Here is a 288,358-nt window from a genome sequence, read left to right as displayed (position 1 = left end):
CAGCAGGTTGGAATCTACCCAGATGGAATACAAGGCATGGCTCCTTCAACCTGAGTGTGACCTCATCACAGCAGTAGAGCAGACCATGATGGACAGACATGTCGGGAGGATGTTAACAATACTTTGCAAAAATCTTCACAGAAGGGGAAAAAAAATCCAGGAATTAAAAACAGCTCAGCTAGAATGAGGAACAAAAATAGCCTGCATAAGAGCTGGAGATCACGGGGCAGTAGTTGACAAAACGCTGGGGCCTGTACTGTAAGCTTAGAAGAGATGTTGCAGAGATAGCAGATCCCTAAGCATTTCCTTGATTTTAACAGCAAGCATAACCATGTGATTTTACAGAAGAAAAATTGGGGGATGTTGTGAAGAGGTGCTTAAAAATTCGTAATATAACTAGCATAGCTGAGGTAGAAAAAAGGGAGGCGTTTTGACCACTGTTAGAAGATTAATTAGCATGGTAGATAAGAATAATGCAATTGGGGTTATGCATTAATATTTTCTAAAACAATTATCTAAGAAGTAATTACAGCAAATGAGGGTTCATGGGATTATGAATGATACAAGCATGAAGAAAAAATAAGAATAGTTGAGTTATTTGTAAGGCTGTAACTGATTAAGTGCACCAGTATTCTGTGCTTGGGCCTTAGTTATTTCCAGTCTAATTCAAGTTCAATCCATCTGTTCAGAATTTCATACTCAAATGTTTAACAAACTGAGCAAAAATTTGGAATTCAGATCCATTAAGGACTTTGGTGATAGAGAAATCGAGGATATCTGAATGACTGACTCCTACACTTGTGTCTGATGTTCTTAAATGGCAAACGAAGTCTGACTCCCTATTAGTCTGCAGGCTGATAAAGTTGTCCAGACCATAATCCTCCAAAGCCTCTTTCGAGCTGGATGGGTCATGCTCCTGTGGTTCTATTCTTATTTATCTGGATGAAGCCAGATGGCCCGTTGCAAAGGGCTCTCCCCACTGGCCATTCAGCACCTTCAAGTAGTGCGGTCTCAACAGGGAATGGGCTTCTCACAGTATTTCCCTAGCATGGTCTGATAAAGAGATGTGTCAATGCTGAAAAGGAATTTAACAATTTATAAATGTCAAAAGATATTTAAAAATATTTAAAATCATAAACTTAAATAGGAAGTAAAGCATTCGTAAAACATAAAAATCCTTGGAAACAAGTTATCTCCTCCCTTGGCATGTTATTACTGGTCTAGAATCACAGCAAACTCAGATTCTCTAATCCTAACCCACTGGAAAAGAGATTCAACCATGTCAAGACTATCGGATTCCACATGGAACAGAGCAACCCCATCTACTAACAAGTAGGTTCTGGACAGTAGGCTGCACATGCAGAAAATTCCCAAGATTTGGTGACATTTCTGATTTGAAATGCCAGTTTCAGCCCAGAAAGATTGAACTCATTGTCTTGGTTCTCCATAAAATCCATTCTGTATTTACCTCGCTGAGGGAAAGTGTTAGTGTAGTTTTGGTAGGCTCTGGATCAAGGATCCTTTCAGTCTCCTGCTGTTGCTTGCATTGTAGGGGGTGGCTTGGGGCTTCTGTTGGCGAGATGCTTCCGTTGCTGCTTGCGCGAGGGGAGGGGAGGCGGGCTTCGGAGTATTCTACGGGGTTCTTGTTCCGTGGGTGTCCGTGAAGAGTATGAATTTCAGGTTGTATACTTTGACATTAAATAAACCTTTGAAGCCACCCCATCCAGTCTCTTAGCATGATTTCTCAAAATGAGCATTCAACTACAGTTTTTAAAAATTCATTTTCAAGTAGTGGGCCCACTATTTACACTTTCACCAAGGCCACCTACCATCTTCATTATTTGTGATGTTAGTTATAGCTCTGCTAGAAGCACTTTAGCCTCTGAATCAAAGGGTTTCAAAACTCCAAGCATTTGAGCACAAAATCCCCCGGCAGAGAACAGGATTGTTAAACTGCCTGAGGTGATACTTTTCAAATTAGTGAAATCAAAATCCCTGCATGAGTAAGGAAAACAAGGAGTTGTTTTCATTGTTGAGGTAAAATATGATTTGAGTTTATGGAAAGGTATCACCCCAAAGTGATTCCAATACAGCTCCCTGATCCTGCTCTGCCATTCGATATCATGGCTGATCTTGGATCTCAAGTCCATTCATCTCTGATACCCCATCACGTCCAAAAACTCTTTAGTCTCGGCCTTAAATGGCTGAGATTCTACAGTTCTCTGAGGTGGAGAATTTCAGAGTTACAACCCTCTGCACCTTCTTTGGCATTTCATAAGTGTCTAAGACAAGCATACAAATCATCTTGGCATTGGCCAAGTGTTAGAAAACGGGATTCATAGGGAGGGTCCACTAGTCAGACTGGGCACGATGGGCAGAATGGCTCGTACCCCCTGCTCTATGACTGTGCAAGAGAATATCAGCTGATCTATTATCCAGAGGTTACATCCCAACTTCTCAACAGCCTCTTCCCATTAATAGCCTCTTACCTCACAGAACTTGAAAGGAATGAGATCAGCTCTTTCTATATTTCAGCGCATGTAGTTCAGTATTAACCAAATCCTCCCTGAAAGTGTGAACACCCTCTTCTTTGGCAATAACTTGGCTACTCCATAGCAAACTGACTCCAAGGATAGTCTCCTCATCTTAAATCATTGACAACTAAAAGTGCACAGTTCTCAAAAAGAGTTCAATAAAATTTGCACAGTATCAGCAATATCTTACTTTTGTACTGTAATACCCTCTTAATAGAAGTCAACTTTTCACTTGCCTCCATCATTTACTCACAGTTTATTTACTGTATATTGTGTGAACCCAACACACCAGCATTCTGATTAATGTTTCACCACCAAGAAAGTATTGCATCACTGTTTCACTTACCAAAGCAAATACTCTCACATTTTCCCACAGTCATCTTTCTACTAGCTTTGAATCCAGCTGTAAACCTGCCTACATCACACCTTGTAGTTTCCCGTTGTTGTCTGCTCAGCTCATTTTTCCTGTCACGTCCACAAACCTAGATATATTACACTCTCCTTTCGTCTAAAATTATTAATTTCAAACACCTCAGCATGCATTACCAGCCCCTACCAAACTCTACTAGTAACAGACTTACAAATTTATTTTCATTTTCTGTTGATTATTAAATCCTCTACAGTGTGTCCACCTTCCTAACCTCTTGGCCCACTATTTTATGTGCCAACCCTAACCACATAGCTCAAGACATTCCTTACGTGGCCATTTGGTTCCTTACATGGTCATTTGCCCAACATTTGGTTCATGAACACCAGAGATGCTGGAAATCAAAAGCAACACACGCAAAATGCTACAGAACCATGGAGGGTCATAAGCAGTCACCGTTTTCCGACCGAGACCCTCATCAGGACTAGGAAGGAAGGGTAAACAGCTGAGGGTGGAGTACAGCTAGCAGGTGATAGGCGAGTCCAGGTGAGGAGGAAGGTGGGTGGGTAGGGGAGCTGGGAGGTGACAGGTGAAAGACGTAAAGGGCTGAAGAAGAAGGAATCTGATAGGAGAGGACAGTGTCCTATGGGAAAAAGGGAAGGAGGAAGGTGATGGCAGGTGAGCAGAACAGAGGGGGTAAGAGGTGAACCAGAATAGGGAATGGGAAAAGAGGTGGGGGGTGGGAGGGGTAAGACAGAAATTACCAGAAGTTAGAGAAATCAGTGTTCATGCCATCAGGTTGGAGATTCATGTGTGGCTCATTGTCAAATCTTGTTTGCTAACACTCTTGTGAAATATTGAGATATTTCATTATGTTGAAAGGTGCTATATAATGCAATGTTTTCAAAATATTATCAAATGGAATGGAAATGTACTTCTGAGGTAATGACTGTATTTATTGAAATGGCATTTTTCCAGAATGGAACAAACATCCTGTGGATTGTCAAACAGATTATCTCATTGTCACTGATGACAAAAACATCACAGAAAACAAGGCTTCAACAAAGATACTGTAAATAGCTCTTACAAAAAAAAGGTAACTTCACTGGCGATTTGCCACTTAAAAAAACACGCACACGCGCAGAGGCACACACATACACACACGTGCACTTATACACACTCAGCCATCTAGACTTGCCAGTCATTAAATAATATAATTTTCACAAAGTGAAAACACAAATTGAGGTTACATTAGTTATAAGGTAAACATTGCAATAACAATTTCTAATAATTTAAATCTAACCATTGAACAGGATGTTGGCTTGAAGTGATTGTGTTTTATAGAATTCTTGTATAAAATACAGTATTCGGGAGAACAATACAGTGATAGTTCTTTCACCGTTTCACTATCTACCTCTACGCTGGTTCACTTGGCTTAGGTTCCACTGTGCCAGCATCCATTTGTAGCTTCTCATACTTTCAACAATTAATCCGTTTACTCACTTTGCTTTCTTTCCCCCCTTTTAGCAGCAGATTCGTAACTCAGGTTTTCATCATCTACCATTTAGCCACCTGGATAAGGGAGGCAGCTTTAGAAGGTACATGTGGAAAAGTTAGTTTACTTATTAATCCTTGGAAAATGATGGTAACAAGTTAACACTTATGAAAACAATTCTTTCACAAAAAAAATAACATTGGAGCACTACCAAAAATCTATCACTTCTTTCCCTGTAATCAGGATATGAACTTCTGAACATAAGCAAATCCTCTTTTACAAAACCAGTGATAATGTCTCAGCTCAGATGTAAATTTGCATTGAAAAATGCAGTCATTTGTAATTGTGGGTAACTTATATCAAATGTATTTAAATATTTACCCAAACAAGGCCAATCAATGCAATCAGGTCAGAAGAAATCCAATTATCAATTTTTGAACTGGAATGATAACCTGTACTTTTTATAGCCACCCCTCATTTTGAGAATCATCCCAATAATTAAAATCATCCCTAGCTTCTTTTAACTATCTATAAGCTATACTTTAAACAAACCTGACCAAGATACAATCATTAAACAGTTCCTATTCACAAAACACCACTGCCAACCATAAGATCAGAAGAAATATAGAAATAAACGTTGATGCTCACTTGACAAACTGCCGAATTTTCGGCATAGCATTGAATGAGACAAATCCTTCTGCTTCAGCCATTTCCCACCGTTTATCAATTTGTGCTGAAACCTACTGAGGATAATAAAGGACTTTATAAAAGTTTTTTCCTTCAGTAAAGAGAATAACTCTTAATAATTAACATAATATACTTGTTGTACCCAGTTGCTTAATCTTTATGAAGCACTGGTCAGGGCAATTCAGCAGGCTAATTCATGGGGAAAGCCATCATTGCAAAGAGTGTGCATATTCCTGCTTTCCACTGGATCCATCTTGTAACCTTTCAAAGTACCACAACCAATTGCTGTGCAGTTCTGTTTCGGTAATATGGCACTGACCAAGGATCGATCTGAGAACCTTCCTGGTTTGACAGCATTGTACGGTAACTGTGAGTATGGTTATTCATCTAGACCTCAGGGGAATTTGTCACATTTATTGAAACTTGGTCTGAACATGCTGTGCCATTAAATACTAGTGGGTCAGAGATGAATGCAAGTCCAGTTTTAGTTATACATTTGAAAACAATCGAAGTTGAATATGCAACTTCATAATCAGCTGATTTTACTTTAATACAAAATATACAGGAGCTCTGCATTATTGAATATTTCTATTTTCGGATGAAAATGGACCTTATTGTTTCAGTCTTCTTTCATTTGCTACCAACACAACTCCTTCAGGAAGGAGTATCCTGGTCACATACATCCCCAGCAAGAGCATTTTTCTAGGGGGGGGAAAAAAGGATGCCCAAGTAAAGGAAGTAACCTCACGTTTGGATTTCTTCATGGAGAGCTTTCAGCAGTTTGGACACGGGAGAGGCCATGAATAATTTATCAAAGAGGGAAAGAAAACTTATAGTTTCTCAAACTGATGTCAAACCAAGTGAGAAATTAGATCACTACATTTCTGCTGTGGCTGAGCTGGTGGGAGGTGTTTAGCATTAATCAGCAGTTATGTTCCATTTCATAGAGTTGAGTGCAAAACCCTAGGCTGGCACCTCAGGCAATGCCCAGAGCCTCTGTTGTGTGTGTCTCTCTCTCTCTCATGTGGGCATACAAAAATCCTTCCACACTTTTTCCAGAAGAGCATGGCATTCTGGCCTTTCCCTCAATTAATTATTACACACAAATTAATTATCTGATTATTAATCGCTCTTTTGTTTGTGGCAACTTCCTGGGCAAGTTAGCTGCCCCATTTTCTACATTGCAACAGTGACTTTAGGTCAAATGTATTCCATGAACTCTAAAAATCTTTAAGTTGCAAAAACCATGCTTTAAATGCAAATCTTTTTCACTCAACTTCCAGTTACTTTTACCCAAGAAAACTCTGACTGATGAGAATAAAAAAAACACTGGATAACCCATTTTAAGTATTATACTAAAAATGATGTCATCATAATAGAAAATAAATACTTTTACTTCTTCCATTTAATTTGAAGTCTTTCTTTTAAAAATCCTGTAGGAGTAATTTTGTGAAACAAGAGGAACCTGCTTGACTCAATCGCCTCTTGCAAACTTCCCTCCTGTCAGCACATCCTCCAAAGTCACATCGGCCATGCTGGATCAGCAACTGGGGGGGGGTTTCACTGATAGTGACCTAGAGTCAATCCTGTTGCAACTTCCAAGATTCCCTTCATCACAACTCATCTGAGTTCATATGAAGCAAGAAAAATAAAAGAATGTGGAACATGTTTTGGCCACAGCATTGAAACTCAGATTGTAATGCTAACAATGAAAATAATTTTGACCAATCTTTTGGTCATGTACCCTAATATGTAACTCAGAGTCAAATGCAGCTTGATAAACATTCTCAAGAAACACCTTGGGAGGTTTTAATATGTTAAAGGTGCTAATATAAATACAAGTTGTTATTACAAAGTCTTGCATTTCCATCGTGAATCGGATAGACAATGCTTTCAGACAATACTTCAGCAAATCACGTACTCTACAGCACTCCTGAAGTACCTCACAGACTGAACAATCGCCACTAACTACCAGAAAGTTATCAGTGTTGCTCCCGCAGAACCTCCTTCCTCGTGAGAGGTAAAGGTCATTGGCCTTCAGAAGGTCAGGTGATCCATTCTAGCATTTGGCGACCAACTGTGAGGAATGTCCTGCTGTTGAGAAACCAACGAAGCTGTATTTTACCAGTGTGGACCCGGTTTTGCAAACTCTTCCTCCTGTGGCTGATGCATTGTTGGGGTCATGGGTCTGGCATGTCTGAAGTATCAACGACTACTTTAATGAAGATAGTGTCATCTTTAATATACGTTCCACTTTCCAAGACAGTCTGTGCAACAAAAAGAGGGCAGCCTGAAGCAATATTCATTTCTCCTACTGGCTGCTTAAAACTGCTGCTGTTGGGGTCTGGCTTAAAGGCATCCCCCAAATGGCGATTGGCCTGTCCTTGGTCTAACAGCATCAACGTTACTTTCTGTTTAAAAGGCCAAGGTAATAGTGCATCATATTCTCCTCGCATGATGACAAAAAACAGTGACAAGTGGGTTCCTTTGCCCATACCATCTCCATTGAGATAAACTCGAGCACACATTTTGTATCCAAAATATCCCGTGTAAAATGGCTGGCTATACAAGGATAACGTTTTTCCATTAACAGCCTCCTGTTTCCGCCGCCTGTAGTCGCGAATCTTCCAAATCAGTTTACCGTTGTAGCTGACGGTTTCTAAGAGTTGAAAGCGTAGGTCCATATCTGCCAGCCTCACGTCATGAACACTCAGTAAACTGTCAAACCTCTTCAGCTGGTTACTTAATTCAGCTGCAAGACAAAAAGAATTAAAGATTTTATTTGAATGAAGTCACTTTGCAATAGAACAAACTATTTATATGATACTGGAGTTTGCAAATGTGAATCTTAAGTCAACTAAACTTCTTACTGTACTTATACAAATATATAATTTCACTGGCATAATCTGCTGAAGATTAGTGACACAGGAAAGTAATGTTTTAACTTAAAATTTAATTTGATGTTGTTATTGCTGTGACAGTATCTAGACTTTACAAAGAAGCAGAGACATATTGCTTACAGCCAGTCACATAACATTCAAATGCTTCAGAGCAAAACAGCATTTAAGGTGATATAAGGACAAATAATCAAAACCTTGGATCCCAAACCAGTCCTTGCCTTTCAAATGGTGCTAAACCGTATTTGCAAGAACTTTTTCCAAAGGTTTCCCTGCAACCGAGATAGGGCATATGGCCTGACACTTCTTGGCTTACCCCATTCATTCTTCTTGAATATGGGAACAATATGGCCAGCAAATAACGTGACCAGCGGCGACGTCCTTCAAACAATTCATGAAACTACTTCTTTTACTGCTTCTTCTTCTTCCATATATGATTATACTACTGCGTGCGAATGGAACCTGTGATTTACCTTTTCAGGTTGGTTGAGCGATCCAGCACTTTGCTGTTTCTGAGGGAGGTCGCTGAGGTTTGGAGCAGAGTGTGCAGCCTGGAGCCAAGAAACCCGGAGCCCATGACTGACTCCAGTCCTCGCCAGTTAAAGCATCAAGCAATATTGAAACCAACGAGGACGAGAGTGGAAGGCGAGCGGGTATTCAGCACCGTCTGCCTGCGTGTGATCTCTCTCTCTCCCCCTCCTCTTGCTCGCTGCTGCCGGAGGAAGGTGCTGGAGTCGTGGATCTTGGGCAAGGTTTGATCGGTGCAATTTGTCACTGGACTCTGCAGTTCACGTTATACACGTCTGGTTACTCCTTTTCTTAGATTGCTCTTTTCTGCGTTTGGGGCCACTGGCTCTGCAGCCAGCAGTCAACGGAAAATTGAACTGAGCTGAACTAAACTGAAAATTCCTAGACTGTTTAAGGACACTCTGGTTTGATGTTTTATGTTCTGTGTGCTTTTCGCTTGCTTTTTGCCATTTGCGCGATTTATTCTTTCTTTTGCGCACTGGGTGTTTGAGGTTTTCCTTGCACCGGTCCCATGGTGTTTCTTTGTTTCGTGGTTGTCTGTGGGAAGAAGAATCTCAGGGTTGTATACTGCATAAATACTTCGATAATAAATGCACTTTGACCTTCCAGTTTTCCAGTACCTCATCTGTGCCTAAAGATGTCGTCTATCTCTCCATCAGAGCCCCTGTAATCTCCTCCTTTGCTTCCCATAGCTCCCTGAGATAGATTTCATTAATCCCTGGAGACCTATTGACATTAATATGCAGTAATGTCTCTTTCCTGCAGCGCACATTCCAGGCTATCAGCATAATCTCCCCGAGCAGTGCGTAGTGAACAGTGATACAGGGTATTCTTTCATGACGTCACACGTACTCCTGGCTCCACACAAAAAACTACCCTTTCAGTCCCCTAGAGGACTTACTCTTTCTCTAGCTACCCTCTAGTTTTTAAATACATTTATAAAAAGTTCTGAAATTCCCTTTAATACTGTAGGCCAAGACCATTTCATGATCTTATTTTATCCTCCAAATCGACTTCTTAAGTTTTCTCATCTATAAACCTCAATGAACTAACTTGATAACAATTTCCTATGACTCACAATAGCTTCATTCTTTTTCCTGAACAACACTCAATTTGGCCATCAAGGGTTCCATAAATATATCATCTTTGCTTATCACGCTTGCAAGGATATGCTGATTCCGAACTCTTTTATGTCTCCCACTTATCAGGTATAGTTAGGATATAGGCAGCAATTTATGCATGATGGAAAATGATTAGCCCATTGAGAGTTCACCAGAACAGTGGAAGCAGTAAAAGGCTCAACATAAGAACCAGGGTGGGGACGATACTGCAGAAACATTTATACCTATGTTATTTTCTCAGGATTAGGTGTGATATCAAGCTTCTGGACCTTGAGTTTATCAGGGAGTTAGGGAATGGAGTTGTAGCAAGAACCAAAGGGAATAGCTCTCTCATCGCAAAGTTCAGCCAGAGGACACTTGATGCTAAGGCTAAAATTCTAATGAGTTAGGGATAGTGAAGAGTGATGAAGAGATGAAGCAGAACTGAGTGGATTCAAAACTGACACTGTGCAATGAGGCTGCTGAGAGTTGACAAACTGAAAATGGCCCAAGGAACCCTGGGGGGGGGGGGGGGGGGTGAAATAATATAGAAATAAGAAAAAGCTAACGCAATTGATTCTTTGCTGGCCACCGAATAAAATTTAAAGAAGAAATCGAGGGAAAGCAGTGCCAGAGTGCCAGCTGGATGGAGTGGAGAGCTATCTGGGGATGCTGTGCTGATAAGCGTTACCTACGGGTCACGAGGAATGGACAGAGATTATTCGCCTTTGTCATTGCCACAGAGCTCTCACGTGTGGCCTTCAGAAAAGCCATTTTGATAACGCAGCAGAGACAGAATCCTGATTGTTCTGGGAAGGTTGAACAAGGATTTTGAAAGTGTTAGCAAATTCAAGGACTTGAGAGGAAGAGAAGAGCGTTAGCATTTGGAAAGAAGAAGGAGTCAATGGCGAGCTTCTTGAAATGGCCGATGGTGGAAAATGTTAAGGAGAGAACCACAACAGCTAAGGAAAGAGAGATTTAGTTGGCCTGGTAACAGTAGGACAAGAGGGAAAGAGCGGGATGGCAGACTTATGGCTGATAGGAACATGATGGCAGCATGAGACGTAAAGTAGGGAAAACAAAACTTTCTGTCACCTGAAAATGAGGGAAATTAGGTCAAAGACAGATAAACTGGATAGCTTCGATCTTAGTGGACCACATCACCAAGGCAGCACAATAGCATAGTGGCCAGCACAACACTTTACACTACAGGCAACCAGAGTTCAATTCCCACTGCTGCCTGGAAAGAGTTTGTACGTTCTCCCCGTGACCATGTGGGTTTCCTCCAGGTGCTCTGGTTCCGCTACACAGTCGAAAGTCATACCATTTGGTAGGGTTACTCAGCAGGCCAGGCAGCATCCAAGGAAAAAACCATAGACGACACTTTGGAGCTTTTTGCCTGGAACATCAACTGTGCTTTTTTCCACGGATGCTGCCTGGCCTGCTGAGTTCCTCCAGCATTAAGTCAGGGGTTACTGGGTGGCGTGGCTCGAAAGGCTGTATCCCAATAAATAGATATATCAAGCCTTAACGAACTCTGCTCTTAAGTAGCAAAACTGCCTATTATTCCAGTAATATCTTGGAATACAATACCAATTCCAAATTCTTTTTCATTCCTGAAACCTTGGTCTCCTCCTCAACACAAGGAAGCAGCGACACCACCAAGCACTTACCATCTTATACAGTTTATTTATTTTTATTTAGAGATACAATGCGGAATAGGCCCTTCTAAGCCTGCGAACTGCACTGCCCAGCAACCCCAATTTAACCCTGACCTAATCAAGGGACAATATGCCAGTTAACCTACCTGGTACATCTTTGAACTGAGGGGGGAAGCCAGAGGAGCTGGAGGACAGACAGAGCCTCCTTACAGAGCGTGCTGGAAGTGAACTCTGAACTGTAACAGCATTGTGCTGACTGCTACACTACTGTGTCGTCCCACATCATCTCCTGCCTGACGACTGTGGGAAGTAACCTGGCTAGCTGCATCATGTTCTGCCACAGCACTTTGAATGTACAGGAACGCAAGAAGCTGCAGAGAATAGCAGGCCCAGCCCAATGCACTACTGCACGTCCCTCCCCACCAACCAAAGTATCTAAATCCAAAGGTACCACCTACCTACGATTGCCACCATCCAGGCCACGCCATCTTTTTGCAGCTACCGCTGGGCTGCAAGTACAGAAGCCTGAAGTCCCACACCACCAGGTTCACAAAGAGCTACTGCCCTTCTGCCATTCAGTTCTTCAACCAGCCAGCACAACCCTACTCGGTATAGTTATGCTTTCATTTTTTTGAACTACCATGGACTTCGTTTTTGTTTTAATTGCATTCTTTATTTGTTTTCCTTGTGTATCTGATGCTACGTGCCAGTGACACCACTGCAATTAATTTTTTCATTTGCGCCTGTGCATACTTGCACTTATGCATATAACCACAAATTAATTTTTTGACTTTTATTGTAACTTTTGAGAAAGTGGGAATTATTATCTTTTCCACATTCTGGTTAGCTGCCTTCAGCCAGCTCCTTCCCTTCCCCAGAGAGACAAAATTCCTCTGGCTCTTCTCACTGCCTGAGCTATCACCTCTCCAGCTGAGGCTCAGGATGAAAATACGAATTTTAGGCAAGCCAGTTTTCAATGACTTCATTTATGATTCTTCATTCTCATGAAAATCTGCACATTAACAATGCATCCTGGGTTGCAAACACTCTTTTACATAGGGGCCAACTTGCACTGCTCCCACACTTCAATTCACATCTTAGACAACAGACAATATGAGCAAAATCGTGGCTTTGTACTTACTCAAGCTAGCAGCTCCCATGCCTGGTCCAGCAGTTCTGCCGGGCAACTCCAGCTGTCTAATTCGGGTCTGCAGGTGGTCTATAGATTCTCTCAGAATGTTGGCATCTCGAGCAGTCTCTTCCTGCCTTTGGTATGTCTGTTGCGATGTTTGGTCAATATTCATCAGCTTATCTGTCTGACTGGCCAACATTTTCTGCAAAAATTAAAATTTGTATACATTTAATACAAGGTAGCATCATATCCAAAGCAGCAGGTGATCTGGGTTCATGCCCGATGGTCAGGTAAGGAGGAAAGCTAGTGACCTAATGCGAGAAAGTCAATGCCAGCTTCAGACTAACAGTAAAATCCTTCATTATAAGCAAAGCAGGACAGGGAAGACACACTGACAGATTCTGGGTTCCTAAGTGAACTGCTTCCAATGTCCATTTCTAATCATGGCCATTCTTTGCAAGCATACAGCTTTTCTCACCCAAATTCCTCTCCACTCTGCAGGTTATTAAGGATCAAATCAAGGATGCAAGCTGCAGCACATTTCAGTACAACTAACACAGACCTTGTCTCTGCTCGTTCACTGATGAAATTCTTATCCGTGCCTTTGTACTTCTAAATTCGACGAGTTCAAATGGGCATTCTCATTCCAACCTCTATAACTTAGAAATCATCCAAAATTCTATCACGTTTTGTACTCAATGTTAGTCTGTTCATCAATCCTGTGCTACTTGAATTTTAAATTTTTCATTGACTAATTCATATCCCCCTTTTGACCTTGCCCTCTCCTCTTTCTATAAAATCCTCCAACCTTATAATCCCAAGGGGTATGCATAGTCCTGCGCCTGACCTCTTTAACATATCCAAAGTTAATTGACGCACCACTGGCAGCCACATCTACAGCTACCAACACCTTAAGCTTTGAAGTAGTGCGTCTCTACCCCCTTTACCTTTTAAATTATTCAATAAAACATACTTCTAAAGTAGCTCAGTCGTCAAGTTATGCGATAATGTTCCTGTGAAGCAGCTTAGAAAATTTTGCTACATTAAAGACTTTATATGAATACAAGCTGCTGTTGTTGAGCAAGATATGCTTCAATGAATTGAAGAGAAAAAAAATGTGAAGAACAGTTGGCTGACAATGGAAAATCATTTGCACGAGGGTGGATGTGAACCAGGACTCGCAGACTCTGCAGAATTTGGATAGTTAACTGGCTAGTGTTACAAAGTTCATACAGAGTCCAGTACACACGTAGAAATAAATAAGTAAATAATATCAATGGAGACATTTTCACATTGATTATAACAATTAGAATTATATAACTTGAAGCAATTGCATCAGTAGGGAATTATTATACAGTCATTATTATACAATTATTATACAAACACCAGAGGGCATATGTACGAAATTAAGGGAGGGAAGTTTAGGGGAGACATCGGGGGTAATTTTTTTTTCCACAGAGGGTTGTGAGTGCCTGGAATGACTTGCCAGGGATGATGGTGGAGGCTAAAACATTAGGGGTATTTAAGAGCCTCTTGGACAGGCACATGGATGAAAGAAAAATGGAGGGTTATGGGGTAGTGTGGGTTTAGTACTTTTTTTAAAGATTATATGGTTCGGCACAACATGGAGGGCTGAAGGGCCTGTACTGTGCTGTAGTGTTCTATGGTTCTATGGTTCATTGAATTTTTTAAAAAGTTGTAAATTATTGGCTAGAAAAAGAAAAAGCAGCTATCCTTGATGTTCAATGCTGTTAACAATACCGAGTCCTCCCACCATCAACATCCTTGGAGATAACTACCGATCACTGAGGTTGGATATCTTCAGACATCAACAAACATTTAAGAACGATCCACACTCAACAAGGCAAAAGTCAGGGACATGGTGGAGTATTTTCCACTGGCTGTGATGAGTGCAGGTCCAACAATGATCAACAAGCTCAATGTATTCAAAACAGAATAACTGGCAACGGGCTGCCGGCAACGGTGGTGGAGGCGGATACAATAGGGTCTTTTAAAGAGGCTTTTAGATAGGTACATGGAGCTTAGTAAAATAGAGGGCTACAGGTAAGCCTAGTAATTTCTAAGGTAGGGACTTGTTCAGCACAACTTAGTGGGCTGAAGGGCCTGTAGGTTTTCTATGTTTCTAATGCCACCTGCCTGTCATGCCTGAATGTCGTTTAGGGCTCAGTGCATGCAGGTGTGGACTGCATTATTTGCCGAGGTGTTGCAAATGGAACTGAAGATTGTGCAATCAGTGAACATTCTTCAGAATGACATTACAATGGTCAGTGATAAAGCAACCGAAGATGACTGAGCCTTGGAAACTGTTCCAAAAGACTCGCACTGATCCACAGGGCTGGGATTTCAGTTTTCTCCTGGCTTTGGTGTCTGCAAGAACTATTTAATCTACTTTATAGACTGTTCCACACCAAAGATGCCACCATCTTCAAACTGACTTTGAAACAGTAAATCTCGTGGATATTTCTCTGGGGTCAATAATGAGCCACTTCTTCAAGGATACCACAATATCCTGGGTTGTTCAAGTACAGAGAGCATTCTTCATTCCATCTGAAGTCACATCCTACCCGAGACATTACTCCACGACACTGTGGCACTCTGTTGACACTGCTTCCTGCTCTTACCGTGATTTTAAATGTTTCATGAACATTTAATTTCTTCGTTCTCTATTTTTGACTATTCAGAATATAGTGTACAATTATACCTGAAATAACAGTCTATTTTTCAGATTTTTGGTATTTTTTCAAGCCTTCCTGATATTTCACATCTCTATAAGAATTTTACTTAGCTACATCCTCCATGGACTAAAAGCCCCAAGTTGGTTTTTTTTAAGCTACTTTATTGTTCAGCACTTACAGTTCTTTTTTTTTGTCAATGCCTTAAGAAATTGATTATTTTTGCAATCCAAAAAGGACATATTACATGTAAACTGATCTATTCAGGACAAATTCTCACTTATCTAATAGTTCAACATTTTACAGCTAATTATATCAAAAACTAAGATACAAGGATCTACAAATACGGAAGTATTCCCTCTCTGTGCCAAAAGGTATTACCTGCATGTGGCCAAGTCGACTTTCGTTCTTACTTGCGAGCTGTGCAAATTTACTTTGTTCTTTCTCCAAGTGGCTTATCTGGGCTGACATGATATCAACCATTTTACACTTTTCTTGCAACTTGTTCTGAAGATCCAAGACCTGCAGCAAGAATGAAGAACTATTAGCACGGAATCTCTCCTGGCAAGCACTATTATACCATTAAGATTCAATTTTTTCACTCTTTGCTGACCTCAGTAATAACTTCCATGAAATCGGAAGTGCTTTATTCTTTTGTTCCTAAGCTGGCATTTCCATCACTGAGAGAGTGGGACTACTGAGGCCTTAAACTTCTCTTACTGACACCTTAAACATCTGCTCAAGGCCATTAGGCAGTTTTTTGATGCCATTAATTTGGGAACATCCTGCATGAAGGAATTATATGCTGTGGGATTTAAATTGGAGTCTCACCCATCACTGAAAGACCACAGTCCGTCAACCCGCATCATACAACTGTATGTGTAGACAATGCCAAGACCCAAGTGTGATTCAGATCGTTCCACAAAACATAATGAAATGTCAGCTCTGGTAGAAATTGCAATGTTTGACAGCTTATACTTTAATACACTTAAATGATACTGCTGCATTTTATCTCATATTTCACAAAGAGTGACTTACTATTGCCAGTGAGGTCTTTTACATAATGAGGAAACTCTTGTAAGATGAATCAGTTACAGAGGTCAAACGGCTAGATTGAGAAAGAATGTAGCTCTCAGTACAAATTCTCCTTGTCACAGCTACAGTTACAAAGAGAGGATTACTTTTCAATAGTATATCAGTGACTTAGTAGGGCAACTTCCAAACCACAATATTTCTAAAATAAACTTAATAAAAGCAGAATGGATCAAAATATTTGCCACTGTCGAACTTTTGTGCAATGGAGGAAGAATACACAAGGAAAAGCAGAACCTGTTTTTACAAACCCAGTGCAAATTAATAAATTGGCAAGTTAGTTTATTATTGCTATATGTACTGAGCTACAGATTGCAGATCAATTTGGCATAACAGCGTCTAGAGGGAATACAGGTAAAACAATACAGCGTGAAGAATAAAGTGTTACAGAGAAAGTGCAGAGTAGGTAGACAATAAGGGCCAAGATCAAAACAAGGTTGTGAGGTCGAGAGTCCATACTAGGGAACCATTATCATAGTGTGATAGAAGCTGTCCCTGAGCCTGTTCGTACAGCTTTTCAGACTTTTGTATCTTCAGCCCAATGGGAATGTAGACTTTGTGCAAGGGGATGAGCTCTATGATTGCGCTGGCTGCTTTATCAAGGCAGTGAAACGTGAGAACAAGACCATGGAGGGGACACTGGTCTCATGCTGCGCTGAGCTGTGCTCACAACTCCCTGCAGTTGCCTGCAGTCAACTTCTTCGGTTTCAATGGTGCGTCGACCAAAATGTGTTTAGCCTCCTGAGGAAGTAGAGCCATTGAAGAGCTTTCTTGTCCATAGCATCTACATGGTTAGACCAGGATACGTTATTGGTGATGTTCACTCCTAGGAACCTGAAGCTCTCAATCCTCGTGCTGATGTAAGCAGGAGCCAATGTGCATTGCTCCCCTTTCCTGAAGTCAATGACTGGCCCTTTTGTTTTGCTGGCATTGAGGGGCAAGGCAGCTGTCATGTACCCATGTCACTAGGCTCTCTACCTCCTAACAACAGAATAAAAAGCCAGCTCCTCTTCTGAATTTACATTCTACATACAGTACAATAAATGCTGGTCTTGCAGGAATAGCAACGTCTCATAAATGAAGGAACAAAGTTAACCATTAAATCCTGCTCAGTGAGCTCGTCCATGTTGCACGTTGAAGTCTTTGGAACGGGGTCTCAACCCGCAGCCAGCTCCCAGAAAGGGCGACATTTTTAAAAATGAAGAAACTGTTACAAGTTTCTAAAAAAAAGTCCATGTTTTCATGGAAATAGAAAAAAAAGGCCCTCAAACAGGCGTCTATGCAATTGCTCGGAGAGTTAAGGACGTAAACTTTATCAACATTTTTTTTACCCTATTATTGCAAAAATATGCACATTTCTGTTTTTGTCATGTCATTAGCAGTTCTTAAAGTATAACTGTTGCAGAATCTTCTGCGTTAACCAGTTCCCCAAATTACTGCTGGGCTACGTTCCAGTTCTGAGAAATCAGTTTGGCCTTATTGGCATAGAAACTCCAAAACACAAGGTTTTCTTTTTCTTTGAGCCCAAAACCAAATTTATGCATTTTTAGTTATTTTAGTCAACTGACAGACATACTTTATTGATCCCGAGGGAAATTGGGTTTCGTTACAGCTGCGCCAACCAAGAATAGTGTAGAAATATAGCAATATAAAACCATAAATAATAATAAGTAAATTATGCCAAGTGGAAATAAGTCCAGGACCAGCCTATTGGCTCAGGGTGTCTGACACTCCAAGGGAGGAGTTGTAAAGTTTGATGGCTACAGGCAGGAATGACTTCCTATGACGCTCAGTGTTGCATCTCGGTGGAATGAGTCTCTGGCTGAACTTACTCCTGTGCCTAACCAGTACATTATGGAGTGGATGGGAGTCATTGTCCAAGATGGCATGCAACTTGGACAACATCCTCTTTTCAGACACCACCGTCAGAGAGTCCAGTTCCACCCCCACAACATCACTGGCCTTACGAATGAGTTTGTTGATTCTGTTGGTGTCTGCTACCCTCAGCCTGCTGCCCCAGCACACAACAACAAATATGATAGCACTGGCCACCACAGCCTTGTAGAACATCCTCAGCATCGTCCAGCAGATGTTAAAGGACCTCAGTCTCCTCAGGAAATAGAGACAGCTCTGACTCTTCTTGTAGACAGCCTCAGTGTTCTTTGACCAGTCCAGTTTATTGTCCATTCGTATCCCCAGGTATTTGTCATCCTCCACCATGTCCACACTGACCCCTTGGATGGAAACAGGAGTCACCGGTGCCTTAGCCCTCCTCAGGTCCACCACCAGCTCCTTAGTCTTTTTCACATTAAGCTGCAGATGATTCTGCTCGCACCATGTGACAAAGTTTCCCACCGTAGCCCTGTACTCAGCCTCATCTCCCCTGCTGATGCATCCAATTATGGCAGAGTCATCAGAAAACTTCTGAAGATGGCAAGACTCTGTGCAGTAGTTGAAGTCCAAGGTGTAGATGGTGAAGAGAAAGGGAGACAGGACAGTCCCCTGTGGAGCCCCAGTGCTGCCGACCACTCTGTCTGACACACAGTGTTGCAAGCGCACGTACTGTGGTCTGCCAGTCAGGTAATCAATAATCCATGACACCAGGGAAGCATCCACCTGCATCACTGTCAGCTTCTCACCCAGCAGAGCAGGGCGGATGGTACTGAACACACTGGAGAAGTCAAAAAACATGACCCTCACAGTGTTCGCCGGCTTGTCCAGGTGGGCGTAGACACGGTTCAGCAGGTAGACGATGGCATCCTCAACTCCTAGTTGGGGCTGATAGGCGAACTGGAGGGGGTCTAAGTGTGGCCTAACCATAGGCCGGAGCTGCTCTAGAATAAGTCTCTCCAGGGTCTTCATGATGTGGGAGGTCAATGCCACCGGTCTGTAGTCATCGGAGCCATTGGGGCATGGCGTCTTCGGTACAGGGATGAGGCAGGACGTCTTCCACAGCACAGGAACCCTCTGGAGACTCAGGCTCAGGTTGAAGACATGGTGAAGTACTCCACATAGCTGGGGGGGCACAGGCTTTAAGCACCCTGGGGCTGACATCATCCGGGCCTGCAGCCTTGCTTGGGTGGAGACGTTTCAGCTGTCTTCTCACCTGGTCAGCTGTGAAGCCCACCATGGTGGTTTCAGGTGGGGGAGGGGTGTCGTCATGAGAGCAGGGTGGGGGGCTGTGAGGAGGGGTAGGAGGGGAGAGTGGAGTATGTGTTGGTTGGGGGCCGACAACAGATGAATCATGTGGGGGATGGGCAGGGGCCACAGTGTCAAATCTGTTGAAGAACGGGTTAAGTTTGTTGGCCCTGTCCACACTGCCTTCAGCTCCTCTGTTGCTAGTTTGCTGGAACCCAGTGATGGTCCTCATCCCACTCCAGACCTCTCTCACATTGTTCTGCTGGAGTTTCCACTCAAGCTTCCTCCTATATCTGTCTTTAGCCTCCCTGATCTTGGCTTTCAGGTCTCTCCGTATTGTCCTCAGCTCCTCCCTATTTCCATCTCTAAACGCCCTCTTTTTAGTGTTCAGGATGTCCTTAAAGTCCTTTGTTACCCATGGCTTGTTATTCGAATAACAAAGGACAGTTAGTCCACACAGAAGTTGATGTAACCAGTGATGCACTCTGTGAACTGTTTATCACAATTAGCATTAATGTGTACCAGAACAGCTGATCGCATCAACTAAGATCTAAAGTGACATGTTCATACAAGGCCGAGTTCGCAATGCATTAAGTCTAGTATTCAAAGGAAGCAATTAAACCATACACCTGTACAAATGTAATGTGTGTTTGTCACCAGCACGACAGCCGGATTAAACAACATGGAAAGAATGTGGATGACCCAGAGAATAGTTTCTGCAGTTGTGAACCTTCTCATTGACTAAACATAGATTTTTATTAAAGAGATATCAAAATTCATTGGCTTCAGTAATCCAGAAAAAAAGTTAACAAGTGATTTCTAGAGATCAGGGCGTTAGTCTACATCTCGCCATGATCCCAAAAAAATTCAATGCACCACCAATATCTTTTAAGTACTTTACATACTGAGATCTGCAGAATAAAGTGTGTTACACAACACAGAAACAAGCCCTTCGGCTCAACAATGCTGACCAAGGAAGTCACATGAACTTGCCCCATATGACTGCATTTGGCCCATACCCCTCTCCACCTTTTCCATCTGTACACTTGTCTAACTGCCTCTTAAACATTATAATAGTACCACACGTATGATACTATTACTATCGTAAAAGCCGTACGAATTGTAAATATGACAAGTTATTATGAGCCAACCAATCCACTATTTATTCAACTAAATACTTTAAAATTCAGAGATTTCATAGATTTTAAAATAATACAAATAATGTATAAAGTAATAAAATGGACAGTTACCACAAAGTATCCAAACATTGATTAAAATGAGAGAAAGTCAACATGAGTTGAGAGGAACATGTATATTTTAAAAACAAAGGATATGAACAAATGTAAAAAAAATCATTGTATTTCAGTCAGGGGGTGAATCTATGGAACAGTTGTAGTGAGAATTCAAAAACATGCACTACACATAACAAGTTTAAAAAATTATTTAAAAATAATTTAATGAACAAATATAAAATACATGATTTAAAATGAATGGGAGTAATGTAAATAAATGATTCTTGGAATTGGATTTTGTGTGAAAAGATTATGAAATTTTTTTGTTGTGTTGTGATGATTGACGCCAAATACATTGCTGTATAAGTACGAGGGGTAGGCCTAATAAGCTGTAGCTTCAGCCTACACCCTTTCCGTCTCTTTTAAAGATTTTTATTATTAAATTTTGTTTTATGAAATCATAGTTGAAAATTGTGCTTTTTGTTATGTTTCTACTGACCAAAATAAAATTTCATTCATTCATTCAATAGTACCTGTTGAAGTTACAGCAAGGGAAGGATTAAGGTATAGTTGGCAGATAGCGTACAGTCAACCCGGCTGAGAAAGGTCTTTGAAGAGAAGTCCTTGAAGAGCGTAACTTCCCTTTGGATGGCATCAATCTGCAGCCATTTGGCATGAAAAGGATGTGACGGAAGAATGCAATGCACACTCCGACTACGGGACAATCACTTTACCAACTTCAAAGTGTCATTTAACACCCGTATTGTGAATGGCAATTGATTATGCAAATAAGGGATATAAACAACGCACAGTTTACCAAGTGTCTGCAACTGCTAGCCAATTCTGTATAAAAACGGCATTGCTCTGCTCAAACGTCAGAACAGTACAGTGACAGGAGCCACACTTGTGCACAAGTAAATAAAGTGTGATGGAGGAACAAGTATGAGTTTTCAGATTCCAGTTAATTGGCAACGACATACCCACCACTCCAGTCTTCTTGGTGGTCTGTTGGATATACCCACCACCTGTGAAAAGCTTTCTTTCCAGTCCCTTTTAAATCTCTCCCTTCTCACTTTAGATCCATGTCCTCTAGTTTTAAACTGCCCAACCCAAAGAAAAAGAATGTGCTTATGCATCTTATCTATACTGCTCACGATTTTATATGCACCTAAGGTTACCCCTCAGACTCCAAGGGGAAAAAACAGCCCACCTAGCTTCTCCTTATAACTAAAGTGCTCCATTCCCGATAACATCACTACGAATCTTTTCGACAACCTTTCCAGCTAAATGACGTCTTTAATGAAATCAGTTCCTGATGTATCATATTTCAACAACAAAATAAACCAGCTGCCAAGTTCCATGGCTCTTCTTGGGCACCAGCCCTGGCAAACACCAGATAATCACTGCCCATTTGTGATACATCAGGAACCTATCATGGGATTTGTAGAAAAGGTTAAAGTCAAAATAGGAAAACTGGTTCTAAAGCAAATACTTCCAATAACTTCAGAAAGCTTTGTTCTCACTTTGGAAGGAAGGCCAGTATAAGTGAACAGAGTTAATATTTAACTTTATTGACCTTTGAGCAAACTAGGAGATGTACAGTATAATAGACAAAAGATGTCTATTATAGGAATATAATATTTAATTATAATATAATATCTAATATCTAATAATATGTAATATAATATCTAATTATAGGAAAGATGTCAACAAAATAGAGAGTGTACTGAGAAGATTTACTAGAATGTTACCTGGGTTTCAGCACGTAAGTTACAGGGAAAGGTTGAACAAGTTAGGTCTTTATTCTTTGGAGCTTAGAAGGTTGAGGGGGGACTTGATAGAGGTATTTAAAATTATGAGGGGGATAGATAGAGTTGACGTAGATAGGTTTTTTCCATTAAGAGTAGGGGAGATTCAAACAAGAGGACATGAGTTGAGAGTTAGGGGGCAAAAGTTTAAGGGTAACACGAGGGGGAATTTCTTTACTCAGAGAGTGGTAGCTGTGTGGAATGAGCTTCCAGTAGAAGTGGTAGAGGCAGGTTCGGTATTGTCAATTAAAGTAAAATTGGATAGGTATATGGACAGGAAAGGAATGGAGGGTTATGGGCTGAATGCGGGTCAGTAGGACTAGGTGAGAGTAAGCGTTCAGCATGGACTAGAAGGGCCAAGATGGCCGGTTTCCATGCTGTAATTGTTATATGGTTATATATGTCCAATGAAATGGTTAAAACACCTGAGGATAGAAGCATGTAAATTATGGCAGAAGACAAATATCTGTGGCTCAGGCTTTTCTGGCAGGAAAGCAGCAGGTAAACTGTACACGTGCGAAGCAAGAGGAGAAATAAAACACTACGAAGGCTGAAAACACTTAGCAAGTCAGGCAGCATCTGTGGAAAGAAAGCAGACGGCAGGCTGGGGCAAGTCTTCCTTCTGAAAAGTTAACCTTTTCGCTTTCCACATGTGCCATTTGACTAGTAAGCATCTGCATTGCTTTCTTTTATTTCACATTTCCAGCATTTGTAGCTTTTTAAAAAGATTTTCAGTTACAAAGGAGGACCCGGTGGAGTGCAGTCCCTGAGTCTATCAATGACGCTGAGCTGGAGATGGTTGAGAGCTTCAGGTTCCAGGATGCACTATAAATATCACCAACAACATGTCCTGCTCCAGCCATGAGAATGGTACAGCCAAGAAAGCACACCAACACCTCCATTTCCTCAGAAAGTATAGGATTTTCAGCATGTCCCTGATAATCCTTGCACCATTGAAATCATCCTATCCAGATGCGTAATAGATTGGTGCTGCAACTGTTCTGTCCTAGGTCACAAGAAACTGCAGAAAGTTGTAATGCAACCCATCTATCTGAGAAACCAGCCTCCAATCTGTTAACTTTGTCTATACTTCCTGTTGCCTTGGCAGAACAGCTAAGACCCCCCTCCCTCAGTTTTTCTCTCTTCTCCCTAGTCAGGCAGGAGATACAGATACAGAAACTTAGATACAGAGATACAGAAACTTGAGCGCAAAGACCACTAAAGTCAAGGACAGCTTCTATTCCATTGCTATCAGACTCTTGAATAGACCTCTCACAGGCTAAAAGATAAACTCTTGATCTCCCAATCTACCTCATCGTGCCCCCCTTGTATTTTATCTATCAACACTGCACTTTCTTTGTAAAGGAAAAACAATATTCTGTATTGTTTTTTTATGACCTCGATATAAGTATACATGTCATGACCTGTCTGGATGGAATACAGAAGTTTTCTACTATATCTGAGTACATGTGTTAGTGAATGCAATTCCACATTCAAATTCCATCTTAACTTTTGTTGCTGCCAGTGGTTCTGGTGCAGTTACCCCCAAAAATATTTGCTCAGGGAGAAAGTGGGTGTGGTGGTTAAGGTCTGAAGTTCTTCAACTCTGTTTTAAAACTGGAAGGCTGTAAAACAGATTATGTTGTGTGAATGATTCAGAAAGAAACCAGAACAATGCAAGCTGATAAAGCTGATCAGTAACTAGAGTTTTCACAGTACAGTGCAATATGTCACTTCATTAATAACAGAAGTGAACATTAAAAGCTGAAGTAAACTTGAGTGTTGAGAATGTTAATTCGAATGAAAATTGAAACAATTCAGGTGATACTGACCATCATGAAGAGGATCTGAGAGAGTACCATCTAAATATTTTCACAAACAAAATTCTCCTTGAATCACTCTTCGGTTTTGCAATCTCACCTCTCAGTCAATTGCATGGCTACTGATTTACAGATTCTGACTACTTCTTGGTCCAATGAGGACTCTAGGGTTTTAAAACTGGTGCTTGGCAATCTCATTAAATTCCAAGTAAAATGTCGACATCCCTCGATCAGATAACCTGTAATCTATTTTCCACGGAAACAAATAACTTGCTGCAGTCATTAGATGACAAATGAGCTCCCTTGATGGTTCTCAATTTCTAAGATGTATTTATTTTTTATGAACTAGGTAGCACTAGAAAGACCATCTATCATTTCTTGGCAGCCCTGAATCACCCCTTGACTGCTCAGCCAAAGGAGTGGGTCTGAAGTCCCACGTGAACCAGACTGGGCAATTCCCTCCCAGAATGACTTCTGTGAACTAGATGGGTTTTCACAACAATCAGTTTTTCTTAACATTGTTACTAATGATAACAATTTGAAAAAAAAAGCTAGATTATTGATTGAATTTAAATTCCACAGTGGGATTTTATCTCTGGGGGTTACTTGATCGATTACTGCTCCAGCACCATATTCACAGAGTGGCTCTTTCCCAGTCTCTCCATCCAAATTGTAAGCAAGTAAACTTTGGAAGAATATGCCAACTGAAATCTCCTTCTGAATCATTCTCTTTCGGATGATTTTTTATTTTCTGCCTTTCAACTGATGAAACCCACAAGAACCTTACATCTGCTGAAGAGAATATAGAAACATAGAAAACCTACAGCACAATACAGGCCCTTCGGCCCACAATGCTGTGCCATACATGTCCCTACCTTAGAAATTACTAGGTTTACCCATAGCCCTCTATTTTTCTAAGCTCCATGTACCTATCCAAAAGTCTCTTAAAAGACCCTATCATATCTGCCTCCACCACTGTCGCAGGCAGCCCGTTCCATGCACTCACCACTGTCTGAGTAAAAAACTTACCCCAACATCTCCTCTACACCTACTCCCAAGCATCTTAAACCTGTGCCCTCTTGTGGCAGCCATTTCAGCCCTGGGAAAAAGCTTCTGACTATCCATATGATCAATGCCTCTCATCTTATACACCTCTCATCCTCCATCGCTCCATGGAGAAAAGGCCGAGTTCACTCAACCTATTCTCATAAGGCCTGCTCCCCAATCCAGGCAATAAAGATGAGTTGGGAGTACTTTTCTCATTGAAGAGATGCCAAATTTATCTTCCTCAACAACCCAGAAAAGCAAGCTCACTGTATTTGACAATTTTCAGACAGATGAAATGACATCATCCGACCTGTTCTGTGAGCTGCTTCAGAAATAATGATACATTTCCCTGTCAAACATGCTCCAGTTTGACTCAGCATCAGAAGCCTAACATGTCTTCCTGCTGCTTTCAAAGTGTAAAAGTCTCTTTTTCAAACGCAAACAGTACGATTTTAAACAAAAAAAAATAGAGGCCGGGCCTTCCTTTGCATTTTCCAAATGGAGTGTATGGCGTCCTTGGGCAAAGTAAGAGGCTGAAGGTCTGCTTACTAATTCACTCCTTATGATGCTTGGACGTGATGGTTCTGGCAAGCGGCAGCTCAACAGACTTGGAATATCTAATGGCAAAGTGCCGCCCAAACTATCTAACACAGAAATTCACTTAAGCTATCCCGACAGCAGCCTACATCCCAACCCAAGCAGACGAGAAGCCCGCGGTCGATGAACAAAACTCCATCATCAGCAATATAGAAATGGGATACCTTAGGCCTTACTCTCCATAGTGGAATATTAATACCTTTATGGATTACCTCTCAGTTTGAATGTAGTTTCTATAATCGAGTGAACAGACACTGCTTCTTAAGCCCAAGATGCACCAACCACACCAACATCTGCAGCAGGCAACTTTTAAAATGAGATTACTGCAAACAAGTATTGCCATTTGGCTGAAATGAGCAATTGCCTATTTTAAACTTGGGCATTTCAAGTGTGGGGCGGTGGGGAATTTGTAGCACCATAATGTGACACACCATGTTCCCTTTGCTAACTTGTTCACCAGTTCAGCATCCCCATCAGCCTTTTATCTCTGGACATCAACCGGACCACTAGATGGTGCATTAACTGGGTTTGTCGTATTTGCAGAATAGAGAAAATACAGATAACGTTGGATATCCACTGACCCCGGTGGCAGGACCATTAAAAATGTACTGAGCAAGATAACCAGTCTCAATACCAGTCAGCCACAGTCAAAACAATCTTACAACAATAAATTCCTTTTAGTGGCACCTTCTCATTTTATTGTGCCACTTCTTAATTCAGTACAGTATAACATTTTAAGGCTGAACTACATTAACATTAATACTCATAGCCCCCAAAGTATCAACTTTGTAATTCTCTAAGGAGAATTATAAATGAGTGAGAAGAAGAGGGAGAGAGAGAGACAGGGAGAAGAAAGGAGACAGTGGTGGGGGGGGGGGGTGGAGACAGCAGCAATAAGCTCTGTTCCCCCTACGCTGCGTAGGTGTGTGGCCGCACAGTAACCAAATGCTCTCACGCACATAGCCTTTACTTCTGCACATCTGGAATTTATTTTATATAATGTTAATATAAAGTGCCACACAGTTTCCAGGCAGTGTAATAATTTCCTGCTGAGAGCTATGGTTGGTCTGCCCAGCTGTTGTAAAAATATGTTAGAGGGAACGTAGTCAATAAGGTAAAATGAGCAGTCTGTTTAGACATCGATAAGTAATTATAACATTCCCAGATATTATGGTGCAAATTTGTAGCTGGATACATAGAAACATAGAAAATAGGTGCAGGAGTAAGCCATTCGGCCCTTCGAGCCTGCACCGCCATTCAGTATGATCATGGCTGATCATCCAACTCAGAACCCTGTACCTGCTTTCTCTCCATACCCCCTGATCCCTTTAGCCACAAGGGCCAGATCTAACTTCCTCTTAAATATAGCCAATGAACCGGCCTCAACTGTTTCCTGTGGCAGAGAATTCCACAGATTCACCACTCTCTGTGTGAAGAAGTTTTTCCTCATCTCGGTCCTAAAATGCTTCCCCTTTATCCTAAAACTGTGACCCCTCGTTCTGGACTTCCCCAACATCGGAAACAACCTTCCTGCATCTAGCCTGTCCAATCCCTTTAGAATTTTATACATTTCAATAAGATCCCCCCTCAATCTTCTAAATTCCAGTGAGTATAAGCCTAGTCGATCCAGTCTTTCTTCATATGAAAGTCCTGCCATCCCAGGAATCAATCTGGTGAACCTTCTTTGTACTCCCTCTATGGCAAGAATGTCTTTCCTCAGATTAGGGGACCAAAACTGCACACAATACTCCAGGTGTGGTCTCACCAAGGCCTTGTACAACTGCGGTAGAACCTCCCTGCTCCTGTACTCAAATCCTCTTGTTATGAATGCCAACATACCATTCGCCTTTTTCACCGCCTGCTGTACCTGCATCCCCACTTTCAATGACTGGTGTACAATGACACCCAGGTCTCAGGTGCACCTCCCCTTTCCCTAATCAGGCCGATTATCTGCAGGCCGCATTCAGATAATAATCTGTTTTCCTGTTCTTGCCACCAAAGTGGATAACCTCACATTTATCCACATTAAATTGCATTAAAATGTGGTGGTGTTTCCAAAAGGTTAAACTGCCTTCCAGAACGAGAAACCAAAAGACAATGAACAATGGAGCTTCATGTGAAACTATACTCAGAGGAGTCTGCAGGGACACATCACACAGGATAATAAGAACCTTCTGTTTTTAAACAAAATTACCTTCACATTCAAACACAGAAGGAAACACAAGTTTAGCTTTTTGTAGTGTTTTCGCTGTAGCTGAAAGTGAAACAGAAAACATAACCTACCACTAGTATTGGCTAATTGTTGCCTAAAGGCACACCAGCACTGGCATAGTACTTCACTAATTTAAAAGACCTCATTGATCATCTTATCATAGGTATAGGAGAAGTTGGCTGCACATGTATTCACAAATGCAGTGGATCTAGTCAATTGGACCACTGTTAATCAGGGCAGCTGCTTATTTGGGACAAGGAGTATCCTGTCGTTTATTTGGGACACTATGCTGCTTAATGGGGCAGGGGACTGTTGCTGAACTGTTTCTAACTGGTGTCAGTCACACGCACTACTGCGGCTGTTAGACACTACTCCGTGTTTACAGTGATCGGTTTTAAATTGCATCAGTTACACGCGTTTGTGTTCAGAAAGCAGTGATTTTTATCAGCGTGAAATAGGCAGTTAAGACATTCGGAACAGTTTCACTCACTGTGGGTTTCAAGCATTCAGGCTTGGAGATGCCAGAAACAGCCGGGAGTGAATGTGAAATGATTTTACTTCTTCAACAAGTTAGGAATTACAAAGGTACGTACAATAGTCTTGAATGTTCCAATGAAAATGTAGATTTGGAAGATGCAGTCATCAAAAACATTGTATGAAGGCAGTCCATTATCTGCACTAGGTGCCTCTGCTAATTTTGTTCATTCATAATCAATCAAAAGAACGCGACAGGTGAATATCAATAACTAGTAAACACAAAGTACACTGCAGATGCCGGGGTCAAATCAACACGTACAACAAGCTGGATGAACTCAGCAGGTCGGACAGCATCTGTGGAAATGAGCAGTCAGCGTTTCAGGCTGAGACCGTCTTGGGGTCTTGGCCCGAAACACTGACTGCTCGTTTCCACAAATGCTGTCCAACCTGCTGAGTACCTCCAGCTTGTTGTACGTGTTGACTATCAATAACTATTAGGAACTAATATAGTTTTATAGTACTGTAGAGGTACCGGTAGTGTTCAACTTGTTTTGTATTTATCTAAATACATTAAGAGTTACTCAGTTAAATGGTAGTTTTTTTTCCCCTTTTAACGATTTCCATGAAACTTCAGTAATAGGGGCAGATGCTTAATTGAGCCAAAATATACTGGTCAAATGTAATTAACCAGAATACACGGTGCTTCTAGCAGGAATCACGTGAATAACTGTGGCAAAAACCTATTCTGGTTTTCCCCTTAACATAATTGTAATGATCCCTTCACGATATCAAAGAAATCAGGGACCAAGCTGGTCATCTTTCTGAGTCATGAGTAAAAGGTAATGTTTTCTCTCAAAGTTGTGACGTGAAAAAACATAAAGTAGCATGCAAGCTAGGATAACTCTATAGAAGTTTAGATATTTAAGTGACACTGACATCTTGAATAATAACATCATAATAACATACTGAATAAGGATAAAAAGCCCTCAGAAAAGATATCAACTGTACTGACAATTCTCCTTCAGGGATTGGTTATGCTGAAACTAATGCACATATCTGAACAATGATTCAACTATTTGTTCCAAAGCAAGAATTTCTACAGTTCAGTATTCAAAGCCAGTGACACATTATGATTTTAATACAGGTGTCAGCTCTCATTTCTGGAGAACAATGAAGACACAGAACCAGTTCACAAGCACACTGCTGGGCAAGCTGAATGAGTAATCTGCAGATCAGTGCCTCAGCCCCTCTCTCACAATTATCTCATCGCCCTTCTCTCCCAAACAATTTCAAATTTGTGAACACTGACACACCCCAACATAAAAGTGATCAGGTATGTATTAGGCACTCTATTCAATTTGCCTTTACTTTAAAAACAAAACACTTTGCTTGGACTTTTTCCCCTCTTTACCGTTTTTTCGAGATGTTCATTCTTCAATAGCACATATTTTAAATGCTGGGCCATTGTACTAACTTCATGCATTTTCATTTCTTGGTTGTTTCCCTACAAGAACAAAGCAGAAGAAAGTTCAATGATGGTGAAGGAAACAAAAGAAAAACATTTGAATTCAGCCTCACAATATAAAGTTCAGCTGGAGTTAGCAAGCAAGGTTAGCTCATGAAAATGTGAATTTCATTTTACACATTGCATCATGGCTGTAACTGCAATAGCACAATGAATATTTTAGAATTTTCTTTCTGCTGTTAGATTAGAGTAAAATCTTTTTTTTCATATTTTAACTTTTCTTGTGCTTGCTTGGATTTTTAGATAATCGCCCATGTAATTCACATAATCATACGTGTAACTGTTCAGTGAATTTTCCAGTAATTGTAGTATAGCTGAATCTGGGCTTTCCGAGATGGTTCTGAGCTTTTCTGCAGCAGGTGTCATAAGTGTCACTGTGAATAAGTGGATTCATAACCACTTGAACACGAATACCTTGTTATCTTTTTGGATTCAGCTAGTTTTTAAGTAGTATAGGACAACCACAACTTTTTGTTCCTTGCCTTCATTTCATTTTCTTTCTTATTATACTTTAAGATTTTCTACCTTCTACTTGGCACCCGAAGAAACTTCTGATTGCAAAATTGCCAGAATCCAACTGCCTAATCCCTGCTTTATATGGTGTCTCCAACTATTCCAAGTTCTACAGCTAGAATTTGATCAACTAGACTTCTCAGCATAGCTAAACTTTAATAGCAATAAAATGATTAAAATGTACTAACCTGGAAATTGCATCCATACTGAGAGAAAGGACAGGACATCGTCACATTGAGACACTGTAACTGGTGGTTATTTAACTGAGAAAGAAAAGGAAGTTATTTTTATTTCTGTCTTGGAATGGTATGCACCTCAATTACTGTAGGTTCCAAGTAGAAGGAAGGTTATTCTTTTTATCAGTCAAGAAAGGAAAGGTACTGACACAGAGTGCAACCTACATGTCAAGTGCTTCACGTAGTTAAGGGAGTGTCACAGGTGGACAGAGTCACAAAAAGAGCTTTTTGGCACATTGTCTCCATAAATCAAGCGCAATGATGTTCTGTCACCAAAGTTCTACAAGACAATCGGTGAGGCCGAATTTGGACTACTGTGTGGTCATCTACCTACTGGAAAGATATCAGTGAGGTTGAAAGAGTACAGAGCAAATATACAAGAATGTTGCCAGGACTTGAGGACCTGGGGTAATAGTGAAAAGTTAAATAGCTTAGGACTTTATTCCTTGGAGCGTAGGAGAATAGGGCAAGATTTGATAGAGTTATACAAAATTATGATAGACATAGATAGGGTAAATGCATGCATATTTTTCCATTGAGGCTGGGTGAGACTAGAAGTAGAGATCAGAGGTTAAGGATGAAAGGTGAAATATTGAAACATAGAAAACCTACAGCACAATACAGGCCCTTCGGCCCACAAAGCTGAGAAATGTCCTTAACTGAGAAATTGTCTAGGTTACCCATAGCCCTCTATTTTTCTGAGCTCCATCTACCTGTCCAGGAGTTTCTTAAAAGACCCTACCATATCCGCCTCCACCAACATCACGGGCAGCCCATTTCACACACTCACCACTCTGAGTAAAAAACTTACCCCTGATATCTCCTATATACCTACTTCCAAGCACCTTAAAACTGTGCCCTCCCGTGCTAGCCATTTCAGCCCTGGGAAAAGCCTCTGACTATCCACACGATCAATGCCTCTCATCATCTTATACACCTCCATCAGGTCACCTCTCATCCTCCATCGCTCCAAGGAAAAAAGGCCAAGTTCACTCAAACTATTCTCATAAGGCATGCTCCCCATTCCAGACAACATCCTTGTAAATCTCCTCTGCACCCTTTCTACCGTTTCCACAGTGAGGCAACCAGAATTGAGCACAGTACTCAAAGTGGGATTTGACCAGGGTCCTATATAGCTGCAACATTACCTCTCAGCTCTTAAACTCAATCCCACAATTGTTGAAGGCCCATGCGCCGTATGCTTTCTTAACCACAGAGTCAACCTGCACAGCAGCCTTGAGTGTCAAGCCTTGACCCCAAGATCTCCCTGATCTTCCACACTGCCAAGAGTCTTACCATTAATACTATATTCTGTCATCATATTTGACCTACCAAAATGAACCACCTCACACTTATCTGGGTTGAACTCCATCTGCCACTTCTCAGCCCAGTTTTGCATCCTATCAATGTCCCTCCACACTATCCACAACACCTCCAACCTTTGTGTCATCAGCAAGTTTACTTGCAGGTCCCTGAGTTTGGCCTTTAAAGTATCGGATCTCAAATGATGAAGCAATGTGTGGGCACGTGTTCTACATGAGTGAATCCGAACATGCCCTGTCCAGGTACCAATTAATTTTTGTTTTACAGGTGGCCAAGATGACACCAGCCTTGCTTGCTATCAAAGCTGTCAACTTCAAAAACATCTACACTCAGTCAGAAAGATTCAAATACTGTTAACAGATTGAAAAATATAGAACATTTAAAATAAATTCTTTAATTACTAAATATTTTAAGTATCAGGAAACATTAAATCACACTTAATTTGGATAATAAAATATTTAACATGTCTCTCATAACCAGTCCTCTCTGTTCAAACTGTTTCAGATACGGGACTAACATGGAGCCGATTCAGATCGCAGAGTCCCTGCATGAATTAGGCAAGTCCGTGCTCCGCCACTACACTCACACTGAGTCAAATGTCAGAGCATTGCTGTGATGTTTTTGGGAGAGCTCGGCCTGCAAATGTGGGGATAGAGTACCGTGGATCTGTTGTCATAGTCAAGGGTTAAATGACAGTAATATTAGCATGAAACTTACTTTTTTTAAAAAAAGGTCTTCAGTTCCTTGTTAAAACTATACTATTGCCATGTTAAGCTTTCAGGATTTCTCATAACATGAACCAAGGACAAAGAGTGTTTTTCCTTTCTGTTCTTAGTGCCTCTGTTGTCCTTTAGCCAGGTGACTTCCTGATCTATCACATGCATATTCAACTCATAATCCAACTCGCAACTGTGTATATGAAGAGCAGACGTTTGATCAGAGACCACGCCTTCTTGGTCTGATGCACAGAACTCTTCAAGCAAAGCAGCTCAAAATAGAAGCCCTCCGTTTACACACCTCCCAAATTCACCATTTCTACCAGAGAGGAGGACTAAGGTTTCAGGTCTGTGGGAAGCTGTGTTACACTCTCCGGATGTGCAGATATGATCCTACTCCTTCAACACTGGATGCAGATCTGGGAGCTCCCTCCCTCCCCAGCAGCATTTTGAGAGTACCTGCACCTGAAGGCCTCAACAGCTTATCACCATCTCAGAGAGTCAGAGGGATACAGTCATTACACAGGTCCTTCAATCAACTTAGTTCAAACTGACTATCAGGCACCCATTCTTACACTGTTCCTACCCTGACCCATTTTCATCCTCACAAGTTTTCATCAGCCCTGGAAGTCAGGATTGAACCTGGAGCGGTGAGGCGGCAGCTTTACCAACTGTAGCACTCTTCCACCTATACCCAGGGCAATAAATGTTGACGTTGCTAGTGATGCCTGGGTTGTAAACAAAGTACCAATCACAATTTGGTTCAAACTTCTGTTTTCTGTTAAAGGCTGTTTTTCACCTTGCTGATTTGTCTGAAGAGATGTTATACATGATTATTTTCCTCAGAGGAATTAAATTTTAATGTTATATTTTACAATCAAAGTCCATTCCCTGCACAAATTCAATATATAAACAGCAGTCTACTAACCAAATTTTAAAAATGTACCTTGAGGAAACTTAAACATAACAACTTACCTCTCCTCTCAGAATAAAAGTATTGCACTTATTAGGGCATAGGACTAGGAATGCAGGACAGTCAAAATCTTCATGTTTCTAGGAGATTAAAAGAAAAAGGGAAAAAAATATTATCCCCTCAAAACACATTACTGAATTGAAGATTGTGCATCCTTAATTAAACTTATTTCTATCCATTTAATTCCAGTCACATCATTCTACTAATCATTCTTTTAATGCTGCTCATTTGACTTAGTGATGGAAACTATCTGTAGAATTGCGTGGAATATTCTGAACGATTCAATCAGAAATGTTTATCCGCAATCTCTGGTATTTTTGAAATCAAATCTCTTTTGATACATTCTACTTTGAAAAAAGTATGTAATGAGGCCTGCATTTACTGTAAATTTCTTTCAAGTCCACTCCATCCCTCACACCAGCTTCCTCCCACTGAGCATTCACCGTTGGGTCAACCTTGGCAATGCATTAGAATGCAGAGAAAAGCTAATGAGAATATGGTATAGCTCTGTCTAAACCAACCAACTACAAATATAAAACCTGGTAGGCCATCATTAGCGAAAATATCATTAGGTCAGTCAGCAACATGACTAACATGTCTTTGACTATGCCATTCAATGGCATTTTTCAATAATTCACTTACTGTTGCCTTGTCTGGGTTCCATCAGAACCACTTTCCTTCCAATTTTATTACAGCCTTACACAATGAGTAAACTCACTGAGAAGGTGCAAGTGACCACCCTTGAATCTAGGGAAGACTTTGAAGCATCAAGGGGGTCCCAGAAAAGTTGAAGTTTATGAGGACTTCTCTTTGGGATGAAGTCACATCCAGTATAAAGGAAACTGATGACGGCAACGTTGTTCGACAATCATGTCAGCAGCTGGTCCTGTGTTTGGCCACATTCAGCTGCTTCACTGTAAGGTCAGAAATGGGATGATCAGTGTTCAGTTTCATTCGGAACACCTCTCGTGTCGAGATGCCACGAACACTATACATCAGATATATTCCGATTTGAGACCTGCAGCATCTGTACCATATAGATGGCAAGCAATAATCACAGCTATCAGATGAGGATAGAAATCAGCTCCTAACCTGCAATGGCATTAGCTTTTTGAAACTTAGCGATTCAGCACGGCAAAAGGCACTTCTGGCCCAACAAGCATGTGCTGCCCAGTTACACCCATGGGAGCCACAGGCAAGTATGTCTTTGCAATGCCAGAGGAAACGGAGGCATCCGAGGGCCGTGATCAGAGGGACCAGAGGCCGTTGTCTCTGCAACCTCCCTACAGAGAGCAGCAGAGCTGAACCAGAGTTGCTGGCGCTGTACACTACGCGCTACATAACGTGCTATACACCACCATCGAGCAGAAACCCAACTGTAGCTACAACAGAAGGTTAAGACCAGCAGTGATAGATTCACCTCCCAATTCCTGAAATGCTTCTCATCAGACACAGAATCAGGAGCGTGGTGGAATGCACTCCTTCTGTTTGGATGAGTGAATCTCCAACAAAACTAGACAGGCGCTCTGTATACTTAATCTGTCCACACCGTAACTGTAATTGAAGCAGTTTCAAAATGTACTCACCAATGCCACTCTTCAGCTCTACTGCCTGGAAGGCCAGGCACATGAAGGCATCACCAACTACAGATCCGCTTCCAAGTCATGAACATTACAGGTTTGGAAAATATCTAAATTACCGTATGGCTACCATGGCAAAATCCTGCAAATACTGAACTGTGGCAGTACCTGGATCAAAAGGGTTGCAGTGGTTCGAGGAAATTGCACACCGATTAATTAAAGGCAGAAAGAGAATGGCAATGAATTTCGGTCTAGTTGGTTTTGCTGGAATCCCATCAACAAATAAAGCCAGCCGGTGGTGTAGTGGCATCAGCACCAGACTTCAAGGCAAAATGGTCAGGGTTCGAATCCGGCCAGCTCCTTGCCTGATTTCCATCTGTGTTGGGCTGAGCGTCAAGCTAGCAACTCGGCCTCATAAAAAACAGACAAATGCCAAGGAAACGGCAAAAAAATGCTGCTCGACATGCCACAAGGCACGAAGAAAGGAACAACATCAACAAAAAAAATAAAAAGTAGCTTCACTTTGATATGTTCAACCAAACAACAATTGGATGTGATTAAATTCATGCTAACTTGGTTAGCACCTCTTTCACTACCAACTGGTTTTGAAGAACAAGAAAAATTAAAACAGATGCTGGAAATCTAAAATAAAGTGAAAGAAATGGAAGCTCTCAGTAAGTGGAAAGAAGAACATTAACATTTCAGGTTGAAGATTCTACATCAGGATATTCTGATGGAAGTTCCTTGATACAGAGACGATAACTCCATTTTGCTTGCCACAGATGCTACCTAGTCATTTGAGCGTATCCAGCATTTTTGATTTTTAATTGCTGCTCTTGAAGAACAAAAGACTGATGTGTAATAGTGATAAAGGGCAGACAGAACCAGACGGGAGAGGGGAAAGGAAAAGATGAACCAAGGTTGCAGAAACCCAAGTAGATGGGTGTGATACTATGCAAAGGCCTTAGGCACACTAGATTTTTTTATATGGTTTCAGAACATTAAGACCTCCACAGAGCCCTGAACTCAACATCTTCAAGGCTGTCTGGGATTACCTAGAGAGTAATCCAGAGTAATCCAGAGTAATCCAGACTCTCCTTGGCTGCAAGTGAGGCAGCCAAAGTCTGCAGAAGATTTGTGGCAAGTTCTCCAAGAGGCTTCAAAGAACCTACCAGCTGATTTTCTTACAAAACTGCACAACAGTGTACCTAGGAGAATTCATGACGATTTAAAGGTAAAGGATAGTTGATTTGATTTAGTTTTGTACTGTTTACTGCTCTTCATAGTAAATTTTCTGATATTTAGAAAATTTTTGAAAGCAATCCTCACTTTACCTATTTTTTATTTACATATGCCTAAGACTTTTGCACAGTTCTGTATGTGAGTGACAGGCAGATAGAAATAGAGTAATGAGAAGTAGAACGTAAAGATGATCAAAGGGTCTGCAGGGGTTCATGGACCCATCTATAATGATGTGGGTCCATGGTTGAAAGATGGCTGGGAAGCCCTGAAGGGAGAAAGACCTGGATGGATTGTAGGAGTGGGAAACTATACTCAGGGGGTGGGTCATGTGACATTGTAAAATTCAGTATTCGTCTCAATTTGCTGTAGACCTCAAAAGCAGATGATGAGATGCTGCTCTTCTACTTTATGTTTGACATCACTTTAGGAGCAGAGAATGTGAAGGATAGAATGGAAAAGGGAGAGGAAATGATATGGAACTGCATGGTCGAGCTGTCCATTGAGGGCAGTGCACAGGCAGTCTGCAGATGTTCTGCTTGGTCCCACTGATGTTGTGTAGACCCACAATGCCAATCAGGAGGTTGGTGAGGGTGCATGCGAGTTGCTGCCTCGCCTTTAATGTCTGTTTAATCTTTGGATGGTTGTGAGGGAGGAGGAGAAGGGGAAGTATTGCACCTCCTTTGGTAGCTGGAGTGGTCACGGGGTAAGGAGAGGAGTGGGTGGGAAGTGGCAAGTGTACTAGGGAAGTCAATGCGAAAGTGGTCCCTGTGGTAAACAGAAAGGTCAGCTGGTGTGGTGAGGACCAGGTGAACAGCATTATCAGATGTGCCTTGGGCAAAGGAGATAGGGTGAGAGGGAATGAAGAAAATGCACCCCCTTACTACCCACGTTGCAAAAAGAAAGCAGACATCATTAATAAAAATTAAAGCAAGAAGCAAGGACACAAACTCATGGTGCCAACTATAGACCAATGTGTGACCATAGGATGGAAGCTATCCTCAGTTATACCAAATAACTCCAGCTTTTTTGCATTCTTCCAGATATTCTGAAAACTTGCATAAACTTAGTAATTGCATAAAGAAACATGGTTACATTTATCGTGGAGCATTTTACCTTTAACTCTGCAATCGTTATTTTTTTATTGCAGTATTTACAGGCTTGCTCCCGATATGTACAAGTTGAATTTAAATGGTCAGCTAAGTCCTTCCTCTGAACCTTTTCTGTGCACCCCCTGCGAGCACATCGAACTTCCTGGTAAGGACATTCATGTAAGTGAGCCTGCACGAGAGAAAGCAATCAAACAACTGTTTGCATTGAGACTACTACCTTCAGACAATGTTCAAATGTCACATTTTCTTGATCGTTTTAATTGGCAGACTATTAATATTTTCTTAATTTTCACATAATAATTTTTAAATGATCTCAAAGTCCTAATAGTAAAATTTCTATTTACTTTCCAAAGACAAAACTATTGATGTTGTGTAAAAAAAAAAGGAAATTTAAACATTTAATAGTTCATTCCAATAAAAGTTTGCAACTTCCAAGTTAAAGCTTAATCATGCTGTAGTCCACTGATTATCTAAATATGCACCAGAATGACCCAGGAGCTACTGATTGTGATTCAGATAGGGTTAGTAGTATCCATTACCTCAAGCTTTCCTAGAGGTAGCTGTATCTTGCATCCATTTATTTCATTCCTACAATAGATTTGAAGTGCTAGAATCTCCTTTCTACAGCAGGTGTCCGTAAAAACCTTTGAAAATAAAAAAAAAATAGAACTTTAATGGTTCTTAAGATAATAAAATTGAAATTCAAAAACGACACGTCCCAAATTGCTTACCGCATCCTCATATAAAGGCTCGTTATCAAGTGGGCACACAGAACTTGGATTCCTGGAAAAACATTACATAATTATACATCGCAGTAAGCTAAATCCCAATAGCAAAGTAAAAACAATTTGATTACATAGCTCAATATGTTCACAAAGACATACTTCTCTCCTGGTCTAAATGCGATCCAAGTTGTATTACCATACACATCTATTCCTAGTTTCTAAAACGTATCCAATACACAGAGTGAGAGTTATTTTGCAATGATTTTGCAGACATAATTGCAACACTGTCAACTCCACATTTCAGGATTCTTCCACCCCTACGGGGTTCAGCTGGCACCATAATTGCATTTTGTTTATCACTGTTCAACCCAATTTATTTCACATTGGGGCATCATTCAAATAAAATGACCACAAAATTAACAAATGAAAATACAGTTTAGAATCAAATTATATTGATGTAAGACTTATCAATCTGTATTTATCAATAAAGCAAAAAGAAAGGAATTTTTCTCACAGCCAATACCGGTTCCAGTACATGCTAATTATCAGGTCTTTAACATATAAAGTTAAGATTTTGGTGTCAAAGCTTTTTAATCAACATGAGCATTTTCTGTTTACCATAACTGTACCAATTTTTTCAGTTATGTATCAGAGGGATACATAAAACATGAAATGCTTTATTCAAAAGAAACATGACATCAAACGTGCTCAGAAATAGGCACAGCATGGAAATTGGCCCTTCAGCCTGGAGCATCGATCCAAATTGACTGTGTTAATCGCTCTATGCCCTCATTCAAGTGCCCGTACAGACGCTGCTTAAAAGTCGTTTCTGCTCCTGCCTCCACCATCTCATTCCAGATACCAACAATACTTCGTGTGAAAAATATACACCTCAGATTCCTTTAAACCTGCTCCCCTTCTTCACCTTAAACTAATGCCTTCTAGAAATGGACACCCCTACCATGGTAAGCAGATTCTGCATATCTGCATTCTCCATAGCTCTCATCATTTTATGTGCCTCTATCCCATCACCTCTCTGCCTCCTTTGCTCCAGGAAAAGTTAGACCCAACTTTTATCCAATCTCCGATAACTCAAACCCTCCACTCCAGCAACATAGATGTGAATCATTTAAATACCATCTCTCACTTATTCACATCTTTCCTGTAGAATGGTGACTAGAAGTGCATACAATACTCCCAAGTTTTGTACAACCAGAATATCACATCACAGTTTCTATACTCATTGTCTCAAATGATGAAGGCAAGCATGCCATACCCCTTCCTCACCAACCTGTCTACCTTTGTCGCCATTTTCCGGGAAGTAATAAACATGCATTTATCTCCCTGTACAACAATTCCCAAGGACCTGCCATTCACTGTGTACGTCCTGGCATGTACTAACTTCCCAAAGTGCCTCACATTGTGCAGTTCAATCGATCTGCCATTCACTGTGTACGTCCTGGCATGTACTAACTTCCCAAAGTGCCTCACATTGTGCAGTTCAATCGATCTGCCATTCTCTTTCCCACTTTTGCTTGTTGATTTAGCTCCTGCTGCAACCTTAGCAACCTGTTTAGGCAATCCAAACCAACCTGGTGTGGCAGTAAATTATAAAAGAAGAAGTGTGAACCAGGTCTCAGATCCAAACTTGTCAGATGAATCAAAATAACTACATCAGCAGACACACAGCAACGCGCTTCAGATTAGTTCAAAAACTATACGTCAGAATATCTCTCTGAACTTACCCAAGAATTTTTTGCATACAGCTTCCACAGAACCTGTGGCCACACGCGGTTTGCTTCGGATTGCAGAGCGGAAGACAGCAATGCTCACACTTGTACTTGTTTTCCACAGTCACTACAAATTTCTCCTTGAAACCCCCATCCTCCGGTTCAATGCTTAGAGATGATATCCTACCATCTTGAACCTGGGTTACATTCGCCTGCTGTGCCAACGATTCCGGGGAAAACAGGGGTGCCAATGACTCTATGTTTCTTGCTGTTGCCATGGCCTACGGCCGCCCAAAGCTGTAAAGAAGCAGTTTTTAGTATGTAACAATAATAAGCAGCCCTTTAATATACTCTGTATACAACATTACTCTTTGGGCACAACCTGGGGTATCCTTCAACTCAGAGTTAAATCCCTGGCGATTCATTAAAAAAATGTTGTCTTGGGAGATTGAATGGAGTCCGTTAAGGGAAGCAAATGACAACAAGAACACAAGGAAGCTGATCTAGCCCATAATGCATCAGCCACCCTCCCCATTTCAATATGCCTGTGGCTGACCACTCTGCCTCATCTCCTCTTCCATGCCATTCCACATTGTGAACAATTTCCTGGTCCATCAAAGGTGAGACCAGTTGTAAGTTGGGGGACCACTACATCGAGCACCACTGCATCATCCTCCACAAGTGGGACTTCCCAGTGACCAAACATCTTAATTCCAATCCCCATTCTGCTTCCGAATGTCAGTCTATGGCTTCCTCTTGCGCCAAAAAGAGGCCAACTTCAGGGTGCAGGAGCAACACTTTGTATTCCATCTGGATACCCTCCAACCTGATGGCATGAATATTGATTTCTCCTTCCGGTAAACAAATTTCTGCCCCCCTTCCTTTATTCCACACTCTGACCTTTTACTCCTTAACACCTGCCTATTACTTACCCCAGAATCCCCCTCCTCCTTTCCCTTTCTCTTATGGTCCATTCTCCTCTCCTATCGAGATTCCTTCTCCTCCAGCCCTTGACCTTTCCCACTCACCTGATTCACTTATCCAGATTCCAGCTTGCTTCCTTTGCCCCCACCAACCTTTTTATTCTGGTATTTTCTCCCTTCCTTCTCAGTCCTGAAGAAGGGTCTTGGCCAAAGACGTTGACTATCTATTCATTTCCATAGATGCTACCTGACCTGCTGAGTTCCTCCAGCATTTTGTATGTGTTGCAACCTCCTCTTTAAATACCTCCATAATTCAGTCTCCCTAACTTTCCAGGGTACAGAATACTAGAAATTCAGTAGCCTCTGAAAAAAATCCTCTTGCAACACAATTTTAAATGGATGCCTTTTCCTTTGTTCAACACTCAGTCACTGGTGGAAACATCTCAACATGACCACTTAGGATCTTACATATTTTACTAAGAATGCTCACCCTTCTTCTAAACTCTGAAGAATATGGATCTTTTCCTCTCATTCCAGGAATCAGTCAACTGAACCCCTGTTGTTAATATACCATTCTAAAATAAGGCAACCAAAACCACGTACAGTAGTTCAACCTCACAACCAACTCATACAAGCATAGAAATACAAATAATATACTGTATTTCTAAACTCTAACCCCCTGCAAAAAAAGGCCACTATGCCCCTTGCAAAAGGGCTTGCGGTACCTGCAACTTATTGCAAAGCTCTCACAAATCCACCCACTTTCAATGTCTCTTTATTTAGCCTGTTTTTAGTTCTTTCAACTGAAATTCCCGACCTCACACTTCCCTGTCTCAATCCCCATTTGTCAAGTTTTCACCCATTCACTCAAGCTACCTGTATCCTGTTGCAGAGTCCATAATCACATCTTCAGAGCAACATACCCTCCCACCAATTTTCATATCAGCAGCAAACACAGGTACCTGACACACTGCCCCCTCCCAAGTCATTAATATAGATAGTAAATTGTTGAGTGCCAAGAACAGATCTTTAGAACACTGCACCAATTAATCAAACAGGCCTGAAATATTTCCCCTTTTGTTTGGAATTAAAGAAGGCACCAAGTTGATCATTTCAATCACAACTGTAGCTGGCATTTCCCTCTATTTAGCCATAAAGTAAAATACAACAGTAGACATGGGATACAACACTCAGATCTGAACCGTACATCAACTAAAACCAGAGAATTGTACGAGAAAATGAAGTACGCAATAATTAAATACTCAGTATTACCCAAGCTTAAATTTCCCTATTTAAAGTGTTAGGGTAGCTGACTCAAAGATGGAGAATTTTAGGTATTTTTCAAATTGCAATTTGTCAGTCAAATTTGGAGATTTACAGTCAAATTACAAGCAGAAAATAGGTCTTTTCAAAATGAAACAGTGAAAATTGACAAGGGACTTCAATGATGCCGATTTCATGCCCACGTTGTTATCACTGCAAACAAGATTCCAAGTCTACTTTTTTTTTAAAAAGTCCCTTCCAAACGCAAAAACATTCAAGCTATTGTAAAGCTCTGGGCGTTGTAGTGTAGATAGCAATGGCATCTGCCTAACACTGCCTGACAGCTAGAAATTACTTTAAAAGTTTGATTTCCACTGCATTCAGATGATCATTCCTAGAATTAAAGAGATGGCCCGTGTCTCATTTCATCACTCAACTCGCACTTGTATAATGAAATGTTCAATATACACACATCTTTTCAGCTTTCACACGATGTAACATCCAAGCATCTTTAACGGACTTCATACAAGTGAACATCATCAAACATTTTTGTCCAGAGAACTCAAACGTGCCACTTGTTCGTGCCTATACATCTCTATGAGCCAGGTACTTTATTCCTGTGCTCTTTGATCTAAGTGAGAATGTCTGAGCCAAAATTTGAATCACATCCAGACCCACTAAACAGTCTGTCTCACTGGCTTGATGCCTTCTGGGTTTTCACAAAGTTAAATTCCAGGACTCAGTAAGGGATGCAAAAGGAAAGTCCCGCATCCCAAAATAAACACACAGCTGCAGAACAAATTTACCTTGTTTTCCTATCATACATCTTCTAACTTTCTTTCCAAAGTACTATTCGTGTAGATCAAAATAAACGTCAATTATGCACGTGTATCAGAGTTATATAAATGAAACCAGAGGCATACACATGTTAATGGCAACCTTCCTATTTCTGGATTCCTGGACATGCTGGCATTAATTAACTTTATTTATATCCCTTGCTTTTGATATTTTGTTGTCCATCTATCAGGAATGATTGGCCATGGTTTCATGCTCTGCACAAATAGTTCCAAGTAACTCCACAAATCTCTTGGGCTTACTTGTTTTCATATTCTCAATTTAGTCATAGTTCTGAGTTGTTCTACATCATTTCTCCTTACTGGTTCCGTTCAGGAGATGGGAAATTCAAATCTCTTATTAAGAGGAACTTCATGCATGCTGACAAGTAATGTTCTGTCTCGTTTAAATGCTTGGTCATGGATTCCATTCCCCTTCTCTCACATTCCGCTCATGTTTGCGAGGATAGTCTTATTACCTTTCTCGAAATGATACGTAGATAACACCACTTCGCAAGAGGACTTCATGTACGGGAAAATCAGCATCTTTGGACATCCCCAAAGATTAATCTGTTTAGTGCAACATCATTCTGATTCTGGGATGTGGAAATCAGTAAAATTCCAGGACTGATCATTTACCATCATTGAGTTACAAATGGTATTGGGGTAATGTTAGATTAGGGAAACATCAGAAATTATCTTAAGAAAAATGCTTAGGATTTCGACGTTGATCATTGTCCTGTGAACACAATCTGCAGAGTGTTAATTAGGAGAGACTTTGACTCAAAGTTGTTACAGTGCTTTGCCAATTGCTTTTCTATAGCTCCTGTATGAACAACAGTCACATGATTTAATAGATGAAATTAGCCAGACATGAGTCACATAGTCCCTCCAGAAGAGAACAAAAGAAAAATGATTGAGAGCATAACAAACAAAAGTGATCATAGATTACCCTTTCTTAGTTCAAAAGAAGTGTGTGTACTGTAGTCGTATGTAAACTCTGGGGGAAAAAGAACTCAGACTGAGGGAATCTAGGGGTAAAATGGTGCAAACAGAAGGAGGAGGAAGAGAGGGGAAATCCCCACAGGTTTCTCTCACTGCACTTGCACAAGTAGTTCATAAATTTCTGTTCTGGGAGAAACTGAGACTTAATTTTGGTAACCTTTCCAGTAAATATGCAAGTCATGCAGTAACTACAGAACTAACCAATGCCGAAGTGGATCATACAAGGAACCGCAGGTGCTGGAACCTGGAGCAAAGTCACACTGCTGGAAGTCGTCAGCAGGTCAAATATCAGCTGGCCAAGAAACATCAGTGGAGGTGAAGGGCTGGTCGACATTTCGGTTTGAATCAGTAGAAGAAAGGTTTATTTAGAAGTGAGATGGAGGGTTAAAGCAGAGGCTACTAGATGGTAGATGGATATCAACCAGAGAGGGCTGGTGGGTGAAGGAAGAAGGGAAGATAGAGCCAGATGGGTGAAGGGGAGGAGGAAGTGTTCAGACTGATGAGCAGAAAAAGCAAAGAAGAATATGAAATGGGCAAATAGAGCTAGGTGAGGGAAGAGGTAGTCAGGTGAACCACGAGGAGAAGAAAGAAAAACCCCAGGTGGATAGGTATGAAGGTAATGGTTAGATGGAACCAGCTGGGGGAGGGTGGTCTGAGTAATGGGATGGATTGGGGGGGGACAAGGAAGTGATGGTAGAGGTCAACAGAAAGAGAGAGGAGCAGGATGGACTGGTGGGAGCACAGGAGATATGGATCACCCAAAATCAGAAAGTTGGTTGTTCTTTCTCTTGAGTTGCCCGCTGCCCAAGCAGAGGTGGCGTTGTTCAAAGTAGGATTTAGACACATCGTGGTAGTAAAGACTGCCAAGGACAGACAGATTGGTGTGAGAATGGTTGGGGAGTTGAAATGACCTGCAGCTGTTAGTTCAAGAGGTGGCACTGTCTAATTGAAATGCTGAATCTAAGCCCCCATCTCCTCAAAGGCAGCAAAATTAACCCTGCGGAGTATAACCACAAACCTGGTTATGAGGAATTCAGTACAGTACATGATGACTATTACTCTTACATGACTTTATCAATGATCGGATTGCTGCATAAGAGTTTACATGATGGCAAATTGACAATTACAATGTAGACGCTGTTGAATGCAGTGCAACATTGGAGCACAATTACACAGTCATCTTCCCCACAGTGTGGGAAATCCACCAGGTATCTGGTGAATTATTGCCCTAGCAGTCTATCACCAATCAGCAGGAAAAGATGGAAGCGGTTATCAACAGTACCACAAGCAACAACTACCCACTAAACTTGTGTCAGGGCTTCACCAGGACCACTGAACTACAGGCCTCATGAGAAACTTGCTCCAACATGGACCAGAGGACTGAATTCCAGAAGCAAGCGGCAGTGACTATACTTGATATTAAGGCAGCAATTGACAGATGGAGCCTTGATAAAACTGTCAATAGGCCCAAAGAGAAAAGCACTCCAATGGGTGCAGCCATACCTCCAACTGGCAGAGCCTACTCTGCGCGGTATCACGAAATAAATAAATAAATAAATCATAATCTTTTAATAGCCATCTCAGTCCAGGAATCATAGTCAGAGATCATCAGGCTGTCCTGTCTCCCTTTCTCTTCACCATCTACATCTCAGACTTCAACTACAACACAGAGTCTTGCCATCTTCAGAAGCTTTCTGATGACTCTGCCATAGTTGGATGCATCAGCAAGGGAGATGAGGCTGAGTACAGGGCTACGGTGGGAAACTTTGTCACGTGGTGCGAGCAGAATCATCTGCAGCTTAATGTGAAAAAGACTAAGGAGCTGGTGGTGGACCTGAGGAGGGCTAAGGCACCGGTGACCCCTGTTTCCATCCAAGGGGTCAGTGTGGACATGGTGGAGGATTACAAATACCTGGGGATACGAATGGACAATAAACTGGATTGGTCAAAGAACACTGAGGCTGTCTGCAAGAAGGGTCAGATCCGTCTCTACTTCCTGAGGAGACAGAGGTCCTTTAACATCTGTCAGAAGATGCTGAGGATGTTCTACGAGGCTGTGGTGGCCAGTGCTATCATGTTTGCTGTTGTGTGCTAGGGCAGCAGGCTGAGGGTAGCAGACACCAACAGAATCAACAAACTCATTCGTAAGGTCACTGATGTTGTGGGGGTGGAACTGGACTCTCTGACGGTGGTGTCTGAAAAGAGGATGCTGTCCAAGTTGCATGCCATCTTGGACAATGACTCCCATCCACTCCATAATGTACTGGTTAGACACAGGAGTACATTCAGCCAGAGACTCATTCCATCAAAATGCAACACTGAGTGTCATAGGAAGTCATTCCTGCCTGTGGCCATCAAACTTTACAACTCCTCCCTTGGAGTGTCAGACACCTTGAGCCAATAGGCTGGTCCTGGACTTATTTCCACTTGGCATAATTTACTTATTATTATTTATGGTTTTATATTGCTATATTTCTACACTATCCTTGGTTGGTGCGACTGTAACAAAACCCAATTTCCCTCGGGATCAATAAAGTATGTATGTCTAGGCCAAACTACCTTCTTAGGGTCATATGTGTGGGTGTGGGAGGAGGGAGGGAGGGAGGGAGGAATTCACTGCTATTGCACAATGTTCACTTCTATTTACAACCACTCAGCAAACGAGGCCATGCAAATCATTTTCATTGTAACATTCAAGATGATTACAAATTCTTTGTAATTTCTAACTTGAAGCAGTGAAATTGCCATTTCTAGCATCTCCAAGCTTGAAACCACAGTTGAGTAAAAAAGTTCTGAGTTGTCTTACTGCTTATTTCTCACCAACTATCATTAACAAAAATCACTGCTTTTTGAACAAAAATATACACAACTGATGCTATTTAAAAAACATTCACTCAAAACATGATGTAGTGTCTAACGACTACACAAGTGCACTCAACTCATGGTAGTTAGGAACTGCTCGGCAATAGTCTCCTGGGCCAATTAAACAAAGAGAGTCCCAATTATTTTCTCAGTTAGTTTCTGTTTGAGAGTTGTCCCAGTTAAGTGGCCGCTCTGACTAACCGATTGTCCAAATAACTGGAATCCACTGCATTTCCCCATTCTGATAGCATTACATGACCTTCAACTTTCAACTACTCTACCCTCCACAAAGCATCATTGGACAGTTGACAGGTCACTTCCCAAACCCTCTCTGGATGTGAGTGGATGCCACGGTTGATGCATGGCTAGATAAAAAATATTACTTCCAATCTGCAATTGTCAATATTCTCTGTGACCTTGCTAAAAGCAATGTCCAGAATGTCAGTTTCTGAAACTTCATCTAATTTGGCAGGATCAGCAACTACAGGATCATGGTAAGAATCTTAATGGAAATTGATTTTACGTGGGAAGTGACACTAATCCAGTGATGTTTTCAGGACAACCCAGAATGTCAGACGAGGGTAGGGATTGCCATTTCTATGCTTCTAGTATTCAGTAAAGAAAGAGAACCAAACAACGGAGGGAATGGACGGTCAAATTTAGCCAAGTGCCTTCATCTCCCTTTTTATTTATAAAGAGATTGCAATTTAGAAGTGGAATTTTGAACCCTTATTTTTAAATCTATATTATAGCTGCCTATTTTTTTTAATATAGACTACAGCATAGAAATGAGATTTTCCAAAATCTGTTGCCACAAAAAAGTCATGCTCAGCTGGAACTCGTGATGAGATACTGACTGACATTCTGGCCTTCTCTCTTACCTCCTGGAACCAACTTATACTTACTTCCACTTTCTAACTGCTGGAATATTTGCATAATAAAACTTCACAAAAACAATTTCTAGATGAAAGAAAACGAAACTAATCCATTGGCTGCACTGGATAAATATTATAAATATTGCAGACAGGCTGGCTCCTGTTCTATATAAAATGCATTTGCCTACTACAGTACTAATGCACATCAGACTTGGGGGAATCCCAACTGGGAACTGGATCAAGTTCTGCTTGCTATTCTGGAACAAATCCAGGTACTTTCACTATTAGAACTTCAGCTTCGAACATTTATGTCAGTAAGTTATTACATTCCACTGAGGTATTCAAGGAACAAATTATTGATTCCTATGCACATCATTTACACAGGAACATTTTAATACAGTCTTAATAAATGCTAACATTACTTATATTAATTACCTGCTTACTATTTGATAGACCGTACATAGAAGGTAACAGAAACAGTAGTAGGTCCCCTCTTCCATCAAGTTTGCCAAACCATTTGACATGATCAAGGTTGATCTGTGTTGGCTTCAACTCCGCTTTTGTCCTAGTTTCTCATTACCATCAATTCCCTAATCTTTCAAAACTTTATCTACCTCCAGCCTAAGATGTGGATGAATGCTTCAGTCCCAGGTGAACCAAATCAGAGGGGCCTACATTATAGTATATGGATGGGGACCTCTGCTTCATTTGAAAGGGATGACAAAGTTATGAATTGCCTGGTTCTGAATGAGTAGTCACTGAGGAAGACTGAATTTAAGCAAAGAAAGTTTCCTCTACCCTCTTTTTTTAAAGCTGTTTCTGTTCTCCATTTCTAAGACAGTCTTATGCGTACTTCCTTTGCCGTGGGAAGCAGAGCCTTTAGCATCACAACCCATGTCTCACAACCCTCTTCAAATTTCTTCACAATTCATTATTGCCAGCTTTTAAAATCGCCCTTTCTTGGACTCTACTTCTGAACATCTAATTTCTTCCTAATCCTATTCAGGTTTGCTCGTGAAACTTAAAATATTTTGCTACATTACGGTTGTTATGAATCTGATCATTTGGTAAATTTCTTGCAACCAAGCTGATGCGTACCTTCCAATAATCTGTGGTCCTCGCAAAAATGTACTTATCTAAAACGGCATAACCCCACCCACCAGGCTAAAATCATCTCATTCAATCGTTTTGATCTCAGCAAATACATGATCCTGGGGTGTGAGGCTTTTTTACTCTTCATAACACAGCATAAAAAGTTACACCAGAGGTTTTGAAAGCAAAGTTAAAAATATATGGAATGAAATTGTATTATTCACAGATGCATTGATCAGTCATTCATCCTATCTGTGGTGGTGAGTTTTGTTGTGCAGTCATTTGCATCTTTACAGAATAAAGCACTCTTTTACTGACTATTGGTGAATGGTCCATGTTAATAGAATAGATTTAGCTTATATTCCGACAGAGCAAAGTACAATGATGACATTGATATGTGAGCCACCATATTGAATGCGGAATGGGGCACACAACCCTTCCACAAGTGGTTTTATTTCAATAAAATAAAAAAGAGAATTGATTGTAAATCTAAGTCCATCCCTGTAACATTACACTGGCACTTTTGGGGTTTCCCTTCCCCACATAAACTGAAAGAATAGTCATGTTAGGGGTAGTGGAGGGTGAAGGGGTTATTTCTAGATACATTTTGAGCAGGATTTAAAGTTAATTATTTGCCAAATGAGCTCATTTATACCTAACTCTTATTTCTGTGGTTGAATTGGAGTTTCTTTCCTTTCTTACTACTACTACTGTTTGTCTTGGACACTTCTGCGATTACCAAACTGACCGATCATTTTGAAATTTAACTTGCCTCAAATTTTTCATATACATTGTAATAGTCATTAATTAGGATGGTGTAGAATTTTATGCCATGACATTGAGCTTTTAATCCAAACAACCATTTAAGATCATGTGGACTTCCTTGATTTTTTAAACAGGATTGATTAATAGTGATCAGGAATCCAATCTAATTCACCAAGCGCCTGGTATCCCCTCTGATGTTCTCACTCCAGGAAACTTCCTTTGGAGAACACGTCTGGCAGGTGTGCAAGTGGCAGTTAATAGGAGGTTGGAGAATAATGTCCAAGTAATAGTCATCTGTGAGAGCCAAAAGCGATTAGCACTATCCATAGCAGCATTAAGGGGATTAAACATCAAAGTGGAATCCTAAAAAAAAACTGGAAACATTGCAGTCAAGACAGCAATGTTGAGAATAAGTCCTTTTGAGACCCTGGAGTTCACAAAGGAGGGGTGAGCCTATCCAAATAACGACATTATCACTAGCTGCACACGCAGAAAAGGATGCTGAAGGAACATGGAGTGGTTCAGTGTGTCAGATGTTGGACGAAAACCAGAGAGGAATGAAACTGTGATTACTATCACAGAAATACAATCGCTGACTTTTGCTATAGGCACTGAAGACCAGATTTGGAGAAGACCACCACAGGTTACCATTCCCTTTGAACGTATTAGCAAACAAGAATTTTTGAGCTTATGTTTTACATATTTTATATGAAAATGGTTAAGACCTCAAGACATTAGAGCAGAACTACGCCATTTGGTCCATTAAGTCTGCTCCACCATTCCATGCTTTAATAGGCATCCGTTAGTCTCATGAGACCACGGATTTGCGCCTTGGAAGGTTTCCAGGGCACAGGCCTGGGCAGGGTTGTATGGGAGACTGGCAGTTGCCCAAGCTGCAGGCCTTCCCCTCTCCACGCCACCGATGTTGCCCAAGGGAGGGGCAAGCTGCTTGGGTCCTAGGACCCAAGTGACGGATTACTAGTCCGATGCCTTGTCCACTAGGCCACGCGCCAACACTGATTTATTATCCCTCTAATCCCCTTTCTCCGATCTTCTCTCTGTGATCTTTGACACCTTTACTAATCAAAAAACCGGTAACCTCCACTTTAAATAATTCCAGTGACTTGGCCTCCACAGCCGTCTGTGACAAAAAATTCAACACCTTCACCACCCTCTGGTGAAAGAAGTTCTTCCTCATCTGTTCTAAAGGGACAATCCTCTATTCTGACGTTGTGCCATCCGGATTGGGAGGCAATATGCTCAAAAGTTCTGATTGTGTACAGGAGTTTCGCCACCCCCCCCCCCCAAAGGAAAATGGAGATCAAATGCATTGTACTTTGGAGGAATTAGGTTCATTATATTGATTTTGAAAGGAAATGGGACCAAAATCCAAGATGGAAATTACTTACGATACCACAAAACATGGTGGTCAGCGAATGAAGTGGATGTTGTCCAGTTTTTTTTGAGAATATGGTCTGGTTAATAGGTGTCTCAAAGTAAGTTGAATTACTGCACTCCCAAAGGCAGAATAAAGAAAATGTCAGCCCTGATACAGTTTGAGGGAAATGGAAGGGTGGAGTACAAACAGCAGTTAAATAGGTGGCACAAATTTCTTTGCAAACGCTGATCAAAAGATTGGTGAAACAAACAGGGGAGTGGGCTTTATGGAAACCTTGAAAACGAAGAACGGAAGCTGGAGGTTTCCTTGACTCCCATTCTTCCCCTGGTATTATTGCTAGATCAGAGTAGGTAAAGCCAACGTCCTACGTCCATTCTATAAGCAAACAGAGGCAGAAAAGGTGTAGTTAAAACTGCTAAATGGGCTGGAACGTGTCCGTCCAGCAGTCTACTCTCCCTTCCCAGGTCGGCTTAGCTGTGATTTTTGTGCCCGTGTATTAAAACATGGAAGTCAGAGGGGTTGCTTTGCGAATGCCACCACACACGGCCTTCCACTTGTCACTGGCCAGGGTCACCAATCCAAACAGCATAATGGCTTAAATTTCTCAGACCATTGTGACGTTAATTGGACATACATTTTAATTAATAAGTATACTTTCAGCCTTCAGGAACTTTCAGCACATTTAACAGCAGTGAGCTGCAAAAAATTCATAGGGTATTTTGTGGAGGGAGTTTCAGAATCTGCTGCCTAAGGTGTTACTGCTGTATGTTGTGTGCATCCTGCTCCATCTGTCTCTGATAAAGAGGGCCAGCTAAGAAGGTGTTCCATATCAGATTTATAATGACCAATTAACCTACCAACTGGTAAATCTTTGAACTGTGGAAGGAAACCAGAGCACCTGGAGAAAACACACATGGTCACAGGGAGAACGTACAAACTCCTTATAGACAGCAGAGGGATCACCTGGCATCTTCAGATTCACTCTATGATATGCAGTTCACAGCCAGCAGTGTGCCACATCTTCAGTTCAATGAGCCTAAGATATTTCTCACATAATTGCATATGCTTCATATGAACGTGCTTCAACATGGTTCAATACAAGATTACAAGAAGAAGAAAGTAGACAACCACCTGGCTCTTTAAGCCTGCTCACCCCCTGAATACAATCAAGATTGCTCTGCCTTAGGCCTAACCTCCTCCTCTGTTCTACCTCCAGATAGCCCTCAATCTCCCACAATCTTTCAAAAATATATCTGTCTCCAAATTAAATAATTCTGATGATCTGGCTTCTTCAGCTCTGTGAGGTAGAGAATTTCACCAACTATCCTTTGAGAAATTTCTACACACTGCCCCTTTCTACGACTGCCCCCTTATCTTGAAACCATGGCCTCCCTTTCAAAACTCTTTCACAAGTAAAAATATTGGCATCTCCCTTGTCATGACCCTTCATACATTTCTGCTACAAATGAAGGGGCTGGACACTGATGTTACTGCAGTTTGGTGCACTGGCCCCTTGCAAAAAAACTGTATCATCCAACAGGAAAGAGTAGATGCCAAGATGGTAACTGAGAGCGCATACTTCCACTCCTCAATCTCAAGTAATGCACGTTATGATTAAGCACAAGGAAATATTGGATATTTCTATTTTAATTTCATAATTGTTACTGTACTTTCACAATAGATAAAGTTCAGCATTACATTAGCTGATGTTCAGAGCCCACCTACAGTAATTTGCGTTATATTCAATGCACTAAGGCTCCACATCAACAATCGTTCACTGAAAATGCTGCAAATATACAAGATACATTTGACTAGCACACAGATGCCTTGTAGTTGAAAAATAAGCAGCAAAGAACATACAAAGCCACTATTCGTTTGATCTGATAATGTAGAAAAAAATCAGCTTACAGTTCATCTCAAAAGACAAAACTTACTTCTGCTAAGTGTAATGTTATATTGGAACGAACTGACATTGAATCATGTCTTGTCAAAGTCCATGGCAGTTTTATAATGTACTTCTACCAAACAAAACATCACACGTGCAAAACGGATTTTACTTTGTTTTTGCACTGCAGTCAGGAAAGAAGCATTTTTAAATCAAAGTCAATAGTTCCCCCCCCCCCCGCCACAAAGAAGGACACTCTACATGAAATGTATTGATCATTGGAGAGAAGCCAAAACTACTTTCCATCCAAGCTTAACATGAAGTGGAGATACATCCTACTCTTTGAATTCTAAGCACTTAGATCAATCTCACAGAAAGCTACCTAAAAATAGCCAAGAGATTACTTTTATGTTTCATGTGGCATTACTTTAATACAGACATCACCCCTTATATTTGCCAGGATTAGGTTAATACAGACAGAGATTTTTAAATACTAAAGCTACTATTTCCCCTTGTAATATACTACCAAGTTTCACAGAATCAACTTTCAATGAAAGAAAACAACTTGGATTTACATTTGTGGATTGCCACGGTGTTTTAGCAGATGTGTCATTAAAAATACTTCCTTCTCTCAACAATACTGCATGTTCCCTTTGAGATTTGTACTAATTTGTTGATTAAGGAAAAAAACTGATTGCGAAGAATTCCACTGAATATGTGAATGCAATATAAAGTGTAGAATTATAAATCAAAAAATTAAGCAACTATATATACCTGATCCAGTAATTTTTATACAATTAAACAGTTAATTGTCAAGCTAAATTTTCTTTTAAGCAAGAAAATCTTGACCTCACCTGAAAGCATTGCCATGAAGATGCTGTGTTTCCTCTATTCAAACAAATGAAATAAAGCAATAAACAGAACTAGAGAGAAATGCTTTTCTTTTAGGGAGTTTCCAAGGCAGGATCAGTTCCTGGTAGAGCTGGGGACGGCCTGTGTTAAAACTCCCAGAAAAAAATCTATATGGGGAAAGTTCCCAGTGCAGTACATGTTGTCTTCCGCAATTTGAACTTTTATTCTAAAAAGAATTGGTTAAACATTAAAGTGCAAAGTTCAAAGTAAATTTTACTATCAAAATCATCATACACAATGCTGAGATTCATTTTCCTGTGGGTATACTCAGCAAATCTATAGAATGGTAATTATAACAGGATCAATGAAAGATCAACCAAAGTATAGAAGACCACAAACTGTGCAAATGCAAATATAAGTAGATGGCAATAAATAACAGGAACACGGGACAATGAGATAGAGTCCTAAAAGTGATATCGTTGACAAGTGAGTGTACTTATCCCCTTTTACCTAATGGTTGAGGGGTAGTAACTGTTCTTGAACCTGGTGGTGCAAGTCCTGAGTCTCTTGTACCTTCAACCTGATTTTAGCAGTGAGAAGAGAGCATGTTCTGAGTGGTGATGATCTCTGATGATGGATGCTGCTTTCCTACGACTGTGTTTCAATTAGATGTGTTCAGTGGTGGGGAGAGCATTACCGGTGATGTACTGGGCTGAATCCACTACCTTTTGTAGGATTTCTGTTCAAAGGCATTGGCGTTCCTATACCAGGTCTTGATTCAGCCGGTAAATACAGTCTCCACTACACATCTACAGAAGTTTGTCAAAGTTTTAGATATCATGCTGTGTCTACGCAGACTCCCAAGGAGTCTGCACTTTCTTCCTAAGTGCATTTATGTACTAGGTCCAGGAAAGGTCCTCTAAAATAGTGACACCAAAAAACTGAAAGTTGCTAGCCCTCTTCACCTCTACAGTCACAGTGCAATTATGCCTGGTCTATCTAATTGAAACAAATCGGTTGGCAGACTGTATGGAACAATGTTTTAATATCATTCCAATTTATTAAGGACTTCCTGGAATGTCCCCATATTTTGTTTTCTAAAAACATTATGCTTTAATTCATTAACTTTATAATTCATTATTTGAGTAAAAAAAGACGACAATGGTTTAAAATTCTCATGCTAACATGGCAGCTGAGTACAAGAACATATGAAAATAGGAATCAGAATCACGATCTGGTTTAAAATCACTGGCATACCTCATGAAATTTGTTGTCATGAAAAATGTATCTTCTTCCTCCTTAAATACATTCTAGCCTCTATACTCTCTGGTTTAAAGAATTCAGAGCTTCATCAACCTCTGTGAAAAGCTCCTTTCTACGTCAGTTTTAAATGACCGCCCCCTATAGTTATAACCATGTCTCCTCAGTCTGATTTTTCCATTAGAGGAAACACCTCAAGAGCCATCATTCAATAAGATCATCTGTTACTCTTTTAAACACTGAAGGGTATAGATCTAACTTCCTCAGCCAAATTTCAAAGAACACTAATTTTCAAGTTCTAGCTTAATGTCATTCAGCTGTACACGTGTACCACCAAATGAGACAATGTTCCTCTTGGCCACGGCACACAACATAGTACATAACACAAAATAATATTACCCTACAAATAAATTAACAAATAATAAGGTGCATATACAAGATAAAAAATAAACAGTATAACACTACTGGAGCTTCAGAGGTGATGAGATCTGGGTGGTGGCAGGGTATTCAATGGCCTTATGGCCCGGGGGAGGAAGCTGTTTTTTGATCCTAACAGTTCTTATCCTAATGCTATGGTACCTCTTGCCTAATGGTTAGGAGTCAAAGAGATTTTTGGACAGATGGGAGAGATCACTAACATTGCGGAGAACCCTGTGTTCACAGTGATCCCAATAAATACCTGTAATGAGTAAACAGAGATCTGATGATCCTCTCAGCAGTTCTCACAATCCTATGTAGGGATTTGCAGTCAGATGAATATCTTGAAATATCAATATCAAAATGAATATCAATAAAAAGGTCATGTTCAGCAAATGATCCAAGTAACATCTCAAAGAGGTTGATTTAAGTTATGAGCACAGAGGATTCTCATATTTCTGACAAAGAACATATTTGGGAGGGATATGAACACAGAAATCAAGGGCTTCAGATACACAGACATGAATGGAATGGAGGGATACGACTGATACACAAGAGGTCATTTAGAACAAACTACCATCAAGATTGGCAGAATGTCACGAGCCTAATATCCTGCAGAGCTGTACTGTTCTATGAAAGATGAAATGCCACAACAATTCAATGTCCAATACCTTTGCTTAACAACAGTCAGCCTTAAATCGATAAATTTGTCAATGCGAATTAAGGAACTAGATAAAGCAACCACACACTCAGGTTCAATGGAAAGCTTAACAAATCCAGAACAATACCATAAAAAGAGCTTTTGGCAAAATTTGAGAAGTTTTTGCCTGAAGTAACTTTCTCAACAATGCATACAGATACACATTTAATAGCAGGTAAGTCCACCTTTTACATTCCAACTAATCTAAGGTTCTAATTAACCCAACTCTCTTTGCAAATAACATATTTGGTCACAGAAAAGCTGAAATTTATTAAGTTTCTCCATGCTCATTCATTTATTGGTGTCCACTTTACCTATATCATTGAATAACAACTTGCAGTATATTACAGAATCAAAGACCAAAGGCCTAAGTTAAAGCCTTTAGAGAATCATGATGTTCTATTACTGATTTCTTACCCCCTCAAATCTTAATTTACATAAGCCATTAGCGTAAGAGTATGGCCACTTTGGAAAACCTCGGGATATTTAAGTTGTCGAATTTATTGAGCAGGTTCTCAGTCCCAAAGTGATATGCAATCCCGTGCAAATTAACCTAGAAACAGGCCCTTGTATTAGTGAACGCAAGTAGCAGTTCTGCCATCTCACACCTCCATTCACCAGGTGCTGCCTGTGTGGATTGTGTACCTTCGCCTTCCAAGCCTCTGGAGGGGCTGGTGTGCATATGAATGACAAAATCATGGTGAAGAGAGGTGAGAGATTGACACATATGTGAGGGGCAGGTGGGAATAAGCGTAGGATCAGTGTAAAGTTTATGAATTATGTACAGTACTGACTCAACGGGCTAAAAGGCCTGCTTCCTTCCTCTGCTGCTCCTATTCTGTCTTGGTGTCAGAAAATTTTACATCTCAACCAAAGATCAAATACTCATTGCAAGAGGGATGATGACGCTTAGTTCGGTGATATCATTCCTACTTTTTATTCAGATGTTTCAACACAATGTCATTTGGTGCTTGAACGTAATAGTGAGGTAAACCGCAATGTCAGGAGGCGTCTTTGAAAAGAGATGCTAAACTACCCACTGATACAAAAAAGGAGGGGATTTCTTGGAGTCTTCGGGCCAAAACTCATCCTCATGAACAGTTGACCAATCAGCACTTTTGTGGGAAGTTGCCGTGGGCAAATCAGCTGCTGTATTTTCCCGCATTATTGTGATCACAATTTATTTAATTTGCAGTGAAATACCTCACCACATGTTGAAGTCATGGAAGCTACTATAGAAAGGCAGGTTACTTTCTTCTTCAGTAGCAGGACTAATTCAGCAGACTGAGCAAGTGAATTATTTAATTTGTCACCAATAATGAAACTCCTCAGAAATCCCAAATGGTAGATCACTGAAATTCGGTTTCATGTCAGATAAATGCTTCAAGAATTATTTGAAGTCCTTAAAATACAGACACTGAACATGTGAAGTAGAAAATTCTGGAAATATTCGGCAGGTCAAGCAATTTCTGTGGGAAGAGGGAAAAAACCATTTATATTTCAGGTCAATGGCCTTTTCATCGTAACTGTTTAAATGAAAGATTTTGACGCAGAATAAACTCTTCCCTCAGACACTTTTTGTCCTGCTGTGCATTTCCAGAATGCGTTGCTGTTTTCTTAAACTATCAATTGCAATAAGGTCGAAAAGTGGAGGGGAAAATATTAATTCATATTGAGGAGGCTTAAGCAATGAAACATTCCAATCTAGAGGGAAAAAGGCAGAACTGGTAATGGTACAAAACTTCACTGCAACCTCCTTCAGAGGAAATGCCTGCAGCTCTTACCCAGTCCAGCCTATGTGTGACTCTAGATTCACCAATATAGTTGGCACTTCATGATTTCCCTGTTCAGTGGCAATAAAGGTTGTACAAAAAATGCTGATTATTAAGCACAACATACACATCCTGTAAATTAATGAATTACAAAAAAACATAAAAGCACCAATACCACAGGCCAACAGGCTAGAAAGGACACATGGATGCCCTTTCTCACAAGGGCCCATGCTTAACTCCTTTATTCAAAGATCAGAAAAAGCTTGGGAATAAAGCAGCAATATATCATGACTTGGATAGTAAAACATTACTGACAAGATAAGGGGAATAAACCGTATAAGGCAATGTTCATGCTTGGTTTTTATTTTCAGTTTCTTGTTCAAATCCCACTAGCAGCCTTTGCACTTGAGGACACAGTTTTATCTAGCATATGCAAAATCATCTGCTCTATGACGATAAAGAAAATTGCTGACAGAAAATGAGAAAAGTCACTAGACCTATAAGATAACGTAATAGAGCTTACAGTACATATTAGGAAAATTTTTAAGAGAACAGGACCCACCAGAATAATACTAGCACTTAAACTCCAAGAAAGACTGAAGTAGATGTACTTCAACTAGAGGACATAGGAGTAAGAGGATTTAAGAAGGAACTGTTTCACCCCACTTGCTTGGAACCTGAAATGCATCAACTCAGACTCAGGTTTAATATCACTGGCATATGCCATAAAATGTATAATGCAGTAGTACATTGCAATACATAATTTAAAAAACTATAAAATAATATATACAAGAGAAAATCTGTGGATGCTGGAAATCCAGTAAATTACTATAAACACACACACACACACACACTCACACAGAGTAAAAAATCATTAAGTAAGTAGTGCAAGAAGAAAGCAAAAAAAAAAGTGAGGAAGTTCATGGACTCGTTGTCCATTCAGAAATCTGCTGCCGAAGGGGAAGAAGCTGTTCCTGAAATGTTGAGTGTGCATCTTCAAACTCTTGTACCTCCTCCTTGATGGCAGCAATGAGAAGAGGGCATGTCCTGCGTGATGGGGATCCTTAATGGTGGATTTTGCCTTTTTGAAGCATCGCCTTTTGAAGGTGTCTTTGATGCTGGGGAGGCTAGTGCCCTTGATGAAGCTGGCTGAGTTTACAACTTTGTACAACTTTTTCCAGTACTGTGCAGTGGCCTCTCTATACCAGATGGTGAGGCAACCATTTAGGATGCTCTCCACAGTACATCTGTAGAAATTTCCAAGAGTCTTTGATGACATATCAAGTCTCCTCAAACTCCTAAAGAAATATTGCCAAGATCATGCCTTCTCAGCAATTGCATCAATATGCTGGGCACAGGACAGATCTTCAGAGATGTTGACACCCAGGAGCTTGAAACTTCTCATCCTTTCCACACTGATCAGAATGTGAGGAGTGGTGTGTGTTCCCTCAACTTCCCCTTCCTGAAGTTCACAATTAATTCCTTGGTCCTACTGACATAGAGTGCAAAGTTGTTCTTGTGACAGCACTCAACCAACTGATCTCTCTCGCTCCTGAACGCCTCCTCTTCACCATCTGAAATTTGCCAACAATAGTCGTGTCATTGGCCAATTTATAAATAGGGCTTGAGCTGTACCTAGCTACATAGTTGTGGATGTAGAGAGAGTAGCACAGTCCTTGAGGAGCGCTACCGTTGCCTGTCAGTGAGGAGACATTATTTCCCATCTGCACTGACAGTGAGGAAGTCAAGGATCCAGTTGCAGAGGGTGATACAGAGGCCCAGGTTTTGGTGCCTGTTGATTAGAACCAAGAGTATGATTGTGTTGGTTTCTTAAGGTTGCTATAGCCAGGGGTGGTAGCGGAGACAAGCTCCCACTACCTGTTAAATGCTCCCAATGGTGTGCATCTCAAATAGCCTCTGACAACTAGATCCAACTTCTGGATAGTAAATTTATTATCAAAGTATATACCATATATATATACCTGGGATTCATTTTCCTGAAGGCAAACTCAGAAAATCTAATTGAAGACCGCACCAGACAGGACAAGTAACCAATATGCAAAAGACAACAAACTGTGCAAGTACAAAAAAAAAACTAATAATAAATAAGTAAGCAATAACCATCGAGAACATGAGATGAAGAGTCCTTGAAAGTGAACCCATAGGTTGTGGGGACAGTTCAATGATGGGGCAAGTGAAGTTGAATTAAATTAACCCCACTGATGGTTGAAGGGTAACAACTGTTCCTGAACCTGGTGGTGTTGGTCCTGAGGCTCCTGTACCTTTGATCACCGCCAACAGTTGGTTGCCACAGGTTTTCAGTACCCTACCAAGTACACCATCAGGTCATGATGCCCTGCATGGTTGCACCTTCTTGAAAGATGTTCTGACATCAGCCCCCAAAGCAGAGATCACAGGGTCAACTGACGATACAAGGATTTGCATAAGTGTACTTCCATTCTCCCTTTCAATGCATGTTCAAAAAGCATGGCGCTCACCTGAGAGTAAAACATCACAGCCATTCATGATACTAAAATTAGCTTTGTAGGAAGTAATGGCCAACAAACCTGCCAGAACTTTCATTTCTAACTTCAATCGGAATTTTTTTTTTTAAAAACTCTTAAAATAGCTTCTGTAGATTGTACCTGGACTTCTCGTATAATTCTGGATCACCAGTCTTGAACGCCACTGATTTAGCTCTCAGCAGAGTTCCAATCTCCTGGCTTTTCAACGGCTTTTATTGGGTATTTTCCGCTATGTTCTTGAACACAAGCACTCATCCATTAATGTCTAGATGAAGTCAGTGACAAATGTGGCACATTCATTCAGACTCAAAGGCAAATCTCTGAATATTGTCTAGTTCACTGACTCAAAGCAGTCCTGGAAGTGCTCTTCCACCTCCCTTGACCGTACCTGCTTAGTCCTCGTCACGGGTGCTGCTCTGGGCTTTAGTCTCTGCCTATACGCTCGGAGTAGAAGTACAGTCAGGTAATCAGACTTTTCAAGGTGTAGGCATGGGATGGCACAGTAAGTGCTCTTAATGGTAGTATAACAGTGGATAAGATTGTGATAGAAATAGGTACTCTTAAAACAAGATGAACACTTGAATTGCTAATGCAGAGAAAGCGACAGATCAGGTCCCGTTAAATGGGATTACATAAAAATGTAAAAAAACCTACAGCACAATACAGGCCCTTTGGTCCACAAAGTTGTGCTGAACATGTCCCTACCTTAGAAATTACTAGTCTTACCTATAGCCCTCTATTGTTCTAAGCTCCATGTACCTATCCAAAAGTCTCTTAAAAGACCCTATCATATCCACCTCCACCACCGTTGCCGGCAGCCCATTCCACGCACTCACCACTCTGAGTAAAAAACCTACCCCTGACATCTCCTCTGTGCCTACTCTCCAGCAGCTTAAACCTGTGTCCTCTTGTGGCAACCATTTCAGCCCTGGGAAAAAGCCTCTGACTATCCACACGATCAATGCCTCTCATCATCTTATACACCTCTATCAAGTCACCTCTCATCCTCCGGCACTCCACAGAGAAAAGGCAGAGTTCACTCAACCTATAAGGCATGCTCCCCAATCCAGACAACATCCCTGTAAGTCTCCTCTGCACCCTTTCTATGGCTTCCACATCCTTCCTGTAGTGAGGTGACCAGAACTGAGCACAGTACTCCAACTGGGGTCTGACCAGGGTCCTATATAGCTGTAACATTACCTCTCGGCTCCTAAATTCAATTCCACGATTGATGAAGGCCAATGCACCTTATGCCTTCATAACCACAGAGTCAACCTGCGCAGCTGCTTTGAGCGTTCTATGGACTCTGACCCCAAGATCCCTCTGATCCTCCTCACTGCCAAGAGTCTTACCATTAATACTATATTCTGCCATCATATTTTACCTACCAAAATGAACCACTTCACACTTACTTGGGTTGAACTCCATCTGCCACTTCTCAGCTCAGTTTTGCATCCTATCAATGTCCTGCTGTAACCTCTGACAGCCCTCCACACTATCCACAACACCCTCACCCTTTGTCATCAGCAAACTTACTAACCCATTCCTCCACTTCCTCATCCAGGTCATTTATAAAAATCACGAAGAGTCAGGGTCCCAGAACAGATCCCTGAGGCACACCACTGGTCACCGAACTCCATGCAGAATATGACCTGTCTACAACCACCCTTTGCTTTTTGTGGGCAAACCAGTTCTGGATCCACAAAGCAATGTCCCTTTGGATCCCATCCCTCCTTACTTTCTCAATAAGCCTTGCATGGGGTACCTTATCAAATGCCATGCTGAAATCCATATACATTACATGTCCCTTCATCAATGGGCAGGAAGAGAAAGAAGGATTGATATAGATATGTTATGATAGGGTGAGCCAAACGGTCTGTTCGTATGCTGTACAATTCAATGAGCTTGTTTGGTCAGCAATTAGACTGATCTTATCAGATAAAGGCCTCCAAAGTTATGAAAAAATTTTAAAGAGCAGACCGAAAGACACTAAAAGAAGTGTGTCTGTGCGTGCATGCATTCTACCAGAGGTCGTAAATATTTGATCATTACAAGAATCCTACAGAAAATTTAAGAAAAACTCCTTTCCTCAGTGAGTGACTGACTGGAATTTACCATGTCAAATGCTGACGTTGCCATCAACATTGATCATCCAGGATTCACTACTTACTGGAACTCAGTAGCACAGATGAAATTAAAGAGAGACTGGAAAACCACATGGGCAAGAAAGGATTAGAAAGTTGCTGATTGAATTGAAGAAACGAATAATAGAAGTCCTGTGTAATTCAAACATCACTGACCATGCAAATTTATGTACCAAACCATTTTAACAAACTAGTTAAATTGACAGCTGTCCATATGGAAACTAGTTCTATATCAAACTAACCAACTTATGCATCTCCTTCACTGTAATCAAAAGTAAATTTGAGACAAATGGTTAATATCCATAAGTCTGACATTTGCCGATTAGCACGTGATGCAAGTAGTCACGTGCTCGTTACTTGCTCTGGGTGCTTACACGCTGCTCATTGTATGTCATGGGACATCAGAGTTCTCTCAATGGTTTGTAGACAAGTTATTTGCGAGCTGCGCATGTTCCAAGTGCAGACCGGTAAATGATAGTGCCTCGAATGGTTCTGGATGCAGTGTTCACCATGACTCACAACATGCCTGGCCTGACCCTATATGGATGTCTTTGGCCTCCAGGAGCCGAAGGCCAGCCTTGTGTGATGGATGGCCCAGACTCGGCACCCACAGCTTAGTTATTAGGCCTGTGCTATATAACCTGAGGGCTGCTGCCAGTTCCTGGGTAACCCAGCTTTTTGTATTTCTCTTAAACTATGTTCAGAAAGATGTATTTTATAGAATGAAAGAACAAAAGTTTTCCAAAATGTTATCGGTAAAATGAAGCAACCCGAGCACATACCCTCATCTCCAAAGTCGTTCTCCAGGTTGAGTGGAAAGGAGTGGATTCCAAACCCATCCAGCCCTCTCTCCAGCTGCTCACCTCTCCACTGCTGGATTCAGTGGCGAGTCTAAGTGACTCTATTTATAGGTTAGGGGATTGGTATCATTTGGTCCAATCTGATTGACCCAAGTCAATTTTGGGCTTCATTTGTTTTTTTTGTGGGGGAAGGAATGGGTGGTTAAATAATGCAAACTCATAGAGACTTTCAAAAAAGGAAGTTGGAATTTTGCTCCTTCAGTCATACAAAAAATAATTTCCTCCCCATTTCTTCCTCTTAGGTCAATGATGCAATCTGGTATCTTGCTGTGGGTATAGCTAGGAATATGGATATTGAGGACTGACAGGAACCACAACCACAAACAAAAATATTCTCATTCGTTATCCAGACCTTAACAAGGGATCACAAGTTACTGATTGGACAAAAGAATATTGATTGCTTTTTAAAAATGCAATTTCAACCACCCCTCACGAAAATCAAGGAAAAGGTTACAGAAAAGATTTACTGCTCTCTGAGGACCACAACCTCATCATGGCTTGGAGGCTTACGTGCCTCAATGACCTGGAGAGCTATCGTGGCTAAAGTCAGGACTTTATGGTTTGGCTCTTGGTAGGGTCACCCATGCCAAACAGGCCAAAGGGTAAAGGATAATGGCCCACCAGTCCTCCAGGTTCAGGGGTTCAGCTCAGGGCTTACAGCCCTGACTAGTAAACCAAAACTGTTATGGAAAGAGCAATGAGGCATCCTTCTACATCTGAGTGGCCATGGACAGAGAAGGAGGACCTTCAATGACACCCTAAACACCAGCAGCATAATGGCTGTAAGTAGTTAGCTGGTCTGTAGCATCCCACGTGCTGTATTTAACCATCGTCATTCTGACAGCCACAATGAAATATTTTCAGCTGCATTGTAACTATTCTTATAAAAACTATGCTGGAAATCCAAATCCAAAAAATGCTGGAGGAACTCAGCAGGGGGCAGCATCTATGAAAAGGAGTAAACAGTCAACGTTTTGGGCCAATTCAATTCAGGCATCTCCCCACTTCCCTCTCAGTCCTGAAGAAAGGTCTCGGCCTGAAACTATCTGGATGACAGAATTGATGGCTTTATGGCCAAGTTTGCAGATGATACAAAGATAGGTAGTGTTGAGGAAGCAGGCAATCATCAGGAGGACTTCCACAGATTAGAAGAATGGGCAAAGAAACGGCAGATGTAATACAGTGTATGGTCAGACACTTTGGCAGAAGGTTTGAAGTCATAGACAATTTTCTGAACAGGCAGCAAATTTGGAAATGGAGGTATAAAGGTACTTAGGAGTCCTCGTGCAGGATTCCCTAAAGGTTAACTTACAAATTGAGTTAGTAGCAAGGAAGGCAAATGCAATGTTACCATTTCAAGAGGACTAGAATACAAGAACAAGGATGCAATGCTGAGACTTTATAAGGCATTTGTCAGACCACATTTGGAGTATTGTGAGCAGTTGTGAGCCCCATTTTGGAGAGCTGACATTGAGGGTCCAGGGGAGGTTGATGAAAATGATACCAAGTATGAGGAGTGTTTGATGGGTCTAATTAGAACCTACCAAATATTGAAAGGCTAAGATAGAGCGGACATGGAGAGGATGTTTCAAACAGTGGGAGAGTCCAACATCAGAGATCACAGCCTCAGAAATACAAGGATGTTCCTTTCAAACAGTGATGAAGAGGAATTTCTTTAACCAAGATAGTGAATTTGCCAAAGATGGCTGTGGAGGCCAAGTCATTAGGTATATTTAAAGTGGAGGTTGATTAGTACTTGATTAGTAAGAGTGTTAAAAAATATGGGGAGAAGGCAGGAGAATGGGGTGAGGGGAAAAATATATCAGCCGTTATCAAATGGTGGAGCAGACTTAATGTGCCGAGTGTCCTGTGTCTTATTTTCTTTGAAACATGTTACACTCTCAGAGATTAGCCTGCCTAATTCAGATTTAGTGTAGTCCATCTATCATTTGAGGTGTCTACTGATTTCACTGAAAATTGGATCACTTTATTTTTAAATTTCCAAGTTCAATACATTTATGTGAATTGCAAATTCAACACCTATGGAACCTCACATGTTCAGAATGTTCCAGAATGCCTCAAAGAGACAAAGAAGTATATACGATTCATGTTACAGTGAAGGCAACCATACCAGTCAACTTTCCTACTACAATGTCCCAACAACATTTCTGTGATGGGACTTGAGCAACAAATAGTGCCCAAATACTTCCAAACAATCATCTATTCTTTTTCAAATCACATCACAGAAATTCTGTGATACATACAGGAAGTCTGGCAGGATGGTGATTTGAATCACCATCTCCAATTCAACATAGATTATAAACTCATCTCTGAGGAACGCCTGAATCCTGAACATTAAAACTTCAAGTCCTACTGAAGAGTTACACTGAAAAGGGATAAATGAATTCCTTTTATTATTGTAAGCTAAACAGTTTTAAACAGGAATCAATTTCCGTGTCTGAAACTGTTTTAGTTTGTCTCAAGTAATCACAATTATGTCTTTCTTTTTGTTTTGGGGTTCATTCGTGTCTATGGAATAGGCCATGAAAACCTATTTGACTTTAGCAAACAATAAACTAAAATTCTATCTTCAAAAGCACAATTATGGAACGTCTGCTACTACTTTCCCCCCCATCAGTAAGGCCTTAAAGCTCTCTGCTTCTTTCTAGACAATGTACCTAACCAGTTCCCCTCCACCACCTCCACCGTCCTCTGTTGACGGAACTGGCCCTCATCCTCAGCAATTTCTGTTTTGGCCCCTCCCCTTTTTCCAAACCCAAGGTGTAGCTATGGACACCTTCAAGTCTGCCTTTTCATTGGCTACATTGGTGACTGCATTGGTGCTACTTCTTACTCGTCAATTTCATCAACTCTGCCTCCAATTTCCACTCTGCACTCAAAATTATTCTGTCCATCTCTGATACCACTCTTCCCCTTTTCAATTGCTCTGGCTCCATCTCTGGAGACTGTCTACTGATATCTTTTATAAAGCTACCAACTTTCACAGCTTTTCCCTTTTCTCAGTTTCTATGTCCCCACCACATCTGTTCCCAGGAAGAGAGCTTCCATTCAAGAACATCTTAGATATCATCCTTCTTCAAAGAATAGTTTCCCTTCTTCTACCATCAATGCTTCCCTTGGCCACATCTCCTCCATTTCCTGATCGTTCACTCACACCCCATCTTCCCACTGCCTTAACAGTTATAGACTTGTCCTTGTCCTTACTTACCATTCCACACGTCTCTACATCCAGTACATCACTTTTCGTAACATCCATCACCTTCAATAAGATCCTATTGCTAAACGCACCTTTCATTCTTCCTCTCTTTCCACAGTGATCACTCTCCACGTGACTCCTTTGTTCACTTGTCCTTCCTGGCAATTATCCCTGCAAACAGAATTTCTACACCTGCTCGCACACCTCCTCCCTCACCGTCATTCAGGGCCCCAAGCAGCTCCTCCAGGTGAGACGACATTTCACTTGTGAGTATGTCGCAGCCATCTACTATATCTGCTGCTCCCAGTTCAGCCTCAGAAAGACCCAACAGAGATGGGGCACTGCTTTGCCAAGCATCCTCCCTCCGTCTGGCACAGAAGACAGGATTTCCCGGAGGCCAAATTCAGGTTGGACGAGCAACACTTCACATTCCATCTGGATGGCCTCCAACCCGATTATGAACATTGATTTCTCTAACTTCTGGTGATTTCTCCCCCTTCCCTTTCTCTCTTTTTCCACTCCCCGTTCTGTCTCTCCTCTTCCCAGTTCACCTGCACATCATCTCCTTCTGATACCTTCCTCATTCCCTTTCTCTCATGGTCCACTGTCCTCTCCTATCAGATTCTTTCTTCTTTGGCTCTTTGCCCTTCCACTTATCATCTGTCAGTTTCTCAATTCATCCTCCACCCCCACCCACCTTGACCCTCACCCGATTTGACCTATCACCTGCTAGCTTCTACTCCTTCCACTCACCCCCCCTCCAAATTCTTATTCTAGCTTCTACCCACTTTCTTTCCAGTCCTGATGAAGGGCCTTGTGTTCATTCTGCACTATCGATGTTGCCTAATCGGCTGAATTTCTTCAGTATTTTGTGTATGTTTCTTCGGATTTCCAGGATCTGCTGAATCTCTTTTGTTTATGAAGGTTTATAACTACTTTCCCATAGGAGGTGTGGATGAAACAAAATAATTTCTTATTTCAATTATTGTTCCATCTTTTCAAAATATAGCAGAAATATCTCAAAAGGGAAGGCATTTCATGCTAGGTGATGGAAAATACTTGTTTGCTCATATAAAGGAAATTATACGCTCAAAAGGTTAAGAGGATGTTGCTGGTTTCAAGTCAAAATGAATGAGAACGTAGGATTTATTGAAAACAAGACAATCTAAAGTTCTTCACTGAACTAGACACCTAATTTCTCTTTTGTCATTACTGCAAAGTCTATTCTCTTTTTCCTCTACTGAAAATACAGTCTCCTCAATTCATGTAAAAAAAATATCACTGTCACTAACAAAACTTGGCTCACAAAGGCCTTCAGTGATAACAATATGATACACTGAGTTCAGTCACTGCTATGAAAATATTACGTGCAAGTTCACATAATATATTGAAAAATCCTTACGTTTTTAAACGGAAAAGACAAAAAATACCAGCTTTAAAATGGTCGAGTAAAATTTAAAACTTATATGTATTTAAACATACTTAAAAGACCATAAACACACGATAAAGGACATTACAAGAAATCCCTTTCTTAAAGACAAAAGTGATAGAGCCATTTCAATGCATCTTCTACATCCATATTTTTAAAAATGAGGACTTCAGTTCTTACCTCTTCACCCATTTTTGACTTTAGCTGACAAGGAATAAAAGTCAGTGTCTTTTCAGAATCACTCAAACATCATCCATTCCCAAGATTTGTATGGTTGTCAGTTTCTAACAACGTGTTAGTTAGCTTCAATAAAATTATGTAACTTTGATTAACATTTCGGACAATGGCAACTATCAAGTGTCACATGTCTTAAATGGTCAGCATATGATTTATTATCAAAGAAGAGTTCTGAAACTAAACATATTCCAGTATCAGAGACAATGCCACACACACACACACACACACACACACACACACACACTTTGCAAACTTTTACATTTTATTTACATTTATCATTGATATACATTTTGCATGTATATATAATCTTCCTACCTCCATTGATTAGGACACTAAAGTTAGTAATCACAAGAATAAAGCTTTCAAATGTAGCTTCAATCAAATACTTGGAAAGACTGACTTTACAAATCAAGCTGACCACAGTAATGTCAGAACAGGTGCCAGAATCAGTAACAGTAATCAGATTTACCTTAGTTTGGAGAATGCTGCAAAATGGGCAGATATTTGCACGGAATCACAATCATATATACTGTACATGAAGACATATTGCAAAATTTTCATGACAAAATTCCTCTCTCTTCAAAGCTGAATGGAGCACTGAGAATTCACTGCTGATCACTCAATCTGATCAATCTCAATTTCTTTTAAACTGCCTTCATCTCAATGATGCTAGATTCTGGTTCATTCATTGTAGTAACTGTGTCTTGCAATTAAATTGTTGCTGGCGTGCAGTACTTTTGAAAATTGCTGAACTCCTCACTAACTTTGATTCTTATTGTTGGTGGAAGGAGCAAAGTAACTATGATTCTGCACTGCAGGTTTAGGTCACTTCATTGCTAAGCACCTCCTACAGCTATCTCTTTTACTTTCATTTGTTTCTCTACATACCCTTCTTTCATAGTTTTATCTGTGTCCCACTCCCACCATTAACCCATCATATACATTACTGTTTACAGCTGCATTCCTCAGCAAAACTACCCTTTTCCCTTTGTCCTATCCACTGTTTGCCCACCTACAGTGCAATTTAATATCAACATGCTTTCTCTCTTTTCGATTCCTGATAAAGGGTCTTCAGTCAAACTATTAACTCCTTTTCATTTTCCACAGATGCTGCCCGGCCTGCTGATACAGATGTCAGCAGAATGTGACTGAAGGACCCATTCCTGATGCAATTAAGCTTGGGAATAACCCCAGCTATTCGTTCAATGCAGATTGACCAAGTAAAAATCATTAACAGGTTCAAGAATGTAACTGCAAATGACAGTTTGAAAGGGAAGGCTAATCTTTTATTTAGAAATTTTCCAACATTCATATAATCAACTTTTCTATTGTCATATCTGTAGAACATTGTTTATGGCAAATCTCTAATCATTGATCAACCCTAAAATAAAGTGATTACAGCTGCCTAATGGCCACAATTTTAAACTTCCCTTCAGTCCACCTCCAGCACTACAGTTTCTTTTTCCAGTTTGCAATTGCTCTGATTTCAGACCCTTTTAGTGCAGCATCACGTCCTTTCATACCTTCATCCACATGGACTCAACGCCACGAAATTCTGATCCTAACACACACACACACACACACACTCTCTCACTCTCGTTTCATTTCATAAAACCTGTTTGGTTGCTTTATGCAGCTTTAACAGAAGGAGTAGAGGGCTGTAAATCTAGTCAGCTCCATCTTAGGTACCAGCTTACAAAGTTCCCAGGCCATCTTCAAGGAGCGGTGTCTCAGAAAGGCAGTGTCCATTATTAAGGACCTCCAGCACCCAGGGCATGCCCTTTTCTCACAGTTACCATCAGGTAGGAGATACAGAAGCCTGAAGGCACACACTCAGTGATTCAGGAACAGCTTCTTCCCCTCTGCCATCCGATTCCTAGATGGACATTGAACCCTTGGACATTACCTCACTTTTAAAAAAATATACAGTATTTCTGTTTTTGCACGTTTTTAATCCATTCAGTATACATATACTGTAATTGATTTATTTGTTTATTGTTTTTTTATTATCTTTTTTCTATGCTAGATTATGTATTGCATTGAACTGCTGCTGCTAAATTAACAAATTTCACATCACATGCCAGTGATAATAAACCTGGTTCTGATTCTGATGATAATGCCTGCTTCAGTTTACAGAATATTTCCCTTATTTCCACTGCCATGCTGCCCAAAGCCTCTGCAGAACATTTACAAATATATTTCTACATTAAAAAGCAATAATTGATAAGCTCATTAGTTCTTTAAAGATGTCTTACCATTCTTGATAATTTTAAAAAACTATACTTATAAAGTTTTCTTAAGATAGTTGATAACAAGATCAGGACTAGTTGGTGGCATAGACTGGATGGGCCCCTTGACAATTCTTTCAATGAGAACAGCCAATAAATCTTTCAGCATTTTCTATTTATTCTAATTCTTGTAAACGTTCCTTAAGAGCCGTCCTCCTCTAGCTAATGACCATAATAAACTGCTACTATATGGCAATTTATCAGTCTTGGAAGCTCAGCTAAGATGCCCCAAATACGTGTAATAACTTTCCACTCTGAGCATCCTTGATAAAAAAATTAATATTTATAATAGCTAATGTGGTTACTGGCTACGATGAAAGAATTGAGTTGACTTTATTACTTACACCCTTCGTATACATGAGGAGTAAAAATCTTTACACTACATAGCAACATAGAAAACCTACAGCACAATACAGGCCCTTCGGCCCACAAATTTGTGCCGAACACGTCCCTACCTTATAAATTACTAAACTTCCCCAAAGCCCTCTATTTTTCTAAGCTCCATGTACCTATCCAAAAGTCTCTTAAAAAGACCCTATCGTTTCCACCTCCACCACCATTGCCGGCAGCCCATTCCACACACTCACCACTCTCTTAGTAAAAAACTTACCCCTGACATCTCCTCTGTACCTACTCCCCAGCACCTTAAACCTGTGTCCTCTTGTGGCAACCATTTCAGCCCTGGGGAAAAAGCCTCTGACTATCCACACGATCAATGCCTCTCATCCTCTTATACACCTCTAATCCTCCGGCGCTCCAAGGAGAAAAGGCCAAGTTCACTCAACCTGTTTTCATAAGACATTCTCCCCAATCTAGGCAACATCCTTGTAAATCTCCTCTGCACCCTTTCTATGGTTTCTACATCCTTCCTGTAGTGAGGTGACCAGAACTGAGCACAGTACTCCAAGTGGGGTCTGACCAGGGTCCTATAGAGCTGCAACATTACCTCTCGGCTCCTAAATTCAATTCCATGAGTGATGAAGGCCAATACACCGTATGCCTTCTTAACCACAGCGTCAACCTGCGCAGCTGCTTTGAGCGTCCTATGGACTCGGATCCCAAGATCCCTCTGATCCTCCACACTGCCAAGAGTCTTACCATTAATACTACATTCTGCCATCATATTTGACCTACCAAAATGATCCACTTCACACTTATCTGGGTTGAACTCCATCTGCCACTTCTCAGCCCAGTTTTGCATTCTATCAATGTCCCGCAGTAACCTCTGACAGCCCTCCACACTATCCACAACACCTCCAACCTTTGTAAATAGCATGTACAACAGGACAGTCAATATAGCTTAGAAATACAATTGTATCAGCGTGAATTAAACAGTCTGATGGCCTGGTGGAAAAAGCTGTCCCAGAGACTGTTGGCTTTTATGCTGTGGTACCGTTTCCCACATGGCAGCAGCTGGAACAGTTTGTGATGATGGTGACTCAGGTCCCTAATGATCCTACAGGCACTTTTTACACACCTGTCTTTGTAAATGTCCTGAATAATGGGAAGTTCACATCTACAGATGCGCTGGGCTGTCCACACCACTCTCCGCAGAGCCCTGCAATTGAGGGAAGTACAGTTCCCATACTAGGCAGTGATACAGCCAGTCAGGATGCTCTCAATTGTACCTCTATAGAAAGTTCTGAGGATTTGGGGGCCCATACCAAACTTCTTCAACAGTCTGAGGCGAAAGAGGAACTGTTGTGCTTTTTTCACCACACAGCCAGTATGTATAGACCACATGAGATCCTCAGTGATGTGTATGCCGAGGAACTTAAAGCAGATCCATTGATGTCAACAGGGGTAAGCCTGTCTCCAATCCTCCTGTTGTCCACAACCAGCTCCTTTGTTTTTGCGACACTGAGGGAAATCAGTAGGAACTTATATATCTGATAAGAAGCTGGAGGACACATTCAGTGCAAATGAATTGGCAATATTTGTGAGAGAACCAAACAAGTATGGAATTGAAGTTCCCTTCTCCCTAATAGAGTTGTAATGAACGCTCTGTGTGTACACTATTGATCATTGCCATCTTGACAAAATGTTAGCCTTGATGCCATAGGGCTATATCAAGTGTTTTTGTTCATCAACATTCAATGAAACACTGCTTTAAAAAAAATTACAAACCTTCCATTTTAAGAAATCAGACATAAGCATTATAGCTGAAAGTCAAAAATCTTAAATTAAAGAAAAATAGAAAATGGTGAAAACATTCAGCAGGTCAGGCAACATCTCAGGAAAGAGAAACAGAATTAATTTTGCAGGCCAAAGACACTTTCAGAAGCCCTTGATCCGAAATGTTACCTTGGTTTTTCTTTCCATGGATGCCGTCTGACCTGCAGAGTGCTTCCAGCATTTGTGTTTTCATTTGGCTAATTAATGGCTATCTACAAGATATTAAGTAAATAATTGCACAAGTTTTTTGTGGAAACCAAGGAAGAGCATACCAAAAGAAGAGTCTCAATCACACCCAGTAGATTGTTATTTTTCCTTTCGGATGATTTCAACAAATCAATGAACAAACTGATGCAGAACCTAAATATATCTCATCACATTAGAACAAAGAAACTCATTGATCTGAGCTAACAGGTCGATATATTCAATAAGATTATGGATGTTGCTTCAGGGTACCACCTTGCAATATCACCCTATTATAAACGCATAAGATAAAATATGAAATACGCATTAACTTTTCAGTGGTGGTTTTAAAACAACTTGGAGGCCACACAGGATGAACACAGCTTTACTCAGTTTTGTTAACTTCCACTTAGTGTTGACTTTAGTGGAGAGTTGGAAGGAGTCCCAACACACATCCAGCTGTTTTTAAAAAAATGGTCAATTTGTGTTCAATTAAGAGGGGGAAATATTAGGCAGTGTGCACAAGAAAGTCCTATTTTCTCTCAAGGAAAACTTTGTGTGGTGTTTAAAACCTCAGCATTGTGACTTCTTGGATGTTATTGAAACTCCAGAACAATTAGAAATAAAACTGCAACTACATACCAAAAGCTTAACTTTGTTAGATAACACTGGTTCAAACAATTAAAACTATAATGTAAACTGAATAAAGTTAAAACTTTACGTGGGAGTCTACTGATGAATAAACTCTTAAACTCCCAAATTTCTGTTGTGAATATACAAACCTAAATTTCTGCCCTGAATGCACAAACTACTAATGATCTTCAGCTGAGGAAATTGGTGAAGCATTCACAGTACAGATCTTCCCCAGCTTACAAACTCCTGACTTGCGTACAGCCCAATCATACAAGAGAGCATTTGGAAGACTTGTAAGATGGATTTGCAAATTTCTGCCACCTGAGAACTCAGTTATAATTATTTTTTGTTACAAACAGTTCACGGGAAAGGAACCTAGGGAAAACATAATCCAGATTGGTGACAGAGGAAAGGGGCCACTTGGATCTGTGCAAAATCAATCCAGTCAGTCCCACTCGCCATAGCCTATTTTTATTTCCAAATATTGAACAGTTTCATTTAAAATGCTGGAAGTTAATCTGTCTCACTTCTAATACAGACAGTCCAATCCGACAATCCAAACCCCAAAGAACTTGCAATGTAAAACATATTCGTCGTCTCATTTCTGTTTTTTCTTATGCAGCCCACCTTCATCCTAAATCTCCAATTCTTGAACTCTTTTAACTGATGGAGACAGTTTCTCTAAAACTACTCAAACTCTTTATTCATGATGTTAAATACCAGTTGTCCTTGCAACTTATGTTCCAGGAAACAAGAATTCTCCAGCTACTCCACCACTGTTCTTGGAATCTTCCTGCAAGTTATTTCCAGTTTTCAAATCCCAAATATAATTCCTCAATCAAAACTACAGGCATAAAGCCCATTTGCCAAATTCAGCTAATATGATTTCTCCATCTAGTCACAAGACATTCAAAATGAAAAAAAAAGCTAGTTAACTATTGCGTACCAGCTTGCCAGTATGGTTCATGATCACCAATAGCCTTGGAAGAAAAAGGTAGAAAAAGAAAGGAAAAATTCCTCCACCCATTTTTGAAAGAATAGATGCTGTAGAGATGCATTAATATACCAAGCCCTGGTATTCTTATTTTCTGAGAAGGCTTGTGTACAGCATAATTTTAAGGAGAACAAAAGCAAGCTGCAAAGATTTCTTTCCAAGCTCATAGTGGCTGGTGCATTTTTAAACTGCCAACTTTCCTCTAATTCAAACCGAGTTCATATTAAAAGGCTGAGAAATTAGTTGACATACGACAAAGTATTTAAATTACAGCTCAAAATTGTCAGCATCCTTCCATCAATGAGATGACAGACCTGTAGCTCAAAGTTGCCCTTTCAAAAAAATCTAACCACCCGGTTTCCCTGTGTCGTTCTCCGCCTCCAAAATACACTTCATCCTTGCTTCTGATTCTTATTTTCCTGCTTACATACCTACAGGAACCCAGCATGAGAAAAACAATGCCCCCCCCCTCAGGGGTATTAGTAAAAGCAGATTGAAATGTAGCGTTAAGAGGCTAGATAAATACCTGAAAGAATAAATTCAGAGCTCCAGGGACAGGACAGGGGAGTGGATGAGCTAAATTACCCTTGCATTGAGCCAGTGTGAATGTATTAAAACACTGTGGTTTGCCCGAAAGATACGGAGCAAATTTTCAAATAAAACAAGCTCAGTTCCGTCCACACCTCATCCTTACCAGACGGGCTTCTCACCAGGGTATCACTATGCTTTCTTTGAATCTCCTTCACCTATTACAGAAAATTCAACTTCTGATCTGTCAGCCTCACCCTATGCCTCATGAGGTTCCACTCACAAATCATTCCTGCTCGCAACAATACCACCAGCTTCTAAACACAAACAACTTCTCTAAGTTCATCCTTAGCTTTTTCTTTGGCACCACCAAATGCATTCAAACACCAAATGGAAACAAAAAAAAGTTTCCAGATTTATTTACATTTCCGACTGCTGATGTTGGAAATCTAAATTAAAAACAGAAAATGCTGGAAACACCCAGGAGGTCAAGCCACATCTGTATCTGTTTCTCTTCCCTTAGATGTCACCTGACCTGTGGTTCCAACATTTTTAGTTGTTCTTCATTCATAACCCATGCAACCAAAATCATCTTCCCCAATTCTTTTACGACTGCAGTCGTCTGTTCTGAGCTTTAAAGTGTGTCTTTAAATATGCACCTCCTACAGCACTATATATTGTGCAATCCTGTTGTTTCCTAAGCTACATTTCTCTTCAGCAATGGATTCAAAATGTGCCTTTGACTGAGAGCACCTATAGGCATTGACTAAAATCTAGTTCCATCACTACAGTGAATTTATACCAACAACTGCTGTCAGGGCTGTGACTATAACAATGAAAAAGATAATCGCTGTTCAAAATGTTGGTGTGATTAAAATATGATGGAAAACATTTCTAATCAGTATTTGGCAAGCACATTATTTTAACTGCCATCAAAAAGGAATACTTGAGAAAAATGAAGAAAGAGGATTTTACTTTGCAGCTCCCATTCCAATGGGATCCATCCATTACGACTGTGGTGACTGCAGATCTGCATTTACTTGAAAATATTAAGAAGTTCAGAATAAAACTTGAAAGTTCAAAAACAAATTTTAAAATTATGACAGCAATGAGTGCATCTGAAAGATATAGCAAGGAAAGGAGCAGATGAGCCAGGAGAGGAGGAGGGGACTGATGTAAGGTAACTAGGATGAAGATTACGGGGGAGATGAAGAACGCGATTCCACCCAGATGGTAAGGGTCTGGAGCTTGCCTCCTGGAAGATTGGTAAAGTTAGACATTATGATCAAATTTTATATATGCTTGATGTGCACTGAAGAACAGCAGTTCCAAACACGGTGTGGCTGAAGGCAGGATTAACTAGCTTAGCTTTTCTTTGTTGTTCAGCACAGATGTGAAGGACTGAATTACTTCCTTTGTGCCATAAATGTTTTACGATTTGTATTCCTAATATTTTCAGGATGTGAATACATTTTCCAAAACTGGAACTCAATGCTTTATTCAAACATAATCTCACTGGAGATTCACCACACCAGAGCACTGATATGGGATTTAGGGCCATGATGCTGTTTGATGGAAATCCTTGTTAACTCGTAAAGTAGTAATACTCCAAAGAATGGTGTAGCTCTCACGTCTTTCCCCATGAATGATATTGTCACTTTTCTCCTCAGGCAACAGTTCATGTATTTTTACAATCTTCTGTTATTCAGATCTCTCTCACACACACACACTTCGATAAGAAGAAATGGCAACCACATTTGAAATTCACACCTCTTGTCAATGCCAAGTCCAACTGTGCCAGTGGCATTTACACCATAGCTAAATCAATACATACAAAATGCTGGAGGAACCCAACAGGACAGGCAGCATCAATGGAACTGAATAAACAGTCAACATTTCAGACCGAGACCCTTCCTCAGCACTGGAAAGGAAGTGGGAAGAAGCAAGAATAAGGAGGTGGGGGTGAGGGGAAGGAATACAAGCTAGAAGGTCATTGGTAACCAAGTGAGTGGGGAGCTGACAGGTAGTGGACCATGGGGGAAGAGGAAGAAGAAGTGGCACCACAGGAAAGTGATAGGCAAGTAAGAAGAGGAGAGGTGAGAGGGGAGCCAGAGTGAGAAATGGAAGAGGGAAGGGGGAGGGTTAGAGGTTAGAGAAATCTATGCTCATGCCATCAGATAGGAGGCTATCCAGACAGAAGAAGTGTTGCTCCTCCATCATAACAGCAGAGGTGGCCATGAATCAACATGTCTATCACCTCCTGCTGATGCTCCATCCTCCTTCCCTTTCTCCCACGGTCCACTTTCTTCTCCTATCACATTTCTTCCCTTTACCACCCCCCTGCTCCTTTCTTCCTCCCCCATCCACCTGGCTTCATCCATCGCCTGTATTCCTTCCCTTCACTTTCTTACTCTGGCTGCTTCTCCTTTCGTTCCAGTCCTAATTAAGGGTCTTGGCCCAAGACATCGACTGTTAATTCATTTTCATAGATGCTCCCTGACCTGTTGAGTTCCTCCAGCATTGTGTGTGCGCACACTCTGGATTTTTATCATCTGCAGAATCTCTTGTGTTTATAGCTAAATCAACTATGAGTTTTTACAAACAAGCCCTTTTCAGTGTATAACTGACCATCTATTTACTGAGCCATTATCAGTTATTGCATTCTGTTAGGATCATTCAAAACAAGGAACTGCAACAGTAGAGAATAAATACATACAATTCCAGCAATGAGGCTCAACGTTGGAAAAGGAAAAGAAAATCTTTCCAATTCTAATGAAGGATTGTCAACCTGAAACATTAATTCTGTTTCCCCCTCCACAGATACTACCTGACCTGCTGAATATTTTCAGCACTTTATTTCAGATATCCAATTCCGATTGAGTTATTTTTTAATTCTTGATTTTAGTAACTCCAACTACAAATTCGCAAAAACTCCCCCATCCTCAGGAGCCCTGAATCTAAGAACGCAATAACTATGCAAACGGAGTTAATAAGCCATTGCACAGAAACATCTTTTCTCCAAGCTTCTTTACTAATGTTATTAGGATGAATTTTAAAAAAACACAGAATGTCAGTCATTTGGGCTATGGCTTCCCAGGAACTATGTCATACAGCCGAGCTCTGGTTATCTGCAAATTGTTTATATTATTATTAATCAAAATAATTTTAATTAAATAATGATCATTATGCAGTTTGATTTCACACTAAAAACTACTTTCTGTCATTGAGTCCAAAGTCGCTTTAGAAGTACCATGAGCAGTAATTTATTTTCATTATTATGAGCTACTTAAACTTCCCATGAAATAGATATGTATAATTTTCACTCTTCAATAAATAATTTTCATTTACTACTAGGTATATTATTCTGAAAGCCACTAGCCTAAAGTCATTTATTTGTCATCCTACCTGTAGATTAGTTTAAAAATATTATTTTTGGAAAATATATACCCTTTTTTTTTAATATTGAGATTCAGCACTGAGTGGACCCTTCCAGCCCTTTATGCCCAGCAATCCCCTGATTTAACCCCAGCCTAATCATGGGACAATTTACAATGACCAATCAACCTAAACCAGTACAGCTTTAGACTGTGGGAAGAAACCGGAGCACCCGGAGGAAACCTACACGGTCACGGGGAGAATGCACAAGCAGCGGTGAGAATTGAATCCAGGTCACCTGTACTGTACAGTGTTGTGCTAACCACTATGCTACTGTGCTACCCCAGTAATCATGACCCACATTTCCAACAGACATTCGTCCTACTAATGCACAAGGGGAGAGCTGATTTTTTTTTTTTAAAAAGCACCTTGTAAAATTGTTTTTGAGGTCTGTATCAATATGAAAATGCTGTACGTCATAGTAAAAAATATTTTTAGTCTTCAAGTGTTTTCCAGTATTATTACACTTTATTGAATGACAAACAGAAAAGAGCACGGAAAGGAAGTAATGGAAAGCAATAGTTAAGTGGCAAATTATACTGTACGTCTGACGACTCTCAGCTTTTTAATTCAAACTGAGTATCTGAAGAAGTGCTTCTGAAATGATGATACTGAGTGTTTATTTCCTGTGAATGGTCTCACCTGAAGCTAATGACTCATATCGGGTTAAAGTTCCACATGTGCTTTTCTACATCTCAACTCAATTTCTGATCAGCCAAACTTAGAAAGGCTTTACTTACTATTACGAACAGTATCACATCCTGACCATGCTCCAGAATCTACAGACATACACATTCCACCAAGGATCCTGGATAATAATTAAGAACAAATTTATTGCAGCATCTTTTTTCCTTCTGCTCCTAATATCCTGTACCTCTCAAAGTAATTTTCTTGGATTCCTGCAACCATGATCGGATTATTCAGCACGGGAGTAAAACTAGAACTTGGGCTCAGAAGTACACGTGTAAATAGGCAGCTGGTTCCCTATGGTGTATCCCGAGGCCCTCCGTTGGTCGAGGTTGACCATGGATACTGCATCCCAGCTGCCAACGTGATACGCAAGCCAGTACAACGTCGAGAGCAAGCCATTGCCCATGTAGCAAGCTCCCTCTCTCCATGCAGCTAACCAATCCAAAGGAACAGCACAGACCGACAGAGTTTGGCACCAGCAGTGCCACAGGAGCTGCCAGTCAGCATTCAGCTCAACGTAGCAGATGCTAGAAAATCCGAGTAACACACACAAAATACCGGAAGAACCCAGCAGGCCAGGCAGCATCTATGGAAAAGAGTACAGTTGACGTTTTCGGCCGAGACCCTTCATCAGGACTGGAGAAACAAAGATGAATCAGGGTTAGAAGGTGGAGGGGCTGGGGAAGAGGGGGGGGAAGAAACACAAAGTAGGTGAAACTGGGAGGGGGTGAAGTAAAGAGCAGGGAAGGTGATTGGTGAAATATACAGGACTGTAGAAGGGGGTTTCTGATAGACAGAAGACCACAGAAGAAAGAGAAGGGGAGGTGATGGGCAGATAAGGAGATAGGGTGAGGGGGAAACGGGAAAGGTGAATGGTGAAGGGGGGGCATTACCGGAAATTAGATAATGTCCCGCTCCTTCACCATTCCCCTCTCTCACCTCATCTCTTTACCTGCTCATCACCTCCCTCTTTTCTTTCTTCCATGGGCTTCTGTCCTCTCCTATCACATTCCTCCTTCTCCAGCCCTGTATCTCTTTCACCAATCAACTTCCCAGCTCTTTACTTCAACCTTCCCACTCCCACCACTCCAGGGTTCACCCATCACCTTGTGTTTCTTCCTCCACTCCCCCACCTCCTTACTCTGAATCCTCGTCTGTATCTCTCCAGTCCTGATGAAGGGTCTCAGCCCAAAACATCCACCGTACTCTTTCCCATAGATGCCGCTTGGCTTGCCGAGTTCCTCCAGCATTTTTTGTATGCTACTTATGAAGGAGAGTTGTCTTTCTTGTGAAAAGTCGAACCAAGGCCCATTCTCCTCCTGAAGGTGAATAAAAGTAGTCTTTGTAACACCTCAGCCATACACCAGAGAACCTTGTCTATTTTAACTCATCTTTGAACCAATGTCATTTAGCAGATCATCAGGTCATTATTCCATGGTCTTAGGAGACCCAGATTACAGTTACGTAAAACCTAATTCTTTGCCACTAAAGTACTTTGGGCTTCCCTGTGGTTGTTAAAGGAGTTTCATGAATATAATTTTCTTTTGCCATGGCAATGCCAGAAACCCAACGTCAAAGAATAAATGACAACTATCGTTGATTGGTGAAAACTGGTTGGAGTTTGTGGGTTTGCATCAGTATTTTACATATCCCCTCAGTAATACCATTCACAAGATTTGACATCAGTGTCCGGTGAGGATTGATCCACCCGTAGCACCTGTGAATACTATCAGCAACACTGGGTATGTACCTTCATTGACAATGCAACATCTTTAAATGCAAGATATTAAGATAAAATGACAAACTAAAATCTTTTAAAATTACTTGAACACATATTATATATCACAATTCTATTTAATGCCAATCATAAAGTTTTATTTCTACTTTGAGTCATTTAAAATGAAGCCTACATTGTTTTTCACAAACTAAATGGCAATAGATCTCTACCTTTGTTTTAACCTGTTCATTATCCTAACCATATCTAAGATCAGCAAAGATGCTAAATGAGTGGACCTCCATGACAAGTGTTGAAAGACCTTTTGTACCACACCACAGGTTCAGCAATAGCTACTTTCTGACAATCATCAGCTTTGTGAACTGACTTGCACAGTCCTAACCCTACCAGAGCAATGGAACACTACAGACCATAGTGTTCCATTTTGTTTTTGCACTCAAGTCTTGTTTTTGCACAGCCTTTTCCCTCTTCGGTGTCTTGTACAATCTACGACTTATTTATATTCTGCGTGTTGCCCGTACCTACATACCTGTGATGCTGCTGTAACATTTTCCATGGTATCCATACCTCACTGTACTTGTGCCCATGACAATAGCTCAACATGACAAGAACCAAACAGTTGAAACTGCGACCAAGGAATATTCTTGCTGAATTGTGCAGTGTTATTGAAGAGGGTTACTTGTATTTGTGAAGATCACTAACTTCAGTAAAGGACAGCCAGGAAAAAATAAAGCTAAGAAAACAAATTAACCCCCTCCATTTAGAAAACAGTAATTACTTTTATTTTCACACTAAAACATTCAGTCCAAAACATTCCTCAGCTTTTAGCCCTCAACTGCATACTCTTGCCCATTTTATTATCCACATCTTCACACTCAAACACAAACATAGGTCAACAAAACCATGACCATGGTCCTCAGGATCTGCCAAGGCTATGAAGCTCAGTTCTCAAAAGCCCATTGTTAACTGTGCCTGCCATCTCCTGCTACCAGCTGCTTTAACAAGCACCAACAGATAAGCAGCTCCGTCATTCTTCAGCCTGGTTCAGGGATTTTCCTAAGACACTTGTCACATGCTTCTCCTCAACATAAACAAATATTGTGCGGAGTGTTATGTGACAGCGCAGTCCTTGAAGGAGGCAGCTCATGGGGAATATTTTTGCACATTTGGATTCACATACCTTCCCACTACCATGCCCTGTTTGTTCATACATACACAAGTCAATGAAAGGTATGGAGTAAGATTGGAAAAGCTCATCCCAATATGTGTGTTCACACTCAGAAGAAAGCACACTTTCACTGTAAAGATGTTTAAAACAAAAAAATATAGCTTTTAAAATGACAGTTCAAGCATTCATGCCTCCCCCCCCCCCCCCCCCACCATTTGCATTTCAGGTGTGCTACAAAGTCAATTTACAGACATTAGGTCTATTAGATATTGTTCCAAGAGGAAAGGAAAAACTTCAAGTATAATTGAGTAAGGAAGTACCCACAGCTATTCTTAGTTTTTCCACACATTTTCAATGTTAGTTTACCCAGTAAGTTTTGAAAACCTAGAGCAGCTGGAAGTTCTGGAAATCTGTAGCTTATAGAAACACCTGGTCAAAAAGAGGGATTAATGTTGTCATGTATAGTCCTTTAATACAATAATCTCTGTTAAAGCTGACTAACCTGCCTTTATTCAGATTTCCATCATGTGGTATTTTGTCTGTATGTAAATAATGTTTTACTATGTGAAATTGGCCACATCCCCAACCAAAATGTCTTTAGCAAATACAAAACAGTAAAGAGGAATAACTTGGGAGGGGAATAGAGAATACCATTTACTATACCCTTTTTTCCTTTTTAGTGTGTTTGTCATTTTTGGACCGGGATTCTCCTCTACTGAATGCAATGATAATTTCTTTCATTTCAAAAGGTTTGGGAACTTGGGAGGCAAAAAGGAATCTTAATATATCCTAGTTTCCAAGTCAAACGATGAGCAGATTCCACCTACTCGAAAGAAATTGACTTCTTATAAAGTTTCCTTTTCCCCCACAAGCTCCCCGCACACCTTTGTGATTCTACCACTCTCCTAAAAAAAAGGGGACACACATTTACATCCCGCTAACTAACTAGTTCGCAAACTCAAACATGTGCAAAGGTCTGATGTTCGGCATCATTCCCCTGAGAAGAGTATCAAGGCCCCCAATAGGAGAGGGGAGGGAGGGAGGGAATGCCTTTGACACGATTGCAAGTACAATGAACAACTTTTTTTAAAAACCACCCGCTCGCGGCCACCTCACAGAACGGCAACAGCAACAAAAAATAATATCCAGAACATCCTCGGCACCAATTCAGCCTCCCTGCTCCCTACCACCTCTACACTAGAAGTTGAGCCACGTTCACGACCCGGTCACGGAGCTTCCAAAGGTTTAAATCCTTAGACCCAACAGCATTAACACCCTTGTTCTGGGTGGAGTGGCACAGCTACTAGCTCCTGAAAAGTCTCCGTGTGTAGTCCACCTGGGGGGGGTTATATTCCCGCAACTAAATCTTATTTCGAACTGAGTCTTCAAACGTCCCAGTAGGGCCGGCCCCGTGAATGAAACGAGCGTGACCGGTTTAGAGCAGAAATCCCGGCGGACGAGAGCTTTCATTTGAATTACATACACGGAGGCTGCGAGTCCGCCTCCCCGAGCTGCAGGACCCAGGAGCCTCCCAGCACGAATGCCTATCTGAAAAGGCTGGAGGGGCAACTCGCCCGGGCTCGGACACAACGGCAGGGTCTGGTTTGTATCATCCCCTCCGCCTCTCAACCCCCCCTCGCTCCCCACTCCTGCTTCCCCGGACGAGTTACTGACCCCAAATGGTGCTCTTCATCCGAGCGTGGTCTGGGTCGGCCCCTATAGTCCTTGCCCCTTTGCAGCCTTCACTCCCGGAGCCGAAAGTGTCAATCTTGCGGGGAAGCCAACCGGAAAAAGGCTTCTTCTGGTAAAAATATCAGCGAAAAGCACCTCTGATTCATTGCTGCCATTTTGAAAGTCTTGTACAAAAAAAAGGGCCAATTACACAATGTTAAAATTCCCCACTTTTCTGCCGCTGCTGTTAACGCCGATCCACTCGCTGCGATGACTGACTGTTCTGGCTGGAAAGCCCCTTAAGTCAATATCACTTCCTCTGGCTGTGGAAATCCCCTACTCTATAAACAATATTACACCCAGCGCAGAGTGATCAACAGCCCTTTGATCAGCCTGCGATGTGCTTTAAAGAGATAGAAACGCTACAGAATGTGGCGTTTACGTGGACGGCCCCATTGCTTCTGCCTGTTAGACATTGATACTATTGTGTGGGGAGACGCATCGTAATTGCCAAATATGGCCTTGAAGTATTTCGCATTTGATTAGTGCTGCTCCAGTTAAATTGAGAAATCGTGGGCTGTTAAAAAGGGGGGAAAAAAACACTGGTGCTGACATCATGTCAAGCAATTCAAAAAGCAATTTGTACTGATGGGGGGACTTCACTGGAATTGAGTTGGTTTGCATTGTGTGACGACATCGGGCCAATTAAATCATGCAAATGCCACCATTGGATGCTGTGTGACTACACTAACTCAAAACGAGCCTCCCTCGAATTAGAATATTTAGCTCCAATTTTCATTTCAAATAAAAATACGGTGACATCATTTAAGTTTGTTCAGCGTGAGAACTAGACTTTAAACTACCCAAATACAAAATACCTGAAGTATTCAAGTCAGGCAGCATGCGTGTAGTCAGAGTTAACATGTCTGGTTGACGTACTTTCAATACAGCCGAAGAAAGGTCAAGTAGCTTCAGGACATCTTTATCCCTGTTGTTATTATTATTGCCACTTTTTACTTGTGTTTACAGCAATTCCCTTTTAATTTTCAGACTCTGGTCCAGGCAAAGTAATCAGATGAAGGCATTGGAACATTCAAGAATGTTCTACATTTGAGTGGTATGGATGGTTTTCAGCAAGGGATAAGTTGATAATGCTAGTCATTACAAGTCCCCAACCTCTTCACCATCACACAGTGTTCTTACCATCCCTATCTATCACTCCAATGTACTATCACTGCATTCCATCTGTCTCCATCCTTTTGCAACTTCCACCCCTGATAAATATTGCTTCTTCATTGGTGACCTTTTGTGAAAGTCGCTTCCTTCATTCACAATTGGGAACTGTGCCAAATCAGCATACTCTGAAATTCTTGCTTAAGCCTACGAGCTCTTCACCTCCCTCTCTATTTTAAGTCCTGCCAAGATTTTTGTCTCCTTAAGCCTGCTTTGAATCATTCCTCCTCATACACTTCCCAAAAGCTTGGAATATATTTTCTGCATTGCAATCGATATATAAATGTAAATTCTTGTGCTAATTGCAGATGGTGTACAAAATGAAACTGACGCTAGGGGATTCAGAAAGTGTCCAGTGGAATGGGGAAAGGTTAGGAGAATTGGAAAATCTCTAGAATCTTTACTCTAAATTACAACATGTGTCAGTATCCAAGTACAGAAAAGGCCTGGTTGCAACACCTCTCCACTGCTGTCAATAAACCATTACTTGTTTGCTTGGTGTTTACACATAATGACTATTTGGGCAAACTACCATAGGAAGCAGATGCTAACAGGCTGTTCTTTAAAATCAGTCTCTGCAGAAATGCCCAACAATGCAAGAAAATAGAAACCGAAGGAGGGTACCTGGCTCTTCAAGCCTGCACCAACATTTCATTAGACAATAGCTGATATATGCTCTCAGGAGGGCAACAGTTATTTGAGTTACGCACACACAAAATGCTGGAGGAACTCGGCAGGCCAGACAGCATCTATGGGAAAGAGTACAGTCAAAGTTTCAGGCCGAGTCCCCTTGGCAGGACCCAGGTTGCTGCCAGGCCTGCTGAGTTCCTCCAGTATTTTGTGTGTGTTGCTTGGATTTCCAGCATCTGCGGACTCTCTTTTGTTAGTTATTTGACTTACTGTCTTAATGCATTACAACAGTGGTGTGCAGAAGAGCATCTCCTAATGCATAACCTGGTGAACCTTAAAGTGGATGGGCTACAGCGGCCGAAAAGCATCCACTCGGTGACCACTTTGTTAGGTAGAGGAAATACTAATAAAGTTGCCACCAAGCGTGTGTTCCTTTCTTTGTCATTCTCCTACTAGTGAAAACATTTCAACATCTACACTGTCATGCTCCCTTGGTGTGTGTTTGATTAAGGTCACTTCTCATTTTTCTAAACTCCAAAGAATACAGGAGCAAACTGTTTATATTTTCTTGATAGAACAACCCTTTTATACCGGAAATTAGCCTGGTGAGCCTCCTTTCAATTGTCCCAAGTGCTACATGCCTTTTTCGGTAAGGGGGCCAAAACTGTGATAATATTCCAGGTATGGCATTTTCCAACGCCATGTATAACTGTCATTAAGCCTTTCTATTCTTAAATTCCAACCCCTTTGTAATAAAGGCCAACATGCCATTTGCCTACTTAACTATTTGCTGGCTCTGCATGCTAACTTTTAATTATTCATGCACCAAAACATCCAGATCCCTATGAACTTCACTCATTTGCACCACAGCCTTTCTCCATTTAAAGCAGGCATTCCCAGCCTGGGGTTCCACAGATCCCCTGGTAAGTAAGACCATAAGATATAGGAGCAGAAGTAGGCCATTCAACCCGTTGAGTCTGCTCTGCCATTCAACCATGGGCTGATCCAATTCTTCCAGTCATCTCCACTTCCCTGCCTTCTCCCCATACCCTTTGATGCCCTGGCTAATCAAGAGCCCATCTATCGCTGCCTTAAATACACCCAATGACTTGGCCTCCACAGCCACTCATGGCAACAACCTTTTCTGATTTAGAGGATAATATGCCTTTTGATTTGTCCCCTTACAGAAGTGCATGACCTAACATGTTCCCCTGTGGTGCAAAACACAGGGAAAAAAATAGACAAAACAAATATGAGGTAAAATAAATGTGGAGGAAGATGATCTAAAGAAGAATTAAGGGGATAAAATTAAAAATCAGTCGAAAAGAAACCTTAAAATAGGATGTTGCTAGTCACCACATTACAGGAAGGATGTGGCAGCTTTAGAAAGAGTGCAGAAGAGAATCACCATGAAAGCTTTATTTAGAAGGAAAGACTAGAATTATTCTCACTGGAATATAGGAGTCTAATTGAAGTTAATAAGTTGAAGTTGTCTCCTTGAAGTTATTAAGATTCTGAGGAATATAGATACAGTAGGGCAGATAAAATATTTTTCTAAGAATTGTTGGTCTAATACTAAAGGGCCTAGATAAGGCAAAGATTCACTTGCACCTCCTCCAACATAATCTATTGCATTTAGTGCTTACAGTGTGGTCTCTTCTACATGGTCACTGAGCATAGATTAGATGACTATATCACTCAGAATCATCGGAGGTGCTCTGAGTTTCATAGATACGCACTTTAGCAAAGTGGTCAAATCTAAGGTACAGGCATTAAATGGATGGTGACCAATAGGGAGTAAGCAAACAGTGCAAGGTTACCTTGTGGCTATTCCCCTCAAAAATAAGTATATTGTTTTGGAAACATATGGGGGGTGGCAGGGGAGGGTGTACGGCTCATGAGAAGGCGGCAGTAGACTGTTCAGTGGAACCAGAAATGCCTTTGCCTTTCAGTGGGGAATAGTGAATGCAGGAAGAGCTGTAGCGAAAGGGGACCCAATGGTTTGGGGGTGGGACTCTGCACGTTCCTGTTAGCATGAAGCACAAGGCTGGCAGGAGTAGGGAATCCTGGATGGCGAGGGTTATTGGTGCCCTGGCCAAGAAACAGGAGGCATGACTCAGGTACAGGCAGCTAATCCCTGAAGGAGTATTTATTATTTTGTCACAACCGAGAGAAAATCCAAGTGGCACATACAAAATGCTGGAAGAACTCAGCAGGCCAAGCATCATCTATGGAAAAGAGGGCGGTCAACATTTCGAGCTGAGACCCTTCAGCAGGATCTGTTTTGTTTGTTTTTCATTTTGTATTTGCACTGTTTGTTATCTTTTACACACTGATTGTCCATCCTGTCGGGGGTTGTCTTTCTTTGATTTTATCGTGTTTCTTGGATTTACTGTGAATGCCCACAAGAAAATGAATCTCAGTGTTGTGTGTGGTGTCGTATATGTACTTTGTTAATAAATTTACTTTGAACATTTTGGACTTTGATTATAGAGGGTGCAGAAGTGCACTCAAGAAGGAAATCGGGAAGGGAAAATTCAGCCATGAGATGACTTTGGCAGAGAAGAGTAAGGAAAATCCAAAGAGATTTAAGAATATTAAGGGTAAAAGAGTAACTAGAGAGAGAATAGGGTCCCTCAAAGGGACAACCTTGTATGGAGCTGTAGGATATGAGCAAGATCCTTAATAAAAATTTCTTCTCTTTTTACTGTGGAAAAAAAACCATGAAGACTTCGTAACTAATAAAAGTGATTGGGATTGTCTTGGGAATACTCTACATAACAGAAGAGGATGCAAAAGGTATAAAGGTAAATAAATCTCCAGGGACTGACCAGCTTTATACAAGAATGCTGTGGGACAGTAGAGAAGAAATTTTGGAGACCTGGCTGAGATATGTACATCATTGTTAGCCATGGACAAATGAAGGAGTTTTTTGATGAACTGACTATGAAAGTTCATGAGGGTAGAGCAGTAGATCATAAACATGAGAAAGTCTGCAGATGCCGGAAATCCAAGGCAACACATACAAAATGCTGGAGGAACTCTGCAATTCAAGCAGCATCCGTGGAAATGAATAAACAGTCGATGTTTTGGGCCAAGACCCTTCTTTAAGACAGAGAAAAAAGGTGGAGTGAAGGAAAGGAGGCTCGCTGGAATGTGATAGCTACAGCCATGTGAGTGGACAAGGTCAAGGGCTGGAGAAGAATGATTGGAGAGAAGAGTGGACCATAGGAGAAAGGGAAGGAGGAAGGGACCTGGGGGAAGTTATAGGCAGGCGAGAGGAAGTAAAAGGTCAAAATGGGGAATAAAGGAAGGGGGGGATCTTGTTTACTGGAAGGAGAATTCGATATTCATGCCATCTCATTGGAGGGTACACAGACAGAAATAAGTGTTGCTCCTCTACTCTGAAGGGGCCTCATCTTAGCACAAGAGCAGGCCATGGACCAACACATTGGAATGGAAATGAGGCAGGAAGATGGAATGAGCGGATATATGGGAAATGGAGGAGATGCAGGGGATAGAAACCCCATTCTTTATAGGAAGAGGATTTCTCTGGTGTCCTGGAATGGAAAACCACATCCTGGGAACAGACGCAGTGAAGGTGAAGAAACTGAAAAAAGGGAATAGCATTTTTACAGAAGATAGGGTGGGAAGAAGTATAGTCAAGATAACCGGGGTATCAGTAGGGTTATAAAAGATGTCAGTTGATAATTTGTCTCTAGAGATGGGGACAGAGAACAAGAAAGGAGAGGGAGATGTGTTAGAGTTGGACCATATGAATTTAAGGGCAGGGTGGAGGTAAGAGGCAAAGCTGATAAAATTGACGAGCTCAGCATGTGTGTATAAATCAGCACCAATGTGAACATTAACGTAGCGAAGGAAGAGTTGGTGAGTATAACTGGGGAAGACTTTAAACATGGACTATTCTACGTAGCCAAAGAAGAGGCAGGCATAGCTGGGGCCCATGCATGTGACCATGGCTACCCCTCGAGTTTGGAGACAGTGGGAGGCTGTAGATATGATTTAATGGACTTCAGTAAGGCCTTTGATAAGGTTCTATGTAGTCGGCTGCCTGGAAGATTAGATCACATTGAATACAGGGAGGGTTGACTCATTGGAAACAGATTTTGTGTAATGGTAGAAAGCAGAGGATGATGGTCGAAGATTGTTTCTTCAATTATTGGCCCGTGTCTAGTGGTGTGCAAGAGGGTTTGGTGCTGGACCCATCATTGTTTGTCATCTATGTCAATGACTTGGATAAAAATGTACAATTAGTATGGTTAGGAAGTTTACAGAAGACATTAAAGTAGATGGGTGACAATGAAGATGGTAATTGAAAATTACAGAGTGATCTTGGCCAGCTGATTAATTGACTGGTGAATACCAAATGGAATTTAATTTGAATAAGTGATACTGAAAATCTGTACCAACTGGCTGGAATATTCAAGGACATCTTCAACGTGTCACTGCAACAATTGAAGGTTCCCACCTGCTTCAAAGGGGCATCAATCATACCGGTGCCCAAGGAGAGCAGGGTGAGCTGCCTCAATAACTATTGCCCAGTTGCATCACATCTACTGTGATGGAAGATCTTTCAGAGGTTGGTCATGGCTAGAATTAATACCTTCCGATCATGGAAGCGGACCCACAGCAACTTGCCTGTCACCACGTCGCTTGTACGGTGTAAGTAATTTCACTGCCTTTCCACTCTGCTTTGAAACATCTAGACAATAGCAAAACTCTGACAGACTGATGTTTATAAATTACAGCTCAGCATTCAGTACTAATCAGCAAACTTCAAAACCATGGCCTCTGTACCTCCCTTTGCACTGTATTCTCGAGTTCCTTATCAGGAGACCACAGTCAGGATGCAGATCAGTAACAACACCTCCTCCTCACTACAAACGGCACGATTACACCTCAGGGGTGTCCGCTCAGCCTGCTGCTCTGCTGTTTCTACTCTCATGGCTAGGAACAGTTCAAACACCATCTATAAATTTGCTGATGACACCGCTGTTGTTGGCTGAATCCTAAATAAGGAGGCATACAGGAGTGAGAAATATTGGCTAGTTGAATGGTGTCGCAACAACAACCTTGCACTCAGCAGCAGTAAGACCAGGAAAATGATTGTAGCATTCAGGAAGGGAAAGTGGAGAGAACACACGTCAGTCCTGATTGAATGGTCAGCGGTGGAAAGTAACAGAGCTTCAAGTTCCTGGGAGCCAACATCTCATTTATTGCCATTTTTTTTCTTGTGCTGTACTTCTGCCACAACACAAGAAATTTCACAACATAAGCCAGTGATAATAAACGTAATTTGGAATCCGATTTTAATTCTAAGCATGAAGTTTTGCATTTTGGAAAGTTAGATCTGAGTGGTGAACGGCAAGCCCCTGGGGAGAGCTGCAGGACAGAAAGACCTCGGAATACAACTGCATGGTTCACTGAAGCAGAGTCACAGGTGAGGAAGGTCTTTGACACATTGGCCTTCATGAACCAGACTACTGAGACAACATTGCAGTTGTACAGGGTGCCAGTGTATTTAAAGTATTGTGTTCAGTTTTGTTTGCCCTGCTGGAGGAAGGATGTTATTAAACTGGAAGGAGTGCATAAAAGATTTACAAGGATACTGCCAGGACTTGAGGAACTGTGTAGCAGGGAGAGATTGGTCAGGCTGGCACTTTATTCCTTGCAGGATAGGAGACTGAAGGAAGATCTATAGAGGAGTATAAAATCATAAGGGGCACAGATAGGATGAATGCACTCAGTCAAGGTTGGCGAATCAAGAACTGGAGGGCATAGGTTTAAGGTAAGAGGGGAAGATTAGATAGGAATGTGAGGAGCAACTTTTTTTTTTACACAAAGGGTGGTATCTATGTAGAATCAGCGGTCAGAGGAAATGCTTAAGGCAGGTAGTGGAGTACAGTGTGGAGTAGCCCATTCCAGCCCTCAGAGCTGCACCACCCCAGCAAACCCCGACAAAACCCAATTAACCCTAACCTAATCACGGGACAACTTACAACAACCAGTTAACCTACCCGGTACATCTTTGGGCTGTTGGGAGGAAAGTGGAGGACCTGGAGAAAATCCACACATTCCACAGGGAGGACGTACAGAGACTCCTTACAGAACAGCGCTGGAATTGAACTCAAAACTCCAGAAGGCCCTGAGCTGTAATAGCTTCATGCTAAATGCTACGTGAAGCCCAGTGATCGCCTTTAAAAGACAACTGGACAGGTACATGCAGAGGAAAGATTTAAAAGATTATGGGTCAAACACTGGCAGATAGAAAAAGAATCCAGGGAAACTGCCAGTTTCTCCAGGTAACCCCGACAAAGATGGCAGAGTTCGTCATTGAAATGTTGGTTAAAACCAATACCAGTATCTGGCTGGAAATTCATCACTGGCAGGTAGGACTACCTTGGATGGGGCATCTTGGTCAGCATAGACCAGATGAATTGTAGGGCCTATTTTCATGCCATCTGACTCCATGACCATTTTGCAGAGCACTTGGCACTCCACCCACAGTGAAATCCTGAGCTTCCAGTTACAGGTCGTCTCAATCACCCACACACAAAGCCATGTTGATTATCCCTAATCAGTCCCTGTCTATACAAATACTTATAGCTCAGGTGCCTTCAAATACCTTCCAATAACTTTCCCATTACTACTAGCCTATAATTTCCTGGCTTATTTTTTAGAACATTTCTTAAACTACAGAACAACATTAGCTATCTTCCAATCCTCGGACACCTCTCCTGTGGCTAAGGATGGGTTAAATATCTCTGCTAGGCCCCCTGCAATTTCTGTACCAGCCTCCCACAGGGTCTAAGGGAACACTTTGGCAAGCCCTGGGGTTTTATGCACCCTAATTTGCCTAGAAGTGACTGAACAAGATGGCGGTAGTGAACAACGTGACCAATAGCAATGTCCTGCACAGTCTGCAAAACTACTTCCCCTTTCAATTATGATTCCAATAAGCTGCGTGCAGATGGAACCTGTTACTTAAACTTTGATGGTGTGTTTTTGGGCTGATGGGGCGACGTGGTACTTTGCTGTCTGTGAGGGAGATGGTTGAGGTTGGGAGTGCAGTGTGCTGTCTGGAGGTGGGGCATCAACCATGGTGGACTCCATTGTGTCTCTCTGACAGAGTCGACAAAGGCGTGAGTGGAGGACAGGTGGGTGGTCAGAGCTGTCTGCTTGTCTTTCACCATTCTTCCTATCCCTCTTCTTAGCTGCTGTCGGAGGAAAGTGCAGGAGCCTTGGGTTCCACACTGCAAGAATTGATCAGTGAGGCTCCTGGCTGTGCATTCATTTTGTGGGACCTTGAGCTTCATCCTGCATGTGTTTCTGGATTCTGGCTACTCTTCTGTTTTTGAACGGTTTGATCCGAGAGATGGGTGCAGACTGAGGTGCTTGAGCGAAGACAGGCTCTGCGACCCACAGCCAGCTAGCGGCGCTAAAATGAGCCAAACATAATGCTCTGGACTCCTGGTTTGATGCTGATAATTGTTTGCTTTTTGCCATTTGTGCAATTTGTTTTTTTTCATGCATTGGGTGCTTGATGGAACCCTAGGAATGGGTTCCATGGTATCTTTTGAAACATAGAAAACATGCAGCAGAATACAGGCCCTTCGGCCCACAAAGTTGTGCCGAACATGTCCTTACCTTAGAAATTACTAGGCTTACCCATAGCCCTCTATTCTTCTGAGCTCCATGTACCTGTCCAGGAGTCTCTTAAAAGACCCTATCGTATTCACCTCCACCACCGTCACTGGCAGCCCATTCCACACACTCACCACTCTCTGAATAAAAAACTTACCCCTGACATCTCCTCTATACCTACTCCCCAGCACCTTAAACCTGTGTCCTCTTGTGGCAGCCATTTCAGCCCTGGGAAAAAGCCTCTGACTATCCACACAATCAATGCCTCTCATCATCTTATACACCTCTATCATGTCACCTCTCATCCTCCGTCACTCCAAGAATAGGCTGAGTTTACTCAACCTATTCTCATAAGGCATGCTCCCCAATACAGGCGACATCCTTGTAAATCTCCTCTGCACCCTTTCTATGGCTTCCACATCCTTCCTGTAGTGAGGCAACCAGAATTGAGCACAGTACTCTAAGTGGGGTCTGACCAGGGTCCAATATAGCTGCAACATTACCTCTTGGCCCCTAAGTTCAATTCCACGATTGATGAAGGCCAATACACCATACGCCTTCTTAACCACAGAGTCAGCCTGTGCAGCTGCTTTGAGCGTCCTGTGGACTCTGACCCCAAGATCCCTCTGATCCTCCACAATGCCAAGAGTCTTACCATTAATACTATAATCATGCCATCATATTTGACCTACCAAAATGAACCACTTCACGTTTATCTGGGTTGAACTCCATCTGCCACTTCTCAGCCCAGGTTTGCATCCTACTAATGTCCCGCTGTAACCACTGACAGCCCTCCACACTATCCACAACACCTCCAACCTTTGTGTCATCAGCAAACTTACTAACCCATCCATCCACTTCCTCATCCAGGTCATTTACAAAAATAACAAAGAGTAAGTGTACCAGAGCAGATCCCTGAGGCACCCCACTGGTGACCGACCTCCATGCAGAATATGACCCGTCTACAACCGCTCTTTGCCTTCTGTGGGCAAGCCAGTTCTGGATCCACAAAGCAATGTCCCCTTGGATCCCATGCCTCCTTACTTTCTCAGTAAGCCTTGCATCGGGTACCTTATCAAATGCCTTGCTGAAATCCATATGCACTACATCTACTGCTCTTCCTTCATCAATGTGTTTAGTCATAGCCTCAAAAAATTCAATCAGGCTCGTAAGGCACAATCTGCCCTTGACAAAGCCATGCTGACTATTCCTAATCATATTATACCTCTCCAATTGTTCATAAATCCTGCCTCTCAGGATCTTCTCCATCAACTTACCAACCACTGAGGTAAGACTCACTGGTCTATAATTTCCTGGGCTATCTCTACTCCCTTTCTTGAATAAAGGAACAACATACGCAACCCTCCAATCCTCTGGAACCTCTCCATTGATGATGCAAAGATCATTGCCAGAGGCTCTGCAATCTCCTCCCTTGCCTCCCACAGTAGCCTGGCGTACATCTCATCTGGTCCCAGCGACTTATCCAACTTGAAACCTTCCAAAAGCTCCAGCACATACTCTTTCTTAATATCTACATGCTCAAGCTTTTCAGTCTGCTGCAAGTCATCACTACAATCACCAAGATCCTTTTCTATAGTGAATAGAGAAGTACAGTATTCATTAACTACCTGTGCTATTTCCTCCAGTTCCATACACACTTTCCCACTGTCACACTTGATAGGTCCTATTCTTTCACATCTTATCCTTTTGCTCTTCACGTACTTGTAGAATGCCTTGGGGTTTTCCTTAATCCTGCCTGCCAAGGCCTTCTCATGGCCCTTTCTGGCTCTCCTAATTTCCTTCTTAAGCTCTTTCCTGTTAGCCTTACAATCTTCTAGATCTCTAACATTACCTAGCTGTCTGAACCTTTTGTAAGCTTTTCTTTTCTTCTTGACTAGATTTATTACAGCCTTTGTACACCACGGTTCCTGTACCCTACCATAACTTCCCTGTCTCATTGGAACATACCTTTGCAGAACTCCACACAGATATCCCCTGAACATTTGCCACATTTCTTCCGTACTTTTGCCTGAGAACATCTGTTTGCAATTTAAGCTTCTAATTTCCTGCCTGATAGCCTCATAATTCCCCTTACTGCAATTAAACACTTTTCTAACTTGTTTGTTCCTATCTCTCTCCAGTGCTATTGTAAAGGAGATAGAATTATGATCAGTATCTCCAAAATGCTCTCCCACTGAGAGATCTGACACCTGACCAGCTTCATTTCCCAATACCAAATCAAGTACAGCCTCTCCTCTTGTAAGCTTTTCTACATATTTTGTCAAGAAACTTTCCTGAACACACCTAACAAACTCCACCCATCTAAACCCCTTGCTTTAGGGAGATGCCAATCGATACTTGGGAAATTAAGATGTCCCATCACGACAACTCTGTTATTATTACACCTTTCCAGGATCTGTTTCCCTATCTGCTCCTCGATATCACTGTTTCTATTGGGCAGCCTATAAAAAACACCCAGTAAAGTTATTGATAATAACTCTAGATCTAGATTTGAAAGACCTCTGCCTAATCAGAAATCTGTACTGGGAACAAACTGCCGCTGTAAGAATAGATGGAGAAGTGAGTCAGTTTACGAAAATCAAGAGAGGCATTGGACAAGGGTGTGTTTTCTCTCTTGATTTGTTTAATGTATACAGTGAAACAATATTACAAAAAATAAGAGACATCTTGGGTATCAAAGTTGGTGGTGAAAATATCAATAATTTTAGTAATGCACATGACACTGTGTTAATTGCAAGTATGGAGGAAGAACTACAAAACTTAATTGATATAGTTGTTGAAGAAAATGCAAAAATAGGTCAATCTATCAATTGCAAAAAGACAGACTGTAAGGTGATATCCAAAAAGAAGCAGAATCCTATCTGCAGGCTGAGAATAAATGGGGAAGACATAGAACAGGTACAGAACTTTTGCTACTTAGGAAGCTGGGTGACATCAAATGGCAGGTGTGACATGGACATCAAAAGAAGAATAGGGATGGCAAAAGACACCTTTACGATAATGAAGAGTATACTGACCAACACTAAACTAGGCATGACAACCCGCCTCAGAGTACTGAAATGTTATGTTTATCCAGTTATGTTATATGGCTCGGAATGTTGGACTAGTAACATGAGGAAACGAATTGAAGCAGCAGAGATGTGGTTTTTGAGGAGGATGCAAAGAATTTCATGGATGAAATGAATATCTAACGAGGATGTCATGAGCAGAGCAAGCACTGAAAGAGAAATAATGTATGAGATCATGAAAAGGCAACGTAACCTCATTGAACATGTAATTAGGAAAGAGGAGTTAGAATGGATGGTAATTATGGGAAAGATTGAAGGGAAGAAAGCAAGAGGAAGGCAAAGACAAATGATGATGGAGACAGCAGCCAGAGAACTGGAAATGAATACCAATGAATTGATCCACTTGACCCGAAACAGGAGTGTGTGGGCCATGGCAGTCAAAACTCAAACTGGGCACGGCACCTGATGATGATGATGAAAGTTATTGACCCCTTCCTGTTCCTAACCTCCACCCACAGAGACTCCGTAGACAATCCCTCCATGGCATCCACCTTTTCTACAGCCGTGACACTCTCTCTGATCAACGGTGCCACGCCCCCAACTCTTTTGCATCCCCCCCCCCCCGTACTTTCTGAAACATTTAAAACCAGCACTTGAAGTAACCATTCCTGTCTCTGATCCATCCAAGTCTCTGTAATGGCCACCACATTATAGCTCCAAGTACTGATCCATGCTCTAAGCTCATCCACTTTGTTGACAAATCTCTCTGTGTAAGACACATCTCAAACCTTCGGTCTGAGCATGTCCCTTCTCTATCACCTGTCTATCCTCCCTCTTGCTCTGTCTACAAGCTTTCTCTATTTGTGAGCCAACCTCCTCTTCCCCAGTCTCTTCAGTTCAGTTGCCACCCCCCAACAATTCTAGTTTAAACTCTCCCCAGTAGCCTTAGCAAACCTCCCTGCCAGGATATTAGTCTCCCTGGGATTCAAGTGCAATCCATCCTTTTTGTACAGGTCACACCTGCCCCAAAAGAGGTCCCAATGATCCAGAAATCTGAATCCCTATCCCCTGCTCCAATCCCTCAGCCACACATTTATACTCCACCTCATTCTGTTCCTATTCTCACTGTCGCGTGGCACAGGCAGTAATCCCGAGATTACTACCTTTGCAGTCCTGCTTCTCAACTTCCTTCCTAACTCCCTGTAGTCTTTTTTCAGGACCTCTTCCCTTTTCCTGCCTATGTCATTGGTATCAATATGTACCATGACTTCTGGCTGTTCTCCCTCCCACCGCAGGATATCTTGGACGCGATCAGAAACATTAGGGTACCCTAATCAGAAACCCTGGCACCTGAGAGGCAAACTACCATCCGAGTTTCTTTCCTGCGTCCACAGAATCGCCTGTCTGACTCCCTAACTATAGAGTCCCCGATAACATGGTCATACCTTTCTTATTCCTCAGTTCTACCCGTAAAGCGTCACTCTTTCCAGCCTGTCCTAACAGAGCACTGCTGTGACATATGCCACCTCTCCCTCTTTAATCAATCCCGCTCTATCACGTCTGAAACAATGCAGTACCAGAACACTGAACTGCTGATCCTGCCCCACCTGCAATCAAGTCTCACAAAAGGCTACAATGTCATAATTCCACATGCTGATCTGTGCCCTGAACGCATCCACCTTTCCAACAATATTTCTTGCATGGAGATGTATGCACCTTGCTCGACCTTTCAATTCCTGACTTTGTATGTAGTCTTAACAACATCTTTTCAATAACCACTCTATTACCTGTTTTGGCAGTCTGGTTCCTATCCCCCTGCAACTCTGGTTTTAAATTCCAACCCCCTGCCCCACCCCCTGTGTAGCACTAACTAGCAATATTTCCCAATAGGATATTATTTCCTTTCCAACTCAGGTACAAACCATCCCTTCTGTACAGGTCCCACCTTCCCCGGAAGAGAGCCCAATGACTCAAAAATCTGAAGCCCTTCTTCCTACACCATCTCCTTAGCCACTGGTTAATCTGTATGATCTTCTTATTTCTGGTCTCACTAGCATGTGGCCCGGGTAGCCATCTGGAGATCAAAGTGCAAAGGTACTGTATGATTAACCTGGTCTCCCAACATCATCTCATTTAGATTTTAAGATTTAGAGATACAACATGTTAACAGTCATTTCCAACTCACAGGGCCCACACTATCCAATTACGCCCACGTGATGAATTAACCTACTTACCTGTAGGTTAGTTGATCACATTGAATGTGGCAGAAAAATGGAGCACCCACAGTCATGGAGGGAACATGTACATTCCTTACAGAGAACAGCTTGGGTCACTGGCACTGTAACCACTACACTGCACATCTTCCTTTCTGAAGGCAAATCCTACACAAAGAGAACCAGATTATCTTTTTCAATTCTTTCCAACTTCCTGTAAAAAGTTCATCCTCAGAGATCATGTTACGTCCCATCATCAATCCTCACACACTTCCATACTTAGAGACTCGAGGGTTTCATCTTTGTACTTTCCCAACAACAGCACAGTTGTTATTGCACTGACGTGATTTGTCCACGTAGGATCAGTTTCTATAACACAAGCTGACAAGAGCTCCAGTTCTCTGCTACTGACATTAACCCCACAACCATCACTGTGTTACTGGATTGCTTGTCTGGTATCAAGTCATTAATGAAGCAGCCCTCATGTAAATAAAACCGTACACCCAAAAATGCTACAACCTTACTCCTGACTTTATTCTTTTCTCTGGCCATTTCAGATGAACTCAATAATATACAATATTATTTAATTCTTAAATAATCTTCAAATTTTAAGTTAACACACCTATATTGCTGTTTACACCCACCTCTACAATATTGCAGTCTTCTGTCCCAAGCTCACTCCCAACATTCTTTTGTTATAAGTTTAGCATGTCTAAGTTCTATTTTCCAGTCAACCATGCTCCTATCAACATACATCCTGACTCATCGAAATTCAATAAGCCACATCCTGCCTCACTCTAAATTCTGCTTGCTCAGAGCTTGCCCCATCCTCATCCTTACGTGAATGTATCAGTATCCCAGTTGCAGTTCTGAACTGAAAAAGGCACACAATGTCGCACTATCAATCAGTGGCAGGCCAGAAAATTGGAAATTTTTTAAAACCCACTTAAATAACTAAACAAATGATGACAAGGGAAAATAATTGAACTGGCAAATAGATTTTTTTTTAAAACAGGCAGGAAGAGCTTCTACAGGTGGATAGAATGAAAATGAGGCAGCAAGTTAATAATGTGAAATAAGTTAAAGACAAAGATTCCAAATAATAAAACATCATTAAAGATACACCAATAATAGACCATCAAGGTAGAGCAGTAACTAACTTGGAATCCCCAAAATTGACTCTGCATCCTTCAGCATCAGGTTAAAAACAGACAGGGAGACTTCCTCTAAATTACTCTGGAATAATACGGTCATACAACATACAAACAAGCATATGGCCCATTCACTCACTCATCCTTCCACATCTATTGCCTAGCATTTGTTCCATAGCCCTTCATGCCTAAGAGACACATGTGTTCATCAGGAAACCTCTTAAATGCTGTTAGACACCCTGCTTCAACCACATTCCAGCCGCTTACCAATCTCTCTGAGAGAAAGGTCTTCCCAATATCCCCTCTAAATCTCTTCTTTGCCCTAACATTATGTTCTCTAGATTTATCTAGCTCTGATATGGGGAAAGGTTTCTTGCAGTCTAACCTATTTATCTATACCTTCAACTTTATATACCATAATCGCATTCCCTCCTAACCTCCTTCACTACAGGAAGAATAGATGTAGACGATCCAGCTGCTCCTCACAACTAAATTGCTCCATCCTAAGTGAATCTCCTCTGCACCCTCTCTAGGATTACCACATCCTTTCTATACCTTAGGGACCAGAACTGCATTCACTGTAGGTCTGACCAAAGTTTTATAAAGTTGGATCATAACCTCATTACTTCTATATTCAATGCCCCAATATATCGTATGTCAATTACCTATATACCATCCTAACCACATTATACACCTGTACAGTCATCTGCAATAAACTTGTTCTCCAAGGACCCTGTGTTCCTTAGTATTCCCTAAGACCCATGGTATATGTCCTACTGCATTAGTGTTCGCAAAATGTATCACCTTACATTTTTTGGGATTGAATTATATCTGCCACGTTTGAGCCATCTCACCAACACATTGATATCTCTCTTCAGCTAAGATACCTTCCACGCTATTGTCAGTTCTTCCAATCTCCTGTCAAGTATGCACTTATATAACCATATAACAATCACAGCACGGAAACAGGCCATTCCGGCCCTCCTAGTCCGTGCCAAACTCTTAATCTCACCTAGTCCCACCTACCCGCACTCAGCCCATAACCCTCCACTCCTTTCCTGTCCATATACCTATCCAATTTTACCTTAAATGACACAACTGAACTGGCCTCTACTACTTCTACAGGAAGCTCATTCCACACAGCTATCACTCTCTGAGTAAAGAAATACCCCCTTGTGTTTCCCTTAAACTTTTGCCCCCTAACTCTCAAATCATGTCCTCTCGTTTGAATCTCCCCTACTCTCAATGGAAACAGCCTATTCACGTCAACTCTATCTATCCCTCTCAAAATTTTAAATACCTCGATCAAATCCCCCCTCAACCTTCTACGCTCCAATGAATAGAGACCTAACTTGTTCAACCTTTCTCTGTAACTTAAATGCTGAAACCCAGGTAACATCCTAGTAAATCGTCTCTGCACTCTCTCTAATTTATTGATATCTTTCCTATAATTCGGTGACCAGAACTGTACACAATATTCCAAATTTGGCCTTACCAATGCCTTGTACAATTTTAACATTACATCCCAACTTCTGTACTCAATGCTCTGATTTATAAAGGCCAGCGTTCCAAAAGCCTTCTTCACCACCCTATCTACATGAGACTCCACCTTCAGGGAACTATGCACTGTTATTCCTAGATCTCTCTGTTCCACTGCATTCCTCAATGCCCTACCATTTACCCTGTATGTTCTATTTGGATTATTCCTGCCAAAATGTAGAACCTCACACTTCTCAGCATTAAACTCCATCTGCCAACGTTCAGCCCATTCTTCTAACCGGCATAAATCACCCTGCAAGCTTTGAAAACCAACCTCATTATCCACAACACCTCCTACCTTAGTATCATCGGCATACTTACTAATCCAATTTACCACCCCATCATCCAGATCATTTATGTATATTACAAACAACATTGGGCCCAAAACAGATCCCTGAGGCACCCCGCTAGTCACCGGCCTCCATCCCGATAAACAATTATCCACCACTACTCTCTGGCATCTCCCATCTAGCCACTGTTGAATCCATTTTATTACTCCAGCATTAATACCTAACGACTGAACCTTCTTAACTAACCTTCCATGTGGAACTTTGTCAAAGGCCTTGCTGAAGTCCATATAGACTACATCCACTGCCTTACCCTCGTCAACATTCCTCGTAACTTCTTCAAAAAATTCAATAAGGTTTGTCAAACATGACCTTCCACGCACAAATCCATGCTGGCTACTCCTAATCAGATCCTGTCTATCCAGATAATTATAAATACTATCTCTAAGAATACTTTCCATTAATTTACCCACCACTGATGTCAAACTGACAGGTCTATAATTGCCAGGCTTACTTCTAGAACCCTTTTTAAACAATGGAACCACATGAGCAATACGCCAATCCTCCGGCACAATCCCCGTTTCTAATGACATCTGAAAGATCTCCGTCAGAGCTCCTGCTATCTCTACACAAACTTCCCTCAAGGTCCTGGGGAATATCCTGTCAGGACTCAGAGATTTATCCACTTTTAAATTTCTTAAAAGCGCCAGTACTTCCACCTCTTTAATTGTCATAGGTTCCATAACTTCCTTACTTGTTTCCCACACCTTACCCAATTTAATATCCTTCTCCTTAGTGAATACCAAAGAGAAGAAATCGTTCAAAATCTCTCCCATCTCCCTCGGCTCCACACATAGCTGACCACCCTGATTCTCTAAGGGACCAATTTTATCCCTCACTGTCCTCTTGCTTTTAATATAACTGTAGAAACCTTTCGGATTTACTTCCACCTTATTTGCCAAACCAAACTCGTATCTTCTTTTAGCTTTTCTAATCTCTTTCTTAAGGTTCCTTTCACATTCTTTATATTCCTCGAGCAATTCCTTTACTCCATGCTGTCTATATCTATTGTAGACATTCCTCTTTTTCCGAACCAAGTTTCTAATATCCCTTGAAAACCATGGCGCTTTCAAACCTTTAACCTTTCCTTTCAACCTAACAGGAACATAAAGATTCTGTACCCTCATAATTTCACCCTTAAATGACCTCCATTTCTCTATTACATCCTTCCCATAAAACAACTTGACCCAATCCACTCTCTCTAAATCCCTGCGCATCTCCTCAAAGTTAGCCTTTCTCCAATCAAAAATCTCAACTCTAGGTCCAGTCCTATCCTTCTCCATAATTATATTGAAGCTAATGCTATTGTGATCACTGGACCTGAAGTGCTCCCCAACACATACATCTGTCAACTGACCTATCGCATTCCCTAACAGGAGATCCAACACTGCCCCATCTCTAGTCGGTACTTCTATATATTGTTGCAAAAAACTATCCTGCACACATTTCACAAACTCTAAACCATCCAGCCCTTTTACAGAATGAGCTTCCCAATCTATGTGTGGAAAATTAAAATCTCCCACAATCACCACCTTGTGTTTACTACAAATATCTGCTATCTCCTTACACATTTGCTCTTCTAACTCACGCTCCCCATTAGGTGGCCTATAATACACTCCTAACAGTGATACTACTCCTTTCCCATTCCTCAATTCCACCCAAATAGCCTCCCTAGAGGAGCTCTCTAATCTATCCTTCCAAAGCACCGCCATAAGATTTTCTCAGACAAGCAATGCAACACCTCCTCCTCTGGCCCTTCCTACTCTATCACACCTGAAGCAACTAAATCCAGGAATATTTAGTTGCCAATCACACCCTTCCTGCAACCATGTTTCACTAATAGCTACAACATCATAATTCCAGGTATCAATCCACGCTTTAAGCTCATCCACCTTTCTTACAATGCTCCTAGCATTAAAATAGATACATTTAAGATTCTCTCCACCTCCTCCTCTCTTTTCATCCCTAACAATGCATTCAAATTTATTATCCTTTTCTTTCTTCTCCCCTACATCTTCGGGCTGAGCGCATCCCTTCTCCATCACCTGCCTTTCCTCCCTCACACACTGTCTACTTACTGATCTCATCTCCCACATCATATGAACTAGTCACAGGCATACCATCACCCTCTCTTATCTATTGTCAGACCAGTTTTGGATCCAGTTTGCCAACATTGTTGATTCTTAGGGCCCTAACCTTTTGAACCAGTCTCCTACATGAGACTTTGACAAGGGCTTTTCCGAAACCCAGATAGTTTACATTTACTACCCTGCTCTCTTTGATACACTTTGTTACTTCATTCAAATCATTCAGACACGTTGGCTGTCTTTGATTAGGCACTTTCTTTCCAAGGAATCATTATCCTTCTCCCACAGAATATTTTCCGGTACCTTCCTTATCACTGATATTAGGCCCACAGGTTTATAGTTACCAGACATTTTCCTCTCGTCATTCTTGGAAAAGACACATTGTCTGGTCGAGTGGTACTTCACTTGATGTTAGTGAAGGTTTGAAAACATTAATCAGAGTTTCAGGAATCTCTTCTCTTGCCTTTGGTAGTACCCTGTGATAAATCCCATCTTGCCCTGAAGGATGTATCCACCTTTAAACCCACCAACACCTCTTTATTTATGGAAAACTGCTCTAGACTTTCTCCAACCTTTTTGCTGAATTCTCAACTACAAAGGTTGCTTCCTTTGTGAACACTTATGAGAAATTTACATTCAGGACCTCATCTATACCTTTTGGCTCCATGTGTAGATTGCCTGTTCTCTCTGGTTGTCCCTGGTTATTCTTTTCTCTTTAATATACTTAGAAAACATTTTTGATCTTTCATTATCCCTCTTAGTTTTCCTAATTGCCTTTTTAAGTAATTTTTTTTTACACTTTTTGCACTCATGACAGACATTCCCCATCATTAGTTCCCTATTCCTAACAGATACTTCCTTTTTTTCTTTTTATCCAGCCCTCAATATCTGGAGTTTCCTCTTCTTGTAACTCCTGTCTTTCACCCTTACAGGAACATATTTCTCCTTTGAACATTTCTTGCAGTAAGAATGTAGACTTATTAACAAGCAGGTGCTCACAATATTGGCCTTCTCTTAGTTTAGGGTATTCATTATTTTTTCCATAATGACTTTTAAAATGCATTCTATGGCCACTTTATTAGGTACACCTGCTCATTCATGCAAATATCTAATCAGCTAATCATGTGGTAGTAAATCAGTGCATAAAAGCATGTAGACATGGTCACAAGGTTTATTTTTTGATCAAAGCAAAATTCAGAATGGGAAAGACATGTGATCCAAAATCTCTCTTGATGACCATATCTACCTATGATTTCACTTTCAAGGAATATTCCCAGATCCCTTTGTCTACCACACTCCTTGGTGCCCTAACATTCACTGTGCAAGTCATAACCTGGTTGGTCCCATGTACAACACCTCACACTTATCTACATTAAATTCCATCTACCATTTTCCCAGCTGATCCAGATCATACTGCAAATGTTGATAGGTTTACTTGCTGTGCATTACAACCCCAGCCTTGGTGCCAACCACAAATGTGATGATCCATATCATTAATAGAGATGATGAACAATAATGGACCCAGCACTCGTCACAAGCCTCCAATCAATTGGAGAATATTCCTTCATGCTCCTGACTTAGAGTCATAGAGTAATACAGCAATGAAATAAGCCACTTGGCCCAATTCATCCATGCTGACCATGGTACCAAGCAAACTAGTTCCATTTGCCAGCATTTGGCTCATATCCATCTAAACCCATGTACTTATCCATTGTACCTGCTTCAACCACATTCTCTAGGAGCTCATTCCATGTACTCACCACCGTCTGTGTAAAAAAGTTGCTCCTCAGATCCCTACTAAATTTTTCACTGTAAACCAATATGTGCTCTAGATTTATTTCCTCTTCCCTGGGGGAGTGGGGGGAAACTATGCCCATTCACCCATTCTCTACCCATCATGATTTTGTACATCTCAGTAAGACTACCCTTCAATCTCCTACATTCCAAAAAATAAACTCCCATTTTGCCCAACATCTCACTATTACCCAGGACCTCAAGTCCTGGCAGCATCCTCATAAATCTCCTCTGGACCCTTTCCAGTTTAATGACATCTTTCCTCTATTGAACCAAAATTGAAGACAAAACTCCATGTAAGGCCTCACCAATGTCTTGTGTAACTGCAAGATAACCTCTCAACTCCTATACGCAATACCTTGACTGAAGGCCAGCATGTCAAATACTGCTTTCAGCAGCCTTTCTACTTGTGACGTTGCTGAAGTGAACTATGTAGACCTGGTCTACATAGTCTAATGAGCCTGACCATTGACTGTGTGCTGAGTTCTACTCAGGTTCGACTTCCCGAAATGCAATACTTCACACTTATCCAAACTGAAAGTCGTTTGCCAGTCTGTGGCCCATTTACCTAATTGATCACGAACCCTTGTAACTTTTGATAACCTGCTCCATTGTGTACAATAGTACCCATTTTAGTATCATCCACAAACTTATTAACCATGTATTATTTTATTCACATAGAAATAGTTTCTATAAGTAATGAATAAAAGTCGCAGTATTAACCGTGGCACAGCACTAGCAATAGGCCTTCAGTACAAGAAACAACCTTTGACCATCACTCTCTTCTACCGACCATTGAGCTAATTACAAATTCAATTTGCGGTATTTTCCTGGATCCCATGCAATTTAACTTTCCGTACGAGTCTGTTTTGTGGGACTTTGTCAAACTATTTCAGTAGTTACAACAAAGGCATTTAGCAAACAATGACCTTGGTCTGAGCTTTGCAGTTAGTGAAAAAGCCTTCAGGTGTCAGAAGATGAAATCATAGTAGAAAACCCAATTACAACTGGGTATTAAATATATTTTAAAATATTTTAATTTAAGTGTTTTTCACCAGCAAGACTCAAAATAATTTAAAATTCTGATCTGTTTTTATAAATTAATTTTGGGCTGTGTTGTTCAAATTCTTACTCTACCCTGGTGAAGCAGTATATTCAACCTGAGAACTGATTTAAAAAACTGCTTCATATGACAATGCAACTTTTTTTTTACAGCGTTGAGATTATTCAGATATATTACTCAATATAAATTTGGATGAAACAGTAGTATTTGTGTTTGGAAGATTGGCAGAGAACTTAAAATACATTATATTTCAAATGGCACTTTTCAGTAGTTCCTTGGGTCTGCAGAGCCAATATGCAGAGAAGATGTTTCCGATTGTGGGAGAATCCAGGACCAGAGGGCACAGCCTCAGAATAGAAGGATGCCCCTTTAGAATAGAAATGAGGAGGAATTCATTGCCATAGAAGGCTGTGGAGGCCAAGTCATTAGGTACATTTAAACTGGAGTTTGATAGTTTCGTGATTAATAAGGACATTATAGGTTACGAGCAAAGGCAGAAGAATCGGGTTGAGAGGGAAAATAAATAAGCCATGATGTGGTGAAGAAGACTTAAATGGCTGAACCTCCTAATTCTGTTCCGATCTCTTATGGTCTTAATACACAAGAAACATTTGAAAATGTACTGAAAATATGGCCCAATTTATTTTATTTTCTTTATTTTCTGAATGATAATCATTTACAAAATGGAAGACTGATCACAGCAGCAATGGAATCAGACATTTAGGGTTAGAAAGTCACAGAGTACTTATCTGAAACAGGTGGCAACAACCAATCCAATTTCAAATACTTAATATGACTATTTAAAACAGCAAGATATTTTAATTTCAAAATACAAAATATACACAAAGGAAGAAACTGTACCAAAAATATTTACTTTCATGGTGTTATTTAGAAAAGCAAACCAAAGAAATACTTGCAACTTGTGTGACCCTCTAGGGTGACACACCATTTTCATTGCTCAAGAGGCTTCAATAGGTACAATTAACGTCAGAGAAATAGATACAATATACATCCTGAAATTCTTTTTCTTCACAAACATCCTTGAAAACAGGGGAGTGCCCCAAAGAATGAATGACAATTAAAAGTTAGAACCCCAAAGCCCCCGTCAACTCCCCCTCCCATGCATTAGCAACAGCAAAGCAATGACCCCTCCCCACCGGCAAAGAGGCATCAGCACCCCCCCCCCAGTGAGTACTCAAGCATGACGCAAAGCATCAATAAAGACACAGACTTGCAGTTACCCCAAAGACTACTTGTTCACTTGGTATTCGTCATACCACAGACTCTCTCTCTCTCCCTCATAAGGGAAAAAGAGGTGTACCTGTTTCACGGTGAGAGGGGAGACATAACAAAACAGCTCGCTGATTTATGGTGTTAAAAGAACTTGGGTCCCTGGGCGCACAGCCAGCTCGCTGCTTTCAATCAACCGTGTACTCCCACGACACAACAGATGGCAGCACCGGCCTCGAATCCGCCCGACTCCAGAGCCGTGAAAATCCGGCACCCTGAAAGCACGCCAGTCTTCCAGGCTGCGTCCTTGGCATATTGAAGAGCGGCCGGTCGTGAGGCCCTGCGAGTGGGTCCCATCTCCACAAAGAACTGAAGTCAACGTGTAACTCTGGGTCAGGGTCTTCAAAAGAACCTTGAAAGGGGCAAAAAAAGAGAGATATCAAAGATAGAAATAAAGCTGAATCTGAAGATGCAACCAAAGAAGTCACTGTTAGGTGCCGTTGTCCTCCTGAGCTCACTACCAAACTCTGCCCATCCATGGTGGTAGGAAGAGCCCATACTGTGGTCCTTCCTTACAGAGGCGGCTTAGCTCTGGCTGCTCAAGCTTCAGTGATCTCTCGGCATGTGCTCCTATGGCCTATGCCATTCTGCAGCATTCCATTACACTGTGCTGGAAGACTGAAGAGTTTCGGGCAGAACAAAGCATGCCTTTCACTGAGATGACGACCTTCCGGCAGCACTTGATGTCTGCTTCAGCACGTGTCTCCAGGAACAGGCCATAGATCCAAAAGTCCTCAATTGGTCAGCTTCCGGAGGTGAATTGGCACATAGACCTTAGATACATCACCACATACACTTTGTAGATCCAGAAGTGGGTGACAGTTCCTTTCCCACTGTAGCCATCCCAAGGGCAGCATATATTAGTGAGCTATGTCATTAGTACAGGGAGGGTCCCCCTCCCTGCCAGCCAAGCAAGGTCTTGGAGCTTGTTAGTGAGGTCTGTTGATGAGGTGCTCTGTCATGTGGTTTGGACCATTTTCTCAGGGAAACACCCCATTTTCCCCACTCGCTGGAAAAATGGAGACATCTCTTTCTCCCATATTAGGGAGAGAGAGAGAGCCTGTGGTATGTTGAATACCGGGTGAAACGTGAAGTCTTTGGGGTAACTGCAAGTCTGTGTCTTTACTGTTGCTTTTTTGCCGGTGGGGGGGGAGGGGGGAGTTGTTGCTTGCTGCCACTTATGAGCAGGAGGGAGAAGAGCTGGGGAGGGCAGACTTTGGGTTTCTAACATTTAACTGTCATTCATTATTTGGGGCACTTCTTTGTTTTCACAGATAGTTGTGAAGAAAAAGCATTTTGGGATGTATATTGTATAAATTTCTCTGACATTAAATTGTACCTTTGAACTTTTGAACTATATCCCTCAGTGTCCCTGTCTCACAGTATCTGAAGGACATCCTGTGCTGACAACTGCCTGATGGACTTGTGGTCAAAGCTGTTTACTTGGAAGAAGACTTCTACAAAGGACAGGCAATAGGGCAAACCTAGAAACTGACCACTAAAAAATGAGGCCAGAGAAATAATAATGGGGGACAGGGAGATAGGAGGTGAACTAAATGAGTATTTTGCATCAGTCTTCACTGTGGAAGACACTAGTAGTATGCTAGGTGTTGAAGGGTGTGAGGGAAGAGAAGTTACTATTACAAGGAAGAAGGTGCTCAAAATGCTGAAGTACCTAAGGGTACTTAAGTCACCCAGGCCAGAAGAACTGTACTCTAGAATTCTGAAAGTGGTAACGGTGGAGATTGTGGAGGCACAAATAATGAGTTTTCAAAAATCATTGGACTCTGGCATAGAGCCAGAAGACTGGAAAATTACAAGTGTCACTCCACTCTTCAAGAAAGGAGGAAGGCAGCAGAAAGGAAATTATAGACCAGTTAGCCTGACCTCAGTGGTTGGGAAGATGTTGGAGTCAATTGTTAAGGATGAGGCTATGGAGTACTTGATGACATGGGACAAGATAGGACAAAGTCAGCATGGTTTCCTTAAGGAAAAATCTTTCCTGACAAACCTGTTGGAATTCTTTGAGGAAATTACAAGTAGGATAGATAAAGGGGATGCACTGGATGTTGTATATTTGGACTTCCAGAAGGCCTTTGACAAGATGCCACATGAGGCTGCTTACCAAGTTAAGAGCCCATGGTACTACAGGAAAGTTACTGGCATGGTTAGAGCATTGGCTGATTGCTATGAGGCAGTGAGTGGGGGGAAAAAAAGGATCCTTTTCTTGTTGGTTGCCAGTAATTAGTTGTGTTCCACAGGGGTCGGTGTGAGACAGCTTCGTTTTATGCTGTATATCAGTGATTTGATGGTGGAATGGGTGGCTTTATTGCTAAGTTTGCAGATGATACAAAGATTGGAGGAGGGGCAGGTAGTGTTGAGGAAACAGGTAGGATGCAGAAGGACTTAGACAGATTAGGAGAATGGGCAAGAAAGTGGCAAATGAAATACAATATTGGAAAACGCATGATCATGCACTTTGGTAGAAGACATAAATGTGCAGACCATTTTCTAAGTGGGAGAAAATGCAAAAATCTGAGATGCAAAGGGACTTGGAAGTCTTTGTGCAGAACAACCTAAAGGTTAACTTGCTGGTAGAGTCAAATGCAATGTTAGAATTCATTTCAGGAGATCTAGAACACAAGACCCAGGATGTGATGCTGAAGCTTGAGTATTGTGAACAGTTTTGGGCTCCTCATCTAAGAAAAGATGTATTGGCAATGGAGAGGGTTCAGTGGAGGTTCACAAGGATGATTCCGGGAATGAAAGGGTTATCATACAAGGAATGCTTGATAGCTCTGGGTCTGTACTCACTGGAATTTAGGAGGGGGAGAATGTTGAAATGACTAGACAGAGTAGATGTGGAAAGGATGTTTCCCCTGCTGGGGGAGTCTAGGACAAGAGGGCACAGCTTTAGGACAGAGGGGTGTCCATTTAAAACAGAGATGCAGAGAAATTTCTTTACCCAGAAGGTGGTGAACTTATGGAATTTATTACCACGGATAGCCATGGAAGCCAGGTCATTGGGTGTAGTTAAGGCAGAGCTCAATAGGTTCTTGATTGGACACAACATCAAAGATTATGGGGAGAAGGCCAGGGTGTGGGACAGAGGAGAGGGGAAAAAAAGGATCAGCCGTGAATTAATGGCCCAATTCTTCTCCTATGTCTTATGGTCTTAGCACCCAACTGATTGGGACGATTTGTGGTACACAGCAGGCCTTTTTTCCGAAATGCCAGGGATAGATAGAACTTTAGTATCCGGACACTTGTTGACCATGCATTTTGGATCCATACAGCATGCAATACAGCTGCATTCAAAGGTGGTCATCAGGACAATTGTAACATTCTTGTCCCAGTCTCCGGGAACTTGTGCATTATCCCTTATTGCACTTGCTCCATTTTGAGTTGCCAGCACCGTTCCCCTAAGCTGTGGAGGTGTGCAGCTGCTCCGTGACTGAAATGCTCCCTTGCACACAGCTTTTGTTGATGTGTAACTGGAACTTTCCTTCACATAATGTTTCATTAAAATGCATGCAGTTTTCATGCCGAGTAAAAGATTCCTGCTCAGAGCAATGGTTGGTCCGTGCAGCTGTCTGGGAAACCAGTGCTGAGAATAATTGCGGCAGAGGTGTTGCTACTGATCCTTACTGATTGGGACCTGTTTGTCAGGAAATGGAGTTAGAGGGAAGTGTTGACTCCCAGGTCTTTAAGTTTGGGATTACAGTATTGAAGGTGGAGCTATGGTCTATCAACAATAAAGTTACAGGTCCTTTGCTGTCCAGATGTTCCCAAAATAAATGTAGGGCCAGGGAGGTGGCATCCACTGTAGATCTGGTTTAGTGGTAGGTGAATTGCAATGGGCCATCTGGATTGGTGGCCGAGTCTTTGAACATGGACCAATCTACTGGCTCAAAGCTGTCATGTAGCAGTTCATCCATCTTATCAGACCAGCACTGCAGGACCCTGTGCTAGATCAGCTTCTGTTTGTCTGCAGGGAGAAGAGCAGAGCCTGGACTCACTAACGAGTGGGTGGTGGGAGGTGGGGGTTGGGGGAGAAAGGAGGGCACTCAATAGCATCTTTGATGGTTGTACGGCAATGAGTGGGGGGTTTTTGAGCCTCTGGGGGGCAGGAGACGTGCTGGTAGTATTTTGGTAACTACATCCTCAAGAGTGATTGTCTGGTTGAAGTCACTGGTGATTAAAAGGACCATGTTTCAAGGCTGTTGATCATTTTTAGTGCATGCAGGCTTCATGCTCGTCTGGGTTGGGGGGCAGACTGCCTTTGGTACAGCTGAAATAAAGTCCTGTGAGAGACAGTATGGGCAACACTCCACCTTCAGATATTCCAAGCTGGGTGAACAGAAACTTGGAGAGCCAGTAGATGTTCTTTACTTGGATGTTCATGCCTTTGACAAGGTGCTGCAGATGAGGCTGCTAAACAAAATAAGAGCCCATGATTTTACAGGAAAGATACTAGCATGGACAGAAGTTTGGCTGACTGGCAGAAAGGAAAGAGTGGGAATAAAGGGGGAATGTTCTGGTATGCTGCCAGTGACTAGTGGTGTTCTGCAGAGGCTGGTGTTGAATCCACTACTTTTCACATTGTGTTAATGATCTGGATGACAGAATTAATGGCTTTGTGGCCAAGTTTGCAGGTGATACAAATATAGGTGGAGGGACAGGCAGTGTTGAAGTAATGTGAAGAACTTGGACAGATTAGGAGAATGGGCAAAGAAGGAATAAAAGCATAGACTATTTTCTAAACAGGGGCCCAAATCAGAACTCAAGGGGTGCAAAAGGACTTGGGAGTCCTAGTGCACGGTTCCCTGAAGGTTAACTTGCAGGTTGAGCAAGAAAGACAAATACAGTATACAAGAATTTAAAAGTAAGGACGTAATGTGGGGGCTTTACAAGGCTTTGGGGGTCAGGCCAAATCTGGAGTATTATGAGCACATATGGCACATATTTTTGAAAGGATGTGCTGGCATTAGAGATGGTTCACAAGAATTAACCTGGGAATGAAAAGGTTAATATGTGTCCAGCCCTGTACTCATTGGAGTTGAGAATGAGTGAGGATCTCATTGAAACCTACCAGATATTGAAAGGCCTAGAATGGATGTGGAGAGGTTGCTTCCAATAATGACAGAGTCTAGGACCAGGGGGAATGGCCTCAGAATAAGACATCCCTTTGAAGATGAGCAGCAATTTCTTTAGCCAGAAAGTACTTAATCTATTGTATTCATTGGCACAGCTGGTTGTGGTGGCCATGTCATTGTGTATACTTAAAGCAGAGATTGATAAGTTCTTGATTAGTAAGGGTGTCAAGGGTTATGAAGAAAGCAAGAGAAGAGGTTGAGGGGTTAAATAACTCAGCCATGATTGAATTAATGAGCAGACTTAATGGGCCAAATGGCCTAATTGTGCTCCTGTGTCTTATGGTCCTCTTCCCCCTTCTGCTTGTTTATGATGGTAATGCTTTTCCTCATGGAGTCTGACATGGAAATCAGTAAGACTGCAAAGAGTGAAAAGGTGCATATAAAGCAACCATCCTGCAAGAAATTGAGTTTGTTCTCACCTGTCCTATCCTACACCTCCTTACACTTCTTAGACGAGATTAACAGTAGTGTATTGCACGTATTCTGTATTTATATTTGAACAGGGCTTTGTTTCTGGTGATTGGATGGGTACACGCTACTTGGAGGATGACACTTGAAAGGTATTACTGCTCTCTGCATTTCTCTTTTCTGTCATTACACTATAAAAGGTAATAGGCTTGTTGATTAGTTTCAAATGATTATTTTCTATGAACTGATACCTTTATGAATCACAATATTTTCGAGCCTGCTTACTTCATGAATTGTGTACCCTCCCTACCCAAAGGGAGTTTCATAACCTAGAATAGCACCATAATAGGCTATTAGAGGTGAAGTGGAGACAGGAAATCGATTCTCCTGCTGTGCCCACAAATTGTTAGTAAGTGTGAGTGGGAAGTCAGGCTTGAGCTGGTAAATTGGAAGAACATACAGAACACATGGTTCTAGAATGAAAAAATATGCAAACTCTTTGCTAAAAAGGCAGGACGTGCACAGGAATTCATACAAGCCTGCTTTTGCAGGTGCATCTTAAACACACTGAACCTGCATTGAAACCTGCCCTTAATACAGTTGCTAAGTCACTAACTGAGGCACAGCAAACGTTTGTGGGATCGACAGAGTCAGGTTTCTGACAGTTGTTACCTATAGGTTAACATGTGTCCGTGAACAAAAATGCTTCAAGGAAAAGTATTAGGAATATATAATTTCTTTTAGAAATGCATCAAGCCCTGCGCACACTTCTTGTCAACCAATTACTTCACAAACACAGTATTTTGGTAGAATCAGCTGATTCGAGGTAAACTGCCAAAATGCTATAATTGTGAAGAGATTGGATGATGCATTTCTTTGGGCCACTTCCTGTTATTCAGTTTCCACTCTAAATTACCAAAGGGGAATACAGTTTTCTGTCCTCCCTTTGTTGTGGATAACGGAACCAGACTCCAAACTAGGTTTCTGACTTCATTTCCTTTTCAACCTTTGATATCGTCCAGCACGGCCAGCTTGCCTGGAAACTCTTCAGTATTAACTTGGCTCAATGGAGTATCTCTTAGAATAAACTAGCACACATTTCAACTCGACCCTTCAAGCAGTAGTTCATCACCAAAATTTATTTTCAACACTTGCAGTTGAGTCCTGTTGGAAAATTTCATTTTCCGCTGATAAGTACTATTTCACTGGGCAAGTTTTCTTTCTTGTGGTACAAGGCGGCAAAACTGACAGGATGTATTCATCATCTACTCTGCTTTAGACCACCAAACAGGAAACAATACAATACAAATTAGTGGGTATAGTTCTCGATTCAGTGGCAAAATGAAGACTGTTTATGGAGACCATATTTTTTCAATTTATTGTGGGCAGTACTTCAGGAAATTATTTAGTAAATCCAAGTCATATAGATATATATACACACACACACACACACACACACACAATATCACTTGTTCTTAATGATGTTTAGAAATTGACTGCTTTTAAGTCTCAACTCAGAAGTGCCACTACACTCTTAATCTACAGCCAATTTCTGACCAAGCAGCAACTGAGGTTTCTCCAAACTGTGTTTGAAACATTTTTGTAATTTACTGTCCTTCAACCATTGTAGCTAATAAGAAATCTAATAGATTTCATGAATTAGTTATTGATTGCAGTGATAGTGCAACTTATTTGGCATTTTGTTCTGATTATTGCCAAGCATCACCTCATCTGTCCACCACCCCGAAGCTCTATACACAATTATAGTAATCTTCTTTGCTAATGATAAAACACAGATAAAAGGCCAACTACAATTCTGGAAAGTTCCTGCATGCCACCTGAAGCATTAGACAGGAAGCACCTGAGGCTTGGTGCAGGAAAGCCCCATTTAATTGTTTTAGACAGTAGTAGGCCAACTGCTAATTTGGAACCAGTCCAGAATACAGCCTTACAAATACGTACATATTTCAAAACCAGAACTCCCAGTCAGATATCCTTCCAAACCAATCAAGAGCAGCGTCACGTCACACCATATAATACTACATTATACAAGATTCACATGGCAAAATAAACCACTGACATCTTTCCACCTCCCCACCCCCCACCTCCCCCAAGGTTGGATCCATGTCAGGTCCAAATAACCTACATACCAGGAAATGCAAAATAACTATTGAAAAAGTAGGAATTTTTCAAATATAGCATTTATCTTGTAGAGATTTCCTGCAATTAGTCAAAATAGTTGGTATTGTTTACAAAAAACACTTACAGTAAAAATACCAGACTTAACAGGGCATGGTACATATCCAAAAACATCCATATCATCACTTTATTTAGTAAGTTAGGAATAATTTGAAACCATTACATTGCAAGGCTGACCACCTTTTCCTTCCCTTGACAATACTTATTTAGATAAATAAAAAATATACACTTGTATACAGGTTATGTCTGACTGACAGGGAAATCTGATTTTTCACAAACTGCTTCAAAGCTATACATAAAACTTATAAATGGATACATTTTTGAAACAAATGATTTCATGGAATTCATTATTGATTGGGTATCATTTAATTATGAGTATTAGGGTGACTATTTATAAAGAGACTGCTATAGAAAGCAGCTACTTTTGAGAGGAATTGGCTTATGGACAGTTTTCAGAACAGAACCATTATGTAAGCTGGGTCTTCAGTATTAACTAAAATATCTCAGTCTTAGGGTAAAAAATTTACAAGCTACAAACTAGAAAAATTAATACTTTGTGGCAGAACTTTATCATTTACAGTGATTGAGTGCATGGTTTGGTTTCCATACAGGAATAAAGCTTTAATCACAAAGATATGTATCATACTGAGAAACTACTGCAATGCCCTACTTATGTCTACAACAGTTAACCGTTAACTTAGATCATTAACTCTGACCTCAATTATAGTTTGAATGCCTTAGTTGTCTTATCATCTGATATAATTGAGCTTTATTTCATTTGGATCTTTCCAAACAAAAATAACTAAGCTTATTATGCTAAAAGCAGGGTTATGTGAACAATTTAAACCTGATAAAGTGATCAATTTTGTTTGTTGTCTTTTATTTTAAAGGTAGCTTTAAGATCTCTCTTGGAATTGAACAAAATAATATCCATGTGTTAAAAGATTACAGCTATGGCCTCAATGCCATCCAATTCTCAAATGCAGAAAATAATTTGTAATAATTGAGCATAAAGGCACAAAACTAATTATTTTTAGCATTCTGCATTAAAAAAATTCATACAATTCGAAGTTTTTAAACCAATCCAGCTTATTAATGACAGAAAGCGATGTTGACAGCAATCAATTGACACCAATAATCAGTTTACTGATCCCAGTTTGTAATTTACCAGATTCACTTGAATCTAACCTTGCTTCAAAAATGGACCAATAGGCTTTATTTCTAATGAGTAGTGAGGTTACTGCTCTTGACATCGAGGCAGCATCTGAGTATGACAGAGAATCACTGAAAAATCTGGGCACCAAAAGGGAAGGCACCCCAAGTGCGAAGTTATATATCCTCAATGAAAAACAGAAAAGATAGTTGTGGTTGTTTGATGCCAATAATCCCAACCTATGGACATCACTGAAGGAGTTAATAGGTCCAACTATGCTTAGCTGTTTAATTAATGACCTTCCTTCACCATAAGGTCAGAATTGTTTAAAGGTTGACTGACGATTAATTTCATTCACACACAGCAACTGAGAAGATCAAGTTATTCATGCTCACTTGTAGAAGACCACAAGACCTAGGCCATTTTGTCCATTGAGTCAGCTCTGCCATTCCATCACAGCTGATTTATTATCCTTCTCAACCCCATTCTCCTGCCTTCTCCCCATAACGTTACTATCAACCTCCACTTTGAACAGACTCGAGACAATATGTATGCATGGGCTAATAGGTGGCACATAACAATTAGTTCAAAAAAATGTCAGGCAATGATCATCAAGAGAAGGCTTGGATGCACAGTTGCATTACCATCACCAAGCTGTTAACATCTTGGGGTCAACACTGGTCAGAAACTCAGCTGGTCCACTCGCATTAACAGACCTTAGTGAGTAACACTCCAAAGTCTTTCCAAGGACAGTACAAATCAGTAATGTTATGGAATACTCCCCAAAGCTTTAATTGACTTGTCCTTTATTGTGGACACATACCCTGGTTTGATTTACCCACTCTTGAAAACATCTCTACCTGTAGAATGCCATGCATCTTCAGATCTTGTGCTTCATTAAGATTACCCTTAATCTCCTAAATTCAAAAGATTCAATTTCATTATCCACTCCTGATAGGTCAACCATCTCATCTCAAGAATTAATCAAGTGAAGCTCCTTTGGACTACCACTAGTGTTGTTATATCCTTTAAAAAAAGGAACAAGAGCTACCTTACAATAAAAAGCTATCACAATGAAGTCCCATTCTAAGACTGGAAGATAAAAAACTCAAGATCATACATTAGTGTATTGGAGTGTGCATGTGCAATTTGCTCCTGTTTCTCTGACTTCAAGAGTCCAACATCAAAAATTTATTGCAAAAAAAATTGCATAAATGCACTTCTTCCATTAATTGTGCAGAATTACTTGCTAAGGTATAAAATTATAGTTGTATTCACGTTTAGTGTATTTTAAATAATAATTTGAATCATTAACTCACATTACAAATGCTCTGTAAACACTGTCACACTGTGCTTTTTGGTGAGAGCTGTGTGCCCTTATGAAGGTTTGGACTTCAAAAATCAGACAGCAGGCTGCAATAGCACTTTCCGTGCAAAGATGCTTATGGCATGCCAGAGGTGAAAAACTTTTAGAAAAAGTGTAAAAAATGGCAAAATAACAAAAAGAGAAAGTGTAGATATATATCAAAACCTATAGGAATGAAGCCCCAAACATCTCTCTGAAGTAATACACCTCACCTTACCATACAACTTCTCCCTTCCCCACTCTCTCCAAAATGAACCTTTAAGTAAGGATCTCATTACTCTAGGAGAAAAGGGATGGCCATTCTTTGGAATGTGGGGGAGTTGTTACCATGAGCCTGAACAATTACACAAAAACCAAAATTCAGGAATTCCCATCCTTTTTCATGATCACAAATACATTCATCACAACATTGTGCAACAAATCAATAACTAACCGAAAAGGATCTAGTGCTTTCCCAGTGTTTATGATGAATAAACTCTTCTTGGCCTTCCTTTCTTTGGCTTGACTTGTACCTGGCTGGAAGCCCAAGAGGAGTTTATTTGTAATAACTAACCATTTTCCAGGAGCCAGCATCAAGCATGTTCCACCAAAAACTGGCAGTGTTTTTTTTGTAAGACAGCCCACCCTTCAGTCGGGTCCCCTCCCAAAAATGGAAGCAACAGGATCTATCACAGAATGCCACTGTCCTGGAGTGTGCAAATACTGTGATAGCGTGTGAACCCGATACACATAACATCAGTCCTGCTCTGTCAGCACTATGGCATTATAAGACCATAAGACATAGGAGCAGAATTAGGCCATTTGACCCATTGAGTCTACTCCACCATTCAATCATGGCTGATCCTTTCCTCCCCTTCCCCCTTCCTCAGCCCCACTCCCTGGCTTTCTCTCCATATCCTTTGATGCCATGGCCAATCAAGAACTCATCAATCTCTGCCTTAAAAACATCCAGCAGCCTGGCCTCCACAGCTGCCTGTGGTAATAAATTCATCCCTGGCTAAAGAAATTTCTTTGAATCTGGATGCCCCTTTATCCTAAGGCTGTGTTCTCTTGTCTTAGACTCTTCCACCATAGGAAACATCCTTTCCACATCTACTGTCTAGGCCTTTCAAGATTTGAAAGGTTTCAATGAGATTCCCCCTCACCCTTCCAAATTCCAGTGAGTACAGACCCAGAGCCATCAAACATTCCTCATATGATTTCATTCCCAGAATCATCCTTGTGAACCTCCTCTGAATCTTCGCCAATGTCAGTCCAAAACTGTTCATAATACTCAAGATGAGGCCTCACCAATGTCTTATAAAGCCTCAGCATCACATCCCTGCTCTTGTATTCTACACCTCTTGAAATGAATGCCAACATTGCATTTGCCTTCCTCACCTCTGACTCAACCTGCAAGTTAAACCTTAGGATGTTCTGCACAAGGACTCCCAAGTCCCTTTGCATCTCATTTGGATTTTCTCCCCATTTTGAAAATAGACCACACATTTATTTCTACTACCAAAGCGCATGACCATGCATTTTCCAACATTGTATTTCATTTGCCACTTTCTTGCCTATTCTCCTATCTGTCCTTTTGCAGCCTTCCCATTTCCTCAACATTATCTACCCCTCCACCAATCTTAGTATCATCTACAAACCTGGCAACAAAGCCATCTATTCCATCAACTAAATCATTGATATACAGCATAAAAAGCGGTCCCAACACTGACCCCTGCAGAACACCAATAGTCACTGGCAGCCAACTAGAAAAGGATCCTTTTATTCCCACTCGCTGCCTCCTATCAATCAGCCAATGCTCTAACCATGCTAGTAACTGTCCTGTAATACCATGGGCTCTTAACTTGATAAGCAGCCTCATGTATGGCCTCTTCTCAAAGGCTTCTGTAAGTCCAAATATACAACATCCACTGCATCCTCTTTATTTATCCTACTTGTAATCTCCTCAGTTCGGTATGGCAGTTTCAGTGGGCACGAACTAAACTGCTTAATAAGAAATAAAATTCTAATTTGTCTCAACATGATCATGTCCCCCTTTGTTTAAATAGGCTGAAGTATATAAAAAGAACATTACCAATAGAAATACATGGTTTATTACTGCAATAAATCTAAATGTACTACATACTAATAATCCCTTGATTTAACTGTGCCAACACATTTTCTGCAAAAGAAATTTTAAAAACAAACAATTCTGCTCTGTACACCATCTTCAGTGCACAATTAGCCATCCCATTTTGAAGCTCTCATCTGCTGGCAGTCAAATGACTCCCTGTTGCAAATGAGAGACAATGTAAAGTTACATGTCTGTTGCAATATTATTTCAAAAAAGCCTGGAAGGCTTGTGCAAATACATTTTTCTTTTTTAATGTCTGCCTTAAGGCACTCTGTGACTCTGGATTAACCACATAGCGCAGTTTTGAAGCAAAGGATTATTAAATAATCAGAATTCAGTTTTCATTTAGTGTTATTGAATTCAGTCATACTTATGTATAATCTACCTGAATAACACATTTTGCTCACCTTTCTCCAGCATGTTCGTACTGCATGATTTTTGTCAGATGGATGGATTGAGGAAGCGTGAATAGAAGGGGCATGATGCCATATTACAATGCTTATCTACTCCAAAGCAGGCTGTATTTAACTGCACTGTAAATATTTTTTTATCCAGTCCTAAGAATCAGATGTATAATTGTCAAATGAAAATATTAGATGAGAAATTTTACACTAAGTAGAACTGGTTATTTACATCTAGAGCAAACGCTGTAACATATTAGTTATGTTTTTCACCATTTTGAATCCCTGCTTTCTCCATTTTCCACTCAGCACCTTAAACATGTTTCAGTATTTAACTATTTGAAACGCCACCTAACTCCAGAAGTGTATACTTTACCCAATAAATTCAGCATTAGCCTTGAGAACCCCATGACTGCTGGGAGAGGGACGTGGGCAGAATGCAAGTTCCACATTTCTATTCTCTTTTATGTGACAAAATACATCTTGACAGTAAACTTCGAGTTGCAAATCTTTGAATCTTTCATATGGTTTTATGTTGAGGTCTGATAGAGGTTTCTGGGAAACACCATTTAATACTTCTTAGTAATTATGCCATTTTGATCAGTCCTGCTCACAATTTCCATTTCCAAGCCAACTACCAAGTTATTTAACATGATTAACTCCAATTCTATAAATCTTGTGTGCATCTTTATCACATGCATGTTGAAAATCCAAATTAATAACCTTTTCTGAATTCCTAATCATATTAATGATTTCTTCAAAAAAATTCAAATACTTGGGCATAATTATCTGTCAAAAATTCCCATCAACTCTGATCAGCTGATACTTGTCCCTTTGTCAGGCTGTCTCCAGTAAAAACTTTGATATAGATTTATCAATCGTGCTGTATTTCACTTGAATTGTCAAAATATTTAACTCTGCTGTCCTTTTTAGTATCTATCCAACACTGTTGGTGAATTGTACTTGCCTGATCCTTTTTTAAAATAAATACATACCCCAGGGTTGTTGCCAGAGTATCAGCCACACCTGAGCATACATCCTTGACCCACTTATTTCTACACAAAAGGTTTCCAAAAACAACAATTCAAAAGCAAACTCTTTATGTGCAAACTAGCAACTCCTAAATCCAAAATCATTACCAGCTCTTTCAACACCTTTTTATTCTCACTGAACCAGACTGGTTGTCTAATACTTGATAATGCATGAGCAGGAATTTCCTCCAAATACAAAGTAGATAAAAATCTATGTTATTATTTCCAATAGAGACTTCATTGCTTGGCAAGATTCCAACATCTTCTTTACAATACATTTAATTTTTGACTCAAAACTTTAAATATCTTACCTGTACCATCACTAGCTCCTCCTATTTCCACTTAAGTAAATGCAACTATCCTAATCTCTATCCCAGTTTGACTAGTGCTGAAACTGTCAATTATGTTTCTGCTCTCCCTAGGATTTACTATTCTAATGAATTCCTGATTGTCGCCCCTTAATTCTAACATCTGGTCATCTAAAGTTCTGCTGACTATGAGCTAACACTAAATTTCAGCTCATCCCAAACAACTCAATTTCTTATTCTCAAAACCCTCTATCCCTCCAACCTTAAGTGTACTGACGTCAGACAGAGTTCCGATCAAAACATTGGTTGCCCATTTCCCTCCACAGATGCTACCCGGCCTGCTGAATTCCTCCATCTTTTAAGTATAGACTCCAACTCCAAGGTTTGCCGTCTCTTGTAACTCTCAGTTATGGTTGCTTGTTCATTCTCCAATTTAATCAACTCCTTTATTCTTAGAACATGGAACAGTACATCACATAACAGGCCTTTTGTTTCATGATGTTGTGCCAAACTAATTAATTTGTAATCAAACTAATCCTTTTTACCACATCCTTCCAAAACCTGCCTATCAGAGGGCCCCTTGAATGCCCTCCCTTGAAGCACCTTTTCTCCTGTTAAAACTCCAAAGCTCTTGAATCCCCTAAACAAAAAAAAAACTTCCTTTTTACCACCTTGAAGTGCTCACAGTTAATTTTGTTCTGCTATGTTTATGGTAGAATATGACTTGTTGATAATTATTTTCTAATACACGCCTGAAATGCTTTTAACTTACAAGATGATGGCTTTAGTTACTGCAATGTTTCTTTACAGTTACTAACTGCCAAGTTATTTAAAAATTATTAAAATTCAATTCAGTTCAACAGTTCTCCATTTGAACAGCTTGACTTCATCCCCATTTCAAATTTGTTTGCATAAACAAATTATCAGTTTTTAGATAATTTTACAAATAATCATTTTGCATATACAGGTGTCCCCCACTTTACGAATGTTCGCTTTATGCCACTTTGCTTTTACAAAAGACCTACATTAGTAACCTGTTTTCGCATTACAAAGATTTTTGCATTTATGAAAATTTTTCCCATATAAATTAATGGTTCTTCGCTTTATGCCATTCCAGTTTAAGAAGGGTTTCATAGGAACACTCTACCTTTGTAAAGGGGGGGGGGGGGGATGGGGGGACACCTGTACTTGAATGTGTAATAAATGTGGTCATGTTGAGAAACTTTCAAATAGTGGTTTATTTAACTGTAATCACACTTTGAGTTACTTTAGTTGGCTGTCAACTCAGAAAGATAATCTAAAAATAAAAACTTATAAATTTGTTTAAATAGCCACTTGAGTTTTAAATTTAGAGGAAACAAATGACAGAACATCTAAAAACAATATGTTATAACTTGTAAGGTGACCATTTGTTCCTCAAACTTCTCAAAGCACACAAGGTATCCTATTCGTATAGTCTGCCTATAATGGCATTTTTTTCAAAATACTTTAATCATTGCTTAACTTGGCTAACTTCTTTAAAGTTTATTCACTTTAATGGAATACAATGGATAATTTTGTTTTGCATAGTGTGGTTTGTAAATAATTAACTGTCTTGGTATCCAAGTATTTTATGCAAGGATTTTAAAAAAATTTTCAAGGTGGCATTTCAAACATAAGACAGTGTATTTTAGCTAATGTTTGCAACTTGAAACCAAGTACTTTCTTTTTTCCCCTCTTTAAGCTAAAAATGTTTATACCGGACACTGCATATTTTATGACACTTCCATGACTGTTCCAACAATCACAAGCACAAAAACTTATTAAAAAATACAAGATTCTGGAAGGTTAAACCATAGAAAAATAGAAATGATTTGTTACTTCTTTTTGAAAATGGCCTTCAAAAGCCATTTTGCTTTATCAAAACTTGTGTGCATATTGAGAAGTTAGAAGTACAATTTTATACAAGTGGCATTTAGAAATTTTCAATTTGTTCTTTCTTTGATCGATGATTGTTTATCCTTCCCACTTTTACTGAATGCAATAACATAATTATATTTTCTTAAAAATATACAGTTAGCAAGAGCCCTGCCCAATATTCAAAGCAGTACTGTAATATAACCATTTCTCAATGTGGAACCATGATACATAATGCTTAAAACCTTGGAAATAATTAGAATTATTTCTCACTAACAATTATTTCTCAGTTAAAATTAGCAGTAACAGGCAATAAAATATAAATCTGCAATATAAACACATCGACTTTTCTTTTAAAAAAGAACATCCTATTGAGCACATCAAGAGGCTATATAAAAACATGCTCAATTTATTGCAAACTAAATCCTTTTTTTTTGAAATTCTGGCAAACATCACTACATATCAGCAGCAACCCATAAGCAATTTTAACAAACTTAATTTAGAAAATTCTAAATGCTGGAATATTACTCCCAGAAAGGACTAATAATGGTTTGCATTTCAGGCAAATATTAAAGTAGAAATTGTAAACACCCATTCTTACACAAAAACATGCATAGACTCAAATGACTTTGTTGAACCCAATGGATCTGTAGCGCATTGTGCTTAACCCTTATCATACTGAATAAGCAGGAACTCCATATGGTTAGCACACCTAATTCTGCAATGAACTCCATACAGCTTAGCTGTGCTAATATTCTATACCTGAATATGATCAGTTTCAGTATAGTAACTGAAATATTCAAGTTAAAGTTCTCTCCATACTTGATGTGGAAGAACTACTCTAAAAAACTGTACAGCAAACTAGATGAAACTTAAATAAAAACAGATCATTTTTTTCTTTTTGTGAAAATGCTAGTTAAAGGCCCTTCAAGTTTCCTCAGACATGGGAGGTATGTTTAAAGTCTATGAGACAGTCCAAACTACAGTTAAAGTACCCAATAATTTAGAGACAGTTCCGACATCCATTTTCTGTACGCCAGTTAATACAATATACAATCATGGCATTCACATTAAATCATAAAATATTTGTGAGGGAAGTATCAAAGATGTGTCTAATGGCAGTCACCATTCCAAAAATATACAAATTATTAATGCCCTGTGGACATTAAATCATGAACTGGTTAAGTGTAAAACAATACATTCACAAACGTTTTTTGTGAACTCCATATTTTGTTTAGAAGCATGCAGAACCAAAGTTTTTTTTTTCGTGATTCTGATGAAAAGTAGAAGTTTCCTGGTGACAGTCAGGGTAAGGCAGAAGGGTCCAATTGTGAATATTGCAGCTTTTTGGTGTTAAGCTGGAAGCTGGTCCTGGTGAGTTTGTGGAGGTGGTTGGTTGAAGTTTGGCATTGTTGGATGACCTGGACAAAACAGCAGTCAAGATAGCAAGTTCAGGTCATCTACTGAATGTCATTCTCACGATGCAGAATGGTATCTTACATCAAGCACAGAAGGAACCTGAAAAAGATTGTTTAAAAATACCATTAGCACAGAATTTCAAAATTATTTTAGTCAAATTTAGGATTTTTTTTTTTAAAAACGAGTCTTTGCCTAACAAGTATTGAGATTTCTGCATACATATTTACAATATTTGAGGGGATCCAAGTCAAAGCAGAAGTACTTATATTATTCATATACACTGAGTATATGTTTATAAGTACATCATGCAGAAAGGAATTGGTGACTATTTCAATGATTCTGCTTTAACCATAATGCAGCCCCACAGAAAGAAAAACTTCCCTTTTATTGTGCACCTTTTAATGTTAGTGTTGCCTGTCCTTGAGAACCAGTTTTTTTAAACCCTCTAAAGATATTAAAGCTGCCCCGAAATCTATAACAAGAACCCAGTAATTCAGTGCAAAGCGTTCTTAAATATAATGGAGGGGAGGGATAGTGGGGAGTGGGAGCAAAGAAAAGATTGAAAGTGCTGATTTCTTGCTGTGGCGCATTTTATTCATATGAACATTATTCATTTGTTAACCTGAATGAATGCAATAAAAATATTTGATCATTTGTCAAGAACATCACAATCATATTTAATTAACCCCCATCTTTTCTTCTGCAGATACTCACTTCATGATGTAACTACAATGGATGAAAATAAAATAGTGCAGGTGCTGGAGGTACACAGCAGGTCAGGCATCATCAGGTTAGTAACTTCAGTTTTGATGAATTAGTGTACCACTTTTTCAAAATAAAGTACAAAGCAGATAAATAACAGGAGGAACAGAACAAACTCTTGATTGTGTAGAAGGCAGGTATAATTTAAAGATAGCAGAGATGGCAATATGAGTTAAGATGAGTTTCCATCTTACCAACAGAATTATTACCAGAATCTGCTCTTCAAAGAAAAACATGGTCAGTTGTTTGTTGATAAACGAGAAGCTAGACTGGACTGCCAACACAGATGCCTTGTGCAGGAAGGCACAGAGTCGACTGTACTTCCTTAGAAGGTTGGCGTCATTCAATGTCTGCAGTGAGATGCTGAAGATGTTCTATAGGTCAGTTGTTGAGAGCGCCCTCTTCTTTGTGGTGGCGTGTTGGGGAGGAAGCATTAAGAAGAAGGACGCCTCACGTCTTAATAAGCTGATAAGGAAGGCGGGCTCTGTCGTGGGCAAAGTACTGGAGAGTTTAACATCGGTAGCTGAGCGAAGGGCGCTGAGTAGGCTACGGTCAATTATGGAAAACCCTGAACATCCTCTACATAGCACCATCCAGAGACAGAGAAGCAGTTTCAGCGACAGGTTACTGTCGATGCAATGCTCCTCAGACAGGATGAAGAGGTCAATACTCCCCAATGCCATTAGGCTTTACAATTCAACTGCCAGGACTTAAGAACTTTTTTTTAAAGCTATTATTAATGCTTTTTGAGTTAGTGATTTAGATGCATATCATATTATTACTGAGTTAAGTATTGTATGTAATGAGTTTTTGCTACAACAAGTGTATGGGACATTGGAAAAAATGTTGAATTTCCCCATGGGGATGAATAAAGTATCTATCTATCTATCTATCTATCTATCTAAACCAAGATCTAGCCTGGTCAATGTTCTTTCTTGGTAGCAAGTAATTACCTTAGTGCCCAACTTGAACTATGAAGGTCAGCAAAACATTATCAACCTGAATTTTGACCCCCCCCCCCCCCCCACCCCACACCCAGCACTATGAGAGCAAAGACAGTGAACTGAAATAGGAAGTACAAGTAGATTACTATTCCATTTGAAAGGATATTCTGTTTTGTTCTCTGATTGCCACTTGCAGGTCCTTTGCACTCACATCTTGCCTCATTCATTAATGAAAGTTTACCTTCCAGCTTATCATGGACCTTGTCAACCACCGTTGTTTTTTCCCCACTTCTCCATTTTTCATCTTAATAGTTGTTCTAAATATTAGTTGCCTCTAAGCTTTCAGATCTGAGAAACAAAGGCAGCAATGGGAACTGCTGGCAAAACTGCTGCCCCATGGTTCCAGTGACCTTGGTTTAATCCTAGTCTGTGTGGAGCTTGCCAGCTCTTTCTATAACTGCATGGACCTTCTCTGGGTGCTCTGGTATCATGCTAAAGATATGTTGGTTGGCAGGATAATTGGCTACCAATGTGCAGGTAGAATTGGAGGTAAGCGTGGTTGTTACAAACGGGGGGGGGGGGGGGGGAATATATAATATTGGTGTTGATGGGTGCCAAATAATCAGCATGAGCACAGTGTGAGCTTGGTTCTGTACTGTTTGACAATGACTTAGTATCTGTAATTATGAAAATTAGTCTGAAACGTTAACTGTTTCTCTCCACAGGTGCTGCCTGACTGGCTAAGTTCTTTCAGCATTCTCTCAAACTTAAATTATCTGATAAGGCCAAACTGGGCATTCAAGATATTTATTAAAGTAATAATGATTTATAATGTTTAAACAACTGACAATTTCGGCTTCCCCATGATTAAACCTGCAAAGAGACCTATCCAGTATTGCTTTCACTGCCTTTGTTGATTAGAAGCCTTTCTTTTTAAAAGTGTTTATTCAGTGTTCACAAAATTACTGTCAATTTCTGTCTCCCTAAGCTTCATGCTCTCAAAGCACAATAAAATTGAAGTAGAATAATTATTTTTCACTGCAACAATGTTTAAAGGCATAATGGCCAATGAGCATCCAAAAGTGGAGCGTGCTCCACTGCTTAAAAAGGTTGATTATTCTACTTGTATCCCACTTTTTCAGATCCCTTCATTCTTCGAACATCCATAAATCTGTCTCTACTCAGAAAACTTTTGATGATAAAAGCCTCCACAACCTTCAAGGATAGCAATTTCCAAAGATTCACAACCCCAAGTCAAGTCTCATCTCATTCCAAATGCCCCAATAGGTATTCTGATAGTGTGACCTCTGGTTCTGGGCTCAATTGAAGGGATTACCTTCTCCACATAAACCCTGACAAGTCACATAACTGTTTTAAAAAAATATCTGGAAAATTCAGGTCACATCTAGCCAAATCTTTCATATAGTAAGTTTACCTGAAGTTAGAAAAGGTACAAGCTAAATGAATAGCTTGACTAAATATAGGAAATAATTTAGCTTCATAAACAAATGTTATTTGCATTCTGTCTAACACTTAAAGGAGTAATGAATTAGTATTTTTTGCATAACATCTACAAGCCAACTGCCACACATCAGAAGCTACAACTCTCACATCCTTGTCAAACACGTTTTCCAGGATCTTGGAATATAATAGAATTAGATTTTGACAAGCAAGTGTGAAACGTACTAAGGCAAAGGATGGGGATTTACCTCCTCTTCCTCCTCAGAAAGTTTAGTAGCAACATCCGGAGAATTTTGGGATTTGTCACCAATGTTTCCATTTGCTTCTCCACTACCATGTTCTGCTTCCCATTCCTGAAGAACTTCTTCAAGGTTGAAACGACGACGGTAATTCACAAAGAAATTTTTCACTTGTACAACTGTCTTATTGCCAATTACATCTGAAATAGCTTGAAAATCTCGGCCATATTTTCTTATTGCTGGGGGAGAGGAAAAACCTATTACTCAACATGAAAGTTACATTTCAATTGACATTCCTGCATTACATCACAAACCAAAATAAGTATTGGGACATTTGCTTACCTTGCACAGCTAGCAGTTGCTCTTCAGTTGTCCAACGAGCATTAACTTTCTGATTTGTCTAAAGAACAAACTTGCAATTAATACTCCAAATGGCTTCACAAATAAATAATTACTTCTAATGAGTCCCTTCCTGTTGCCTTGCTAGCAAACTTTGAAGAGCAAGATGCTGCCATCAGAAAAATTGATTGGTGTCCAATTAATGTAATTCAACTATGATAGAGAAGGTATGAAAGTTAGCCCATAAACTGTAGGAATATGGCAATGGGATCTTTTTTGCTTCTTTAAATAAAGTTGATGGCTGATAAGACATTGTTTTAGAATCTCATCTGAAAATACGTTTCATGTGAAAATGCTAAACACATTTACATGGTATTAACTTGCATTTGAGCTGAAGTGGAGTAGAGTGTGTTCAGCTGGGAAGCTATTAAACAATACTTCAGCAATCATCTGATACACAGCAGTACATTTTAAACCTCCAAAGTGACCAGGGTTAACCAAGCTATAAACAATAGTTTATCAAGTTCACATCTACACATTAATACAAGGTTATAATGACAGGTTTTGGACTGGTTCTTTTCCCACAGATGCCACCTGACCTGCCAAGTGTTTCTCACATTTTCAGCTTATATTTCACATTTCTAGCATTTGCAGTTTTGTTATTATTCATTAATTACACATTTTGAAAATGGATTATGTACTGCAATACAAATGAATGTGTAACTGTAATTTGGTCTAAAAGTTAGAGGTCCAATGAAATTTTGCACAAGTGTTGTTTCTTCTGCATCCCTGCATTTTTGGACTTCCACCATTATATTGCAATATGATAAAATTAAAATAAAATAAAATAAAACAAAAGAGATGGTTGTTGACTTCAGGAGAGCACGGAGCGACCACTCCCTGTTGAACATCGACGGCTCCTCGGTAGAGATCGTAAAGAGCACCAAATTTCTTGGTGTTCACCTGGCGGAGAATCTCACCTGGTCCCTCAACACCAGCTCCATAGCAAAGAAAGCCCAGCAGCGTCTCTACTTTCTGCGAAGGCTGAGGAAATTCCATCTCCCACCCCCCATCCTCATAACATTCTACAGGGGTTGTATTGAGAGCATCCTGAGCAGCTGCATCACAGCCTGGCTCGGAAATTGCACCATCTCGGATCGCAAGACCCTGCAATGGATAGTGAGGTCAGCTGAGAAGATCTCTTCCCACCATCATGGACATCTACACTACACGCTGCATCTGCAAAGGAAACAGCATTATGAAGGACCCCACGCACCGCTCATACAAACTCTTCTCCCCCCCTGCCGTCTGGGAAAAGATTCCGAAGCATTCGGGCTCTCACGACCAGACTATGCAACAGTTCCCCCCCCCCACCCCGCCCCAGCTATCAGACTCCTTAATACCCAGAGCCTGGACTGACATCTTGCCCTATTGTCTTGTTTATTATTTATTGTAATGCCTGCACTGTTTTTGTGCACTTTATGCAGTCCTGGGTAGCTTTCTCTGTGCTGTTGTTGTGCTTTTTTTTAAAGTAGTTCAGTCTAGTTTTTGTACTGTGTCATGTAACACCACGGTCCTGAAAAACATTGTCTCACTTTTACTATGCACTGTACCAGCAGTTATGGTCGAAATGACAATAAAAGTGACTTGACTTGATAAAAAACTAAGCCAAATAAACCTAATGCCACAACGTTAACTCTCCACACACCCAAACCTGTGCCTGTGACATTATTTGTATGAACTTTTGGAATGTGTTTAAATATTCCACATGAGATTATTAATAAAATGAAAGTGGACAGGAATTGGGATAGTCTTTGTTTGGAAATTAATTACGAAAGAGGCACAATAAGAATATGGTCTGTTTACCCTGTATACCTCAGACTTTAAATACAACACAGTCATGTCATCTGCAAAAATTCTCTGATGACTCAGCAATAGTTGAATGTATAAACAGAGAACAGGAGGATGAATACAGGGCCCTGGTGGAGGACTTTGTCATATGGCACAGCTGAATCATCTGCAGCTCAACATCAGGAAGACAAAGATGGGCTTTAGGAAGACGAAGCCTGCATTGCTCCCTTTTGCTATTGATGTGGATGTGGTGAGGACCTACAAATACCTGGGGGTGCACCTGGATGACAGACTTGAGTGAAGCACCAACACAGATGCTCTGTACAAGGGCCAGAGTCGCTTCTATTTCCTGAGGAGACCGAGGTCCTTTGGAGTATGCAGGCGTCTCTTTCACGTGTTCTACCAGTCTGCTGTCGCCAGTACAATCTTCTATGTGATGGTGTGCTAGGGCAATGGCATCAACATTGCTGATGCCAACAGGCTCATTAAACTGATTAGAAGAGAGTCAAACTGGACATACTGGAGGCTGTGATAGAACAAAGGACCCTCCAGAAAATCCTGGCAACACTAGACAATGTTTTTTACCTTCTCCATGCCACCTTGCACTTTCAAGTAAAAGTTTAAGACAACTGCGCTGCTCCAAAGAGCACTACATAAGGTCATTCTTACCCTCGGCCATTAGGCTCTATAATGAATTAACCTATAGCAGGGGAAGCAATGACCCCCCCCCCCCCTTCCTGTTAGGCCATTAACCTGTTTATTAGAGCTCTGCTTAGCTCTGTTTACCACACCCTGCTATCGTGGACACCCTGTGCAATTCTATCATCACTTCTTATCTGGACAGTGTGAATGTACACCCATTACTGTATAATATTACATTAATTCTTGCACTACCATCTTATCAGTGTGAAACTTGAAATCTTGTAATCTTTGACTTGTAAATCTTGTACATCTTATATTTAAGGTAACTTTTATTCTTTCTTACTTCTCTTACAATATTAGTATATCTGTGCACTTGTAATACTGTAATTTCCTTTCGGATCAATAAAGTACCTATCAATCAATCAATTCTTTTATTGTAGAATGTGACAAATGATATATTATCAATCTTTATATTAGTTAAATAAAAGAGTACATATATATAAACAAGAGGAAAATTATCTCTTATCTATATCACAAATATCTATATCAATAACAATTCAAATAAAAGGAAAAATAGAGGTCAGCAGGAGACGCTCATGGAGTGAGCACTGTTTCAGATTCGCTCCATAACCTTTACTTTTTTTAACCTATGATCACCCTTATTTAACGTACTTTTACCTACGCCAAAAGATTTTTGCTACTTTTTTGGACTTATCTTTAAGAGACTATTGTGAATTTTGAAGAAATGAGTACAGAAATGGCTTTGAGATCTAAAGGGCGAGAATCCAGGAAAGATTCTAACGGGAACTGAAGGAAAAAGCGCACTGAATTGACTTATGAAATGTTATTGGAGCTTTTAAATGAAAAATTTGAACAGCGACCACAAATTTTCAAACAAGATATAAAGGCTTTTCAGGAATATATGGATAAGATTGATTCAGTAGTTAACCAGCAGCAAGCTCTAATCGCAACTTTGCAAGAGGACGCTCGGAAGCGAGACTTGATAATCGAAAAACTGGAGCAGAAATTATCTTCGACGATTAAACAGGTGGAAACACTTAAAGCCAAGAGTGTCGACTTTGAAAATCGGTCCAGAAGACAGAACTTACGCATACTTGGTCTCCTGGAAGGTATTGAACAAGGGGACCCTTCGAAGTATTTTGCTCAACTTTTAAAGGATGCGTTTCCTTCTGTATTCCCAGACAGTCCTCCGTTACTTGATCACGCCCACAGAATTATGCGCCGATCACCAAGTTCTACATCTAAACCACTGGTTGTAATTGTCCGATTTCACTATGTGCATGTCAAAGAGCAACTTATTCGTGTGGCTCGGCGTTTAGGGATGGTCAAATTCCAAGAATTCGATTTTCGATTAGTGGAGGATTTTAGCCCAGAAGTAATGAAGTCAAGGCTTCTTTTTAAACCTCTGATGTCCGAATGTTATGAGAAAAATCTAAAACCTGCGCTCTTGTACCCTGCGAAGCTCAGAATCTCACCTCCGAATGCACCACGGCGTGTTCTTCTCTCCACATCTGAAGCTCGAAGCTTTCTGGATGAGCATTATTCTACTGTTTGACTCTCATTTTTAATAAATGAGTGATTTTGATTGTTACAAAATAGTTTTTGTTTCCAAAACCAGATTTTGTTTCTGGCTATTGGTGTAGGTTTACTCTATATTTTATATTCTAATTAAAGTTTTTTTTTTCGATGTACTAATCTTTTTATTTTACTTACTTTAACCACTGTACTTTATCTTGGTCATTATTATTAATCCTTCGAAGGTGAATTTTTTTTTTACTAAGATGGCGGTTTCTTTAAAATATTTTTTGCTTTTTTTTTTATTTCGCCATTTTTTTTCTCTCGTCTTCTTCGTGCATTTTTTTTTATCACAGTTTAAATTTTTTTTGGTTTGTTTGCGTTTTAACCCGATTTATAAGTTACTAGTGATTATATTCTTTTTGTTTTTTTACTAGCAATTATATTAAGAAGTTTGTTTTATTACAGTGATCATTATTTTTTTGGAGCTTGGGTGGATCTTTTTTTTCCTTTATATACGGAGTTGCCTTCTGCTGATATGGGGGTAGATTTAGTTTCATTCCTCTTTCTTCCCAGCCTTCTCCTGGCTTGGGAGGGGCTTTCTCTTCTTGGGTGGGGGCTGGGTTTTTTTTCCCCTAAATCCATTGTTCTTTTTATCAGTTTTTTTTTCATTTGGGCTGATTTTAAACTACTAAAACGTCTGCGATGTCGTCACTTCCGGGTCCGCCCCTTATTTTTGTTCCTCTTCCAGGTGCATGAGTTCATACTTTGGTTAAGCCTTTATATACCAAAGGGTTGATTTCAGAAATATGGCTCAGACCATTAATTTTGTCTCTTGGAATACTAATGGCTTAAACCATCCGATTAAACGGAAAAAGATTTTCAAAGTATTCCAAAGACTGAATGCACATATTATTTTTGTACAAGAAACTCATGTGGGGAAAGAGGACAATCATTGTCTTTTTAGGTTTTGGAGGGGCCAACAGTACCATTCGAATTCGAATGCTAAAGTAAAGGGAGTTTCAATTTTTATTGACTCCTCTATTGCATTTGTTTAACACGATATTATTTCGGATCCGAATGGTAGATTTTTGTTAATTACTGGGTTACTTTTTAACAAAAAGGTTGCTATGGTTAATGTTTATGCTCCAAATGTGGATTATCCCGATTTTTTAAGTCCTTATTTACTTCCCTACCTAATCTAAATGAATATAGGTTAATAATGGGTGGTGACTTTAATTGTTGTTTAAATCCTTTGTTGGACAGATCTGTATCTACTCAGACTTTACCTAATAAGTCGGCCACTTATATTAATTCTTTTTTGACTGATAATGGAATTTTTGATATTTCGGCGTTCTAAGGACAAAGAGTTCTCATTTTTCTCACATGTTTATCATTCTTACTCGAGAATTGATTTTTTTTATTGACTCTTGTTTTATTCCATCAGTAATTGGTTGTAATTATGATATTATAGCCATTTCTGACCATGCTTCATTAAAACTTTCTATTAAATTTATGGATACAGCTTCTAGTGCTAGACAATGGCGATTTGATTCTACCTTACTGCAAGATCCGGATTTCATTAAATTTATGAAGGAACAGATCGATTTCTTCTTTTCAACTAATTCCACGGATGATATTTCTTGCGGAATACTTTGGGACACTTTTAAAGCATATATACGTGGACAGATTATCTCCTATTCCGTTGGTTTGAGAAAACGCATTAAGGAGGAAACTCTTTTATTGGTTGATAAAATTAAAGAGATTGACAAGAAATATTCGATTGCTCCTAGTAAGGAGCTTTACAAACAAAGGGTTGAACTTCAAATGGAACATAGTTTATTACTTACATCTTCCATTGAAAATCAATTAATGAAAACCAGATCTGATTTTTATATACACAGTGATAAATCGGGTAAACTGTTAGCTAATCAATTGAAGAATGCTTTGGTTAAACGCCAAATTATTAAGATTCGTCAGCAGAATGGTGATTTGACAGTTAACCATGATGAGATAAACAAATCTTTTCAAGATTTTTATACCTCCCTGTATCATTCTGAATTCCCTCATGATTATAATATCATCATGTATGATTTTCTTGGGAAATTGAATTTTCCAAAATTATCAGATGATCTTTCAATATTTGAAACTCCTATTACGGATGCAGAAATTAAAGGGGTTATTTCCTCTATGAACTCTGGGAAAGTACCAGGTCCAGATGGGTAGACAGTAGAATTTTTTACATGTTTTTCCTCTACTCTTTCTCCTTGGTTATGCAGGGTTTTTGAAGAAGCAATTAGATTGGGTAATCTGCCACAATCTTTTTATAGAACTTCCATTTCTTTAATATTGAAGAAAGATAAAGACCCTACTGACTGTGCATCCTATAGACCAATATCCTTATTGAATGTAGATTCCAAGATCTTTTCCAAGTTACTGGCATCCAGGCTGGAGAAGGTATTACCTCAAATTATCTCGGAAGATCAAACTGGTTTTATTAAAAATTGCTATTCTTTTTTCAATGTTAGGAGATTATTGAATATTGTTTATACTCCTTCACATAGCACCTCAGAATGTGTCATTTCATTAGATGCGGAGAAAGCATTTGATAGAGTTGAATGGCCAGACTTATTTACTGTGCTTGAGAAGTTTAATTTTAGTCTGACATTCATTTCCTGGATTAAACTGATATATCATACTCCAGTAGCCTTAGTTTTTATTAACAATCAAAGATCTCCCTTTTTTCGTTTATTTTGGGGTACTAGACAAGGCTGTCCTCTTAGTCCATTATTATTTGACATTGCTTTAAAACCCTTGGCAATTGCTATTAGAGAATCACCAAACATTTTTGGCATTACTCGTGGGACGGATATACATAAGTTATCATTATATGCAGATGATTTATTATTATTTATTTCTGATCCTGAGAAATCCATTCCTGCAGTTTTATCATTGTTGGCTCAATTTAGTAATTTTTCCGGGTATAAATTAAATCTTAATAAGAGTGAATTGTTTCCTTTAAATAGACAGGTTCCAATTTATGGAAATGTACCTTTTAAATTAGTTAATGACTCTTTTATATACTTAGGGATTAAAATCACAAAAAATTATAAGGACTTATTTAAGGTTAATTTTTTACCCTTAATCGATCAGATTAAATGTTTGTTTACTAAATGGTCACCATTATCTTTATCTCTGATAGGTCGGATTAATGCTATTAAGATGATTATTTTACTCAAGTTTTTATATATATTTCAAGCGGTACCAATTTTTATTCCGAAATCTTTTTTTGCTAATGTTGATTCAAGAATTTCCTCATATATATGGCAGATTAAAAATCCTAGATTAGGTAAAAAATATTTACAGAAGGCAAGGAATAAAGGTGGATTGGCATTGCCTAATCTTAGATTTTATTATTGGGCAGTCAATATCCGATATTTGATATGTTGGTTAAAGGATTGGGATTTATCTTTTAGCCCTCATTGGGTGAACTTGGAAATTAAATCTGTGCAAGGATTTTTATTGGGTTCTATTTTAGGGTCTTCTCTTCCCTTTGCTCTTTCTAAATTGCAGAAACGAATTGACAATCCGATAGTTAAACATACTTTACGTATATGGTTTCAATTTCGGAAATTTTTTGGGTTGACTCAGTTTGTTTTAAATATTCCTATTGTATCCAATTTCTTTTTTTATCCTTCTATTATAGACCAAGCTTATTCAGCTTGGAAGATTAAAGGATTACTACAATTTTCCGATTTATTTTTGGATAATTGTTTTATGTCTTTTGCACAATTATCTAATAAATATAATTTGCCTAGATTTCATTTTTTTAGATATTTACAGATTAGGAATTTCTTAAATACTGTACTTCCTACCTTTCCAAATCTTGAGTTTTCGGGTATTTTGGAGAATTTGTTAGAACTAAATCCTTCTCAGAAAGGTGTAATATCAAAACTCTACAATATAATTATGAAAATACGTTCAGAGCCCTTCTGTAAGATTAAAAATGATTGGGAAATAGAACTTAATCTTACTATCCCTATTGAGAATTGGGATAAAATTCTTCAATTGGTCAATTTATCATCTATATGTGCTAAACATTCATTAATTCAGTTTAAAGTTGTGCACAGGGCTCATATGTCTAAGGATAAATTGGCTCGTTTTTATTCCTATATAAATCCTATTTGTGACAGATGTCATTCTGAGATAGGGTCTTTAACTCATATGTTTTGGTCATGTCCGCTTTTGAAAAAGTATTGGAAAGACATTTTTGATATTATTTCCACGGTATTGAACATTGATTTACAACCTCATCCTATTACTGCAATTTTTGGTTTACCGATGATGGACTCAGTCCATTTATCTTCTTCTGCTTGTCAAATGATTGCATTTCTTACATTAATGGCTAGAAGATTTATTTTGTTGAATTGGAAAGAAATTAATCCTCCTACCGTATTTCATTGGTTTTCTCAAACTATGTTATGTCTAAATTTAGAAAAAATTAGAAGTGTTGTATTTGACCCTTTTATTAAATTTGAAAAGATATGGAGACCATTTATTCAATATTTTCATATGATGTAATGTGACCCTGTTCCAAGCCTATTTGTTTTTCCAGTTTTGATTTTACATATGTTGAGAGGATCAGAGTTGACGACACTGATGATTTTGTATTTTTGTTAGATATTATAAACAGCCCATTTTTTTTCATCTATATTTTTTTCCTCTTTTTTTTTTTCTTTTTTCTTCCTTATTAGTTATTAGGTTGTTAGATTAGTTTTTCCAGCATAATTTTTTTTTTCTTTTTCTCTTTTCTGTTTTTTTTAATATATATTATGATACCTAGTTTTGCTTTGTTTATATGTTACTTGTATCGTCCATGATTTGGGAAGACTCATTTATATTGTAACTATTGCTCATGTATCCTTTCATGTTCAGTTTAAATTTGTATGTTTGTAATCCCATTATCTGTGTATTAATCTTATTATGTTTATATTAATAATAATAATAAAAAGATTGGAAAAGAAAAGAAAAAAGGAAAAATAAATATTATCAAGATCATATATAGTATTAATTCTAATAATATATAAGGGAAAAGATAATTGATTCTCCTCTTATCCATAAAAAGAGAAAATATAAAGAAACTTTTATAATTGAAATGTACACAAAAAAAACCCCAAACACAAAAAACCAAAAAAAAAAGAAAGAAAGAACTGGGCAGCTCAAACTGAGAGTGAAAGCAAGAAAAAAAAAGGAAACAGTTTCTGATCAAATCCAAAACTTCAAAAAGGTAACTGGAAGGACCATGTCAGAGCATATGAAAATATTGCATAAAAGGTCGCCAAGTTTCCTCAAATTGAGAGGATCTATCAAATGTCCGACTTCTTATTTTCTCTAAACTTAAACAGGACATAATGGAGGTAAGCCAATAAATAACAGTAGGTGGATTAGAATCCTTCCATTTAAGCAAAATGGCTCTCCTAGCCAATAAAGTTGTAAAAGCTATCATCCGTTGAGCAGAAACAGGAATATCACCGGCTTCAGATGGAATGATCCCAAAAATTGCTGTAAGTAAATTCGGTTGTAGATCCGAATTCAAAACTTTTGATAAAGTTTTAAAGCTTTTTTCCAAAAATTATCTAACTTGATACAAGACCAGAACATATGTGTTAAAGTAGCTACCTCAATATTACATCTATTGCAAATAGAATATCAGAAAAAAAATACGTGCTAATTTGTCCTTTGAAATATGCGCCCGATGCTCTACCTTGAATTGTATCAAGGAATGATGGGCACAAATAGAAGTATTTACCAAATAAAAAATGTTATCCCATTGATTATCTGAAAGTGACTTTCGAAACTCCAATTCCCACACAGCTTTAATTTTATCATTAGATAACATACACAAATTCAATAACCATTTATAAATTATAGCTATCAGTCCTTTTTGAAATGGTTTGACCTGAAAAAGAGTATCAATAATATTGGGTGAATAAGCCGAGGGAAAATCTGGAAGTAAACTACATAGAAAATTCCTAATTTGTAAATATCTAAAAAAGTGTACATTAGATAGGTCATATTTATCCACTGAGTGAAAGACATTAGACAATTGCCCATGAACGAATCTAAAAAAGTTACTATTCATTTGGTTTTCCAAATTGAAAAGGTCTGATCGAAAATTGAAGGTTTAAAAAAATAATTAAGATGAATTTTACTAGAAAGAACAAAATTATTAAAGTCAAAGGATCTACGAAACTGAAACCAAATTCTTAATGTATGTTTAATAATAGGATTAAGGTCTTGACTACCAATCTTAGAAAGCAAAAAAGGAAGAGGAGCTCCCAGTAAAGAGGCCGAAGAATACCCCTTCACTGAGGTTTTCTCCAAATCCACCCATAAGGGACAGTCATGTATATCTGAAAAATGAATCCAAAAAGAGATATAATGAATGTTAATTGCCCAATAGTACAATCTAAAGTTTGGCAAAGCCATACCACCATACAACTGAGGGTATGTCAAATTTGGTTATTTGGGATATGATGAAATCTTTTCTTAGGGGACAGATAATTTCATATTCAGCAGCTTTAAGAAGGAAAACTAAAGCGGAGCTTTTAGTGATTACTTACAGGATGAAAGAAATAGGTAAAGTTTATTCAGTATTACTGAAGATTTATATAAGGAAAGGGTGAAACTTCAAATGCAGCATGACTTGCTATTGACTTATTCCATCGAGCAGCAACTTTTGAAATTGAAAAGTCAATTTTATATATATGGAGATAAATCAGGCAAACTGTTAGCTGCTCAACTCAAATCAACTATGGCTAGAAGGCAGATTTTGAAAGTATGAAGATCTGACAGAACTGAAACATCAGATTGTCAGGAAATTAATAAAGCTTTTTTGGACTTTTACTCTAATCTTTATAAATCTGATTTTCCAGACAACGCTACTTCTATGAATGAATTTCTGCTAAGATTGAATATACCCCAAATTTCTACCCAAGATATGAATACTTTAGATGCACCCATTAATCGAGAGGAAATAGCTGAAGTTATATCTTCTTTTCAATCAGGTAAAGCTCTGGGACTGGATGGATTTACGGTAGAATTTTTAAAGACGTTTACGGATATTCTTACACCTCATCTATGCCAAATTTTTACTGAATCTATATCTTCTGGGACCCTCTCAAAAGCTCTTTATGAGGCATCAATTTCATTAATTCCCAAAAAAGGAAAAGATTTATCTGAATGTGCCTCTTACATACCAATTTCCTTATTAAATGTGGATTCTAAAATTCTTTCTAAGATTTTGGCCAACAGGCTTGAGAATGTTTTACCTAAGGATCAAACTGGATTTATTGAGAATAGATATTCATATTTTAATATTCGGATATTACTGAACATCATTCATACCTCTCCATCTAAAGAATTTGAAAGTGCTGTTTCTCTTGATGCAGAGAAAGCCTTTGATAGGGTAGAATGGCCCTATTTATTTCAGGTTTTAGAAAAATTTAATTTTTGTCCAAGTTTTATTTCCTGGATTAAGCTGATTTATCAAGCCCCTACTGTGGCAGTTATAACTAATAATCAAAAATCTTCTTATTTTAGGTTATATAGAGGTACCCGGCAGGGTTGCCCTCTTAGTCCGCTGTTAATCAACCTGGCTCTAGAACCTCCTGCTACTGCTCTTCGGGACTCCAATAAGGATCTAGGTATTAAGGGAGGAGATATAGTGCATAAGATTTCGTTGTATGAAGATGACTTGTTAGTTTATATTTCAGATCCTAAGAAACCTATTCCTGCTTTGTTATCTATATTTTCTGAATTTAGTAGTTTTTCTGGATATAAATTAAATTTGCACAAAAATGAGTTATTTCCTATTAACAACTATTTCGATCAATATGACTAATTTCCTTTCAGTATTGCTAAAAATAACTTTACTTATCTCAGTATTAAAATTACCAAAAATTTTAATGACCTGTATAAATATAACTTTCTTCCACTAGTTGATTATATGCAACAAGTAATATCTAAGTGGTCTCTTATGATATTATCATTAATTGGCCATATTAATGCTATTAAAATGACAGTGTTACTGAAGTTTTTATATGCATTCCAAGCAATCCCCTCTTTTGTTCCTAAATTGTTTTTTGATAGAATAGACTAAAATTTTATCTTTTATTTGGAATAATAAAAATCATAGATTGAGTAAACCTTTATTGCAGAATTTTTTTTTAAAGTATGGTGGTATTGCAAATGATATATTTTAACCATGAGGAGACTATTGGGACAGGAACTTCAAATTTTCCAGTTTGACTTGAATGAACAAACAATCCAAGTCAAGGATGATTAATTCCCATCTCCAAATGGGAATTAGGAACTTTTAAAGAACATGCACTAACTCAGTGAGAAATACAATAGAGATATGAAGCATGGAAATAGTTGTTTTGTTACCCGAACCTAATTCCCTTTGCTTGCACTTGGCCAATATTCTTCTAAACCTTTTCTATTCAAGTATCTAAATGTCTTTTCCCTACATATACTCTGGCAGCCATATATCTACACACTTGTATGTTCCCTTCTCACCTGAAACCAATGTCCTCTAGTTTTAAACTCCTCTACCTTTGGAAAAAGTGTGACCACCCACTTCAACTTTGCCCCTCATGATTTTATATACAAATCGTTGATAGGTCAACCTTCAGCTTCTTTCAAGCTGAAGTCCCAGCCTGTCCTTAATTCTAGCTGTCCTGTCCTGGTAGCATCCTCTTGATTTTTTTTTCTGTATCCTTTCCATCTGTAACATCCTTCCTCTAGGTGGGAAACCAAAACAGAACGTAATACTCCAAGAATGGTCTTGTATGGCTGTAATGGGTTGAAACAATGTCTTAACCAAATAAGAGCATGTGATATGCCGTCCTCAATACCTGTTAGTATTATTGCTTTCACACAGTTATATCCTTTGGTCTCTCATCTACAACATTTCCCTGGGTCCTGCCATTCAATTTGTATATCCTATAATGGTTTACCTTCCCAAAATGCACAATTTCATATTTGACTATGTTAAATACTATTTGCCATTCCTTTGTCCACTTTCATTGTTGATCTAGAATTTGCTGTAACTTTTTGACAAACTTCATCATTGTCCACTATATCACCAATATTGGTGTCATCCACAAAGTTTCTAATTATATCACCTATGCTTGCACCCAAATCGTTAACATAGATGGACCCAGCACTGATTCCTACAGTACATTATCTGGCACAGTCCTCAAACCTGAAGAAGCAACTCTGTGCTACCTGACTCCTCCTATCACAATGTCACTGTATCTGATTGGCAAGCACACCCTGTGACTTAATCTTTTGTTAATAAATTTTAAAAAGGCTAACAAAAAGAAATGTTAAACAGACTATCTTCTTGTATTTCAATGTAGGTTAGGGCAGAGTATGAAGAAAATTGTTTTTCAAATATATCAGATAGGATTAAATACCATCTGGAACACAGGATTTAGATATCTTGATCACTCTATTCCCGGAAAATTAAACTGGCCTTGAATCATGTGAACCGTCAATTCAGCACAAAGATGCTGAGCCTGGATTAGAAACTCCATATTCTTTTACTCATGTTTCCTGAATTAAAGACTGCAGTGTTAAGAAGGTATTAAAATGTTAATGGAATTTTTATAGATTGGATACAAAGGAACTAGTTTTACAAAAGGCAAAGCAAAATGAGCACAAGTCTAAACCCAAGCTTGGGAGCAAAAATTAAGTAATCTCTTCTGCGATCTGTGCTGGGCTTTCATAAGCTAATTTTCAGCCCAAATGCAAGTTGCTACCGATTTTAAGTGCAAGTTGCCTGTCACTTCTGTCAATTAAGGCAGAGGCATGCTAACAGTATGCTTTTCATTACACAGTTCATCGCTTATAGAATGGGACCAGGATAAGGGCCAATACTGGCTTGGATACCACTAGCTCAAAACTCAACTCATGTTATTTAAAATACAATAAAATAAAGATTGGCAACAAGAGGATGGCAACACGTGAACAATTACAAAAGGTGGGGTGCTTCACACAAAGAATAAAAGCCTTTAGTGACACTATCTTGGGTTTAAAAGTGTATCGATGCATCATGTGCTCATAAAGTACACAAGATATGTGAGAACAAAGAGCATCTTTCTAATGCTTTAGGCAGGGAAATATTTAAGATAATATAAATAATACATGCATCTAGGTGAACACTTCTTTACCTCCAATGGCTTGAATTCCTCTATCCCACCATGTAATTTTTGTTTCAGAGCACCATTTATTTGTTTCACATTCTGGATCTAGAATTAAAAAAAAACTCATGAGCAAAGAATGTGGTACCAGGGGTGCCATGGTAATGTAGTGGTCAGCACGATGCTATTACAGCCTGGGGCAGAGTTCAGAGTTCACTATCTCTGCCATCTAAGTTTGGATGTCCTTCCCGGGAGTGATTGGATTTCCTCCCACATTACAAAGGCATACTGATTCATAGTTCAATTGCCATAGTAAACTGTCCTGTGATTAGGGTAGGTTTAATTAGCTGGGTCGTTGGGGAGCTCAGATTGCTAGGCCGGAAGGCCTGTTCCATGTTGTATCTCCAAATAAAATTAAAATAAATGTCTCCAATGACATTTTGAAAAATATTTTAAACTTACCACTTATTTTTTTGCTGCTATACTACATGGTACTATGCCATGAATAATTCTTCTTCCTTCAACCCTCATCACTGACTTGTGGGGATGCAAGTTGTTCTTTACTATCACATTCATATTACTTTCTTTCTTTTATCAAGCTTTATCAAGGAGTGCTGAGTAGCCCCTTTGATTTTACAGCCCTTAGTAGCCAAGGATGATCCCCTTTGTACACAATTCAGAGGTGTTGGCATTGGCTCATGTCTCATAATCTAATCCATGGAGACCAATTACAGGTCTGGGAGGACCAGACATAAAAGTTGGGTGGTTTTAAAGGATCAACAGTGCCAGGTACAGTGAATTGAAAGTGGGAGGTAGAGGTTATGCCAGAAGACAAATAGTATATTTTGGGAGGTGAATTTGATCTGATTGTAAGAGACAGGAGGTGAGCAAATCTCATCAACCCCTTTTTCTCCATATTAGCTTTCTCTCGTCAACTGGCAGACCTTCAGGATGCATGCTTAACCCACTGCTCTACTCTCTTCACACCCACGAGTGTGGCTAGGTACAGCTCAAATGCCATCTATAAATTTGCCGATGATATAAATATTGCTGGCAGAATTTCAGATGGTGTTGAGGAGGAGTACGGGAGCAAAATAAATCAGTAAGGCCAAGTAAGATCTTGCACTCAACCTTAGCAAGACCAAGGAATTGATAATAGACTTGAGCAAGGGGAAGACAAGGGAACACAGACCAGTCATAATCGAGGGATCAGCAGTGGAAAGGGTGAGCAGTTTCAAGTTCTGAATGTAAACATCTGGCCCCAACATATCAGTGCAATTACAACGAAGGAACAACAGTAGCCATAATTCATTAGGAGTTTGAGGAGACTTGGTATAACACCAAAGACACTTGCAAATTTCTACAGATATACCGCGAAGTGTTGTCATTGGCTGCATCACCCATCTGGTATCAAGGGGCCACTGCACAGGATGATGGAAAGCTGCAGGAAGTTGTAAACTCAGACAGCCCCATCATGGTTACCATCCTCCCCAGCTTCAGGAACACATTTAAAAGGTGGCATCCATCGTTAAGAACTCCCATTATCCAGGACATGTCCTCTTCTCATTGCTATCATCAAGGAGGTGCTACTAGAGCCTGAAGACACACTCAATGTTTCACAAACACCTTCTCTGCCATCATATTTCTACCTTACCATTTTTCCTCTTTACCACACACGCACACATAATAAACAAAATTACTGTGTGTGTTTATATATTGCTGCAGAAAAACAAGAAATTTCACAACATTTGTCGGTGATACTAAACCTGCGTGATTCTGATTCACTCCCAATCATCTGCCCTACGGTTCCCAAATCTGCACACACTCAGCCTCTTCCACTAGTTTCCCTGCTGGCCCAGTCCCGGAAAACATTCATTCTACCATGCAAGGCTGGGATGATCGGGAGTGGTGATTCTGGGGAAATTTCTACACAGAGAACAGTGAAGGTTAGGTCAGGATTCATTCAAACAGATCAATAGATTTCTGAATATTAATGGAATCAAGTAATATGGGGATAGAGTTAGAAAATGATGCTGAGAATGATCAGTCCCAATTGACTGAACGGTGGAAAACAATCAAGGTGTCCAATGGTCGACATCAACATCGTTTTTTTGCACTAGTTATTTAATTTTTTAAATACAAGTCTTATTGTAATTAGTTTTTAAATTATTAAGTATTGCAAGGTACTGCTGCCACAAAACAAAAATTATGAAATATGCCAGTATAGTACGCTGGTTCTGATACTCACTTCACTGACAGTACAGGCAAAATATAGACTAGATTGATCTTGTCATCAATAATCATGTAATGCAAATCAAATGAAACAGCTTCACATACTTTAGGACTTTTTGCTCATTTTTCTTTCAACCAAATTTAGGAAAAAGTTTTGAAAACATGTTGGAGGTACTCCGATCAGGCAGCATCAGGGTAATGATGAAATGACACTGATCCAAAAGGTATGTCTCTCCAGAGAAGCTGCCTGACATGCTCAATATCTACAGCATCCTGTTTTTTTTTAAACTTACAGCATCAGTTTTAAATGATGGAAATACTCAGCAGGTCAGATAGTATCTGTGGATACAGAATAGAGTCATGAGCATCTGTGCAACAATTATCACTTGGAAAAAGAACTTGGAAGGTTCACAAATATCAATTTCGAAAGAATATTCTGACTCAGTCCAAATGGACTGCCATCAGTGTCCCTATCTTGCAACTGAAGAGAGCCTTGGGCATTCAATCAAACTGTAAGGTGACGTCTGTGCGTGCTATACAGGACTTTCCAATGGGTTCTGACTCCACTACCTTACATAGCAGGCTGGAAGGTCACTTGACTGCTGACAGTATCTCTTAGTGTATGTTAATGGGCAAGAGAAGGAGATAAGCTGCAGGAGAACAACAAGGCAACGAGGAGAGAAGGAATGTGACTAATGGTATTGCTCTTCCAGGAAGCTGCACAGATCAGTCAGGTCAAATATAATTATAAAAATACTGAAGGACAAAGAAAACTGAATTGTATATTTAAAAACACAAAGGAAGGCAGGCATCTAAGTACAGCACCATGCAGATGTCTTAGGCACATGTATATACTGTAGCTAGGATGCCCAGGACTTCTGCACAGTACTGTAGTAATTTTATTATTGTACTGTACTGCTGGTAAAAAAAAAAGTCATGACATAAGTGAGTGATGATAAACCTGACTCTGATATCGGTCTCTATTGTCGATTGACAGTGGGAAGGAAGCAGAGAGAGTGGAATCATGGTTGGGAAAAGGGGAAGGGAGCAGAAAGGTAGGAGGTGTTGTGGATAGTGTGGAAGGCTGTCAGAGGTTACAGCCGGACATCGATAGGATGCAAAACTGGACTGAGAAATGGCAGATGGAGTTCAACCCAGACAAGTGTGAGGTGGTTCATTTTGGTAGGTCAGATATGATGGCAGAATATAATATTAATGGTAAGACTCTTGGCAGTGTGGAGGATCAGAGGGATCTTGGGGTCCGAGTCCATAGGACACTGAAAGCTTCTACGAGGTTGACTCTGTGGTTAAGAAAGCATACGGTGCATTGGCCTTCATCAATCATGAGATTGATTTTAGGATTCAAGAGATAATGTTGCAGCTATAAGACCCTGGTCAGACCCCACTTGGAGTACCATGCTCAGTTCTGGTCACCTCACTACAGGAAGAATGTGGAAACCATAGAAAGGGTGCACAGGAGATTTACAAGGATGTTGCCTGGATTGGGGAGCATGCCTTATGAGAATAGGTTGAGTGAACTCGGCCTTTTCTCCTTGGAGCGAAGGAGGATAAGAAGTGACCTGATAGAGGTGTACAAAATGATCGTTGATCATTGATGCATTGATCGTGTGTATAGTCAGAGGCTTTTTACCAGGACTGGAATGGCTAACATGAGAGGGCACAGTTTTAAGGTGCTTGGAAGTAGGTACAGAGATGTCAGGAGTAAATTGTAGTTGTTTGTGTTCTTCTTTTACACAGAGTGGTGAGTGTGTGGAATGGGATGCTGACAACGGTGGTGGAGGCAGATACGATAAGGTCTTTTAAGAGACTCCTGGACAGGTATATAGAGCTCAGAAAAATAGAGGGCTATGGGTAACCCTAGGTAATTTCTCAGGTATGGATATGTTCGGCACAGCATTGTGGGCCGAAGGGCCTGTATTGTGCCGTAGGTTTTCTATGTTTCTAAAGCACCTGAGAGACATTCTGCAATGGTCATAAAACCAATTGTTTAGAATCAAATGAACTTGCCTGGTGTCAAGGCTGGACATGTCCACCCCACACCAACCCCTCACCTGACATTCCTCTGGCACCTGTCCCACAGCACTCTACCCTCACCATTTCCAACATCCTTTGCTCCCACCAAATTTACAAACTCGTAACTCTCTGCTCCACATTGACAAATATAGTGCTGTACTATATACATGCACCCAAGACTTTTACACAGATACTCTTACTATCTTTCCTTTCAGTTAGTCCTGACAAAGGGACTCGGCCTGAAACGTCGACAGTGCTTCTCCCTATAGATGCTGCCTGGCCTGCTGCGTTCCATCAGCATTTTGTGTGTGTTGCTTGAATTTCCAGCATCTGCAGATTTCCTCGTGTTGATTTTTACACAGAACTGCATTACTGAATTGCAGCAATGATTATAATTGCTGGTAGCAAATTAAATTACATTTATGCCTTTGGATGAAAAGATGCACAGTAGCATATCCTAGCTCTGAGTCATCAGGAAACTACGGGGAAAAGTAAGCTGTGTGGTTGATGCAAGAGCTGTCAAATGGATCAAAGGATAAATATATATGTAGGCAAAAAGACACCGAATGGAGTATGATGCAGGAAAACACCATTTTCCATCATTAGAATAGTAAAACAGCAAATGATGGAAAACTACTAAATGTCTTGTGCTGGTTTAAAAGGAACTGGAAATAAACATGCACGTAAATAAGCAATTATTGCAAAAAGTTCAGAGGTAAGGAAGTCTTGCATTTGTTTCCATGAGATCTCATTTGGGGTACGTCATGCAATTTTTGGACCCGTGTACTATGTAAACATTCGAGTAATTTCTTGAAAGAGAAAGGCTATCCCAGTCAAATAGGTCTTTACTCACTGGGTGAGCATCACTTATTTTTCCTCAAAGTTAACGATCACAAAAGACTTTTCTTGGAAAAACTTCCAAAATGCTACTTAAAAAGCTGCTAAATGTAACTGAAATGAAGTTAGTGCTTACTTGACGTTTAAGAGAGACCAGTTCCATATCAAGCTGCCTTAGGACCGTGTTAGCAGCACCAGAACTTGCAGACAAAGCATCAAGATCCTCTTGAAGAAGAAACATCCCCTTTGGAGGTTTCTGACTTATTCTTTGCTTTCCTTGGACTGTTCTTGTCTCCTTCTTTGTTGGGACACTTTTCACAGTTTGAGAGCCCTGCTGTTTGAAAGAAGTCATAGATTTTTAAAAAAGCTACCATAAAATAAATAGGAATTTAAAAGAAATTTCCATTACTAATCCTGAATGAGAGTATACATTAAAAATAATTCCTTTCTGATATCAAAGGAATTATACAAATCTGTAATGCAATTGTTAAATTCCTTTTCCCTAGAGAACAACATGTGATAGACACAATAAACAAGCTGAAAGATCCCCAAAAAAGCCACGGCCAGCATCTCTTCCATTAATCTGGAGTTTTAAAATTCAGATGACTCCTGGGCACCCACAACTAGCTCTGAACAGCTGAGAATATACTACCTGGTCCTTGACTTCTGGTAGATTTATCACTCTAAGTAGTTACGTTATTTTTTATTTTAGATGTTCTCATGCTGAAGTGATAGCCGTTTCAAAATCTGGAGGAATCTAGTAAAATTTGGGAATTTCTCCAGGGATGTTGTTTGGAAAAATTAAAACACATTAATGTCAATGAAATCCACCAAACTCACTTGCTTTTGAATACAAGGATGTCAAATTTTATAAGGACATACATTGACATATTGATGTCATCCTGAACATCAATGTCCTACAGTTTCTAAAATCCATTTTGGCACATGTATTTTGGCACATGTACTTGACAGATAGACCTCAGTATGTACGGTTGGGAGACTGTAGGTCTGACACAGTGGTCAGCAGCACAGGAGCGCCACAGGGAACCGTACTCTCTCCGGTCCTGTTCACCCTGTACACATCTGACTTCCAATATAACTCGGAGTCCTGCCATGTGCAGAAGTTCGCTGATGACACGGCCATAGTGGGGTGTGTCAGGAATGGACAGGAGGAGGAGTATAGGAAACTGATACAGGACTTTGTGATATGGTGCAACTCAAACTACCTGCGTCTCAATGTCACCAAGACCAAGGAGATGGTGGTGGACTTTAGGAGATCTAGGCCTCATATGGAGCCAGTGATCATTAATGGAGAATGTGTGGAGCAGGTTAAGACCTACAAGTATCTGGGAGTACAGTTGGACGAGAAGCTAGACTGGACTGCCAACACAGATGCCTTGTGCAGGAAGGCACAGAGTCGACTGTACTTCCTTAGAAGGTTGGCGTCATTCAATGTCTGCAGTGAGATGCTGAAGATGTTCTATAGGTCAGTTGTTGAGAGCGCCCTCTTCTTTGTGGTGGCGTGTTGGGGAGGAAGCATTAAGAAGAAGGACGCCTCACGTCTTAATAAGCTGATAAGGAAGGCGGGCTCTGTCGTGGGCAAAGTACTGGAGAGTTTAACATCGGTAGCTGAGCGAAGGGCGCTGAGTAGGCTACGGTCAATTATGGAAAACCCTGAACATCCTCTACATAGCACCATCCAGAGACAGAGAAGCAGTTTCAGCGACAGGTTACTGTCGATGCAATGCTCCTCAGACAGGATGAAGAGGTCAATACTCCCCAATGCCATTAGGCTTTACAATTCAACTGCCAGGACTTAAGAACTTTTTTTAAAGCTATTATTAATGCTTTTTGAGTTAGTGATTTAGATGCATATCATATTATTACTGAGTTAAGTATTGTATGTAATGAGTTTTTGCTACAACAAGTGTATGGGACATTGGAAAAAATGTTGAATTTCCCCATGGGGATGAATAAAGTATCTATCTATCTATCTATCTATATATTGTGTTGACATGGGTGGGGATGTAACGGAAATGGTCACTGGCTGTTAATATGAATAAAGCATTAATCCCTGATTGTACTTGCCTTCTCAAACTCAGCTCCACTGCTTTGGGAGTGAAGTACAATTTCCAGTCAATAACCTTTCACCTGCCCATGCAACAAATGTCTCTAAAGCTCTACATGAAAGGAAGTGAATTTACAAATCTAATAAGAAATAACTGTGTAAACACCTATCCCAGCACACCTTGCTTCTAATGGCAGCCAGTTCAAAGCTACTATTTCATGTTACATATACTGAAGAAAGAACAGCCTGAGAACAAAATAACCCCTCCATCAGTTTCAGCCTGGCTTAAAAACCTGGGGAGGTTGCCAATGGAGTAGCAAAATATATTAATCTTATTTTAGTTCAAAGATAAAATAAACTTTACATGTAACTTTTATATCCAGGATTTTTATGGACAAACTTAATGTAAAAGTGTGCCAGCATGTACCTGCAGTTGAAAAGCAATACAAAACTGTAACCGTATTCAAAGGAAAAGAATATACATGAGAAAACTGATTTCCTATTTTATATTGTTATGTTATTAGTATTGTTTGTACAGACAATTTCCTGCAAATTACCAGCAGAAATAATGAATGCAGGTTCAATTGCAGCAGTTAACAGAAGTGCGGACAAGTACATGGATGGGAGAGGTATGGGTTGATGGGACGAGGCAGAACAACAGGTGGACTAAAGGGCCTGTTTCTGTTCTGTAGTGCTCTATGGCTGTTATTTTCTGAACTCGAACCTCTAGAAAGCACGCAAATAGAGTCACAGATGCACACTTCATCTTTACATTACTTTCCTAATTCTATTTAAACAACTTCAGGTACAAACCAGAAACTACTCCTCCCACTTAAATTTTCAGATTTTATTTTTAATTAATTTTGGGATTTTTGTTTACATTTTTAAGTAGTGCTCAAAGTTGATTCAACAATACATATGCTTTCAAATGCATGCTGTTACCAAAGTTTACATTAACTTTCAGTGCCGCAGCACCAGTATTGCAGAGTTTATATTCCTGGTTAGCAGCAGAAGTGCCCTGTCCCATTTCAATGTACTGATTTGATGCATTGCATATAAAACTGAAAACCTAATCTCAATTTCTGGAGCATTACAGATGCTATATCACCTCAGATTCCTTTCCCTCCACTACTGTTTTGAATAATGGGGCCACTACTGCTGAGACAGGATTCCAAAGAAACACCATTCTCTGTATAAAGAAATTTCTCCTTTAGTCCTAAATGATTTCACCTCATTTTGTTATTATCACACTTAGTTCTATATACCTCTGAAAGGGCAATCTTCCTTCCTGCATCCAGCTTGTCAAGACCCATCTGAATGGTGCAAACTAAATCATTTGCAGCTCAACATTAGTAAGACAAAGGAGATGATGATGGACTTTAGGAAGACCAAGCCTGCAGTGTTCCCTGTTACTACTGACGGTAAGGACTTGGATGTGGTGAGGACCTACAAGTACTTGGGAGTACACCAGGATGACAGACTCACATGGAGCACCAGCACACAGGCTGCGTACAAGAAGAGCCAGAGTTGCCTCTACATCCTGAGGAAACCAAGATCCTTTGGAGCATGCAGGCCTCCTTCACATGTTCCACCAGTCTGTTGTCACCAGTAGTCTTCTATGTGATGGTGTTCAGGGGCAATGTCATCAACATGGGTAATGCCAACAGGCTCAATAAACTGACTAGGAAGTCTGGCTCTGTTAAAGGAGTCAAACTGGACACACTGGAGGCTTTGGTAGAACAAAGGACCCTACGAAAAATCCTGGCAATTCTGGACAATGTTTCTCATCCTCTGCATGCCACCTTGGCTGAACAGAGAAGCGCTTTTAGTAACAGGCTAAGCCAACTTCACTGCTCCAAAGAGCACTATATGAGGTTATTCTTACACTTGGCCATTAGGCTCTATAATGAGTGCAACTATGGTCAGGGAGATGAAGATCCCCTCCTGTTAAACTGTTGGTGGTAACCTGTTTTTCATTCTTTCTACTTCTCTTCTAATATTTCTATCTGTGCACTTGGAATGCTTATGTGACACTGCAATTTCCCTTGGGATCAATAAAGTATCTATCTGTCTATAAACCACTCAGACTCTTCACATCCAATCCTGGCAAGAGTCTGGTGAATCTCCACTACATTTCCTGTATGCCAAGAGCATCCTTTCTTAGCTAAGTAAGAAGTGCACTGTCACCAAGTAATGATTTGTTTATTCAAACCTTTTCATAAAGGCTCACATATTCATTCTCTAATCACTTATTGTCACTACATGTTGGCCTACAATGACTTCTGTGCAAGGAAACCCAAACCCATTTGAGCAAGTGCCCATGGTCTGGAATGTCATTCACAGGCCCTTTGGAATTTACAGTTTACAAGCTTACTAAATCTAGTCCATTTTTGACTGACACATTACTTCAGTATCTCATTCTCCCTCGGCCCTTGCTTCATTGATACCTTTTACAGGATTAAAAAAAATATTTTCCCACAAAGTAATTGTTTAGTTCTTTTTCCCCATTCATAAATTCTGATTTTTATGGGGAGCACATTTACCCTTGCTAGTCTTTGCTGCAGATCCACAAAATTCTGACAATACTTCTTAGTTTGTAGCAGTCAACTCATTCTGCTTTCTCTTTCACAATTTTTTGATTCTTCTTTGCCATTCTCTAAAATACTCTCTCCACTTCCAGGTTATGTGTTTTTTTTTGCAATATACGTACCATTTAATTCAATGTTTGCCACCAACTGTCAATCTAACTTTTCAATGTATTTGCCCATTCAACGCTTGCCAACGCTCGCTTTGATTGCCAACTATCCAAACTGGACCCCCTACAATTCGCCTACCAACACAACCAATTGACAGATGTCACAATAGCCACTGCTCCACATACCATCTTTACACATCTGGAGAAGAAGGATGCTTATGTGAGAATGCTGTTCTTGGACTACAGTTCAGCATTCAACACCATAATTCCATCCAGGCTCGACAGAAAACTCAAGAGACCTCGGCCTTGACCCTGCCACGTGCAGCTGGATCCTGGACTTCCAGTCAGATGGCCAGCAGGTGGTAAGAGTGGGCTCCCTCACCTCCACCCCTCTGACTCTCAACAAAGGAGCCCCTCAGGGCTGTGTACCAAGTCCATTCCTTTACTCCCTGTATACCTATGACGGTGTCACCATCCACAGGTTTAATATGCTAATTAAATTTGCTGATGACACTACAATGATTGGCCTAATCTCAAATAATAACGAGGTGGCCTACAGGGAAGAAGTCATCTCTCTGACACAGTGGTGTCAAGGAATCAACCTCTCTCTCCCTCAATGTCGCAAAAACAAAGGAGCTGGTTGTGGATTACAGGAGGAATGGAGACAGGCTTCAAGTTTCTCGGCGTTCACATCACTGAAGACGTGGTCTGTACACACCAGCTGTGTGGTGAAAACCTCTTTCACTTCAGACGGTTGAGGAAGTTTGGTAAGGGCCCCCAAAGCTCAAGAACTTTCTACAGGGGCACAACTAAGAGCATCCTGATTGGATGCATCACTGCCTGGTATGGGAACTGTACCTCCCTTAACTGCAAGATACTACGGAGAGTGACAGGTGTGGACAGCCTAGCGAATCTGTAATTGTGAACTCCCCACGATTCAGGACATTTACAAAGACAGGTGTAACAAAAAAAAAAGGCTTGAAGGATCACTGGGGACCCGAGTCACCCCAATCACAATCTATTACAGCTGCTGCTATCTGGGAAACAGTACCGCAGCAAAAAAGCCAGGACCAACAGGCTCTGGGCAACTTCTTCCACCAGACCATCAGAGTGATTAACTCACAATAATTTGAGTGGATTTCTATATTACATTGACTGTTCTATTTCTTATAAATTACAATGCTTGCACATTTAGACAGAGACATAACAAAGATTTTTACTCCCCATGTATGTGATGGAGGTAAGAAATAGTCAATTTGATTCAGTTCATGTCTTTGCAGTTCTTTTCTTTAGGTATTAAGACTTTGGCTTCAGATTGAACTTTTGTCACTTTGAAAATCAATGCAAAAATGGTATCATACAGCAATTAATCTTCACGAACAGTCCCTTTACAACAAGATCATTCAATAACCCATTACCACTGCTCAAATTGGATCTAAACTATATTTTTTACTGCTAGGGTTTTTGTCATAGATCTAGAAAGAAGGAAAGTGGTCAGAAAGTAGCTAAAACGCAAAGCAGAGGAATGACATTCAGTAACTTGCTCAGACAATGGTGAAATTCGGAGAACCATGCTTATTCAAATTGGCAGACCTTTTGGTGAATGGCTTTGAAAAAGAGCAGCAACAGTTCGGATTCTGCTACATAAATTCGAGCTTTACAGCAAATATTTGTCAGTGGGCTTTAAAAAATGTGCCACATGTATGGTAAACAACTAAAAAACACTTATTACCCCTCAAACATACTGATCTACCTAGCAATTGTGCTGCATGCATCAGATTTATGTTTTATGATAAGAACAAAAACAGGAGAAAAACTATAACGGGTGATAAGGAAGCTGTACAAGTATGTAATGCTCTCTAATAATGTTGGTTGGAAGGAAAATTCTTCACAGATTAAAAACACAATAGGTTGATGTGATAGATGAACTGATTTTGCAAACACGTAATGAAGTTACTGTGACCTGAAATTAATTTGCTCTAATTTTGAAAGGATAGACATGAAATCACCTGCGACTTGTTTCCTACTGTGCCAAATAATAGCTTTAAGTCTGCTTCTTCAAGCAAGAGTTGCACTGATGATTCATTCAAAGTTGAAACAAGCTTGATTTGCAATTTGCCAGGAAGTGGGTTTTGCACCAAAAATTACACCACAATGTTTGCTTAGTGTTCCTTTACCAAGGCTGTTAGCTTCTTGGTTAAATAAGAGAAATTTCAAACATTGCTTTAGGAGATGCAGGTTAAAAATTCAGTCTGATTAACTTCGGTAAAAGTTTTCATTTTCACTCATTTTATTGCTCACACCTTCAGTTGTTTTGCCCTACCTGGATCACATCTTTTCCTTTTCTTCCCTCCCAACACTGCCAAATGGATGTTGTGCAATGAGCTAGAATTGATTAGAAAGCTTAAGGTGAAAGAATCCTTGGGGGAAAGTGATCATAATATGATCAAAATTGTAGAAGAAGCAGAAGTCAGATGTATCAGTATTACAGTGGAGTAAAAGGAATTACAGAGGCATGAGAGATGAGTTGGCCAGAACGGATTGGAAAAGAACACTGGCAGGGCTGATGGCAGAGCAATTCAGAAGTCAAAGAATATATACAAACCTCATTTCCAGAAAAGTTGGGCTATTTTCCAAAATGTAATAAAAACAAAAATCTGTGATATGTTAATTCATGTGAACCTTTATCTAACTGACAAAAGTATAAAGAAAAGATTTTCAATAGTTTAACTGACCAACTTAATTGTATTTTGTAAATATACACAAATTTAGAATTTGATGGCTGCAACACACTCAACAAAAGTTGGGACAGAGGCATGTTTACCATTGTGTTACATCACCTTTCCTTTTAATAATACTTTTTAATTGTTTTGGAACTGAGGATACTAATTATAGTAGATTTGCAATTGGAAATTTTGTCCATTCTTGCTTGATATAAGACTTCAGCTGCTCAACAGTCCGTGGTCTCCGTTGTCTGATTCTCCTCTTCATGATGCGCCATACATTTTCAATAGAAGATAGATCTAGACTGGCAGCAGGCCAGTCAAGCACACACACTCTGTGTGTACAAAGCCACGCTGTTGTAGCCTGTGCAGAATGTGGTCTGGGATTATCCTGCTGAAATAAGCATGGATGTCCCAGGAAGAGACGTCGCCTTGATGGCAACATATGTCTCTCTAAAATCCTAATATACGCCTCAGGGTCAATGGTACCTCCACATACATGCAACTCACCCGTGCTGTGGGCACTGGTGCACCCCCATACCATCACAGATGCTGGCTTTTGCACCTTTCACTGATAACAATCAGGATAGTTGTTTTCATCTTTGGCACGGAGAACTCAACGCCCGTTTTTTCCGAAAACTAGATGAAATGTGGACTCATCTGACCACAGCACATGGTTCCACAGTCTTTCGGTCCATCTGAGATGAGCTCAGGCCCAGAGAACTTGCTGGCGTTTCTGCATAGAGTTGATGTATGGCTTCCTCCTTGCGTAATACAGTTTCAATTTGCATTTCTGGATGCAGCGACAGACTGTGTTAAGTGACAATGGTTTTCCGAAGTACTCCCGAGCCCTGGTGGCTATAATTGTCACAGTAGCATGACGGTTTCTTAGGCAATGCCACCTGAGGGCTCGAAGATCACACGCATTCAACAGTGGTTTCCGACCTTGCCCTTTACGCACTGAGATGTCTCTGAATTCTCTGAATCTTTTCACAATATTATGTACTGCAGATGTTGAAAGACCTAAATTCTCTGCAATCTTGCATTGAGAAATGTTCCTTTTGAACTGACTAACAATTTTCTCACGAATTTTGGCACAAAAGGGTGAGCCACGACCCATCCTTGCTTGCAAAGACTGAGCCTTTGATGGACACTACTTTTATACCCAGTCATGATACCTCACCTGCTACCAATTAGCCTGCTTAATGTGGAGTCTTCCAAACCGGTGTTACTTGAATATTCTGTGCACTTTTCAATCTTATTTTAACTCTGTCCCAACTTTTGTTGAGTGTGTTGCAGCCATCAAATTCTAAATTTGTGTATATTTACAAAATACAATTAAGTTGGTCAGTAAAACTATTGAAAATCTTTTCTTTGTACTTTTGTCAGTTAAATAAAGGTTCACATGAATTACCATATCACAGATTTTTGTTTTTATTACATTTTGGAAAATAGCCCAACTTTTCTGGAAATGGGGTTTGTATATCCCAAAGAGGAAGTAGTATTCTAAAGGCAAGATGACACAACCATATAACCATATAACAATCACAGCACGGAAACAGGCCATTCCAGCCCTCCTAGTCCGTGCTGAACTCTTAATCTCACCTAGTCCCACCTACCCGCACTCAGCACATAACCCTCCACTCCTTTCCTGTCCATATACCTATCCAATTTTACCTTAAATGACACAACTGAACTAGCCTCTACTACTTTACAGGAAGCTCATTCCACACAGCTATCACTCTCTGAGTAAAGAAATACCCCCTTGTGTTTCCCTTAAACTTTTGCCCCCTAACTCTCAAATCATGTCCTCTCGTTTGAATCTCCCCTACTCTCAATGGAAACAGCCTATTCACGTCAACTCTATCTATCCCTCTCAAAATTTTAAATACCTCGATCAAATCCCCCCTCAACCTTCTACGCTCCAATGAATAGAGACCTAACTTGTTCAACCTTTCTCTGTAACTTAAGTGCTGAAACCCAGGTAACATCCTAGTAAATAACTGTGGCTAACAAGTCAAAGCCAGCATAAAAGCCCAATACAGCATTGCTTAATGGTAAGTAAGAGGACTGGGAAGCTTTTAAAAATCAATAGAAGGTAGCTGAAGTCATTAAGCAGGTTAAAATGAAATACTAAAGTAAACTAGCCAATAATATTAAAGAGGATACCAGGAGTTTCTTCAGATACATAAAGTGTAAAAGCGAGGCAAGAGTGGATATCGGACCACTGGAAAAAGATGCTGGAGAGGTAGTAATGGGGGACATCGAAATAGCATACAAACAGAATAAGTATTTTGCATCGGTCTTCACTGTGGAAGACATTAGCAGCATAATGGAAGTTCCAGGTGTTTACCAGAACTAGACAGAGAGTTCTTGGAAAACTGAAAGGGCTGAAGGTGGATAAGTCAACTGGACCAGATGGTGTACCATAGACACAGGAACAGAATTATGCCATTTGTCCCATCGAGTCTGCTCCACCAATCAATCATGGCTGATCTTTTTATCCCCTCCTCAGTCCCACTAGCCAGGCTTCTCCCCGTAACCTTTGAGCCATGTCCAAAAAAAAAAAGCCCATCAATGTCTGCCTTAAAATACACCCAATGACCTGGCCTCTACAGCTGCCTGTGATGACAAATTCATCACCCTCTGGTTAAAAAAAAATTCTCCCAATCTGTTTTAAATTGTTGCCCCTCTATCTTGAGGCTGTGCCCGCTCATCCTTGACACCCCTCATCATGGGAAACATCCCTTCCCATTCTACCAAGTCTTTAAATATTCAAAAGATTTCAATGAAATTCCCCTTCATCCTTCTAAATTCCAGTGAGTACAGACCAAGAGTCAAATGTTCCTGGTATGATAAACACTCTCATTCCTGAATCATCCTTGTGAATCTACTCTAAACACTCTCCAATGGCAGCACATCTTTTATTAGATGAGGAGCCCAAAACTGTTCACAATACTCAAGGTGAGGCCTCACCAGTACCTTATAAAGCCTCAACATCACATCCCTGCTCTTGTATAACAGATCTCTTGAAATGAATGCTAACATTGCATTTGCCTTCCTCACCACTGACTCCGGGTTTAGAAAATAGTCTGCATATCTATTTCTTCTGCAAATGTGCATAACCATGCATTTTCCAACATTGTATTTCATTTGCTGCTTCCTTGCATATTCTTCTAATCTATCCAAATCCTCCTTCAGCCTGTTTCCTCAACACTACCTGGCCCTCCACCAATTTTTGTATCATCTGCCAAATTGGCAACAAAGCCATCTATTCCAAAATCTAAATCACTGGCAGCTAACTTATTCCCATTCACATTCTTTTTACGTTATATTGTGGCGATCCACTTCCCAGCGCACTCGAACTGGCTCACAAAGCGGCACGCTCTGGCATTGAGGCTGGTCGCAAAAAGGGCGCCAAGCCTGCTTCACCAGCAAGGGGAAAAGCCCGCGCGCGGGACGGGACTGTGAATATGTGCCCCCTACAGCATTCCCGCCCGGGGAGGGCAGGATCAGGAAGGCTTTAAAGCGAGGCCGCGAAGTTTGAATAAATCTCTTTTTGCAACTGCAGCTCACCGACTCCGTGCCGTTATTTCAGTGCCGCGTGTAGTACACTGCTACAATTGGTGACCCCGACGGCCCAAACAATATTTGGGCCGAAGATGAACAACGCTGCATCTATTCATGCAGTTTCGTTAAAACTGCCAAGATTCTGGACGCTGCAACCTCACCTACAGTTCCAGAAAGCAGAAGCCCAATTCCGCATTCGGCAGATAACCTCGGATGCCACACGTTACTACTATGTGGTGAGCTCCCTCGACCAGGAGACAGCCGCCCAGGTTGAGGAGTTCATACAGTCGCCCCCAGAGGACGGCAAATACACAGAATTCAAAGCCTTGCTCATAAGGACTTTCAGACTCTCACGGCACGAGCAAGCTGCCCGCTTACTGCACCTGGATGGTTTGGGAGACAAGCCGCCGTCGGCTTTGATGAACGAGATGCTCTCCCTGGCTGGAGGTCACAAGCCCTGCCTCATGTTTGAGCAGGCATTCCTGGAGCAGCTGCCCGAGGACATACGCCTGCTGCTGTCCGACGCGGATTTCAGCGACCCCCGGAAGGTGGTGGCCAGGGCGGACGTGCTGTGGAAAGCCAAGGAGAGTGGGGCGTCCGTCGCACAGATCACCAGGCCACGCTCCCAGCAGCAAACCAGACCAGGCCGGCCGCAGAGCCCGCTAACCCCAGAGGCAGGGGTGAGGAGACCAACGAACAATGGTGTTTCTACCACCAGCAGTGGGGCGCAGAAGCCCGCCACTGTCGCCTGCCCTGCAAGTTCCCGGGAAATGCCAGGGCCAGCTGCCGCTGATGGCTACGGCGGCTGGCCATCGGGATAGCCTCCTGTATGTCTGGGACAAGTGGTCGGGACGCCGCTTTTTGGTCGACACCGGAGCCGAGATCAGCGTCTTACCTCCGACGAGTTACGACACCCGCAACAGAGAACCGGGTCCCACCCTGAGGGCCGCAAACAGCAGCACAGTAAGGACCTACGGCACCCGTACGGTGCGGCTACAGTTCGGCTCCAGCCGGTTCACGTGGGACTTCACACTGGCTGCCGTAGCCCAACCACTCCTGGGAGTGGATTTTTTGCGGGCTCACAGCCTATTGGTCGACCTGCCAAGGAAGAGACTGGTCCACGCCGAGACCTTTCAAACGTTCTCCCTGGGTGAAGCCCAGTTGCCGGCCCCACACCTAGACTCCATCACGCTGTCCGACAACGACTTCACCAGAGTCCTGGCGGATTTCCCATCGGTTCTGGCACCGCAGTTCATGGCAGCCATGCCCAGACACGGCGTACAGCACCACATCTCGACACAAGGACCACCCCCCACACCCGTGCTCGAAGGCTTCCCCCGGACAAGCTCCGACTGGCGAAGGAGGAGTTCAAGAGGATGGAAGAATTAGGGATCATACGGCGGTCCGACATCTCATGGGCCTCCCCCCTGCACATGGTGCCCAAAGCAACAGGGGGCTGGAGACCATGCGGCAACTACCGCAGGCTGAACGAGGCTACAACACTGGACCACTACCCTGTGCCGCACATTCAGGACTTTGCAGCAAACCTGCACGGCGCACGGATCTTCTCCAAGGTAGACCTCGTCCGGGGATACCATCAAATCCCGATGCACCCGGATGACGTCCCCAAAACGGCACTCATCACCCCTTTCGAGTTCTTCCGCATGCCGTTCGGCCTAAAGAATGCCGCACAGACGTTTCAGCGGTTAAAGGATGCGGTGGGACGCGACCTGGACTTCGCTTTCATCTATTTGGACGACATCCTCATAGCCGCAGCAGTCATCAGGAGCATCTGTCTCACCTCCGTTAACTCTATGCCCGACTGAGTGAATACGGCCTGACAATCAACCCGGCCAAATGCCAGTTCAGGCTCGACGCCATCGACTTCCTGGGCCACAGGATTACTAAAGACGGGGCAACCCCTCTGCCCGCCAAGGTAGACGCGGTCCGCCATTTTCCCCGACCCAACACAATCAAAGGCAATTTGTGGGTATGGTGAATTTCTACCACCGCTTCCTCCCTTCAGCTGCCCAAATCATGCGCCCCCTGTTCGCCCTGATGTCGGGTAAGGACAAGGACATTACCTGGGACGAGGAGTCCGCCGCCGCTTTCATTAAAACCAAAGAAGCCTTAGCAAACGCCGCAATGCTAGTGCACCCCAGAACAGACGTCCCTACCGCCCTCACAGTGGACGCATCTAACACGGCAGTCAGTGGAGTGCTGGAACAACTCATCAAGGGTCGCTGGCAACCCCTGGCGTTTTTCAGCAAACACCTACGACCACTCAAGCTCAAATACAGTGCTTTCGACCGGGAACCGTTGGCGCTATATCTGGCAATCCGGCATTTCAGGTACTTCTTAGAAGGTAGGCCTTTCACCGCGTTCACGGACCACAAACCTCTTACCTTTGTGTTCACGAAAGCATCCGACCCCTGGTTGTCCTGCCAGCAGCGACATCTGTCCTACATCTCCGAATACACGACGGATGTCCGGCATGTCTCAGGTAAGGACAATGTCGTGGCGGACGCCCTCTCCCGCCCTAACATCCAAGCCCTGTCCCAGGGGGTAGACTATGAAGCGCTGGCGGAGGCGCAGCAGGCAGACGAGGAGATCCCAAGTTACAGAACTACAGTCTCTGGTTTGCAGCTCCAGGACCTTCCCGTAGGCCAAGGTGAGAGGACCCTACTCTGTGACGTCACCACCGGCCAAACCCGCCCCATCGTTCCGGCAGCCTGGCGGTGGCACGTTTTCAACTCCATTCACAACTTAGCGCACCCCTCCATCAGGACAACCGTCGGATGGTGGCCAACAGGTTCGTTTGGCACGGACTCCGCAAGCAGGTCAGTGAATGGGCCAGAACGTGTATGCACTGCCAAACAGCCAAGGTGCAGCGGCACACCAAAGCTCTGGCGCAGCAGTTCCACCCCACCCTCCGGCGTTTCGACCACATTCACGTGGATATCGTGGGTCCCCTGCCAGTGTCGCGAGGAGCGCGGCACCTCCTGACTATCGTGGACCGGTTCACAAGATGGCCAGAAGCGGTCCCGCTCGCCGACACTACCTCTGAATCTTGCGTTCGGGCCGTGATTGCCACCTGGGTATCTCGCTTTGGTGTACCGGCCCACATTACCTCCGACAGAGGCGCCCAGTTCACCTCCAGCCTGTGGTCAGCCATGGCCAGCCTTTTGGGGACACAGCTGCACCACACAACTGCCTACCACCCACAGTCAAATGGACTGGTGGAGCGTTTCCACCGTCACCTGAAGTCGGCTCTCATGGCCCGCCTCAAAGGGCCTAACTGGGCGGACGAGCTCCCTGGGTCCTGCTCGGAATCCGCACGACACCCAAAGAAGATCTGCACACCTCGTCGGCCGAGTTGGTGTACGGCGCACCCCTGGTCGTCCCAGGAGAGTTCATACCAGCCCCAAGGGGGCAAGAAGAAGAACCCGCAGCAGTCCTGGGCAGACTACACGAGAGGCTCGGTAACCTGGCCCCCATAACCCACTTCACAGCATGGGCAGAACCCGACCTGTGTACCCAAAGACCTGTGAAACCGTAAGTTCGTTTTTGCACGACGAGGCAGACATCGGGCAATGTTACAGAGGTCCTACGAGGGGCCGTTTACGGTGATCAGAAACAACGGGTCCACATTCGTGCTGGACATTGGGGGGAAAGAGGAGGTTTTCACGGTGGACCGACTCAAACCAGCCCATGTGGACTTGGTGCAGCCGGTCGAGATTCCGGCACCGCGGCAGACCTCCCAAACAGAGTCTGACCCAGACTGTGGTCATTGGGGGGTGTATCGCCGGTTCTGAGGGGGGGGGGTTATGTGGCGACCCACTTCCCAGCGCACTCAAACCGGCTCACAAAGCGGCGCGCACCAGCATTGAGGCCGGTCCCAAAGAGGGCGCCAAGCTTGCTTCACCAGCAAGGGGGAAAAGCCCGCGCGCGGGACAGGACTGTGAATATGCGCCCCCTACAGCATTCCCGCCCGGGGAGGGCGGGATCAGGAAGGCTTTAAAGCGAGGCCGCGAAGGTTGAATAAATCTCTTTTTGCAACTGCAGCTCACCGACTCCGTGTCGTTATTTCAGCGCTGCGTGTAGCACACCGCTATAATATGTCAATGATTTGGATGATGTAATTGATGGCTTTTTTTGCAAAGTTTGCAGACGACATGAAGATATGTCTAGGGGCGGGTAGTTTTGAGGACATAGAGAGGCTGTAGAAGGACTTAGATTAAGAGAATGAGCAAAGAAGTGGCAGATGGAATACAGTGTTGGGAAGTGTATGGTCATGCACTTTCTTAGAAAAAAAATGAAAGGCTTGACTTATAAATGGAGAGAAAATACAAAAAACTGAGACGTGAAGGGGCTTGGGAGACCTTGTGTGGGATTCCCTAAAGATTAATTTGCAGGTTGAGTCTATGAGGAAGACAATTGCAATGTTAGCATTCATTTCAAGAGGACTAGAATATAAAAGCAAGGATGTAATGATGAAACTTTACTTGGAGTATTGTGAGCAGATTTGGGTCCCTCACCTTAGAAAGGATGTGCTGAAGCTGGAGATGGTTCAAAGGAGGTTTACGACAATGATTCCAGGATTGAAAAGGTTATGAAGAGTGCCTGATGGCTCTGGACCTGTATTCACTGGAATTCAGAAGAACGAGGGATGACCCCATTGGTCCCCATCAAATGGTGAAAGGCCTTGATAGAGTGGATGTGGAGAGGATGTTTCCTATGGTGGGAGAGTCTAAGACCGTGAGGACAAAGCCTCAGAATAGAGGGGTGTCCGTTTTGAAAGGAGACAAGGAGGAATTTCTTTAGCCAGAGTGTGATGAATCTGTGGAATTCTTTGCTACAGTCAGCCGTGGAGACCAAATCTTTAAGTATATTTAAGGCAGATATTGACATATTCTAGATTGGTCCAGGCATGAAGAGATACAGGGAGAAGCAGGAGCGAGGCTGAAAGGAAAAATGGATAAGCCATGATGAAATGGGAGAGCAGACTCAATGGGCCAAATGGCCTAAATCTGCTCCTATATCTTATGGTCTTAAATACATATGACTACATTTGATCAATAGTTTATATACACATTTAGAAAGCTGCCTGTAGCTTGATAAAAGCAAGATGTAACTCTACATTATAGCTACATTAGTTTTTTTTTATATAAACACACAGGCAAAATGCTGATATTTTCAAATGGAACCCTGAAAGTCTTTTCTTAAAAAAATCAGTTAAAATTGAAAAATCCAAGTCTAAATTGTTCCTCCAAATACATTCAGAGCTTATGTTTAGTGCAATCCTAACAAAAAGGAATATTTGGACCAAATCCCTAGATAAGTGTGGAATTATTTGGAAGAATAAAATGAGGTATGGGATAAAGAACAAATTTATAAGCTTTTCAAGGTGTTTGAAGGAATCTCCATATTATTAATGTGGTTCAAAATCACTGATTTTTTATTTCAGCTACATGTTTAATTTTCATAGGTTTAACCCTGCAGCTGAAATAAGTACAATTTAGACTTCTGCTTTTGTGCTTAACCAAAGCTACATATTTGCATTGGATGGCATCTGTGTGACAGCTTTCCAATTGAGTCAGAATCATTTGATTGAATGATAATTGTCAAAATTTTGAAATGCCGCTGTTGTTTTTAAATTTACTTTGATATCTAAATTTAAATTTAGGGAGTACCTCGAACAAAACGGTTCTAATCAAAATGATCTTGCAGTATTTGAGGTTATTTATTAAAATTTGTCTTTTTCCAGCCACGACCATAACTTAAAATTTCTACTGAAATAAAACCTGGTGGGATACTGACAAAGAAATACAAACTGCACAGTTGATCAGAAAGAGAAAGTCAGCTTACCTCTTTCTTTGCCTCTTTGTTTGGATCAATTTCACTATCAACAACACTGCTTGTATTTACATTAGATTCTTCAATTTCATCACCACTGTAGAAGAAAACCCGATTTGGTTATGTCATAGAATTCAACAAAACTTGGCAATTCAACATTCAATGACAATATTTACCAGAATCATACAATCCCCCAAAAAGATAAACTGCACGTAACACTTTTACAAATAACAAACTGTCTCACAGTAGACCACACTACATTCAGCTTTGCTTGCATGAGTGGGAGTTCACTCTAAATTTACTAACTCACTAACGTTAAATGAAATTAAATCAATACTTTTGGCACAACTAAATCATCCTGCGAGCTAAGGAAGCAGTTGTATCTGACTGATGAGGATCTCAGTGGAGCATCGGCAGCAAAAATCTGAAGCACCAAAAGTCCGAGCGTGAAAATCTGGGCTTAATTTCCCCAGCATTCAGATAATTGATTAGTGCATTGGAAAATAATACTGGAAGCAGCTCCAGTGTACGGATACAGTATGCTGATGTTATAGAAGCTGCTGCAGGCTGGTCATAGCTATAAGATAGCTGAGCAAATGATTCACAACTTGATGCCCCAGAAGATTGATTACACACAAAATCAAAAACGAATTTGACTTATTTTGTGAACTGATAAAATAACATTGTATCATGAACATATCAGATTGGCACAATAATCAGATGACATCAGTATTTGTTTTCACATATTTACCATCTTTAATGTTCTAGTGAAGTTTTGTGTGAAACTGCTTACATCAGTCAGCATAATAAGAAATTTCAACTTTAATTTATGCTGGGAAGTGAAATCTTGCTAAAATTCACAATATTCAGGAAAATTGTACTAAAATTCATAAAGGCAAGGACTGAAATTTAAAACAATTGAAAATGTTGAAAGAAAACCAAACATGTGAAAATAACCACAAAATATCTAACCTGAAGTATACTCAAAAATCAAGTTTTATAAAGTTTACTATAAAATTGCATCAGAATAATAGGAAAAGGCTGCTGTAACATTTAATTACCTTCCTTCTTTATCCCTTTTCATTTGCTTGCGAGCATGACGATCCATTACACTAGTCTTTGTTCGTGTCTTCTTCCATGAGTAATAGAACTTTACTAAGCTTGCTATGGATTTGTCAGGTAGCTGTAAAAAATATATATAATGGACATAGCTGAACAATTTTGTGAAGTTCAATCAAATTTCAAATTCCAGATAATGTCATTTCTCAGTTGTACTGTTGTCAAAGTTTGAAATCAAAGTGCATTTCAACCCTCTGATTAATACATGCAAGAACACAAGTATAATCAAGGGAAATGGTACAGGATGAGTGGAAGATGAAATTGGTGTAATTATCAGCCCAGATTCTACTGAAAGGTGCATCAGGCAGAATGGAATGCAAGGCCTACCATTCCTATTTTATAGTCTGATTTTCAATTATGTTATCACACGTCATGAAAGTACATATAGTACATATGAAAGTGACCAACCCAACTTGCTGAGTTCCTCTCACTTGTTTGTTGCTCCAGATTCCTGCATCTGCAGTCTCTTGCACCTCCAGACAAACGCATCAATTGTAATTACACTACTGAGTGAAAATGATTCAAATTTCAGACCCACTCATACACTTATGATAATTTGGACAATCATATCTTGGGTAGCAGTTTTATTCCGTGTGGGATAGAACAATAGCTGGGGCAAAGGTCCGGGGAAGAAATCAATGACTGCTTTGAATTCAATAGACTTGTCGAAAAGCATAGGATTGACACTTGGGCTTCAATGTCAAACAGTGTGCCAACTCTTATCTTTCTTGTTCAGAGATGAATAAAATAGCTTCAAAAATGAGCCGGAAAACATGTTCTCTAAATGAAATTCAAAAATGTCATATACTATGGTGCACTTAGGACTTATTTTATATATACTACAGTTTGGGGGGCATTTGTTCTTTAAAATATACTTCAAATTATTTGCCTACAAAGATTTATTGCAGGACTGCATTCAATAAGTTAGTTTTAAAATTGGATTACCATCTCCTGTAATGCACCAAGATTTGACTGCAATAGGTTTTCATTGCATAATGGAAGGTTTACTGAAAGTGAAAAATAATGCAGCCCCATGGTAGAAAGCCTTCAACAAACACCGGATCCCATGGCTTAGATGCAATTCCCACAACTTGGTTTGAAAGAGTTCCATGCAGGGATCTACTGCAAGCTCAAGAGACCAAGAAAGAGCTTTTTGATTGTTTGGAAAGGCTCTTTATGAAATACTTCAGGTCGTGAAGTGGGCTGCCTGCACCACAAGGACAAGGCGCATTACAAAAGACGTCCTATTGGGGGAAGGAGTGAGAAACTGAGAGTGGTCCAATGTCAGTTACAGGGATCCTGTAACTGGGATGTGAACCAGGCTGTCTTGGTGGCTTCATAAACATATACAGGGGGACGTCACATGACGACGTAGGATCGAGACGTGGAAATCCAGCTCTCCCGTAAAAAACTAATAAATTAATGTTTAAGTGAAGAAAAGTAAGTAAATATTTTCTAAAAGCTACGTCTAAACTACTCAGGATTTTCCTTAGATATGCCTCCTAAACAGACAAAGAAGAAAACTACTACTTTGAAGACAGTACAAGCTGGGACGGCCGCCATGAAGAAGCCTTGGACTCAAGTGCATCTCACCTCCGGCGATGCAGAACAGGAATCGGCGGCAACATCAACAGTCTCCAAGAAGAAACAACAGGAACTGCGCGTGCGCGAAGGAAAGGGCATGCGCAAACATGAGCAATTTGAACTACAAATCCCAGCTATGATTGGAAGTGGAAGTGAAAATGAACCCGAGGTGGATTCGGATTCTCTGGAACATACAGATGAAGATGAGGAGGTAAAAGAAGAACAACAGGAAGAGGTTGGAGGTGGAAGATATTCCGGAGACACAAGAGAAGCTTTGGCACAAATAATGCATGAATTAAAAGAATTAAAAACATTAAAAATAATAAAAGATATTAAAAATATGAAGACTATGTTTGATAAAATGGTGAAAAAACAGGAGAAAATGGACAAGAAAGTTAAAAAGCTGGAAGAAATAACGGGAGACACTATGGATAGAGTGAATAAAATGGAAGATAATATTCTTGCCTGGACATCAGAAAGAAAACGACCGTTGGAAAAAATAGACGTGCGTGAAAATTTTAGTAGACGAAATAATATTAAAATTGTTGGTCTTAAAAGAAGGGATAGAGGAAGAGGATCCAATAAAATTTTTTCAAAACTGGATCCCGGAAAATTTGGAAATGGAAGAGGGAACCCAGTTGATTGAAATCGAAAGGGTCCACAGAGCCTTCAGACCAAAACCTCAACCTGATCCAAACCCACGACCAATCTTGATAAAATGCTTAAGATATCAAGATAAAGAAAAGATCCTGAAGGCGGCTGCCCTATGTGCCAGAAAGAGAAATGAGCCATTGATGATAGAAGGGAAAGCAGTTCTTTTCTATCCTGATATAAATTATGACCTTTTGAAGACAAAGAAGAAATTTAATCCAGTGAAAAAAGTTTTATGGGAAAAGGGTTATAAATTTATATTGCGCCACCCGGCAACACTGATAATTTTTTTGGATAACGGAAAAAGAAGATTTTTTACTGATCATCGAGATGCAGAGGAGTTTGCACAAGAACTCCCAAATATTCGCTAGACACAGTAAAGATTTAAAAGTGAAACAGATTAAAGATGAAGACGGGGACAGTGAAGTGAATTGATGGACATTAAGGACAGAAGAATATTTAAATATACTTTTAATTATATGATACAGGGGGAGAAAGGTAAAAATTTGATAAATATTAATCGAGAGTAGTGATATTATTTTTTCTTCTCTTATTATATACTTTTTTCATGTTACGGGGAGCTGGGGGAACTTCGGATCGATCGCTACAGGATTCACGTGTGTAATCATGGCGTTTGCCATGACCCGCACAATGGAGGAGGGTAATGTTTTTTTCCCATTCACAACATTAGCAGGGGGGTTTTTTGTTTTTTTTCCCTTTATAATCTACTTTTCTTTTATCTTTCTTTCTTTGCCTGGATGATTGGAGGGAAGACACATAGCAACATGGAGAATTTTAAAATAATTCCCCCAAGGTACTATGAGAGTTGAAATATTATGTATTATTATAGACTGGGGTAACCCCGTAAAAAATAATGACTAATTTACTGAATTTTTAAAGTTTTAATGTTAATGGGCTTAATGGACCGGTGAAAAGAAAAAGAATTTTAACATATATTAAGAAAATGAAAATAGATATAGCTTTTATACAAGAAACACATTTAACAGAGATAGGACATCAGAAATTAAAGAGAGACTGGGTCGGAAATGTTATAGCAGCTTCATTTAATTCAAAAGCGAGGGGAGTTGCAACTTCGGTCAACAAAACTTTACCAATTAAAATACAAAATGTATTAATTGATTCTGCGGGAAGATATGTAATTATACATTGTCAAATCTTTTCAGAACTATGGACTCTTATGAATATTTATGCACCAGATGAAAACGATGTAAAATTTATACAAGAGCCTTTTTTGAATTTGGCTGACGCACACGATAAAATATTAATAGGTGGAGACTTTAACTTTTGTCTAGACCCAGTTTTAGATAGGTCAACAAAGGTTGTTACAAAACCAAAAGTAGCAAAATTAACTTTATCATTGATGACAGATTTAAATTTGATTGATATATGGAGAAGAATTAACCCGAGAAAGAGATTATTCATTTTATTCAAATAGACATAAAACTTATTCAAGGATAGACTTTTTCCTACTATAAGCGAATATACAAGACAGTGTGAAAAATATGGAATATAAAGCAAGAATATTGTCAGATCATTCCCCCTTGATAATGACAATGATAATAATGGACAAGGATGAATCGATTTACAGACAGCGATTTAATTCGATACTATTAAAACGTCAAGATTTTTGTGACTTTATGAAAAAACAGATCCAGTTTTTTTTGGATACAAACTCACATTCAGTTGATGATAAATTTATATTATGGGAAGCGATGAAGGCATATTTGAGAGGCCAGATAATAAGTTATACTTCTAAAATTAAGAAGGAATATATGGTAGAAATAGATCAATTGGAAAAACAGATTACAAAATTAGAAAAAGAATCTCAAAGATATATGACAGAAGAAAAACAAAGACAACTTGTTAATAAGAAGCTACAATATAATACACTTCAGATATACCGAACAGAAAAAGCAATTATGAGAACTAAACAGAGATATTATGAACTAGGTGAAAGATCACACAAGATTCTTGCTTGGCAGTTAAAAACAGACCAGGCTTCCAAAACAATAAATGCAATTAGAACAAGTGTAAATAAAATTACTTATAAACCTTTAGAAATCAATGCAACTTTAAAAATTTTTTATTCTGAACTGTATCAATCAGAATCACAAAATGATACTGTTGAGATAGAAAGGTTTTTAATCACAAATAACTCTCCCAAAATTGAATTCGGAAGAACAGAAGTGATTAGATATGCCTTTTACATTAAAAGAGGTCGAAGCAGCTCTAGGATCACTTCAGAGTAATAAATCTCCAGGAGATGGTTTTCCGCCTGAATTTTACAAAAAGTTTAAAGATTTATTAATTCCTCTTTTTATGGAGCTAAAACACCAAGCAGAAAGAATGCATAAACTTCCAGAATCTTTTTTGACAGCTATTTTAATAGTATTGCCAAAAAAGGACAGATCTTTTAAAGCCAACATCATATAGACCTATTTCTTTGTTGAACACAGACTATAAAATAATAGCAAAGATTTTATCTAATAGATTATCTAAATACTTACCAAAATTAATACACATGGACCAAACAGGATTTATTAAAAATAGACAATCGGCAGATAATGTAACTCGGTTACTTAGCATAATTCATTTGGCACAAAAGAGGGAAGAAATGAGTGTGGCAGTTGCTTTGGAAGCAGAAAAAGCATTTGATAGATTGGAATGGGATTTTTTATTTAAGGTATTGGAAAAATATGGATTAGGAGTATCTTTTATAAAATGGATTAAAACCTTAAATACTAACCCCAAAGCTAAAGTGGTGACAAATGGCCAAATTTCAACATCATTTCAGTTAACAAGGTCAACTAGACAAGGTTGTCCATTATCACCTGCTTTATTTGTGTTGGCGATAGAACCATTAGCTGAATTAATTAGAACTGACTCAGATATTATGGGTTTCAGGGTTTCTGATTTATCTAACTAACCCATTGCATTCGTTATGTAAATTATCTTGTAGATTGGAAGAATATGGGAAAATATCAGGGTACAAAATAAATTGGGAGAAAAGTGAAATTTTACCCCTTACTAAAGGAGATTATAGTCAATGTCGATTAATAACTCAATTTAGATGGCCGATAAATGGTATAAAGTATTTAGGTATAAGAGTTGATAATGATATAAAGAATTTATATAAACTAAATTATTTGCCATTATTGAAAAAAATTCAAGAGGATCTTGATAAATGGATGATGTTACCAATAACATTAATAGGTAAAGTCAATGCTGTAAAAATGAATATATTCCCTAGATTACAATATTTATTCCAAACACTACCAATACAATTACCGCGTTTTTTCAAGAGTTAAATAAATGCGTGAGGAAATTCCTTTGGAAAGGTAAGATGTCAAAAACATCGTTGGAAAAATTGACATGGAAATTTGACCTAGGAGGGTTACAATTACCAAATTTTAAGAATTATTACAAAGCAAATCAACTTAGATTTATTGCATCATTTTTTTGATGACAATAAACTGGCATGGATTAGAATAGAATTAGATAAAATAGGAGAAAATATACCAGAAGATTTTATATATAAATGGGAATCTAAATGGATATGGGAAAAGAAAGAATCTCCTATACTAAAACATTTGATTGATTTATGGAACAAGATAAATGTTGATGAGATAAAGAAATCTTTATTAGCAAAGAGACCTTTAATTCAAAATAAACTTATCCCTTTTATATAACTGGTTTCACAAAGGGATTAGATATATAGGAGACTGTTTTGAAGGAGGTATATTAATGTCATTTGACCAATTAAAGAATAAATATAAAATATCAAATAACACTCTTTTCTGTTATTTCCAATTAAGGGCTTATTTAAGAGAGAAACTGGGTCAAACAATGTTATTGCCAAAACCTAATGAAATAGAAACTTTAATTCATAAAGGAAAAATTAAAATTTATTTCTGGTATGTATAATGTGATTCAAAAACAGGCAATTAAACAAGGAATTCATAAGTCAAGACAATAATGGGAAACTGATTTGAATATTAAAATTGATGAAACAAGTTGGTCAAGATTATGTCTTGACAGTATGACAAATACAATAAATGTTCAACTAAGATTAGTACAATATAACTTTTTACATCAAATATATATTACACCACAAAAAATAGATTAAACTCAAATTTATCTGATCAATGTTTTCGATGTAATCAAGAAATTGGTACTTTTTTTACACTCTACTTGGTCTTGTTTTAAAATTCAATCTTTTTGGACAAATTTAAGAGTTTTACTGGAACAAATTATTGGAATACAACTTCTGCATAATCCAACATTATTTTTACTAGGCGATATTGAAGGGATAAAATCGAAATCCAAATTGAATAAATATCAGAAAGAATTCATAAAAATTGCATTGGCAGTAGCCAAAAAAGCTATTGCAGTTACTTGGAAATCGGATTCATACTTAAGTATAGATCGTTGGAAAAATGAAATTTTTAGCTGCATTCCACTTGAAAAAATTACTTAATAGTTTGAGATAAATATGAAATATTTCTGAAAATTTGGCGCCCTTATTTACAAAAGATAGGATTAAATATATAGGTGCTCCGAAGATAAAATTATTGGTTATCTGGGTAAAGAATTAAATATACATATTAAAGCTATTATGAACTCCATGGAGATTGTGGGGATCTTCTGATATCCAGGCATTCTTTTTTTCTTTCTTTCTTTCTTTCTTTTTTCTTCTCTTTTTTTCTATAGGGATATGTTTGAGGGGAGGGGGGGAAGGGTTGACAATTTATTTTTCTTTCTGTAACCTATTTGAAAATTCAATAAAAAAATGTTTTAAAACATAAAAACAGGTGGCCCCCGTGTTTTGAGCGTTCGCTTTACGACAGCTCGCTGTTACAAAAGACCTACATTAGTACCTGTTTTCACTAATCAAAGAGGATTTTCGTTTTTACGAAAAAAAGACGCCCACTTTATACGTGTGTTTACCCCAAGAAAGACTACCACGACCGTGAAGCCTTGTGCGGGCAGTTGTGTGTGCATGAGTGTATGTGCCGATTTTTTTTCTCCAAATCAATTTTAGCTCGCTTTTCCCGATTCTGATAAATGAAACTGCACCATACATACAATATTTCTACTTTATATAGGCTGTATATTTATATCATTCCTGCTTTTACTTTATGTTAGTGTTATTTTAGGTTTTATGTTTTATTTGGTATGATTTGGTAGGTTATTTTTTGGGTAATTTGGGGTAAATTAATGGTAACTGCTTCTTCGCTTTACGACATTTCGGCTTACAAACGGTTTCACAGGAACACACTACCTTCGGATAGTGCAGGAAACCTGTATCTAAGATCACGAGGATATCAAAAAGCATTAACTGACTGCTTAATATATTGCAAGTAACAGCAGAAGCAATGGCAGATATACCAAAAAATAAGTCAACTGGAGCATTGGTGCCACCTATCTGGCTGGCTGTAATTTAAATGATGGTACACATTTATTTAAAAAACCCACTGGGACAGTAGTACACAAAAGTCAGTATTACAACTGACAGTTCAGTTCTCTACTTCCATTTTCTTTGAGCTTTATGAGAACCCGAAGCTTCTGCTATTGAATGTCAACAATAAAAGTTAGAAGACAAATAAGAAACAAATCTTAATTCCTTGCCAATTTTCTCCCCTCCAGAAAATCTTAACATCTGGCAAGCAGGTTCCATGGGTACAATGCACTGTTCGATATTTCAACTGCAATACTACATAATGACCTGAGACCCAATAAGTCAGTATCAGAATGATCCTCACCCAATGCTTATATTATCAACAGCCTCTGGATGATAACTCCTTAGTGGAAACAACATTGAAATACACCAAAGGACAATTGGGCTTGTAAGTAAGTTAGCAAACTCAAGATATTAATATTTAAAAATAGTTAATACTATAAAAAGTCGGCAAATCAGCGGTGCATCTGCAGAGTTTCAAGTGAGTTCCAAATTAAACCGGTCAACAACAAACAATGGATTTGATGGGAAATCTGACTACACAAACTCAACTGACAATTGAACAATGATAGTGGAGTCTTGTGCTAGCTTTGAAATCATACACCAAGTAAACTGTACTGTATAGCAGCACCTAGCTGAAATCTGTCCATCTCACATGCGACTTCTCAGTTAGGGATGACTGCACGAAGGGAAAACATGCACAAAAATAAGTTTAACTCGACCAAAGCTGAGAATATTGAAGTTTGCCTCAATTAGGATACGAAGCTCCAATGAAAAATATCACAGAACATAAAGTAGCTTTGTGTTACAAGTATAATTTTTTTTGACTCAAATTATTTACACAGGTACAATATGCATTTTTAAAATTCTCGTATTCCTACCATTTGCTGAATTCTGTGGAAGGTCTTCCCATGGAAACTGAATGCTTGCTCGAAGAGTACCCGGTCCTCCACAGTCCACTCATCTGGGAATGGTGTGAAGTTTGGAAGGTCAGCCAAGGATTTCTCAATGTTATGTTTGTGCCAAAAGAGCATGCCAAGGGCCTGTGGGAAGAGGGGGAAAAAATCTCTAGGTGAAAAGAAAATTTCAAAACAGTAACATTGAAAGGAGATTGAAAAATTATGCTATTAAAATGAAATCTGCACAGAGCCATTAAGTTTCATTATTTACTTGCAAAATATGACCAAATCGGCAATTTATTCAATGACTGAGTTAACATTAGTTAAAATTTCACCAAACTGGAAGGATTAATCATGAATTTCAGAAGGTTCCAGCTTTACTGCCTCTTCAAATCACTTCAACTAAAGGTGACTGATTATAGGTATTGTTTGCTAATACTTGCTTGTCAGAGGAACACATGGACAGAGAAGAGGCAAAATGAAATGCGTTATGATCTGCAACTTCTGATTACTATTAACATAAAAACATACAAGGACGTGATGCCAACAGGCAACATAAAAATGATAAAGTCTACAGATGCTGAAAATCCAGAGCAACACACACAAAATGCTGGAGGAACTCAGAAGGTCAGGCAGCATCTCTGGAAATTAATAAATAGTTGATGTTTGGGGCCAAGACCCTCCTTCAGGACTGAAAAGGTGGAGGGAAGGGAAGAAGAACAATTTTACACCTTAAAAATGGTAATGAAAAATTCTTTACATGTGTTAGACCATAAGATATAGGATCAGAATTTGGCCTTTTGGCTCATTGTGTCTGCTACGCCATTTCATCGTGCCTGACCCATTTCCCTTTTATCACAAATCTCCTGCCTTCTCACCATTATCCCTTCATGCCCTGACTAATCAAGAATCTATCAACCTCTGCCTTAAATATACCCAATGATTTGGTCTCCACAGCTGCCAGCCTCAATAAATTATACAGATTCACCACACTCTGGCTAAAGAAATTCCTCATCTCCATTGTAAAAGGACTCACCTCTATTCTGAGGCTGTGTCCTCTGGTCTTAGACTCCCCCAGCATAAGAAACATCCTCTGCAAATATACTCTATCAAGATCTTTCCAGCATTCGATAGGTTTCAATGAGATTCTACCCCCCCGCCATTCTTCTGAATTCCAGAGCCATCAAACGCTCCTCACATGACAAGACTTTCAATCTCAGAATCATTTTCGTAAACCATCTTTGAACCCTCTCCAATGTCTTCACGTCCTTTGTTAGACAAGGGGCCCAAAGCTGCTCATAATATTCCAAATGAGGCCTCACCAGCACCTTATAAAGCGTAACATTACACCCTTGCTTTTATATTCTAATCCTCTTGAATGAAAGCTGACATCGCATTTGCTTTCCTCACCGACTTAACCTGTAAATTAACTTAGGGAATTCAGCATGAGGGCTCCCGAGTCCCTTTGCACTTCAGACTTTTGAATTTTCTCTCCACTTAGAAAACAATCTATGCTTCTATTTCTTCTACCAAAATGCGTGACCATACACTTCCCGACACTGTATTCTTTCATTTCTTTGCCCATTCTCCTAATCTGTCTAAGTCCTTCTTGTAGCCTCTGCTTCTTCAACATTACCTGCCCCTCCACCCATCTTTATATTGTTTGCAAACTTGGCTATTAAGCTATCAATTCCTTCATCCAAAATCAATGATCTATAACGTAAGAAGTGGTCCCACACAGACTTCTTTTATTCCAACTCTTTGCCTCCTGTCAACCAGCTACCCATGCTAGAATCTTTCTTGTAATACCATGAGCTCTTAACTTGTTAAGCAGTCTCATGTTAAAGGCCTTCTGAAAATCCTAGTATAAAACATCCACCGATTCTCCTGTCTCTCCTGCTTGTTATTTCTTCAAAGAATTCAAACAGATTAGTCAAGAAAATTCTTCCCTCAAGGATACAGTGCTGTCTTCAGCTTATTTTATCACATGTCAAGTATCCCAAAACCACATCCTTAACAATTAACTCGAACTTTTTCCCCAACCACTGAGGTTAGACAAAATGACCTGTAATTTCTTTCTTCTGCCTCTCTCTCCCTTCTCAAAGAATGGAGTGAAAGTTGCAATTTTCCAGTCCTCCAGAAGAATGCCAGAATCCAACTGATTCTTAGAATATCATTACTCTTGCCTCCACAATTTTTCAGCCACCTCCTTCTGGATCAACTGGTCCAAGCCACTTAACTATCTTCAGACATTTCTGTTTCTCAAGCAACTTCTCCCTAGTAATGGCAACCACTCACTTCTGTCCCTTGACACTTGGAATTCTGGCATACTGCTAGTGTCTTCCACAATGAAGACTGTTGCAAACTGTAGAGTCATACAAAAGTGCAGCATAGAAACAGGCCCTTCTGTGCAGAGACATTTAAACTGCCTACTCCTGTCAAACTGCACCAGGAACATAGCCTTCTGCCCATGTTCCTATACAAGCTTCTCTTAAACATTGAAATCAAGTTTGTTCCACACTGTCACATGCTGAGGGAAGTATCCCCTCATTTCCCCCTTAAACTTCTGACCTTTCACCCTTAACCCATGACCTCTAGTTGTAATCCCAGCCAACCTCAGCGGAAAAAGCCTCTTGCATTTACTATCAATATCCCTCAATTTTGCATACTTCTACCAAATCCTTTCAATCTTCTATGTTACAAGGAATAAAGTCCTATTCTATTCCTCTCCAGCATCATTTTCCAGCAGTCCGATACCTACTCTCACCTCTCTTTTACACTTTACATATCTGAAGAAATTTTTGGAAACCTCATGCAGCATTTCAAAATCTGTGGCTTAACCTAATTACACTAAATCTGCAATTTCAGTATGTAGAAACACTTCAAAGTGAAACGAGTTATGACCTACCTTCAGTAGCTACCTCCTGGAAGCTAAGCATTGGTGATAAACCAACTAAAAAGCTTTACCTAAAAAAAAATTCAATTGTAGATACAGCCATTGTGATTTGTGGATTAACAGCATCCTTTGCTGGGATGTGGGTATCTGTCAGGATTATGATCTATTGCTCATTACCTGCAACACTTGAGATGATGAGTAACTGTCTCCTTAAACTACTGATGGCATTCTCAAGAATGCAATCCCCTCTCCCTCAGATCCCATCATCAGCTCCTGGGCCCTCAGAGGCTCCATCTTCCTCTCACCCCAACCCTTCCCTCTCCACTGACACAACCAGCCTCCCTCCCCCCTCTGATCCCATCTCATCCGTGCCGGGTCTTTACCATCCCCTCCGACTTTCAACTCTCTGAGGCAGAGCACTCTGTCCTCATTAAGGGCCTCACCTTTGTCCCCCTTCGCCCACACCTCAGTGAATTCTGCGTACGCCATGACTCTGAACTCTTCTTCCGCCGGCTCCGTCTCCGAGCTTACTTCTTTGACAAGGACTCTCCTACACCCACCGATGACCCCTTCTCCCGTCTTCAACCCTCCTCCTCTTCATGGACACCCCGCTCTGGTCTTCTGCCTGCTCTGGATCTCTTTACTGCTAATTGCCGACGGGACATCAACCATCTTGACTTCACCACACTGTTCCAATTCCAATCTCACTCCTTCCGAACGCTCTGCTCTCCGCTCCCTCCGCACCAATCCCAACCTCACTATAAAACCTGCTGATAAGGGGGAAGCTGTTGTTGTCTGGTGTACTGACCTCTACCTGGCTGAGGCACAGCGACAGCTCTCTGATACCTCCTCTTATTTACCCCTTGATCATGATTCCACTAAGGAGCACCAGGCCATTGTCTCCAATACCATCACCAACCTTATCAGCTCTGGGGATCTTCCATCCACTACCACAAACCTCATAGTTCCCACACCCCGCACTTCCTGTTTCTACCTCCTACCCAAGATCCACAAACCTGCCTGTCCAGGTAGACCTATTGTCTCAGCTTGCTCCTGCCCCACTGAACTCATTTCTGCATACCCTGACACTGTCTTATCCCCCCTTGTTCAATCTCTTCCCACCTATGTTCGTGACACTTCTCATGCTTTGAATTTTTTCAATGATTTTAAGTTCCCTGGCCCCCTGTCTTATTTTCACCATGGACATCCAGTCCTTATATACCTCCATCCCCCACCGAGATGGTCTCGAAGCTCTTCGGTTTTTTTTGGATTCCAGACCTAACCAAATCCCCTCTACCACCACTCTCCTCCGTCTAGCAGAATTAGTTCTTACTCTCAATAATTTCTCCTTTGGCTCCTCCCACTTCCTCCAAACCAAGGGTGTAGCCATGGGCACCCGTATGGGTCCCAGTTATGCCTGCCTTTTTGTTGGCTTTGTGGAACAGTCCATGTTCCAAGGCTATACTGGTATCCATCCCCCTCTTTTCCTTCGCTACATCGACGACTGCATTGGCGCTGCCTCTTGCATGCGTGCTGAGCTCGTCGACTTCATTAACTTTGCTTCCAACTTTCACCCTGCCCTCAAATTTACCTGGTCCATTTCCGACACCTCCCTCCCCTTTCTTGATCTTTCTGTCTCCATCTCTGGAGACGGCCTATCTACTGATATCTACTATAAACCTACAGACTCTCACAGCTACCTGGACTATTCCTCTTCCCACCGTCTGTTGCAAAAAGGCTATCCCCTTCTCACAATTCCTCCGTCTCCGCCACATCTGCTCTCAGGATGAGGCTTTTCTTTCCAGGACGAAGGAGATGTCTTCCTTTTTTAAGCAAAGGGACCTCCCTTCGTCCACCATCAACTCTGCTCTCAAACGCATCTCTCCCATTTCCCGCACATCCCTCACCCCATCCACCCGCCACCCCACTCGGGACAGGGTTCCCCTTGTCCTTACCTACCACCCCACCAGCCTCCAGGTCCAACATATAATTCTCCGTAACTTCCGCCACCTCCAACGGGATCACACTACCAAACACATTTTGCTGCTCTTTCAAACACTCTTTCTGCTTTTCGCAGGGATCGCTCCCTACGCGACTCCCTTGTCCACTTGTCCCCCCCATCCCTTCCCACCAATCTCCCTCCTGGCACTTACCCTTGTAAACGGAACAAGTGCTACACCTGCCCTTACACTTCCTCCCTCACCACCATTCAGGGCCCCAGACAGTCCTTCCAGGTGAGGCGACATTTCACCTGTGAGTCGGCTGGTGTGGTATACTGCGTCCGGTGCTCCCGGTGTGGCCTTTTATATATTGGCGAACCCGACGCAGACTGGGAGACCGTTTCGTGGAACAACTACGCTCAGTCCGCCAGAGAAAGCAGGATCTCCCAGTGGCCACACATTTTAATTCCACGTCCCATTCCCATTCTGATATGTCTATACATGGCCTCCTCTATTGTCAAAATGAATCCAAACTCAGGTTGGAGGAACAACACCTTATATACCGGCTGGGTAGCCTCCAACCTGATGGCATGAACGTTGACTTCTCTAACTTCTGTTAATGCCCCCCCTCCCCTTCTTACTCCATTCTTGACATATTTAGTTGTTTGCCTGTTCGCCATCTCCCTCTGGTGCTTCCGCCCCCCCTTTCTTTCTCCTGAGGCCTCCCATCCCATGATCCTTTCCCTTCTCCAGCTCTGTATCACTTTCGCCAATCACCTTTCCAGCTCTTAGCTTCATCCCACCCCCTCTGGTCTTCTCCTATCATTTCGCATTTCCCCCTCCCCCCACTACTTTCAAATCTCTTACTATTTTTCCTTTCGGTTAGTCCTGACGAAGGGTCTTGGCCCGAAACGTCGACATTGCTTCTCCCTATAGATGCTGCCCAGCCTGCTGTGTTCTACCAGCATTTTGTGTGTGTTGTTGTTTGAATTTCCAGCATCTGCAGATTTCCTCATGTTGGCATTCTCAACCTTCTTTGGTGGAGTCATCCAGGATTTAAACTAATTATCATGAAGGGCAAGTGTTAAAAGTGCACTCATCCAGACTTCTGTCATGGTGCTGGTAGAAAGGCTTTGGAAAGTCAAGATGGAAGTCGCATATAACTGAACATCTAACCTCTGACTTGCTCTTGCTGTTCAATACCTTGTGGAGTTTCTGATCAAAAATTTCCATAGAATGATTAAAATCTTGGATTCACCATTTGTACTGCAGTTAAATATCAAGAGGACACACTAGACTCCTTGATAGTGATGAGCATCCAGCAGATAATTTTTAATACTTATTCATGCAATATAGATGTCATTGACAAGGGCAGTATTAATTGTCCATGAGCAACCTCACAGTTCTTCAACTGAAGGTAGTCCCAGTGTTACTTGGTAGGGAGTTCCTGGATTTAAACAGTGAGGTGTTGAATCTCCAGAGCAGATGGAATGAGACGTGGAGCCGGTGGTGCACCCTTGTCTTTTTATGGTGCTAACAAATTTAGCAAGTATTGTCAGAGTAGCCTTGCCTGTTAATTTCAATATATTTAAGTACACTGCACTGAGATATAGCATGCAGATAAGAGTGACAAAGCGAAAGAGTTTGAACATGGGCCTTTCGGCTCAATCAATGCCAAATACAGTGCCCACCTAACTAGTCCCAGTTTCCTGAATTCATCCCATTCCCCTCCAAACTGCACCTCTCCATGTACTGATCCAAGTACTTCTTAAATGATACTATCGTATCTGCCTCAACCACTTCTGCTGATCTAAAAAGAGGACCTACTCTCTCCCTAGCCACCCTATTAATATAATTAGAGAACCACTTGGGATTTCCCTTAACCTTACCTACTAGATCTATCGCATACCTTTTCTTTGCCCTCCCAACTTCCCTCTTTTTGTAATTAGAGGGACCACTTGTCCCAAACCTCCTAAACCCAATGGATGCTTTCATCATTTTCCTGACTAGAGCCTCAACATCTCTCATCAGCCAAGGTTCTGCCTTTAGCCTATTGTTGTTCTTGGTCATTCAATCTCACACTTTTAGAACATAGGCCAGTAAAGAACAATACATGGCCATAATGTTGTGAAAACCCATATAAACCTACTGAGATCAATCCAACCTTTCCCTTAAAAGCCTTCCACATCTCAATCATTCTTTTCCCCTCAAACAGGTGACCCAATGATATCTGCTAGATCCTGCCCAACTCCCTCAAAATTAGTCCTGCCCCAGTTTTGGACTTTAAACCTGCACATGGACAGTAGAGGAAATAAGTGTTTGGTATGGTGAATAGAGGAGCAAAAAGAAAAAGGGAATGTTTGCTGTTACTTATCAGTTTATGTGTGTATGCTTTCTACTTCACACTGGGTCACTACTTTCTCTAAAGCAGCAAATGATTTGTCAATCTGCATTCATCAAACAACTCACCTCTAATCCTGCGCTGGAAAGAAATCTAAACCCAATGAAGACTGCTAGATCAAGGACGTTACACAAAAACTACTGCAACAACATCTTAAGTATGAGATGAGTGGACAACTAATATCATATTCTTATGCAAGACATAACAGTGAACATTTGAGCATTCTTCCCATAATGCTCAGCAACCTCAGTTTTACCAGGCTTCTTTAATGCCAGCCTTGGTCAAAAATGACATTAACAGCAGTTACCTCACTTCTAAAAGTTTACTCAAGCATAATATCAGTGAGCAGGCAATGGTAACACTATTCTCAATGTCATGATGCTTTGCTGATTACAGATTACAATGACCGGGCCTCATTTTTGTAAGACAGGACAACCAAATTCTCATACTGCCATGTGGCTGTTGGTATTGGAAATCTACTAGAACAGCCTGGTTAGTGATACAACTGGATCTATCATTGGCAGGGTGCTATCCGGTCCCTTAGTTGAATGATTCCAATTCAACTGTATTACATAAAGTGTGTTTATAGACAATGATGTGGTAGGACTGAAGTACAATGATTTTCATTGGTCGGATTCCAGTATAAAAAAATTCAGACTTTTAGCTGTGTTTGAAATATATTTGTTTATGCTGCTTTATATTTAACCAGATGGTTGGATGGTCCCTTCTGCTGCACTATAAAAATGCTATTACAAACCATTTGTAACAGAATGAAGTGATGAGTTCAGGACAAATTTTTATAACAAAAAGTGACAATTTTGCTTCATAAAGTCAGCTATGACATAACACAAGTAAATATTTCCAATCAAAAATTAGTTATACTAAGTAGCTCGAAGTGCAACATCGTCAACATGATGTATTAGCATATCAACACCAGGGCAGCGAAAGTTGCTGCATAGCTTGCTGAGCAGACTTGAACTATTAGTTAATTTAAAGCAGTACTCAAGTCTAGCAATGACAGATGGAAGTAAATTTGGAAGGAGCTGCTGCTGTGCAGACAGATTAAACAGTCATAGTTGTATACTTTCAATATGGTCTCTGAAATTTACAATCAAGACCTACTTTTCAATCAAACTGGGGGGGGAGAAGAAGAGGGACTAGATGAATTCTGCAGCTCGGATATTTTTCAGTACTCCCAAGACAAGGATGAATTGGACAAATATGCCCATGTCTCTTTTATAAGTTTTTAAAAATATTATCATTACAAAATTCTGAGCACGATGAAAACAGAAACTGATAAAGTAACTTGTGGCAGGCACTCAGCTTACAACATCCTACAAATGGTGACGCCATTTAAAATTGATCAAAAACTAATCTAAAAACTAAAAATGCCAATTCCCATGTATTGTACACAAGTTACTAACTGCAACAAATGAAATCCTTTTCCAAAGGAACTTCCAGATTTCAGCTTTTCTTTCATACATCATCACAATTACATGCAACAAAGCAATTGTGCCAAACTCAAGGGTCACTTGTTGGAACTTCATTCACTCAACATGTTTTCTCTGAAACAATAAATATCATCTCTGCACTTGTCAAATTCTCCCCCCCCCCCCCCACAGAACTGAAAGGATGCTTAACAAGAAATATTTGAGAAAATTTCAGAGGTTTGAAATAAACATGCCAAACTTGGATTCAATCATATAAATAACAAGGAATGACTGACATCATTAGCAAAACGATCTCAAGTATGCTCTTAACAAGTTGCTTTTTTTTTAATGGCACCATTAAAAATTTCAGACTGTCCCCTTCACGTGTACGATCAAAAGTCTAGCAAGAAACAAAAGGAGCAGGAGGCAAAAGGAGCAATTAGAAAGGTGGTCAAATATTAAGAGACTAATATGAAATTTAGGATAAGACATAGGAGACTGCAGATACTGGAATCTGGAGCAACACAGAATGCTGGAAGAACACAGTGGATCAGACAGCATTAATGGAGGAAGATGGACAGTTGATGCATTGACTTGAGACCCTTCACCTGGAGCTCACGGTGACAGAAGTTTGAAGACTAGAGATACAGATGTGGAGAAATTTATAAGAAGGTGGTTATAGGCTTGGAAGTAAGGAGATGAACAAGATTCAGGCAAGCATTGAAACATGTTAATTATACCCTTGGTTTAGACAGGTGCAAAAGGCAAAGCCCTAGGTTTATCTAATGTTTAATTGGAATCAGAAATTAGGCAAATAATCTGACAAAGATTGTAGAGGAAATTGAGGTTAGAGAAAGTCTGGTAGAAATAGTGATGAATCAAATAAACAGGTCAAAAAAGATTCATGAGAAATTTCAGGGGTAATACTCAAAGATAGAAAGAGAACTCATTACTGCAACTGCTTTGACTAAAACCAGGTTGATTTGACTGCAATCCAACTGAATTGGGAATGAGGGATGTGAGACAAAGCCCCATCAATATAGAGAATTTTATTTGTGATCATTTGGGTACTGTGGCAGAGAAAGAAGGATGATTGGGCACTGTATTGTGGCATGATCAAGGTGGTCAGAGATATCATTTTTAACATGATGGACAAGAAAATTGAAGATGCCATAGTAACCTGACAAGGCATAGAAACTAATGACAGGCTTACTGAAGAACACTGGACACTTGTGAAAAGGAAACATTAGCACCAGAGGAAAGGAATCGTTTTCAGCCAGTTAGCACGAGGGCAAATTGGGCAAACAGAATTGGCTCAAAGATCAAATTTTATATCTTAAATGTTATTACCTGCTCCATGTTGTAGCCATGCTTCTCTTTTGCTATTGCAATGTACTCATCCACTGAAAATGCAAAACAAAAAGTTAAAACTTTTACAACTTTTAGTGAACATAATATATACAGAAGCAGGAATAGGCCATTTGGTCCTTCACAGCTGCTGCACCACTTAAAAAGATCATGATAGATCTTTCACTTCAGTATCATTCTTCTGCACCAGTCCCACCTCTATCATTTCCCTTCATATCCTAAAAGCTATCGATCTGTCAATTCCAGCCCCCAAAGAAACAGCTTCCATTTTTGTAACCCCATGTATTGGAAGCCATTTACTTCACATCATTCCTTGAGACATTCATTTAGCTCTGAACTTATTGCCATTATGCCAATTTGCCTGCAGCCTAGGAGGAAAGCTGGATATTACTATCTTTGTGGTTCTTTCTTTTAATTCTGACCCCAGCTACTTGCATTCCTTCAGAGCCATCAGCTCTGCAATTTCAGCATCACTGCTTCTTATGCAGACTCTACAACCGAGTCTTTCCCTTTCCACTCCTGGTTTCCGTCTAGCCCCCATGATACATCTGAGTTGTGTAAAGGACTACAGAGAGCATCCACACAGGATGCAAAAAAATTACCTCTAATAAACATGGTCTGAGACTTCTCCATCACTACCTTCTGGAATCCCAATTGTAGCAATAATTTTTATGCTATGTGACTGAACATTTCTACAGTATGTAATCCACATGGTCAGGTAACTGACCCTCTGCCTGAATTCTGGACTCCAGCTCATCAGCTCTGAGTTAAGTCACCCCTTGGATGGCATTCCAATGCAGTGGATCCTCCAATGTTTATTCCACTGAACAATGAACTTTGGTGTTCTAGTTTTTGGATAAATAATCTACTTCACTATCAGCACACACTAAGGACAGAGATTCACTTTTTTTGTGTATTCTTTTGCCAGCTTGCAGTATACAGATATGGAGATGCATGGACCCTCAAGTGCACCAAAAATATACAGGATACAATACTGTAAGACCAGCTTTAGAAAAGCTGAAGGCACAAGTTAACATGTTTGTAGTATAAATTAATGAGTTGGGTGAAAGTTCAGATGGGCTGATTAGCAAGTTAGATGACATGAAATTGAAGTTGTGGATAGCCAGTTGGTCAAAGCATAGATCAGTCGGAAATAGGGACAGAGAAATGCAGATGAAATTTAACCCAACAAGTGAGCTGATGCATTTTGGGAGGGCAAATGCAAGTGAAATGTAGAGTAAAACAGTTGGACCCTTAGAAGCATGATGCACACAGAGATCTTGGGATGCAGGTCCATAACTCCCTGAAAGTGGCCATACAAAAAGGCAGTGTGTTAAAGGAAACATGTAGCATGCTTGCCATCAATGGCCGGGCCACTGAGTTTAAAAGTTTACAAATTAGAAAGTCATGTTGCTGCTGTATAAAACTTCATTTAGGCCACATTTGCAGTAGTGTGCAGCCCTATTTGCCACACACCAGGAAGGGCACGGAAGCTTTGGAAAGGGTACAGAAGTAGCTCACTAGAATGTTGCCTAGATTGGAGTGTAGTAACTGTAAGGAAAGGCTGGACAAACTTGAATCATTATCTCTGGTGAACAGGCTGAGGGGTGATCCGATGGAGTATGCAATTGAGTCAATTCTGAATCCACCTCACTAGCCCTCCCCAAATCCCATATGACCCTAATACACGAGAACACTTTTGAAGGCCTCATTAAAGTCCATATAGAAAAGGGTAGATAATCTTTTTTCCAGGGTAAAAATGTCAAATACTAGAAAGTTGGGGGTGGGGGGGGACTTCAAAGATTTGTGAAGCAAATATACACAGGTACACCACACACTCAAAGTGCTAGGTGCCTATCATGTGTTGCCTGTGAAGGTGGTAGAAGCAGATACACGAGCAACAGTTAAGCAGCATTTCAACAGGCAAAAGACCAGGAAGAGTAAGAAATATACAGATCAACTTGGTTTAAATCAATGGCATAGTCAGACCAGACATAGCAGTGACGGACTTGTTCCTGTGCTATAGTGTTCTAACTGAGCTCAATACCATGAATAACATCCTTGAGCAGAAAAACGGAGTTCTCAGTACTATGTCGATCATTTAAAACAATGTGACAAAACAAAAGACAACAAGCAATATGTTCTTTAAAGCTGCAGTTCTAATTATATGTTACGTTATGAACAGATTGGTAGCACACAAATCAGGTTTGAGGTACAGGTGTAGCTCACTGGTTCATACAATAATTCTGATACCACTGCTTGACTTGTCATCAAATTACCGATGCAGCCGAGTATCATCAAAAACAAAACTTTCTCAGCAAAACTTAGGAAATGACGCTTGGGTGAAAATGTTGGCTATTGGACGTGCTGTGAATATATGCACAATTTGGACATCATGCTAAGATCAAGAATTAAAGTTTTTAATCTGTTCTTATTCTGATGTGGAAAAAATGCTGTCAATTTCCCCAAACCTTCTGGTACCATCCAAGCAATTTCATTACAAGTTGTCAAACTCACATTTCCTAATTGTTTTTAGTTTGCATATTCAGACTTCATGTTTTCTACGCCCACTTAGTGCATCACAATGTAAAATGCACACTCCACTTTTCATTACTGTATAGATCTGATCAAGTGGGACACTTTAAATCGTGTCTCATTGCAAATGTATGTGAAAATGTTAAAGGTATTCCAACAAACTGTACTGCATACAGTCGGCCCTCCATATCTGCGGGGGATTGGTTCCGGGACCCCTCGCGGATACCAAAATTCGCAGATGCTCAAGTCCCTTTTCCAACCTGTCTCAATCCGGTGGACCTTATTACCCAGCGGAACCCCAGACCTTATTTAACCTGTCTCAGTGCGGTGGACACTAGGACCCAGCGCCAGAGCTCTGAATGCGCAGTGTTTCTGTTCATGAAAATAATCACCATCACGATTGAAAATAAAGTAGAAATAATAAAGCGATCGGAAAGATGTGAAACGCCATCGGTCATTGGAAAAGCGTTAGGCTACGTTGGTCAACGATCAGAACAATTTTAAAGGATAAAGTGAGAAGGGCTCTGCCCCGATGAAAGCTACAATTATTACTAAGCAACACAGTGGTTTAATTATTGGGTTTTGGGTTTTTGATCCTCCACATCAACCCAGCATGGTGGAGAGCGCACTCGGGAGCGGCCTGTCCCAAGTCCCAAGAACTTCCGTTCCCAAGCCCGGCGCTGAAACATACATTCTTAAGTGTTTCAAATGCATAGAAAGGTAAAATATATTATATATAAACTAAGACAAACGTTTGACTATCTGACGCTAAATAATACTGGATGTACCTGTTCCGACTTACTTAGTAAGAGAACTTCCGATTTTTTGATCCCGATGCACGATAACCCACGCATATCCTCCCGTATACTTTAAATCATCTCTAGATTACTTATAATACCTAATACAATGTAAATACTGTGTAAAATGGTTGTTATACTGCATTGTTTAGGGAATAATGACAAGAAAAAAAGTCTGTACATGCTCGAACAACAAGTGCTGGAAGACCACTTCCGGGTTTTCGCAATTCTCGGTTGGTTGAATTAACGCATGCGGAATCCGCGGATAAGGAGGGCCGACTGTATTCTCCATTCCTACATAAATCAGCAATGGGCTTGCTTCTGTCCACTTCCTCACTGCACTACATTTTCCAAACATTCCCCTACAGGTTCCCAACTGTGCAACCTAATTCTTAATACTGCAAACATTTCTTCAGCAATTTTTTTTTTCAGAAGTCTATTTGTTTTAGCTATCAAATTGATCCACATTTGATTTTGTGATTAAACCATCTAGAATGCAATGGCTCAATAGCGACCATTTTACAGTCATGCTTCCATTTTTTTACCTCAAGATCCTTGTATTTAAAGCTTTAAAGACTTAATTCTGTACAGGGAGTATCTTAAATCTTCATGGTCTTTGTGTTCTGTATATTTTCTTGATAGCATAGCAATGTGATATCTAGGCACTTTGTTTTGAGTCATTTTGAACCACCAATCTTAGTACAAATATTGACGGCTAATGGTTGTATTGACAACAGTATATTGATACATAGACCCAAACCACAAACTATAGACCTCCAGCTCCCTACTGGCCATAACAAGACAATTATAGGTAAGGCAATTAATTAAATTATAAACTTAGGTGTGAATTTATAGTAAGATCAGAATCAAAATTAAGCATAGTGACAATAAAATTACCACCAGCATCTTTCTTTTATTCAAGAATAGGTGGACATTATTGCCCAGGTCAGCTGTTTTTCCCCTACATTCATTGTTAGTGGGGTCATGGCACCTAAAAACCGCTTTCTTCAAATGCTGCAATCTGTGCAATGAAAACACTGCTATGTTGCCATACAGTAAACAAATAAAAGTGCAGCAAGTATTTTCTGGCCCATGCTTCAAACAGTTACAAAAATGAATCACTTAGCTACAGGATGTTCATCCACTGACCTTCTCCTGAAGCTATTTTTGTGGTTCCAATTAAACTTCTGGTAGACCGATACCATCTACCAACCAGCCCTCAAATTCATTCAGTATGCTCCACCACCTGCCTCCAACCCCAACACTCCTTCCTACCCCCAACCATTGTAAGGGTGATTAAGCAATGATAATGCGAATCAATGAGGAAAGGGTTGGTTAGACTCTGTTTTGTAGATGTGTAATCTGAAGTAAGTCACATTCATACCAATGTAAACAAGTTTTCTAGACCCTGTCATATCAAGAGTAGACTGCAAACATCCCAAACACAAGAGATTCTGCAGAAGCAGGAAATCTAGAGAAACGTACACAAAATACTGGAGGAACTCAAAAAACCAGGCAGCATCTATGGTAGGGAACAAGCAGTGAATGCTTCAAGGAGAAACCCTTCATCTGGATTAGAAGCAAAGAGGTAAAGCCTGAAATAGAAGAGTCTGCAGAAGGGAAGAAGCACAAACTGGCAGGTGATATATAAGACCAGATAAGGTGAGACGGTGGAGGTGATAAAACGAGTTGGTAAGGGATAAATGGAAGAGGTAAAGGACTGAAGGAGGAGGAATCTAATAGGATAATAGGCCACGGAAAAAGATAGCGAACCACTAGGGATGTGAGGAAGAGACAAGAGTAACCAGAACAAGGAATGGGGGGGGGGGGGGGGAAAGAGAAAGAGGGGGAGAAAAAATACCAGAAGTTGGGAAAATCAACATTAATGCCATCGCAAGTGGAGGCTACACAGACAAAGGTGTTGTTCCTCCAAACTGAGTTTGCCCTCGTCTTCACAGTAGAGGCAGCCATGGACATTCCATATTTTAATTATATAATGGTGTCTTAATAAAGTGGTTGAAAATTATTAGACCCAAGATCCTCCCCATTTTACAAACACGGCCCTTACATATGACACATTTACTATCTGGTATGGGGCTGCAAGCATCTTCTGCTATGTTGGAACATTATTTATGTATTTGTTTTTCCTGATTTGCAAACTGTTCAGTAACCTTGGAAGAACTTGTATAGTCAAAAGTCAGCTCTACATTCCATTATGCCCCCCCCCCAAAAAAAAGGTAATTAAAATTCAAAATGAAATGAACAGGATACTACAATTCTTCATTAGCACTGCATCTTCAATTAAATATTTCATGGATATTCAGTAACAAGTTCAACTGGGTTTTAAATAACCATGATATGTAGTGGACTTTCAACTAGGTATGTCACCTCCAAACAAGAAAATGTCACTATTAAATGCAAAGCTAGTAACATGTAACTGGAACCATGTTTGTAGAACTCTGAGAGGGATACTCAGCATCAAATCACGTGCATGAAACTAGACTAGTTTAAATTCATTTTATTTGGGGATTTTTTTGGTCTAAGAGTAGAAACTATAGATTGTTTCAACTTCTTGGAATTCATGAAATTTGCATATAGTGATTCTGCAGATCAACATACTACAGAACATTTACTCAGTTACAATTAAAATCTATAGAATTGCTATCAGAATCACCCCAGTTTAAAAACAAATGGTACTCCATGTATTAAAGTATCAGAATGCAATGAAAGGCTCTCATTTGGGCAAATACTAAAGCACTGTCTGATGTACAAGTAAAAGTGGTACGTATGGAGAGGTCACTGCACAGGATCAAGAAAACTGCAGAATGTTAGAAACTCAGCCAGCTCCATCCTGAGTACTGGTCTCCCCAGCATCCAGAATACCTTTATAAAGCAATGCCTCAAAAAAAATGCCAATCATTGAGGATCCCCATCACCCTCTTCTCATCACTACCATCAAGGAGGTGTTACAGGACACACACTGAACATTTCAAGAGGAGCTTCTTCCTGTCTGCCAGATTTCTGAATGGACAACGAACTCATGAATGTGTACACACATGGTTCAATTAAGTGGCTGCCTCAATTAGTTGGTTTCATGGAAATGGGTATAAAAAAGACAAACTACCATTTAACTGAGTAACAATTAATGTATTAAAATGAAATACAGAACAAATTAGAACACTAATAATACTTCTTCAGTACTATAAAATTGCATTAGTTCCCAGTTATTGACGGATGAATTAGTCCAGTATATGCAGACACCTAGTGCAGATAATGGCCTTCCCTCATACAATGCTTTAGATGAGTGCACCCTCCAAATTTTCATTTTCATGGTATCATTCAAGGCAATTGTCAAAACCTTCAAATTCTTTGTAATCTATAACATGAATTAGTGAAATTGTTTAATTTTCACTCCCAGCTGTTTCTGGTATCTCCAGGCCTGAATGCTTGAAACCATGGTGAGCATAACTGTTCCAAATTGCCTTGCTGCTTGTTTCAATGATAAAAATAACTGCTTTTTGAACACAAACACATGCAACCGACACTATTTAAAAAGTGTTCGCAGTAAGTAATGTAGCGTCTAACGGATAAGCAAGTGTACGCGACTTGTGCTAGTTAGCAACAGTCTCCTGCTCCAATTAAACAGCATACTGTGCCAAATAAACAAAGGGAACCCTGGCTATTTTCTCAATTTAGTTTTTGTTCTTTAAGAGTTGGCCGAAATAAACAGCCACCTTAATTAACCAAGGGCCCAGTTAACTAAAATCCACTGTACTTATTGTAATTTATATTTTATTATGCATTGCAATGTATTGCTGCCACAAAACAATAAATTTCACTACGTAGGCCAGTGATATTAAACTTGATTCTGACTGATGGCACAAATCTGACATTAAAAACAAAATCACATAAGAATCAAACAGCACATAAACAGACCTTTTGGACACAACTTGCCCATACAGACTATGATACCTATCTACAGTAATCATATTTGCCTGCATTAGGACTGTATGCTTCTATACCTCTCATATTTAAGTATCTATCCAAATGTCTCTTTAAACATAACAACTCAAAGTTTCCCCTACAATATGTAAATAATCTTAAGCATCCTAGAACCATTGCTTAGGGCAATTACATTTGTACACCAGTGAACAACAAGCAATTAAACATTATTAAGAATTTATACAAAAGTAACTACTCTATAAATAACTAAAACATGCCTACCATAAAAATGTATAGAAGCCGTTTTTCAGGTAAATTTAATTTTAATTTTGTGAAAGCACTAACCCACCCACAAACCTCGGAAAGGCAAGGAAGACACGTACAGAGAGAGACACGAGACAAAAGCAACATTTGTGATTAGATGGTTCGGACAGACAGAAATTGCCCTGAACTTCAAACTTAACGGCAGTTTTTCAGACCTACTATGCTAATTTCCAATGTAATGTTTAGATAACAGAGTTTTGGTATTCTCCCAAAAATTGAAAATTTGGATAAAAAAACATGAAAATATGTACAGATTCTGATTGCCTAAATACTGCTTTTGTAGAATAAATGACATTCTTCAACTCTTAAATTTTGAGCTTTTTAAATTCCTGAACATCCGTAGGTGGTATTGGCTGTTAATGCAAATAACACATTTCACTGTATGCTTCAAATTACATGTGATAAGTGAAATGAATCCCAGTATTCGAGATAATCGTTATACATATACATGGTGTGGTGCACCATCTACTGGTTACAGAAAACAACTCCAATAAAATCTCAATAAAAAGAAACATGTGAATAAGAAATCTAAACTACCGTTTAGTAACAATTTATATTGAATCCCCGATCAAAGAATATTTAAACCCACAAATTAAAAGGAAAGATAAAGAGTGTCAATGGGTATCACAAGGCTGTACATGAGAAAAAGAACCTTTAAGACAGGAAAGGAACACTACTATAGGCACAAAAGACAAGTGTAAAATTACTATCTACAGTTGATTTGATGTGAAATCAGTGGCAGAACCCTGAAGAAATTGGAGCAATGGGCCATTGAGCCTCTAAAACCAACTCTATTGTTCAGCAATTTGACCTGTTCTTTGGCCTTCACACAGAAGGACACCAACCAAAGCAAAAGATGATGATAGCAACCACCCATTAAACTCAGTATCTTACTTCATTGAGATCATCTCTTATTATTCAAAACCATTGCAGATTATAGGCCTAACCCACGGATGGTGATGCAGGAAAGGATCAATGGATTATTTGTCCTTAAATAAGGAGATTGACTTAAAATCAATCTCATTTACTTTTCCCCATATCAAGTGAAGTTTATCGTCATTTAACTATATATATGTATACTGTCAATCAAAACATTTCTCCAGACCAAAGTGTAAAGCAATTAGTACATATAACACATGTGTAACACACAAGAACTTGGGAAAGGAAAGGATAAAATCTACAGATAAATTATACAGAAATTTGCATATCCCCATCAACTTGTCCTGTTTCAACCATTCATCAATATGAGTGCTTTACACAGTGGTCAAATAACTTATTAACCTATATATTTTTGGGACCACAGTGGAAAGTGGAGACCCTGGATGAAATTTCAAACTCGTGTGGAGAACCTACAAACCTTAGACAGAATAGGCAGTCAGGATTGAACCAGGGTTACTGGTGCCGAGAAGCAACTGTGTCAATAGCTGTGCTGCCAAACTTGGAAGGATGAAGGGCCATTGGGTCAAGAAAACTGAAGAAAGCAGATGTAAATCATATCAAAAGTAGATAAAATCAAATCAGCAAAGATAGTGCTGGGTAGTGCACAAGTGTCCCAACATGCCTACAACTCACTAACCCTAACCATACGTCTTTGGACTGGGGGGGGGGGGGGGGGGGGAACTATAACACCTGGAGGAAACCCACAGGGAGAGCATACAAACACCTTACAGACAACAGAGGAAATCAAACCCCAATCTTACAGCTAGTGCTGTAAAGCACTGCGTTAAAACGATATGCTACCGATATGCCAGATTAGAGTCCAAAGATTTCCTCAACATATTAAAATTCCAGATTTTCCCAAGTGTCTTTTCATGCCCTTTTCTTTTCAAATCCTTCTGAAATCCTAGCACAGTGCTCAAGGCTCCATCCAGTTCACAGTACTATGCAAAAGTCTTAACACATGTAAAAAAAAAGTAAGTGAAAAGTTTCTAACCATCAAAAATTGCTACAAGGAGCAATAAACAGTAAAAAGAATCATATCCATATCTGGTGTGCCACCTTTTGCATTTAAAACATCATCAACTATCATGCAGTTTTATAAGAAAGTCAGTTGGTATAGATTGTTCCACGTATCATGGAGATCTTGCCACAGTTCTTCTGAAGATTTGGCTGCCTTGCTTGCTTGCTCGCTTCTGTCTTTCCAGGTAATCCCATACAGCCCTGATGTTGAGATCAGGGCTCTGTGGAGGCCCGTCTATTGCAGAACCCCTTGTTCTTCTTTTCCTTGAAGATAGTTCTTTATGACCTTGGCTGTGTGTTTGGGGTCACTGTCCTGCTGCATAATGAAATTGCAACTGATGAGAAGCCTCCCCAATGGTATTGTGTGAGGGATAAGAATCTGTTTGTACTTTTCAGAATTGAGGATTCCATTAATTGCGACCAGATCACCAACACCATTCGCAAAAAAATGCAGCTCTACACCTGCAGGGAACCTCCACCATGCTTCGCTGTTGGCTGAGACTCTCGTTCATATAACATGCTCCAACTCTTCTACAGACAAACTGCCTCCTGCTTGAGCCAAAACTTTCAAATTTTTACTTGTCAGTCTGGAGCTTTTGCCATTGTTCATCCACCCAGTCCCTGTGTTTTTGTGCATAGCCTCTTGGCTTTGTTTCCACTTCAGAGGAATGGCTTTTTGGTAGCCACTCTTCCATGAAGACCACTTCTGACAAGACTTTTCAACTGTAGATGGGTGTACCTGGTTCCATTGGTTTCTACGATTTCAGAGCTAGTAGCAGTGCTGGATATGATTTAGATGGGACATCAGTTTGATGTATCTCTTGTCTGCTGCACTCAAGATTCAATGGCTGACCACCGTACTTCTGGTCCTCATTTTGCCCATTTCTTCAAGTTTCTTCAGAAGAGCTTGGACACCACATCTTGAAGCTCCTGTCCGCTGTGAAATTTCTACTTGGAAGAGACTTTGCTGATGCAGGATGACCAGTACGTGAGTCTGCCAATGCTCATCTTGCTATGATGTAAGAATTAATGATTTGAAGATTAAACTGTCACATCTGCCAACCTCACCTTTTAGTTCGGTTGCCCTTCACCTAGTATGATTGCTTCTACGCTCACTTGTGTTCCAGTCAACTCATTATGTCATTGATCATTAGCATCCCTGTTATTATCTTTGTTTAATCATGCATTTGGCTATATACCTACAAAAGTAATCAAGTTTTTTTTATTTGTAATGTGGTCTATTATTTAATGATGCTTTCTCTAATGAAATACAAAAATTTTTCCAACATTTATTTTGTGGAAAATGAACATCTGGAAATCTAAAACAATTTGTATAACAAATCTAGGGTGACTAAGAATTCTGCACAGCACTGTAGATCATAATAATTACCGTACAAGCTACGCAACTCTGAAAGACAATTAAGGTGTGTACGTTCTTTTGTAACCTTTCATCCAAATGAATCTACTACCCTATTTAACAATCCAAGAATGTTTTAAAAGCTACAAAGCAATGAGCTACATTTTGTTTTGAGATCCAAAAATCACTTAATACTTTGGTTCCAGGTCAGGGAGGAGTGTGAGAGAAACAGCGATAATCATGTTAAGTTTACGGGCTCATGTGAAGGCTTTTCCATTCACATTCCCTGCGGCTACATAGTTTGTTCTGTTAAGCAGCTTGGTTTTGCTGTAAGTGTTTTTTGGTGCAGTCAAGTATGAATTTTCTTGTCTGAGCAGAAGTATGCTGCTGCAGCAGGTTTCATACCCACATTACTTCAATGCTGACAATGCTGGAAAATCCAAGTCTGCTTTAGTATAATTTTCTCAGTAAGTTCCTGACTAAAGAAGAAATGTCCCAGTAGGAGCTTGCTGTCTACTTCAGAATTTCAGACCAGCAGCAGCACTTTAAAGGGCAGTGGTAATATAAACATCCAGCGTTTGCAAAACGCAAAATGCATCCAGCATGTGCCTCCAATTATCCCAAAACCTCATCCTTAATAATGGAATCTAACATCTTGCCAACCATTGAAGTCCGGCTAACAGACCTATAATTTCCTTTCTTTTGTCACACTCCCTTCTTAAAGAGCAGTAACATTTGTGATTTTCCAGTCCTCTGGAACCATTTTAGAATTTAGCAATTCTTGAAAGATCACTACAAAAAAAAAAGACTGCACAATCCCTCAGCTACCTAACTCTTTCAGAACCTTGGGGTGTAGTCCATCTGGTTCAGATGACAGGGACTCTCCAGACCTTTCAATTTCCTAAGCACCTTCTCCTTAGTAATAGTGACTACATTTACTACTATCCCCTGACACTCCTGAATTTCTAGCATGTTGTTGCTGTTTACCACAGTGAAGACTGATGCAAAATACTTAAGTTCATCTGCCATTTTTGTCCCACATTATTACCTCTACAGCAGTCCAATGTCCATTCTAATCTCTTTTTTATTCTTTTGGCATCCCTCTGATTATATCTGATAGAAATAGAACCAACAATTCAACTTAGCGAAACAACCCTGGAAAACGTGGACCACTTTCCGTATCTCGGAAGTCATCTCTCCTCCAATGTCGACCTTAATGACGAGATCCAACATCATCTTAAATGTCTGGAAGTCTCCGAACAACAGTCTTTCATGATTGTGACATCTGAACAGACACCAAAATGTTAGTGTACAAAGCAGTGATGATCCCAACACTCCTGTATGCATCAGAAAGCTGGACAACATACCAATGACATCTGAAGGCACTTGAAAAGTTCCATCAACGCTGTCTTCGAAACATCTTAAATATCAGCTGGGAAGGTAGAAGAACCAATGCAGGCATGCTAAATGAGCAAAAACAACGAGCATTGAAGCCTACGTCATCAAGAACCAACTAAGATGGAGAAAACATGTTGTTCGGATGAAAGACGAACGTCTGCCGAAACAATTCTTCTACTCCCAGCTTAAAGAAGGCAAACATAAAAGAGGCGGACAACAGAAGAGATTCAAAGACGTCTTAAAAGCCAACATGAAGAAATGTAACATCGACACTGACAATTGGGAAACCAATGCCAAAGACAGGAAACCCTGGCAAACCATCATCCGAGAAGGAACAGCAACTTTCAAAGCCAATAGATGTGCAGAGTTAGAAGAAAAGTGAAGAAAATGGAAAGAGAGGCAACAACAACCAAAGCCCGATCTGCCATCTGGAACTACCTGTCCTGAATGCGGAAGAACTTTGAAAGCCAAGATTGGACTCATAAGCTACTTGAGAGTCCATAAATAGATCAACGGAATGAAGACCATCATCCTCGACCTTGAGGGATAGCCATGACGATCCATCTGATTATATCTGATAGCGACATGGTATAAAGTCACAATTTGTATCCAAAGCAACAAAATTGGTGTCAGCAAATATGATTGAGGCAAATGGAATATCATTCAAAAGACATCTGTATAAATGCATGGATAGTAAGGGTTTAGAGCAGGGGTTCCCAACCTGTGGGCCACTGACCCCTCAGTTTATAGTAGGAGTCCAAGGCATAAAAAAAGGTCTGGAACCTCTCGTTTAGAGGGACATGTGCCAAACAGGGCAATCTTTGCAGGCACCATTGGTTGGTATGGACAAGTTGGGTGAAGAGCTCATTTCCGTGGTGGTGTAGTCAGTCGGGGGGGGGGGGGGGGGAGAGAGAGAGGAAGAGACAAGTGGAAGCTATAAAAGACAGAAGTGACTTGGTCAGCATGAAGCTCAAGTAACAATGTGAAGTGGTGTCATGATGACACCTGGTTAATGCCTGTGCAGGAACCAGCTGGAATAATTTTTCACCCAAGACAATTTTGACTTTTAAAGTGTCGTGACCCCCTCCATTATTCTTAATATTGAGACAGACTATTTTGAGATACTGTCTCCCCAAGGACAATATTTCACAAGTCTAAATTTGATAACTGCAGAACAGGTGGCTAAGTTGATTATAAGAAGCAGCAAAAAGTGAAAGTTTCAAAACAAGGACACAATGGAAAAGGAGACAACTTTAACAATGAAATCAAAGCAATGGCTAAAAAGTTTATGAAAAATATATTGAAGTTATCTTGTGAGATTATTGATTGCAATAACTCCAGAGACCAACAATTGCACATGAAGACTCCAAAACTTGTCACATCAAGCCCAAGCCAATTTCATTTAAAACAGGTAGGTCTATTCAGAGTAAGATTAGTAAGACAAAGGAGATGGGGATAGACTTTTGGAAGACGAAGCCTTTTACTATTTATGATGAAGATCTGGTGAGGACAAACAAGTACCTAGGGGTGCACCTGGATGACAGATTTGAGCGGAGCATCAACACATAGACTATGTATGAGAAAGGCCAGAGTCGCCTCTATTTTCTGAGGAGGCTGAGGTCCTTCGCAGTATGCAGGCATCTCCTTCATGTGTTCAACCAGTCTGTTGTCACCAGTACAATCTTCTATCCAGTGGTGTGCTGGGGCAATGGCAGCAACACAGGTGATGGCAACAGGCTCAATAGGTTGGTTCTGTTATCGTGAGTCAAATTGGACACATGGGTGGATGTAGTAGAACGAAGTACCCTATGGAAAATCCTGGCAAATCTGCACAATGTTTCTCACCCTCTGCATGCCATTTTGGCTGAGCAAAAGAGCACTTTCAGTAATTCACTAAGACAGCTGCACTGCTCCAAAGAGCACTAAACAAGGCTATTCTTACCCTCAGCTATTAGGCTCTATAATGAGTCAACTATAGCCAAGGACGTGATGATGCCCCTTCCTGATAGACTGTTTGAAGTACGTAACTTATTTTTTTATATTCTTCTCTTCTAATATTTGTTTAAGTCAATTCGTGCACTTACAATGTATTGTGACACTGTAACTTCCTTTAGGATCAATAGAGTATCTATATATCTAACGGGCTTAAAAATTGTGTAATGAAGGAGTTAATAGAGTTTGTTTTGGTACAACATTGTGAATCTGGCTCTGTTTGAACTAATCACGATTAATAAAATAGTATAGTTAATGGGCACAGTCATCATCCAGTGTGGTTTTGTCATGTGCTACATTTAACTTGGTTTAATTGGCAACATTACATTACTCTATGGTGCTTATTGCCATCCTGGATGATCTTAAAAAATCCTGACGGCTGAAGCATTCTGAAAGTCACTCTCAAAAGAGTTCACATTGGATAGCAAAAAATTTTTTAGACAGAAAAGACCATCAATAAGAACAAAGCAAGCAGGCCTGCTTTTGCATCAGTCACGATCAGCTTAAAAAGTTATAAAAAGAACAAATTTTATGTATTGGAAATACTGTGTGCAATGTCATAAATGCTGACAAAGTTCACTGAAGCTTTGATTTAGAAATCCTCCATTCTCCAGTTTAAAATCGTTACTTGTGGCTTTGGTTACACTCTGCCCCCATTACGTCCTAATTGGTTTATAATCCAATTCAGGACTTGAACCTAATTTTGGCTGAAAAATTGCCCAGCAGTTTGAACAAATATTGTACTGCTGAGGACATGCTTTATCAGGTGAAATGTTGAACTAAGATTGCTTTCTCTCTCTCTCAGGAAGATTAATTTTAAAAAATAAGTTCACTAGGGGACCACACCGATATTTGTATTATCCAATAACACTTAGATCATTGCTTTTTGCAGGACTTTGTGGTTCACAAATTGGATGCTTCATTTCCTAAATTAGATTCAACAATACCAGTGAACAAAGGCATTAAAGATCCAATTCACTGATTAGAAATAATTTAATTGGGGAGCCACAATCACACAGTGATACTCGTGACGCTATTACACTTGAGGTGTCAGAGTTTGGATTTCAATTCTGGCGGCCTCTATAAGACAGCTTTTACATTCTTGCTGAGAGAGCTTGGGTTTCCTCCAGGTGCTCCAGTTCCCTCCCACAGTCCAAAGGCGTACCAGTTAGTAGGATAATTGGTCACTGTAAATAGTCCTGTAACTAGGCTGGGGTTAAAATCAGGGGTTGCTGGGCAGTCTGGCTCGATGGGCCAGAAAAGCCTGTTCCACACTGTACGTCTAAGTAAAAATAAATAATAAATAAATTCCTTCAGTCCCTCTCACCAGTTTTGATGTCCCTCCATCACCAGTTTTCATCCCCGTCACCTTCTTGGCTTCATTCATCCACGACCTTTGCATTTCAGCAGCTCTTCATCCCCTCTCCCATCTGGTCTCCGTTCCAAATGCCCTTCCCTCTCCCCAGTTGATCCTATTATCACATTCCAGCACTGGTTGCTTTTGGGCTGGTGCTCATCACCCTCCAGCAGCCTTATCCTCTTTTATCCTTCCCTCCACCTCCCAGCTTCATCTTCCTACTTTGTCTGCTGCCATCTATTAATCACCTATCTCCTAAACCCAGCCCAGACCCAGACTTTATCTGCCTGTTATCCAGCCTCCCCACCCGATCAGTCCATAATCAGATATGGCCTTTGTCCCCACCTCCTAATTTTTTACTAGCCATATCCCCCTTCAGCTAGTTTTGACCTGTCAATTCCAACCTCGCTCATAGATGCTGCTTGACACACAGATCCTCCAACAGTTAGTTTACTGCATAAGATTCCAGTGTGTGCAGTCCATTGTTCAATTCTTTGCCAAGGTTTAATTCCTGGTTCACACCGAAGTAGTTTATTGGACATGGGGCAATACAATCACACTGTGCACGAGATAAATATATCAGAAACATCATGGTTGGCTTATAACTAAACTGTGATAACCTAGAAGGATTTTACCAGAAATTTTGCATGCACATTTCACAAGCAGATGACCATATCTTTAATCAAATTTAGCACATTACAATGGAATAAATGTGAATTTAATTTACAATGTAATATTGAAACTCTTTAAACTTCCTAGTACCTCACACATTCTGTAAAAGACAGTCACATTTTAAAAATCAAACAAAACCACACTAAAATATTGGTTAGATACAACTAAATTATTCAACACGTTCCTTAATCTTGCTGCCATTTTCTACATACCCCAGGGTTGTTTATTTGTTTAAAAAATAATCTCTTGCTGCTTGACTTTTATTTAACGGCTCGATTACCTGCTTTTCAGTCTTGCCTCCACTGGTGGCACTGTGGAGCAAGTCATCCAGCTTCTCTTACTAATGTACCTCCCAGACCCACTCCCACTTCCCGAGCCTGTTACAAAGAAAGAGCAGAAATGAAGAAACTATTTACTTCCAACATCCAATGGGCACTGATCACTTTTGATAGCTGTCATTCAGGTTTCCTCAGTATTACCCACTGCACCTTCTACAGCTCTCAAATCAGAAACCCGATTCCATTTCAAAAATCCATCACATTAACGGACAAACACAATGGCAATATTCCATGAAGGGCTTCTTCCTTTTTTTTTAAACAAAAGGGTGCAATATCCCTTTTAATAATAGGGAATATCATCCCATATTTAACTCAGTTTCAAGTCAAGAAGTAATCTTTCCAACAATGAATGAATGGGCTAAAGACTCCTATTACTCCTAAACACTCCAAAATCTCACTCAAATTGCTCAATTGCAAAGGGTTTGAACCTGAGGAATTCCACAAATGTATAATTACTAGAAAAAGTTAATTATTAGGGGATTATCTTTCAATTAAGCACATTTTACTTTATCATACATAATTTACCTCAGGTTTCCAGCTTTCCATTCCCTTTCCTGGCCAGTGACCTGACCCCAAACCCTTCTCTTTTATGTCAACTGTTACCCAGCATCCACAAATTAAGAGCAATTTGGAAGATGAGAAAAGAACAAGGAAAATAAAGTTGACAGAAACCAGATACAAGAAAATCTGCCCTGTGACAACCACACATTTTGTAAACAGTCCTAGAACAGCAGCTTTGCTCTCCATACCCATCCCCCACCACCAGTGGCTCTCAAAACTAATGGGGCAAAAATTTGAATCACAGAAAGATATTTTAGAGTATTTTTAAGTATAAAAAAGTAACTCCTGAAAAAGAATTCAGAAAATAGGTAATTTATGGGTAAAAGTCATATCTGAATTATTGTCCAACTTAAATCTTCCCCCTCAAAGTACGGTAATCGATTTACCAAGTACCCAAGAGGTATTTGGGTACTTGCATTAAGCAAAATGTATATACTTTTAATATAGTTTTTATATTAAACAAAATACTAAATAAAATTCATTATGTATCAGAATCTAATAAGATAATAGAATTCAACAAAATGCATAGCATTTGTAACAATATATTTCCATTTACCTTCAAATATAAATCAATTGTGGCTTTACAATAATTCATCTTGGTAATATTTTGCAAATATCAAGCATTTTACACAGATAATGCATGATTTAACTACACTTTGCTATAACTACATGCGATTTTTCCATGCAGAAATCTCAAATTGAGCAGAATAATTCTACAATTTGTTATAAGAGGAAGGAACAAGGAGAAAGATTGCAACAGCTTATATGAAAATATTAATCACATGCAGATTGCATGAGCTAACCAAATGTCTGTACGCATAGATAACTTAGTACTGGATTTCCTTAGAATAAGGCGGCAAAATATTCCTAAGAAAATAAATAAAAAAGAATATGGGAAGAGTAGACGAGGAACTCTTTGGGGAAAAGAACACTGGAGATAATCAATTAGAAGGTTACTAAAATATCAAGTCAGCAATTCACAAGATTTTTTTAACAGAAAACAGTAAAATAATTGTAGCTATATATGGAGTAGGTATAAAAATGCGTGTTTGTAGATGCATTTAAAAAAAAGATAAAGATCAACAGACGATTTGGCTCAAACAGTTCATTTCTGTGCAATGATACCAATGCAATTTGAAGCATGGGAAGTGAAATTTGACCTCAATTTGAGTAAACAGAATAATATGTCAAACAAATCCAGAAACATTTTTTTCCTTTTGGTTAAGGAATGATTTATGAATAAAGCAATGTTTTATGCTTTTAAAAAATCTTGAATACTAACCTTAAAAAATGTAATGAAAAAACCTGGTCTGAAATTTAAAAATAAGCTATATGCCATACATGCTTATGTATAAGCTATATACATAAAACAATTAGAATAAATATATCAAATAAAATGTGAAACATTTCTCTTGCCATTGCTACTGTGTAGATTATGACTTAGGCCAACATTAGTCTTTCTAGATATTATGGAATTAATTAAAATACATTTTGTTCTAGCATTCTCAGCATGAATTTATTAATTTGATATTTCATGGAGATACCACTGAACACAGAAACATACAGTACAATATTTTAATATATTGGTGGTGACTTAAAGCAAATCCAAAAGTTACAAGAGTAGCCATCATCTCCAATAAATATTAGGAGTAATAATTATATTTACCAGCAGTTTATTACCAGCATAACTAACCATCTTTACTACTTCATTATACATGATGCTCTTGGGCTTTGAAGTAAAAAAAACCCAGAAGATTGCAAAACGTTGTTGTTCTCATTGCTGCAGCTGGCAATTTACATCAGAAATAGATTTTAAATGCAGTAACTAACCCAACTTTGCTCAGGAACTCATTAAAATGAATCACACACAATCGCAAATAATAAAATTATAATTAAATGTCCCAAGTGTAATGTCTTCAAATTCACTGCTTGGCATATAGCTAGTTAAAAGAAACTTACACATGCAGTTCAATCTGTTTGTACATATGATCTCTTCAAGTATGTGTAACCACATTGGACATGCTTAATAGAGCAGAGACCAGAATCACACATTTAGATCAAGTAATACCACATTAAGTAATAAAAATGGTTATAAGGTTGTGAAAAGTTACCACAGCAAATAACTTCAAATTTTTATTTAAAAAAGCAATAAAACAGTTGTCATTACTTCAAGTAGCAGGTTATAAGTAATTTTTCAACCACAAACTGGATTTCACACCAACCCATCCCCATATTGTTGATTTCAGGTTGATGCATCAATACTTTGTATTCCCTTTTTATGTTAAAAATGGCCTTGCAAATCAGCAATTATCCTTATAGTTATAAAATGACACCTTTCCTTCCAGATCACCTCCTCCACTCTCTGCCGCCACCCTCCCTCAATCAAAAATTACCTTGAAAAATCAGTGCTCATTTTTCTCAACTCATGTTGAGAGCATTCAGCTTTTGGCATGTGCCGTAGACCATATAGCCTGTATCAATGTCACAGTGGCACTCATTGACTTCTACCAAAGCAAACCTAAACGTTTCATTACTTAAAATGTAGGGAATATGTTTCATGTTTGTGTGCTTGACAGCATAACATGGTTGGAATTATTATTACACTCTCAATAACTACATTTTTGATTCAAACAGCATATTACAGATTTTAAATTATTTACTGCCTTAACAATCAAATTATAATTACAAGAATAGTTTATTAGTGGATGCTTGCTCAGGTGTACAAGTTGCCCTGCTCCTAGAGACTGCTTTAGGAAAATTGAGTATAATTTCTGGACAGCCAGATACATCAATGTTTTAATATCGTCCATGAGCCTACAAAACTTAGCTTGTTACGAATTATCTTAAAAAGCACATGTTTAAATAAAAACACTGCTGAAAAGACAAACTTCATGGTCCTCCTAGGTTTAAGAGTACTATGAAATTGAGCAAATTGGCAACCCAATGGATTGCTGGGCAATAAATTTAAACTGAATACATTATTCCACTATTTCTGGGTTGAACTGTCAACAGTTTATAATTTCCTCTACACAAAAGGGCCCCGACGTTCCCTATTAACTCAGAACAGGACTCTGAACTGCTCCACTCTAAAATTACCCACAGGCAAGCAGGAAATTGAGAGATTACTGTGCTAAAATTGAAACATTTATACACCTTTTCAGAATGCACTGTGCAATTTCTTAGAAAGTAAAACTTCCTGAACATTAAGCTAAGCAGCAGGAACAGTAAGGAAAGCAAGATCATAGAACCACTCAACATCCTCTGATTTGGTAGCATTTCCCTAAGATCTTCTGTCGGTCATCTCATCTACATTGTAAAGAACCTTTCATATAACGTATCTGAAGCTGATAGCATTCAAGTGCATATTGAGGAGAGAGTGTTCGTCCTGCACTTAGATTGGAGATTTTTTTGCCAATGATTTTACAGGTGCATTAACTAATGAACTCATCCAATGTTAACGATGTGCTTGAAATGTTTGGCAGTTTATATTATGTTCTCATTACTGATCACCCACCTGTCAAAATGCCATTTCAGACTCAGTGAAAAAAAATCACACTTGTTGATATTCAAAGACAGCTCAGCTAATTCTTCAATTTCACCCATTTGTCAAACCACAGAAAAACAATGCCACTGAACAGTACAGTAATTTCATCTACTGCTGCTGAGAAGTCTGAAGAGCTTCATTTTCACATAATAAATTATTTCCCAGATCTGACAAATATGGCATTTAACATCATACGATTCAGTAAGAACAACTTTTCTGTACCATTAAAATTCAATCTTACAAAAGACATTCCATTGGTGAAAGGCCAAGAAAGGCAATGAACAATGGAACCACAATGTTGACTTTAAAACAGTTCTTTCAACACCTCATGGAACAGGTTTTGCTGGGCAAGTAACATCCTAGACCAGTACTTCTTTTCTGGCATTTATTCAATTTTCAGGGTTTGAGTGTCAATGCTAAGGCGAACTTTACTTTCATTTATAACAGCCCCAGAAGAGAGTGGTGAGCTGCCCTTTAAACTGCTGTTTTGTTGCATACTGTAACTTGTTCACCAATTCTTTATAAAATAAATGTAAACAAGGGCACCTAATCTGGAAGTGCATTCTGCCCCTTCTGTTTTTCTTTGAATATAGATCGCTGAGCCATAGAGAGTTATAACATGTGAAAAGGTCTGGATAGCTATCACTGTATAAGCAATTTGAAATCGTCACCAAAACCAGAATAGAAGCAGGCGATCAACCACTTGGAATATGGAAATTAATCTTTGCCCAAAGGAATATTTTACACGTTCAGAACTTACCAATTTTCATCCCGCTCAAAAACTGAATTGGACTCTTTGATCTCTGTTTCCATCTCAGGAGTTAGAGTCATAGGAAAGTACAGAAACAGGCCCATCAAATCCATGCCAAACCATTTAAACTGCCTAGTCCCATCAATCTACACCCAAAACATAGCCCTCCATACCTCACTCATCCGTGTACTTATCTAAACTTCTCTTAAATGTTGAAATCGGGCTTGAATGCACCACTTGCGCTGACAGCTAGTTCCACACTCTCACCACTCTCTGAATGAAGAAGTTTCCCCTCATATTCCCCTTAAACATTCCACCTTTCACCCTTAACCCATGCCCTCTCGGTGTAGTCCCACACAACCTCAGTGGAAAAAGCCTATTTACATTTACCCTCATCTATACCCCTCATAATTCTGTATCTCTCTATCAAATCTCCTCTCAATCTTCTACATTCCAGGGAATAATGTCCTAGCCTATTCAGTCTTTCCTTAACCCAGGTCCTCAAGTCTTTCAACCTTATTTACATCTTTCCTGTAGGTAAATGATCAAAACTGCACACAATACTCCAAATTAGGTCTCACCAACATCTCTTACAACTTCCATATAACATCTCCTGCACTCTATTTTGATTAATGAAGGTCAATGTGCCAAAAGTTTTCTTTATATCCCTATCTACCTCTGCCATCACTTTCAATGAATTATGGACCCGTATACCCAGATCCCTTTATTTTACCACATTTCTCACTGCTCTACCGTTCACTGTGCGAGACCTATGACCAACGAAGTCACTACTTCTTCACTACCCTGGTTGGTCCTACTGAAGTGCATTATCTCGCACTTGTCTGCATTAAGTTCCATCTGCCGCATTTCAGCCCATTTTTCCAGATGATCCAGATCCTGCAAGTTTGATAGTCTTCCTCGCTGTCCATTACACCCCCAATCTTGGTGTTACCCACAAATTTGCTAATCCAGTTAACCATCTTATCATTCAGATTGTTGACAATAACAGAAGCAGCACCAATCCCTGTAGCACACTACTGGCCATAGGCCTCCAGTTAAGGCAACCATCTACTACCAATATCTGGTTTCTCCCGCAAGGCCAATGTCTAATCCAATTTACTACCTCATCTTGAATGCCAGGTGACTGAACCTTCCTGACCAACCTTCCATGTGGGATCTTGTCAAATGCCTTACTAAAATCCATGTAGACAACATCCACTGCCTTCCTGTCAAAAAAATTATCACTGGACCTAACACAGATATTTGCTTCAAACCCGATAACTCCAGTGACGATATTATACCTCCTCCTGTCATTTGTTTCCTGCTCGTTCTCTGTCCCTTCTCTCTCCTCCTCAACTACTTCGTTCCTCCTATGCCCACTCCACCTCCCCAGGCTTTTATCACCTGGTTCCTTTTCCCCCGTTCACCCACACACACTCCAACTATTCTCAAGTGCCCACCCTCCTCCCATCATGTGCTGCCCTTTGTAGCCTTCACTTACCACCTCCAGCTTCTGTTGCTACATCCACTCTTCCCCCATCCTACCGCTGCTCCTCACCTAGATCCACTGATCACCCTACCAGCTCACGCTGCATCTTTCCCCTCACCTCTTTATACTGGCCAACTCTCCTCTGTTTTTCCAGAGCAAATGAAGGGTCACAACCCAAAATGCAACCGTCCATTTCATTCCTAAAATGCTGCTTGAGATGCTGAGCTCCTCCAGCAGTTTGGTTTTTGCACCAGATTCCAGCATTCATCTCATATGGCAAATAATTTGCCATCTGCTGTAATTGAGCCTGACCACGAGTTTCCCGACTGACAAAAGGAGTCAATTATTTGAAATGAAAAATGTTGATAGATTCCTACACAATCAGCAAATGAGCACAATTGATTGATTATGCCTAAAACAGAAAACATACACCGAAATGTAGTGAACAGCTGCTACACTAGACAGTACAGAATTACTTTGCAACCAGGGTAAAGATGTGAGATTAATTATAATCAGAGGATTTATGTATTAAATGCTCAAATATTGCACTGCCATTGCAATAACTTGTGGCTAGATAGAATAAGCTTACATAAACAATGAAGTGCCAAAGATCGCCTTTACAGGAGGATCACAGTTTTATTTTGATGAAATATAAATAATCTTTAATTGATACACTTTTATTTGTATTTTTAAAACTTGTTTTATTCAGCATGCACAGGTGTCATTTAGGAAAAGTTGAATCATGTCTGCTGTGCATTACAGAATAGCTTTAACTTTGTAGACCAATTATCTCTACAGTAGTAATGGAAGGTTTTTCAGTTCAGTTCCAGCTTATTGTCATTTAGAAACCACAAATGCAATGCAGTTAAAAAATGAGACAACGTTCTCCAGAATGATATCACAAAAGCACATGACAAAACAGACTATACCAGAAAATCCACATAACGTTTGGTAATCCCCAAATCCAGAGTCCGGAGAGGCTGCTGTGTATTAATATCTCTATTTTTGCTATTTTATCTGACTGCATATGGAATGTTTCTCCTTTCATGACTTGCAGCTTTCTTGCATTGCAATGTATTCAACAATCAGAAGGGAAGGTACATGGATTATGTCAGTATGACCCAAAACCAGAGATTCCCAACCTTTTTTATACCATGGACCAATACCATTAAGCAAGAAGTGCATGGAACCCTGGGTTAGGAACCCCTGCCCTAAACCAAACATTCAGTAAACACCACAAAGAATTTCAGAGAAATGTTCTTGACAAAATTCTACATTGGGCTGACAAATTCTGGTAAAAGGTGATCAAAAGCAGGATCAGAAGTAGTCTCTTATGCTTGTGTGTACAGACATCACTTAACCAGTAGATCTACCAGGTCTGCTATGGTGAGACGAGGTTAACCCCAGCTTTGTCATTTAGTCACAGTAAATATACCAATAAGAGCATCCTTGGGGGCACGAGACTGCGGTAGTTTAAAATGTGTGTGGGAGACTGCAAAAATTTTTGCAAAGCTGGAAGGAGACAGTGAGGCAAGTACAAGATCATTATAGACACTGAGCACCAGAGATCACGGAGGACATGATGAAAATGATGAGTTAAAAAAAGCAAGCCGCTGGCAGAATTCAAGTTAGGCAGAATCTGTGGATGCAAAACAATGACTGAAATGTTGGGACAAGACCTTGCATCTGGATAGTGTGCTAAGAGGAGATGGCCACTATAAAGAGACTACGGCATGGGTTCCCAGCCTGAGGTCCAAAGACCCTTTGGTTATTGGCAAGGTTCATCAGCATAAAAAAAAAAAGTCTGGCTGGGGGCAGGGGCAAGGCAGGAGCTGGCAAGCAACAGATGAGGAGAGGTTAATGGGCAGATGAAGCCAGATAGGAAAGGGAGAAGAGGAGATGGTGATGGAGGCTGGAAGGAGATTAGTAGAGACAAAGAACTGCATATGATGGAATCTGATATGGAAGGTGGCGAGTGGAACCAGATAAGGGATGGACAAAAAAAAAACAGAGCATTGGGATATCAAATGGGTAAAGTGTATGGACAATAGGCAGTTCCCTCCACAGTGGACACCTTGATCTCCCAGTTGCAAACCATTTTACCTCCCCTCCCAATGACATGGGCCGTTCTTTATTCTTCCACTGCCACAATGAGGCCACAAATGACGAGGGTTAGAAAGCTGGAGCCATGTGGGGAAGAGAAAAGAGAATGGTGTAGGGGAGAGGGTAAAAAGGGTGTGTAAGAAGACTGGAAAAAAGGATCTGGGGTGGTAGTGTAGTTATCTGAAAACTTTTAAATATTTATATGTTAGTTGAAGACAGATTAAGGGGAGCAGTTCCTCTCATTTGTGGCCTCACTGTGGTAGAGAAAGAGGCCGAGGACAAACAAGTCAATGTGGGAATGGGGATGGGAGGTGAAATGCATGCAACTGGGAGCTCAAAATGGCCATCGTGGGCAAAGCTCAGCCAAGTGGCTGGCTACTTGTGCTTGATCCTGATGTCGAGGCCATATTGAGGGCACTGAATACACAAGGCAAGGTAATACTGATGACAGAGAGACCTGTATAAAGTAAGAGTGAATTGCTGATGGTGAAACCTGTAAGGGAGTGCCAGTGCCAGGTGGTATGGAGAGAGCTGATTAGCAAGATTAGATCCAGATGGAGGCAAGGGATGGGAGTGCCACTGAAGCCTGCAAAACTTTAGATGAAATGTATATTGGAAATGAGCCCAAGAGGAGAAAAAGAATAGAGGCACAGAAAGGGAGCAAATTCTTTTTCTTGGATAGAAAAGCAGTGCTTCACTAAAAGACAGAGAATTAATTACAATTAATTTTAGAAGAGGAAAGTTGCAATGCCAATGAAATTTAACTTGGAGGTATTTTATTTCTATTTTTAAACACTTGTAAACTTGGACACAGAAGAGAGATCTATAACCAGGATTCAGTTTCTGAATAAGGGGTACACCAGTTAGTCCAGAAATGCGTAGCAACACCTTCATCTTGATGAATGGCAGAGTATCTGGGAACACAAAGTACACTGCAGATGCTGGGGTCAGATCAACACTCCTGTTGGGGTCATCTATTGCAATCTCTTACTATCATTCAGGGGCCCAAACAGTCCTTCCAGGTGAGGCAACACTTCACTTGTGAATCTGTTGGGGTCATCTATTGCATCTGGTGCTCCCGGTGTGGCCTCCTCTACATCGGCGAGACCTGATGCAGATTGGGGGACCGCTGCATTGAGCTCTTCCGCTCCGTCCGCCACAACAGACAGGACCTCCCAGTTGCCACCCACTTCAACTCTGCTTCACATTCCCATTCGGGCATGTCCATGTATGGTCTCCTCTACTGCCATGATGAGGCCAAACTCAGGTTGGAGGAGCAACACGTCATATACCATCTGGGTAGTCTCCAGCCCCTTGCTATAAACATTGAATTCTCCAACTTCTGATAATTCCCTCCCTCTCCCTTCCCTATCCCACTTTCACTCTGCCTCCTCTTCCAGCTGCCTATCACTGCTCTCATGATTCTGTCTTCTACTACCCATAGTGCTTTCCCCTTACATTCCTTCTTCACCTTTCCTGCCTATCCCCTCCCTGCTTCCCCTCCACCACCCCTTGATCTTTCCTCTGATTGATTTTTCACCTGGCACCTACCAGCCTTCTCCTTCCCACCCTCCCCCCACCTTCTTTATAGGGCCCCTGCCCCCTACTTCTTCAGTCCTGACGAAGGGTCTCGGCCCGAAACGTTGACTGCTTGTTTCCATGGATGCTGCCCGACCTGCTGAGTTCCTCCAGCTTGTTCGTAAGAGTAGCTGGGAAGACTTGTTGGCCTACTCCTGCTCTGATTTCTCATGTCTAACTAATTTATTTCACTGTACATAATCTGAGAAACAGTTAATACAGTGCAGTGATAAACAGACCGTTGCTGATAGGTTATTTTGCAATGCCAATTTTCTTTCTCCCACAGAATCTGGCTTAATTTTGTGTACGAGTAGAAGAATAATTATTTCAGATGATTTAGTCAAGAATGATTAGCAAAGTAGCTTTTCCCAATAACCTACAAAGGACTCCACATCTTTCATAGAATTCTGATTAAGTTCTACAGCTCTTTGCCAATGATGACCAGACCTCAAGATTATCGTAACTATTTCAATTTTAAATAAACAAATTTCTTATATTCAGGAACAAGTATTCTGGTTCCAATTATTCTGGCCCCAAATTTGGTACATTTCTTTTAAAACACAGAAGGATATTACTCTTCCAAGTGTAAGCACACAAATAAAGTCATGAAGAGCGCAGCTAAGATATATGCCCATTAAAAAAGGACACTCTCAGACTGCAATGCATGTACCTTTGCAGTCTTACAAGGACAAAATCCCATGGCTTTATTTCAAAATTGCATATAGGAACCAGCACTTATTTTAATGGCACGTTAGCAAACAAATTTAAAGCAGCCTGTACACTTGTGGACTGTATTATTTATTTAGCAATACAGCGTAGAGCAGGACCTATGAGCCATGCTGCCCTAGCAATCACCAACAACCCCAATTAACCCTAACCTAATCACAGGACAATTTACAATGCCCAATTAACCTACCTGGTACATCTTTGGACAGTGGGAGAAAACGGCAGCACCCAGGGAAAACCCACGCATTCCACAGATGGGGCCAGAACAGAAACCCAAACTTCAACATGAAATAGCAGCACACTAACTGCTACACTACCAAGGTGCCCAATTCTACACCATTTTTCTCCAAATAAATTCACCATTAGCAATGGGCATAAATCCAACATCTCAGCGAACAATTCTTGGAAAACTGGGAAATACTCATATGAACTTGTATTGAAAGTAACAGACTTTAAAATTAAAATGAATATTGAAATACAATTTTAAGTAGAACTTACATTTAGACTCAGAGACATTCTGATTAGGTGACCAGACCAGCATTCCAAGGTTATCCCTTTCTTGACATTGCTTTGCAACATCTGTGTGTGAAAGATAAAAAAAACAATTTATTTGATATTTATGACATGTACCTACTTTCAGTATTTACAAATAAATATAAAAACACTAGGTGGCATGGTGCCTTTTATTCAGCAACCCACGTCCAATGCTAAAGTTGGATGCTATCCATACCGAGTTTGTATGTTTTCTACGTGGTCACATTTTTTCCATCCGCAGGTACTCCTATTTCTGACAGACATTTTGATGGACACGTGTGACAGAGAGTAGGAAAACAAAGAAGTGGAATGGGATTAATGAGGATTCTCCCCTGGAAGATGCCATTGGGTCATGGTTTTTGTTTGAGATGAAGTGGGGATGGGTTTTGGTAGCCAGCAGGAAAACAAGGAAACAATTTCAGAATGGGGTAATTTGTTCGCTTAAATGTAATCACATATTCGTTCATCATTTTCAACTCCTGGATTCAATTTTCTCCTTTTCACACATTCAAAGGGTCCTTGCCCCCCCCCCCCCCCCCAGGATGTTACAAAACCCTTTACACACAATGAACAATGTTGAAATACACACAATTTTTAAGATCTAGCAGCAGATTTGTATGCAGCATGCTCCAATAAAAATGTGTGTGATTACAACCAGATATTCTGCTTTTATTCATGCAAGGGATAGCTACTGTAACAAAGGCAGTACTTCTGGTCCATCCCCAACAATTAAAGAAAAATACTCTCCCTCCATGAGGATGCGCAGAATCTTGACCAAAAGACAGCTGTGTAATTATGAATAACACTGCTCCAAGATGTCAACTACCTTTAGAATTTGAGAGAAGACTGTGTTTAATGCTCCTGCTGCCCTCTTGTGGTGTAGGTCGAGGATTTGAGATAGTACAGCCCTACCTCCTAACACTTATTAAAACACAGAACACTGGAAAAACACAGCCAGTCACACAGCATCTGTGGAAAGAGAAACTGCCAACATTCAGGTCTGTGATCCTTTGTCTCAGATTTCCAGCAAGTGCAGTTTACCTTTTGATCTTCATTTACTGTGAGCATTTATCACCTCTTTAAGGTAAAAAGGGCACACGAGACAACCAAAGCCACTCAGCTTGAAGATACTTATTAGTACTTTAAAAACTGCCAGAACCAAGGAATTTCCTGCCCCATGTGTCAGAAGAGGTCGGAATGGTGATCCTCCCAAGCAGAAATCCAGCTGCTGCTAAAATTGCTGGGGAAATCTGGGCTGCTGAGTAATTGGTCACCTCAGGTTGATAAAAACATCAGAAAGCTTTTCATTTTATTTTGCTTTATGAAGCGGAGCCTTTCGCAGGAGATGAACATATCAGAAAATGCAAGAACATCCCCATGAATTTCCACTTGATAGTAATAAGCACCTTCTGGGGGCAAAGCTTTCTCTTGCTAGCAATCAGGAAAAAAAAGGCTTATAATTGGGTTAAAAATGCAAATAATCTGAACCACAGTCCTTTCTAAAATGATTTTTTGGCTATAATGGCATAAAGACACACCACCCAAGTTGATCGGGTAGTGAAGATCATGGAATAAACTGAAGCGAGATCCTGAGATGCACAAATACTCTCGTCGTCTTCTCTCCCTGCTGGCAGGACATTCAGATTTGAACATAATATGGAAGACTACTACCCAAGGAGTTTCAAAGCATCTCTTATTTTCTCCCCCCAAAACAGAAGGTACAAAAGTATATTCAACTCACCCGACAAGGGTGTTTGTTATTTTGGTACTCTACTTGCAATCATATAACCATGTAACAATTACAGCAGGGAAACAGGCCATCTCGACCCTTCTAGATGGTGCCGAACTTATTCTCACCTAGTCCCACCTACCTGCATTCAGCCCATAACCCACCATTCCTTTCCTGTCTATATACCTATCCAATTTTACTTTAAATGACAATATCGAACCTGCCTCTACCACTTCTACTGGAAGCTCGTTCCACACAGCTACCACTCCCTGAATAAAGAAATTCCCCCTTGTGTTACCCCTAAACTTTTGCCCCCATCTCTCAACTCATGTCCTCGTTTGAATCTCCCCTACTCTCAATGGAAAATGTCTATCCACATCAACTCTATCTATCCCCCTCATAATTTTAAATACCTCTATCAAGTCCCCCCTCAACCTTCTACACTCCAAAGAATAAAGACCTAACTTGTTCAACCTTTCTCTGTAACTTAGGTGCTGAAATCCAGGTAACATTCTAGTAAATCTCCTCTGTACTCTCTCTATTTTGTTGACATCCTTCCTATAATTCGGTGACCAGAACTGTACATGATACTCCAAATTTGGCCTCACCAATGCCTTGTACAATTTTAACATTACATTCCAACTCCTATACTCAATGCTCTGATTTATAAAGGCCAGCATACCAAAAGTTTTCTTCACCACCCTATCCACGAGATTCCACCTTCAGGGAACTATGCACCATTATTCCTAGATCACTCTGTTCTACTGCATTCAATATCCTACCATTTACCATGTATGTCCTATTTTGATTATTCCTACCAAAATGTAGCACCTCACACTTATCAGCATTTAAACTCCATCTACCATCTTTCAGCCAACTCTTCTAACTGGCCTAAATCTCTCTGCAAGCTTTGAAAACCTATTTCATTATCCACAACGCCACCTATCTTAGTATCATCTGCATACTTACTAATCCAATTTACTACCCCATCATCTACATCATTAATGTACATGACAAACAACATTGGATCCAGTACAGATCCCTGAGGCACACCACTAGTCACCGGCCTCCAACCTGACAAACAGTTATCCACCACTACTCTCTGGCATCTCCCATCCAGCCACTGTTGAATTCAATTTTACTACAGGCAGTCCCCGGGTTACGTACGAGTTCCGTCTTTAAGTCGGATTTGTACGCAAGTCAGAACAAGTACATTCGGTATTATTTAGCGTCACTCAAACATTTGTCTTAGTATATAGACTATATTTTACCTTTCTGTGCATATAAAACATTTAAGAAACGTATGTATTTCAATAATTAAACCACTGCGTTGCTTAGTAATAACTGTAGCTTTCATCGGGGCAGGGCCTTTTACAAGCTCCATTATTCTCACTTTATCCGTTATCTTTTAAAATTGTTCCGATCATTGACTGACTGTAGCCAAAATGCTTTTCCAATGACCGATGGCGTTTCACATCTTTCCAAACGCTTTATTATTTCCACTTTATTTTCAATCGTGATCACTTCCCGTCAATGGAACATAAACACTGTGGGCGGCGGGTCCTGAGCTGTGCCGGCTCCCAAAGTCCGCTGGGTCCTAAGGACCACTGCACTGAGACAGGCTAAATGGGACAATGTGCTGGGTTTGGGTATCTGATCCTCCACAATAATCAGCGTGGGAATTTAAACTGGTGGTGGCAGTGTTCTTTTTTTTACGAGGTCCAGTTGCGAATTCGACATAAACCCGGCACGGGAGCGATCTGTCACTGCATCAAACTCGGGAAACTCTGTTCTCCAGCCTGGCGCTGATCTCACTGCGCCACCAGCCGACCGGAACGGGGGGGGGCGGGGTCAGGGTGAATCTTACTAAGAAAAATTTAAGCCAAATACAAAGTTAAACACTCAGTGTCAACAGCAACGACTTAAAATGGTGGACGCGTTGCGATCGGACTGAAAATGGCGGACGCCATTCTCCTTCCTCAGTTCGTAAGTACGAATTATCCATAAGTCGAAAGTTTGTAACTCAGGGACTACCTGTACTTCAATATTAATACCTAAAGATTGAAGCTTCCTAACTAACCTTCTGTGCGGAACCTTGTCAAATGCCTTACTGAAGTCCATATAGACAACATCCACTGCTTTACCCTTGTCAACTTTCCTAGTAACCTCTTCAAAAAATTCAATAAGATTTGTCAAACATGACCTTCCACGCATAAATCCATGTTGACTGTTCCTAATCAGACCCTGTCTATCCAGATAATTATATATACCATTTCTAAGAATACTTTCCATTAATTTACCCACCACTGACATCAAACTTACAAGCCTATAATTGCTAGGTTTACTCTTAGAACCCTTTTCAAACAATGGAACAACATGAGCAATACGCCAATCCTCCGGCACCATCCCCGTTTCTAACTGCATTTGAAATATTTCTGTCAGAGCCCCTGCTATTTCTACACCAACTTCCCTCAAGGTCCTAGGGAATACCCTGTCAGGACCTGGAGATTTATCCACTTATATTCCTTTAAAGCGTCAGTACTTCTTCCTCTTTAATCGTTTTAATGATGAAAACTCTGAAGGGTTGTACATTGAAATAATACAATAGGTCAAGCTTGTTATGTAGTACAGTTGATATAAAATATTTTCTAGTTGAATCTTCTGTCCCTTAGGGGTTTCCCTCAAAAATAATTTAGAAAATGTACTAAAGCAAGCCACTTAGCCTCTCACAATGAAGTTTAAAGCGACCTTCTGTTTCCTTCTATGGTCTAAAATTTTTGAGATACTTGAAATCACTGCTAAATATTCAGGGATTCCTGGTTTGCCACGCTGGCAAAGGTCAGAACTTGGGCAACTTGTTGATGAGATAATGGCGTCATCGTGGGAGTTACAGAAAAACATTCGACACCTCATTCCTTGCATTCATGGTCAGCACAGATAGATATCCATTTAGCACAAGGACCTTGGCCCAAAACATCATCTGTTTATTCCCCTCCATGGATACTTGTATAATTTTAAACAAACGTAAGAGAAACATAGATACAGAGAGTTTGAGAATACATAATTAATAGGTTAAAGTATAAATACAAATAGATGATAATCTATATACAACCTCCCAAACTCATAGTGATTACGAAAAAAGGAGTGAATAAGAAAAAAAACCTCCAAAAAAAAAACCTAACCAACATGGGCCATTGCATTATGTCAAATATACACAGCAGCATCAGTAACTCCGTACCTCCATCCAAATAATTAAAAATAATAAAAGTAAGGTTTAGGAAAAGTCAGTTTAGCTCATATGAAAATGTGGAATAAATGGTCTCCAAGTTTCTTCAAATTTAATTGAAGGGTCAAAAACAACACTTCTAATTTTTTCTAAACTCAAATAAGAAATAGTTTGAGAAAACCACTGAAATATGGTTGGAGGATTAATTTTTTTCCAATTCAATAGGATAGATCTTCTAGCCATTAACGTAACAAATGCAATCATCCACCAAGCTGAGGGGGATAAACAACTATTATCCACCATTGGTAAACCAAAAATTGCAGTAAAAGGATGCGGTTGCAATTTAATATTCAGAACTTTTGAAATAATACCAAAAATATCTTTCCAATAATTTTGCAAGCAGGGGCAAGACCAAAGCATGTGGGTCAATGAAGCAACTTCAGAATGCCATCTGTCACAGGTTGGATTAACATAAGAATAAAATCGAGCAAGTTTATCCTTAGACATATGAGCCCTATGTACAACCTTAAATTGTATTAGGGCATGTTTAGCACAAATAGAAGAATTGACTAATTGTAAAATTTTCTCCCACTGCTCAGTGGGTATAAGACAGTGAAGTTCTTTTTCCCCATTCCTTCTTAATTTTTCCTGATACTTCTGGCTGTACTTTCATGATCATATTATAAATGATGGCTACTAAACCCTTCTGGCAAGGATTCAGAGCTAAAATTTTTTCCGTAATGTCCATTGGACATAATTTCGGAAAAAACTGTAACATGTTATTCAAGAAATTTCTAACTTGCAAGTATCTAAAAAAATGAGTTTTAGGCAAATTATATTTATTAGCTGTTCAAAGGGCATAAAACTATTGTCTAAAAAAAAATCACAAAAACATGTTACACCTTTTGTTTTTCATAACACAAAGGCGTGATCCATAAAAGACGGCCGAAAAAATGTTAGATATAATAGGGCTTGATAAGATGAACTTACTCAAGCCAAAGAATTGACGAGATTGAAACCATATTCGTAATGTATGTTTAACTATAGGATTGGTTATTTGTTTATTCAATTTAGATAAAGCAAAAGGAAGCGAAGATCCTAAAATAGAAAACAATGAGAAGTCTTCCAAATTTACCCATTGTGGGCAAGATACTATAATCGATTCTTGTGTCCAAATTATTAAATATCGAATATTAACTGCCCAATAGTAAAATCTCAGGTTTGGCAAAGCCAAACTACCCTCCTTCTTAGGCTTCTGTAATTATTTTTTACTTAATCTAGGATTTTTATTCTGCCACACACACAAGGATATTTTGGAGTCAATAATATCAAAAAAAGATTTAGGAATAAAAATTGGTAATGCTTGGAATAAATATAAAAATTTGGGTAATACTATCATCTTAACAGCATTAATTCGACCAACCAATGACAAAGATAATGGGGACCACCTGGTAACAAGTTGCTTGATTTGGTCAATTAAAGGTAAAAAGTTAACTTTAAATAAATCCTTATGTTTCTTGGTAATTTTAATACCCAAATAAGTAAAATGATCTGTAACAAGTTTAAATGGTGTTTATAAATTGGAACTTGCATATTTAATGGAAATAATTCACTCGTATTAAAATTCAGTTTGTAACCAGAAAAGCTACTAAACTGAGTAAGCAAAGACGAAATAGCAGGAATAGATCTCTCAGGGTCAGATATGTATAGTAACAAATCATCAGCATATAATAACTTATAAGCCCCTTCCCCACGAGTAATACCAAAAATATTAGGTGATTCACGAATGGCTCAAGGTTCCAAAACAATGTCAAATAATAAAGGACTTAAAGGACAGCCTTGCCTCGTACCATGGGATAACTGAAAAAAAGATCTCTGATTATTGGTAAGAACCGAAGCCAAAGGTTTATAAATATATTAATTTAATCCATGATATAAATTTCAAGCTAAAATTAAAATTCTGCAACGTATTAAATAAATATGGCCATTCAACTCTATCGAACGCTTTTTCAGCATCTAAGGAAATAACACATTCTGGTATTTTAGATGGAGTATAAATTATATTAATTAATTTTCTGATGTTAAAAGATGAATAACAGTTTTTAATAAATCTGGTCTGATCTTCAGAAATAATTTTAGATAATATATTTTCTAATCTAGTGGCCAAAATTTTTGGTAAAAATCTTAGAATCCGTATTCAGCAAGGCTATAGGCCGATAGGATGCACATTCAGTGGGGTCTTTATCTTTTTTAAGAATTAGAGAAATGGAGGCATCATAAAAAGATTGTGGTAATTTACCTACAGTTAACGCATCTTTAAAAATTTTACAAAGCCAAAGAGAGAGTATAGAAGAAAAGGATTTTAAAAATTCCGCAGTATAACCATCCGGACCAGGGGCTTTACCTGAATTCATTGAAAAAATAGACTCTTTTATTTCGGTTTCCGTAATAGGCGCGTCTAGAAATACACTGTCTTCTGTTGTTTATTTTGGGATATTCAATTTTCTTAAAAATTCATCCATTATGGAAGAATCCTCAACAAATTCTGACTGATATAAATAATTATAAAAATCTTGAAAGGCTTTATTTATCTCTTTATGATCAATCATCAAAGTGCCATCTCGTTTACGAATCTTGGTGATTTGTCGTTAACCGAAGCAATTTTCAATTGATTAGCCAATAATTTGCCAGATTTATCTCCATGTACATAAAACTGGATTCTAGATTTAATTAACAGATTTTCAATTGAAGAGGATAACAACAAACTATGTTCCATTTGAAGTTCAACTCTTTTTTTTATAAAGTTCTTTACTGGGGGTCACTGAATAAATCTTATCAATTTCTTTAATTTTATCGACCAATATTAATATTACAGAATTAGTTTGTTTCCTAACTCCAGCAGAGTATGAAATAATCTGTCCGCGAATAAATGCTTTAAAAGTGTCCCATAATGTTCCAGTAGAGATCTCTTCTGTAGAATTTGTTGAAAAAAACAAATCAATTTGTTGTTTAATAAAGTTAAGAAAGTCTGAGTCCTGCAGTAAAATAGAGCTAAACCCCCAAGATTTAGCATTAGAAGATGAATCTATGAAGTCTTCATATATAACTTCAAAGGTGCATGGTCAGAAATGGTAATGGAATCATATTTACAATTGATAACATCTGTGAGTAAACAATGATCAATAAAGTAGTCAATTCTTGAGTAATTATGATAAACATGAGAAAAGTATGAAAATTCTTTATCGTTAGGGTGTAAAAATTGCCAAATTTCAGAAATTGCAGAATCAACCATAAAGGAATTAATAAGAGAGGCCGATTTATTCGGAAGAACCTGGGTGGGCTTAGATCTATCCATTGAAGGATTTAAGCAACAGTTAAAATCCCCACCCATTATCAACATGTATTCATTTAAATTAGGAAAGGATGTAAATAGGCATTTAAAAAATTCAGGACAGTCAGTATTTGGAGCATAAACATTAACTAAATCAATTTTTTGATTGAAAAGTGAACCAGTGACAAGCAAAAATCTACCTTGTGGGTCCGAAATTGTTTCATAGTGTATAAAAGAGGTTGAAGAAGCTATAAAAATGGAAACGCCTCTTACTTTGGCTTGGGAATTCGAGTGATACTGTTGGCCTTTCCAAAACCTAAAAAAAGTTGACTATCCACCTTCCTCACATGAGTCTCTTGTACAAAGAAAATATTAGCATTCATTCTGTGGAATACTTTGAATATTTTTTTCCATTTGATTGGATGATTTAAACCATTAGTATTCCAAGAAACAAAATTAATAATCTTATCCATATTGCCAATATTTATTGCAGTTAACAGATAAGGTTTAAAAAAAAGATGAATTCATGAATCCGGAAGAGGGAAGTAAGTTCAAGGAGGAACCGTAAGTTACGACACTCCAACCATTTATGTAGTTTCGAGTCAGCCCATGAAGTAGAACTTAGCAAAAAGCAAGCAAAAAAAAAAGAATCCCCCACCCTCGAAACCCCAGAAAAAAAAAGCCAAGAAGAGGCAAGCAGGCAAACTAATACTAACTTTACCCCCATGTCTCAAGACGGCAACTCAAACGAAAAAATAAAATTTAAAAAACCACCCATATTTTTTTTTAAAGGGTTAGTATAAAAAAGATTAAACTATAAAATTAGTGTTTTTATATATATATATATATATATATATAAAAATAAAACAAATGGATTAAAAGAAAAAAAACTAAAATGTTAAAACCCAAGAATGGATAATATTGTATTAGTATTTTTTTTTTAAGTCCTTAATCTTGTTCAGATACATCCAAACGGATGTGACGTATCCAAGCACCAAGGTCTTTTGGGGAAAAAAAACATCTTAGGAAAAAGTTTTTTTTTTTAAAAACCTTAATATTTAAATGTTAGAGATATAAAAAAGTGTATATAAACTTTAAAAAAATCTAATGAGTTATTTTTAAAACGAAGAGAATAATAATATAAAAAGAATGAACTCAGAATAAACCAAAAAAAAAGGACCTTTACTTAAGTGTGTAAAAAATATACTATCAACCATCACGTAAGAATCATCAAATTATAAAAGGTCCGAATCTATAGACTAATTATTAGCATAAAGAAAAAAGTTAATACAAATTGTAAAAATACATTAGTTAACTCGTAATGAAAAATGTACTATTCTTCAAGGAATCTTTGAGCATCTGCTGGAGATTTGAACAACCGACAAGTCTCATCTTTGAGAGTAACTCTCAATTGTGCGGGAAATAGCAGCACTTGTTTGTAGCCTTTCTGATGAATTTCCAACATAACTGATTTAAAAGCCATTCTTGCCCTCAAGACTTCAGGACTGTAGTCTTCCAGAATACGAAATTGGAAATTTTGAAAGCTGATCATACCCTTTTTCCGGGCAGCCCGAATCAGATGTTCTTTAGTATGAGGATAATGAATCCGGTGAATCACTGGTCGTGGTTTCGTACCTGGAGCTGGTTGAAAACGAGAAATGTGATGTGCATGGTTGATTATTGGAGGGGTATCCAGAACTTCTGAGCTGAATACGTCCATTAAAAATTTAGAGAAAAATACAGTCAGATCACCAAAATTTTCCAGAATCCCAATTAGCCGAAGATTTTGGCTTCGAGACTGGTTTTCAAAATCAGTCATTTTAGGTTTTCAAAATCAGTCATTTTAGATTTATAACGGTCCAGCAGTTGAGACATCGAAGATTGCTGTTGTTCCAAAATTTCAATTTTGCGATCTCTCTGACGAGCAGCATCTTTGAGAGCTAAAATTCTTGCTTCTTGTTGTTGAGAATCCGTTGTAAGTGATTGAAGTTTTACATTGACTGTCTTTAAAATTTCATTGAGCATAGAAAGCTTTGGAGTTAGTTTATTCTCCAGTTTTTCAAGTCTCTCGTCCATAAGTTTCGCAATTGCTTCCAAAGTTAACAGTTCTTTCACCTGTTTCGATTCCTTAGGTTCTTGTTGTTTAGACACTTTAACAAGTTGAAAAATAATTCAAACAGTTGAAAAAATTTTCATAAGTATCAACCCCTTTAGAATAGGTATAAACAGGTCAATTAGGGGGTGACTGTAGGTAGAAAAAAGTAAAAGGATTGGAGCGAAGCCTAAAACAGCCTCACTCCATAAGCGCCATCTTGCGACCTCCCAACATTTGTATGTTACCCATTTATCACTGGCTGTTTTTACAGAAGCAACCCATGAACAACCACCTGAATACAACTGTAAGTACATCTGGGATTCTGCAATCATTATGATTCTTTCCATATCCTTGCAAATATTACTTTCCTACAAATCTTTTGGGAGTTCATGACTAGTAAGCTGATTGAGTCAACAGGCCTGACAGAAAATGAATGAAATTTCATTACATAATGGAATCCAAGGTTGACTGATATAAATGGTAACCCTTGGAGATAAATAAATAAGAATTACTTTATGAATTATTTTGCAGCTGATACTTGGAAAGAAAAGAGAATTCAGCTGTCCAGATTTCCTGTTATGTTGAATGTTGAAAAGCCTGATATTTAGCAGGTGTAGCTTGATAATAGCTGATCAGAATCAGGTTTATTATCACTGGCATGTGATGTGAAATTTGTTAACTTAGAAGCAGCAGTTCAATGCAATACACAATCTAGCAGAGAAAAACAAAACAAAACATAATAATAAACAAGTAAATCGATTATGTATATTAGATCCTCAGAGCTCCTGACACCCAGAAACTTGAAGCTGCTCACTCTCTCCACTTCTGATCCCTCTATGAGGATTGGTATGTGTTACTACATCTTACCCTTCCTAAAGTCCACAATCAACTCTTTTGGCTTACTGACATCCAGTGCCAGGTTGTTGCTGCGACACCATTCCACTAGTTGGCATATCTCTCTCCTGTGCGCCCTCTCGTCACCACCTGAGATTCTAGCCAACAATGGTTGCATCGTCAGCAAATTTATAGATGGTGTTTGAGCTATGCCTAGTCAACACAGTCATGTGTATAGAGAGAGTAGGGCAGTGGGCTAAGCACACACCCGAGATGCGCCAATGGTGATCATTAGCGAGGAGGATATGTTATCACCAATCCACACAAACTTTGGTCTTCCAGTTAGGAAGTTGAAGATCAGAAAGATTGCAGAGGGAAGTACAGAGGCCCAGGTTCTGCAACTTCACAATCAGGATTGTGGGAATGATGGCATTAAATGATGGGCTATAGTCGATGAACAGCATTGTGACGTAGGTGTTTGTGTTGTCAAGGTGGTCTAAAGCCATGTGGAGAGCCGTTGAAATTGCATCTGCTGTTGACCTATTGTAGCGATAGGCAAATTGTAATGGGTCCAGATCCTTACTAAAGCAGGAGTTCAGTCTAGTCATGACCAACCTCTCAAAGCATTTTGTCACTGTTGATGTGAGTGCTACCAGGCAAATGTCATTAAGGCAGCCCACATTATTCTTCTTTGGCACTGATATAATTGTTGCCTTTTTAAAGCAAGTGGCAACTTCTACCCATAGCAGTGAGAGGCTGAAAATGTCCTTGAATACTCTCGCTAGTTGATTGGCACAGGTTTTCAGAGCCTTACCAGGTACTCCATTGGGACTTTCTGCCTTGCGAGGGTTCACTCTCTTCAAAGACAGTCTAACATTGGCCTCTGAGATGCAGATCACAGGGTCATCAGGTGCAGCAGGGATCTTCACAGCTGTAGTTGTGTTCTCCCTTTCAAAGCGTGCATAGAAGGCACTGAGTTCATCTGGTAGTGAAGCATCACTGCCATTCATACTATTGGGTTTCGTTTTGTGGGAAGTAATGTCTTGCAGACTCTGCCAGAGTTGCATGCATCTGGTGTCGCCTCCAACCTCAGTCAAATTGTCTGATTTATTCCCCTCACCCCCATTCTCCTGACTACACCCCATAACTTTTGGCACTTACTCATATTACCTGGAATATTCTCAAGGTAAGTCATAGTGGAGTCCCATTTGATTGCAAAGAAACTGACTAAGTACCTGGAAGGATGGGATTTGGAAGGAGAATGATTGATTGATTTTACATAACCCAATACAGACTCAATAAACCTCATTCAATGCTGTAATCAACTTGTGCCATTGTAAACAACCAAACAGGCAATATTTCTGCTACTTTTGGATACATAAAACTAGAAACTAGGCCACAATTGGAATAATCAGTTTTCCTGGTTACAACTGCATAGCTATAGAAAATTTCTAATCATCCAGTCACATAGGTTGAATAAGAAGTTTGACCACATTGTGATATCAGTCTAAAAGGGGTGTTGAGATTCTTGAATGAAACATGCCAGAACTGAAATGTTTTCTGAAGATGCTTTAACTAGCTAAATCTGGATAGAAAATAGGAGGTGTTAGCAGGAAAATAGGAGGGATAGATTTTTGAGTGACACCAGAGGCAATGAAATGCAGTGAGGTCAGAAGCCATTTTCAGTGTTCTCCACCTCGAAGAGATGAGAAAGAAAAAGGAAAATGTGACTCATCTAGATGATACCAGTGAGGTAGGGAAGGACGGCATAGTCAACCATCTCTGGCAGAGGCAGAAATTTGAATGTGTAATCCAAAAAAAAACATGGAAGGGACTACATTCAATGAGAAAAGGAACCTTGGAGGGGAAAAAGAACTATTAACAATGTCAAATAAAGGAGTCTGAAGTAAAACTAATGGGCACGACATTTACAGGAATAAAATCAAGAGACAAGACGAGCTCAGAGCAACAAAGTTGGGGGAAGTTTGGCTCCAGAGACAAAGGCAACTATTAGGATGCCCTCATTCCTAGTAACTAAACATCATAAGTTCCTTACAAGACCACGTACAGGAAACAGGAATTTAAACAGATAGCCTAATAAGTCGTTTATTTTATGCAGGGATGTAAAAATGTTGGATACTTGCTCTATCAAGCCATACAGAATTGACAAGGTCAAACATACCCAAGAGATGGAACAATGAATGACATGCTAAATCTTCAAGGACAATTTGGAGTTAAGTGCAGACTTTGCCAACTATGTGCAAACTACATACATGAACAAAACCTACTGAACATGTCAATTAAATTGCACAGACCCTATTAAAGGCAGATTTCTACCAATGGTTAAAAGTATTTCTGTTGAGGTTCTAAGTTCCTGATGAACTTGTGGAACATTCCTACATTTTGTCAACATATTTCCAAAGGTTCAGTGTTTAAAACTGAGTGCAGTATTCTAGATGGGTATGTCCAACGATCTGCACAAATACAACCTCTTCCCTCGAGCATTAATGCTCTCGAGGTAAAGAGCAACATCCTAGAGCTTTTAATACCTCTCAAGTCTGTGCAACTGGAAACCAAATTTTAAATGTGTCTTGCGATACCAAAATCTCTATCTTGTCATGGTTTCAAATCTCTTCTCATTCAGAAAGTTTTTTGGGTTCGAAATGAATGACACCCTTCCCACTCTGAATTCTCTATGAGTGCTTTGCTTATCAAGTCTGTCTCTTTTTAACTTCCCGTTTCCAGTTTCACAATTTTCACTATTTTTAACTATTATCTGCAAATTCTATACACACATTGGGCATTCCTTCATCCTATTCATGCAGACTCCAGGACAATACTACTTGTCATGCCCCTATCAAATTCCATTTCTCTTACCCTACTGTCATCACCTACCTTTAACCAATTATAAAACTTTGACACAAGAGTGTCTCAAATTCTGTGCACTTTTACTCTGTATGAACCCAAGTTTTAAATTAAGCACTAACTTTCACATTAATATATAAAATATAAAAGTTTATATTTTATAAATAGGCAAGATACATTTTAGTCATCGTAAAGTTTTGAAAAATAAGTAGGCATTTGTGAAGAATGGTATGATGAAATGGCGGAGCAGACTCAGTGGGCCAAATGGCTCCATCTGCTCCTATGTCTTGTGTAATTATGAGAGAGCCATCAAGCCAAATTAGACACAGGACATATGGATAGCATACTTCATTCTTAAAATATATGGCAGATAAGTAAATGTACCTTTGGATGCCAGCAAAAAGCAAGATCAGCATTAAAAACTTAATATTTTAATAAACATTTTTAGTTAAGTGTACAAGAAAGTACATGAGGTGATTGCCATTGAGAGAGAAAGCAGAAGAAACCTTGCATGCTATTTTAGAACAGTAAAATAACGAGAAAAATATAGCTTTCATGAGTGGTACACTAGTTTAAAAATATTATGGACAAATTATTTAAGCTGTAAACATTTTTAAATAGAGAACTCATCAATGACAGATTTGTAAAATTAGCAATTAACAGTCACAAGTAATTACAACATCCACTCCAATATTATAAATCCAGCTTCACTCTTTGTAGGATTAACACAGAAATTCTGACTTGTAAAATATTTTTAACAAACATAAACCAAAAAGATACTGTTAACATCTGGTCTACACCTCTGCCAAAGAAATAACATTTGCTTGATAGGCATTTCTAAACAGTTCAATGCTACTGCTGTCTTCAATCTTGGGTCACAAGATTTATTCTGGAGTGTTGTAGAATGGCCCAAACTGCAGAGACCAAATTGTACAGAGGCAATAATGGGAAGTTAAAAGCGCATCACTCCTTTCACCACTGACTTTCACCATCATGCTCAAAGTCATCTGGAACTAATAGACCTCATCATACATAATCTATGTTGGTGTTTGTGCTGTAAACTAATCCTGTCACATACCATCTACCTCATTTCAGCCTTTCAGCGTACATTTCTAATTCCTTGTCTCTCATGTATTCATCTAGGCTACTTTTGAAAGCATACAAGCATAGGCATTTCCTCTGGTTCCTTCTTCAGAATTGCAGGACAATTGCAATTCTAGGCCTTGACCTAGATTTTAGAGCTTTGTGAATGGTAAAGCTACGTGTGCACTATAATTACACTATTAAACTGATCAGAACGTCAATATTTTCACCCATGCAGTGTTGTCCGGATATACCAAAACTTTTAAGAATGATTTCGATTCTTCCATCCGTTGCCTCATTTTGCTGTCCACTCTACTAAATCTATCACTTGCCAACAGAAATTGGAGATACTAATAAAGTTTTGCTGTAGAATACCCTAAATATAACAGATAATGTTGCAAGCAATTTATATAGTCTTTTAATGGTGCTTTAATTCACATAACCACAAGAAATAGCAGGTCATTTGTACTTTCCAAGTCATTGTCATTCGTGTTTTGAATGAACTCAATTACTAAAACTCCACAGCCCTTAAATTAGATTTCTAAAGATTCACAAGACTGTGTGAAAGGATCTCTCATTTAAATGACCTACTCTTTTATCTGAGACTTTGACCTCTAGACCTATGCTCTTCATCCAGGGGGAAACCCTCCTGAGATCACCTCTATTTCTTCTGAATTCTGGAGAAAATATGCCTAATGTACTCAGAACAAATCCACCATCGCAGGACCCAATTTTCGATACACACTACCTAGGGCAAATAATCTTTTATCTTCTTCGGTTGTCCATCGGAATCTGATGACGATGTCCACTCCTTCAACGGTGAGATCTTTGATGACTATACAGTCCTATCCTGGACCCACAAGTTCTATTGCAGGTGGGACATGTATATGTGTCAGTGGTGGTGGTAGTGATGACAACCATGGCTGCATTTCTCCTGGCTCTCTTCTGCTGTTTTCCAGTTGTTCTTTCCATCTCCAGAATACAAACCCCATCCCTACACAGCTATCGCCAAGTGTTACAGTCAGCGGCAACATCCTCCAGTTCGTCAGGTCTGATCTTGCTCTTCCTTAAAGCATTCTTCATCTGATCCTAATAGCGCTTCTTCGGTCCTCCAGCTGAGCGTCGACCATGATGTATCTGGCTGTATTACACTCTGCGGGGTAGCCGACATGGGAGCATCCTTATTACTGCAACTGACGCTGGGTGACCATGGCCTCAATACTTCTGCGGTTGGTCTTTACAAGTACAGGCAGCCCTCCTTATCCGCGGGGGATTGGTTCCGGGACCCCTCGCGGATACCAAAATTCACAGATGCTCAAGTCCCTTATGCAACCTGTCTCAATCCGGTGGACTTTATTACCCAGTGGAACCCCAGACCTTATTTAACCTGTCTCAGTGCGGTGGATATTAGGACCCGGCGCCAGAGCTCTGAATCTGCAGTGTTTCTGTTCACGAAAATAATCACGATTGAAAATAAAGTGGAAATAATAAAGCAATCGGAAAGAGATGAAACACCATTGGTCATTGGAAAAGCGTTAGGCTACAGTCGGTCAACGATCAGAACAATTTTAAAGGATACAGTGAGAAAGGCTCTGCCCTGATGAAAGCTACAATTATTACTAAACAATGCAGTGGTTTAATTATTGGGTTTTGGGGTTTTGAGTGGAAAGCGCACTCGGGAGCGATCTGTCCCGAGTCCCGAGAACTTCCGTTCCCAAGCCCGGCGCTGAAACATATGTTCTTAAGTGTTTTATATGCATAGAAAGGTAAAATATATACTATATACAAGACAAACGTTTGACTAACTGACGCCAAATAATACTGGATGTACCTGTTCCAACTTACTTAGTGAGAACTTCCGACTTTTTTTCGATCCCGATCCACGGTAACCTACGCGCATCCTCCCGTATACTTTAAATCATCTCTAGATTACTTATAATAGCTAATACAATGTAAATGCTGTGTAAAATGGTTGTTATACTGCATTGTTTAGGGAATAATGACAAGAAAAAAAGTCTGTTCATGCTCCAACAACAAGTGCTGGAAGAGCACTTCCAGGTTTTCGTGATCCGCTGTTGCTTGAATTCGCGCATGCGGAATCCGCGGATAAGAAGGGCCAACTGTATCTCAGTGTGAGGCACCCGCTCACGCCAAGTAATTCCCAGGATACGCTGAAGGCAGCTTATGTGGGAGCGCTCCAAGGACTTGATGTGACGGCTGTAGGTTACCCAAGCTTCACAGCCATAAAGGAGGGTGGTGACACAGACCGCTTGGTATACAGAGACCTTTGTGGAGGGACGAAGGCTCCTGTTCTGAAAGACTCAATGCCGAAGTCTCCCAAAGGCAGCTGATGCCTGTCTAATGCGGCTCTGGATGTCGTTGTCAATGTTTATACAAGGGCAAGAAAACCAAAAGCTATATTTCATTTGCAGTTTCACCAAGATTTCTTTAGTTCTGTTCTCAAATCCATTCATAATTGCGATCAACATGTCATTTATCTTCCCAAATGTTTTCTGTACCTGAATGTTGGCTTTCAGACTTATATACAAGATTACCCCAGTCCCTTTGAACATTATTTCCTGATCACAATTTAAAAATTAATTTGCACTTCTGCTTTGGGCGGTTAAGTAGTTGACCTCACTCTTTTCCACTGCATTGTTCATTTGTCATGTCCTCACTCAAAGCTTTTTTTTAAAAAACCAATGTCACAATCCCACCTACTTTTGTATCCTCAGCAAATAATTTGGCCTATCACAACAATAAATAGCTACTATTGTGAATAGCTTAGGCCCATGTGATACCCTAACCTCTCAGCTCTTTCTACTAACATCACCTCCAGACAATACAAACACTGAAGTCTTTAAGGTGCACAAACTAAGCATAATATCATGACGATTCAACTATGAGAAACCAAGTAGAAGACATCCCTCTAATGTACATGGAAGAAGACACACCTTTATTGTTAAGGGTAGGCCAAGAATAGGATTTGGTTGTAGTAAACTTTAGTTAAGAATTCTATTTTCTGACTCCATCTTTCCCACCACCCCCCCCCCCCCACTTCTGATTTTCTCTATGTGACTCCCTTATCCACTTAGCCCTCCCCACCAATCTTCCTCCTGGCACTTGTCCTGCAAGTGTGACAGGATCTACACCTGTCCCTACACCTCCTCTCTCACCACCATTAAAACCTCCAAACAGTTCCTAGATGAGGTGACACTTCACCTGCAAGTCTGTCAGGGCTATCTATTGTATCTGATGCTGCCAGTACAGTCTCCTTGAAATCAGTGAGACCTGATGCAAATTGGGAACAGCTACGTCGAGCACCTTCACTACGTCCACCACAAAAGGCAGGATCACCCAGTGGCTACCAGTTTCAAATTAACATTTCATTCCCATTCTGACGTGTCAGGCCACGGCCTGTCAAGGCCAAACTCAGGTTGAAGGTGCAACACCTCATACCAACTGGATAGCCTCCAACCTGATGGCATGAACATCAATCACTTAACTTCCAATAATTCTTCCCCCCCCCCGCCCCCCATTTTCCATTCCCATTCTGGCTACCCTCTTACACCTTTCTCAACTGCCCATCACCACCTTCTGGTTCCCTTCCTCTTTCCATTCCATGGTCCACTGCCCTCACCTATCAGGTTCTCTCTTCTTCAGACTTTTACCTCTTCCACTTGTTCCCTCCCAGCTTACTTCACCCCCATCCCCGAACTTCCCTTTCACCCATCACCTGGCAGTTCACACTTCTTCCACTCCCCCACCTTCTTATTGGGCTTCTACCCCACTCCTTTCCAGTCATGAAGGGTCTGAGCCTGAACCATCAACTGTTTATTCCCCTCCATAGATGCTGACTGACATGCCGAGTTCCTCCCGCATTCCCTGAGTGTTCTCAAGATTTGCAGCATCTGCAGAATATCTTGTTTGTTTTCTATTGTTTGACAGTGCTGTGTGTAAATATATATTAATCAATTGTATCAATGCATGTATAATTAAAATGTTATTTACCATCCATGTCTTACAAAAAAGTACTAAAGATAGCTAACCAAAGGAAATATTAGCTTTTAAGAAAAATCTTAAAGTGCAAGAACAGTATTAGTGAAGGAACTATTTTTATATAATTCACAATTACAATTATATTGTCATATAATTAAGATCAGCTTCAATACCATAAGATTAGAAATAGAATAGGCCATTTGGCCCATCAAGTATGCTCTGCATTCATTCCATCATGGCTGATTTATCATCCCTCAAGCCCATTTTCCTGCCTTTTCCCTGTAACCTTTAACTAAACAAGAACATATCAACCTCTGCTAAAAATATACTCAATGACCTGGCCTCCACAGTCGTCCATGGCAACGAATTTCACAGATTCACCACCTTCTGTCTAAAGAAATTCATTCTCATTTCTAAATAGACCTCCTTCTATTCTGAGGATTTACCCTCTGGTCACCCACTATAGGAAACATACTCCCCACATCCACTATCTAGGCCTTTCAATATTTGATAGGCTTCAATGTGATCTCCCAATTCTTCTAAACTCCAGCAAATATAGGCCAAGAGCCAGACACTCCTCATATGTTAACCCTTTCATACCCAGAATAATTCTTGTGAATCTCCTCTGTACCCTCTTCAATGCCACTACATCTTTCCTTGAATAAGGGCCCCAAAACTGCTTACAATACTCCAAGTGCAATCTGACCAATGCATTATAAAGCCTCTGTATCATCACATCCTTGCTCATATTCTAGTCCTCTCAAAATGAATGTTAACATAGCATGTCTTCCTTACCACCACCTCAGCCTGCAGATTAAACTTTAGGGAATCCTATACATGGAATCCCAAGTCCCTTTGCACCTCTGATTTTTGATTTTTCTCCCCATTTAGATAGTCTATGCCTTTATTCCTTCTACCAAAGTACCTGACTGTCCACTTCCCAACACTGTTTTCCAACTGTTACTTTGTCCATTCTCCCAATCTGTCAAAGTCTTTTTGCAGGCTCCCTGCATCTTCAACACTACCTGCCCCTCCACCTATCTCTGTGTTGTCTGCAAACTTGGTCACAAAGACATCAGTTACATCATCCAATTCATCAACATTTAACATGAAAAGCAGTGGTCACAGCGCCGACCCCTGCGGAACACGACACGTCACCAGCAGTCAACCAGAATAAGCTCCCTTTATTCCGAGTCTTTGCCTCCTGCCAATCAGCGAATCTATTCATGCGTCATATCTTTCCTGTAATACCACGGGCCCTTATCTTGTTATGCAGCTGCACGTGTGGCACCTCCTCAAGAGCCTTTTGAAAATCCAAGTAACCAACATCCACTGACTCTTTGTCTATCCTGCCTGTTATTTCCCAACAAATTTGTCAGGCAAGATTTCCCCTTACGGAAATACTGACTTTGGTCTGCTTTATTATGTGCCTCCAAGTACCCTGAAACCTCACTTAATAATGGACTCCCAACAGGTTCCCAACCACTAAAGTCAGACTAATTGGCCTATAATTTCCCAAAGAGTGGAGTGACATTTGCAATTTTCCAGTTCTCTGAAACCATTCCAGAATCTAGTGATTCTTGAAAGATCATTACAAATGCCTCCACAATCTCTTCAGTTACCTCTTCCAGAACCCAGGGGTATAGTCTATCGTAGGTGACTTATCTACCTTCAGACCTTTCAACTTCCCAAGCACCTTCTCATTATTAATAGCGACTAAACTCACCTCTGCTCCGATACATTCGAACTTCCAGCATACTGCTGGTGTCTTCCCCAGTGAAAACTAACAAAATACTTAAGTTCATCTGCCATTTCTTTGTCCCGCATCACTACCTCTCCAGCATTATTTTCCAATGGTCTAATATTCACAATGGCCTCTCTTATTCTTTATACCTGAAAAAAAATTTTGGTATACTTTTTGATATTTTTGGCTAGCTTGCCTTCATATTTCATCTTTTCTCTCCTTATGGCTTTTTAGATGCCTTCTGTTGGTTTTTAAAAAGCTCCTCAATCCTCTAATTTCCCACTAATTTTTACGCTTAGTTTCTTAACAGTACCCATAAGAATTCTATATTTTCCAATCCTATGTCACCGTTCTAAGGATTTGATTTCATGTTTTTTAAACAAACAGAGCCTACCTGCCTGTCCTTTCGATACAAGTATATCCTTGGATATCAAGCTCCCAACAATCATCTTCTTTCAGGTACGTCTCAGTGATGCCCAACATCATACCTGCCAATCTCTAAATGTGCTACAAGATCATCTACCTTATTCCCTCTACTGCACAGTACACTGCACACTGGCCCTTCAATCCACATTATTTAAAAACTACAAGAGCAAGACCAAAGGTGCCATCAGAAAACTGAAAATTTCCTCCCGAAAGAAAAAGTTCCTCTTAAGAGTTTTAGAAGCAAATTCTCCCTAATCTTTTGCGCCACAGTTCATGATACAGATCGGAAGCGGTCAAAATTCTGACAGTAGGATCTTTCAGATACTGTTAACAGTGGCAAAGTAAAATTAAAAAGGCAGGCATAGAGTTATTAGATCAAACAGTGCTGAGGATAGGAATAAAGCTAAGCGATCAGAAAGTGGGACAAGGCTAGCAAGAATGTAAGACTGAACTGAATTAGAAATCAGTCTGCATAGGTCATAGCCCAGAGCATTTGGGCAAAGGTCAGATTGGGCAATAGAGACAAAAGTGACTGCAAAGATATTAATTGATGGGAATACTCCTGATACTACAGAAGGACTTTTGACTGAAAATATGACCATAAAGGATTCAAAAATTGTTACAGTGATATGTTAATTACACAACTCATAAAATGAGTGACTATTTAAGCCAATCAGAAGGATTTAATGCAGTGTGAAGTATTAGATGAAATCATTACAACATTGGTTTTAACAAAATTGTTGCAGCTCAAGTAGCCGTGATCTAATATTGATTGCCGCTGATACTGAATCAATGACAGTTAAATAATCTCCTTGAGCAATTATACATCTCTGCAAATCTGAATGACTTGTTATTTTCAGGACTTAAAAAAAAATATTCCTCCCACCATGACTTTGATTTTCGCAACAGCCAGTTTCAGATCTTGGTTAACTATTGCGTATACAATCATACATTGATCCCTTAAACTAGAAGTAAATATTAGCTTTATTTGTACATTGAAACATATAGTGAAATGTTGGTTGTTGATGCAAATAACGCACTTTCCAATGATATTCTGGGGACAGCCTGCAAGTTCTGCAGCTTCCAGCACCAACAACGCATGCCTACAACTTACTAACCCTAACCAGTATGTCTTTGGAATGTGGAGGATTACCACTGCACCCAGAGGCAAGTATTCAAATCCTAAAGAACTAAATTGCTGCCATAATGGACAACCACATTTTACCATGTGTTGCTAACTGAACAAAGTAAAAAGGTAATTCCTACCTGCAGTGGCAGAAAAAAAAATCACCTACAAGATTCCACACACTTAAAACCATAGCATATCAAATTCTATTTTTTTTTAAAAAAGAACTTCAACTTTAAAATACTGAATACTATCTTTGCTGTGTTGTTATACTTGTTAATGGACTCTGAAGAAGCTGTTGCTCCTAGAAAACATTACAAAAACAAAGAATGAACCTGGATTTAACTAGCATCGTTTTTTATTCTCACGTGATTATGCAGCAAGATTAATCACTCTTAATGTCTAATTAATCATCGGTTTGCAGACATCAAACAGCTAATTTTTGTTAAGACTCCATAGTAGTGGGACAAATGAACAGTTACTTCTAAAATGTTGGGGATTAAACATCTGAAAACCACTTCCAATGAGGTTTTAAAATTTAAATAATGAAGCTTCATCTTAACATCTCAAATAAAAATGATTGCACCACAGAAAAAAAGAACTTTCTCAGTAATAAACTTATATTAGCTCAGTAAAAGTTCATGGATTTGGGCTTGAACCTATGACCTAATCACTTGAGGTAAAGATTACTGCCACAAGGTAAAGTTGATGCTGTGCAATACTGATTCAAGATTGTTTAATGTCATTTCCTGCACACAAGTGTAAATAAGAACAAAATAGTTGTTACCCTGGACCCAATGCAGTACCAAAAAAAGATTAAAACAATAATAATTAAAAACACAATATAAATACACAAGATAGCTTATATACAAAGGTTGAATGCACGTCCATAAAGTTTTACTAGGCTGTAGATAAAGGTGACGGAGAGAAAATGAAAAAAAAAGTGGTGGATTTGGTGAGTGCAAGTATAGATCACCATTACTACTTGGGGACACTGTTTTTGAGTCTGATGGTTCTGGTGTGGATGTGACTCAATCTCCTCCCTGACGGGAGTGGGAACAGGGTTGGTGAAATCTTTCATGATATTACTGGTCAAAGATACACATCCTTGACGGCAGATGGTCTCGAAGCTTAGGGCCCTTTTGACTACCCATTGTAGAGCCTTCCTGTACCAAGCAGTGATAAAGCTGCACGTCTGAAGAATTATGCGAGTATGGAAGTGCAAAGTCCAGCTCTCTGCAACCTCCTCAAACAAGAGGCTGGTGAACATTCTGGACTATGTTGAATGTGTATGGGATCATGAAAGCTTGGGTGTGATGTGCACCAATGTAAAAAGGGGGTGTGAGTGGTGCAAGTTCTCCTGGCGTTGATAACCATTTCCTTTTGTCTTGTTGATATAGAGATTTGTAGCTCGGGTTGAGGATGTTGCTGTTGAGTGGCTTGCTGGGTAACAAAACGTCTACAAGCCAACATCATCAGTGCAACTTCGAATTAAATGTAGTGATCTTGAGATTATTTACCATGAATCAGGCCTGCAACACTTCCACCTTCTCTCTGTAGGCCATCTCATCATTGTTGGCGATGAGCCCCACCACTGTGATGTCATCAGATGATGTGATGATTGGTGTGTTTGGCCACACAGTCACGTGTGAGCAAAATGTACAGCAGTGGGCATTGCAAACACCCAGTTGCAAAGTGGTGTATTTCGAGTGAAGAGTAAGAGCTTGCTCATCAAGATCTGTGGGACAATAGAGCTGAGTGCCGAATTGAAATCCAGAAACAACATTCTGACACAAGCGTCCTTGTTTTCTAGGTGTGTCAGGCCAGGTGCATGACAGATGCTACGGCATCTGTCATAGAGTGGTTCTGTCTGTAAGCATATTGGTGAGCGTCTAATGAGGCAGGAATTAAGTTTGTGATATGTACCATTATCAGTCATTCAAAGCACTTCATGATGATTGGTGCCAGTGCTATCGGGCCATTTAGTTCTGAAGGTGTAGAGTTCCTTGGTACAGCGATGACAGCGGCTGATTTGAAGCACGTGGGAACAGCCGCCTGGTTAAGTCTTGAAGATGCGACTGCTTAGCATTCTGAATTTTATGCTGCACTACAAGTTGGAAAGTTGTGTTTCTTACATGACAGTGAAACCAAAATACCTTACTCTCAAACAAAATAGACTATTCTCCTTTGTCCAAATTAATCTCCATAAATCCAAATCAGAAGCTAAATTTAAAGGTCATTTTCATGTGTTATTTTTCCCCCAAATAGCAATGTTCTCTTAGTTTCATTTTTTAAGAACAAACTAAATTGCTCAACTTAATGCATTGCTCTCTCAGTCCAGACTCAACCAGTCACATGCAAACATTTCCATCCTATTTTGTGAACCATCTTAAAAACTATGAACTTAAATATTTAACCAACTTTATATTTTGGCAGTAAAGGAAATGAACACAAATAATACACAACATGCCCCTTTTACACTCCAGTTCTTTCCTTCTGGAAAATAAACAAAGCTTTTTCCATTTACCCTTCATTCCTGGAGCCACACCCAGTGTCTCCTAAATGCATTCTTTCCACTGCACCTACACTTCCCTCAAGCGACAAAAGAGCAGGTATTTCATATGTACTTCTATCTCCATTTAGATATTACTCTTATTTCAACTTACCTTCTAACAGAACCATCAAGATACATCAATATGACTTGTCATTTACCACTCAAGATCTCCTGGTTTCATCCGACTGTAAATACTTAAAAACTAGATGAACTTGAAAGTTGTCTTAAAATCTGATTCCACTTTAAAAATTAACCTCAAATTAAATTTTCTAAGTTACTTGAAATAGATAGTTTAAAACAAAACACTTCTATAGCTAAAGAGAAATCTTGCAGTCATTTCTAGTCTTCCATTAATCTACATACCCTTTGCTTCCTATTAGCCAAATGTTCTCAGAAGCATGTAGCTATATTATTGAAATTAGACTTGCAATAACATCAACTTTATGGTAATCTCTATCATAATTTCACATGGCTTAAAACACTGAAATGAAACAAACAATGGCAATAACTTAGATCCCTTGATACATATTTATTCTTCCACTGATAATTTCTTCTATTATTAAAAACATTTAGATATACGTTTGGTGAGAGGATATTTGTAAATTTTAACTCTGCTACATCCCAAAATGATTCACTGAGCATTTAGAGGTTTAAATGTGGTCTTTCAAAATTTAGATACTTTTAATTAACAATGCCACATTACAACCAATTAATTATTTGCAGGAGAAATTGTTACATGAAGGGGTTTGCTTCAGTGGAAAAAAATATTTATTCTATCTGCAGTTATATTTGAAGCAATATTTCAAACTTGTAATATTTACTGAATCTGAGGATTTCCAAAATTTGGCTGCACATTTATTTACCAAATGTACAAAACAATGGCCTAAAATGTGAGGAATAACTAATAAGGGTACCATAATTAGGTCCAAAAACCCAAAAAGTATTCCAGGTCACTGTATTACAGTGAGAGTCATACTACAAAGAATTCTCAAAATTCAATCTAACAGAATCAAAAAAATTTCCTACAGGAAGATTTAAGTGTAAAATAAATTCTATTATTGGTCCTACTAAATAGCTCAGAATTCTTAGCCAACTCTTACAGGCTTGAAACTGTCACATACAACTAGCTTGTATAAAATTCAAGCTGGTTCCCCGATTTTCTTCAAGCAACTTATGCAACCAGTAACTAGTGATTTTAACTGTCCTGTTGTACATACTGTTAAATTATTATAAATTGTACATTTAGAAGGATCCAAGTAATAAAGTCAATTCAAGTGATACAGACAAGAACAGTTTCAAGTTCAAACTGTTGTGATGAATGAACTCACAAAAGCAAACAATTTCTCTACTTTAGTATAAAAAAATTATAGTACAATCTGAACCTGACCAATTCAAACCCAATCAGTGCTGGACATTTAAAAATTTTTGAGACGACAAAACTACAATTGGGTCCTATCAAACAGCCAAGCTCTAAAATCAATTAGAATTCATTTTCATATCCCTTCATTGCCCATCCAAATGTAATTGTTTTATCATTTGTGCCCTGTGCCACCAGTTTCCTGGTCCACTATCAGGACCTTATTTCTTTTAAGATGTCCTTGAAAATCCAGTTTTAACTAATTTCCCTGATAACCTCCTTGAGTGGCTTGGTGTCAAACACAGCTTCGAAATACCCATGAAATGTGTTGGTTGTTTTACTACCGGAAAAGTATTAGCGAAGTGCACATAACTTCAGGTATATACACCTGATGAATATTTAGCCCTATTTGGCTCACACCTGGATTTTACTCACATTCTCAATAACCACAACTGCAATACATGTACAAATGCTCAAGTTAACAAAGAATCTACGAATAAGCAATAAGGATTTGTGCAGAAACACACCATGACATGTATGATTTACAGAAAGCATGTAATACAGAGTACATATGGAAAGGAAACAAAATCAAGCTAATATTGAAAACACAAGGCAGTCTGCAGACGAATCCAAAGCAATACACACAAAATGCTAGGGGAACTCAGCAGGTTAGGCAGTATCTATGGAAATGAATATAGTCAACGTTTCAGGCTGAGACCCTTCTTCAGGATCCTTCTAGTTGTTTCCATAGACCTTACCTGACTTGCTGAATTCCTCCAGCATTTTTTGTGGTTGCTAATATTGAAAAGCATGCTGGCTTCTCATATTCCTTTTGTGTCACCAGTCTTCCAAGAATCTAACCATAAACTATGCTTGTCATCAACTGTATCAGATTAAACCAGTGTTCAAAATATCAATAGTTCCATTTAATATCAGAGAAATGCATGCAATATACATCCCAAAATTCTTGTTCTTTACATAGACATCCACGAAAACAGAAGAGCCCCCAAAGAATGAGTGACAGCTAAAATGACAGAACCACAAAGCCCCCCCAACTCCCCCTCCCACGCTCAAGCAGGAGCAAAACAATGACTCCCCCCTCCCTGTTTTTCAGTATCCATTTATTTTTAACCACAAATAGTATCCACTTCTAATCCAGTATCATCTCTGATATTGGCATATTTATCACTAAATCGCTTAGTGCCTTTCTCTCTTCCAAATTGGACTAATCCAATACCCACCATCTTCCCATTCTCTCATTCAAACTGCTACCAATTATAATCTAACTTCACACAAAGGCCTACTCACCATAACTTTAAGGCTCACTGATTGCCACCAATTTCAAATCCCCAAATAACTACTGCATTTTTTCCGAATCATTATCTCCACATCACCATCTCCACAGCCTCAAAGTCTTACATTCACTGGCTTCTAGTCAGTTACAGAGCCTCCCCAAGTTCATTCAGCCCACCTTCCAGCAGTTTCACAAAAAAAACCTCGAGCAACCAGCCAGCTCCAATGGCATAGTTTTTAAATAAAATTACTATGTAATGTTTATTGTAAATTAAGTTTTCAACAACTATGACATTACCACCTCTGTCAAAATAACAAAAACCTCCAAAAAATTTCAAACCATCTTTGAAAAATTATCTGATTTTAAATACACCCAATTTAGCATAAAAGCATTTCTGACAAAAAAAAACATGCGCCAGAAAGTGACAAAAATAAATTAAGATCATATGTTTATAAACATTTTCCTGGCATAAAAATATAATTGACCAAGATGCAACTTTCTAAACAAACTTCTGGAATACTCATGTCTTAAGTAATAAACCACTGTCTCCACTATGAGAAAACTACAAACTTGCTCGCCAATGAAGAAAACTACCAGAAATATTTACATTAACCAACTTCTTGTTGAATTGAAAGATTTTGCGGTAGGCTTCCCACTGAATACTTAACACACAAGGCCTATAAACCAAAACAGCGCACCGCGTTTAAAAGGAACTAAGATTACCCATTTATAAACTTTTAATTACAATCGGACTTGCTCGTTCAATAGCAAACACCTTTAGCATCATTTGCAGTGGCTCTTTGCTTTCTTATTTCTCGCACATGCGCCCAATGATAAATAATGCAGATTTCAAAATACACTTTAGTTTTATTTAGAAATAAAATCGCATTGTCGGCCCGATATTGAACGTCATAACCACCCCAAATCTGAAAATAAAACTGTATTTCGGAAAAGACCAAATATATTTAACAGGTTCATTCACACCGAATGTGAAAGTAACCGCACCTGAAACGAGGAGAGTTTGATAAATTGCATAACCTAAATGGCGAAATATAACCTAGGCAGTAAAGATCTTTTAAATTATAAACTTTTGAACATGCGAGTAAGATAGGTACAGTATTTCAGTTTTATCCAGGGTGGGGTAGGAAATGATGATTTAAGTCAAAGCACGCCTGCAGCACACGCTTCTATTGCTGCTATTCTCAGGGCGAACAGTAGGGCGAGGGGGGGGGGGCGAGTTATTCACCTATTCTCGCTTTTATTATAATTGCTGTTTTATACTTTTCTATCATCTTTACTAACTCCGCACCGTGACCTAGAAAGGAACCCGACCAATCTCCCCCTCCCCCGCGCACCTACCCCTCCTCTTCACTGAACCCTGTTTCAACTTAACCTATTAAACACAGAAGTGTGTGTGTGGGGGGGGGGGGGTAAGAGTTAATAATGATGAAAATGAGTTTTAGGCTATTTCAACACATGTAAAAGCCAGAATTAAAGAACAAAAAAAGAGAGAACTCACCGGGATCGTATTCAGGGACAACTGCTTGATATTGCGAGCCAACTCGCATTCCTCCACCTGTAACAAGTAGTTAAAATAAATACCTTATTAAAAGAGATGAACAGAGCGATGTCAGTGCATTGAAATTAAACCAACAATAAGTCAGTTCTAGGCTACTCCAACGCTTCAGTACCGTGCTCATCATCAGAACCGCTGCTCGCCTCTTCCCAGGAGTTATTGCCATTGGTCGCGGCTCCCCCCGCAAAACTTTTAGCCCCATTCCTTCCTCTTCTCTTGCCCGAGACCTCGGGCCCTTTCTCTATCATGGTCGGCATTGTTGGTGCTGTGCGGCGAGCGCTGCCTTGCAGCCGCGGTGCGCCCTTTTGTTGCGCCCAAAACACTTTGTTGCGTGAAAGTTTGCGGCCGCCCGGGCTGTGTCAGCGCCTCCTGCGAGCGGGTGGCAGCGGAGGTGGCGGCAGACCCGAACTCAGCCTCCGAGCGCATCGGCCACACTGCCGCACACCCCAACCTGATCGCGCCGCCGCGCCGCCCACCTGCCCCCTCCCATTGGGCAGGCCGCCGAAGCCCTCACTCCATTGGCGAGGATCTGTGTCCATCAGAAGAGCCGTTGCATTTCCCTTCGTAAGTTAGGTTGACTTTACACTGTACGTGGTCTTTAATCACTACGCCAGCACTGGTGCCTACGATTACATTCTCATCACTTTAACTTTATTTTCAGAATGCACTTTTATCTAACATATCAATGCGGTCAACTAATAAAGGTAATTATTTTGGAAAACAAACCGGAAAATAAAATTAACATTTCTCATATTTGAAGAGCTTATTTTAGGTTCCTTGGAACTATTTATTGCGGAGGACTATTTACTCAAAAGCTGAAGGTGGCTGGAATAGAGGAATTGCCTTTATTTGAAAACATTTCCTAACTTTTATTCAACTCTTCCTACGTAATTAGATTTATATATAGGTCAAACTATTCGATGATTGCAAAATACTAAGGATTCTTGCCATCTTGTCAAGAATAATTCCGTAGCAGAAGCTGTGTTTCACGAGGGCTAAAGTTGTTGATCTTTGATAACACTTGAAATGATTACGATCAGACTGTTATACCTCTACATAAAATTACCCACATGAACAAGACTGAGTCTACTGGTAAAGGGAAAATTCTCCGTCCATGATTTAAAGAGTTCAACGGCGGAGTCCAACCATAGTTCATTAAATAACCATTATACAATCACGGCTCAATTTATTAAAAACATAATAAGCATTTAAACATTTTATAAGCATATCTTTTCCTTTGCTTCATTTTTCCTTTGTGAAAACACGCAATGCATGACGGTTTAAATATTGCAATGCAAATATTTGGTTACATCATATCTACTAGTAAACTCAATATATTTATAGTTTTATATATATCGGAGGTCTAAAAAGGAAATTCACAGTGTGATGGTTAAGATCTGTAAGGATAAAATCGCATTGATACTTTTTATTGGACAGCTCTACAAACTCTTAGTTCACCATTAGGCTGCACCAGATCATCATCCAGTTGGTTGCAATGGAGGAAGCAATTAAACATAGTGTCTCAAGTGTCGTTACGGGGAAACGGCATTACTCTGTCGAGTGCAGCAAACAAAGCAGTTTATACTTGTGTTGTCTTAGATCCTAAAATATGATTCTGCATTTGATATATAGGTAGAGAATACACATCTCTTCGAAGGTTAACATTTTAAGGATACAAGTACAGCTGACAAAAAAAAATCAACTTATTTTTGAAGACCCTCTGAACCTTTTTTGCCTATGTGAGTGAAAATGAGTATCAAAAAAAATCAAAGTAGAAATATGGAAAAGTACATCACAGCCTATTGTCCCATAGCCATCATATCTGTCTGACCATAATGACTATCTAACTAATACCAATTGTCCGCACACTATGCCGGTCCATCTATTCTCTGCCTGTTCATGAGCTTATCTAAATGCCTCTTGCTATTGAATCTGCTTCTACCATCTCCCTGGAATGCACCTGGCAGCACATTCCAGACATCAACTACACTGTGTATAAAACTTGCTTTGAATATCTCCATTAAAATCCCCGCCCAACACTCCACCACCACTACCCTGAAGCTATACCCTCTAGTATTTGACATTTTCGCTGAAGAAAAAGAAGACCAACCATTGGCTGTACCTATGCTTTTCATAATTTATACACTTGTATCAGGTCAGCTCATGCTCCAAAGCACCAGAGGGGAAAAGTCTAAGTTTACCCAACCTCTCCTTCTAGCTGATACACTCCAATCCAGGCAGGGTTCTGGCGAACCTCTTCCAAACCCTTTCCAAAACCTCCACATCTTTTCTATAGTGTGGGGACCAGAGCTGCAGGCAGTTCTCAAAATGTGGCCTAACTAAAGTTTTATGCATCTGCAACATGACTTCTCATATAGTTGACACTTTAACTAACGAAGGTGAGCATGGCATTCATTTTCGTCACCACCCTATTCACCTACATCAGGAATTTTGGACATGCATCCCAAGATATTCTGTACATCAATGTTTCTAAGATCCTGTCATTTACTATATACTTCTCTCTTGTATTTGCGTCACCTCACACTTGTCAGGACTGAACTCCATCTGCCTTTTCTCCATCCAAGTTTCCAATTGATCTATCCGCACTGTCCTCAATTGAAATTGCGCTATCCTCACTCTCTACTATTCTACCAATTATTGTGTAATCTGCTAACACTAATTAGTCCTGTATTTTCATCCAACTCATTAATATATATTACAAACAGGTCATGAAAAACACCCTCTGACTTCCATTTTGGATCCAATTTTCAACTCATTTGTCTTAATCTTCTGGACCAGAACTTTGTAAAAAAAAACGTTTATTTTCTTCCCACTTTCTTATAAGTAAGTTTGGAGTTAACAACCACCATAAATCCTCCAAGTCGTACTTTAAACTGTTCATGCTGGCATCTGCAAGATGATATTTCCCATTCACTCGAGCTACATCTTCTCTAAACCTATAACAAAAATTTCAAATAGTATAATTAATACGTTAAAGGTCTTCGCTGTTTAATTTTTATTTCTTTTTACATTTCTGATTGTATTATTTCTTGCAGCTACTTCCTGATAATCATGCTATATTGCTTGGTACTGAAATACAGATTTTTTTTCCATTTTAAACTTGCCTTGGTGAGATGGCTTCATAATATACAGGAAACTGGTATTTGTCACCAGCATAAAAGCTCATAGAAAGATCATTGGTGTTAAAATGGAGATTCCCTGGGACTTCTCAAAGTTGTTTACGTAAATGACTAAATCATAAGATAAAAATATAAGTGGTTAGTAGGAGGCATTTAAGGTGGTAATGTTTTATGGTCTAATATCTTACAGTTTTGTTGCAATTTAGGTGCATCTCTATGAGAGAGAAGGGCCGGAAAGTTGAAGCCAGAGTAAAATAGAACAGATAAAGAAGCACGTAACAGGTTCCAGTTCAGAGGGAATGGAAGAAAAGGGAATGAGAGTGTCAAAAACAAAGGATGCGAGAAGATTGACAGCAAATATAAAGAGAAATCCTGAAAGATTCTATAAACAAGTAAACAGAAGAAAGGTTGTCGAAAGAGAATTATCAGTGGCCAAAAAATTAATTTTTAGAGGCAGAGGGACAAAATGACTACCTTCACCAAGGAAAAAAAAATTACCAGAGATCAGCAAAGGAAGATGTAACTGAGATTCTGGGTAGGCTGAAGTTAATAAAGAGAGAAAGGCTAGTTGTATTTCGAGTGGATAAATCACCTGGTCTGGATGCTGGGGAAAGTACAGGAGGATATTGCAGAAGTGCCAGCTATAATCTTTCAAACACCTATAGATATAGTGTGGTGCCTGAGGACAGAAAAACTGCAAACCTTCAACCTCTGTTGAAGAATGGAAACAGATATAAACCCATTAGTACAGACCAGTCAGTTTAAATTCTATGGAGAAGAAGGTTCTAGAAACATTAATCATTTACAGAATTAGCAGTCACTTGGATAAGAGTAGATTACCTGTTATGGATTATTTAAAAGCAAATAATGTTCAACTGATGAGCAAGCTTTCTTGACAAAGTAAAATTCAAGATTGAAGATACAGTATTCAAGATTGTTTAATGTCATTTCCTGTACACAAGCATAAAGCAGAACAAAATAGTTGTTACTCCAGATTCAAAACAGCCTATAAAAATCACACTGATAAGAACACAGTAATGAAAAAACACTAAATATAAATGCATATGATATTTTATATACATAGATTGATTATATATACATAAAGTGGAGCTAGGCACAGGAGTATCTGTACGTGAGGTAACTGACAGGAAATGATAAAGTAGTGGTGGTTGTGGATGTGGAGGGGTGGGTTAGTAGTGGATGGTGATGTTGATCAGCCTTACGGCTTGAGGAAAGTAATGTTGAGTCTGGTGGTCCTGGCGGGGAAGCTACGTAGTCTCCTCCCAGGTGGGATTGGGACAAACAAACCATGAGCAGAGTGGGCAGGATCTTTCATCCTTGCCTTTCTCCAGAACCCTTCTGTACATATGGTGATGCGCTGGGCAGTTTTGACTACCCTTTGTAAAGCCTTCCTGTCCACTGCAGTTCAGTTTCCGTACCACGCACTGAAGCAACATGTTAGGATGCTCTCTACTGACCATCTGTATAAGACTATTCCTGTGCATAGTCTAGCTCCTTTCACCCTCCTCAGAAAGTAGTGCTGAGCTTTCTTCATTATGCAGAACGTGTTGTGGGTCCATGAGAGGTTGAGTGCGAAGTGTACTACCAGGAGTCTGAAACTGCTTGCAGTTTTCACTGCTGTCTTCTTCTTGTTAAGCTCATTACCCCTTCAGGGGCAAGGCCGCCAACAGCAGTCCTCTGTCCTGAGCCAGTCTTTTAAATTGTCCTCAGGTGTAGCCCATCTACTTAGTGTCAGATACTTCCTCTCCCAGGGATGAGGTCTTTGGAGCTTCTGTTGCCTTTCTGAAGCTCTAGGTTTTTGCGGGATGGGGTTGCTAGCACGATGTCCACTTCCACTGCTGTGCCACTGATGGAAAGAGGGGTGCGAGTGGTGCGAGTTCTCCTGAAGTGGATAACCATCTCCATTGTCTTGTTGACATTGAGGAAGAGGTTATTTGCCTGGCACCAGGCCTCGAGCTCCTCCACCTCCTCTCTGTAGGAAGTCTCATCGTTGCTGGTGATGGGCCCCACCACAGCTGAACCATCTGCGAACTTGACAATGTGATTACTCAGGTGTTTGCCTGTGCAGTCATGTGTGAGCAGAGTGTACAGCAGTGGGCTCAGCACACAGCCCTGGGGGGCACCCATGCTCAGGAAGATGGGGAGGGAGGAGCAATTGTACAACCTGCTTATCTGAGGTCTGCTCTTTAGGAAGTCCAACACCTAGTTGCAAAATGGTGTATTTAGACCAAGGAACAGGAGCTTGTTCACCAAAGGAGAGGGTGATGATGGAAGCACAGTGTGTTTTTAACTTCCAAGATGTGGCTAAAAATGTGCTATTAGTCATGAAATGGAATAAAAGGGACAGAAACATCATGTAGATAAAATAAATTCAGTGACAGGAAATAAATAATGGAGGGGAGTTTGCAGTGCTGTCTCACAGGGGATCATACAAAAAAACATTGTTTTTCTTAACACTGTAACATTAATGATTTGGAGTTGTGTGTACAATCCACACAGAAATTGGAACTGCAGATGACATAAAAATAGGAAGTGAGTAGCCAGCAATAGGTTGCTGGACTGCTGGATAAATTACAGATGAAATCTAATGCTGAGAAAAATAAAGTGTTACATTATGTAATGGAAATCAGAAAAAGACAGTATAAACTGAATCCCAGAAGAAGTAAAATGATAGAGAGATTGGGGATATATAAAAATCAAAGAACACAAATGGTGGAAATCTGAAATGCCTACATGTGGGAAGCAACACAGTCATTTCCCTTTCAAGTTAAAGAGCCTTTGTTAGGACCAGGATATATGTTCACAGTTCTTTGAAAGTGGTGGGTTTGCCCTAGAGAATGGTTCATAAGGCACATGGATTCCTGGGCTTCATTAAGAGATGCATCGAAGAACAAGGAAGTCAGGGCGAACCCCTTTATGAACTTTGGTAAGGTCACGAACTCACTGAAATGATTCCAGGGAAGAGAGGCGTTAGTTAACAAGAGAAACGGAGATTGTTCTTGGAACAGAGGAGTTATGAGCAGATCTGAAAGTGGTACTCATTAAAGTAGCTGAGGAGGGTGTCAAGAATGCAGGATAAACAATGGAGACAGGCTTGACTGTGGCATTCAAAAGGAAATTAGATACGTAACTAGAAAGAAATAATATGTAGAACTTTGGGAAGTGAAAAGTAAAGTTGCTCCATCAATGAGCTGGCATAAAATTGACAAACAGAAAGGCCTGCTGTCATGCTGTGGCCATCGTGTGATTCTTTGATTCTGTGACTTGCAGGAAATCAGTGTGTGCAGTGCAGTTTGATACATTACACATGAACAGAGTTGAGAATGATATATAATATTTCATTATTTAGATAAAAGCTTAAATGTATGTTCAAAATACTTGTATCATTATCTAAAACAGTGTCTCATTTTTTTCGTGATATTTTTGGCTTATTTTCCCCTATTCTAAATTCTTATACCCACATTTATAATTGAAACTATATGTAAACTCATCATTTTGTAATTATACTCTGCAAGTGGGAATGGCATAGGAGCAATTCAGTTTTATATTTACCAGCTGTTCAGTCTCTATTCCAAAATAATCCTATGTGTCAAACGATTCTACCTCTCTGTTTCACAAGCCTTGCTAGGCTTTGTAATTTTACCATAACAACAGTAAAATAAAAACAATATGAAAAGTATGAATAAAAATTGATAAAGAGCATAATGTTAATCAGGGGACTGAATTATATCTGCCCCAAGATCCAATGCTGAGAATCATGTCTTTTCTAATCTACCTATTTTGCTTTATTATCATTTAATCCCACTTTGCCTGGAAGCTGTATGTAGTCTGTACATTGACTGAATATATTAAACGTATTAAAATTTTACTCATTGGGTGAATAGTCTGTCTGTATCATTAGTAGTACTTAGGTAACACTTTAGTTAATAACATATTGCAATTCTTAAATAATGCAACTGTTGCAGTACATAATTCATCTAAAGTGAAATCTAAAGTAAAACAACCTCTCCCTCAATGTCACAAAAACAAAGGAGCTGGTTGTGGATTACAGAAGGAATGGAGACAGGCTAAACCCTATTGACATCAATGGATCTGGGGTTGAGAGGGTAAATAGTTTTAATTTCCTGGGCATCCACATCACCGAGGACCTCACGTGGTCTGTACACACCAGCTGTGTAGTAAAAAAAGCACAAAAGTGCCTTTTTGATCTAGACGGTTGAGGAAGTTTGGTCTGGGCCCCCATATTCTAAGAACTTTCTACAGGGGCACAATTGAGAGCATCCTGACTGGCTGCATCACTGCCTGGTATGGGAACTGTACCTCCCTCAATCGCAGGACTCTGCAGACAGTGGTCTGGACAGCCCAGCGCATCTGTAGTTGTGAACTTCCCATGATTCAGGACATTTACAAAGACAGGTATGTAAAAAGGGCCTGTTGGATCATTGGGGACCCGAATCACTCCAACCATAAACTGTTCCAGCTGCTACCATCCGAGAAGTGGCACCGCAGCATAAAAGCCAGGACCAGCTCTGGGACAGCTTCTTCCATCAGCCCATCAGACTGATTAACTCATGTAGTGTTTTACATTGATTGTTCTATTTATTTTCATACACACAGCTAAAAGTATTCAATTTCTTCTATGCTCAGAAATTGTGTACCATTGCCTTAATGGAAAGTGAGCCAACTTTTATTATGGTGTCCAGTTTAGATAATCATCCCTAAGATGGATGGTGATGAATGATATGGCATATACTGTATTCAAAGATAAGACGGAATTGGATCTATCAACTATGAAGACGTTACAATGCTAAGAATATTCCTCTTAGCAAAGTAAAACATAAATAGATAAAGTGAAAGCTGTTACAAAAAACTGAAAATGAGAACATTGTAACTATTGGTAGAAACCCCTGGACTTACAGTTTTGTTTCATGTGAATTCATTCTCATAACTTTCATGTAAGGTCTTTCATCCACTCACACTCAGGGAAATATTGTATATACAGTCCTCTCTGGCATCTTTTTGTAATATAATTTGTAGGACTGTCACTCTAAAACTGGATCAGGGTTGTATTTATAGTAGGGTAAGGGGTCTTTTCCAAGTTTGTATTTTAAGACAAGATTTTGGTGAATAATTTTTGCCACTTGATCGTGCCTGTGTAAGAAATCAGATTGAGTTTAACTGCTGTGGGATCCTGTGATATGTTGGAGTTTTTCTGTTTTCTCTTGGCATTTTTTGCATTTATTGTCTTGAATTTGCTTGTCTTTTATTATGCATTTTTGATAATTTTTGATAATTTTGATAAATTTTGATAATTTTTTATGTCAACCATCTGATCCTGTATAGCCACAAGGAACCCCCCTGTTCCAAGAAAGAGGTCTCCAACTCTGAGCCAGGTATTTGATGCTTTCTTGTCAACATCTAGTCTGCTCAGATCATGAGGGTGTCTTCCATTGGGGGGGAGTCATTGTCTTCCATTGGTTAGCTTTTTTTCTATAGTGATAACCTTGTCATTTTTTCTGGGTTGTGCTTTCATTTCAGTTAGTGAGTCCTGAAACCTGCTTTCACTAATGAAAATATATCCTTAGAAGTTTTATCAGATTGTTGTGTATATTTTTGATGCTTGTTACCCTTCTTCCTCCCTCTGACCTAGGTAGTGTTAATCCAAGTGTGTTGGAGCACACATAGTGTTTTCTAAAATTTATTATTTCAGTTCTTATTTTTTTCTTTGTAAATTTTCCAGATTTGTCTCAAACCAAGATATTATGCCAAAAGAATACATTAATGTGGGTATATTGACAGTGCTTATGCCTTTTTTATATTTTTACTATTGAGCTCTGTTTGGCAGATTTTCATAAGCCTTGAAGTAAATTCTGTCAAAAGTTTTCCCTTTATCACGCAATGATCTTTCCTTGCTGATATCCCAGATACATGCTTCATATTCATCCATCGGTTGTATTGTCTCCTGCTGTTCTATTTTGTATTCTACTACCTCTATTGCACCTTTTTATATTTAATGTTCTGCACTTACTGAGTCCACTGTTCACGTTTATATCTTTAGAAAATAGTTCTACTATTTGAATTAATTGCTTTAACTTTACTCATGAGGGAGCATGGAATCTCAAATCGTCCATGTTTAGATATTGTAATAAGGTATAATTCATTTGGTTATCACTGATTTGATGCTCTATTTTCATCCAATTCAGTGAATTAGAGAGCAAGTTTAAAGTTAGACTAAGCCATAGTGGTCGAAGAGAGTCGCCTTGGAAAATGCCTCAGTTTATTTTGATAACTGTGGTTGTTCTTTTTTGATTGTTAGTAGATAGGGTGATTATAGTACACATCAGATGTGGTAGGAATTTCACAACCAGTGAGTGTAGTTTATATATATTAAGAGCTTCTATTAACCATGAGTGAAGAACAGAATCACATGCTTTTTGATAGTCAATAAAACAACGTAAAAGATTTATGTTTTCTGCCAGACATGATTTAGAATTACACCATCTATTGTCAGTTGTTCCTTACAACCTTTCATACCCTTACAACATCCTTTCTGCTCTCTGTAAGTATATTGTGGTTATCTAAGTGAGTGGTGATTAGTGGTGAGATGCATGACGTAAACAAGTAATAGGACAATACTTGGATGGGTCATTTGTGATTTCTTTTAACTTCTGTCAAAAAATTGTGTACTTTTTCAGGATTTTTAAGGAAATTGTTGATGTGTATCAAAGGTATGGATGAAGACAAGGAAATTGTTTAGATCATTAATTATGGATATGATCACTGCCAGTATTTTCCAATTGTGGGTATTCTTTATAACCACTTTAAGCATACCTTTGTAACTTCAGGTGTTCGCATGTCTTCAATTGTGTGTGTGTTCTTTTTCCTCCCCAATCCAGCTTGCTTCTTGATTATGCATCACCTGTTTGACCAGATATTAAACCAAACGTTTATTATCTCTTTGTTTGTTGGTAATTCTGTGCCAGGTGACATTTTGGTGTGTCAAATTTAGTTTCAACAGCCTCTGAAGACCTTTTTTTATTGTTCCTGAACTGATAATTCTGTTTTCTTCATCTTCTGCATTTCATGTATCTACTTGATCTGGCTTTGTATGCACAAAGTTTTTGTTATAGTGTATCTATGAATTCTACAATGCTTTTGTTAGGTTGATCAGACATTATATTTCCTTAGTATTTCCTTTGCTTTCCTCCTAACTTTCTTGATTGTGTTATCCATTTTATACTCCATTAGGCAGACTATTTCTGCTCTTAGGGTTTCAATTTTGTTTCTTAATCTCTTCTGCCATTTTGGTGTTCTCATTTCATTACTCAGGCTTGAATTTCCATTAATGAGTGCCTCTATTTTGGAGCTATTGCAGTGTATTGGTTAATGTGGCACAGTATGTTACTGTGTGTAGTTCTTCAAGTGTTTCAAGTTTTACTAAATATTGTTGAGAGTATTAACAATTTTTACAAATTTCGATGACATGCTTTGTTTTGGCACATAAGGTCATTTTGTTGGGTCAGTGCCCATGTATTCTGTTAGTGTGATATTAAATGTTAGGAAAATTTTTATCTGTAAGATCAGCTTTGTCATCAAAATTCTGTGGAGGCTTTACATCTGTCTTGTTACTTTCAGCTTGTTGAGCAGTTGTTGAAGTAATTCCATTTTCATCAGTGTTCAAGAATGGCATCTTCATTATTTTCTTGTATAGCATTATTGTGGTCTTTAGTTTGGTTTCTTTCTAGCTCTTGTGCAACTTCATGTTTTATTTAGTTTAACGTGTCTATAGAGATCGTTATTTTTTGTTAGCACTCTACATTGATTTGCCATTTGTTGTGCATTTGCTTGCGTGAAGGGATATTGTGCTATAAGTTGTTGATGAAGTTTGTCCATGTGTGTTGTCATGTCAGTCTTGAGTTCCATTATTTGATAATATACACACATTATAAATGTGTTTACTTCTAATGACCATTTTATTCATGTCTTTCTTCTAACTGCTTGAGTGTTCTCAGTTGTAAGTGGACTGCTACTCTGAGGAACACCTGCAGCAGTCGTAGCTTTTGGTGTTGGTGGGCTCCTTTGAATGCTGACTATATCTTTTTTGAATTTCCCCATGTCTGCCCACCGATTCAGCAGAAAAAGTACATGATTGTTATATTTTTGTATTTACACAGTTTGTCTTCTTTTGCATGTTGGTTGTTTGTCTATCTTCATTTGTGCATATTTTCATTGATTTTTTTTATATTTCTTTGTACCTACTGTGAATGCCTGCAAGAAAATGAATCTCAGGGTAGCATATGGTGACATATATGTACTTTGATAATAAGTTTACTTTGAACTTTATGATAAGTAATCTAGAAATTGTTGCATTGTTCAGCTTAGCATTACGTACTCTGTTCATACACACTATATTTCCTAAACACTCGTGATTGCTTGGCCACATTCTGCTCTAATTCCACCTACTTATTTGCAAATAATACCATTATTTGGTTTGTATCTTACATATCAATGAGTTGGGATACAGGATAGAGAGCCTAGTGACAATGGTGCCATAGCAACAACCTTTCCCTCGACGTCAGCAAAACCAAAGAGCTGGTTATTGACTTCAGGGTGGGGGGGCAGTGCACGTGCTCCTGTTTACATCAACATTGCTGAAGCTGAGAGGGTTGGGAGACTTAAGTTCCTCTGAGCAAACATCACTGATAACCTGTTCTGATCCAACCACGTTGACGCCACAGCCGAGAAAACTTACAGCTTGCCTCAGGAGGATAAAGAAATTTGGTATGTCCCCTTCGATCCTCTCCAGGTTTTACTGATGCGCCATGGCCTGGTAAGGCAGCTGCTCTGCACATCACTCAGACTCACCTTCCCTCCTCTGTCCACACTTCTCGCTGCCTCAATAAAGCAGCATAATCAAAGACCTCACCCGCCCCAGACACTCTCCCCTCTGCCCCCTCCCATCCTGCAGGGGGTAGGAACACCTGAAAAACTGTCCCATCAGGTTCAAATATCATCACTATAAGACTATTGAACAGTTCCCTTGTATTATAACATGGACCTTTGACCTTAATTTATCTCACTATGACCTTGCATCTCATTGTCTACCTGCAGTGCACTTCATAATTGTAACACTTTATTCTGTATTCTACTGTTGTTTACCATGTACAACTTCAACATACTATTGTAATGAATTGATCAGTACAAACAACATGAAAGTTCAGTTTTTCACTAACTCAGTACATTTGTCAATAATAAACCAATACAATCCACAAATGTGAAACACAATGACGGCCAATTCTGAATAGTTTTGCATCATTCCAAATCAGGCACTTCCCAATGTGACTCACATTTTTTTGCCTAATGTGATAACTGTATCAGATGTGCTTTGATTCATATCATTACACTACAGGAAAAATTGGATGACGTCCCAAAAATGATCCATTGCTCATTCCTAAATACATAGGATGACAAACCCATCAAATTGTGATCAATAGTTACTTTATATCCTTCAAGGTCTTTCTGGCCTAAAACCATGGTACCTACCTGCTCACTCACCAATCTCATCCACCTGATTTTCCCATTTGCCCAAGTCTTGACCCAACCCATGGCTCCCTGATTACTACTGTCCCAAAAACTCAGCTGCACGATGCTGCAATATGCTGAGACCTCCGACCAGTGCTCCACTAGTCTGACTTGCCCTAACAAGGTCTCAAATCTCCAAAACGTACAATGACCTACAACGTGCCCATATGGTGCTTTGCATTTTCTACACCTCTACACCTTAAGCAGCAAGATTTAACATCTAAGCTACAAATGGAATTGAGATATGGATACAGCTGCTTACAGATTGTGTAAGGGAACTGGAGTTGGAGCTGGGTGACCTTTGGCTCATTTGGGGGAATGAATAGGTGACAGAAGTTATAAGAGGTAGTCACACCAAAGTTGCGGGAGGCAGGTAGCTGGGTGTCTGTCAGGATAGGCAAAGGGAATAGTCAGATAGTGCAGAGTGCATTGATAGGATGCAGAGCTGGGCTGAGAAGTGACAGATGTGGTTCAATCTGGAACAGTGTGAAATGATGCACTTTGAAAGGTTGAAGCTGAAGGCAGAGTATTGGGCTAATGGTAGGATTCTTAGCAGTCTAGAGGAACAGGCGGATTTGGTGTCCACGTACACAGATCCCTCAAAGTTGCCATGCAGTTTGACAGGTTTGTTAAGAAGGTGCATGGGCAGTTGGCTTTGAATAGTCGGGGGACTGAGTTCAAGAGCTGCAATGTAATGATGCAGCTCCATAAAACTCTGGTTAGACCACACTTGGAGTATTATGTTCAGTTCAGGTCACCTCATTATAGGAAAGATGTGGAAGCTTTAGAGAGGGCGCAGAGGAGATTGACCAGGATGCTACCAAGAGTAGAGTGCAGGCTTTATGAGGGTAGGTTGAGTGAGTGAGGACTATTCTCTTTGGAGCAAAGGAGGATGAGAGATGACTTGACAGAGGTGAACAAGAATGATAAGAGGTATGGATAGAGTGGACAGCCAGAGGCCTTCTCATGAGGAAGAGATATCTAATATGAGGGGGCATAATTTTAAGGTGATGTCAGAAGTATTTTATTTACACATAGAGTGGCAGGTGCTTGGAATGAGCTGACAGGCATGGTGCTTGAGGCAGATACATTAGGGACATTTATGAGACTCTTCTATAAGCATGTGCATTAAAGAAAAGTGGAGGGCTCTGTAGGATTAAAGAGTGGGATTGGTCTTGGAGTAAGTTAAAAGGTTGGCACAACATCATGGGCCAAGGAACCTGCACTGTGTTGTACTGTTCTATGTTCAATTTGCAGAATGCTCTTCTAACAACGTTAGAGAGAAAGAAAGGTACAACACAGTAACAGGGCCCTTCAGTCCATCTAGTCTGTGCCAAACCACTTAAACAGCCTACTTTCATCTACCTGCATCCGGACCATAGCCCTCCATATCCCTACCGTCCATGTACCTATCCAAACTTCTCCTGAACGTTGAAATCAAGCTGGCATGCACCACTTGTGCTGACAGCTCATTCCACACTCTCTCGACCCTCTTATTGAAGAAGATTCCCCTCATGTTCCCCTTAAACTTTTCACCTTTCTCCCTTAACCCATGACCTCAAGTTGTGGTCCCATCTAAAAAGCCTGCTTGCATTTACCCAATCTATAATCCTCATAATTTTGTATACCACTATCAAATTTCCTATATTCTAAGGAATAAAGTCCTAACCTATTCAATCTTTCCACATAACTCAGGTTCTTCAGTCTTGGCAATATCCTTGTAAATTTTCTCTGTACTCTTTCAACCTTATTTACATCTCCCTGTATGTAGGTGACCAAAACTGCACACAATACTTTAGATTAGGCCTCACCAATGTGTTATACCACTTCAACATAACATCCTATCTTCTGTACTCAATACTTCAATTTATACTTTGACTTTGATTCATTTTCTCAAAGATGAAGTTATTTTCAGAGTTTGAAAATATATTTTGTAGTTGAAGTAAACCACGAGTGAAAAACTGCAGACACCAAATCAGAGGTGCAGAGGGACTTAGGAGTCCTTGTGCAAGACTCCCAGAAGATTAACTTACAGGTTGAGTCTATGGTAAAAAGGCAAATGCAACGTTGGAATTTATTTCAAGGGAAATAGAATATTAAAGCAAGGAGATAATGCTGAGCCTTTAAAAGGCACTAGTCAGGCCACACTTGGTGTATTGTCAACAGTGTTAGGCCCCATATCTCAGAAAGGATGTGTTGTCATTGGAGAGAGTCCAGAGGAGGTTCATGAGGATGTTAACGGGAATGAAGGGCTTAACACATGAGGAGCGTTTGGCAGCTTTGGGCCTGTACCCATTGGAATTTAGAAGAATATGGCGGGATTTCATTGAAACCTATCATATGTTGGAAGGACTAGATAGGGTGGATATGAAGAGGATGTTTCCTGTGGTGAGGGTATCCAGAACTAGAGAGCACAGCCTCAGAAATGAGCGGTGACCCTTTAGAACAGAGGTAAGGAGGAATCATTTTAGCCAGAGAGTAGTAAATCTGCGGAATGCTCTGCCACAGACTGCGGTGAAGGCCAAGTCCATTGCTTATATTTAAGGTGGAAATTGATCATTTTCTGATTGGTCAGGGCAGCAAAGGATATGGTGAGAAGGCAAGTGTATGGGGTTGAGTGGGATCCAGGATCAGCCATGATGGAATGGCGGAGCAGACTCGATGGGCTGAATGGCCTAATTCTGCTCCTACATCTTATGGCTTCTGCTTCTTTCTTTTTCAGTCCTGATAAATAGTCTCAGCCCGAAACATTGATGTTCATTTCCTCCATCAATGCTGCCTAACCCATTGAGTTCCTCCAGCATTTTGTCTGCATTGAATGGAAATTCTGTTTGGTCTTCCTGACTTTTCCTAATGACCAACCATAGCAACTTTGACAGCTGAAAGAACCTCAGCTTCCACTCAGTCACAGGAATCTTCTCTGTTTTCTCCACCTCCCCCACTTTTTGCAATTTTAAAAAGGCTAATCTTCCCATTGTTCCAGTTCTGATGAAGGTTCATGGTGTTGAAATGATATTCCCTTTCATTCTCCATAGGTTCTGCCTAATTTAATGAGTATTTCTAGCATGTTGTGTTCATATTCCTTTGTATTCAGTTAGGTATACCAGGAACATAATTTTAAAAACTTTCGCAAAACCCGAAACTAAATGCTCAAACCTTGGAATTTAATAACTCATAGGTTCTGAAGTTATGACTCATCACAACAAAGTAGATCAAATTAAAATAATCAACAGAGTAATTAAACTGAAGAAAACACAGACAGTTGTTATCAGGAACAAGAAATATATTTTACTACATTTTTAATGGTGGAAAATTTAGGTGTTTGTTCTTATTTCTTTTGATTCACTGGCAAGAAAAATTCCTATATTGTTTTCAAAAGGGTACAAACTAAACAATAAATATATGGTGAACCTAAGATAAGAAAATAGAAAAGCAGTAGTTAGAGATACCTATGCAACCTTAGATTACTTTTAGACTCAAAGGCAATCCATCATGTTGGCCCAGAAATTAGTTTACTCCCAAAAACATGAAATCAGTGCTGAGACCTCATTAAAACAATTTTGTTGTACAAGCTGCACTGTCCTTGTTTGATTGCAGACCTCAGAACATTCTAGTCTCTGTTTCATATCCACCATCTCTAATTGCACAAAGCACAATGTATCTCCCCAGTCTCTGCAGTGTTCTTTGCTCAAGGTTCAAAGTACATTTATTATCAAAGTATGCATACATCAAACAACCTTGAGATTCGTCTCCTTAAAGGCAGCCACAAAACAAAGAAATCCAAAATAACTCATTAAAAATAAGATCGTTGAACACCTAATGTGCTGGGGGAAAAAATACCAGGCAAACAATAGAAGCAAGAAAATAACGTTTCAAGTTGAAGTCCATGAAAGAGACCACAGACCTTCTGTTCAGTGCAGAGTGGAATAAACATCGCAGAGCAGCAAGCTAAACCGGCCTGTCCCTCACCTCAGGCCCTGACACCCTGACCTTTTCAATCTGTCGCAGTGCTTACATTGTTGTCCAATCGTCAGGCTCAGTCGCTTCAACACACTCTGGGGCCTGAATCCTGCCGTCTCGATTCGGCCTGGACCTGACGTTTCCAATTCGGCCTGGCCCTTAAATGGTCATCCAAACATCTTTCCTCATATTCACACATTGTTTTATTCCTCACACTTTACACACTGATTACTAATTACCGTACTCATTCATGGAGGTACGTACTTCAATCTTTGTACAACAAAATCACTAACACACTATTTCTCTCCCCCCCCCCAAATAAAGACTTCAAAAGATAAAGTGACTGAAGAAGGCTGATGAATATACACCTGGAAGTATTTGTCAGAACTTGTAAACGGTAGTTCTGAATACAGAGGAATTTGACAGCTTCCATGCTAGCTCACACTATTGTCACGTGACCTTTAGCCATGTTATCTTTTGAGAAAGAGTTGGTGGAAATTTCCAGAGTAGTTCATCACTCCTGACATTTACTTTCACACAGAGCAATAAGGTTGCAGAGGTGCGGCACGGGCAGACGAGAAGGCATCTGTTTATTTCTCAGGAAGGTGGCAAGTCTATATCCCCCTATCTTCCAATCCACTGGTGCCTATATGTGAGTCAGACAGCCTAATTGCTTTGGGCCTCTGAAGATAATGAAGTCTGCAGCTGAATACTATCTGGTCTCCCCACAAAAGGAAATAATCACCTTTAGATATGTAAAATACAGGATATGTGAAAATGAACCTTTGATATTCCTGTTAACTAAATACAATACTCAAAATTAGACATATACGTCAGCTAGGGGCAAATCAGTAATTTATAAACGATTAACTTCTTCACTTTTGTACTTTGTCTCTACCTTCAATGGAATTGATCCGAAATATTTATTTCAACAGCCTAAACCTGCAATGGTGTTGTAATTCCTTAGCAGTGCTTCCTGGCCCCAGTTATTATCTGCTTTTATCAAAGGCCTCCCTGCAACATAAGGATAGAATCGGGAATACTTGGTGATAATTGCACAGCAATCAGCTCCAAATTGAGTGTGAAACAAGGTGGACAGATTCTATCATCTTGAATGTGATAATTACCAGCACCCACCTTGTGGCTCATGCTACTTTCCACAGAGTTTCCCAGACTTGGTTTTCCTGTGCCCCACAAGAGAGAGACTTGCTTCCCCTGCCTCTCCCGTTCCTCAATGTGAAACACCAATGAAATCTATCTGTCTTTGTATTTTTATACCCCCCCCCCCATCTGTCAATTTCTTTTTAGGGTTTCATCCTCCACCAGCACCCACACCACCCAACATTTTGAAAACTCCTATCTGAATCCTGCCTCAGGCTGCATCTATGAAATATTGGGAAGTTCCATTTTTAACTTCCAAATGTATCATTTCAGAATTCTTGAATAGAATTTGCCACGTGTCCGCATTTTTCACTGGAATTTATTACATTCTTAATTTTGCTGCGATGTTCAATGAACAACTAAGACTCTAGAATCATGTAGAGTTGTTTTCATAAATATTGTGAAGGTGTTCTATGGTGAGCAGCCACCCTTTTATGAATACAAAAACTGTTTTAAAAGCAACATGCACGTAATTCATTGAATTGGCCAAGATCTGCAGAGGGCCGTCCTACACCCTGGTTTAATCAGCCAAACAGTAACACGATTATAAAAGTATGAGCAGATCATACAGCCTCTCACACCTGTTCCACCATTTGATATAACCATGTCTGATCTTTTGCTTCAACACCCAAATTCCATGATTCCCTTAAGATCCAAATATCTATCAACTTCCTTCTTGAATAAACTCAGTGACTGAGCCTCTTTAACACTCTGGGGATCAGTCAAAGTCAAAGTCAAAGCCAAAGCTGAGTTCATTGTCAAACACACAAGTACGTGCTTGCATAGGTGCAATGAAAACTTACCTGCTGCAGCACCACAGGCACAAAGGATCATAGAAGCAGCATTCAGAAGGAAAACGTAAAGAAAACATAGATGATACTTGAAAAACGCAATCAGAACAAAAAAAAACACCAAGTCCAATTTAGTGCAAAGTGATCAAAATAGTCATAGCATTGTAGTGATTGGATTTGTGCTGGTTGGTTCGAGAATCAAATGTTTGAAGGGAAGAAGCTTTTACTTGGAGTAACACACACAAAATGCCGGAGGGGCTCAACACGTCAGGCCGCACCCATGGAGAGGAATAAAGAGATAATGTCTTGGGTTGAGACCCTTCATACCTAGCTGGGTCTCAATACCTAGTGTTCTACCCAATGGTAACTGTGGTATGGCCCGGATGGTGAGGATCTTTGCTAATGGATGTTGTCTTCATGAAGCAGTGTTTCCTGTAGATATTACTGACAGAGGGATGTAGCCCAGATCTGGTGATACAGTACTTGATAATCTGGGAAGTTGAGGTCTTGATGGATGAGGCTAAGATGGTCACACCCAGGATGCAGGCTTCAGATAGGTGAGTGACCACCAGGAGGTATAAGGGCAGTAGGGAGTCAGTGCAGGGTTCCTTTATGACAATTCCCCTCAGCAAAACGTACGTCCCTTTCGACACTGCTGGGTGGCACAGAGGAAGAGTCCTATCAGGGCACAGCAGTAACTGCCAGGTCCAGGTCAGTGGCACTCCGGCCGGCTCTGAGGGACGATAGGGCAGGGTAAAGTCCGGCAAAGCAATAGTGATAGGAGATAGGTGCATATTGTGACATAGGTAGAAAGATGGAAGAGATTTGGAGAAAGGCAACAGATGAGATTGCTGGGGCCTTGACCAGTTCCTGGAGGACTAGCGAGTTACTAACGTCATTCCATTATTCAAGAAGGGAAAGAGTCATAAATATGGAAATTATAAACTGGTGAATCTCTTACCAGTGGTAGGGAAGTTACTGGAGGGAATTCCTAGGGATACGAGCGTTCTGAAAACTATGGCCCAATTAGGGAGTCAGCAGAGCATCGTGCAGGGTATCATATTCTACTGTCTTGACTGAGTTTTTCGAGGAGGTGATGAAAGTAATTGATGAAGATAGAGTTGTAGATGCTATCTGCATGGACTTTAGTTTGGAATTGACAAGGTTCCTCATGTGAGGCTCATCCAGAAGATTAAGATGCATGGGATGCACTGTTAAATAGCCATTAGGGTTCAGAATTGACTTGTCCATAAGTCAAAGAGGCTGGTGGTCAATTGGACTTATTCTGGCTGGTGGTCTGCGATGCATTGTGTTACAGAAGGATCTGTACTGGGACCTCTGCTGTTTGAGATATATGTAAATAACCTGGATGAAAATGGAGATGTGCAAGTTAGTATGTCTGCAGGCGATACAAAGATTGGTGGCAAATGAAACAGCTGGATGTACATTAGTTGCAGATACCGGCTTAGAAATGGCAGATGGAGGTTAACCTTGCCAAATGTGAAGTGTTGCACTTTGGGATATCAAATGTAAAGAAACAGAAATTTGTTGTTCTGCGGCAGCAGTACATTGCACAACAAAATAATAAAAAACTATAAATTACAATGAGTATATATAAAAATTAAATAGGTATTGCAAGGAGAGAAATAAAATAGTGAGGTAGAGTTCATGGTCCATTGAGAAATCTGAAGGTGGAGGGAAGAAGCTGTTCCTGAAATGTTGAATGTGTGTCTTTAGGCTCCTGTACCTGAGGGAAAGAGGACGTGTCATGGATGATGGGGGCCCTTTTAAGTGGATGCCACCTTTTAGAGGCATCACCTTTTGAAGGTGTACACAATGCTGTGGAAGCTGGTGCATATGATGGAGCCAACTGAGTTTACAACTTTCTACTGTACATTGGTAATAGCAAGAACCTAACAGTGTTGATGTGCAGAGGTTACATGGATTGATAGGACTTGCTACGCTTGCCTTAGTTCATCAAGGAATTGAATTCAAGAATCAGGAAGTTACATTGCAGCTTATAAAACTCTAGTTATGCCTCATCTGCAGTATTGCATTCGGTTCTGGTCGTCCCATTATAGGAAGGATGTCAATGCTTTGGAGAGGCCGCAGAAGAGGTTTGGCAGGATGCTGCTGGATTATAGGACATGTGTTATAAGGAGAGGCTGGACAAGTTTAAATTGTATTCGCTGGAGTTTCAGAGGTTAGGGAAAAATCTGATTGTGGTTTATAAGATTATGAGAGGCAAAGACAGAGTAGACAGCCAGTATATTTTTTCCCCAGAGTTGAAGTATCTAATACCAGAGGCCATAGCTTTAAAGTGAGAGGGGTTAAGATCAAAGGTGATTTGCAGGGCAAGTTTTTTTCACACAAAGAGTGGTAGGTGTCTTGAATGCGCTGCCTGGGGTTACATGGAGGCGAATGTGATAACAGTTGTTCAAGAGGCTGCTCGGTAGATACATGGATGTGGAGGAAATGGAAGGATATGGACATTGGCTTTGTTTAGCTGGGCATTTGATTGCAACATTGTGGGCCAAGGGTTCTGTTCCTGTGCTGTACTGTGTTATGTTCTATGTTTTGGGCCAAATCCACCTCTCTCTGCATCATCTTACCCTCTTCCTGCACATGCAAATTGCCGTACCAGACATGTTGCAATCAGGCAGGATGCTTTCAACGGTAGATCTGTAGAAGTTCAAATGTCTGGTGATAAGCTGAACCTTCTTAAGCTCCTAAGAAAGTAAATCAGTTGCATTCTTTCCTTATGACTGCATCTATGTGCTGGGCCTAGACAGGTCATTTCAAAGATTTCAACGTACATTTATTATCAAAGAATGTATAAATTATACAACCTTGAGATTTGTTTGCTTATAGGCAGCCACAATGCAAGAAACCTGAAAGAACTCATTAAAAAATAAAATAAAGGCCAACCCCTGATGTGCAGAGAAAGGGGAAAAAAACACAATTCATGCAAACAATAGAAGTGAATGACAACATTCCGAATCAAAATGAGTCCATACATCCAAACCCCGGAGTAGGCCCAAGCCTCGGTATCAGTCCATTGTATTAACGGGCACGGAGCACAGCAGCTGGGGGCAGTCTTTATAGCCTAGGTACCATACAGAGAGAGAAGTGGACATTACAGGAAAGCAAGCAAAATTAACTCTCGCATCTGATCCCAATGTCCTGTCTTTTCAGTGTATCCTTTAAGTTGTCCAGACAATGTATTGCAGCTCGCACTAGGACTGGAGCATTGCTGCAGCACAAGGCTCGGGCCTAGAACACACAATCCGGCAATTCGCTCTGTGTTCAGATTTCGCCAAGCAGCCTGAAGCCTCTCTCAATTTCTCCAAATCAGCTTGGCACCCATGGCAATCCGGGCCAGTTGTACAGACATCAAAGCTCCACTGCCTCATTTTCTCTTCTCTGAATGGTTCACTCCATCTGCGTCAATTCTGTAACATACCAGCACAGTTCATCCCTCGAATTCACTTTGTCTTCGCTCACCTCTTCATTGTTTTGCTGTGATGATTTACTACAATTTACTTCAGAAAAGGTTTTATTAGTAATGTTTTTAGTCAAATTCCTTGCCTTTGAGCTACTGGTGAGCTGCCACACGTGTTGGGTAGTGCCACCTTAAACCATTTAATATGTTAACAACCAGGAATTTAAAACAGCTGTCTCTTTCCAGGGCTGGTCACCAAATGTAGACTGGCATATGTTCACCTTCCTTCCCCTTCCTGATGTCAACAATCAGCTGTTTAGATTACCGATTTTGAGCAAAATGTTGTTGTTGCAGCACCACTCAACCAGGTGTCCTATCTCACACAATGGTAGAATATTATTCTTTTCCTTGCTCTTGATATGTTTCTGTTTTAACAAATTGCACCCATGTGTTACATGCTGCATCATTGAGCAGATCTATGTGGAGCATTTTCACAGCAAAGCAGCATCCATCGTCAAGGACCTCCATCATCTTACCATGCTGTCTTCTCACTGCTGCCATCAGGAAGGAGGTCCAGGAGCCTCATGACCCACACCACCAGGTTCAGGAGCAATTATTACTCAACAACCAGAGGGGATAATTCTGGGGATAACAGTGATGGGGTTAACTCACCCCATCACTGAATTGTCTCCACAACCAATGGACTCACATTCAAGAACTCTTCATCTCATTTTCTCAATATTTATTGCTTAATGCTACTTTGTTTTTTTTGTTTCTTGTATATACTGTGAATGCCTGCAAGACAATGAGTCTCAGGTTTGTATATGGTGACATAAACGTACTTTGATAATGGGCACTATTGTAGTGTAGCGGTTAGCGTGATACTATTTACAGCTTGGGCATTCTGGAGTTCAGTTCTGTAAGGAGACTCTGGAATGCTTGGGTTTTCCCCAGATGCTCCATTTTCCTCCCATAGTCCAACAATATACTGGGTATGTTAATTGGTCGTTGTGAAATTGTCTTGTGATTAGGTTAGGATTAATCAGGGTTGCTGGGGCCGGAAAGGCTTACTCTGTGCCTTTATATTCACTTTGAACTTTGAACTGCACTGCTGTCACAAAACAACAGATTTCACGACAAGATATGAAACCTGACTCTGATCCTGAGCAACTCATCCTCACAGCAATCCCGAACTCAACCTATGACAGATCTTCCCTTTGTCCTAATTCATCCCGTCTTTGCAGCTTAAACATAACTTCTTTCTCTCTTTCCCAGTTCTCTTGAAGGGTCTCAGACCAGAAATGTTATCTATGTCTCTCTTTCCACAGATGCTGCCTCTGCTGCAGAGTACTTTCAGCATTTTCTGGGTCTCCAGAGGACAAACCAGCTGACAGTCTGTTACTATAGACAGGAGCATTCTAAAATATTAAATTACATTTCAATGAAGTTTTACCAAAATCTTGTTTCAGTATGTTCTGTAATGTTTAAACTGAAAGCCTCTGTGAATTGATCTTCAGATAATCATGCCATTGTTCATAGCATACAGCATGAAAGTCTTCAGATTCAAGTTTGGAAAATTATATGAAGAAAAATGTACATAGCGAAGATTCAATTCGGCAAGAAAGAGAATTTCATATTTTTAAGTAGTATATAAAATGATTATCATTTTTCATACTCTGAAGAATTTCAGCACCACAAGTCACCTGATTCTTTTAAGTTATTCTATGTACTCTGAAAACGTTTATGTGGAACTTGAAGTGCAAAGTACAGAATGAAAAGAATGAAATCAAAATAATGTATGAAGGCTAACTGGAATAGAAACGGGAGGCAGAGGCTGAGTTTAAACCATGCTCTTTTGCCTGTTGATTTTAAAGATTTCAGCATTCATTCTGCTCAGAATTACCTGGTCAATGGTTAAATATATAATTAAATAACCAGGACCGTGACTGAACAGCGCCAGTTAAAGTGAAACCACACTGAGTAAATCTAGTCACCAATCTAGTTTAATTGGTGGGGGGAGAGGGAGGGGGAGGGTGCTTCAGTATGTCCTTGCTATCATTCCAGTAGAGATTCTGATTTGGAAAATATTGAAGAACAGCATGAACAGCACTGAAAGCCACGGTGCAGGTGTTGATAAGTAGAAGTCTTTTATCCATGGAGTCACAGGAGATCCGTCTCCTGAGCATATATTCATGTAATCAAATGTCAAGGCCCTAAATACAGCATCACAAAAGTTCAATTACTTCATTTGAGAAGACAAAATCAGCAACTCAATTTTTAAATGCCTTATCCCACTAACCAATCTACCAGCCTCAGACCCTGCTTTTTTCAACACTCCCCAAAGCCAACCATTGAAATCCTTCAACCATGGTGCAAACATCCCCAACAATCATTTAAAAAGCAGACCCACAAAATGAAAGCCATATCCCACCCAAACTCAATATCATTCTATCACCTCCATAGCCAGCCTCTTGCACCAACTCTTACTCCAAACACATCCACAGACAGATTCTATGTCCCTTTCTCAGATTTGTTCCTGGCATCTTCTCACAATCCAATCTTCATCCTCAGTGAAACTCACTGACTACTCTAGCCCCAGATCACATCTTCCAAAATATCTATTGTGCACAAGAGCTGGATAGAGGATTCAAGCATGAGAATAACCTTTATGAGATGGTAGCTGCACAGGACGTCACAGCTAAACAGTTCCTGTTCTTGTTGGTAAAATGAACTTCCCATATTTACCCATCTTCTATTCTCTTTGCAGATGTACTCTTGTTCCCTTCTCACTGACTCCAAAAGTTACATCTTACTAATGCCACGTTGTACTGAGGCAGTGCAATTCCGTTCCAGAGTTGGATAACATGAGGGGGCATAGTTTTAAGATGCCTTGAAGTAGGTACGGAGGGGATATCAAGGATAAGTTTTTCACACATAGAGTGGTTGGTGCGTGGAATGCACTTCTGGCAGCAGTGGTGGAAGCAAATACAATAGGGTCTTTTAAGAGACTCTTAGGTAGGTACATGGAGCTCCGAATATAGAGGGCTATGCGGTAGGGAAATTCTAGGCAGTTTCTAGAGCAGGTTACATGGTCGGCACAACATTGTGGGCTGAAGGGCCTGGAATGTGTGGTAGATGTCTATATTCTATGATAGATATAAAATCCCTGGAATGTATGGGATTTCCTGTGGGAAAAGGTGATACATTACACTTGTCTCCACTGGAGTTTAGAAGGATGAGAGGTGACATTGAAATGTACTGAGAAGCCTTGGATTGGAGGATGTGGAGAAGATGTTTCCTCTTCTTGAAGAATCTAGAATTAGTGCTTACTTTCAAAAATAAGGATGGCTTAGATTGAGTTGAGGCATTTTTTCCCTCAGAAAGGCACGAGTCATTGAAACTCACTTCCTCAAAGTGAGCTGGAAGCACAGTCTTTGAATATTTTCTCAGATATAGGTGGAAAAATTCTTGACAAGCAGGAAGATAAAAGTTTCCTACAGGAATATGGAGATGAGGAAACAATCAAATCAGCATTGATTTAATTAAATATCAGAGCAATATTGAATGGCCAAGTAGCCTAGTCCTGCCCCTAATTCAAATTCTTGTAAGCTCATAAAATGCTGTACCCACTGAATGGTTTATAGTCAGTCAATGGTACTCTGCACCTTCAGAAAAACTAATTGCTCTCTCTGTCTGCAGCTCCGTTAAAAGAAAGAAATATGATAGGGTACATTCTGTATGCAATGGTGAACATCGAGTTCCATGTGATGCAAATCTCTCCATTTCTAATCTGCAAAAAGCAGAACTAAGAGTTCCTTGAAGTGTTTGCCTTGCATGATTGGCACAGATGCCTTTGGCAGCTCTAAATATTGCTGCACTCTATGGATGGCCTTACTGAAGAAGACTTCTCACATTGTGCTCCTCACTGAGTTTCAGGCATAGGAATTGTTTTCCCCTAAAAGCCTATTTATTGTCCTTATTTTCCTACTTTCCGGCACTTTATCCTGTTTTATGTTCCCTCTTTTTATCCTTCAGATCATCTATTATTCCAAAGAGAAGGCCTGTTAATATGCTCACTTCAGGGAACAAAAGGTCTGCAGAGTCAGTGGAAGTGATTACAAGCGCCTCTGCAAAGTGAACTTACTGCAGTAAGCATCAGGCCTTTGCAGAATCCCAGCGTCAGAACAACAGCCAGAAGAAATCAACAAACAACTCATTTACACAATGCCAATGACTGAAATCAGTAGATCTATTTTACCCGGTATATAGCTCACGCAGGAAGGAATGGAGCGGAGTGAAAATGTTCTTTAAGTTCTGGAGAATGAACTTGAACAGAGAATGATTATTAGAGGGAGAACATGTTTGTGGTGATGGCCATTATTGCATTAGTTTTATTGGGAAAAGATACTGGAAAATGGAGTATACATTCCAAGGAAAGCAGGATGTAATCTTCATAGATTTTAACTAAGCTTTTGACCAAGTTCCATGTGATAGGCTTGTCAAATAGGCAAGGGCCCATGGGATCCAAGAGAGAAGGATAAATTGGGTTGAAAATTGATTCAGTAGTAGGAAGCACAAGGTAATGACTGACGAGTGTTTCCATTACTGTTACCAGTGGAGTTCTCCAAAGTTCAGTACACAACTACTTGCTTTTTCTGTATATATTAATGAGTTTGACTAAACTGTAGAGAAGTATGGATGACAAATAACATACAAAAATTGGCTATTGCCAGGGCGCAGGGGAGCTTACTACTTCATGAGGGCATGGATGGTATGGTCAGCGGGGCAGAAACTTGGCAAATGAAAAATAATCCAGAGAAGGATGACGAAAAGCATTTGGAGAACTGCTACAGGGAAAGGAATATACGATAAATTAAATCATATTGAGAAGTGTGGAAGAATTGAGGGACATTGTTCACTGATCTTTACAGGTAACTGAACAGAGAGTTCAGGTGGATAAAAAGGCAGATGGATTCTATCCATTAGTAAGGGCTTTGAATGTAAGAACTACTAGGTTATGCTGAAATTGTATGTAGTACTGTTTAGTTTGCTGTTTGAGAACTGCATTCAGCATTGGTCAGCATAGAAGGGAAAGATGTGACACTACTGGCAGAGATTCTGCTAAGTCTGGAAAATTTTAGCCACGATTGCTAGGCTAGAGTTTTCCCTTTAGTATACAGGAAACAGGGGAATCTTAGTTTGAGCGTATTAAATTATAATGGGCCTAGGCAGAGTAAAAGAGAAGGACGTATTTCTCTCAGCAAGGGGACAAAAAGCAAAGAGCACAGATTGAAAGTAATTGATGGAAATATTATATGAACATGCTGAACTGAATAACCTCCTGCTGCGTTGCAAGTCTATCCTGTCAGATAGTATCCCACATGTGAGAATTAGAGTGGGCTGGGGTGTTGAATTCCAAATCATCATTGCTCAGAGTCACACCTCGTGGAAGCTATTCAGCCCACGGAGTCTACTGCATATCAAACATCAAGCAGCCATTTTTCATTGATCCTGCACCAGTCCAATATTTTATTCTCCCCACATGTTTCCCTCAACTCCTCACAGATTCTAACATGCGCCGACATACTTAAGGCAATTTATAGGAGTTGATTGATCTGGAATATGGGAGAAACAGTCATAGGGAGAACATGAAAATGCTGCACAGGGAGCAGCAAAGATCGGGATTGTACCCAGGTTGCCAGGGCCGTGAGACTCTACAAGTAGCTCTGATAGCGGTGCTGTAGACAAATTGTGCTGATTGCAACCAAGATCTGCCTGCTCTGCAATTCTATGGCATTGATTTTCCCCACACATATTGACAAGTTCCACGGGCAGCTTTTTGCTAATGGCCCAAACTAATAGAATGAATAATCCTAATTTCTATTTGTTTTGGTCTGACTCAGACAATGAAAAAGGGAAAGCTGGACATAATTTCACAAAGGAGTTAGTGCATGAGCAGAAAGAAGAAGAGGAAGACAGATGCACAAGTATTTAAAAACATAATTTGTATTCTTAGTGAAGAACATGGTGTAAGACAATCAAAAACCTATGCTATAATGTAGAGAGACAGTCAATGAGAACATAAGCTGAATAACCATGCACACTGCCAAAATAAAGTCAGGATATCCAGAGAGAAAGAAATAAACACACAAAAAGGGGCTGCATGGTAGCATAGTGGTTAGTGTAACACTATTACACACCTGAGACCCAGGTTCAATTCTGCCTCTGCATGTAAGGTATTGTATGTTCTCCTCTGTGACTGTGTGGATTTCCTCCTGGTGCTCCGGATACCTCCCACATTCCAAAGACACAGGGCCACTAGGTTAATTGGTCACATGGGTGTAGGCTCGGTGGGCCAGAAGGGCCTGTTACCACATTGTATCTATAAATAAAGTGAAACCTTTGGAGTATGAAAAATCCAGAAAATGAAAGGCATTCCCTTTCCCTTGCTAGGGAAAACAGCGCAATGAAAAGCAACACATACAAAATGCTGGTGGAACGCAGCAGGCCAGGCAGCATCTATAGGAAGAAGCACAGTTGACGTTTCGGGCTAGTCCTGACAAAGGGTCTCGGCCCAAAACGTCGACTGTGCTCCTTCCTATAGATGCTGCCTGGCCTGCTGTGTTCCACCAGCATTTTGTGTGCGTTGCTTGAATTTCCAGCATCTGCAGATTTCCTCGTGTTAGCGCAATGATAACAAAGCTTACTAGAAGGGATGGGTTGTACAATGTATACATACTTCGAAAATAAAGGTACTTTGAACTTTGAAACCTCCAGAAAATTGAAAAAATGGGGAGAGAAAGAGCAACAAGAATATGAAGTAAATGCTGCAATTGGACCTTCGCTTTCATACTGGATGCACTCCAAGACGAAAGTAACATTAGAACTCAGGATGCTACTAAATATGCTAATAAATCTCAATGCAGCTGACCCCGCCACTGCCCCAGCCTGTTCAATCAGACACCTCTTTCTACCTTGAGTTTCCATTCAGGGCAGCGTCACTCCACCTAAAGGCACGTGAGAGCAAGTGACTGCGAGCACACAACATGGAAGAACAGAAATGAAAAAAAAAACACATTTTAATTGATATCGAGATAGTGTACTTGTGAATGCTGTCAGTGGCAGAGCATTCACAAGTACAAGGAAGAATTGTGGTGCAGTACCTGTGAGTTCTGTTGTATTGTTATTTAAAGGCTGAGCTGGGATCCTGATGCAGATCAGCCTTTAGGATTTTAGTTTCCATTCGGTCACCTGGATCACTGTTACTAGCCTCTACACTCTACGGCGCATGTGGAGCTGCTGTCAACCCACCAATATGCCACCTGGGGCAGTTGATTAAAAAAATAAACAGAATATATCCAGAGAGAATAAGAATATAGCCTGTTTTAAATGATGAGACAATTTAGCAAACTTTGCAATCGATCAATTTGATAAACACAAGAGATTTTGCAGGTGCTGCAAACCCAGAGTAACACACACAAAATGCTGGAGGTCCTCAGCAGGTCGGGCAGCATCTATGGAGGGAAAGAAGCAATCGACATTTCAGGCCAAATCATTTCATCAGGACTGGAGAGGAAGTGGGAAGAAACCAGACTAAGAAGGTGGGGGAGTGAGAGGGGCAAGAGTACAAGCTGGCAGGTCACAATATGAAATGTCTAATTAGGAAGTGGAATAGCTACAGACCAAGTGAAGACAAAGAAAGTGAATTGAATCCTGTTCTTCTGTGTATAATGGAGAAGATTTTTTTCATAGCACATCACTTAACATAGATGTAGACACACTGAGTAGGTTAGCAACAGGGGTACTCAGCAGAATGTGGTAAACCATGTACATCTGTCTGGACACACCCCTCTGCTGATAAAATTGATGCACTATCAATAATTCCAAAGGACTGGAAGTAGAGTAAATACTGAAAGGCTTTTATTAGCAGTAAAACGGAGCACGTCCATGCCGGATGACTGCCCTGGACTGTGGGAGGAGCAGTGACACAATCACCTTCATCCAGGGGTCTGTGGGAGGAGCCGCAGGAGCAGTCAGCAGAGGGGTGTGTCCAGACAGATATACATGGTTTACCACACAGAACAGGATGTGACTATATCTGATGATAAACTGTTTGTTATATTTTACAAAATAATCAATCCCACAGCATTCCCAGCTCTAACTAATGTTCTCAAAAAGGGGGTAATAATAATCAAGAGAATTGTACAATTAAACAATCTATATTTCTGACAGTTTCTGAGCAGCCACTCCCTATGGTCTCCCCTTTATACTTTTAAAGTAAGGTAATTAATCATGTACAGTGAGAATCCTGATGTATTAATTGCCTAATCATATTCCAAATATAGAGTTTATGCCTGTTCTACTTTCTAACTTTCTGCTGTCACAGTTTACATACTTGGCATTACTGCCACTAAAACTAACCTTACTCTGCACTGTTAATGTGTGGTCACCATTACCTTCCCTCACTCAGGTCAGTTCCTATGGTGCCCCGTCATCTCTACTTAGGTACAAAAGATGCAGATTCTAATACATCCAACAGATTTGCAAGAAATTGCAGAGAGTTGTGGACACAGCTGAACACATCATGGAAACCAGCTTCCCCCCAAAGGGATCAGTCAATATAGCAGCCAGCAAAATCAAAGATCCAACTTATCATGGACACTCTCTCTGCTCCCTGTTCTTTTGACCATGTACCACCAGTCTCAAGGACAGCTTCAACCCCACTGTTGTAAGGTGTCTGAGTAGTTCCCTGGTAGAATAGAATGGATTCTTGACCTCCCAAGTGATCTCATTATGATCTTGCACTTTACTGTATGCCTGCACTGCTTTCCTCTGTAGCTGGTATACTTTATTCTACATTGTTACCTCAATGCACTGTGAAATGAATTGATCTGTATGAACAGTATGCAAGACCAGCTTTTCACCATATCTCAGTACGTGTGACAATAATAAACCAATTCTGATTCCACACTGTTAGTTTATCCACTCCATGCCAGGTATTGTGAGACCATATCAAACATGGTTAGGCTCTATTGTTATCCCAGGAATTCCCCTGGCCTTTTTCTCTGTGCTGCAAACTTTCCCAAACTCCTGTCTACTATCTATAGCATGAAAATCTTTTGAATATCTTCATAATCAATTCATGTTTGTCAGCTTACACACAACCAAACTTCTAAGATTCCTCCTATCTGTTTTTGTCTGCTGGTTTTTTTCTGTTTCTCCTCATGTCCAGTTCAAGCTCAACTCTCTCTTGACATCCACATCATATCCCTTTTAGCCAATTTCCCATTCAACTACTAACCATCCAACTTCCTCTCATGGCTCTGATATCATCTATTATTTTTAACAATTTTCTCTCCTCTTGCCAATGTTATTCTCCTTCAAAACAACCTTTGTAAGCAACCTCCCATTAATGTTTTATCGTTGTAACAATAACCCTTCATCCTGGGAACAATTTTGAACTGACTGGGCCCTCTCTAATGTTCTACATCTTTCTATTTATGGAGTGACAGGAACTGAGCACAGAGCTCCAGTTGAGGCCAGAACAATGTTTTATAAAGGCTCAGCTTGGCTATACTGCTTTATTCACTGTCTGATACATGTATATCCCAGAACTATGTTTGCTCTGCTAACCACTTCCTCAACCTGTCCTGCCAATTTCAGTGATTAGTGTATCCCAGATTCCTCAGCTTCATTGCCCCTGTAGGACCGTATACCTTTTTCTATTTAGATTTAGATTAGCTTTATCTATACATTGAAACATACAGTATGTAAATGGGAGAGCATACAAAACTCTCCCATTGTCCCAATAATTCATCATTCTTATACTGTACATGTTATATTGACTCCCAATTAAGCATTTTGTCAGCATTAAGATACTCAAACCCTGATTCAAATTCCTCCATTCCTGACCCTTCTCAGCTCTGTAATTAATACCAGTTCAACATATCTCTGAGATGTTTATTTTGCATCTTTTCTAGTCAGGTACCACCCTTGAATTTCATTATTCCACCACCAGGACCCTAAATCACTGAATCATGGCTGAAAGTGGATTCTAGCTGGGAGCTTAATGTCCAAGGATACACATTGTATTGAAAAGGCAGGCAGGAAGGCAGAGGGGCGGCATTGTCAAATCATTAGAAAGAGGTGACATAGGGTTGGAAGGTGTTGGATCATTGTGGATAGAGCTAAGGAACTGCAAGGGTAAAAAGACCCTGATGGGAGTTGTACACAAACCCCCAAACAGTAGTAAGGATGTTGCCTACAAATTACAACAGGAGATAGAAAATGAATGCCAAAAGGGCAATGTTACAACAGTCATGGAGGATTCCAGTACGCAAGTAGATTGGAAAAATCAGATTGGTGCTTGATTCCGGGGGGGGGGGGGGGGGGATTTCTGGAGTGCTTACAAGATGGTTTTTTAGAGCAATTTGTGGTCGAGCCCACTAGGTGATCAGGATTGGGTGTTGTGTAATGAACCAGAATTGATCAGAGAGCTTAAGGTAAAAGACCCTGAGGAGAAAGTGATCACAATATGATTGTATTCACCCTGAAATTTGAGAAGGAGAAGCTGAAGTCAGATGTATCAGTATTACAGTGGAGTAAAGGGAATTACAGAGGCAGGACAGAGGAACTCAACGAAATTGATTGGAAAAGAACACTGGCAAGGATGACGGCAGAACAGCAGTGGCTGGAATTTCTGGAAGCAATTTGGAAGGCACAGGACATATGCATCCCAAAGAGGAAGAAGTATTCTAAAGGAAAGATGACACAACTGTGGCTAACAGGAAAAGTCAGAGCTGACATAAACATCAGAAAGGGCATGTAGTAGAGCAAAAATTAGTGGGAAGTTAGAGGATTGGGAAGCTTTTAAAAACCAACGGAAGGCAACTGAAAAAGTCATTAAAAAGGTAAAGATGGAATACAAAAGCAAGCTAGCCAATAATATTAAAGAGGATACCAAAAGTTTCTTCAGATACATAAAGTGTAAAAGAGAGGTGAGAGTGGATATTGTACTGCAGGAAAATGATGCTGGAGAGGTAGTAATGGAGGACAACAAAATACTGGAAAAAATGAATAAGTATTTTGCATTGGAAGAGACAAACAGTATGATGGAAGTTCCAATGTCAGTGGTCAAGAAATGTGTGCAGTTACCGTAACTAGAGAGAAGGTTCTTGGGAAACTGTAAGGTCTGAAGGTAGATAACTCACCTGGAAGAGGTAGCTGAAGAGATCATGGAGGCATTAGTAATGATCTTTCAAGAACCACTAGATTCTGGAAATGGTTCCGGAAGACCGGAAAATTGCAAATGTCACTCCATTCCTCAAGAAGGAAGAGAAGCAAAAAAGGAAACTATAGACCAGTCCATCTGACCTCAGAGGGTGGAACAATTTTGGAGTTGATTATTAAGGATGAGGTCTTAGGGTACTTGAGGGCACATGATAAAATAGGCAGCAATCAGCATGGCTTCCTCAAGGGAAAATCTTGCCCGAGAAATCTGTTGGAATTCTTTGAAGAACTAACAAACAGGATAGACAAAAGAGAACTAGTTGACGTTGTGAACTTGGATTATCAGAAGGTCATTGACAAGGTGCCACACACGAGACTGCTTAAAGATGCTAGCATGGATAGAGCACTGGCTGATTGGTAGGAGGCAAAGAGTAGGAATAAAGGGAGCCTTTTCTGGCTGGCTGACAGTGACTAGTGATCTGTGTTGGGACTGATTCTTTTTACATTATATATCAATGATTTGGATGATGGAATTGATGGCTTTGTTGCAAAGTTTACAGATGATATGAAGATATCTGGAGGGACAGGTAGTTTTGAGGAAATTGAGAGGCTACAGAAGGACTTAGACAGATTAGGAGAACGGGCAAAGAAATGGCAGATGGAATATAGTGTTAGGAAGTGTATGGTCATGCACTTTGGTAGAGGGAAGGGTTGACTATTTTCTAAATGGAGAGAAAATACAAAAAACAGAAGTGCAAAAGTTGAGCCTGTGGTGAGGAAGGCAAATGCAATGTTAGCCTTCATTTCAAGAGGACTAAAATATAAAAGCAAGGATGTAATGTGAGGCTTTAAAAAGCACTGGTGAGACCTCATTTAGGGTATTTTGTGCAGTTTTGGGACCCTTATCTTAGAAAGGATGTGCTGAAGCTGGAGAGGGTTCAAAGGAGGTTCACGAAAATGACTCCAAGATTGAATGGCTTGTCACATGAAGAGGGTTTGATGGCTCTGGGCTTGTATTTGCTGGAATTCAGAAGAATGAGGGGAGACCTCATTGGTACTTATTGAATGGTGAAAGACCTTGATAGAGTGGATGTGGAGAGGATGTTTCCTATTATGGGAGAGCCTCAGAATAGAGGGCCGTTCTTTTAGAATGGAGATGAGGAGGAATTTCTTTAGCCAGACAGTGATGAATCCGTGGAATTCTTTGCCACAGGCAGCTGTGGAGGCCAAGTCTTTATGTATACTTAAGGCAGAGGTTGATAGATTCTTGATTGGTCAGTGCATGCAGGGATACAGAGAGAAGGCAAGAGACTGGGACTGAGAGGAAAAATGGATCAGCCGTGATGAAATGCCGCAGCAAACTCAATGGGCCAAATGGCTAAATTCTGCTCCTATATCTCATGGTCTTAAACTCTGGAATTTCTTTCTTCAGCGCACTGCCTTTCCTTCTACCCTTTCCTCCTTGAAGAGATCCCTCGGTTACTGCATCTCTAACTGATCTTTAATGTTATTTTTCTGTGGCTGAGTGCAAATTTTTGGTTGATAATACTTCAGTGAAACTCCCACAGATGTTTTGGTAATAAAAAGTTACTATATTAATACAAGCTATTGTTATTATAGTGAAGGCTTTGGTGATTCACCAAACAGAAGAAAATGGGAATTATTTACATAGCAAAGGAAAACTGATGTAACTGATAAAGGCACCACAATTCTGAATGACCAACCAAACTGAATTACAGTAGAGTTAACACTGCCTTTCATAAGTACCTGCAATAGTACTCTCTCTGCATACATCTACAAACCTGGATGTTCGTGTGGCTTGTGAGGAGGATGCAGTGAGGAATCAGCCTCACTGAAAGTGCAGGGATACAGAAGATGAGATATAAAGTAGATAAATGTTGTGTTATCCACTTTGATATATAAAAAGGATTAGATTTTTGCTTGCTGACTGATTTAAAGCTGTGGGCGTTTAGAAAGTTAACATGCAAGGATAGGTAGGAGTAGTTTGGCCATAATTGTGAAAGGATTGGTGTAGTTGGAAAATTTCAGATGATGATGGGTGCTGTTAACGTCAACCCACTATCTCCCTGTCAAACCCCCTTTGCCCCCCAACCCCACACTCAGCCAGCTAAGGAGGCGTAGAGGAGTGAGACAGTTTGGCTGATTGAGTGGTGTTGTAACAGTATCTTGCACTCAACATCACCAAGACCAAGGCATGGACTGTGGACTTTAGAAAGGGAAAGTTGGAAAAACGCATGAGTTGTCATTGAAGGGTCAGTGGTGGGGAGCGTGAACACTGGATGTTAATATCTCCGAGGATCTATCCTGGACCAAACATATTGGTGCAATCATGAAGAAAGTGCAGCGACGCTCCCTTGTTTGGAGTTTGAGGTGTAAAGTTTTGTAATTCCAGAAATTAATCAAAAGAAAAATACAAGAGCTGGGATATTTGTCTACTTAGTTTTTCTTTCATTTTATTTTAGTGAGGCACTCGCTTATGATGTGGTGGTGGTGTAATGACATATCCCATTCTTGTACTTCTGACATATAATCTAAATTATGTAAACAAACAAAAATGCCTAATCAAACAAAATATTTACAATTTACTGAAATATTGAAAACACTACATTTCTCCATGTTTAACTATAAACTCCAACTCAATATAGAATACATCTCAATTCAAATATGTAATGTTTTGCTCTCCAGCCATATGTGCTGTGTACTATATAATACAACTACTATATAAACGTACACAGCATAGTAAATTTTAAATTGTCCCACTCAGACCTAAAGATTTAATCACAGTGGAGGATCTCTTACTTTTGTGGGTTAACGACTTACCTGAGAAGGGGGTGGGGGTCACTCTGCTTGGCAGGTGAGACCTGTGGCTGTGAAACAATCTCAGGTTCTGGGGCCTCCTCCATGGTGGTTGTAGGAGTTGGCTCTGGGATGGCAGGAAGTGGTTCTGACAGTTCTGGGCACCTTCTCTAACAATTGACTCTGCTCTCCTCAACTGATCAAAGTGACAACTTCAGGTGACAACTGACGTGGTCTCCTCTGTGGTTCAGTTCTGTCTGTAATCTTTCCAAGTACCCACTTTTGATCCTGTGTAGTCCCTCACCAGGAGTGTAATATCAAACCTTATTGATTGAGGAGCCCTCAGTTTGTCTCTGTTGCTTGTTCTTCATACTCCTTCTGAGATTTGGTTTGAGGAGCTCCAAGGCTGAGTGCAAGGGATGACCCAGGAACAGCGCTGTTGATTGTGGAATGTGTGATATGCAAGGAGGAAATTAGCAAGGTTCTAATTCAGTGCTCCTGTTGTGTGTTCTGCTGACATTGCTTGCAGTGTGTTTTTTAGACTCCGGACAACCTTTCTGCCAAACCATTTGTATCTTAATGATACAGTGTAGATGTAATATGTCTTGTTCGGTTCATTTTCAGGAATGACTGAGACTGTTCCACAACAAGTCCATTATGGCTGACTGTTCTGAACCACCAGTCCTTGAGAAGAGGCTTCTCAACAATCAAGTGCAAGGCTGTAGAGAAGGCTATTGCGAACACTTTTGCACATTTTGTTGCTGCATCCACTCCTACCAGGAAATTTGTGTCCATCCCGTCTAGCAATATTCACATCAATCCTCTGCCAGGTCAATGGAGGCCATTTCCAGGGATGGAGATGCGCTGTTGTTGGCATCTTCTGGACGTGCTGGCATCCTGAACAGCACACAGCAAGCTGCACGGTAGGCTGATCTGTCCCAACCCACCAGACAAAGCTGTGAGCCAATGCTGTCATTTTGGCCACACCTAGATGACAGGCATGTAACTCCTCAAAGCACTTTAGCTCTCAGCTTGGATGGTAGGTAAGCCTCAGCTAAGTCCACTTTGCTGAAGTGTTTTTCTCTGGAACGGTTTGAAAAGATATCCTCTATCCTGGGCAGAGGGTATTGATCTACTATTGATCTACATCTCCCATGGGCTCCACTCAACCTTGGAATGAATTCCTTCAGCCTCCATGTGAGCTAGCTCACTGGCTACTTTATCTTGGATGGTATTAGAAACCGGATGGGGTTTGTAAAATTCACAAGTGGCTTTTTCATTTAATGCTATTTTATCCTTGATATGGTTGAGTTTTCCAGTGCCATCCTTGAACACTGCTGTGACATCATCCAGTACCTTTCTTAATTTGCTTTCAATTTGACTATTGCAGGGGGTGTGGCATGAAAATTGTAACTGGATCTCCAATCAAGTTGTAGTTGTCTCAACCAATCGCAGCCCCACAATGCAGGTCCTCCTATTTTTACCACATTATACACTCAGCTGGCTTGCTGGTTGTTGTGTTTTGCTGTTACAAATGTCATTCCCATAGAAGTTATCTTTTCTCCAGTGAGAGTTCTTAGTTGGATATCTGCAGGCTTCAGTTCAGTATCTTTGAAATGCTGTTCAAACACTTTTTGTGGAATGACTGAAAGAACTGTGGCAGTGTCCAATTCCATTTTAATTAATTTGCTTTTCACTTCAGGTGTAAGCTATACTGCTTGTCTCATGTTAGTTTTCACATTGTAAATCTCAAGGCTACCCAATCCTGTATCACTCTCATCATCAGGTTTTTCATCAATAGCATCCAGATTAGCGCTCTTTTTGAAAATGCATCTTGGTTTTTTATCTTTTTCATTCCTTGTGCAGTCCATTTATTTTTGTCTGCCTGACATGCTCTTTGTACATGTCCTACTCTGCTGCATTTTCTGCAAGTTTTTCCTTTGAACTTTGGTCTGGTGTATGTGAACACCTACCACAACAGTAAGACAATTTGTTCAGCCAGGTGGGCTTCTGTTCAGATGCTGCAATTTTGTTTGTGCCCACTTTCATTCCTGACAGCAACTCAATGCATCTCCGGCTGTTGTTTCTATTGATAAAGGAATTTCAACTGCTCTCTTAAGTGAAAGCTGTGCTTCAGTTAGGGAGCCAGTTTTGAAAAATTTCTTGTAAAAATATCTACAAACTAACTATCTGAACTAATATCTTAAGGCATCAATAAGCCTATCACTGAACTTCTAATGCTTGGACAATTTTTTAATTCAGCCACGTAAACTGAAATAGACTCCACTTCCTTTTGATTCCGCTTATGAAACTTAAAACATTCTGCAATCAGTAATGGTTTTGGTTCTAAATGCTCCTGCATTACATTCATGATATCAGGAAATTTTATTTTGGCCTGTTTGGTTGGAACAGTTAAAGTTCTAAACAAACTACAGTTGGCCCTCCTGATCCGCGAGTTCCGCATATGCGAATTCAACCAACCACAAATCAAAAAATCCCAGAAGTGCACTTCCAGCACTTGTTGTTTGAGCATGTATAGACTTTTTTCTTGTCATTATTCCATAAACAATGCAATATAACAACTATTTTACATAGCATTTACATTGTATTAAGTATTACAAGTAATCTAGAGATGATTTAAAGTATACGGGAGGATGTGGATCAGGATCGGAAAAAAAACGGAAGTTCTCTTAACAATAACACACACAAAATGCTGGTGGAACACAGCAGGCTAGGCAGCATCTATAAGGAGAAGCACTGTGGATGTTTCGGGCCGAGACCCTTCGTCAGGACTAGCCGAAAGGAAAGATAGTAAGAGATTTGAAAGTAGTGGGGGGAGGGGGAAATGCAAAATGATAGGAGAAGACCGGAGGGGGTGGGATGAAGCTAAGAGCTGGAAAGGTGATTGGCGAAAGTGATACAGAGCTGGAGAAGGGAAAGGATCATGGGACGGGAGGCCTCGGGAGAAAGAAAGTGGGGGGAGCACCAGAGGGAGATGGAGAACAGGCAAACAACTAAATATGTCAGGGATGGGGTAAGAAGGGGAGGAGGGGCATTAACGGAAGTTAGAGAAGTCAATGTTCATGCCATCAGGTTGGAGGCTACCCAGCCGGTATATAAGGTGTTGTTCCTCCAACCTGAGTGTGGCTTCATCTTGACAGTAGAGGAGGCCATGGATAGACATATCAGAATGGGAATGGGATGTGGAATTAAAATGTGTGGCCACTGGGAGATCCTGCTTTTTCTGGCGGACCGAGCGTAGGTGTTCAGCGAAACGGTCTCCCAGTCTGCGTCGGGTCTCACCAATATATAAAAGGCCACACTGGGAGCACCAGACGCAGTATACCACACCAGTTCTCTTACTAAGTAAGTTGGAACAGGTACATCCGGTATTATTTAGCATCAGTTAGTCAAACGTTTGTCTTACTATATAGTATATATTATACCTTTCCATGCATATTAAACACTTAAGAAACATATGTTTCAGCACCGGGCGATCCAGTGACAGATTGCTCCAGAGCGCATTGTCCATCCATGCCGAGTTGATGTGGAGGATCAAAAACCCAAAACCCCAAAGCCCAATAATTAAACCACTGTGTTGCTTAGTAATAATTGTAGCTTTCATCAGGGCAGGGCCTTTCTCACTTCATCCTTTAAAATTGTTCCAATCGTTGACCAAATGTAGCCTAACGCTTTTCCAATGACCAATAGCATTTCACCTCTTTCTGATCGCTTTATTATTTCCACTTTATTTTCAATCGTGATCGTGATTATTTTCATGAACAGAAACATTGTGGATTCAGAGCCTCACTGCCGGGTCCTAATGTCCGCTGCACTGAGACAGGTTAAATAAGGTCTGGGGTTCCACTGGGTTCAAAGGTCCACCACATTGAGACAAGTTGAATAAGAGACTTGAGCATCCGCGTTTTTTGGTATCCGTGAGGGGTCCTGGATCCAATCCCTCGCGGATAAGGAGGGCCGACTGTATTATGTTTTTCCACCCATTGCACTTTGCAACACTGGCACTCGTTTCATTGGCTATTTCATTTGCTTCAAAATGCTGTTTAATTTGTTTAGTATTCATCGTCTAGTTATCTGTTGTGCAGTCGAATGCATCTATCTTACCAATGTAGCTACCATCTCTCTCTCCTTCTAAAGAAAATCATGCTGTGCTTCAACAGGTTGGTCATCATCTCGGGTTCGTTTTAAAGCTTCTTCATCGCTACTGTTCTGTTTTGTCACCCAAAAACTAATTGAAAGAAAAACACAGGAGCCAGGAGATGTTTGTCCACTTAGTTTTACTTTCCTTTTCTTTAGTGAGGTGCTCACATATGATTTGGCTGTGTAATAATGTATGCCATTCACATTCTTCCTACATATAACCCATAATGAACTATGTATACAAGCAAAGAATGCTTAATCAAACAATATATTCACAATATTACTGAAATATTGAATACACTACATGAGGAGATTTGGTATGTTACCAAAGACTTTTGCAGATTTCTATAGATTGTGGTGGAGAGCATCCTGACTCCACCAGATATGGAAGCTCTAATGCACAAGATCAAAAGAGGCTTCAGAGGGTTGTAGACACAGCACAAATTGCCCACAATCAAGGGCATCTTCAAGGTGCAGAGCCTCAAGGAAAACTACATCTATCATTAAGGACCCACACCATTGTGGACACGCCCTCTTTTTGTTACTACTATCAGGAAGGATGTATAGGAGACTTAGGAAGAGCTTCTTCCCCTCTGCCATTATATTCCTAGACAGTGCATGAATGCATGAACACTACCTCATTATTCCTTTTTTTTGCTCTGCAGGTAGATGGTGTGTGAAGTTGGAGCTAATGAAACAAGTTTAAGAAGCGGAGTGGCTTACTCCTACTTCTAATTCATCTAGGTGCTTGTGCATATGTGCATTTGTATGTAAATACTGACTTTGTTAGGGATATCAATGTAAAGTACATATACACGTATGTCACCATATACCATCTTGAGATTCATTTTCCTTCAGGGCATTGATAGGAAAATAAAGAAATACAATAGAATTTAAAATATATATTTATAAATAAAGATGGGCAAACAACGAATGTGCAAAATAAGACAAATTCTGCAAATAATGAAAGAGGTAATACAGAGAGTTCTTGAAAGTGAGATTGCAGGTTGTGGAATAAATTCAGAGTTGAGAGGAGTGAAGTTATTTATGCTGGTTCAGGAGTCTGATGGTGGTGTGAGACTTAAGACTCCCGATCCTTCTGCCTGATGATCTAGATTCTGTGTAGCAAATATGATCAAAAGTTTTAGTGCGATCTTTATAAGTGATCATATAATGACTAAACATAGGATTCATGATTATGTAGAATGCATATATTTTTCCATGCAATAATACTGCAGATTAAGGTTTGGTCTAAAACAAAAGAACAGAATTAGAAGTGGAAACACAGCAGTAGTTTTAATTTGTGTTCTTATATATGTTATTTAAAATATAAAGCTATCTATTTATTTCCTAGATGCTGGCTGACCTGCTGAGTTCCTCCAGCACTTTGTGTGGGTTTCTTTGGATTTCCAGCATCTGCAGATCTCTTGTTAATAAAATGTAAGGAGTTAAAAGGCAAACAGCTGAAAGAAATTTCTGTTTAAAGTTAGTTGTCAAGAATGGTACAGCATAATAATAAAAATGCAATCATTTATCAGTCACTTTGACCTTATTATACCCTAATTCCCAGCAGCAGTATACAGCCAACAATAGGCAAAACACACAATCATCACTGGCAACTTACACACATGAATGATTGAAAGTACAATTCACTTGTCCATCATAAATTCATCCATCTTCATTTTGTGAACTGCAGGTCAGGTTGGACCTACTGAGAAAAACTGGGTTAGGAGCTGTGCTATTTGATCCTTACCCACGATGGTTCCCTGTAACTCAATCAGTAATAGGCGATTTGTAAATACCCTGTTGGGTCATTTTGATAAAGCTTAAAGCACATTATCTTCCAAGATGAATTATTCCCAGTTTTGATGCTTACTTGCCAATTCAGTTGTTTGATTAAATCAGTACAAGACCATTGTTATTTTCTGTTTTTGTTTGATAGCAATGTTTTCATACGAAATGAGTTGAATTTATGAGCAAATGCCAGGTTGATTGGTGCCTGTTAATTTTTCCTGAAACTCTTTTTTAAGAAAAAGAGGAAAATATACAATCAATGTTTCTACATCTGAAATATGAAGCAACTATTTCTCTCCTTTTCAGGGTTATTATGAGTACCCTATTTTTTCATATTTCCAGCCTTTTCTGTTTTCCTTCTCATCTAAAATTGAAATGTCACTAGTTTAGGATGGTTGGATGTAGATAAAGTGACACAACTTCATTCCCAACAGGGGTGTGCCAATTACAAAAAACAAACACACCCAACTCTCTTCAAGCCAAGAAACTCAAAAATGGCAGTGAAGATAACAAGCTTGATTCAGAGCCAGTGAATCAGAATTATCATGAAGCACAAAGTGCATTTTTAAAAGGCTTGAACTAGCTTGGTAAGTAACTTCATTGCTCCGCAAAACAGATTTCATATAATCTGTTTGAGAAGATATAATTTTCCATTTAAGGTAACATTATAATTTAATTCATTTTATGCAAAATGCAAGGCTGATGACCACTTGCAAAATATTGTAGATACTGGAAATATTCTATTACGGTGGTGTCACAAGGCCATTCTGCCCATCACATTTATGTAAGCTTTTGAAGCAATTCCATTCCACAAAGCAGAAAATACCAGAAATTTATTTGGCTTTTTTTCCTTGAAGTGACGGAGGATGAGAGGTGACCTGATAGAGATGTATAAGATGATGACTGGCATTGATCAGGTGGATAATCAGAGGCTTTTTCCCAGGGCTGGAATGGCTGGCATGAGAGGGCACAGTTTTAAGGTGATTGGAAGTAGGTACAGAGGAAATGACAGGGGTAAGTTTTTGTTTTACGCAGAGAGTGTTGAGTGTGTGGAATGGGCTGCCGGCAACGGTGGTGGAGGCGGATACGACAGGGTCTTTTAAGAGACCCCTGGACAGGTAGATGGATCTCAAAAAAAAGAGGGCTATGGGTAACCCCAGGTAATTTCTAAGGTAAAGACATGTTCAGCACAGCTTTGTGGGCTGAAGGGCCTGTATTGTGCTGTAGGTTTTCTGTGTTTCTATGTTTATCAGATCATTAACAAAAGATGATGAATGTGAAACTTTAATTCTCATCTTCCCCCTTTGGATGCTCTCTGATCTGCTGATCTGCTGATCTGCTGAGGATCTGCTGATTTTTTTTGTAATTCAGTGGAGAAATGTTAATTCACAGCAACGCATGACAACTGGAAAACTGAAAAAGTTACTCCAGAAGGGAGCGAGGCAGAAGGAAGGAAATTATAGGCCAGTTAGCCGGACTTCAATGGTTGGGAAGATGTTAGAGTCCATTCTTAAGGTTGAGTTTTTGGGGTACTTGGAGGCAGATGATACATAGGCCAAAGTCAGCATGGTTTCTTTAAGGGAAAATCTGTTGGAATTCCTTGAGCAAATAGCAGGCAGGATAGACAAAGGAGAGTTGGTGGATGCTGTTTACTTGGATTTTCAGAAGGCCTTTGACAAGTTGCCACACATGAGGTTGCTTAACAAGATAAAAGCCCATGGTATTACAGGAAAGATGTTAGCATGGCTACAAGATTGGCTGACTGGCAGGTGTTAAAGAATGAGAATAAAGGAGGCCTTTTCTGATTGGCTGTCGATGACTAGTGGTGTTCTACAGGGGTCAGTATTGGGACTGCTTCTTTTCATGTTATATGTCTTCATCACCCTCTCCAAAGCCCTCACTATAATGGCTTTATCATCTATGGTTGATATGAAGCAAGAATTTATCTTCCCTTCCATTCAATGCCATTACCATCATTGGATTCCTCAGCACCAACATCCCCTGACCAGAAACGGAATGGGAATTACATATAAATCCTATCATCAGAATGATCAGAGCAGGGTGTGAACACTCTGCTCCAAATGACCTGACTCCCAAAATCTTTCTACGACCTGCCAAAGTGTCCCAAAACACTTCCCACTTACCAGGAGGGTTCACAATATATATATATACAGCAACATCCAGGATAAAACACCTCTATTGATCTTAAACATATTTTTCTTGTTTCAGCCAAATGACTGGGGCATCTAACATCTCCAAGACATATTATAGCAAATCACCACAATTTCTTTCTGCAGCACCACTGAACCAATAGTTGATACCATCTGGGAGCTTCGGTGCATCAGATGTATGAGGGCATCACCACCAGCAAGCTTCCCTCAATCCTGACCAGGCTTTCCCTCATCAGGGGAACAAAATTACGAGGTTTCCCACCCGATCAAACTATGAGGATGATTCCACCCCTGAAATTCCAGCAGACTTTTCACCAGTTTTTCAAGGGCAAATAGGGATGGACATTAAGGGCTGGATTTGCCAGGAACCTAGAAACAATTTTTAAAAAGAGCGGACACCAGCTGCAGCAGAATGTTTGGTCAGCAGAAACAACAGGCCGAAAGCACGATAGAGAGGAAGAAACAATTAGAAAAATGACAAGGCGTACACAAAGAAAAGCGTGGCAAAGCAAAACAAGGAGAAAATCTCCAACACGCGTAGGATCTAATTCCCATGCCTTTGTGAGTGCAATGAAATAAGAAAATATTACAAAGTGCTCTGTCTGTAAGGCGCATATTAGAAAGTATTTGCCTGAAATGATATCATTATGCTTCCTGTAGAATTCTCTAACTACTGCACTGGTACATCACCAAATTATAAATAATGTTCTTATAAAATAGGCAGAAGGAGTTATTAAGCATTAACCTGTCAACAGAATTAAGTCTAATGATCGTAGGAAGAAGATTCATAAACTATTTTAAAGCTCATTACACTAATGCTTTTTCTTGGCTCTTGTGAACCTTTGTAACATTTCATCCAAGGCGGCATTCATGTTACTAATGAATTTCCTGGTGGGAGTCACCATTTCTAAGTTTGATTTGAAAGAAAGAAGCCCCCAAAAAAGGCCTGTGAATAGGTCTCGTGTACTAGAAGTGTTCTACATCCATTTACTCATACCCTTAATTCAAACGTGTACAAATAGTGAACATTTACTCTTGCATGGAATTAGTGAATCATTTCTACTTCCTTGTCTTATCTGCTAATTCTCTTTCAGGCTTGCTATCTTATCATGTTATGAACTCAAACAAATCTGCACTTGGAGAAGAAACTATTAATAGAAAAGAGGGGAAAATTGTACATTTCTCCAGACATCTAAGCATATAATTTTAAGATGACACTAATGCAGTGCAGGAGGATTGACGTTTTGTCAGACATGCATGTTTCATTCAGAGGATATAAAATATTCAATGAGGTTTTTTGAAAAATAAGGAAAATTCGTCTGCTACCATTGCCAGGACTACCTTCGGTGGCACAGAAACACTACCGATGTTACCTTTACAAAATTCTCCAGCATCAAGGCTGTAATTCCAAAGGCAGATCCAATGTGTAGGTCAAATACAATTCTTGAAGCAGGCATTTTATTCCGAGTTCTGTCATAAGATACTACCCGCAGGTCAGAGGAAATAATTCAAAGATGTTCTCAAAGCCCTCTAGAAACCAATGCGACTCCCCCACCAATTCACGGCAATCCACGGGTCATGATGAGTCAAACTGGAGAAGGGGTATTTGGGAAGGTTTAATGCACTGCTTCTCA

At 40.0% G+C, this 288,358-nt stretch overlaps 2 protein-coding genes across 4 annotated transcripts; both read right to left on the bottom strand.

The window, feature by feature from the left end:
- Positions 1 to 6,867: 6,867 nt before the first annotated feature.
- Positions 6,868 to 84,661, bottom strand: traf3 (TNF receptor-associated factor 3). 2 transcript variants are annotated; one of them, XM_073039714.1, is made up of 11 exons: positions 84,008 to 84,660; positions 40,205 to 40,486; positions 38,466 to 38,517; positions 38,274 to 38,378; positions 37,739 to 37,903; positions 33,806 to 33,883; positions 30,744 to 30,818; positions 29,929 to 30,021; positions 15,476 to 15,616; positions 12,411 to 12,603; positions 6,868 to 7,835 (listed from the first exon to the last, which is right to left on the bottom strand). In XM_073039714.1, exons 2-11 carry the CDS (start codon positions 40,465 to 40,467, stop codon positions 7,264 to 7,266), a joined length of 1,737 nt encoding a protein of 578 aa, XP_072895815.1. In that variant the 5' UTR covers positions 40,468 to 40,486; positions 84,008 to 84,660; the 3' UTR covers positions 6,868 to 7,263. The 2 variants fall into 2 exon arrangements, with proteins under 2 accessions (XP_072895815.1, XP_072895816.1); XM_073039715.1 differs by lacking the exon at positions 30,744 to 30,818 and having other exon boundaries at positions 84,008 to 84,661.
- Positions 84,662 to 123,398: 38,737 nt separating this feature from the next.
- On the bottom strand, positions 123,399 to 242,910 carry rcor1 (REST corepressor 1). 2 transcript variants are annotated; one of them, XM_073039712.1, is made up of 12 exons: positions 242,571 to 242,910; positions 242,399 to 242,455; positions 213,181 to 213,261; positions 185,242 to 185,294; positions 175,207 to 175,368; positions 166,554 to 166,675; positions 165,505 to 165,589; positions 148,717 to 148,914; positions 143,508 to 143,585; positions 129,244 to 129,301; positions 128,888 to 129,140; positions 123,399 to 125,594 (listed from the first exon to the last, which is right to left on the bottom strand). In XM_073039712.1, coding segments are annotated over exons 1-12 (1,290 nt in total). In that variant the 5' UTR covers positions 242,713 to 242,910; the 3' UTR covers positions 123,399 to 125,593. The 2 variants fall into 2 exon arrangements, with proteins under 2 accessions (XP_072895813.1, XP_072895812.1); XM_073039711.1 differs by having other exon boundaries at positions 128,911 to 129,140.
- Positions 242,911 to 288,358: the final 45,448 nt, after the last annotated feature.

The sequence above is a fragment of the Hemitrygon akajei genome, chromosome 3 (genome assembly GCF_048418815.1).
Source record: "Hemitrygon akajei chromosome 3, sHemAka1.3, whole genome shotgun sequence".
Lineage (NCBI taxonomy): Eukaryota > Metazoa > Chordata > Chondrichthyes > Myliobatiformes > Dasyatidae > Hemitrygon > Hemitrygon akajei.
Note: the sequence above shows the minus strand (reverse complement) of the source record. Positions and strands in the feature narration are given on the sequence as shown.

Bases quoted from the DNA above. Each gene is read 5' to 3' on its own strand.
- traf3 (XM_073039714.1), bottom strand. From the start codon at position 40,467: ATGGCAACAGCAAGAAACATAGAGTCATTGGCACCCCTGTTTTCCCCG. The intron at 38,379-38,465 runs GTAAGCAATTTG...TTATTTTCAAAG, and splicing joins AGCCTTTATATGAGGATGCG to GTTTTTACGGACACCTGCTG. The intron at 33,884-37,738 runs GTAAAATGCTCC...TTAATCTCCTAG, and splicing joins TAACGATTGCAGAGTTAAAG to AAACATGAAGATTTTGACTG.
- rcor1 (XM_073039711.1), bottom strand. From the start codon at position 242,712: ATGCCGACCATGATAGAGAAAGGGCCCGAGGTCTCGGGCAAGAGAAGA. The intron at 242,456-242,570 runs GTACTGAAGCGT...TACTTGTTACAG, and splicing joins CGGTTCTGATGATGAGCACG to GTGGAGGAATGCGAGTTGGC. The intron at 129,141-129,243 runs GTAAGCAAATGT...CCTCTCCCCCAG, and splicing joins GCAACTGCTAGCTGTGCAAG to CAATAAGAAAATATGGCCGA.